Source organism: Epinephelus lanceolatus, chromosome 20, assembly GCF_041903045.1.
Source record: "Epinephelus lanceolatus isolate andai-2023 chromosome 20, ASM4190304v1, whole genome shotgun sequence".
Lineage (NCBI taxonomy): Eukaryota > Metazoa > Chordata > Actinopteri > Perciformes > Serranidae > Epinephelus > Epinephelus lanceolatus.
In genome coordinates, this window is record NC_135753.1 from 23746487 (window position 1) to 24034844 (window position 288358).

Genomic DNA, 288358 nt, shown 5'->3' on the forward strand with positions numbered 1-288358 from the left:
ATATTATTTGACTTTTTTTGCTAAGGCCTTGAAGAACTTTCCCCCTGCCCCTTTAACCACACTATTTGGAGTGGTTGAACCACGTAGAGTGAAGGACAGGTATGAGGCTCAGGTCATCTCTCCTTCCAGGCTGCTAGCTTGCTTCAATCTTGGAAACCTGAGAAGCTTCCAACATCTTAATGTGGCTGAAGGAATTAGGTCATGTTTTACATTTAGAGGACTCTTTAAGAAAATCTGGCAACCGGTCATTAGTTTGATTGAAGAATTACAGTGAATGGGTGATGATTTACCGCGGTAATTTTACCATGGAGTCACATGTCAATACCCTGTAACTTGAGAGATAACTTGTGTGTTATCTCTTTTTTCCCCTTTCTGTCTTAACACCAATGCTCCATTTTGTTTTGTTTTTTCTTTTGCTGCTGGATTCCTCATTCACCTCTTTTATTGCCATACTGTGTGAGTGTTTATCTATGAATGAACCATGAGAATGAGTTGAGCATTGCAGGGGTGAATTTTGTGTGAGAATTCGCCTTTGTTTTCTATGAACACTAAGGAGCTGATATCATCTTTTACACATTTATTCAACACTTTTTTTTGCATAGGCATTTTGGTGATATTAGGGCAGTTGTGGTCTTGAAGTAAAGTCCTCTTTACCTGAGACCAGGACAAGACCTAGTAAAAGTGCGGTCGATTCCGAGACGCGATTGAGACCTTTAGAAAGTGGTCTGGAGACAAATCTTGAGGCCAAGACCGATAGAGCAGTGGTGCCAAACTGGTGGGTCGCAGGTCCATTCTGAATGGACTGCAAGCAACTTGCTAACGAATCAGCTTGCTAACGAATCAGCTCTGTAAAAAACACACTTTATTTCTAAGATTGGTGAGTGACTAGTGAACAGTTACTTAACAGAGACAGCAAACTAGCTTGAGACAACACCAAACTCAAGTATGACGCTGAATATATTAAATTGTGTGGACCTTGAACTAATGACTAAGGACAAATCTGGACCCCGTGGCTGGACTAGTTGGGAACCACAGAGTATTAAAACAATGCCCTCTGCTGCGGCTTAGCAAGAAGACACTGCCGAGGAAACTTGATGAGAACAAAGAGGGAATTTTGTACTAAGTACTTAGAACCACGTATAATTCAAAATAATACTCACAGGGTTATTTTGATGTGCATTTTAAGAGGGCATTACTTGTGATTTTAGTCATGCAGTTCTGTTTACTCATCACGAGGATGGGCTGGGCCTTCTCGGATTGAGAAAATGGTTATATAATGCCTTCTGTGGCTCTGGGGAAACTTTCCAAATTTTGAGAAAACCACCCTGACAATGTCATCGAGCTTGCCCCCATTTCAGGCTCAAGACTTAAAATAGAAATAAAGCAGAAACCTTCATCTAATCTGCAAAAAATAGAAGTAGTATACCCAAAAAAGTAAGTAAACATCAACAGGCACAAATCATTAGTAATGACTGTCTGTTACTGGGGTGAAATTAAGTTAATTATCTCTATGTTGGAACCAGAGTGTGGCTAATGCTGTTATTGTGCTGTATAGTGCAGGGACTTTAAAGCAAGAAAACAACACTTGCAGAATTATGAACAACAGTTTAATACAGAACACGGATTTCCCGCCAATTCAAAACACAAAAGTCAATTCCCCTCAACTCAACAAGCTACTAAGTGGAGAGATCTGATATGTCGACCACCGTGGGAATGAGCATGAAGTTAACAAACAGGACGTACATTACAGTGGGAACCTGTAACACTATGGTTCAGGAAGTCGATCATCATCATCACGCTGCTGCTGCTATGTTAGGGATGTCATCATAGTTCAAAGCTACATTTGGATTTGCACCGTGCAGCTTCACTGTCGCATCCTTCAGATTTTAAAACCACAGTTGAGATTCTTTTAAGGCATCAGTGACCGATGCTCCACGATTTGTCATCACAATACGAAGGATTATCAGTAAAACACGTGACATTTTTTAAAGTCCGATTCTCCGAGAAGATCCCCTTTTATACACCGTCCCCAAAGGCCCTAAATACATTTATACATTTTGTGTTTTTCTTGCTCACATTTTTCTTTGAATGTTCAGAAACTGTACACAGATTATAGATTGCTGCTGAGACAGAAACAGGAGGTGGACCATTTGGGAGCATCTTCTTACAGTGTTATTTCCGGATTATCTAAAATGCTGTGATATAAAAAGCAAAAAGCACAGTAACAACCTTTCCCCAAGCAATACAATACCAGAAAAACAAAAACAAAAATAACACAAGAAGTACACAAAGTCGGCTGACGTCTGCCTGCGGCAGATTAACATGATGATTACAAGGAACAGACGCAGTTGTTATAAAACATTTTTTGGTTAGTCTTCATTTTGCAACATTTATGAGAAAAAAAAATATTAAAAACTGAGATTTTTCGATGACTTTTTAGCCTTCAGCCCAAAATGTTTTGAGCCTGAGCTCGCAGCCCTGTGGGTAGTTTTTCTGGATTGTTATACATTTTTCATCTGATGTACTAAAAGCTCTGATTATCTCATAGCTGAATCTACAATTACACTGAATGTGTTTTCATACATGTTGAGGGACAGAGCAACATTTTTCCTCAGACATCTGACGACTTTTTGTCCAACCACAACTTTTTAAACACAGAAATACCACAATTCATGTTATTACTGCTTTCTCTTACACAGGCGCTGACGTAAAGCAGCGACAGACAGAACCGGCAGCGGAGGTGATCATCAACAGAGAACAATCTCTCGTCTGCTGCCATTAAGCAATCATTTATGTCACCAACTTCTTCCGCTTGTCCTCGCTCACTTCTATTCACAGATGTAATAGGCACTTGAATCGTCTAATGTCTCCGTATAATCACCGTGATATATTAAACATAACCAGTTATGCTAATGAGGTAATTATTTAAGACAATTAGCACATTCATTATCAAATACTTCTCCATCAACACACTTCAAATAACACACGTGCAGTATTAATGAAGCGTCGAGAGTAATAGCAGTTTGCAGAAGTCAGAACACTTAGGATTTATTTAATATCTTTGCAGCAAGGTACACCGAAATCTAATTAGACTGTCTACGCTATGAATTGTCTCTCATGCACTATTAAGTTACTGTGTTCAGAACAATGTCTATAGACACACACAGACGCAGTAATGTCCCACATATTATTCATCACAGCAGCAGGAACTAAAAACTGCTCAGTTCCCCAATCATGCTTGGTCTAGATCTGTGAAAGGAAGTGGCCTCGGACATCCAGCAGGGAAACAACTTCATGAAACACTTGAAAGAATCTGTCTCTCTGCCTATCTGTGTCCCTTTGAACGGAGCCGTCAAGGGTTTTTTATCCCCGTCCTAGCTGGGAGGCAGTTCTGCGGTCCTGACTGAGGCACACAGGCTTGCTGATGTGATCCGTTATTGCCAAACTCATCAGATGACCACTTTTTCTTTCTTTTTTTTTTTTTAAACAATACAAAGTAGAAAAACAACTTGAATCTAAAAACCACCAAACACACACGCATACACACACACACACGCACACACACATCCAAATAAACATCTGCTCTCATGTGATGAGAGTTAGGCTGGCAACGATCACTGAGGTTGAGTATAGGAAGGCAGTGCATGGAAAAGGCAAACTGGCATCAGGGGTTTGATTAGGTGGACCTGTTCTCTGACTGGGACTCACTGTGGCTCACAGGGACGTCTTGCTGACTGACTTGTGTGGGGGGGGAGAGTGTGTAGGGGGGTGGGGCTTCGTTTACGCTAATGTTGTCTCCTCCCTCTGAGATGAGAGGAGCTTGATGGGAGGGGCGTGGAGCGTCGGCCTCATCGCCGTTAGCACACTCGCTGTAGGGAGGCGGCTTCAGATCATCCTCTGAAAGGAGAAGAGAAAACAGGTCAACAAGTCTGTCTGTGGTGTGAAAAATATAAGCATTAGGTCAAATAAGCTTCAGCATTAGGGTTCAACGATTCATCAAAATAAGATTACGAACTAATGCCTGCAATCAATTTTTTACGTGACAATAATTCTAACACGTTTGTACCAGCAGCATCAAAACAACAATCCCAATGTCTGCCTACTGAATGCCAAGTGTGTGCTACACCTCGTGAAAAACGTCTACGTGTGTGTGAAAATGCAGTGCAAGACAAGACTTTTTAGGGACAACAAACATGTGTCAGCATCTCCAAAACCCAGTGATGGTGAGGAAGAACAGCCAAAAACGTTGCTGGTGAAAACTGACCCTGGAACTGTGGAATCCTGAATCCTCCTCGTCGCTCTCATAAGAGAAATAAAATAAATGTTTGCAGCACTTCTTCGGTTTCGAACTTCTTCTAGTCACCAAGTTGTTATCTCAGGGTGCTTTCACACATGCCCTGTTTGGTTCGTTTCAATTGAAATTAAGTTTGTTTCCCCCCTAAGTGCAGCAGTTTGCTTAGGCAGGTGTGAACACAGCAATCACACTAATATGCGCACAAAACAACTGGACTGAGACGTTCTTGAAGAGGTGCATCAAAACGTTGTTTTCTAGTTGGAGCCGCGCCTCGTTTTCAAACTGTATGGTTTGACTAAAATGAACAATGACAGCAATATAGTCCACGATGAGCAGCGCTAAAATCAACCTGCGTAGTTGTCCCTCCATTGTGACATTAGAAAGTGTCACATTTATCTTGCAAGTGTACTCTTCTTCAACGTTTTGTTTACTTCCTGGATTTTTCCCACATGGAAATTCTGACCAATCAAGAGCAGCTTTCTCACGCAAGACATTTGATCTGGTCCGCTTGTAAATGCTGCTGTGAGAACATGAACCAACTCTAGGCAATTATGAAAGTTTCTAACAAAGTTAGTCCCTGATTCGGACCAAAGCAAGACAACTCTAGATCTGAAAGCAGCCTGAGTCTCCTGAGTCTCCTTACTGTGTGTTCTGTGTTTTCTTTGTTTGCTGTTCTCTCATTATAAATTTGCTCCCTTTACACTTGCTCAGTACCACCTTTGCAACTCTGGTATGCTCACCTCTCGTTCACTGTCTCTCAGTCTAACACTTGGTTTTAAAGTTCCACATGTACGTTGGATTGTGAAGATGATGTTGCACCTTTTTTTAAAAATATCTGAGACATGATATCTCAGATGGTTAGAGAGTTATAGTTTGATAAAGACAGACTTGGTAAGGTGTAAAAAGTGCTGCTGTATGGCTAATTATACATTCAAGCATTAACAGTTAAAATATTTATATCGCAGAAAGCCCCCATACACCCTCTGGTATCTAATAGGAAAAAACGATCATATGTGGGGGTGAAAATGAGGTTGCAAGATTGTGTACTGTACTACAATTAGTGCTGAAATGTCCCCACTTCCACCCTCTGTAACCGCATCTCGCTGTCAGACACAAAGAGCACTTCAGATCAAATTAGATGCCATTTGCTAAAGAGGAGACTGAATCCTGATGCAAAGATTCAACAACTGACCTGGCTAGCTTCTGCCATCTTTCATGAACAACACAATGACATGCTGCGGTACATATAACATAAAAACTCATAAACTGCTTCCAAACCACGAGTAGAACATCGAGTACATGAACCTCCCTGAGTGGAAAGAGTCAGACTACAGTTTTTCCCCTAATAGCTTTGCTTCCGCCACAAACAGACAACAGAAATGAGTTAACTCTTGACTTGACTGACACACGAGCAGTGCACATCAAAGCATGTCTGTCTGGTATACAAGGAAACCCTTAAGTGGGTGGTTTCCTTACGATGAAGTTACTGACAAACGGTGTACTTTGTCTATTTAAAGCAAACATAGTGCTCTTTTACACCATTTCTAATGAAGTTATAAACCTGTTGGTGTTGAGGAAGGTGGAGGCAAGTTTTTGTCAAGAGTAGTTCCAACCTGTGCACCACAAGTGCAGGTAACTGGATGAATAAACTGTACTCTGGTCAGTGAATGGGTTTCCTGTTGGATAGGGTGAAGAAGTCGTGGTTTCAGACGGAACTATACGTCTGTGTTATGGGGTTAAATTGTTACTGTACCCACAGTAGCAGCCTGCAGAGGCTCCATTGCGCTGTAGGCTATGACGTAGCTGATGTGCACCTTAGGCTGCTTGTATTTTCTCTTACAAGTCTCTAATGCCAACAGAGAAAGTTCAGAGTGAGAACAACATAAAACGTGTTGAAACTAAAGCCTGTTTTGAATGACACTTGTATTACCCAGGGATGTGATTCAGAAATTACCTCCCCCCTGTGTCTGTGTTTTATGCAGCACATTTGCACAGGATAAGTCTCATTTCACTTGAATTTACTGAGATTATCCCCCAAATATGAATCACAAAACTTTCATTTATAATTGGCACCACAGCCTCCATAATTCTCAAATGGGAAAGAGGAAAAAACGAGGGTGGAGAAAACAACAAAAACCAAAATACAAGATGCTGATTCACACAGGACTAATATCATCACATGACCTCTTTGTTTGGCAGTTTTTTGCAGTGGAATTTTTACTTGACAAACTACAGACACGAAAAATTTGCATAGGATTAAGATCACACATGACCAGGGTCCAAAACTAACACTCACCACTCGCCAATTATGGGTAGATTTTGTCTCTGGCTGGTAAATTTTTAAGACCACTCGCCACTCTGGCGAGTTATTTTTTTACCAGCGAAAAATGCATTTTTTGTTACTGTAGAACGGTGCTGGTATCGGCTGGTTTCCTGGCAGAGTAATGTGTATTTCAGGTAGAGACGATCTTTGGTCACGTAACGCCAGGGCCACACCGCCCGCGGAAGCGCTGTGAATAGCCTCGAAGCGCTGAGAAGTGAAGCCAGTTTCCTTTCAGCACCCATGTTAACCGATTGTGTCATCCACTCCGGCCGTGGAGCTGCCCTGCAGTGATCGTTTCGGCGTCTGGTCTATTTTCTGCGCGAGCCGCGAGCGAATCTGTTAAGCTGGGCAGTTACCCATGATGCAAAAACAGCCCCAAATGTGACGGAGACAACAGCTGGGAGCAGAACCGCTTGTCGACCGGCGTGGAGAAATGCGCGTCTGATGTGAATGGGCTTACGCGAAACGAGCAGAGAAATGTGAAACAAGCCGTTCACATTTCTCTCTTTGTGGCAGGTAACCATCCACAAACCTCACCGCACTTTAGGGACTGTTCTTTACTTATAAAGGGACTGTTCTTTACTTGTATGTTAATCAGTTGGTGCAGTTTCACTTAAGTAAAAAAAAAATGACGGAACAACTTTCACTTGTATTGGAGTAATATTTGACCAAGAGTATCTTTACTTTCACTCAAGTCATGTCATTGAATACTTTGTCCACTACTGGTCAGACATTCATGTTTATATAGGGCAGGCCCTGCTGTTGCAGTCTGGTCGAGCTAAAATGTTATGTCTCAACTGTCCAAAGGGGACTGAAGTCAATGATTCATGTAAAATTCCTTAATGAAAGATTCTTTTTGCACTGTAGTAAGAATACTACAGAATTTATTAACCCAAATATTACACTTAACTGTTGAAACAGTTATTCATATTTTAGCATACATTATTACTAATATTAGTGCACACTATTAAAATATTGATTGAGAATCGCATACAAGACCCAAATGACATGCTAAATAATACTGATAGCAAATTACAACACTTATAAGCAATTTTTATTTGGTTGGCTGGTAAAATATCTGCCTGGCTGGTAAAAAATTTCACTTACCAGCCAGCCTGGCTGGTAAGTGAAAAAGTTAGTTTTGGACCCTGCACATGACCTCCGCAATTATTACAAATCACATGTGCTGCCCAGGTAATTCTAGTCCAGTGCAAGTAAGGCTAAAGGCTCGGTTATCTCTGTCTTTTCAGTGACACACATCTTGCAGAGCCATTTCCACTGCAAACCTCCTTCTCACAGTGACCTTTGTTCTCTATCACAGTAAGTGAAACTATGTAAATACTGCAACCGCAGGGAATATTCAGTAATGAAATGAAGCGGACTTTCCCCCGCTGTCGCTCGTAACACAAAGTGAATGAAACAATGTGACCACAGTTACTGTGGGGAAAGAAAGTTAGACACACATATGATACACTCTTTTAGTGCCGCATTGTGCTATAAAGTGGTGAAATACAATGCTGAGCTATTAATCAAAATCTACTATGACACTGCTGTTAACCCTCTGGAGAGAACTTTACTGGGTGCTGTGAAGGCTGAAACAACTATGAGAAAATAATACGAGCGGTTAGCACCCACAAGCTGCAGCTAACAGGCATAAAGACATAGAAGGGTAAATATTGAATGACTGAGGAAGGAGCAGACGCATCATGTTAAAGCACTGTGTTTAAGAGTGTGCGTGTTACCTCCAGAGACTGCCTCATATGGTGGTGGCATGTCCAAGTGGGAGAAGGATGCAGCTGGTGGCAGGGCTGTGGAGGGCTCTTCTATCGACAGGTCATCCTGAACGCCATACCAACTAGGCCAGACAGACGTTTGCTAAAGAGGGAAGGAAGCACACAGTTAATGAAACATAAACAAAAGCAGAAGCATGTTTAGATTCACCAGTGCTCACAAATCTATTAGCTAAAGCCAACAATGCAAGTGTCAACATGGCTGACACTATTAGAATACTAACAAAGCTGGTTTTACTGTACACATCTCCAGAGAGGACACTGCTGCCAGTTATGATTATCTTGGACTTTCTTGAAACTCTTTGCTTCAGGCCTAGACTGACAAGCAAGTCTATACACACACTTAACAAACAGCAAGACAATGTTCTTAAAGGGGAGTGAATGATACTGTAACTCTGCTGGGCTGCCCGTGTTATATCCCTTCTCTGTGTTTAAATGTGTTTTCTGACACTGGGCTAAGCAGCATGGAACATTTTCAGCCCGAAATCTGATGAACCATGTTAACCCCCCCATAAAGTCATTTACACAAAACCCAGGAGCGAGACGGCCGCCAATGAACCACATAAATAGGCAGTGGTGGTTTACATTACACTAGGCTGCGACCCTCGCTGTGTTAATATCGTTTTTCAAGATATATTTTTTAAATAAAGAAAGACTGAATGATGGTCTTTGTGTTGTCATGATACTGGAATTTCTAACCTTGACACAATACATTAAAACATATCGATATTTGATACCGTATTCAATACCACAGGGAAAAACAAGCATTTAGGGAATAAAATTTACTTTTTTATTGAAAGATAAATACAGCGAGGCTGTAACGTGACAACGACTTCCATTCTTTCCTTGGTTAGTAGCAGAGAAGAGAATAATGAGGGCTGAGGGCGGGATTCAAAATCAAAGCGAAAATCAAAGTTAAAAACTGGAATCAATCGCAGACTGATCCAACCTGTATGAATTTTATCACAACAACTCATAATGTGACTCAGTAGTGTGTATCGCCCCAACAATGTCTGGGCATGCTCCTGATGAGTCAGCAGATGGTGTCCTGGGGGATCTACTCCTAGACCTGGATCAGGGCATCAGTGAGCTCTTGGACAGTTTGTTATGGTACTTGGCAGCGTCAGATGCACCGATACACAATGTCCCATAGGTGCTCAATTGGATTTAGGTCAGGGGAACGATAGGGCCAGTCAATGGCATCAATGCCTTTATCATATAGGAACTGCCTACACACTCTGGCCACATGAGGCTGGGCATTGTCCTGCACTAGGAGGAACCCAGGGCCTACTGCACCAGGAGGAGCCCAGGGCCCACTGCACCAGGAGGAACCCAGGGCCCACTGCACCAGGAGGAACCCAGGACCCACTGCACCAGGAGGAACCCAGGGCCCACTGCACCAGGAGGAACCCTCTGAGGATTTCATCCTGGTACCTAACAGTAGTCAAGGTATGACATGGAGGTCTGTGAGACCCTAAAAGGATATGGCTTCCCAGACCATCACTGAATGCAGCGTAACGTTCCCCACGGCATCTCCAGACTCTTTCACGCCTGTCACTTGTGCTCAGTGTGAACCTGCTCTCATCTGTGAAGAGAACGTGGCGTTAATGGGCAAACCTGCCAATTCTGATGTTCCCTGACGAATGCCGATCGAGCTGCACAGTGCTGGGCTGTGAGCACAGGTCTCACTAGAGGACGTCAGGCCCTCATGCCACCCTGATGGAATCTGTTTCTGACAGTGTGGTCAGAAACATGCACACCAGTAGCCTGCAGGAGGTCATGTGGTAGGGCTCTGGCAGTGCTCCTCCTGTTCTTCCTCACACAGAGGAACAAATACTGGTCCTGCTGCTGGGTTGATGCCCTTCTACAGCCCTGTCCAGCTCTCCTCATGTAACAGCTGGTCTCCTGATATCTCCTCCATGCTTTTTGCAACTGTATGTATTGATGTGCCATCCTGGAGGAGCTGGACTACCTGTGCAACCTGATTGGGCTGCAGGTACCGCCTCATGCTACCAGTAGTGACAAGGACACTAGCAGAACACAAAACTAGAGAAGAATCAGTCAGGAAGGATAAGGAGAGAGCAACTGTCTGTGGACACCACATGTAAAACCATTTCCTTTTTGGGGGTTGTCTTGCTTTTGCCTCTCCATTGCACCTGTTGTCACTTTCATTTGCACCAAAGCAGCTGAAACTGATTCACAATCATTTGTGCTTCGTAAATGGACAGATTGATATCCCTGAAGTGTAACTGACTTCATGTTATACTGTGACAATTAAGTGTTCCCTTAATTTTTTTTTGAGTAGTATACATACAATGTTTGAGCATTATATCACATGTTAGCTATTTCCTGGAAAGAAGCGCTCTGTTTTTCTGACGCCTTTACAGATTGATGTCTTAATTAGTTTAAAACTTCCATCCTGTTGTTGTGGGGGTGATGGAGAGTGATGAGGAACAATGCCGCACAAACACACCAGATAATTACAGCACAAATAACCTATAATAATCACCACTATTTCTGTGGGTCTAAAGAACTGAGCCTGTGCCACATAAGATGAAATCTAATAATCCATAAACAATTCATCTCTTCCATCTCTCTCCAGGGCCTACATGTATCAAAAGTTTCTTCTCATAGCTTTTGCGGGTTCACTTTGTCTTTTCAGGTAGCCGTGAATAAGACTGTCCAAGAGGCTTAGTGAGTGATACTACATCAAGAGTTTTCCCCCCTCACTATGCTTGATTCATTTAAGCCCAGGACTCGAGTCGTCTTGGCGTCTCTCCAGAAAACTTTCAGGGTGCTGGGTTATGGATGACTGTGGGGCCTCCCTGCTGCAGATTCCATTAAAATCTAAACAGGGAACATTATACACCAGAGACGGCAGAAGGAACAAGGGGGAAAGGAAGAAGGGCAGAAGAAAAACAGAATAGGAGAAAATAGAAGAATGCAGGAGGGGATGTAGGAGTAAACTGAGGAGTTGTAGCAGTAGGACAGATCGGGGAATGGAGGAGGCTGAAGAGGAGAAAATAATTGCGAAGAGGAGACAGGAGGGCTACTGTGGTGTTTACCCAACATGTAATTGGCCATGGCATGCACAGTTAAGGCCACACATGTAAATACACCTAGTCTAAAGACATTCAAAATCAATATTTCACAACTACACGTTTCATATGACCACATATTTCTTGTGTTTAGTCAGTAAGGTATGGTCATAATGGTCAAAATGGCGATCTTAAACTGACTGGACTTCCTCTAAGAGTCAAACATTTCACATAGAATACAAGATATTATAACTGGTCTGGGAAAACCCGAGGCCAAAAGTCCTGGTATCTCTCTGTTTCAACTGCAGCATTTATTTATTTGTTTATTTTACAACTGGGGCATTTCCTGTTGCACAAATATTCCAAACAACGCTAAAAATATCACATGTGTGCCTCTTAGATGCAACTACAGCAATGCTAAATATCTCAGAAGCTGGGGCAGTGTCAGGAAATGACTAAATTGACTTCTACGCACACTTCCATTTAAATGAATCATTTCTCCTAAAAATGTGTGGATGGCTTAATCACTCTCACAGTATCTTTTGAGATAACGACCAAGAAGTGGGTGAAGTGGGCGAAAGTTAGATACGTGTTAGAAAAATGTCAGAGAAACCTGTTTTATATGATTCACGGAGCATATTTTGGGACGGTTCTGAATCATGGAGATTGCTTCCAGGTGTTTTAGAGAGGCAGTAAAGCAGGGAAGGCCCAGGGGGGGAAGCACGATCATGATGGCTGTCTAAACCTGTGGCTTAGCCCCACAGAACAGACTCCGCACAAACTGATGTTGAGGAAAGGCATTACTATTCTACACATATCACCGAAAGCATCAACACCAGAGATTTGCTAAATTCAACTAGCACTTCAGGGGAGCAATAAAAGACAAACCTGCACTTTGTAGCCACTTTCAAAATATGTATGAAAAGCATTTGTGTCAGCAAAATGTAAGATGTTGCAAACCAAACAGAAAGGCAGCTATGAAGGTCAGACCAGTGATCAAATGACTCTTGACAGCAGCTCGAACTAACCACATAAATTCATCATAATGTCAAGCAAATTAAACATCAGAGCAGACCGCTATTTTTCTCCTGTGTCTTATGATTCACATGGGGCGAGAGATAGAAACTGTGAGATTACAAGGAAAAAAAGGCACGCAGCCAAAAGAAAATGAGTGACTGACAACTGGATTATTTCAGAGGTAGGGAAATAACAAGACCTTTGAAGAGGCACACACTGCTGTCTGTACGTCACTCGACTTCTGCCTTGCTTTCTGTCTTTACTGATGATATCTGCACGAAAATATCTCACATGCTTGGTGGAAATTCTACAAACTTGTCTTAAAAAAAAAAAGGGCTGCACAGGTCTCACTCATCGTTATCTTCTAACTGAATAACTGTCAAAGCTGTGACCTGCCCTACCAAACCTCAGCTGTCAACAAGGTCAAACAAACTTTAAAAGTGTAGGCATACAGATACATGCAAACCAGGTGTGGTCCTATTAATACACATCCACACACTTGCTCAGAGTGTCAGTGAAAGTGAACTGTAGCCTTTCTTATCATTCTAATCGAAGTGAAAGCGACTGACTGAAAACCACATGTCCTCTCAAGAGAGAGCAAACAACTCCTCTACAAAAATGTAACACAACTGTGACCTTATTTGACTTTCCCTTACTCCAGGCCTGCAAACTCCAATTGGATAAAAAAAGGCGACAGTTCTGAGAATAGGGCTGAACTTCGATTTGTGATGTACCACTTTCAGTGTGTCTGCCCCTGGCCAAAACAAAGCTAAAGCAGTTAAAGGGGAACTCTACAATAAATGGTTTTTTTTCCCACTGTACACATAATAACAGATTGTTGTTGGCATTTAAAGTTAACATGATTCACAACAGATTTTACACTGTAAAAAAACAGCTTCCTCTGCTCGAAATTAGCTTGTAAGGGTCAGCTTGGGTTTAAAAGTTTGGTTCAGCTGAATTCTCAGCACCCCCTCCCTTTAACTGTGACAAAATAGGCAAGACTCCAAGATCTCTTACGTATTTCAAGATATAAAATATATTTTGGACTGATGAACGGTTATGTTAACTGAGATAAACAGCATGACTACATCCTGTATTGTACTGTTACTCCCACACAAAATACAAAACAGGACTATAAATGTGCTTCTTGTGACTATTAAAGCTGCATAAGATTTCAAGTATCTCCAGCAGAGAAACAGAGAGTCTGACAGCAGCTTCTCAAGGCTGGCTATCTCTGAAAAACCACTCTACATTGCTGTCCGTGTGACTAAGTGGTGGTCAGTGTCCCCCTGTCCACTGACCCTCCAAGTCACTCACAACCACACCTCCTGCAGTCAGTGTTTTGCTTTTTAGATATGCTGGGAGAGATGGTTCTCGCAGAATTTGAAGGTGTAACTACCCTTTGAGCCCACATGTGAAGTTACAGCAATTGAAAACACATTTATTGCAAACATAAAGTCAAGCAGGGTCAAGCTTTATGGTGAAACATGCCTGCCCAGGCAGAGCGCAGGCAACTCCCTACCTCTAAGATAAAAGAAATCTCATTCTCCTTCAAAATGGCCAAGTTTGCTGCTATGTTACGAATTCTTTCTGCTCAGTGTACCATACTCAAGTCAGCCAACATTAAGAGACTCTCTTTATCACCAAGCCCCTGTACTCAGCCTCTGCCATGATAAAGACATATCCTGGAGGCGCAAAACCACTTCAGTCGCTGACAGCTAGATTACACGTTTCAAATGTGGGACGTGTTTGTGTGTTTGTGGGGGGCTGCACTTACACTCTGTCTCTCACACATCTGATGGAGGTAGGCCCTTCCTCCAACAATGACTATCTGAGCATTGCGTGGGTTGCTTAAGTATGCTGCCAGTTGCCTCTGTCTTGATCGGTACCAGCACACATAGAAGAATATCTTGATGATGATGAATATGATTACAACTCTGTAAAGAAAAGAGGAGAGGGGTGGGTAGCTTTAGATATCAGCTTTAAACTCCTGTTTTAGCCTAAAAAAGAGTTGTGATTATAAATATATAAGTCATACTCACATGTACCAGTACAGCTCCATTTTCGTGAGATGTCAATTAGTGTGTAGAGGCTCTCATAGCTGGGGAACTTGCTGATCCCTGGCCAAAACCACAACTTGTCCTGAAAACAGTAAACCCTTTTGATTATTTTTATCTTCAAAGAGGCAATATACTTTACCTTTCTTTGTTTAATGAACTGTAGCACAGGTTATAATTAATAATAGCTCACTTTTATGAACCCAGAAGTTCAGAGCATCTCACCGCTCAAGCTAGGTTGACTTCAACGTTAAAGCACTTTCTATAACTTGAAACAGATGGCAACTTTAGCTCGACAGCCCCTCCGTTGACTTAGCTACCCAACTTAGCTAAATGTAAAAACAAAGACAGGATTTTTAACTTACTATATAGCGACAGCTCGGCCTTAGTTAGCTGGAAAGGTGTGTCATTTCCCGTGTCGTTTCGGAGATGTGACGAGCAGAGCTCCAGGAACCAGCTGAGGCTACAGCTAGCTTAGCTTAGCTTAGCGTGTAGCAGGCCACAACAACAACAACAGCCCCTTCACTATTTACCCACGCCGCGGTGAAAACAACTGAAATTTGACCTGCCTCATGGACACAGCTTCTTGGTGTTATATACAAGGTTACTAGCTAGTTACTCGACAGGCTACTCGTTAACTTAACATTGAATAAACAACTAAACTAGTCCTACAGAGTTTGAGCTAGCGTTAACTACATTAGCACGTCCCTGTGCGTTCAATGCTGCCTTTGGTTTAATGGTGGGCGGTGTTCACAGCACTGATGCCTTTAGAGCTTCCCGTAAGCTGCTCCCCCTCGACACCGACGTAATATTTCCAATTAATCGGTTCGTGTTGATGGTGAAGTGTTGTTGTTGCCGTCTTAAAATGTATTTCCCAATTGTTTTGTCACCGTTGTCACCGGAGCTACTTTGTTCTGCCAAAGGATAGCGGAAATGAGAAAGTTCATCTCAGGTAGGTTCACAGTTGTTTAAAAAAATGTATAGCCGCTAGAAGTACCACAAACAGTACATTTATCAAATGATTCAAAATACTTATGACGTGTCAGCAACAGCGTTATCACAAAAAAAGCGATTAAAAAGTGATATTCCTCGGTTATTGCTGTGGTATTTCATAAAAGTCCTTCATAAATCAGGAAATTCCGAGGGTCATTGAAGGCAGCACATGCTTGCATGTCAAAGGAGTAAAAATGAAACCAAATACAGATCATTGTCATAAATGATGTCTTCACACTATATATGTGTATCATCGCGTCAAAAAACACAATAAGAAGTTGAATAATGTCAAGAGTAACCTAATTGTTCATTATTTAAAATCAGATGTTCAATTATTATCGACTTTTCAAGCTCTGAGTACATTAAAAAATGTGTTGAAAAACTATGCAAAATACCAACTCAAACACATAAACAATGTAAATAGATGAGAAATTATGAAATAATCTAAAAGGTCATATCAGGTTGTTGCTATCTCTCCACTCTTTGCCTCCATCTAGTGGCCATTGTCTCATAATGCAATCTAAAAGATAACCAAATACAGAAGTATGCAGTAAACAAAGACTAAAAATAAATATGGAAATTTAAAAGGAAAACAGACCTTTCAAAATACACAGAAAGTGACTGAGTGAGCTTGGCTCTAAGCAGAACAAAAGGACCCTGCAACATTTTCAAGGTCTTTCAAATGACAGACTTTACATAGTAATTTACACAATGACCTAATAAGGGTGAACATTGTGTTAAAATAACACAAAATAGAAATGAAATAAGAAATAAAACAACCGTACTGTATTTTACTGCATGTCTGTTCATGTACAAACATTTTTTATTACAACTTAAGCATCTCTGATTGCAGTTTATTCAAAAATGTAGTCCATCCTGTGGTATTTCATTTAAAAAACGACTTGTAGCACATGTGTATTATTTATAAAACAATAACACATAAGAGTCAATGATTATTTTCTGTGCAAGAACCTGTACTCTGCAAAGCTTTTCACCCGTTGCTCTGTTGTTGCGGCCAAGTTTAAAACAGCCCAAACTGTTGATGTTGAACATAACAGCTTTTTATAGTAAATTAAACTTATATTTACAGTAAATTGGCAGCTATTTGTCCAGTGACACAAACACACGTCTCATTTTCACAATGATTTTCCAGAGAAGATATACTCCTGAGTCATTTCTTATCGGTTATCTTCCACAATGATGGTTCGTCTTGGGTAGGTGTCCATTTCCACAAATATGTAGCGAAACTCATATTTTCCAGTTTCAGGATTCTGTGAAATAACAACAAATTAAATCAGTATCTTAATTTGGTGGATTTCTGTAAAAAATAAAAAAAATAAAAAATAAAAATAACAGTTTAATGATCACCTCTGTACATTTATTTTCTTTCTGCTGTCATGTGAAATTACTAATGCTGGGTTCACACTACATCAACACCACACGACGCAACGTCATATGGTGTCGGCTCGGATCGTGAACGACAAAGAGTGTCGTACGTGATTATCGTTTCATCTTGTGTAGCGTGTCATAGTAGATGACAACCGACACCACGTCTGGGACGCCTCACGACGTCCCGACAGAAGGTCTAGCATGTTTGATTTTCTTTTTGTTGTTCACGACTGCTCCCGTCACAGCCGTCACTTCGACCGATGGGAACACAGAGCGATCTGCTGCTGTGGACAACTGTACGGCAACAGCACCCCAGGGTTTTTGACATTTCCTCTAGGGATGCTACCACACAGCGTACAAAAGGCAAAATGATGGTGTGAAACAGCAGAGGCACTTTAGCAACCTGGTGAGTACTGCCTTTAGCATCAAGCTAGCAAACAATGTTATTTCTTCATAATGGAGACGGACATAAAGTAAGAAAATTAAAAAATAGTGGCTTTTACTACCAGCTTCATTTGAAACAGACTACACTGTAAATGGGTCGTTATTTACAACATTTCAGCTGGCACATGAACAGACACAGTGACTGAAACAATAGTAAAAGTAATAAAAATAGGACAAGAATAACCCGTTGACATCACACATGTCGTGAAAGACAACCAGGGATGATTGGTGTGGACCATCGAGAAGTCTGTCATGTCTGTCAGCCAAGTCATGGCCTGATTTTATGACTCCACTCCACAATCGCCTAATCTGACATAATGACTGTCAGAACAGATAAAAATGTTGTGTAGTGTGAACCAGGCATTAGCCAATTTAAATACTGCCACAGCTAAATATGAATAGTACTGTTTTGGTATGTCACATCACATCCATTTCACAAACTGCATTTTAACAAGGAAAACACCAACCTCTTTTGACTCTGAGTGTACAGTTCCTTTGAGGCCGGGCTCAGAGCCTTCAATGTAAAACTTAAGTCTCATGTGCTTCAGTCCGTCCTTCAGGTACTCCAGATGACTGAGGTGGAAACACACAATCACAGTTAACAGGATAAAAATACTCTAACACCTCATAACGCCATCTATTTAAAACTCTAGACTCTAGACAGAGATGTGCATATTATTCATTACCTCGTGTTCGGATAATCAACAGTTCAATATTCCCACCTGATATGCTGCCTCCTTCCTCGACGGGTAACCTCCCCATAGCACTTGATTGGCTCCCCAAATGCACCAATTACCTACATTTTTAATTAACAAAATGTTTTTTTGATTTACTTTTCAACAGGAGACAACATCAAGCTTTGCACTGAACTCAATGTAGATTAAGTAATATACAATACAATGACTGTCACAATACATTCATACATTCAGTGTAACTCATGTACTGTCAGAGGAGATGTTGCCATGAGGTTATAGGAGGAAAGATACTGTTTGGCCTCATTCTTACCTCTGGGTCTAACTTGACCTTGTTGAAGGCTTTGCCATAGACTTTATTTGGACTCGAGGAAGAAAACAGCTCCTGAAACACCACGTATAACAGCCCACCTGAAACACACACACACAGAACGACACATATTAGTGCCCGTTTCCATTATCTGACTTGAAACAAGAGGATAAATCTGCTTGAAATCTTAAGGTTGTAGTCACCTGTCACTCCAAGCCCGACAAGTATAACTATCAAGTAGGTGAAGTCTCTGCCGGCATCTTTCACTGGAAGATATAGAGGGTGGAAATTATTAGTGTAACCGACAGTGTGGTACTTGATCAGGTAGGATTACCAAACATTTGATGGTTACAGCCTCACAAAAACAGGGATCAGATCAGATAAGATAAGATAATCCTTTATTCGTTTTTTTGTGCACTAATGTCCTAAATAAATTGACACTGTTTGCATTGTCTCAACCTGTGATCCTTTTTGTAGCTAACCAGCCCAGTTGCATTGCTGTGCGGGTATCTCCTCTGCCTTCCTTTCATGGTTGTCCACTGTGCCATTGCACCCAAGATAAACTTTTTGTTGGCCTGGGTAGGCGCAGTTTCACAGCAGCCTTTCGACTTTATAGTGTAGATATTGCACAGTTTAGCATATGCTGATATTGCACCTGAGTGATGATTGTAAGCAGTAAAAACTAAAAGAAATATATAATAAATAGGCAGGCTGAATGGCAGAATTTATATTATTGCATGTATCATGTGTGGATATTTCACAAGTACTTACTTTATTCAGTAAATAAATAAATAAATAAATAAATAAATAGTCCTTTATCTGGCTGTGGAGCCTGATTGCATTGGACTCTGGACACTTGAGATGATGACTTGTCTTGATTCATGTACTATTTATAGACTCAATCATTATAGTAAGTGAGTCTGTCAATGAAACACGTTCTGTCAGTCCATAAAAGCGAGTAATAAAAAACTATCATGCTTCCTCAGTTATGTTATGCACTGTAATGAGAGTACACAGGAGAGGACACGACTCATGTGTATGTCAGTGTTTCTCTTACCTTTCTGTGCAGCTGAAGGCTTTAGGCTCCCACTCTGGTACCTGGACACCGACCTGTCTCTGTCCTCGGGGCTGCTTTGACTTCTGGCCGTAGAGTCCAGAGAAATCCCCCTCAGCCTGTGAGCCTGGATGAAGCAGCTCAGTCCTGGTGTGACACACGAAGGAGCCTCGGCTCTTCTGTGGAAGGTCAGTCTCGACACTGTTGACACTGTCCTCTGTGTGTGGACCAGCACACTGACCTGAGTGAGCTTGCATTGCTGCACACAGTACTGTGTCGCTGTTTGTTTTAGACTCCGGTGCAGAGCTTTCAGTATCTGCGTGTAAGCCATGACTGTGTCCTCTGTCAGTCAGTTAGCTTAAACTCTAGTCACCTGCGCAGTGCTAACGTTAGCCAGCAAGCCGAGTTAGCACGTTCTTTAGCACGCTAACAGCTAGCTACAGCTGTTAAAACTAACATACAGTAACCTACCGCGGGCTGGAATAATATAAAATGACATATACAACTTACAACACTGACTAAACTACTTGGACATACTGTGCTACAGGGGTGGACTGTCTCGAGCCAGTCGTGATTTGTGTATGTATTCCTGAGGCGCATACTTATGTCGTCACACTCCACAGGGTTCATGGGAAAGTGAGTTTTTCTAATAATCCCCTGACAGAAAACGGTTAACACAATAATAGGTAAAAACACACTCATGGTATTATGAATGGGTGTTAGTAACATTAAAATGGCGAAATATATAAAAACTCACATATTTTTTTTACAAACACAATGATATTGTTTCAATTTGAAAACAACACTGACAGAATATCACATTTTAAGCATGTCTCTTTTCACAACCAGTCAGTGGCGCCTGCAAGGGGAAGCCCAAGGGGGCCATGGCCACCAAAAAACAATTACTGGCCCCCTTACCAGCACCCTGTAGTGAAACTGGAGAGTTACATTACTGTCTTCAAAGCCCCAGACACACCAAACCGACTTCAAATTAGCAGCAACGAAAGCTGACTGCTGCATCACCTCATGTCGTCCTGTGTCTTGGCCGAAAAGTTGCACATGAACACACCGCAAAGACTATATGGCCGATGGCCAACTGGCACCTTCTGTGCCTGCGTGGGTGAATTTAACTCTACACCAGCAGACAACAGTAGTCTGTATTTGTCTTTCAAAAAGGAAAACCAGAAGACCATCTCGACGCTAGTTAGCCAGTTAGCATATTAACAACACAATCTGATGTTGAAAGATTAAAGCATATTTATCGTGTACCAGTGAACAATAATACAAACTGTTGGACTAAGAGTCTCATCCTACTCTCCAATGTGCTATGTGTGAGCTCAGTCCTGCGTGGTCTTTAATGAAGCAATAGGAGAAGATATTCGGTCTCAGTTAATGTAGTTTATTAAGCAGTAAAGGAATAAAATTACAGAGCTCTGGGTCTCAACTTCACGTCCCTGACGAACAACAAAGGTGTGTCAGTTCACGAAGTCTGACCTCCTGTCCTTTCCCTGTCCCAGTATATTTGAGCGTAACAGAGTGTCATTGTGCACGCAAGGCATTGTCCTCTTCTCATTGGCAGTTCCACTTCCTCCTTCACCACACCACGCCCCTGCCTCGTGTTAATCTGACTCCTTCCCGCTGGCGGTGGGGGCATGGTTCCTGTTTTGAAAGACAAGAGAACAACACAACTCCTTACACGTGCTGTACCTTACTATCTGTATATCACTTTCTATTCTTTTTACCATATATGAAACTAATTATCTAAGCATTGCGGTATGTGCTCCTCAGACTTCATGTCTCTTCCTCTCCTGTACTTCTCCACTTCTGCAAAGCAAACACATTCAGATCAGCTGAAATCATCTCAGTATTCTCATTGTTCACACATCTAAAACTTATATAGTGAAACACAACTTATAGTAAAACACATAAAATCATTCTATTCCCAACAAAACCAACACGAAATGTTTCTACTAAAGAGCTCAATGGCTAAAGAAAAAAATAATCTCACCTTGTGTAACAAGTTTGTTTTGGTCTCACTCCCTCTTGACTTTAGCTGTTTGTTTACTTGCCTCACTTCCTTTCTCTTCGTGTGCACTGAGCTGAACTGCCAATCAGAGTGATTACATTCACAGACGGACTCCGCTGTTGCCAATTCAACATGCTGAATCGGCCAATAAAAAAAAAAAAAAAAAAAAAAAAAAAAAGATGGGGACTGTCAACGGGCGGCGGTATGGGACACACCACACCGACCAGGGCGACAGATGCTCACTGGCAGCCCAACATTGACTGATGGCCAACCGTTGGCTTGGTGTTAGAACCTTAAGAGTGTGTGGCATGCTCATATTTTAAACTAGGCAAAAAGGTAGTTATATCTTATGAAACTAGACAACCTGTGACATCCATTGGTACCAACCTTGACAGCATAGCTTGTCGGAAAAGGGGCTAAATAATGATCCAAAGTTAGGCGAAATTTAGCAAGGGATAACTGGCATGGCCATTTTCAAAGGGGTCCCTTGAACTCACCTCAATATACCTGAGTGAAAATGGGTTCTATGGGTACCCTGAGTCAATCTTAAACTTGAGAAGGCTTGTTCCCAGTTAATATTTTGTTCCTTAAAATCTATACACTCTTTTAAATTAAAGCCGTAGCCTAAATTTGTCTTATTAAGGAAAAGGACAGCCAGCCTATCTGAAGAACAATGACTTGCCTAACATGCAGACAATGGAAACACATACATTTAAACAGGATTGTTGTGGAACTTAAAATGTTAATTTCACCGGTATTAGTCTAAGCACATCAGCTGGTCGCCACTGCAACCAGCAGAAAAGGAAGTCATGTTCACCCGATGAATGTAAAGCCAATAACCACTGTCATTTTAGCTCTGTCTTTGGTCTCTACCAACTAGCAGTTATATTTATAGCAAATTAAATAGGGAGCCTTGGTGCTAGGGATTCTGGGGAGGTAATATTAAACCCTTTTAGTTATTTGTTTGCTGGCCTATGTGGTTATATTTGCATATGAAGTAGCCTGTACTTAATCAAGTCTACTCTCAGTCTAAAAATACAGGAATCAGCAGATACAATATCCACCTTGTGTTTTTCAATTGTTGATATTGTTTAATATAAATCCTCCCAAGTTGTTAACACCTACAAATTCCCAGAAGAAATTATGAGTACCTCATTAGGATCCACAATGGCCCTGAGTGTAGAACAGAAAATTAGATGTTACTGACAAAATACCTCACAATAAAATCAGTAAACATTAGTTTATTGAAAACATTCTGTCCAGCATTTTCTGTTAATAAATAAATATGCAAACGGGTTAAAAAAAAACACCACAATGCAAAGAAGTTTGACAAAGAGAACGTCAGTAAATAATGTTTGGACATCAGTAAAGGTGGGAGTAAATAAACATTAGTTAATGGGTCAGTAGAATCATGTATATGCACCCATTTATGAAGTTTAGCATCACATTATCTCAAACATTCAGTGCTTCCGTCCTCTCAACAAGGCTTCCTGTTCTCGATTTGATATAAAAACAACCTGATACTCTACTGTAAAGAAATGACATCAAAGTAAGAAATATAATGTGAAATCAGCAGCGGAAATATGCAATTTCATATTTTGATGGTTACATGAAAATGATTTAAAAAACCTGATTCAGTATTTTTTTCTTTTCTCCAAGAACAACTTTACATTAAAGGTACTCTATTTCTCAAAAACCATCGTTTCAGTCCCGTGTCTGAAATTATCAGTGTTCCATGGCTCGTCAATCCCGGCCACGTGAGGAGCACAGGTATAGGGGAAAATGCATCTCTGCGGTCCCAAAGCAAAGAAGAAAAACTTGCGTACACCACAAACCTTTTTTTTTTCTTTAAATTTTTCTCATCACAACACTCTACATTGGTAAAGTTGCTCAGGGCAACAGTTCACTCAAGATGCAAGGGAGAGAAACCTTAGCTCCGAATGCTGTCAAACTTGGCAAGATGCAGAGGATTGATGCATCTGTCTGATGTATCTGCAGAGAAATGAAAACACTATTACTTTAAGTCTCTTCTGGGCCCTACACTTTTCTCATCTGCTGCCTGGGCTGCCTGCGACCGAATTGGTTCAGGCTTACTTAATTACTGAGGTGTCTGCCTCCATCTGTAAACTGGCAGATGAGTTTGTGACTTTGTGTGTGTTTAAGTGTGTATGTTCAAGAGAGAAAGCATAAGGAAGAAAGAGGAAGAGGTGAGTATTTGTGTGAGCTGTTTTGAAATGTCTACAACAGAAGTGTCAGCACAACTGAAAAACAACAGAGAGACAACACACAAACATGAGCGCAGTGTATGTATAGAAAAGAAACATATTTTATTCAGTATGTGCAGAGATATGAGTCTGTGTATGTGTCTGTGGAGGAAAAGGAGATTGGGGCATGATGTAAATAATACATACATGAAAGTGAATACAGAAAATAACATACACATACATGTAGATGGTAAATACCATAAAAAATTGACATATTAAGAAGAAAACACAGCGTAATAAAAAAGACGTCATATGCGAGTAGGGCTGGGCAATATATTGATATAGTGATATGAGACTAGGTATCGTCTTAGATTTTGGTTTTAATATCATGAGTGTCGTCTTTTCTTGGTTTTAAGGGCTGCATCATAGTGAAGTGATGTGATTTCCCTACTACAGTATTCTAGCTGTTTTATTATTTGCCTTTACCCATTTGAAGCTAATTTATACCCCCTTTACGTACGAAAATAGAGATGTTCATTTCAAACATTGTGACCGTCACCGCCCACATACACAGATCAGCCAAAACATTAAAACCACTTTGATTATTTTGTTCCAGTGCATTGCTCTGCTGGGAAACCTTTGGTTCTGGCGTTCGTGTAGATACCACCTGACATGTTCCACCCACTCAAACACCATTGCAGACCAAGTACCCCCCCTCATGGCAATAGTACTCCCCAATGGCAGTGGCCCCCCAGCAGGATAATGTACCATGCCACACTGCAAACCTCGCTCAGGAATGACCCAAGGAATGTGACAAAGACCTCAAAGTGTCAATCTGGCCTCCAAATTCCCCAGATCCTAATCTGAATGAGCATATGTGGCGGTTAACCCACCTCACAACGCACTGCTTCCAGACACCGCAGGACACTCCGAGAGATCCTAAGAGGCCCCACCTTGGATTAGGGGTACATCTGGGGTACCAGCACATCACAAGAATCCCTGAGCAAACTGGGACCTGGGTAATTTAGAAGTCGACACCTTGAGCTTTTTGTCACACTCCACAGGCCATTTCCAAACAGTTTATGCAGTGTGGCATGCTGCTTTTTTCTGCTGGGGGGTTACTGCCATTGGGGAGTACTATTGCCATGAGGGAGGGTACTTGGTCTGCAACAGTGTTTGAGTGGGTGGAACATGTCAGGTGGTATCCACATGATTGCCAGAACCAAAGGTTTCCCAGCAGAAAAATGCATTGGAACAAAATAATTAAAATTATTCACTTCACCTGTCAGTGGTTTTAATGTTTTGGCTGATCGGTGTACTTCCTTTATGTTGGATAGACACATCCAACAGATGGCACTAGAAGGCAGAGTGAAAAGTTTCTGACAACAACAAACACAACAGTGGAGGAGGTCATAATAATGTACCTTTTACGTAGGGCTGACCCAAATTCTTCCAAGCTGCCATGATAATTGACGTCCAAATCAGTTCCAATGCTGTGTTCATTAATTATGCATCAACATTAATTATTATTAGTCACTCTCAGATAAGGATATTTAAACTTAGAGATAGTTTTGTGACTCTGACTCGCTCTCATCTAACATCAGTCACCAGTAGTCCAGCACTAGTTACCGGAGACACTTTGACCACATGTCAGGCTGACAAATACACCAGCAAGTTGTTGAAAAAGTTAAGTGCCTGGAATAGTTTCAAAATTGACGATTGAGATGAACCTCAAAAAGTTGAGTGACATCCTGATTTTGCCAAGTGGTTGTTGTCCTGACAACAACATTTTGAATGATAGCCCTGGGACAACAACTAGCATCCTAATGCTAGAGCGTTACAGCTAGCCGACTAACTCTGGCAGCCAGAAACAAACATCTACGACTCACTGTACCTTTGACAGTTTAAACAAAGAACATATTTTCTTGTAGTGGCCCTTCTAAAATGAACAGGAATGAAAGTTAACATTACTGTATTCTGTTATGATCAAGGAGTTAATACTAAGCAGCTAGCGCCCCAGCTGGTGCTAATGTGAGATTATTTCTATGGTAGCAAAATACTAACAATCTAAAAAGCAAATATATATTTCAATGGCTGTAGTAGCAGACTAGTGTAAACTAAAGTAAATATTTCAGCTATTTTGTATGTATTTTGCAGGGCACTGGCATCAGGACTCTCTTTGATGACATCACAAACGCGAATTGGCTGAGGCAGTTGTTGTCCCAGGGCTATCATACAAACAGGTTGTTCTCAGGACAACAACCACTTGGCAAAATCAGGATGTGCATTATACAAACAGCAACCTTAGGATCTAAAAATGAAGCCAGCACGGATGTGCCAAAAACTGTAGTTCCCTGAATGGCCACTTGAGGCTGGCTCCAGAAGCCAGTCAGTCCCCGTAAACTCCCATGTTAAAAATGCCCAACTTTACAACAGAAATGAACATGTTTATAGCTAATTGTCCCACTCATGACAACTGTACAGGGTTGAATTTTTATACAATTCACCAGTTTACATTTTGTTAAGGCTTAAAGTTACATAAAGTGAGTGACAGTCTCTCTCTGTGAACAGTGTCCTCGGTTTGTCAGTCAGATACACCTGACGCTCCTCCACAGCTCCACCCTCTCGCCCAAATATGTTCACCTCTGGCTCCAAAAACAAAACGATGACATAATGCTGAATTCAAGGCTTCAAAACAATTGGGTGACATCACAGTAGCTACGTTCATTATTTTTATAGTCTATGTTATTACAGCTAATGTTACTGCGACCTGCGTGCTAACAAAGTCGCAAACTGTCAAGTTAATTTTAGTACATTGACTGAAAACTATTGTTTCAAAATGTCTTTGTCTCTCATGAACACCCCCACACCCCTCGAAGCATCAATATTTTTTTTACTGAAGCTTGGTATTTAGGACAGCCCTACTTTTAACGGAGGCCGCGTTGTCGACAGCCGTGGTATGAAACCATTAAAATCATCGCGCCATGTGGACAGAGAATTCTTTCCACGATATTACTGAATCTTTCGGTTTACAATGTCTTCACTGTGTCCTATGCTTGGGTCTTGCTTAAACTAAGCTACACTGCCCCCACGATCTCTGGCAGCACTGCTAAGCTTTGTCCATATCTATAAGTTTTCCGAAAACGAGTATGGACAGAAGGCTCCATCTGTGTCCATTTATGTATCTAAATTTGCAATGAGTCATTAGCCATTATATCCACATTAGCGATGATTCATCAGAAATCCCATTGTGTAAATAGGCTATTGTTAAAAGCATCGATACTCAAAGCTTTTTATATTGATATTGTGATATTTGATTTTCTCCATATCGCCCAGCCCTATGAGAGTCTGTGTGAATTGTTTATGTCATTGTGCTCACAGCTGATCTACTATTCTCGCTCTCCTCATCCTGCAGGTTGTTTTTCTACAAGAGCAGCCTGCCAACAGTGAGTGTTATCAGAATATGAGGCTGATCCGTCCCTTCTGCAGTACGTATGGGGTTAATCTCATCAGGACAAACACAAAAAGTCAATTAACTTGTCTGTCAGATACCTGTGATTATTTGAACCGTCTAGGACTGGTTTTATTGTCCTGCTCGGTGAAACAAATCCCTTTGGTTTGGATCTGGTCTTCCTCTAAAGCAAATCAGCCACAACAAACAAACCAACATCTAAAAATGCATGAGACATGTGTGCTGACAGTCGGAGGACACACTGACAGGACAGAGGAAGTGCTGACCAAAAGGCAATAAAACAAAGAAAAAAAGGTGAAGCTTTATTGTTATTTATTTTACAAAGCATCAGTAAAATCAGCCCTGAAAGATAATTTGAGTAACTGTAAAAACTGTCATCCTTTCAATTTGCCCTGGTATAAAAGTCTGTTTTAATACAAAGACATTAAGCCCCTACAGTAGAAGAGAGTTAGAAGACAAACAGACTTGAAGTAAATATGTTTGCTAAAAAACAAAACAATCGTTGTCGAAAACAAAAGCCTGTCAAAAAGTTAGTCAGCATATTTAAAAGGGAGTTTGTGTTAAAATGAAAATGGTGACATCCATTTGCACAGTTCTCTTCACCTAATGACTCGGCTAAGCAGCAGCATGCAATGCTAATTCTGAAGATGCTTTTTTGCACTACTTTTAATTTCTGATGACTTATGTATTAGTAGATGGGGGCTTTTCATATTTTAATGTTAGTATGTTAATGTTTCGATGGGTACAAAAGAAGCATGCACAAGCCATACCACTCTGCCTCCAATTGTTATCCAAATTAAACTGCTTCTGGTTATTCCAACAATATTCACTTTAGTTAGGTTAGTAATTAATTCCAATTTTCACAAATAAAATAAACCTTTCTAGATTCGACAAACTGCAAGCATCTATAATTTGCTACAAAAAAAATCATATGTATGCGACTCAGTTGAAAAATGCATGCTTAAAAATTAACTTAAAGATGTTCGATCACATTAATTTTGTTATCAGCGAGGAATCTATGACAATGACAGATATGTTTCTGACTAACATCCCAAATTTAAAGTTTAATAATGAATAATCAGTAATCACGATCATTCTACAGGTCCATTTCTTTCCAGCGAGACAAAAAAAAATTCTGGATTGACTACAGTACGTACAGAGCTGACGCTGTTCACAGCGTTGCAGCATTGAGTATGTTTGTCTAGTCCCTTGTGTTCGTCTCTGCACATGAATACATATTCAGTATCCTTTCGTCAAAGTGTCCCTTCATCATCATCATCAGCATCATGCTGGTGTAAATCTCCGCTCCGCTTTGTCATATGTCAGTGACGCCCGTTCGTACTGATCCAGGATTGCACTATTCTCAAGAAGTCTACATGATGGAGACAATGCAACATAATGTAGAACATAAGCAGACACACACACAACAGGACAGCACATTTTTTTTTCACACTAAGAGACAAAACAACGGGTAGCACTTTATGTGACTGCTCCATTATATGCGCGCATAAAGCTGCAAGCGTCTAACGCTGTATCAAATGTAACTTTTTCAATAAAGAAGTTGCTCTCGTCAGTTATTAACATCTCAGATTTATTCATCTAAATTCTCAAAGTGCTTATGGCAACCTCATGGAAGCACAGTCTTGGAGCATACACATGAATTGTTACACACAGGCATAAATACTATGCTTCACATTTAACCAAACACAAAATCAAATACTACAAGTGACGTAAATCATGCAAAACTCCAGAGGAATTCTGTATAAGTGTGTCATCAGTAAAGATTTGTAAATGACAGATATTTGAATGATCTTCATGTGCTTTTTTTAAGTGTGTGCAAAAGAAATCCCACCGATTTAATTTAATGAAAACACATGGGATTGTGTCGGCTTTCAAATTTGTGCTTTTATGTTGATTTGTGTCTTTACATGATTGATCTGCTGTGGGCCTACTGGGAGAAAGAGTGCAGAGGTTAGACATATTACTTGATAACAGCTTCAACTAAAGATGATTGAAAAAGTCCATGCTAATGAATATCCACCGAGTGATACAATATGTCCTCGGGAGGACATACAGTAAACTTGGGCATCACAAACACTTCAAACAAACTCACTAAGAGAGCAAGATGGCTGCAAGCAAGAAAACCATCTTGGTGAAAATGAACAAATAAAAAAACAAAACAAAATATAAACCCGCGCAAAAATCACAGAAAAGAAAAAAAATACATAAAAGTATATACTGACGGGGCAAATGATGACTACACAACAACATATAAAGATTTGGATTGTTGGATAAGGGTGCTTACCTTGAGATTGTCTCTTAGACCCTAGTTGTGTTGTACTCTGATTCATGTTTGCTCAAAGAGCCAATGAGGCAGAACCTGAAATGTCACGGCTCTTTCATTTAATATCAAACTGCTTTTGCATAGAGGTCAGAATGCATAATGTGCTACATAACAGCAATGAAACTTCATTAGTGCGTTGCTAGTCTCTGGGAGCCTCGCATGCAGACTTGTAAAAAATAAACAGTCAAGAAAGAGCACATAGAAAGTGCATGCAGGAACGTAATCTCTCCAAAAAATGTACTCTGATACCTTCACATTGTGTTTTTGTAAACATATACAGTTACTTTTCAAGCAGTCAAGGTGCAAGTACACAGTAAAATACTCTTTTTCTTTTTTAGAAAAATCTTCATGCCAAAATGTTCTATATAGAATATAAGTCATATATTTTTAGTATCACAGTTAGAAATAGAAATGCATATTTTGTAGTAATTTGCATTCATGTCAATGAAGTTAGTCGACTCTATGAGGCACCGGTTCAAGCCCTTGTGTTAACAGTCAAAACTGGACTGATCACAGAATTAATATTGTCTAAAATGAGGTCTGTGTTAGCTTAAAGAGCTCCGATTAACCTTAAAGTACAGTAGAGTTAATAGTTTACGCTATAAATCACCATTTGGGGGTGAACTAGCAGGGGGCGCTTGACATGTTCAAGGATGAGCATGCAAGAGGGGGCAAATTCGTCTACAATAATTTAGCCCTTTGTGAAAATAAGTGATAGAAAGGGGAGAAAGAACAAGGGTCAATGCAAAAAAACGAAGCTTATTATAACCTTAAAAAAAATAATGAGAGGAAGAGGAAGAACAAAGTAAGAGGGAAACAAAAATAAATGTAGGCCTAAGTATCCCACACACATTTCAAACATCCCCATAGTTAACTCTACGGTTGCTGTTCTTTCCTCATCAGAAATCTATGGATACTGACCGCTGTACTGCCTTTTCGTGGCGTGAAAGCCGGTGGCTGGTGGTGGGAACTTCTTCCAGGTCGTCGTCCAGGTCGCATCCATTGTCCGCTGCCTCTTGCGAGTAGCTGTGCTTCATGACCAAGATGCTCCTGCGGTTTCCGGTGGACGGCAACAAGGGCCGCACTGCCATTGGCGGCTGCGGAAGGTCTGTGAGCAGAGCGGCGGCCGCTGTATCTCGGGCGCTCAAGTTCCCGCGGCTTCCTCGTCCGCTGAGCGACAGCTGGGATATGTGGGCGGACCCGGGGTTGGAGGAGGAGCCACAGTGGTGATCGTGGACGCAGCGCGAGGAGGCACGGCGTAGGGCGTGGTAGTTCTCAAAGTCTTCCGCCAGGTCGACTAAGTCTGCTGAGGCCGCCGCGGCTGTGGTGGCACTCCGTAAAGTACACAGCTCGTAGTGAGGCGGCTCAAAGACCTCTTGGAACATGGTGGGGTCAAAGTCCTCACGCCGCAGGATGTACTTTTTACGTGGCTGCTTGATCTGGACGATGACGGAGACGATGAGGAGGATGAGGACGATGCAACAGGTGACACCGATTATGGTCCCGTTTGTGTTGTTCAGGTTGTCCAGGATGTTGGCTTTCCTCTTCTCTGCACAGCAGCGGAGAGACAGCACAACAGAAAGAGAACTTTAATGAGCATACGAACCATTTGTCCCCGCAACACATTCTCACTCCCAGCTCATCAAATACAGATGCTTGATTAGTGGTCCTACACGTCAGACCATGACAGTCTAGGTACCCCTCTAGCATCAGTTTTGGAAGCTCAGGGACAGTTGACGCCCATCACCAGGCCCCCAGCATGTTTGCCAGGCTTTGAAGCCAATTTCTGTCATGGCCAAACCATAGAATTACTCCCTGGAATAACTTCCAGGTCCATCACGTGATGCCATGTGGCCCAAAAAGACATTTTCCCATTGACTTACATTGTGAAAGAGACATCTGTAAATCAGTGGATACATATTACTGAGCGTCACAACTCTGCAAAAAGACTTGTTTCACTATCAGGATTTGATCTGTTCAGTCTGACAACATTTTGAATCTCTAAAAGAGCCACATGATTAAATCATTTGATCCCCATTCAAATTAGCAGAGGGCTAAATTGGAAGTTAGCATCTCAGTTGGCTAAAGTGAGCTGCTTGGCTCATGAAAGTCTTTACCGCACCTGCTCCATGGTCCCTTTGATACGGAAGATCCAGGTAATGTTATACCTGAGAACTTTTTTGGCTTCATGCCACTGAGCAACTCTCATAGGAATGAAGGTGGCACCCCCCCCAAAGCTGTATCCAGTTCTCCTTATATACCCATGCTATGACAAGTATAGTATATTTTCAAAATAAACGTACACGTTCACAGGAAGTTTACAGTTTCCGTTTGTTTCAAAATAAACTTCCAATTTAGGTTAACTTCTTTATAGGCTGACGTCGTTTAAAGAATATATGATTTTAACAAAATCCCTTGGTTAGGTTTAGAAAAAAAGATCATAGTTTGGGTTAACCCTTTGGGGTCAAGGGTACAATTGGCCGTTTTTGACTACTTTTGATTGTACCTTTAAATTTCACATTAAAAACTGTTTACCTGGCTTGCTTGGTGTCATTTTTTTTTAGCACAACCTCACCTGTGTGACTTTACAGTTATGTTTTCATTTTGACATACTGTATTAACACATTGGACCTAAAATCACACAAAAAACACCACCAATAGGAAAGGGGGTGTCGTGTTTTTTTTCTGCTTGCCAGCATATTTGTTAGAATAGCTCATGTTTACCATTTCTTCCTGCACCAAACGTGACGACAATATTCAGGAAAAAGCATGATGTAAATTACTTAAGTCTGGTTTTACTTGGCCTATCAACACAATTTTAAACTGGTATATAGTCTGAAGTTCGCACTTTTGACGCAAGTTGAAACGGAGACTCAGCGAGGCTACACTACAACATCTTAAATCGGTCATGTGATTTGGATGCACTGGCACGTCCGTGGACTCCAGAGGGTTAAGATAAGTAAGTTTGTTACTAACGTATGTTACACAGATATGTTGACTTTTGTTTTCACGCAGGACATGAACAGTGGTCTCCTGGGTCAAAGTCCTTCTTTAAGATGAGTCAGCTTGAAACATTAAAAAGTCAGTCGCAGACAGGGTTTTTTTTTTATCGTGGATTGTATAAAATAAGGGACGTAGCTATCGTGACATCACCCATTGGTTTACGAACTACCCTTTTGTTCGGCATTTTAGCTGTCATCATCTTGGTTTTTTGGAGTCAGGAGTGGCCACGTATGGATGAGAGGTTCTGGCTGTGGAGGAGCGAGGGGTGGGTCTGACTCCTAGATTGTAACAACTCCTGGCAGAAAGCATGTTGCTTAAAGGGATATTGCACCCAAAAATGAAAATTCAGCCATTACCTACTCACCCATATGCCAATGGATGCTCAGGTGAATTTTTAGAGTCCTCACAACACTTCCGGTAATCCAAGGGGAGAGCGGGTAGCAACACAACTCCACTTAATGGAGGCTTACAGCGCCCCAGATTCAGATTTCTGATCAGCTTTTTATGTCGGGGCTTCAGGACACTCGGATCACTACGGTGGAGCAGTATGGAGATATTTTGTGGTTTCAATTATGTGTTTTTGGACGTTTGAATCTGGGGCGCCGTAAGCCTCTATTAGGTGGAGTTGTGTTGCTACCTCCTCTCCCCTGGGATCTGCAAGTGATGTGAGGACTCTAAAACTTCACCTGAGCCTCCCTCGGCATATGGGTGAGTAGATAATGGCTGAATTTTCATTTTTGGGTGCACTATCCCTTTAAAGCAGCCCCACCCTTGACTTTAAGCCTTGATAAAATGTGAACGTTAAAATTAACTAGAGATCAGAACTGTTTTTTGTACCAGACTTTAAACATGTTCATTTCTGCCGTAAAGTCGGGCATTTTAACACAGGGCTCCATGGGGACTGACTGGATCCAGCTTCAAGAAGCAGTTTTTGGCACTTCAGTGTCGGAGGTTGTAACTTGTTTTTACCTGAATTATAAAGCTATTGTTAGCATACTTAGCCCGCTAGCTACAGATATAAAATCTGCCAGTGACAGACAAAATCTACAGTCACCAGAAAAAATAAAAAAAAGTCTTCCAGGGCCCATGATTTAAAAATATTACTGAGAATTTCGAGAGGTTATCTGCCATTATTTTCACTGTCAACTGCATATGCCATGTGAGAGATGGACAGGCAGAGCAACAGTAACTAAGGGTGGTGAGGCTTAGCAAATGGCCATTAAGATTCCCTTAGCAACAGCTCAGAGACGGAGATACCATAGCTCACATGTAAAGAAATCTCTAACAAACAGACCTTATCATGTACAAGACTGAGGCCTTGACTTTCATGAGCTATGAATAAAAAGAACAAAAGATCACACGGTGTCATAGCTATAGTCTATTTATCACGAGCGAAAACAAAGAGACGCACTGACTAACAGTGTGTCGGGAGGCAATGGGTGGGGAGATCTGTGACATTTAAATGCTGGATGAACATGTAGCACAGCACACCGAGTTTCAATGACAGTTAATGGTTACATTCAGAAGTGTAAAGGAGAAAGGAATAAAACTTGACATTTTAACACTAATGAGGACAAATGTGGACACTGCAGCGGCCCTGTGCGTTACTAGAGCGCAGAGAAGGCGGGAAGACAGAGTTAACAGGCTGAGAAACATGGCCTCTTCTTGCTGAGTGCTACACAATTTCAAACTCTGTAGGGTGAAAAGGTATCTTAGTCTGCGTGAGGAATAGGCCGTGCAGGATTTAATTAATTGATGCAATTTGTCATTTGCTCAGCTTAAGAGAGACTTACAGTGCTGTCCATGTAGAATACACAGGCATCTCTGTGTGAAGCTTTTCTATCTTATCTAAATGTAACGTGCGGCTGGAAGTTTCCCGAAGAGAAAGTGTACAGGTGGAGAGAGTTATGTGTGTACAGTATGTGTGTGTATGTTTGAAGGAAAAACAAACTAGAAGACATCTTAACTGCAAGCCAAGCACAACAGCCTAATGAACATCAAAAACACATTGTATTTATTGACGTGGGAGTTTCAGTGCTAGAGGGCTCAGCTCAGGGGAGCTACAGTATAGATCTCATCTTATGTGCTCGGAATACAGTGATGGGCGATGAAAGGTCGAGGAAGAGAAGACTAATTAATTGGCAATATAATGCAGAGAAAAACTGGCTCATCCCCAGAGTCCCCTTCACACATCTCAGCTAATTATTGGAATGGCATCACACACTGTACAGAGACGCCGCAATAAGAAAATCTCAGTTAGAGGTGCAGATAAATTATGGAGCTGCCAGTAGCGAGACACTGGGGATCAATGTATAGATCGAGTGGCTTTAAAATTCAGAGTGCAGTCAGGGATCAAACTACAGAGGAAATGAAGAAATTGATGGAAAACACAGGACCTGGCTTGAGGCATGGAAACAGGGAAAAATAAGGGCACCTTCTAAGAATGAAAACAAGACCTGGACAAAGACCAGGATCAGTTGAGGATGAATTCTGGCCTTTTAAATCTGGTATTCTAAACGTATATCAATATTATATCAATATCGTGACATGAGACTAGATACTGCTTTAGATTATGGATATCCTAATATCATAAGTGTCACCTTTTTCTGGTTTTAAAGGCTGCGTTACAGTAAAGTGATGTAATTTTCTTAACTTACCAGACTGTTCTAGCTGTTCTATTATCTGCCTTTACCTGCTTAGTCATTATATCCACATTATTGATGTTCATTTATTTGAAAAGAATCTCACTGTGTAAATATAATGTGAAATATATAGTCGAACCCTGTCGTAATATCGATATTGAGGTATTTGGGCAAAAAAATATTGTGATGTTTAGATTTTCTCCCTGTATCGCCCAGCCCTAAATACAATATTATTATTAAACTGTAAAAACATATCAACAGGTGGCGCCCACTAGCTTACCTGACGAAGCAGGTGCCCCATGTACAAATGCTGTGCGCTTGCCACAGCGATTGTGGGTTCAGTGCCAACCCTGGGCCCTTTGCTGTATGCAACCCCCCTAAGCCGTAAGCTGTCCTATACACTTACACTTACAAAATGTGTCTTTTTATAAACCTGACATGTTTTCAAGTCACTTGCAGTCCATTCAGAATGGATCCGCGACCCACTTTTGGACCATGACCCACCAGTTAGGAACCACTGTTTCTAATATTCGTGCCCCCTGTTACAGAGGTATTTCACTGCTGGAACGATGGACACAAAGACTTCTGAAATTGGTGCTACATGACCACAGAAAACTGAGAACGTAATGCAAGCTTGTCCGATTTGATACAATAAACAATATGACCGCCGGCTGGTGGCAAACAATCATACATTACCGCAAAACAGGGAGCTAAAATGTTTTTTTAATAACATTTTAGGTTGGAAATCAGCAACGCAGTAACAGAATCTTGGTTCATATTTTATCCAATTCCTGTTCATAAGTTCTCAAATAACATCCAAACAGTGCACTAAAGTTTGTTTCTGAAGACATTTTAGGAGAGAAATAGGCAATACAGTGACAGAATCTTGTTTTTTATATGATCAGCACTGCCTGCCAGTTTGATCGGCGTATGGAGGTGGCTGTCTCCCTCAATCCATTTCTATACTCTGTGTGTCCCTGGTGGCAGGTGTACAAAAATGAAGAAGTACAGTCTGTAGTTTGAGCAACAGCCCCAGAGCCAGCAAAAAATCGACTGGACATGTGAAACTTTGAGCTGGGAGATCTGCGGGCAAGATGGAGGTACAGTGGGTCGTCCACTAATCGGAAGATCAGTGATTGGATCCCCAGCTACTCCAGTCCACATCTTGAAGTATCCTTGAGCAAGATACTGTAGCCCAAATTGCTCCTGATGGCTTTTCCATCGGTGTGTGAGTGTGTGTGTGAATGGTTACTGAGTAGCAGGTGACATCTTGTATGGTAGCCTCGGCCACCAGTGTGTGACTGTGTGAATGTGACATGTAGTGTAAAAGCACTTTGAGTGGTCGGAAGGCTAGAAAGCTCTATACAAGTGCAGTCCATTTACCATTAACACATATTCCCAACATTTATATGGTACAAAGATGGTTGAAAATCAGCAAATTGTCCCTTTAATGCCACGACTACTGGTGTTACAGAGGCAACACTAATAAAACCTCTATTAGCAGACCTTGTAGTGACAGGAAATACTAGAAGTGCCACTGTGCCATATCTATTGCTATCTATTACTACTAATAGCAGTAGCAGCAGTGACAAGTAGTAGGAGTGTATCAGGCTCATAATGAAAGTGCAGTTAAACTCAAACCCACTCTGTTTTCCTGAAACACTCAAACGAAGTCTCTACTAGTGTCACTTAACGTGCTAAAAAGTAACGTCTCACCTTTGCATTGGTTCTCGTCCCAGGGGTAGACACAGTTCTGCATGCCATTACACACCAGCGAGTTGTTTATGCACATGTTACTGTGACAGAAGAAGGCATCTGCATCGCATGGAGCTAGAAAGGGAGAGAGCACATTCATACAGGAGTTATTAAAGTGATCTGTCGCACTGTCTTCACTTCACTAAAGTCCTTATCTCGTGCTTACTCACTTGCAGTCTAATCAGAAACCATAGAAACAGTGAGTTCCCGCTCATTAACAACAGTAAATGTGTAGGACACTTTAGAGGTGCTGCAGCACAAATCAGTATTTGAAGTAGAGCTGAAGAGATGTTCCAGTGCGCCAGATTTTGAGGAAATAAATTTGGATGGGCATTACTCAAATCAGACCTGTCCCCCCCTGCACCCATCTGTTCTTCATGAATTTTCATCCTCATCCTCCTCTTCAAACATTTGCAGAGACAACTTGTGGATATGAATGCATTTCTTGGAATGTGTGCGTGTGGTGTCCAGAAAGATGGCCGTGACATTTTACAATCATCTGCACACATACCAAACCTCAAACAAAACCTTCCTATGTATGCAAGACGTTGTTTATTCCTCCTCCGTGCACAGCCACTGTCAACGCAAATTTAAACCAGGCCATAAATATGAGCATATGATCCATCACGGCACCTGCACCTCCCAGTGCGGCCCAAGACGCAACACTGCCTTCACGCCACAGGAAGAAGAAGAGCCACCCATCAGCAAGACATGATCATAAAGTCGGTGAGATAATGTTACAGGCCCCATTGTATATAAATATGATGACAGAGTGTCGTAATTTAAAGCCAAGGTGCCCTTGCTCTCAACAACCAATCATACTAATGCACAGGACTGCTGATTGGCCAATTCATTGCTTCTCACATTGCAGTTACAATGAGGAGGAGTGCCACGACGAGCTAACCACAGGCTATTAGTTTGTCCTATTTCATCTACAGTGTATAGGGGTAGAGACTTTACTATAGGCTTTATATAGGCTTTATAACAGCATACATCTCTCACTAGTTGTATCATACAAGGCCACTGCAGACAATAGCAACAGTATGGTAGCTTGGAAATAGAGGAATTTTGCATCAGTGTGATGTGATGGCAAAATACACATTTTCCCATCTGGTTAAAGAGTTTCCAGAATTTTATTTGATTGATTGTGTGTTTTACAGTGTATAAAAAGTAAAATAACGTGTGAAATGTAGTGGGGTAGAACTATAAAGTAGCGTAAACTGGAAATACAAAAAGTAAACTAAAGGGATAGTTTGCCCTAAAATCAAAAACACATATTTTCCCTCTTGCCTGTAGAGCCATTTATCAGTGTGTGAGTTGCCAAGTTTTGGAGATATCGGCCGTAGAGATGTCTGCCTTCTCTCAAATATAATTGAAATAGATGGCACTAGGCTTGTGGTGCCATCTATTTTTTTTTTTTTTGCAGTGCCAAAAAATAAAATATAAAAAAACTGAAAAACTACAACAATGTCTCTCTCCAGAAATCATGACCCAGTTACCCAAGATCATCCACAGACCTTGTTGTGAGCTGTTTCATGTAGGAACTATTTTCTTTCTACTGAACTACACCCACTAACTGTATCATTGTGCAGAAGGACGCTTGCATCTAGACAATGACAAGTAGTTTCGCGTGACCAGCCTCCCTTACTTTGGAATGGGAGTCTGGGGACATTCGTCTTTCATTTTGTAATAGAAATGGGCAGGGATATCCAGACCACGTGACGGCGTTGCCATAGGTATGGCACGCTGTAAATCCTTAATTTCTCCAATCTTGTGGACGTTGCATCTCTGCAATATAGCTGAATCAAATGAAATCATATCCATTTTAATCTCTTCTTGCAATGCACTGAACAGCAATTCCGGTGTAGGCAGGTGTAAGGCAAAGCTAATCAGCCGTTGGTCGAGGAAGTACGAAAGTACACGGATTTGGATCCAATCACATCACTGCCACTGGGAGCCAGCGCTAGTTCTATTACAACTTTCCTATGGGAATGTCCACAGATGACGTCGGCGTCTGTGTAAGAGACTAAATGACAAGAGGCTTGATAGAATGAGACGTAAACAGCAACAACTTCAACAACTACTACAGAAACCACCCAGCTCCCAGGCCATCCATCTCCAGGAGCCAACTGCAGCACACCGACTGGATCAGGGCACCATCACACACGAGCAACATTAACACCTGTGAACAAAAGGGCGAGTAAAACATCCGTTTCCAATGGCAATGCAATATCGCATCGCGTGGACTTAAACTTTGTTGAACTCTGACTGAATCAACCAATAACAAATAAGCATGATGACTGATTTTAGATGTGTCTAACCAGCAGATATTGTATGATACTGAAAAAATCATATCATTCTCGTCCCAACTTGTCAAATTCTGACGCTATGTCTGTGGACAGACACGTCAAAATATAGGTACCATCCTGCATCAGTTTTGGACGTTAAGGGACGACGTGTCAATTTATGCTTGTTACATGTTGCACTGCGTCTTTTTAAAATATACTTTAGCTCTCAAATGATATGTACAGTTTTTGCTGATTAAACGCGTACAGTCTTTTGAAAAATAAACTCCGTTTTAGGTGTACTTCTTTTGCGGTTTAGGCAACTGTCTCTCCTCTTGTTTGTTTGCCAGTGTAACATCATTAATAATACGTCTAAGTAAGCAGAGCAGCATCAAAACACAAATGGACACAAAATACTCTCTTAATCTGGGGAAAGTACACTCAGTATATTTTCATGTTTTTATCACAAATATACACGTCAGTATTTGTTATGGATGCTTCACCAGCCGATGTGGATATGACATGTTTCAACTAAGTGACAGCAATGACGTCAATAACAGCGCAGAGAAAAGTCTGAAAGTGTTTTTTCATGTTGCAGATGGGCTTACTGTGTTGTAAGCAGGGAGGAGTGAATGAGTGAATGATTTCAGACACAGCATATGACATCACAAGGTTGAGACTTCCTTCAGGCGGACATCTCTACAGCCAATATCTCCAACACTGCAACTCACACCAAAACAATCTAGGCTAATAAATAGTCCCACAGATAAGAGGAAAAACATGTGTTGATTTTAGGGTTAACTGTCCCTTTAAGCGCAATACTTGAGTAAATGTACCTAGTTACATACCACATTAAAGAATCCCCCATTGCAAGCATCTATTCATATGCACACTTTCCATTATACACATGGTCTTGTGGAAAAGTATGTGAAGGGCGAAAGTATTTTTAGATCTTCTTTAAATTTCTGGACACTCCAAAAGTTACTTATTTGCCACTGATGTGTGAAAATAATGAATGACTCTATTTAGGTGCGCCTTCTTTCTCCCTCCTTCTCTCTGCGCGTCTCTCATTCCCTCTCTTCATCTCTCAGTCTCTCTCCTCTCTCACACAACATTGGCACTGGGTACTAAAGCAGCTTGCCAGTGGTATGGCAGAGCTGGGGACTATTTGACAGCGTTACCACTGTGATGTATGGCTGTTTTCATCCCAAGTGAATAATAACACACCAAATTAGAATGACTTATCTCTATCTCTCTCTGTATCCCGTCCTGTCTGCGCCTTTGCCAGCGTTTCCTGAGTCATATTGGCTCTGTGTGTGTGTTCTGATTCTCCTCTTCCCATTTTCCCCCCTTTCCCTCTTTCTCATCCTTTATCTTTTATACGCTGTATGCCAAAGATGTAACAGGTTCTTTTTATACTAACAACCAGCAGAGGGAGCCCACTCCTTCTGTTTTTTTTGGCTCCTCCACAGGGTGAGACCAGACGATACAAAGAGTGAGATCCACACTAATCTCCTGCGAAATTAATTTGAAGACATTCTGTAATAAAAGTGGCCTTTTGCCCACACAGAAACATCCCCAAGTCACTGCTGGAAGCATAAATTAACTCCTAAATGAGTGGCTGATGAAAATAGTCTGGGTGTCTCTGCAGAGGAGGGCACAGGGTGCGAGGAAGGCTTCTGCAGCAAAGAGCAAGAAGCAACACCTGGTTATCATAAAGTTTTCTAATCAAATAACCATCATAGAGATGTGTTTTGTTTCACAAGTGTGTGGTTAGGCTATGTCTAGGAGATGAGGATGATGTGTCTTCATTTTGTCTCATGTTGTAATGATCTTTTTCCAGCGCTCACACCTGCAACGATATGATCTCTAATCTGGCACATTACTATCTACTATCTACTACTAGTTACTGGTTATGCACTAATCATTTTTGGTTTTAAACTATAATTTCTTCTGACAATACATTTCTATCTTCCTGACAACTTTTTCTGAATTAATTCCCATGAATATGCCTAATAATAAATAATTTGGGAGTCAGTCAGTCATCTCCAGTCTTGCCTGCAGCTAGGTTCCCAACTCATCCAGCCACAGGGTCCAGATTTCTCCTCAGTCATTAGTTCAGGGTCCACATTTTATTTATTCAGTGCCATACTTGTGTTTGGCCATGTTGTCAAGTTAGTTTGCTGGCTCTGTAAGTAGCTGTCTGTTAGTCACTCACTCCACAGCAGGAAACCGCACTTCAAAGTAAAATCTTTGTACCAGAAATTCACTGTACTTAAAAATAAAGTGTGTTTTTTACAGAGTTGACACGTTTGCGAGTCACTTGCGGTCAGTGTTCATTTTGACAGCTATATTAGATTTAGTCTTCAGGGGGATTTATACTTGTGTGATGGTGTGTCTGTGTCACTCTGCAGTTAAACCTCCAAAACACAAATCGGCGACGGGGTTTCTGTGAAGTGCTGTAAAGTTTAGCTGATTCAAAACACACATTAAACACACAAACATGGTCTTAGTAGAGACAATTTCAAACACAAGCACACAAATCAGCTTTACTATAACTCGCAGCATTCACAGACAAACACTTGTCTTTATCTGGACACATTTTCCCCACAAATACAACATGCTAACGCTATTAGCACAAGCCTATGGCATTTTACTTACTAGCCTAGCTAGCGGACTTTTCATATACTTTTCGTAACAACAGCAACATTTAACAAAGGTAAAGTTACAAAATAAGGCTCCATTACAACTCACAACATTCACCAACAAAACAACTGTCTTATACTAAACACGTTTTCCAAACAAATACGTTATTAGCACAAGCCTAAGACATTTTACATTGTATACATTAGCCTAGCAACGAGCAGAGATTTCCTCTGCTCATTTGAAGCCAGGATAAATCACACACAAAATTTAAAATGCTATTTTTGTGGAGGCTTTTTTGTCTTCATAATTCATTGTTTCTTATCTGTGAAATCAAAGTAAATACAAGCTTCGTTTCCACTGACACTGAGCTTACAAAAATAGACAGGAGGTCTGCGTCGCCGCGTCGTGTAGTTACATTACTGGGAAGGTGCACATCAGGCTATGACATAGCTACGGTGTTGATTCAACGCAGAAGTAAAAATTCCACCTTAGTCTTGAGACGAAAATGCTTATTAGTTTTAGTCACATTTTAGTCATTTTTATCCTACATTAGTTTTTGTCTAGTTTTAGTCAACGAAAATTCATGACTTATTGTCACTATGTTTTCTATATGTTTATTAATCTTTAAACTAACCCAGTGAGGCTAATTCACGTGTCAGAAATTAGAATCAAGGTGATAGGTTGTATAAAAACTCCAGTGTGAGTGTTTTTGCTGACTAGCAATACATCCTGGTACAGACTATTGACTGGAGTTTATCAGCCTGTGGCCTATAATTTGAAGATAACTGTAAGCACGGCCGTTCTTGGCTTTCAATGCCCGATAGTCCACCACTAACATTTTCGTCACGTCTCGTCAATGAAAAAGACACACAGATTTCGTCTTAGTTTTTGTTATCAAGTTCTATTTTTAGCTTGTTATCATCTGGTTTACATCACGGAAAAAAGGTTGTTGAGGAAAGATTTTCGTCATAGTTTTTGTCAACGTAATTAACACTGCTTGTGGTCCATTCAGACTGGACCCACGACCCACCAGTTGAGATCCACTGACATAGACAGACTACATTTACCTGGCACTGGCCTCCCTTCACTGGTTACCAGTGAAATACTGTCGAACAGATTTTTAAATTATCTTATTTGTTTTTAAATCAGGGCATCGACTGGCACCACCTCACATCATCAATCTCCTTCATTGCTAGTTTGCTACTTTTCCTCCCCCATTTATTCAGCTCAGTGGCCAGAATCAAATATTGGCATTGTACGTTTCTGCAAACCGTGGATACGTTACATTTGTACGTTTCATATGCATCACATCACCGTTTCTAAAGTGATGTAGTTCTGAATACATGTATATGATCTGACCTTGTCATCTGAATTTCAAGGGGATGGTGGATGGCGTGACATCTGGGCAAAACAGCTGCAGAACACTGTTTGAGACCAACAAACAACAGCACTGATTGTTCTTTATTGAGACATCGTTGTATATCCAACAACAATTCTGCCACCAAAGCCAGGTATCTTTAGCCAAAACACAATCCTTTCCTAACCACAACTAAGTTTTTTTGTGCCCAAACATAACCACAAGTTAACCAGAGCTTTGTTGAAACGCAACGAGACATAAGTTTCATCAAATCCATTTCTTGCAATTGGTTTGATTTATGAGAGCCACCTAATTGCAGAGGTCCCTTAATTATTACTATAACTGTAAAAGTGTTTTATTTTGGTCCCTCTGTTTTTGACCTACTTATTTTCATCTGAATTATTTAACTGTATGTTAGATTTCCTGCTCAGTACTTTGGTCAGCATTTGTAAAATCTAATAAATTGACTTGACTAATACGACTTAATCAAAATCCTAGTAGCCCTCATGAGAAATTTAATATACAGACATTGCAATAGATTATATTGTACGTAGTGGAAGTACACTGGGAAAAAACAGTGGGCTTTGTAAGATGATTAAGTGGATTACATTTACTACTTCTGTTATGTAACTAAATCCCAGTGCATGAAATTTCTCAAAACCCGGGATATTGCACAATCCATCCATCCATCCTTCCTTCCAGTCTTACTGCACGTTGCTGTACACTGCTACAATCTAATAGCCCCACACAACTCTTTTTAATCCCAAAGTAACACAGATAAAAAGCTAGATCTAAGACCTAGCAAAGATCCATATGTTAACAGACAGTAGCATACCGTGTTGTTCTCAAACGCTTTCATGCATTCAGCAAAGAAGCTTTGCAAGAAACGAGAATTGATGTGTGTAGTGAAGCCAGAGCAAATTTCCATCTGCAACCCCAGAGACAGGTATCTGTTGATGAGGCGTAACAATGCTGATAGCCGAGATGTCACATGAGCACATTTATCACCTAAGACATAATTGCTTCTTGGTAAAAGATAGGCTTCACTTTCTTATACCTCACATTGGTAATCTTACACTGTAGTTCTGCAAAGCAGGTGTGTGTGTATATTTGTGTGTGAGCCTGAAAACAGAGCGAGATCAGTGGTATCAGCAGGTGTGAACCCCAGCACAGACGATAAAGGTGGATGTTTGCATTTGGGAACATCGCTCTCCCCATCGGAGCGTCTCGCTGGGAGTCAGCAGCTGTGAGTAGTTCTCTAAAAGCTGCTAGTCCCACTGGGAACCAGCAGCTGTGAACAAACATATAAAGTCTCGGGATCTGCTGTGCCAAGGGAACACTTATTGTTAAACTGCCCTATAAGCTGTAAATCCTGATAGTGCACCTGTAACAGAGTACACACACTGACTCAAAGTAGTTACACACTGCCTTCCTTTCACCTGAGGAGCTGAATTAATTAACTTTTTACTGTATTTCAGTAACACACTGTGCACAAGGTACTTCACCTTACATTGTCCCTGCTGTCAGCTGTGTTTCCCTGCTCTCCATCTTTTACAATGTGTATGTTTATATTCACCGAAACAGCACCAGCCTTCTGTTCATCTCATGCACACACCACTCTCCAGCTGGCCGGTCACCACATTGAAACTTTGCTTTGAACAATATCTGCATTACATACTCTTGGATGATCACAAAACAGTGTCTTTTTCAAGTTTTCCAAATTTGTTCTGGTACAAGTGAACAAAGGGTATCTCCACTTAGACTCCAAATAAATGTCCACTGACAAAGTCCAGTGCTTGGTGTTAAATGGACCTGATAATATGTACTATAAAATTACATAGAAGTTTTTTTGTTTTTTTTTTGGTTACGACAAGAGAAACTTTGATGGAAACATGCAACAAACACTGCCTACTACTCACTACAGACGCCCAAAACTGGTTCATTGAACAGATAATGGTGGCTGTCAGGTATTAAGGTTGATTGAAGTAGAATTTTCCTTTAAAAGTTTAATCCTCATCATCTTGTTCACTTAAAGCTACATTTGGTAACTTTTACAAAAATAAGTGCACTGCGCTCTCTGAGTGCCCTTCTACCTTCTAATGTGATGCCTCTTTAAACATGCACTTCTTTTATATTATGAAATCAACATTTTTTTTTAAATCATAAATACTAGTCCATACTCATTGAGTGCACACTTGCCCACGTACAGTTTCACATGGTGTGTGTTTGGGATACAGGTCATAGGAAATTGCAGATTAAATAGTCAACTGAACCCATTAAGAAGAGCAATGTATTCAGACAGAGTTTTTGTGAATTTGATAGTACGACTGCTTTATTGAAAGTACAGTAGTACCATTGCCAATAGTGGGATAGTTAGTGGGCTGAAACTGTACATTAGTAGTTGAGGTAGCACGCTGAAAGGCAGATAGTTAAAGTGTTTATATGTTGTATTGACTTAAAAGTGGGGCGCACTGGTAGTTCACATGGGAAAGGTGCGGCTAGCCCTTGTTGCAGCAGTGGGGGTTAGGCCTAGATAAGAAATTAGCTCTCTAGTACCCCCATTTTGTTTGATGGGGTCAATAATGAAGGGGTCCCCTCAGATCATGTGTGGTCATATGCCTACAAAGTTGCTACATGGGATGTCTACAAAGGTGAAACCCTTGATATGTTATACACCTTTATGTGATGAGCCACGCCCTCCGCAATATTCATTGCCTTATAGAAGCTCAGTTTTAGTAAGTTTTCCAACTTTTGCCAAGAGGGAACTTTAGATATTGGTCCCTAGATTATGTTCACAGAGCTTCATGCAGATCGGTCAAGTTTCCTAGGAAGAGATCGATTTTAAGTGTCTTTCAAAAAAATCAAAATGGTGGAAAATGTATATAACCGGAAGTTATGAGGCAAATTTGTTCCTCATGAGGAGAGGCATCTCTGTGCAAAGTTTCATGTCTCTACGACATACAGGGCATGAGATATGCCCATTCAAAGTTTGCAATTTCAATCGGTTGCTATAGCGCCCCCCTTTGGCCAATTGATGTAATATTGCTTCATTTGCATCCTCCCATGACCCTCTACCACTGTGCCAAATTTCACATGGATTGACCAAGTCAGTGAGGAGAAAAACGTGGAACAGACACACACACAGACACACACACAGACAGACAGACAGAGTTTTCGTCATAGTAAAATATATGTGTTTCATGCATATAAGTAAAAGAGTGCAAACAATTCAACAGTCAAAGCCATGAATATGAGATTTACGTCATTACATCTTGAACACAGTCTTACTCTGTCATGATGACGATGCATATTGAAATAAGCTGCCTTACTTGACTCTTACTAATGTACTATGGTGTGTTTTGCTTTAAGAAAATAAGTTGCTCTGCACTAGCAGTAAGTTCCGGCAGCAACACTACACTGTATTACTTGTTGTACTGCTTGTGTTTCCCACTTCTCTGGTACACCTGTTCATTCACTGTGTTGATGGAGTTGGTGAAGTGCTGCTGAGCTGTGGTGGATGCTGCTCTAAAAGCTGAGGTCTGGCTGGGGATCGCCTGAGTGACTTAGGCAGAAGCGTTGCCCCGGCAACAGGACATCCTGGCACTGCTTGGTGAAAAGGCCTTACAAAAGGGGACACTGACTTCACAACACAAACAACTCCGCTGTTATTGCTGTCGCCTGTTCTGTGGGAGCTAGTCACTATCTTAGCACCACAGTGAATGCAGACAAACAATGCAGGCATGTCGTGGATATGTAACGGAGGACGGCTGATTGTCCTTCAGGTCTGATGCTTCTTTAAGTGTGTGGGTTACTTTGTGACATTCAATAAATCCATTAACCACGCAGCATGACGGAAAAGTGAATTCAATTTTAAATAAACACTGACTTTTACGCACATGCCTTTATCCATGATACCTTAGTTCTTCTTTTCAATCATAATAATAATAAGCATAATCCCAATATGACACACTGTGGCATTAACAGAGCTATCTGGAAGGAAGCATCTGGCATGGCGTTTGCCTTTGCCATTTTAAAAGTGAAGAGAAAAGCACCAAATTTCAGCAAACTGCAAACAAACTGCACACCAGCCTGGTTCTACAGGGGTACAAAAGCATGCATTGCACCCTCAGTTGAAATTTAAATAATAAATGCCAAGTGCGAGGCTGTAGGTTGGGCGCACAGACCATGTGGGCGTCTCCATGTGAACCTTCTAATTTGGTTCATGTATGTGCAGGAGCACAACACGCAAAAGGCCCAAAGGTGAATATAGATCAGCAGGTGTGGTGATTATCTCTCTCAGTCGGTCACATCACTGGTCTCAGAGCTCTGTAACAGCTGTGCCAATCACAGCTAATTGTGACAACGACAGCTCAGCAGCTGAAAGCTTTACCTCCGGAAATGTCTGGATGGTTCAGAGCGTCACAACATGAACACGCATCAGCACAAATCTGTACCCAAAACCAGATGGAGTTTGATTTTCCACCAGGTAGTTACTATAAAAACCACAGAAATAAAAAAATAAAGATTGATTTAGTGAAATCATTTGTATATTACAGGACCAAAGCTATTTTAGTAATAATAGTAATTAGTTTATGAGTCAGGAGGTCGGCTGTGCCAATTTGGAGGGACCATGTGATTTTTTAAAGGTCTCTGTCATTAGTGATGGAAAATGCATGATAGCATTCCAACAATTGGAGCTTGTTATGTGCTATTACTCCTTTTCATCCCTCCATTTTTCCATTTTACACAAATAACCAGTATAAAAGAGGGTAACCTTCACACAATACCCTAAGTTCATGTGTCATTGTAAAAATTTAGACTTTAATCTATCTACCAGTAGGGTAAATTCTAAATGCCTCTGTAAATGTCTTTACTGATGTCATGTTGATCTGATGCGCCTCTGGATACTTGAATCATAAAGGGCACAACAAGAGCTTTAAAATAATATCTTATATAAATAACAACATTTCTTATCAGAATTAACTTATCTTACCTCGTACATGGTCACATAGTTTAGTAATGTTACACGGCAGTGTTTGCACTGCGATGTGTTTTAAGGATATAGACCCTTTCACTGTTAGTAAAAACTGTTTTTTGGTGGGCGGGGCTTAAATGGAGGCAAAACAGTTCTTCACAGACATTAGCCAGCGCTAGCTAGCAAGTTCTGTTGGCTTGTTTTAGACAATGGAGGAAGATGATGGGAGTGGTGCGTTCGAAAATACTCACTCTGAGTGCACTTTGGCATCATATTGACCAGTTGTAAATTCGTAATGCTGTCGGAATGAACCGTTCAGTTATACAGAGCACAGCAGTCTTGGAGCACAGTAAATGTGTGATTAACTTCACCTTCGTTAATTCATGTAAAAACATAACGTTCCATTTCTTCAACCAACAGGGCTCTCATTTTAATGTAGGGCGTAAGACTGAATTTATGAATGCACCATGTCAGGTCACTCACTATCTGGGAGTGACACCACGAGTGTTACTTGAACAAGTAAACACTGACCAACAGGACCAGACTGGCCGACCTGTACGCTCTCACTCAGTGGATGGATCATTTGACAGGAAGCTTTGTGGTTGATTACTGTGCCAATCTTACACAGGAGGACGACACTTTAACGGTTGTTAATGTAATGTTTCGTTGTTTATCTATCTGTTTTTTCGCTCTCCTTCCATAACGTTACTGTTTGCATATCTGCCGACCGTGTTTTCGGGGTTTTTTTTATAACACTTCCGGTGTTCCGAGGGCAACCCCTGTATTTGACGTCACAACGCTATGAACTGTGGGTAATTTCCTTACTGTAAGTCCGCATCGATGCTGACCTACGGTAAGGGGGCATAAAGGGCTCACTCACTGACTCACTAACTTGAAGATTTGACAATGGGACAGCCCTCACACACTCACGCACTTCACATGAACACGCCTCTAAGTCAGTGAGTCTGTAAGGGATCAGATTGGAATTGGGCCTTAGTTTTTGTTGATGGGCAGTGGTGGCTGGTATGTGATGAAATTTAAGTTTTGAGCCATTATTCCTTCTATTCTGGCTCCCAATAACACAAGACGATATTTTAAGACTCCTATGTAGCCTACAGCCCTGTGGTGGAGAGTCGTGTTTGGCCTCCTGCTAACAAACTGACGTCATTTTGATGTTGACCCTGTATGGTCTCCTTCATACAAAAAGCGGAATATGGAGTTTTAACTGACCAGTCATATGTGTATAGAGGTCTGCGAAATGGCACTGCGCTCAGGTGTGGCATTTCTCAGAGGCTGTGGATTTATGAACATATCAGTCCTGTTGTCTTCAGACACTGCAGGAACTTCATGAACTAAGGGAGCTTTTCATACAGTATGAAGCAGCTGTAGACAACTGATCCTGTAAGAATCACCCACATTCATTTATAGATCAATGCAGATTGATTCACTGACTTCCCCGCTCCTACCACATTAAATATTATTTTCCGTGCCAATTTTGGTTGCAGAGAGTTAATTGAAATAAATTATTTATATTTTATATTCTACACTATTATTCAGCGCTGTTGCCGGCCTACACTAATTTCAGATGCACCCTAAGTCATTTTGTTCTGGAACAGGGCCTGACTGCAAACTCAGTGAATTAATTGAACACTTTTTTTTTTTTGTATTTAAATCATTTTATATTATACAGTTTTTGGGCAGCCCTTTATTGTGTTCATTTTTTTTCTTATCTGGTTTGCTGCAAGACATTCCTCTTCAAGTACCAAGAACGCAGATGCAATATTCAGCTGTGCAGTGTGTGTGTGTGTGTGTGTGTGTGTAGAGGGGGCATTAAAAGGCGCTGAATGACACTGACATACTGTATACTCACAAGCCTTGGACCCTCTTCATTCACCTCACTAGTACAAAGAATGCCCTCTGCAACCCCTGTCAGACTGCAGGCTCCATCAAGCAGGAGCCAGTGAATGAGAAAGAGGAAGACGGTGTGTTTGTGTACTCTGTGTGTGTGTGTGTGTCTGAGTGTGTGCGTGAATATGAATCTCTCCCGGAGAAAGAAAATGGGTAGAACATACTGTTGCTCACCCAGATATTCCTTTGTCTCAGCCTCTCACTCTCTCCATTCTTCTATCTATCCACTGAGAGCAGAATTGGTAGTGCTGCAGCACCGAGCTAAAATCCACCAATACTGTCATATTCACAATAACCCACAGGCAATATTCCATATAATGGAAATCACAGTCCTTGGTTTCCTGCTTGCTGCTGTTTAAATGCTCATAAAACTAAATGGAAACCTCTGACAGCACGTTTTCTATTAACAGCATCCGATATAACTCGCCATAAATGTGGTCACTGTGCCTCCATCTTCCTTTAATGCCTCCCACTAAAGTCCAGGCCTGCTTTATTTTGACATAAGCGTCACTGTCATGGAGTCACAGTCTGATTAATAAAGCTAATCGCTCTCCCTCAGTGGGTTGGTCATGCTGCAGTAAAACCTCTTTATGATGACCGGCACACGTGTGCAAGTGAAGATATCTTACGCTCTTGGTAGGTCGTGAAGAGGATGCGGAAGCGGCTCCTGCGGCTGGCCTCGTCCGCCCACATGCGGATGACGCCCAGCGTGGAAACCAGCATGATGTCGTTGGCCACCGTGGAGCAGAACTTGCTCTTCAGGTCTTCCACCGAACTGAGATGAGACAGGATGAGATAAGATATCCAGAGTTTATTATCAAGTGACATTCGCTGCGAACCTCAGTGTGAATCTCAATCACCCATAATGCACTTTTTTTTAAAGGCCCATTATCACATGATCACAACTTTTTATTCAGCTTATCTTAAGATGACTCATTTTATTTTTTGGGGGGAGCTCATATTTGTCATTAATGATTCAATGATATCCTTATCTCACAATATCAAATACTGTTTTCTTTGATTGTGATTTTAATAACTCATTATCTGGAGATAAAAATAAGTTATGGTTTTGCAAGAGGCCCATTAAATTGTCTTCTGGCTCTCCTACTACAGAAACAGTTTGATACTCTGGAAAATACTTGCTTTCTTGCAGAGAGTTTGATGAAAAGATCAATAGCTTATTCATAACTGTCTGTTCAGTGTGAAGCCACTGCCAGCAGACAGTTGGCTTTGCTTAGCATTTACACCAGCGACAGAAGAACAGTTCTCTCTTTGAAGGTAACTAAATCCACCTCACATCTTTAATAAAGCTCCCTAATTTAACACGTTATAGTTTAATTAATTGCACAAAAACAATAAGTCATGGTTTTACAGGGGGTTGGCCAGGTGCAGCGACTTCCTGGAGGCTCCACTGATTGAGGCAGAGGTAGACAGACTGATTAGAGGTAAGGATAAACACTCCTCTCAGCAGTGTTTTGGTAGTTGGGTGGGCACCAGAGAGCTTTTGTCATTTTGACATGATAAAGATACTGCGTCTTTCTCGGTTCATGTGACGTCGGTTAACTTGCTAATCATCCTCAGAGAGCAGGTAAAGTGTTACGAAATGGGGTCCAGAAAAGTGGGCTTTGCTATGTAGTTATGCTGTTGTGGCCTTATGTAATATTTAAAAATAATAGTAGTAACAGCATTAGTAAAAATACTTAAAGATAAACATAGATTATTTTTCCTCCCCCATTTGTGGCGCCCCCTATGGAGGATGGTGCCCTTAGCATCCGCCTTAACTGCCTATAACACAGGCCAGCACTGGGTACTGACGTTACATGTGTTGGGGCGTAAGCTATACCATCTATGGGTGTACGTTGCATCTGATGTTTATAGATGTTGGGCTGTGATTCCCTGAGCAGAGGAAGAAAAGTTGTCAAATCTTGTCATTTCAGCTAAGTGTGTGAGGAACTTGTTTGATTTGAGACAACACTACCCTGTCAAAATTTGCACACCTCGCAAGTAAGTACATAGTGTACGCAGTGTACTACATGTGAGTGTACTAAGGGATGTAGCTAATTTGAGACACAAGCCCCTTTCACGCTGCCAGATTTTCGGCGAATGTTGGGCCGTTTTGCCGGCAAGCTGTGAGCGTTTAGACACAAAGAGCCGGATTGGCTAATTGATCCGAAGTGCCCAATTTTCCGTTGCGTCGGGGTAGACATATTGGCGGAACCTTTTTGGTTTAAAAAGAACAAGGCGCCCTTCTGTCTGTTGAAGACTTGTGGGAGGAGCTGTTGATGACGCTGCACGTGTGACCCACTGGCGGTGGATAAACAGGAAACAGCTGATAGTAGGAATTAGCGAGCAGCTAGTAGCCAGAGGGAAACGCCTAACCTGCCAGACACTGCAAAGATGAGCAACTGGGGAGACAAGGAATTGCACACCCTCCTTGTCCTCGCCAACGACGAGGCCATTAATCGGCAGATGACGGGGACAGTGAAGGATGAGCCAACTTATGAGCGAATCGCCGAAGGACTGACCAGCTCAGAGTACGTCACTGTTTATGTCACATGCTGAGCTACATGTTTTGTTACTTGCTCACGCCAAACATTGCCCCGAAAAAGGCACATTGTGTTTGTTGCACTCCCCAATTTTGTTTTTATACTGCCAATGCTGAAAAAAGACTGATTGGGCTTTCCTGCAAATTTGCACAATTCCTATTTAAAAAGGGCTACAGCTTGGTGTTTTGTCCTCAGTGTGTTACCCAGTAAGTCATGTGAGGCTAACCTGACATGGACAGAGCAAATGAAGTGTAGCTTTTTGAAGCTTTTAATTCCCTGTCATGAGATAATTAAATATTAAAGCCTACACACACAAAAAAGCACATTTATAAGCTGTCATATCAAGGAGATGATTTAGTCATGATTACAAGCTAAAGAACCACTATGAGGCCACTTTGAGCCTCTGTATAACTGATGAAAATGAGAGGTCAAAATATCCCACCTGCCGCCATCATACACTGCCACAAAGTTGCGCTTGCATTCGTTGGAATTGGCCATCTCATAGTCGAGAAAACGCAGGTAGATCTGTCCAATGCAGGGAGGCAGAGAGGAGGGGGAATACAAAGAGAAAAATCAGACATCAACTGAGGAAATTTAAAGATGTGGACATGACAGAAAGAAAAAGGTGAACAGAAGAGATTTCAGCTCCTTCCTATTATGGCCCGTGCATCTTACTCATTATCCCAGTGCCTGATATAGCAGGTCTGTAATGAAATAAGACTGACAGACTGCAGCTTGTACAAAGTCATTACATTCGCATATCAAATGAGGACTCAGAGACGGACAGAGTCTATTAGCTTTAGACTCATTATCCATATCTGTTAAGATAAAGCATTACACAAAACCTACAACCTTGTTACACTTTAAAGAGACAAGCTTTGAATGCTCAAGAGACAAAACGTCATCCACTTTGAGCTCATTTTACACAAAGACCATTTCTTTGAAATTCACTCTAAACACATAGACTATATAACAAAGACTTTCATACCATGACAGGTATATGGACTATTTTATTACCCTAACAATCTCCTGTTGAATGAAATATCCACCTTGCTATCCACCTTGACTCTTTGCAGCAGCTCTTCTACGTGAGACTAACACTTCCTTACTGCCTCCGCATCATTGTCTGTCACTCATTCATCAGGCTGCGATCGCCCAATCACAGCTATGGTTCCAGTCGGCTGGGCACAGCACTCACCATCATTACGGTTAATGAGTGGACCGCTCCCGAACTGTGACAGGGAAATGTGATGCTTCAAATGCCCAAAGACGAAAGCTGCACATGGAGCAGGATAATGGACCTTGCAATGTCAACTCGGCTTCAACAACACGACGAGTGAAATGGATCGGAGGGGAAAAACAAGCCGACCAATTCCTCTCCGAGATTTCATGTTGTCAATAATCTTCTATCTTATAAAGATTTGTCGTATTCAGCCACTCTGTGGGCTTTGTTGCAAGAATAATGGCAGTTTCTATCTTCAATGCTGTGATACTGGAATGAAACACTGCTTAATGTCACTTCCAGCAGTGTGTACAGTATGTATATGTGCTGCACATGGGGATTTTGTGCCTTTGCTAACACTAATGTGTATGGACATGTATTGATATTAATGTCTTGATCCCTTCAGTAAGGGCTGGAAGATGGACGAGGCTCTGGAGACAATTTTTTAGCAGACGTCAAAGGGGAATGCTGTTGAAGTCGATCCAGCACTGCATGAATTTCCAGCACAGTGCCTTTTAAATGGGATTAAAATGTTGAGATGGTGGACATAAAATTTGGTGGATGAACTCACAGACATAACGACTGAGTCAGTGATCTGAGAGGAGCGTCACTTAACATTGTAGGAAGTACAACTCAATAGCCAGAAAAATGTTGGCACTGTATGCTTTGGCAAACCACACATACATTACATTTGTGTGTTATAATGTAGCGGATACGCTGAAACTATCAAATGATAGATACTGGTTCTGTGTTTGGTTTTGAGGGCACAATTGCCACTGAGAAAGCAGCAATATCTCTTGAAGAAACAAACAGTTTTCATGGTACTAACCCAACAGGAAACATAGCGATGTCTCGGTGAAAAACAGCTGCTTTTTGTTGCACTATCCCTGGTGGGAAAACGGCAACTGGTCACTAAAAAACACCCACATGTGGTGGCTAAATAGCTGCTGGAAAAACAGCAATGACTCGCTAAAACTGTCATTTGTTGGTCTCAAGCAGTAGTTTGCAGCTTAGCAGGCATCATGCCTTTCAAATGTGTGGGTGTCTCGCCTCAGTGTCACACCATTAACTATCCCCTCCACCTTCCAATGACAAAGTCAGCACATATACAACATCACTTTTCTTCCGGAGGCTTGAGGAAGTTACATATAAATGTGTTGCTACTTTTCAGAAATATGAGTGACTTGAAGAAAACTGTCAGCAATCACCTACACTAAGAACAAGTGCAGAACAAAGTGGTTGTTATGGATGGATGATGTTTAAAAATGATTTCATTACGCTATTTTATTAATACTGGTACTTAGGGTGCTTTCACATCTGCCCCGTTTGGTTCGGTTCAATCGAACTCAAGTTCATTTGCCCCCTAAGTGTGATTTGTTTGGGCAGGTGTGAACACAGCAATGGCACTTGGGTGTGCACCAAAACAACCAGACCAGGACCTTCTTGAAGAGGTGGTCTCGGTCTGGTTACAAACGAACTCTGGTGCGGTTTGTTTGTGGTGAGAACGTGTTCCAAACAACTGCAGTCACATGACACATTGTTTGGGTTAAACATGAGCATGTTACAGTCCTGGAGGATTATTAATGTGCACCTCCTCCTGTGCTGCCTTAATATGCACATTCAGCACATCCAATGCATCAAAACATTGTTTTCTAGTTGGAGCCGCGCCTCGTTTTCAAACTGTATGGTTTGACTAAAATGAACAATGACAGCAATATAGTCCACGATGAGCAGCGCTAAAATCAACCTGCATAGTTGTCCCTCCACTGTGACATTAGAAAGTGTCACATTTATCTTGCAAGTGTACTCTTCTTCAACGTTTTGTTTACTTCCTGGATTTTTCCCACATGGAAATTCTGACCAATCAAGAGCAGCTTTCTCACACAAGGCATTTTATCTAGTCTGCTTGTAAATGCTGCCGTGAGAACACAAACCAACTCTAGGTAATTATACAAAGTTGCAACAAAATTAGACCTTGATTTGGATCAAAGCAAGACAACTCTAGGTCTGAAAGCACCCTTAGTTACCTCAGGATGAGACCATTTTTGGTGCCCATGGAGGAAGCTATTATCCATTCAACACAAAATAAATATTGTATTCTCTATCTTTCAGTAACTTTCTGAGCTATAACAAACAAAATATAGATAAAATGGTGGAATGATGGGAGAAGGATCTGCAAACTGTTTATGAAAAGGAAATTTGGGAAGAATGTATCCGAGCCTCCCACTCCATTTTTCTGTTCCCACACAGACAACACCAAACCACCTCAAATTTTAGATAAAATTGACCCCAGCAGGTCTCCTCTTTGTACCAAATGTAAAGTAGTGGATGGAACTTATTTACAATATTTTTGGGACTGTTCTGAAATCGCAAAGAATCTGCAATTAGCAAAGGGGTTGAGAACAATTCTGAAATGTAGTATTTGTAAAGATCCTGGACAATTTTTATTGGTACTTCCGTCCAAAGCAGGAGTTATGAATAACTTGCATGTAAACAATAGTGCATTGGGTACAGAGTGTCCATGTGCATAAGAAGTGTCTTTCTACGGTTAATGTGTGTCTATAGAACTATAAAGGCGTCATTACAACCTCCCTTATTTCATTTTATTAATGGATTTCTCCCTGATTTTATTTTATTGTATTCATCTATTATTTTTTTCTTTCTCTTTCTCTTACAGTTTTACTTACAGTAATATTTACCTATGTATTATCTTACCAAGTGCAGGCCTGTTACAAAAATGCTGAATAAAATGGCTTCATTCCTCATGGCATGATGCCAGAGAAGACTGATTTTAAGTGTTATTGTAAAGGTTATAACCAAGGTTAAGGTTCCAGAGGCCAGTAATGAGAAAATACAAATGATGTTAATTAGGTCACTTGTCCTGGTTGTTCTATCGTCAGCCAGTAGCAGCCAAATTAGACATGAAGTTTTCCACCCACAGCACAAAGAATGCAGTTACTGCAGCAGTCTGTAACCAATAAAAGCTAATTTAATCAGGGGAGACTAATTACAAACACAAAACATTGTCGATCAAGTGTACACTCGACTTTCTGAATGGACTTCATCCGGCGGTAATGGCTGTTTGAAGCGATGAACCCAAGGTTGTTAAAAAGCATAATCCCCCATCTTGACCATCATACAGTAACTAGTTCTGGATGGAGTCATGAGAATACTGCTGCTGATGGTGGGGAAGTTGGTGCCTGGATTTTTGATTGAATCCAGTGATGGATTGCTGTAACACAGCGGTTCTCAAATGATGTGCCGCGGCAAACTGGTGACGTGATGCCGTATATATCTACATATGAAGCGGATCCTCTCCCACGGCCATGTTGTTCTACAGTAGCTCAGAAGGGACAAACCAAACACAAGCTCTAGATAGGGCCGTTCACATTTTCATGTCGACCACAGAAGTTCTCCTACATGCTTGGCACATGGGAGAATTTTCCAACACAATGTCACTCAGACCTCGTCACATACGTTTGGTCATGGACTTTCCATGTCCACATACAACGTCCAAGGTACCCTGGGTGCGTTGCTTGTTGACATTCTGGGACACCATGTCAAGTTCTGCCTGTTACATACATTGTCTTCTTTAAAAATACACTTCTGTTTTCACAGGAAATTTAACGTTTACATACAGTCTCTTTCAAAATAAATGCACTATGTCAGTACAACACTGTGAATTGGAATTTTCTGTGTTTTTTTGGGGGTTTAGGCAACAAAGAAATGTGGTTAGGTTTAGGAAAAAAGAACAGGGTTTGGCGTTAGAATCTTACGGGACGCAAACACTGCTGTCTTGGGTGAAAGTTGATGTTTGCTGGACCCATCTACCAGCCCCACTCAGACTTTCAGCGCCGTAACTTTCGTCCTTGCCCTGCTGTGTTTCCCCCTGACGTCGCCTGGCACTATTCAGCTATAATGGCAACCAGCCATGTATCATGGCGACACTGAAGGACGCCTTTTTTCACTGGCAAGTCACTGCCAAAGCGCCGGATTTCGATGACTTCGGCGTAAGACTGGGCTCAAATTTTCAGTTCTGCAACCTCATCATTGGATGCCACTAAATCCAACACACTGGACCTTTAAATCTGCAGGAATCAATAATCATAGATAGGCCTATAGTTTTTGTTCAGATGTCATTTGTTCAGCATTTTGGTTTGTGACTAAATACAAAAAAGCATAACAAAACACAACCCCAAAAATCTAATGACATTCCCATCAGCCTCAGCTTTACCTGGTGTTCAGAGCTAATTAGCGAAAGTTATCCAGCCAACAAGATAAACCAAGATAGAAAGCATGGTAAATATCATACATGCTTAACATCAGCATATTATCATTGTTATTTTGAGCATCTCACAATATTAACATTAGCATTTAACTCACTGCTGTTTCTTAGAACAGCGTTACAGAGCGGCTGACGTGGCTCTTGACACTTGGTCCTGTTATTATCTGTGACATATTTCAGAGCTGCACTAATGCACCAGCACATTAGGTTACTTGCTACGTGAGGTGAGGCCAAACATGATCTATCTGACTAAACTCAAGGTCTTTTCACAGCTTATAAGAGCTCCACATTAACGTCAGTGAGGAGCTGCAGTTGTTGGCGACTCCTTGTGCAGCTTCACAAGAAGTAATGGGTAATAACTGTTCTCAAAAAAAAAAGATGAGAATAATTAGGACTCTCTTCTTGCTGTATCCCTCACATTACAGCTATGGGTTTCGTCCTTCACGGGTGTATTTTCCGAGATGATTTTAGTAAAATAGGTGCAGTGGTGCAATCGGAGCAGTGTGACAGAGATGATAATCCTTGATGTATAGATGCAAAGTAAATCTAGAATCTAGAGAAACAACACAGCTCACTGAATCTATTTACTTGGCCCTTTATCTAGAAGATAAGCACCACAGATCTGTATCTAAAAATCCCACTACAGTGCTGTTTTCCTGCTGCCAGTGTAAACTGTAAAACCTGAAACACTAGTGCAGGACAGACAGAAATGCAGCTTCTGGACACAGCTCCCGTTTTAAGTGCTGATATAGTTGCAGGCTAAACTTGAAAGAACCAAGAAACAAAAGCATTTTCAATTATTGTTACTTGGCAGAGGGGGGCAAACACAGTGATAAAAGAAAAAAGGCCCTACCTCCATACTGCCACATACACCCTTTTTATGCTGTAAATGATGACAGCCAAATGGTCTTGGATCAGAATGTATGGTTTTTATGACATGAAATGGTGGAAACAGTTCCGCAGACTGCACTCGTTCACATTTCCTTCATGTGCATCCTGCTGAGTTTAAGCGGGGGGAAAATAATAACTGCCATTCTTCATGCCTGTGATATCAGAGCTCAACCTTTGCATTCACTAAAGCGATGTCTGATGGATGCCGGTTTCTAGCTTTGACTGGAAATGCCATCAAGAGGGCATCATTATGTGAGGAAGACATGCACAAAACAAACAGGCTACATAAATAAAAGCTGTTCGTTCTCATTGCCGCACTCTTCTAACTGACCGATGATGAAGAAAAATCAGCCTGCAGATGGCATCACAAAGCCAAATGACGGCAATGGATCAGATAGATACAATCACCAATTTGTAAGGCGAGAGATTGGCTCCAGCAGGAAAATAGGCTGCCTCTTCATTGATTCTGCAGCGCCCAATAATGACGCAGAATCCATCACTGACTGGGGGGAAGAATATGTTCTCACTGTTGCTAAAAGGTGCCTGTAACGGTGTACGTGCTGTTCATTACAGTCAGAATGAATGTCCATACTCTGGCCATTATCTTCATGAAAAGATGCGGGGAGATGTCAGACGGTGCAGGCAGGTGTGGTGGAGAAAAATCCAGACAGTGTAAAACAGACAAGACACAAATGATGTCTGTGGGAAATGCAGTAAGTGTTATGAGTCAAAACGAGGCGAGTGAAAATATTCCTCGACAACTAACAGCTGTCAGCTGAATTCAGACAGATGTCCAAACAGAAACGCCAAGAAGACGAAATGATACTAGAATAACACAATGTTTTGACGAGAGCTGTAATTCAGTTAAAATGTGTATGTAAAGCTTAGATTACAAGCACACCTACTGCATGTTGTTGTTGTTTTTTTTTTTTACCTTACTTTGGATACCAGTAAATGCTATTAATTTGTTTTTGTTTGTTTGTTGCGAAATCCATTTATAGAAAAACATTAAAATGACACGTGTTGGTGTAAAGCAATCACATTATGGCATTAAAACTGGCGCAGTGCTGTCACCTCTGGCAACAATACATGGTCATTATTGCTTACTTGCAGGTACATCTTTCAGCCGGTCTCCCCTTTCCTTACCTTTCACGCCATCCCTCTCTCTGCCATCTGCTATCTCACCCCTAAACTTCCTCACCATACATTTAGATCTTTGATAAAAATGCATTATTAAGTATATCTTTCCCTTATCCCCTCCTTTCCAATTTTTCCTCCTCCTCTGTCCCCCCTCTTCTCCCTTCTCTCTGGAGCGCTCCGGTGCAGTCTAATTAGAGCCTCCGGTATAGGATGTCATTATCTCTCTGCTGTTTCTGGCACACTGGGTACAGTGCAGTACTGTATCAGCATAAGGAAATGAAAGCACGCAGCACATGCACGGTGATGCGGTGGGTGGCATCCTCTGCACCTCCTTAGCTGCAGTAACATGCGAGCATGTGTGTTTGGAAAGACAGGACAGTAAGTTTTATGTGTGATATACACTGCCTGGCCAAAAAAAAAGTCACCACCAAAAAAAAAGGTCATACACTCTAATATTTCGTTGGACCGCCTTTAGCTTTGACTACGGCACGCATTTGCTGTGGCATTGTTTCGATAAGCTTCTGCAATGTCACAAGATTTATTTCCATCCAGTGTTGCATTAATTTTTCACCAAGATCTTGCATTGATGATGGTAGAGTCTGACCGCTGCGCAAAGCCTTCTCCAGCACATCCCAAAGATTCTCAATGGGGTTAAGGTCTGGACTCTGTGGTGGCCAATCCATGTGTGAAAATGATGTCTCATGCTCCCTGAACCAGTCTTTCACAATTTGAGCCCGATGAATCCTGGCATTGTCATCTTGGAATATGCCCGTGCCATCAGGGAAGAAAAAATCCATTGATGGAATAACCTGGTCATTCAGTATATTCAGGTAGTCAGCTGACCTCATTCTTTGAGCACATACTGTTGCTGAACCTAGACCTGACCAACTGCAGCAACCCCAGATCATAACACTGCCCCCACAGGCTTGTACAGTAGGCACTAGGCATGATGGGTGCATCACTTCATCTGCCTCTCTTCTTACCCTGATGCGCCCATCACTCTGGAACAGGGTAAATCTGGACTCATCAGACCACATGACCTTCTTCCATTGCTCCAGAGTCCAATCTTTATGCTCCCTAGCAAATTGAAGCCTTTTTTTCCGGTTAGTGGTTTTCTTAAGGCTACACAGCTGTTCAGTCCCAATCCCTTGAGTTCCCTTCGCATTGTGCGTGTGGAAATGCTCTTACTTTCACTATTAAACATAGCCCTGAGTTCTACTGTTGTTTTTCTTCAATTTGATCTCACCAAACGTTTAAGTGATCGCCGATCACGATCATTGAGGATTTTTTTCCAGCCACATTTCTTCCTCGAAGACGATGGGTCCCCACTATCCTTCCAGTTTTTAATAATGCATTGGACAGTTCTTAACCCAATTTTAGTAGTTTCTGCAATCTCCTTAGATGTTTTCTCTGCTTGATGCATGCCAATGATTTGACCCTTCTCAAACAGACTAACATCTTTTCCACGACCACGGGATGTGTCTTTCGACATGGTTGTTTAGGAAATGAGAAGCAACTCATTGCACCAGTTGGGGTTAAATAACTTGTTGCCAGCTGAAAGATAATCACCCATGCAGTAATTATCCAATAGGAGGCTCGTACCTATTTGCTTAGTTAAATCCAGGTGGCGACTTTTTTTTTGGCCAGGCAGTGTATAACTGAGTGTGAACAGTGGTGGTGGAGGTGGGAGCATCGGGACTGTGTGTGGGGCTGAAGATAGATTTGTGCTAAAAAATTTATTTGCTGCCTTGTCCATCAGTGTCAATGACTGTCAGCTTTTGGCCCATGACTTGCCTTGTGAGACACCACTGCAGGGCGAAATATGACACTGATTCAGACCAAGGAAAATACATCATACTGCCAGGCTCAATCGCTCTGTCGCTCTTTCATGATCATGCCCAGCTTTAGCTTCACACACACACACACACACACATACAGGGGTGCATGCATGCCACACACGCAAAATTGACTTATGGTTCTCTTTTATGCCGTAGCCGCGAGGCTGACTTACGCACTCCACTTAGAGGGACTGAGGAATCAGTGCTGCTTTTTGCATCGACCGTAACATTTAACTGAGGCCAGGGTCCCTCCTAATACCAAAGTTGCATTTATTGTATGGCTCCACATGAGTGCTGATGATGGAGAGAATGTGGATGACGCAGTCTTAGAGTTCTTGTGGCCTTGTGGCTGAAAGTAGCTGAATCCGAAGGACACATCAGAAGAGAATCAAGGGCGTTAGCTGGAAATGTGCGACCCGAAGAATATGTCAGATAAGAGCTAAGCAACTGCCGTGGCCATGAATCACAGTCACGCCAATATTATCAGCGGGGCATATCACAAGTCTGTGTGTGTGTGTGTGTGTGTGTGTGTGTGTGTGTGTGTGTACAGTACAAGAGCCTGCGGCACAGTATGAAGAACCTGCATGAAAAAGTACCATTACCCAAATCATAAGTTTCCATCAGGGGTGGAACAAAGTTTAATAGCTTCCCTAATGTGGACTGTATGACTTTAAAAAGATCTCTCTACGGTGGCCTAGGATAACATCTTGTAACATTAACAAGTGCTGAATTAGTGAAACAAATAGTGACACGGTTGAGCTGACATTGCAGCTGGCTTATCTCACCCCTGGGAGAATGCACACACTCTGAGAACTGAACTCCACTAATAAAATCCTATATACAAAGGCACAGTCCCATTTCATATTCGTACCCCTACCCCTCGTTTTCAAGTGCTACTTTGGCTCTCAGAAAGAGGAGCAAGGGGCAGTCTAGTGGTTGAAATCTTCCCCTATGAAAAGGGGCAACCCTTCAAGACCCTGGCAAATCATCGGTATGCTGGCATTTACGGAAACAGATGCTGCTAGACCTTGCGAATATGCCATCTTCTGCTGTGGTGATTTCTCTTGCGTTGGCTACAGGCAGCCTTTTTGCGGTTGTGAATTGTTCACACCTTAAGTTTCACTCTATCGATGAGTCATACAAGTCTAAAATAAAAAAGGACACTGCTTCATTACCAGGCCACTGATGAGCCCTGTAGACTAACATTAGAAACACGTGCCTCTACCCTGCCCATCTGCATTGATATTAGAGGTGCAATAATGAGTGCAGCAACTTGACTGATAAACTTAAGTTAAATTTGGGGTGTTGTATGTCATAAATGGGGGGCGTGGGGGGTGGGGAGGCGGGTGGGTACAAGATGGAAACATGCCAAAATATGGGAAGGTCATGCACAAATCATCATTAACAATGTAATGTAGGCTAGCTAGCTACTGAGATATCGAAACCATAATACATTGAAACCACATTAAACTAAGATATTATGATGGTAATCACTTTTTAAAAGATTTATTAACCATTGGCATCATGGTGGTGCAGTGGTTAGCATTGTTGCCTCACAGCAAGAGGGTTCCAGGTGCAAACTTGGGGTGGGGGGGCCCCTCTGTGCGGACTTTGCATGTTCTCCCCTTGTCAGCATGGTTTTTCTCCGGGTACTCCAGCTTCCTCCCACAGTCCAAAGACATGCAGGTTAATTGGTGACTCTAAATTGTCCGTAGGTGTAAATGTAAGTGCGAATGGTTGTCTGTCTCTATGTGTCAGCCCTGTGATAGTCTGGTGACCTGTCCAGGGTGTACCCTGCCTCTCGCCCAATTTCACCTTGGATAGGCTCCAGCCTCCCCACGACCCCCAACAGGATAAGTGGTTACGGAAAATGAATGAATGAATGATAACCAAAAAAATACATTTGCTAGGGTCTGTTGTTAACCATGCGGACATCTCGTTGATGCTTTCTCATGACACTTGGTTTGGAGTCTCTGAAAAACCTTTGTTTAAAGAGCCATGTGGCCCTTCACTTGGCCCTACCCCGCTACCATGTCAGTGTTTGTGTTTCTTGAAGACGTTTCACCTCTCATCCAATAAGCTTCTTCAGTTCTAAAGGACTGGTTTGGAGTCGCAGGCTTGAAAGTCTGTGTGGGTGTGAACCCTTACAGATTCGTTGAGGTCACATGGTAGCTCTGAGTTTCAGAGTCGTCAAGGTCACATGTGAGTCGTTGACCCATCCGGCCATCTTGTGTGTCGTTAGGGTTAGATGGGTCCAGGTGAGAATGGGTGCTAAGTTTCCTTGGAAGGGATCCCAAGACTGCATTGTAAGTGGGTGATAAATGGTGTCGTAGGCCACCTCCTCTGTTTAACTATGGTCGTTCCAGTTTGACGTAGATGGCTTTCTTTTACGCCTCTTTCAAACCATCTGTCTTCTCTGGCCAAGATGCGAACACGGCTGTCCTTGAAAGAATGTCCCTTCTCCTTTAGATGTAAATGGACAGCTGAGTCTTTGCCTGATGAGCTGGTTCTCCTGTGCTGTGCCATGCGCAAAAAACAATGCAACAAAACAACCGCTCCCCAAGTGCATGGCACTTCCCAGACGACTTAACACCCATTCTCACCTGGACCCATCTAACCCGAACGACACATATGATGGCCAGGTGGGTCAACAACTCACATGTGACCTCAATGACTCTGAAAGGGGTCACACCCACACAGTGGTAAAAGCCTGCGACCCCAGCCCTGCACCAGTTTTTTAAAACTAAAGAAGCTTCATGGATGAGAGGCGAAATGTCTTCAAGAAATGCGAGCAAGTCCAGTCGCCTACGACATAGCACTTAAGATTACCCCTCTGTCCCAACAAGGATCAACACACCCTACCTCTCGATGTGAACTTGCAAAACGAAGGGATAAAGGATTACTGGTATGGGCAAGGGGTGTATTGGGATTGGACCTAAATCACTGATTCATCTATATTGATTTTATTTCTTGCAATAACCTTTTTTTATGGTTCAAGGAGGTTTTTCTATACATTTTGATATTTTGTGCCGACATATGCTAAAATGTCAGAAAAAAATGTTAAGCACTTTTAAGCCATTATAACATAAATTGCAGATCTATTTTACATCACAATTTATAGTGTAATAAATGTGACCAAACCCTTTAAATCCTCAAAATGCAGGCTTCATAATACCCTCTGTCCTTGACTGAATTGTTCTAACCATAAAAGTCAATGTAAAAATGTGGCTTTATTCCATTAAATCAAACCCTGCAAATTCACCCAGAAGAGGGCCAACACTATTTCAGGAGCAGATTTACTGCAGTCATGGACTAGACTGTGCTTGCGTATATGATCTGACCATATAGACTCACAGGAGAAGTTATAGCGTTTATAAAGTTTGGCCTTTTGCTGCACTGCTGCACTGCCCTCGGGAAAGTTTTAATCCTGTAGCATTAATGCAGCACTGGTACCTCTGGTAGATAAGGAAGCATGTCTAGAGTGTGTTAGTGGATGTTAAAGGTGTGGATGTGTGTGGATGTTTGTCAGTATTTGTCTATGCATGCAGGGTGGCGACTGGCAGAGAAAACAAATAGAGGCTGTAGCAGGCCTCACGGTCAAACTGCATGGCAACACTATTTCATCAGCAGTAACGCTGCCTCCCTCTCTGTCTGTCCGGTCTGCCCTCACTCATCTCCCTCCCTCTTTCTTCTTCCATCCCTCTATTCCTCTTGGCAACAGCTTGCTGATTAAAAAAATGGGCCTGACCCCAAGTAAACCCTTCTGCCTATCTGTCTGACCCTAGCAGAGGAACAAGTCCCCCGCAGCCACGAACACTCACATTGGGATACGGCTGACAGCTGCAGACAAACCCACATGCAATATCAAAGCTTCCTGATGAAACCCCCTGATCTTACTGCGTGTGTGAAGGAACGCTGAATGGAAACAGCAAATTAATAGGAAAATATACTCAATATCTCAACACAGTCTTGAAACTGAAGCTTTAAATTTTGCAAGGAATGAAGACAAACAATCTTCCGGCATCTATTTTTCTTGATTTGCTGTCTGACGTAACTGCGCTCTGCTGTCATCAACCCAGCTGATGGGAACACAGTTTCATTTCCACTTTATTCTGTATGACATTTCAAAATTTGGCAGTAAATCTAATTCACAGTTGGATGGGAGCGTAGCTTAGCGTCACTAACCTTGGAGCGCGGCGGAGCATGGATGTACCATTTACAGTCGACGGCCTCGGCGGCGCCAGCCTTCCCGTCTCTGGTGATCTGATGGGACTCAACGATACCTTCTGGACCAACCATGTCATACTGACAGGCTGAAACACACACATATGCATAAACACACACAAACACACGTATATACAGGCATGCGGTTCAAGCAAACACTTGGACTCACGAATACCAGACAGGTACACAAACATGCATACTTTACATAATGTATATGACTGGAGGAAGCAGAGTATAAATAAGCTTTACTGAGATAAAAAGAGTGGGCATGAAAATAAGTGAGACAAAGACAGAAAGAGATAAAGGAAGAAACAGAGGCAGAAAGATAGAGAGAGGGAGTATACCTACAGGGCAGAGGTGGGGGGACTCCCATGTCTGCAAAGTCCGGATCTGAGGAGAGAGCAGAAGAGGGGTGGAGGCATTCATTTTTAATACATGATTACAAAATCAGGATCTTCACAGAGGCAAAAACAACCAGGTGTAACAATGTACTGAGGAACTTCCTGTAGTGAAAACTACAAATTGCTGCCCTCATTCCTAAATTATTTTGGCACCCTTAGGTGCTTTGCTATTCTCTCTTTTTTGCAGTTGCTTAAAAGAAAAACTGTTGGCATATTGGCTGCTCGCCATGTCATCCTTCAAACCCACAAGAGCAATCTTGTGGTCAAAGGTCATGAGCTCCAGAGTGTGAATTTTTTTTGTTGAAACCTCCAATAATGCATGATCGTTGCACTTTTTTGAACAGTGCCATGCCACTATTTTGATGGCTGATAATTTGAAAGGCCCAATACTTCGAAAAATGTCCCACTGGACCGACACGACATTTGGCCCACAGCACATTATCTCAAAAACAAACATGCACTGCTCAGAAATGATATTTTTCTATGACATTCTCCAAAACTAGAGCACATAGCTAATAATTATGCAGAATGTCATCATTGGACACTCCTACTATGTTGAATGCATGACCCCTCTACTTTGCCTCTGATTGGCTTACCCAGATATTCTTACCCTACCCCTAACCAATCTTACTCCTCATGTCTAAACCTAACCAATCCAATCAACGAAGGCAACAAGTACTAGCCAATCCGAGAGTCTGTTGACATCCTTATGCATAATTATTAGCCGTGTGCTTTGGCCTGGAGAGTAGGGTTTGGTACCGAAGTTGGTACTATTGGGTTAAATCCACCAGTGCCAAATTCTGGTACCTCAGAGCACATCTGGGTGAGAACACTGAGTTAAGCTTAGACGTGGAAGAGCTGCAAAAATGCCCTAAAGCCAGGAAGCCAGTTACGTTTCTCTGAGACTGGCAATGGAGCTCCATGGAGCCGCTGGATTCAACTTTGGACCGGAGACAAAGCACCCTGTAACCGGCCCCCAGAGCTCTGCTGCTCTGTTTACTTTCAAGCAAGCCAAAACTATCGCTGTACCAGCGATCTGCCATGATAGTTTTGATGTCTGGTCAATTCTGTTTTTTATTTTTTACATTATTTTAGTAAAAGCCTAGCATTGCTGCTAGACGGGCAGACACACACGCAGGCAGACTGACAGAGACATAAGGTTAGCTTCATGTGTGATGAGAGAAAGAGCACAGGAGCAGGACTGCTTTACAATCTACTGTGTCACCCCTGCAGATGGTTCAAGAATGAAACTTTTGTTTAATACAGAGAAAGTAAAGTACTGAAAAAAGGTACTGTTGGGTACTGTTACCTAATTACTGGTGCGAAATTCCAGGTACTCAAACCCTTACCCTACCCAGTATCGGTTCAAATGTGAACAGTAACCAAACCCACTGGAGAGTTCCATTGGGCAAATAGACCCTTTGAGCAATGCACATCTGCTTTCCAAACTGTTGGATGAATAGGTTTCTGGCCCAGTGGTACATTTTTCAGACTACTGGGTCTTCGAAATGACCAACTATTGGAACAATGGGCAGTTGGATGTTTGAACACATCTTTGCACTACACATTTCCCGAAATCCTTCTCTTCTCAAAACTCCTATCGATCACCCAAACCATAGCACAGATGTCACATTTTAAAGAATAACCTCAGCACAATGACAATGCTAACACACTGATGTAAAACAGGTATAATGTTTACTGTGTTCGCATGCTGTCAACACAGCTAATTAGCAATATACACAAGATGCAGCTGAGGCTGATGGGAATGTCATTGTATGTGGGCATAAACCAAAGTATTGGACAAGTTCAGATTTTACCCTGATGATGGCACTAAATTAAAAGTCAGGGGATCACCAAAGTTATTAAAAGTGATCATGAGGGAGGCATTGATGTCTGTACCAAATTTATTGGCAATCCCTCTGGTAGTTGTTGAGATATTTCAGTTTGGACTAAAGTAGTGATGCTGCCATGAATGGCTAAAATTTTACCACCATGTGACATGTTGCATGTGTAGTCAATGCATTTAATAAAGTAATTAAACCCTAAATTGAGGAATATACATGCAAACATCCACTCCAGCCACATGTTTGGTCTGTGGAAGTACAGCTCATTCAATAAAAATATATTTTTTTGACAGAAAAACATAAAATGACATCTCTAATTTGCTCTTACGCTAACCGAATGAAGAGAATGACCTCACCACAGTATCCCCACTCAACTGAAATTATGTAAAACACCCTCATTAAAGCTATATTAGTCAAAATCTGGAATCAACCAAATTTACTGGCAATTAAGTCTTTGCAAGCAAATTTAGAGGATCGAGGTCAAACTCTTGTGCATTAGATGTTCTCGTGGGGTTTCATTCAACATGCTAATCACTAGAATATGCAGCTGTATTTTAAAGCAACTGAGTAATTTGGTTTAATTAGGTTTAGTATAATAAGAACTGATACATTTTCTAAGACAAAGTAGCTGTGCAAAGCATTGGTATGTTGTTTACTTGGGGGTACAACAGCCATCTCAAGTAAAGACTTATGACAATAACGTCACTGTCACAACACCAATGACTTACAGTACCAGTAAGTCTCAATAAGAACACACCAGGGATACTATTTTTTGGACTAGCATACTGAATATGAGTAAAACTCCTCTGAGCTCGCCAAATAAGTGTAAGTCTTATCTTTGTTCCCTTTTGCAGTGTCAGAACAAAACAGAACTGAAGCTTAACAGAGATAAATGGAAAAGCAAAAGCATTTGAAATATCTATAAGAAAGGTTTCAGAAATTTTAGCAGACCGTTGGGGACTACGGATCTAATCCTTAGAATATAACAGAAACTTTAACAAAGCAGAGGCCATAGCCTACATTTTGTCAGCTAAATACGATAAGGGAAGTGTCTGGTGAAGTTTTGAAAGTCAGCTTGAACCCCTTTTTTTTCTGTATAATGTTGCATTAAATTACATCAACAGGCCCGGCCTCGCTGAGGTGTGTTACCTTGTCTTGCTAGTGAAACATCACAGTCTTGTCTCTTATCCCCATAGATTCAATATCGCTCCTCAGATGACTTCACACAAGACAGAAATCGACTCCTGAACAATCTCTACTGTTCTTTTCACGTCATCATTTCTGTGTGTGCACTGTGCAGGGACTTTGGTGTGTTTTATTCTCCAAGCTCTGGCACTATTTCAGATATATCACCGTCTAAAGCATAAATGACTTTGAAGTAAAGGTGAATTGTAATTTTACAAAGACAAAAGAATTGATTTTATTGTTATGAGCCTTTGTGTCACTTATTTAAAACTTCTTAATAGATCTGTCTGAGTTCTCAATGTGAACAAAATATGATAAAAGCTATTAAAGAGGACCTACTGTGCTCATTCTCAGATTTATACTTGTATTTAAGGTTTCTACCAGAACATGTTTATAAGTTTATAGTTAAAACTACTTTACTATCCTCGTACTGTCTGTGCTTTAACACCTGTGTTCACCCTCTGTCTGAGACGCTCCCCTTTAGCGGCTGTCTGTTTAGGCCCCCCTCCCGAAAAAGTCCTGTCAGTTCTGACTGGTCCACGTTTCTGGGTCTTCCATATCTCAGAGTCTCTGCACTGCCATTACACTCAAGTAATGACTGTAGCTGAGAATAAAGTGGTTTAGCCAGGGATGACATTAATTTTTAGGCCAACATGGAAGTTAGCATTACTCTGTGTCCTTCAACAAAAAAAAGGATCAGATTATTCCATTGGATTTTGGATTATTGTTGAAAATAAGCTCTGTGCCAAACAAAGGTTTACGATACTTCCACATTTTGTTCAGTAAGATCTTCAAAATTTAACACCACTTTCATGATTACTGAAACCTAAATGCAATCGGAAATTAAAAGCTAATGTTAGGCTATAGACGAACTACTACAGTCGCATGACCTAACGTCACCACCATAACAAGACAGTAGGTATGTTTCCATCCAAAAGTGATTTGAATCATTGGGAAATGTGCATTAAAAGAAATACGAATCCTGTATGTTTCCATTAAATGTATGGACTTTGGTGAAAAGTCCATACAGCGCGAGTTTTCCGCAGAACCGGAAACAAAACAAGTCTTGCATTCTTCTTCTTCTACGTTTTCTGGCGGTTGGCAACCAGCTTGTAAATGCATTACCGCCTTCCCAACCCGGAGTGTGGATATCACCATGGAGAGAGGTATGCTACGACTACGTCAGACTTAATTTGAACAAAACTGTTTCCATCCCCCGTTTTGTGAATCAACATTTTTCCGAATCAACCAAAACCCGGTTAAAGCGAGCGTATTTTAGTTTGTGCAAATCAGGAGATTTTAATTCGAATTCTAGCGTTTCCATCATAATTTTCCAATGCGATATTTCTAGATGCGCATATAAACAGGCTAATGGAAACATGGCTTGTGAAGCCATGTTCGGCGTGGCTCGGCATGATGACGTTCTGTGGCCTCATCTAGCCACCTGCTAGCAAACACCTTTTTAAAGACACATAGAAGCTTCAAAGTTCATGAGTGTGGTATTTACTGACGTACTTTAATGTCGTAGAACAAAACATGGAAGTCTCTCAAGAGTTTAAGTTCCACATACCTTACTTCAGGCATCTAACAAGAAACCAATTCAACAAACCTATTAACTTTGAGACGAGGGAACCACGAGTGCTAAAATGTTAACTCACACCAGATTTGAGGACTGATTACTGTATATTGGCACCTTTTAACATGCACAATCACCATTTAAAGCTTTTAAACACAACCTGATATGTTCCAGCAGAAATATGATCCAGAATCAGGGAGAAAACATCAATAACCAAGATTACATGTTTCCCTGACGTTAGCTGTGGACTTGCAGCTGAGGAATGACAGTAATGGAGAATAGCAGCAGTTTCTACCATGAAAAACTTGCCATTAGGAGCTTCTAAACAAAGCCAAACATGTTCCAGCAGGAATATGACCTGAAATCAGGAGGAAATTAACAACATCAGCAACCGCGTTCACATGTTTCCCTGACGTTAGCATGTAGCCACATGTACGTAAGCTGTGTACTTGCAGCTGGGGAATGACCGTAATGAAGAATAGCAGCACTTTCTCCTGTGAAAAATATCTGTAATAAAAGCGTACAAACATAATCAGACATGTTCCAGCAGGAATATGACCTTAAATCGGGGAGAAATTCACAACATCAGCAAATGAGTTTACATGTTTCCCTGACGTTAGCATGTAGCTACATGTATGTTAGCTGTGTACTTGCAGCTGGGAAGTGACAATAATGGAGAACAGTGGCACTTTCTACTGTGAAAAACTTGCCAATAACAGCTTCTAAACACAGCCAAACATCTTCCAGCAGGAATATGACCTGAAATCCAGGAGAAATTAACAACACTGGCAACCAAGTTTACATGTTGCCCTGACGTTAACATGTAGCTTTATTTGGGCTATGCCTTGTAAGCACTTCCAGTAGTGTGACTGGGTCTGATGACTATATCAAGAAATCTGCCACATTATAATGTAATACTGTAGCCGGAGTAAGAAAAAATGTTAGTGTTCAGAACCATTAGAAACCTGAGAGATTATTAGGGTCTGAGCAGCTAAACTGCCAGGACACTATTGTAATCCTAGGTATTCTTCTTCTTCTTCTTCTTCTTCTCCTTCTTCCAAGGAAATCATACTTCCGATGGGTGAAAACTCACCAAACTTTGCACAAAGGTCCAGTCTCATGCCAGATATCCTCAGCTGTAAACTCAAGCCAACAGTCCTGATGGTGGCGCTACAGCAAGCATCTAAAGTTCAAAACTTTGAAAATTCATAACAAATCAACCATACATGCTACAACTTCACAACTTTCATCAAACTGTAGCCCCAATACTGAAGAAACTTTTGTACATTTGTACAAAATTATGAAGTTCATCACTCTGTTTTTTTCAAAAACTGTAAAACTTCTTAAACATCTCCAATCTCCTCCCACAATTTTTGCTCAATTGACACCAAACTTGCTACAGAGCATCTTCAGACTGTCCTACAAAAACTATGTTTCTCAGATTTTTGATTTATCAAAAACTGAGCCTACAGTGCATCTAAATGTTTGACTGTAAACGGTACTGTAAACATATACATGCAAATTCTTGCTAAATAAATCTTCAGTGTTCATGAAAAAAATGACAAAATTCTCAAGTCATGGTAGATGTGTGGCAAATTTCAGAATTTTATCTCAAAACCTGAATTTTTGACAGCATTTTGAATTTTGCTCTAATGTGAACAATTGGAGTCAATGTAAAAATGGCAATTTTAAACATCAGTTTTTCACTTATGGAGCAAATCAATCATTGTTACAAACAAATTACCAACATCTCCATGCTGTCTAGATGCAATATGTGTATTTTCAGATTTTTGTCTTAAAGCTATAGTGCGTAACTTCTACTGGTCCGTAAATGTCCGTTTCACCCAAGCCACTACTAGAGGAGATGACACAATGCTGATTAAGCCGATTGGCTCCTCTAACATCTCGCGGTATTTTTCAATATATATCATTTTTAGTATGCGTGTAGACCGGCGACATTCCCGCGCTGGCACACAGGAAATGCTTCCTCACAACAAGAAGGGAGGGGGAGGAAGAGCGGAGAGGTAGAGCGCAGGTAGAAAGAGAAAGCAACATGGTGGAGAAGCGGCCAAGACACAGTTCAGAAGTGGATCCTACCACAAAGGCAAGTGTTACTCTGTGTACGGTGTGTGGCGACTGGCGAGTGTTACTCTGTGTACATGGAAGTGCCGCTGGCTTATTAGTTATAATAACGCATTATCCGCTGGGAGGCGACAGAAGTTACGCACTATAGCTTTTTACGCACTATAGCTTTTTACAGTGGTTTCAAATCTGCCTTTCCATGCACGGATGGCTGCTTTCCTACACAACAGTGAATGGCTTACTCAATTTGTGAAGCCACTGTTGAGTTGCTGCTTGCCAATTAGCTCAGAGCGGTAGATGACCGTCTTAGGTTCCAGAGGTGGCTCAGAATTGCCTCAAAATGCCCAGACCCGACCCATCACTGCGTAGCAGCTATAATTCTATGTATATTTACTTCATTATTTGAAACTTTGACCTCTTTAAATCTGACTATCCTTCAATATAATACTACAAGGCGCAAAAAATAAAACTGTATAGGTCCCCTTCAATGTGGTCACAGGATAATTGTCTTCAGACCAATTCCTGAGCTAATATCCCACCATAATGTCACGGCATGTCACCTTGCCGCTGTGCTATGACATAGAGCATTGTCTTTGAAATGAAAGAAACCCCCCTCCTCAACATTCAATACATCCCTGCTGATACCACTTTATTCCAGCCTGGTGACAGAGCAGTTGTGCTTTCAAAGATATGCCGTTAGCTGTGAGCTCTGGGCTGCATTCATTTGAGGACAGAGCCTGCGGAAATAGGAAACACAAAAAAGGCTTCACATTAAATCTGATTGTTCCTTGCCAAATCGAGACATGGCTACCACTGACTGAGCTCAGTGTGGAAAATGAGGTCTGATTGCACAGCGTGAACACCTTGCCTAAATGTCACAGTCTTTTTTTTGTCTGTATGTATGCCCTAATTTTTCTGTCTAGACATGAGTCAGAGCTTCAGTGTGTGTACGCCGGCCATAAGGAGCAAGTCCTGTGTACCTGGCAGTGCTGAGAGATCACCAGATGAAAAATAAAAAAAAAAAATAAAATAAAAAAAAGTCAGTGAAATGGTGGGTGAGGGAGGATGAGCATTCAGCGTGTTTGATGATGACACTTGCTGCATAAAACCTATAATCAAAGGAGAGAGATTCTTGGCCCGATTTCAGCCGTGCTCTAGAGGGGATTCAGAGGAGGTGAAACTCCCCTTATGGTGGAAAGACGGAGAGCCCAATGAATACCTGTGACAAATCTAGCAAGGCTGCAGAAAACCCTCTCTCCTTGGCACTTTCAAACAGGGACAAAGTAAAACATTCATGTGCACACAAAAACAGTCATGAGAGGTGCTTAGAGTCTACTCAAGAGCTTCTCCTGAGGCTTTCACCACAATTCCCTCATGATTAATTGTTGCTTTCAACTAAGGCTCGAATGATAAGATTTATAAAAAGCTGAATGGGGAATACCGTATAATTTAAAAATACACGTGGCTTCTCTGGCCTTGGATAGCTAACTGGTAGTGAACAACTTTTTATTTGTCTCCGGGGAAGGCAATTTTTTGCTTGTACAGTTCAAACATGTTCACCCACGTAGCCACGCTCCATCTGGAGAGGTGGTGAGCTGTGCAGATGAAGTGATTTTGTCTTCTTTCAAGAGCAAAACACAGACATCTACTGTGATTTCTTGTCTATTAGTTCACATAGAAGTGGATCAAAGCTATCCAGCCTCTTCCCTCATTCAGACAAATGAACAGAGAGGATCTTACACACTAATTATAGCTGCTGCGCAGCGATGGGTCGGGTCCGGGCATTTTTAGGCAATTCTGAGCAACAAGCAGAAGAATTGGAAGACATTTAGGAATTTAGCAACACAATCTGCCTTTTGCATCAGCTGAGGCTTGAACTCACAACCTCTGAGACTAAAAATCCATTTCTATCTCACTGAGCTAATTAGTCAGTGACAATTTGTGTGTAGCTTCACAAATTGACTAAACCAGATGTGCAGGTTTAGCAGCTGTCCATGCATGGAAAAGCAGATTTCAAACCACTGTAAAAAAAATTCAGTTATCGAAACAAAAATCTGAAAATACACATATTGCATCTAGACAGCATGGAGATGTTGGTAATTTATTTTAACAATGACTGATTTGCTTCATAACTGAAAAACTGATGTTTAACTAGTTGAGCTATGTGCAAAGTGAGAAGCCTCAGATGGTTTCACACTGAAGTATTGACACTGGATCTTTGTGCAAAGTTTGGTTTATTTTCAAGCATGAGAAGGCAGATTTTCTAGCAGAAAAAAGTGATCAGTCATGCTCAGGCAATTTTAAGCAATAAGCTGGAGCACAAGAAGATGTTTACATTACAATGTGGATTCTGCACCAGTTGAGGCTCGAATCTGCAACCTCTGGAACCTAAGATGTTCATCTACCGCTCTGAGCTAATTGGCAAGCAGCAACTTGTGTAGGAAAGCAGCCATCCATGCATGGAAAGGCAGATTTGAAACCACTGTAAAAAAAATCAGTTATTAGGACAAAAATCTGAAAATACACATATTGCATCTAGACAGCATGGAGATGTTGGTAATTTGTTTGTAACAATGATTGATTTGCTCCATAAGTGAAAAACTGATGTTTAAAATTGCCATTTTTACATTGACTCCAATTGTTCACATTAGAGCAAAATTCAAAATGCTGTCAAAAATTGAGTTTTTGAGATACAATTCTGAAATTTGCCACACATCTACCATGACTCGAGAATTTTGTCATTTTTTCATGAACATTGAAGATTTATTTAGCAAGAATTTGCATGTATATGTTTACAGTACCGTTTACAGTCAAACATTTTGATACACTGTAGGCTCAATTTTTGATAAATCAAAAATCTGAGAAACATAGTTTTTGTAGGACAGTCTGAAGATGCTCTGTAGCAAGTTTGGTGTCAATTGAGCAAAAATTGTGGAAGGAGATAGGTTTAAGAAGTTTTACAGTTTTTGAAAAAAACAGTGATGAACTTCATAATTTTTAATAGGGTTGTACAAATGTGCAAACGTTTCTTCAGTATTGGGGCTACAGTTTGATGAAAGTTGTGAAGTTGTAGCACGTATGGTTGATTTGTTATGAATTTTCAAAGTTTTGAACTTTAGACGCTTGCTGTAGCACCACCATCAGGACTGTTGGCTTGAGTTTACAGCTGAGGATATCTGGCATGAGACTGGACCTTTGTGCAAAGTTTGGTGAGTTTTCACCAATGGGAAGTATGATTTCCTTGGAAGAAGAAAGAAGAAAGAAGAAGAAGAAGAAGAAGAAGAAGAAGAAGAATACCTAGGATTACAATAGTGTCCAGGCAGCTTAGCTGCCCGGACCCTACTAAATATGACTCATGAGTGTAACTGTATGAACACAGACTGTAGATTTGAGTGAGACAGCACATAAGCCACTGTTAGGGCTGCTTATTGATTAATTTTTGGATTATTTTCTCCATTAATGATTAATATTTTGGTCTAGAAATTGTCAAAAAATTGTGAAAAATGCTAAATCACAATTTCTCAAAGCCCAAGTTGGCATATTTAGTTTGATGGCTTTGTCCAACCAACAGTCCAAAACCTTAGAATCTTTAATTTATCACAATAAAACATCAAAAAACAACAAATATTCACATCACTCTATAACCTTAAAAAATGTGACTTTCTAGCTTCAAAAATGACTTGACTTATGATTACATGACTATTGAAAGAGTTGCAAATTAAATTTCTGTTGCCGGACCAATCATTTTAACTGTAAACCTTTTCAAGGAATAGTTTGACATCTTGTGAAATCTAATGTCTTTTCAACTGAGAGTTAAATGAAGAGACTGATTCCACTCTATATACAGCCTATGCTCTTGCCTCATATTTACCATACAGATATTAAAGATGGACAACACATCTTCATTTACTCCCATTGTTAGAAATCAAGGCAAAATATCCTGAATGCAGGCGCTGCCATCTTGGGCTGGTGGCATCATTTGGAGCCAGAGTCTGCACAGTAGTGATCTCCATGGTCAATTACTCCTGTGCAACCAATGACAAGCGGCGTCATTGATCAGGAGCACACCAACTGGCACACACAGCTGTCAATTTTGACATCAGACCCCCTTATTATAGCACCAAATAACTAATTAAAACGAAACTTTTCAGAGAAATGAGCACTTGAACTTACACCAGGGTGATAAGAACTACCTAAAATGACAGAAATCATCTTTGGGGAAAATTTATTTGACGTGTACTTTGATCTTTTAGTTTGGCCTATGTCTCATCTGCTAACATGGAGGGGGCCGGGTTTATGACATGTGCTGCAGCCAGCCACCATGAGGCAATCGAGATGTCATGTTGTCCATAGTCTGTGGGCTAGAGCATGGGGACGATTAGCTTTGCATTAAGAGTGGAAAGGAAGGAAAAGAACTCTGCCAGCAGCTTTAAGCTCATTAACTGAACTGTTGTGTCTTGTTTGTTTAATATGTCTGGCCAATAAACACAGCCAACATTTGTATGTGGAGCCCACGTGGGAAGTAAATAGCCTGAAAAAGGGGCCCTATATGGGACTGTCCATGGGTGGTTTTACCCAAATGGGCCCCAGATAAGATGTCCATTTTGGACCCATACCCACTTTGTACACAGGTAGCCCTTGGGTAAACTTGGGCTTGGGCAAACCCACCCATGGGAGCGATTGGTATAGGGCCAATATTGACCACATGAACGATCCAATATAGGGCCAATTTTTCAGCCCATTTACTACCCACATGGGTCCCACAATCAAATGTTAGTGGGGAAATAGTCCGCCGTAAAACAACTTGTCATTTTATACTTCCTGAACAGATTAAGCAAACAAGATACCATGTGTTATTTTCTGAGCTTTAGAGTTGCTGGTAGATGGTTCTTACCTTTGGGCAGATCCAGGCTACCTGTTTCCAGTCTTTATGCTAAGCTAAGCTAACGGTCGTCTGTCTGTCGCTTCATATTGAAGATACAGATATGAGAATGGTATCAACCATCTCGTCTAACTCCCAGCAAGAAAGGGAACTGTTTTCCTAAACATGTTGAACTATTCCTGTCAGCATGTTAATTCATACCTTATACACAAGTCACCTTCCTATGTCTATCCATGTTGCCCTCCACGGGATGCTTACTGTAGGTGTGTGTAGCGAGCAGGTAGCGGGGCAGGGAAGCAGACAGGAACGCGGGATGAGAAAATCAAAGTGGAAGACAGTTAATGAAACAGTGACCTTCAGGTCATCTCTGCTGGTTGCGCCAGAGATTTATTATTGGGCTTTGGCATCACTTAACCCACCACGATCACAAGGCCAAGTAACCTCCAAGGAATAGATGCGTGATGTACGCAGACACACAGACACACAGACACACACACACACACACACACACACACACACGCACAAACACTGTTGATAAAGGCTTTTCTTAACATGGCAACAAAGGTACCGGTAAGAGGCTGCTGTGCCTATAAATGCCTCTCATGCGACCCTTGACCTTTATAAGACTCCAGCTCCTGAATTTCAATCAGGTGAGTTCCATCCCCTCCGCCATCAATCACCTCCTCTCCTTCGCTGCCGTCCTTGATTAATCGATCCAATCAATTACATTGATTGATAAAATGATTGATGAACTATAAAGTACGTGTGCTCTTTCCACAGCATGTGATTTCACCTTGTTGGTTTATACGCCGGTTGCCTCACCTCAGTCACGCTGTGAAATATTTGATTACAGGGTAAACATGAAACTTCAAAAGCATCTCTGTATGTTGCTATGATGAATAATAAATATCAAGGTAGCACACCGAAGTGAGCACGGAGAGAAATTTCACCAGAGTATGTGCTGACATGAGCTGCCATTGTATTCACACTGCAGCCTCTCTATAGCTGCTCACTCTCTCCACTGCATTGTAGAAGCAGCTTTGCCTGACTGAGCTGAATTCAGAGCACATCCACACACGGCCACACCCTCTCCTCTTTTCATGGAGCTCGACGAAGAGTGTAATCTTCTGGGGCTTACTGTATTTACCCTTTGCAACACTGAAAATGCTCACTTTAAAGCCGCGGGACGCAGACTTTAAGTTGCCCTACAGCGCTGTTCACGCACACACATCGAGCCCCTCAAAGAGCAAAACGCTGTCATCATCCGACAACACAGAACAATGTTCACACCAATGTACAGCAGGTGTACGCCTGCGAATGAAAGCCATAGAGATGCACAGGCAGAGCGGAATTTACAGAAGTTATGTGCAAATGCCTCTGGAAACAAACACCAGCAGCTTGCAAATGCCAGCTTAAATTTGCTCATCACATTGCTCCAAAAACATGTTTATAGTGCTCGCAGTGCGGCGACGGTAATTCAGTTTGGCAGCCAGACACAAAAATAATCATTAGGAATTTGTTCTAGTAAAAAATTCTGAAACAAATGATGAGTAGGCCCTGATTAGCTCTGTTTGGCTGTGTAGTGGGAAATGTCCTTTATTGAGACAGCGCGCACACACACACAGATGAAACAGAGCATTGCAGAACTGTCAGGAGATGTAAATTTCTAGTAACTGTACAGTCCCTGAAGTACTGTATTGCTCTTCATAATACAGGCACAACACTATGTTTTATTAATGAGACACACCACGTCTCATTTGGAACTGAGCATTAGGCTCCGCCACCTCCCTTCAGTATTAGCTGCCGAGCCCAATGTATGTTAAACAGCATATGAATGAGGCTCATGGTTATCAGTGTGTGGCAATATTCCAGGAACCAAAGGACACAAACATGCAGAGCACACACACACAAGCAGCCCACACACAAAAACTCAATTTCCCAGTGGCCTCATTTCCTCTCAGCTGCTCGGCGGTGACATTTAAATAAGCATCTGATTAATAATCTCTGCTAAAGTGGTTGATCAAGCTAATGAATGGCTGCCATTAATCACACCAGGCACAGCTGTGGATGGAGTTGGGGACACAGACAGAGGAAGAGGTAGAGAGATGGGGAAGGAAAAAGGAAGCATACTCCACAGTTTGATTACCTGCAGCCCTTTCAATCACAGCTAAAACACAATTTTGGCAGAGGTGATTGTCTCTTTCATATTTTCACAGCTCCCTGTATCGAGCGCGCGTCTGCGGTTTTCAATCTACCACGTCGAAAAGCTTTTCGATTTCCAAAACAAACATACATGACTATTCAAAAACGTGGCCTGAGCAAACAAAAGGCTGTTGTGAAAAGCTCTTTGCGATCAAACGGCGCTGTAAAGATTAGCTATATAGCTTATACCCACTCGACGGGGCTTTGTTGACCCCGCGGATGACAGCCCAACTACACAGAACTGTAGCTGTGAAACGAGGAGGCCACAGGATCTGTCAAGGACTGATAGGATTCACCACACCCTGGGTGTCATGGCTAGTGAGCTGGGTCCGTGCCCCAAACAGCGATTAGCAGAGATGTGTACCCCCAACGCCACGCCACCAGCAACACCAGCTACACACCAGCGATCCCGCTAAGAGCTGCCTTGAACTAGTCTGCAGAGGAAAACAGAGAAAGAGAAGGAGTGTGTCTCGTGCTTAAAATTGCAATATTTCTGTTGTTTATCCCAGGAAACTTAACTTACATCACCTCACACACACACAGGCAGTAACACAGCCTGCCCTTGACTCGTATTTATCACCATAATACACTGAATGCAAAATACGGTGTGGGACACAGAGCAGGGGGCTTGCAGCTGGAAAATCTCAGTGGAAACAAAGCTGCTGAGTAATTTCAACCTCTATCTCACCCATCAATGGTTCAAGTGCCCTTGAGCAAGGCACTTAACCCCAATACTGTATGTCCCAGTAGAGTTGTTCAGTATCCAGAAATAACAGTTTAAAAAAAAAAAAAAAAAAAAAGGGCTCATCTGTCGGAGCTTGGAGGACGGACTGTCACAGCATTTCAGATAGATTACAAGAACGGTCCGATCTCTGCCCTTGTGTGTGAACTAATGATTCATGTGATACATTATTGATTTCCATAAGGGAAGCAGCTATAGCGCTGATCTTGAAGCAGATAGGTATACAGTGTCTCGCTCAAGGACAACTCAGCCGGGCAAACATGTGACATTCAGGGTCATCTGGTCCATCTCTAACCTCTAAAGCATTGGTTCGCAACCTTTTATAGTTTGATGTACCCCCGTGGCCTTGTTAATAACCCCCTCATCAACACTACATGTATTTATCATGTGAGAGTGGACACAGTAACATCATTTATATATATATATAACTGGACTGTTCACTCATGTTTGCATTTGCACGACCACTCAGAGCAGGCTGTTCTCATGACATATCCCACATAATCATGAGCCATCAATCTGTGCATTAGCTATGTATTTTGGCAGACCGCAATCACGTGGCCAATGTGCTGACGCAACACATTCTCACATCGACCTCGCCACATATTGACGTTTGGTCATGGACTTTCCACGTCCACATACGATGTGAAAGGTACCCTGGGTGCGTTGGTTGTTGACCTTTTGGGACGCCGTGTCAAGTTCTGTCTGTTACAAACATTGTCTTCTTTCAAAGTACGCTTCCGTTTTTTATACAGGAAATTTACCGTTTATATACAGTCTCTTTCAAAATAAACGCACTGCATCAGTAAACGTGACATTTTTTGTTGAGACAGCAAAAGCACGGGGTTAGATTTAGAAAAAAAGAACAGGGTCTGGCTTTGTAATCTTACGGGATGCAAACACCGCTCTCCCAGGTGAAAGTCTTTGTTTGTTGGACCCATCCACCACCTCTCCCGCACCACTTGGAGTTTGCCGTGTTAACTTTTGTTCATGTCCCGCCATGTTTCCCCCTAACGCTGTGGAGCGCCATTAAAATATATGCTGACATTAAAGAACGGCCTTTTTCATCGGTGTCTGATGCCGCAAGTCACTGCTGTAGCACCAGATTTCGACAGCTTTGGATTGAGACCAGGTTGGCTATTGGGAGGAAAGAAGGAAGCAGTCCCAAGTCCAGCTTGGAGGCAGGTTGGGGTGGTCAGTGGGTGTCAAAGCACAGGACTTTCCCCTGGAGGTTGGTGTTTGGAACAATGTAAATTTTGACATAACTTTGAGTTGTTTCATGTTAAGTCAGCACCATTCTTTTCTTTCCCTGAGCCGAACCACAGTAACTTTAACTGCCTAAACCTAACCTCCATAACTTTACGTTGATTACGCAGGTTTACGTTGAGGACGTAACATCGTCCATGGACCGCTAATTTGTAGGGTATCATATGAACTGTTGTATGAGGATGCATCTCTTGGAATGACAGAAGCAAGATATCATTTCTTGAATCTTCTCTTCTTAACTTCTTTACAATTGATCTGTTGCCTTTAGAGTATATACATGAGCGTGAGTGGTCTTGAGAATTGTGGTTAAAGCTTTTTTCATATGTTATAAATCTTGCAGCTGATTGGTTGTTTTACTAACATGCGGTAAGGCCATTAGAAGCAATTCGAGAGGGCAGAAGAATACAGTTTTGTCACAAGTCATCTGTCTCATGTACTTCTTTGTGGCTGTTAGGTCAGTAATATGACAAGATGCTACTTTTAAAAAAGTTACCAACTACAGCTTTAATATTAGATGTAAGAACAGAGTTGTTGCCATATAGAGTTTGGTCCGAAAATACCGACATTCGTCTTGTAACAGCCTAACACAATTTGCGCTCCTTAAGTTAATGAGTGTCGTCTGAATTTCTGACCTGTGAGAATCAAAGTAAAATAGTCTTAACAGATGAATCAGTGTGATCATAATTGTAATGGGCAGGCAAACGTGGGCGATAACACTGGAGTCAATCACGGGTGTTTTTTTCCCTCCTGGTCAGCACTCTCTTTTCTTTCCCCCTCTGTATGTGCGTCAGGTGTTGCTATGGTTACACACGAGCCGGAGACAGAGCTGAAAGGTTTTAGAAACATATCGTCTGTCAAAACAAGTTCTGTTTTTCACAGAAGTTCATGATCTCATAGTAAAAATGTACATTATTTGTTGAACTGTCAGATTATTGAGACATTGGCAAAACTTAGAAAAATGAATCATTTTACACCTCTCAAATAAATGTACTTTGATGTCACTGTCATACAGTATATATTAATACATATGAAATATATGACTGTATAAAAGTGTAGTTCATTAAATATATGCAAAATAAAACTGACATGAAACTGAGGCTACAATTCACACAGGCTCACGAAAACTGGACAATAGAAGATTGGGAAAACGTTGTCTGGTCTGATGAGTCTGGATTTCTGCTGCCACATTCAGATGGTAGGGTCAGAATTTGGTGTAAACAACATGAAAGCATGGATCCATCCTGCCTTGTATCAACGGTTCAGGCTGGTGGTGGTGGTGTAATGGTGTGGGGGATATTTTCTTGGCACACTTTGGGCCCCTTAGTACCAACTGAGCATGGTTTAAACACCACAGCCTACCTGAGTATTGTTGCTGAGCGTGTCCATCCCTTTATGACCACAGTGTACCCATCTTCTGATGGCTACTTCCAGCAGGATAACGCACCATGTCACAAAGCTCAGATCATCTCAAACTGGTTTCTTGAACATGACAATGACTTCACTGTACTCCAATGGCCTCCACAGTCACCAGATCTCAATCCAATAGAGCACCTTTGGGATGTGGTGGAACAGATTCACATCATGGATGTGCAGCCGACAAATCTGCAGCAACTGTGTGATGCTATCATGTCAATATGGACCAAAATCTCTGAGGAATGTTTCCAGCACCTTGTTGAATCTATGACACCAAGAATTAAGGCAGCTCTGAAGGCAAAGGGGTCCAACCTGCTACTAGCAACATGAGTGTACATCCATATGTTGAACTGTTCCAATTTCCACATGGACACGCATGGTATCTCTCTGCATGCACAGACATTACAGATATGACTTTTATACACGCACATATTCTGGTATTAGATTTTTGTAAGGGTACAATATTTTGCTTTTCCATAAATACACTGATGTGGTGCTGTGTCTCTAATTGTGTGTTTTGTTCATTTACTTCCTTAATTAGTTTTGATTTCATTGACTAAAACGCCACTCTTGTTTCCAGACCATTGAACATATTGGTGTTGCAGCAGAAAGCCTCTCATTCGTTAATTAATCTGCTCATTTGTCCATTAATCCATCTCCCTGTCCACACATTTGTCTAGAGTTTGTTCCTGTGACATTTCTGTTTCAGGAATATGGTGCATACTGCAGTTACCGATGCACTCACAGTTTTTATGTCACATCAAATAAAAGTGTCCATCAAGATTTTTGCTTTGCGAGGACAGCAGGGAATTTGGTGGCTGGGATGGAGTTTCACTTCATTTTGCTCCTTTATTCACAGTGATGGATTTGAGAAATCTGTTTATGGCTGTGTGTGTGTGAGAGAGAGCTCTTCCATCTCTTCCACTGGTAAAACTTATAACTGCTCTCCTCCTTCTCTCCTTCTTCCTTCCTCCCAGAATGCCTCTGGGAAACAATGACAATGGCACACAGCAACGCTACTCTAGCACTTTGCAAACAATATACCCCATCATATGTGAATGTGTATGTATGTGTGTGTTTGTGTGGTTGAGCACTGGTATACTGCAGTGGTGTAGTGGTGTCTTGGTAGGTGGGTATGCTGCGGAGCTACTGTTCAGTAGTTTTATTTGTAAAAGTGTATTAATAATACAATCAATCAATATATATAATATGTTGTTGTATTATAGTTATGACTGTAGATGTGCAGGATTAGCTTGGCACTAGTTCTTGTATGGCCCACTATACTATGGGTCGACACTCAAGGGAAGGGACTTGTGTTTCTTAAGTTTATTCAGAAGATAGCGTTTCTTTGCACCCACAGAGGTACAAACGTTGCCTGAAAGGCTAAACTCAAGGGACAAAGGTCATCCATGCTTAGCTTACGAGGAACTCCACTGATTTTACTCATTAAAGTCAAGGGGTCATCTACGGGTTTGAAAAGTGAAGCAAATGTGACAGGGCTTTAAACCTGCATTCTTTTAATTGGCCAGCAGGGGACGACTCCAGTGCTTACAAAAAAGCCCCATTTCCATCAAGCTGTTCTGTTCGGAAGGCTTTTTTTCCCATTTCCACTGTGAAAAGTTGTGGATGGTACCAATGGAACTGTTCTGGTAACGTCCCCATTTTTGGTCCCCCCTCTGTTGGGGTACCTAGCACACAGATCTGGTACTAAAAGGTGGAGCTGTGAACACTGCAGTCTGTTGATTGGTCAATAGAGGACGGTCACTCTGCTCAGAGCTGAGTTGTGGCTGGTTTTGAGGCTCATGTAACCACTGTTCATACTATGGAGAGTTTTTATTAGTAGACTGTAACTGTAAAATAAATAATGTTTTGCTGCCTCTTGCAGCAGCTGGAGTCTGAGAAGAAATAACTTAATTCACTGGGCCGACTGCCGGCAACTTTTAAGGTGGAACGTTAACTTGTAATGTTACTCAAGGCACGAGTTGACTACATGAATCCATCAACACACCTTAAATTTCACTGTGACAACTTTGACCATTACTTTAGTTTTTATATGACATACATGTTTAGTAATGAGTGGATCTTCAAGAGTTTCAAATTATATATTAATTTCGACTGGATTATGGAACTGCATGTATTCTAATCCTCACTTGGGGAAAAAAAATGCGTCATGGAGTGTCATTCCTGTGGGCTCCGGCAACACTAAACCCATGCACTTGCCTTAGAAGGACTAAATTCACAAATCTGCTATTCTAAATATCCCGTGGAGAGACTCTCACCGCAGCCTGTTTTATTTTGTTCAGTAAATATCGGCATGCAACTCTGTTCTGTGGACGATAAACGAAATGTAGACTGATAAAGGAGGGAACACAGTGCGTGCTGGACGGAGCACTGAGTGACAACAACCCTGCCCACATAAAAGAGTACTGTTTGCAGTGGAAACACTAAACAGGCCTAGGGTCTAGGTACCATGTCTGAAGGGTTACTTTTGGTTCCAAAGGTACCAGACCGAAAATGTTTGGTGGAAACGGGGCTAAAGATGTCTGATTGTATAGAAGTCTGTGTAAAAATGACCCTACTTCTCACTTGGTTTATTCCCTCAGTTAACATTATCCTAATGAGTTTACAGTCTCCATTGCTAGTTTCAAGTCTTCTTTAATACACCATGATGTTCACTTTGTTAATTATGTTCCCATTTAAAGTAAAATAGACGATAAAGCAGGGTGTGCTTTAGGGCATGGCTACCTTGTGATTTACAAGTTGCTGCCACTGCAGTGTCCTTGAGTTCTCAATCAGATCCAACTCTCGTTCTTCCACAGCTCCACCCTTTAATCCAAATATGGTCACTTTTCTGACTCCAAAAAAACCCAACAAAAAAACAAGATGGCGACGACTAAAATGCCAAACTTGAGGCTGTTAAACAGTAGTCCACAAACCAATGGGTGATGTCATGGTGGCTACGTCCACTTCTGTCATACAGTCTTTGATCAGTCTGTATTTGAATGTTGAATAAAGCACAAAATCTGATAGATTGCCTCAAGTGATGTCCCTTGAGTCGGCATCAGGTGGGGCTGAAGAACACAAGTTTGATATGTGGGGGTGTGAGTTTGAAATAAGTGTGTTTACAAGACCTCTGTAGCTTGCCTGCTAATCTGTGCTTGAGGTCTGAGGCTAAATTAGCTATACATCCAAATGTCCTACTAAACTGTCAGCAGTCCAGCTGCATTTTGAGTAATGGGGGCTCCAGGTTTTGACGAGGATGAAGAATGTGTAGCAGAAAATTGCTGCATCAGTTTTGATGGTTATTTTTAAACAGTCTATTGTGAGTGCGACAGCACTGTGGGAGGAAAGTGCTAATTCACAGAAATATTGTTTCAATGCTGTAGATTATATGTCTGCATATACACACACTGCTGCACCCCTGGCATACCGTAAAAACAGCTACATCTAATTGCAAACCAATTTGTGTAAATTACTCTGATGCAGATTAGTGCACGTTTTGTTTTGAGTGCTTGTGCGTTCGAATGTGTATCTGTATAAACTCTTGTGTGTGTAGGATGCAACGACGACTCAGACGGGAACCCATTCCTGATGGAACAGTTAGTTGTCCCTAGGCATCACAGGTGTTTCTATCTAAGTGACGCCCCAATGACAGACACATTCCTTCCAGGTTCCATTTGGGCAACCATGCAATAAATCAACACAACACCGCCACTCTGCCACTCATTACTGCATACAGAGCGTCTGAGAGGCAGAGAGAGAGGAAGATACAATGACATAAAGGGACAGAGCGAGGACAGATCTGCTGATCTGCAAACAATGCACCCCCAAGAAAGGTAATTTGAGAGTCTGATTGCTTTCTTGAGATAGTGTTTCATTTCGCTGTCATGGAATTATGAGAGGTAGCAGGCTCCTGTTTCAATTTTCACTGCCGCTCTGCATCTGTTCCAGAGGGCTCTGGGGGGAATCAATGGCTCACAGACTTTTCTATGCCAACAACAGACTACAATTTGACCCAGTGGGGTGATAAACTGCAGCCAAACACACTTTAGCTACTGGCCAATACAAACACAAGTGGTTTTAAGGGAGGGATGCAGAACAAATTGTTTGCCATGTTTGCGCGGTAACAGTTATGGTCATATGGTTTAAGATTGGAAATAATGTGATTTTAAGGTGTTTAATGTCAGCCTTTAAATAGACTGAATGGCTGAGCAGAGCAAAAATAAAGTGTGTGTGAGGAGAAACATTTAAATCTGTGGTCGTGGAGAGCGATGGAGGGACTGACTGAGGCACAGAGAGGGATTATGAGTGAGAGATTAAGGAACAAGGAGAAAGATGCAGATTGAGACTTTGGCCTCAGAGCGCCCCGGTTTCTTTCACTCTCCATCACTAAAGTGACTGACAAATTGTTGAAAAGAACCGTAAAAGGATTTACAGCTGTATTAAGAATATTACACCAGCAGTGCAGCTGTGTAGCACAACAAGAGCTCTACAGGGAACCGGTCATTAGACCAGAGGCTGAGCAAGCTATAAAACCTACAGTTCTGGTAACAATCACAACTGTCAGCTGCGCTGGATACATTTCCAACATTCATGTTCCCTTTGAGAACATAATCCCGACAACACATGGACTACAGCAACTGCTACTTCTAATGTCTGTTTCTGGAAACAAGGCTGGCAGTATGGAGTGCAGTTTACTGCTGAAGTGCACAAGTGGGGCGTTTTAAGAGTGACACATTTCCTTTGAGGGGTAATCTAAGAGATTTTAAACACAGAGCACTTGAGGAAACAGCAGATGTTAACCAAACTGAAACTGACATTCCTGTATATTAAAGAATGAGATAATTTAATTAGTCAGTGGCTTTGCAGAGTGGCTGTTAAATACGCTTTTTTAATTACTGTATTACTGAAAGTATCTTGCACCAGTGGAGAATAAAATAATGAGTGTTCTACAGTAATCAGTGAGACCAGCAGCAGATGATTTAACTTTGATATACATACCAAATCTTTACAGTCAATTTTAACATTTTAAGGGGAAATAAAGTGTTTCAGACTCAGTTCACTAGTCACAGAAAGTTACAGTTGACGTATTATGCTCATTATCAGGATCACACTTATATTTTTGGTTTCTACAAGAACCTGTCTACATGCTTAAATGTTCAAAAAACACTTTATTTTCCACGTACTGTCTGTTCTCAAACACCTGTATTTACCCTCTGTCTGAAACACTTCTTTTTCGCACTTTTCTTTAATCCCTCTGCTAAAAAAAACCCCAGTCTGCTCTGACTGTTCAGCGTTTTTGGGTCTTCTAAATCTCCGTGTCTCTGCACCGTCAATCCAGCAAAGGGATGACTGTAACAGAGTATAGTGGCACTTTCTACTCTAAAAAACCACCAATAAAAGCTTCTAAACCAACATCTTCACAGCCCCATATATTCCAGCAGGAATATGATCAGAAATTGGGGAGAAACTAATAACATCTGCAACCAAGATTACATGCTTCCGTGACACTAGCATGTAGCTACATGTGGCAGTGTATAACGTAAACACTTGCAATAGTGTGCCTGGAGCAGAAGACCATATAAAGAAATCTATGATGAGCTGATGTCAGTTTGTCTGAAGCCTGAGGTTTTTGCTCACAGGGACTACCCTTACATATGTTTACCTGATTGAAACTTTGGCCACGTTTAATATAAACATCCGGCACTCTAACATTATGAATGGAAAAGCATGATAGGTCTCTTTTAATGTCTTCTGTGGGTCTGAAAGGAGCGTAATCACACCTGAGTAAATAACCCTTGTTATGTCACCAGACAGACGTTGATGTTGACCAGGCAGGAAAGGTCTATTAAAAAGATGCTATCAAGTTTCATTATGGGAAGTGTAGGATCCAGTGATTTTGAAGGGTTGCTCACTATCAGGACTAACATACAGTTTACCTCAGCCTCTATTTTGCGTGAGTGCCTCTCACCTTTGCAATGCTAAATAACTAATGTAGTACTCTTTTAAACCTGCAGTTTTTGTCACTTTAGGGCAGCAGAAAGAAACACCACTGATATATTTAAGTCCAGTCTTCACTCTCCTTCAGCTCTATTTTACTCTCCAACAACTCTCTTTGTTGGTGCTAACATTCTGACTTTGTCTCTCTGCTGTATGGTGCTGTGCAGGTAGCATAAAGAATGTTTCTAGAGCTTCTTGCAAAAAAAACAACAACTGTTTGCTGTGACCAGAAATGATGTTATGAGACCAAAACAGTAAATTTGTGGTCCAGAAAGCCAAAACAAGACCTGGAAGAGATTAAAATACTCTGTAGAATTAAAGGGAACTGCAGAATATGTGGGAAACAATAAATAAAAGAAACAATAAATTGTGAAGTCAATTAAGCCTCCACAAAATAGCATCTTTAAATCGTGTGTGTGATTTTTTTGGCTTCTGGCTTTTGGCTTCATATGAGAGAAAAAGTCTGCTAGCTGCTAGGCTAATTTATGCTAGGGTAATGTCACTGGCTTATGCTAATAACATTAACATCTTGTATATGTGGGGAAAGCATGTTTAGGAGCCTATAAGACAATTTTGTCTGTGAACCTTGAAGTTAAAATGTAGCTGAAATTTGTAACGTTACCTTTGTTAAATGTTGCTGCTGTTCCTGGTTTTATATGAGTAGAGGAAAACTCTGCTAGCTGCAAGGCTAATCTATGCAATATAAAACGTCAGAGGCTTATGCTAATAATGTTAGCATGTTGGGGAAAATGTGTCTAAGGCAAGATGATTGTTTTAACCTGCCCAGCAAGCAATAGTAGTGATTTAAACGTATTGGCTATATTTAGCTCCAATTTAGTCTAGCTACATGTAACCCAAATCTAGCCGATTTAATTTTGAAATTAATTAAATGTAATTTTCGCCCTTGCAGATGGTGTGTGGTATGATATTCAATCACGTATGGAGAGTCAACAGTAATTAAAATATGTTTATCTCCATTTTTTGGACATGGTCTCTACATAGCCATGTAATTGATGACGTCTACACTTTGGCTATGGTTAGACATCTACCAAATTTTCACTGACAGCCCAAATTCAGCCGTGATTTAGCCTAGACATCAGGTCTTCATGTAGACGGCTATTAGACATTTTTTAAACCAAAAAATGCTTGCTGGGTATGATGGAGTTGAATGTTGTACTGTTGTTGATTATTGCTGCTATTAAGCCATGTTTTATAGGCTATGTGTTTTAGGTGTGTCTTAGTCAGTTAAACATGACTGCGTTTCACAGAAACTCAACACAGTGGCACAGAAAACCCAACGGCAACTAGTGTTTTGGAGATGTAATTGCAAGGTGGAGGCTGGAGCCTATCCCCGGTGACATTGGGTGAGAGGCGGGGTACACCTGCCCGACAGACAACCATTCACACTCACATTCACACCTACGGACAATTTAGAGTCACCAGTTAACCTGCATGTCTTTGGACTGTGGGAGGAAGCTGGAGTACCAGGAGAAAACCCACGCTGACACGGGGAGGACATGCAGTCCCTGCACGGAGGGGCTTCCCCACCCCGGGTAAGAACCAGGAACCCTCATGCTGTGAGGGGACAATGCGAACCACTGTAGTACCATGCTGCCCTCCAACTGGACCTTATAGTGTATATCACACAACATCAAAAGGGGGCTCGTCGAGGTGTATTGATTGGTTGGAAAACTAGTGTCACCTGAGATCAAGATCAGCTCAAAAGCCCTGCAAGCTATAATGTCAGACCCACCTCTCAATATTGCTTCTTCCCACCTAATTAGATATTAAGCTTCTGCAAGACTTCTGAGGGACTTTTCCCCTCAACAACACCTGTAATGACTCACAGCTAATAAGCACCACACTTTCTTCACACGTGTCAGCAAGCCGCTGCTTTCAGTCATCGCCAAGGAGATGCAGCTTTTCTTAATGCCCCAACACTGGCCTCGCTGACCACAAAAACACTGCAGGTAACCAGGCCCAGCAAGCACGTCATGGGGAAAGATGAGGTGAAGCTGGCCGCTGGACCCTGACGTGCACAAACCCACAAGCTTCGATCTCCTGTCTTCTTTACTTTGACCCCCGTCTGTTGGGATACACCAGGTGTTAAATTGGCTGAATCAGAATGGAAATATTCAGTGTGGTGGGCTACCTGTGTTACGTCTGACTGAGTCTCTCTCCACTGAGCCCAGAGGATAATCCATGCAGGGCTGGTGTCTCTTCAACTAGCATTGGAAACAGCAGCTGTATGGGGACACATAAGGCCATTTTTGACCCTCTTGTTAATTCTTTCCACATTCGACCAGACTGGACGGGATTATTTTCCTCTTTTATGTACAATATTTTTTACATAATCGTAACATAAAAGTAGGTTTGATCAGTTTGAACTGGATTTGTCGGATTCATTTCCTCCCTACAAAATCATAAGCTCATAATAAAAGTAATATACTGTACTCATTGTTCTCTGTGCCATTGTCTTTCTCCTACTCTCTCGCTCTTACCCTCCCCGACTCTCTCTCTCTGCAGTCTATTTCCAAAACACTCTCCCTGCTAAATTTAGCCAACCAATCCTGATTGTGCATTAAGGCCATAACAGGCAGAAAAAATATTTACGCCAGTCAGCAAATTATTCCTGGAGAGACTGCTCGACAGAGTGACTGGCAGCGAACTGCCAAATCTGGCTTCACACCAACCGGAACACTCATTTCATTGGACGTTATTTGGAGAAAAAGAAAATTCACTTTGTGTACATTAAAGATTGTGTCAACTCTCCCAAAATGTCACATTAAGTATGAAATCCCATGAAATTGCCAGGTAAGTAATCACCCAGAGTGGTTAAACATAATGACAGCGAGAACCCAGACTGGGTGCTTTCCTTGCAGTGTAGCATATTTTCAAGCCGTGGCCATTACATCCACATAAGTAAATGCAATCAACAGAGAAGGAGAGGGAGGGAGGGATGCTGGAGGAGAGCAGGGTACTGTAGTCACATACTAATAGAAATTAAATTTCTATCTGCACACTGAAAGCTGCATTTACACTTGCAACCTCAAGTTTTACCGTTCCAAACAACTCCCAGCAGAGCAGACTAGAGGGTAATGGAGGGTGACCGCAGTGTTGGACTTCATTTCGCCAATGATTTGGGAACAATGAAACCTGCCTTAACACTGAAATGAAAATGAAATGGGGGTGGCTTTAGAAATCCACACCCTTAAGTATTTCAATAATTCGAGCCCCTCTATTATTTGTATTTTATACGTTTTAATGGGCAGTACTTGAGAGTTTGACAAAAGAACTGGTCATCAAAGTTTTGTGCAAAAAAATGTTTTATTCCACCTTGCTTATACCCCTCTGTGGGTTCAGAGCAACAGCAAGCACTCAAGCATGCGTTCCCCATATCATAAATTCACTTGAGATAAATACTGCATGTGCTAAATGCCCGCTGACAGCCAATCCACGCAACAGAGAAACTATAAAACGAAGAAGCAACTGCAGAAGTCCCACATTTTACACGCTGTCTTAACTGTTGCTTCAGCCCCATGAGGACCTGAAAATCCTGCAGGTGTTTCTCAAGGAAGAAAAAGCTCAGAGGGAAAATTCCTCTACCGCAGCTGCTACCTTGTGTAAAAAAAAAAAAAAAAAAAAGCTGAGTGAAGCACTTCCCACCTGGACTCACAGCGGAACAGAGCAGGTCAGGATGTTTCAGTATCTGTCAATTTCTCCATCACACTGATCCAGGTCTAAAAGCTAAGGCTTCTGCACTTTAACAGTCACGGCTACTCTGCTTTCATCTTAGACTGCAATCTCACTTATTGATGGCACTCGGAGCCAATAATCAATAATACAGCACTGATATATCAGCACTTCAAAGTCAGTGCATGCACAAATGCACACGTGTATGTACACGTATGTGTCACTGCAATATAAATGGCTGGGGTTTTAAGCAAGGTGTGAATGTGTGTTTAATTCCTTTGTAAGCTATAGAATGCATAATTGTAAATGAATTTTTACCACAAGTTAGAAAGGTAGGTAGCAAATTAAAATTACATTGACACAACTAGCATTCTAGGCATAGCACAGGCATTGGATAATGAACTGGACGACCTTTGTGCCAGCATCACTTTGCTGCAGATATCAGGAGCTGTAACATCCTGATTCCCCAAAACTTGGTTAATTTCTGGAATACTGAACGGCCCTATTCAACTAGCAAAGTAGAGGACTCTGGCAAAAAAGAACAGGAGGAGGTGTGTGCTTTATGGGGACTGGTGTGACAGTGGGAATGTGAGGTGTTGTCCTGTTCCTGCTCGCTCTGTGTCACAAGAGGAATAAACACTCAGGATCAATGCTATGCACTGTTCAGAGGTTGCTGCAGAGTAGTGCTGCCCTTGTTTGGGAAGAGCAACCATGCGACTACAAAATGGTGCTGCCTTTGTTTGGGAAGAGCGACCATGTGGCAACAGAACGGTGCTGCCCTTGTTTGGGAAAAGCGACCATACGGCTACAGAGTGGTGCTGCCCTTGTTTTCAAAGAGCGACCATGTGGCTACAGAGCAGTGCTGCTCATGTTTAGGAAGAGCGACCATGCGACTACAGAGTGCTGCTGTCCTTGTTTGGGAGGAGGGACCATGCAGCTACAGAGTAGTGGGGCTCTTGTTCAGGAAGAGTGACCATGTACTGGCAGAGCTGCACTGCCCACATTTGGAAGGGTCCACCATGCAGCCATCTTGTTGAGGTCAAGATACGTAAATAAAATATGATGCATACCCCCAGTGAAGCACGAGCTGGAGCCAATCAGAGTCTGGAGCATGTTCAGGAACACTGTCGACTTTACCAATGACATCAATGAGTTCACTGAGTCTGTGGTGGATTTAATTTGTAAAACAACAGAAGCAAGTGTACCCAAATCTACTGTTTAGTCATTCCACAATCAAAAACCAACCAGGATCTTATATACACACACACACTGCAGCCAGCCTGGAAACATGGACAATTATAAAGCAGCAGCCTAAAATGTAAGAAGAGGCAAAAAAGGACTAAATTACGATGCACATGTTGTAAGAGCTGATAGATCATATTTCACTGCAGCTGTACCTTATGATTCCAAGTGACAAATAAATGATTGATTACCTTATACCTTTGGGAAAAGTGCCTTTTCGCTTACTTACTTGAGATAGACAAGAAGACTGATACCACTGTCATTTATGTCTGTTAAATATGAAGCTACAGCCAGCAACCCGTTAGCTTAGCATAGCAGAGCGTAGCAAAAAAGGTAGCATGAAAACACAGGGAAACAGCTTGCCTGCTTTTGTCTAAAGGTATCACATCCGCCAAGTAGAACCACCAGAAGTCTCCAAACTTGACTGCTGGCTGTAACGTCATACTCACAGGAAAACGGATAAGTGTGTTTCCCCAAATTTCCCACTGTTCCTTTAAATCGACACTCTTTTGTTATTGCAAGATGTATTTACGGCAACAAAACAAGATGTTAAATCCCTCCACTTTCTCTCACAGACACAAATAGGTGTGGGTTCATAAATATACCTCCACTTACTGCAGTGACACTTGATTAAGTTCTTGTTGGCAAAGCAACAAATATCAGCATGCACACCGAACCACTGATGAACTATCAACTGTAACCAATCCGTACTGCTGTGTCCGTCCCCTGCAGTCTCACCCTCATCATGCTATAAGGGAGAGCTGCTTCAGTGTTACACTATAAATTTCAGCACACTCTCATCCCAGCACATGACTGATCACTGCCTGCACAGACAGATTTCACTGAGGAGGGTGAGAAATGAGGTTGTGATGTTGTTGTGGTCGATCATACTGTGTCCTAGAGATCCTAGATGCAAGTTCATGAAGGACCCTGTGCTTATCTGTATGTGTGGTGTGTGTACGTGTGAAAAGTCTGTGTGCATATATTAGTACCCACGCTGCATGTGTATTTTCAAGATTTCCATGCATAAACCTCCAGATGTTCATTTTGTCATACTGCGTGCTGTTACTGCATTCATACATGCTCCCGTATGGACACATCTTTGATGACAGGCTCATCATTTCAGCCAGAGAAGGCCACTCAAATGTCTTCTAATAAGACTGGACTGCTGCCAGAGTCCGCACTGCAACCACTGGGGGACAACCACATCCAGCTCTGGTCAGTGCTGCCAGTCTGACAATCTGAAAAGCACTCATACAAAGAAATATGAAAGAGTTTCTCCTTTGATTTCTAAAGTAGTTAGCATATTGCTGGTGCTGTGCAGAAAATTCACAGTGGATAATGAGGAGGTACAAGACAGGGGTTGAAAGTCATGTGTCTGGTCAAGGCGTTGAATCAATCTTCTTAACATGCACAGTTGTGTTGCTGACCCTATGGTCTGAACTCTGTGTAGTGGAAGATAAAGAACAAAAGAATAAAACCTTATTGGAATAAGTAAGCGAGTAATAAATTAAACTCAGAGGGCTTGATGCAGAAATAACTACTTCACCACACGCCATGGATTTCTCTGGCTAATACAGTTTGCTTGTGTTACTGTTTGAAGGTAACAATTTTAGCTGTTCTAGAGGTCGGTCAACCACTATGCCCCAAACTGAAAAATTTCAACAGCTCTGCCGGTTTGCCATGAAATTTTGTGTGGATATCTATGGTGCCCAGAGGAAACATCTTAATGACTTTGGTGATCCTCTTACTTTTTCTCAAGTGTCACCATGAGGTTGAGATTTGTGGTTTTGATTGAAATGTCTGAACAACTTTTGGATGGACTGTCTTGAAAGAGCACAGTCATGTTCCCCTTAGGATGAAGTAAAGATAATAATTAAACCAGCAACACTTTAGTCAAAGAAAACTTTATTTTCATTTGCAGTAGGCTATTATATTTGGTGGTATGGCTCTGTTCTGGGGCCTCTCTGCCTTTCCTTAGGCCTACGCAGAAAGTTACCTCCATGTGCCTACGTAGAAAGCCTGAGGCACAGAGAGCAAATGCCCCTGCCCTTCCATGCACTTACATGGAAAGCCTAAGGCAGGGAGGGCAGTAGCAAAGACCCCCCAGGGGAACAGAACAGAGCAGCATCAATGACAAACAGAAACGACATTGATAAGTCAGGCACAGCATGAAAAGGAGGAGATGGGGTGGAGGCAGGTTACAAAGCAGCAAAGCAGAGGAAGCAGCAACAGTAGGCAGGCCAGAGCAGTTTAAACAGGGTACCCTGAATGAGATTTGCCAACTGGTTGCATAGAAAGGAATCATGTGATCTATCAGCTGACTCCCTTCCATCAATCAGCTGCTCCATCAGTTGGTTGGGCTGTTTGAGATCAGCTGATGTAGCTACAGTAGGATGTGAGCTGAGCTTGACATTGTGTCTTGCATGAACTAACTATGTACTCTGGAAATCCAGAGTTCTCGCGAGAGCACAATTTGAATTTGCTCAGCGAGTCACTCTGGCAATCAGTAATGATGCTCATTACCCATGCCCTTGGAGCCGAGCTGCACCAGTCACATCGGTGTATCTGATATAGGCGGGCCAGAGGCGAGCTAAACAGATGACGACAGCGCTGCGACGACGAAGTCCGGAATCAGTCAGTAAACATTGCAAGATGGCTACGGATGAACACCAGTTGTTTGAAACGGCTTTGGCCGCTACAATGAACGAGTTAGACTTGGATTTTTCTCTAAAAGAGGAACAGAAGATGGCACTTCTTTCCTTTGCAAGAAGGACGTTTTTGCTGTTTTGCCAACCGGATACGGCAAGAGTCTAATCTACCAGTTAGCTCCGCTGGTAGTGCTCTGGATACGTCACCCCATGTATTGTTCTGATTGGTAGTAGTGTTATCCAATTGCATGCAGTGATATTTTCAAATGCATGCTTGGTGCCGCCCCACGAGTTGGGCCATTTTCATTACTCATAGCCAGACCCTAAATCTTCCTAGATTTGGGTCTGGATTTCCAGGCTACTAACTATGCTGAATTTTTGAGACACCTGAACTTAACATCTACAATAGTGCCATCTTGTGGTCAAAATATTTATTTCTTTAGTATTTTAATGTTGTACTTGGTTTCTATTTGGCTATATGTGTTATCACATGATCTGTTGGGCAACCACCATTGGTTGTATACATAGAGGTGTGTCTCCTTATCTTGTTCATGTCTGATGAGGGGCTGGTGTCCAAAACGTCACATGTGGTGATACAATTAAAACTTCTAAAAGGAGCAGTTCCTGGTGTGTGGACCTGTTTATGTATTTTGTTTTGTTGCCTAAACCTAACTGAGATAATTTCACAACATTTCACATGTTACATTGTGTTTCAACTGTACATCGCAGAGATGTGCTGAAGGCTACCCTGTGCATCACCATGAGACGCTAAAGGGTGTGAGCCTCAGTTTTGCCATCATACACATTCTATCATCCCAACACGCTCAACTATGGTGAACGTGGTAAACATTAGCATGTTAGCATTTTTTGTGTGAACATGTTAGCATGCCGATATTAGCATTAGCTCAAAGTACTGCAGTAAGCCTTGGAGATGTTACCATGCATGTTACTTAGTCTTGTTTCTACATGGGAAGCAATAAGACACAGTAGAGGACCTGTTGTGAGCATTACCAATGAGGAAACCTGTATAGCTATGTATTCAGGTAAAATAGGATGGTACTGAAAAGAAAATAAACTCCATCAAAAAAGTGGGTGGGTAGTAAATTCAAGTTTCCGTGGGACACCGGTGATAGCATTCGGTGAAAAATCCCCTACATTCTTGACTATGACTTTAGGAAGCATCCAGTCCCACTGTCCCCTTCCGCTGATATCCTTAGTCAATGCAGGGGCAGAACAGTCAGGCTGAATCTATAATCAGTCAGTACCAATGGGCTCAGTGTGAAACTGTCCTTGAGGGCTAATCTATATGTGTCCCCAGTGCTTAGGATGTCCATGAAACATTGAGCCTGGACGCTCAGAGGACTCAAAAGGGAAAGGTCTAATAACTGAATTGTTGCTCTGTCTCTTTTGGACCTTATTCATATCCTGTGTCTCCCCCCCCTCAGTATCCATCTATTTTCAATTCTATTGTAAGCCACTGCACTCAACCCCCCCGGCACCTTGCTGAAATATCCGCTTCTTTTGTGGATAAAAGGAGAGAAACTGTTGCGGTACCTATCGATCGAGTAATCTGTTTGTGTACATATATCAAGATTGCAGATTTTGTTTCCCTATAGCCTTTACCATGACGGCAGATTATAAGAGGTTAGCACATCTGTATAAAACAGATGGTCTCTAGGCTGTTTGTTTTTTCCTCTACACTTTTTTGGATTTCTATTAAACCCCTATCAGCAACAAGCAGCACAAACTACCTATTTATCATCCACACTTTGCAGAAAAGTTTTGGTTGATTTTAATCAGGAAAACAATGAAAAAAAAGCTAATAATCCTTGCCAGATCCTCTCAACTGCCTCTGTGTACTTTTAGTTTTTGATGGCTTTGCCCTCTATCAGCTCCTGCGGTACACTTTTAATATTATCCTGCTACAATATTTTAACAAAGCTCTTCAGGGAGCTCCTCGCGTACTTTGCATCCTAAAAGCTAACTTTATAGTTCACTTGTCAAGGTGATCGTGTTGACAGGGCACCTACTGTTTTTTCCAAATTATGATGAAAAGAGTTGTACAGCTGACCTCTGACAGGAGTTAGACAGTGCAGATTTTTGTATTAAAATCAGGCCTTTTTCTGTTTATGTATAGCTTATATGCATACTGTGTGTGTGTGTGAGGGAGGAAGAAGAGCTGTCAACATGCCACCCTCCCTCCCTCCTGTCCTGTCAAGCTCCCCTGGCTTGTGCTTTCTATCCCATGGTGCAGAACAGAGAGAGGTTAGGAAAGCCTCTCTTCCCCTCCCTCTCCTTCATCTTCCAGCCTTTGCCCATCATTCTTGAGTAAGAAATGTCAAACAGGCCATCAATGAACCACCGTGTGACACACTGTCAACGTTTCCACCCATCAAATCCAGTGTCCGGCACAAGCATTGTGTTGGTGACTGTTTAACATCCTGGAGTCCCTGTGTTAGACACAAACAGTCTCTGGGTCTCTGTGTGTGTGGTCTCTGTGGTCCGCTGTCACTGCGAAGGTCGGGGGTCACTAGCCTTGGACTCATCAGAGTGATGGCAGCCCAGGAACAAAGACACCACACTCAGACCCTGAGGTTTGCATCATTTCGCCGTGTCACACAGATGCCTGGGATCACTTTGTATCAGGGATGTTGTCTTGTTAATAACGTGTCATCTGTGTCAAGAAAACCAACTTAATGAGCAGCAATGTCAGTGTGATGCACGAGGCTGCAATGGCTGTTTCTTTTTTTAAAGTTGAGTCATACACACATTAACACACTCACTCAAACATCAGATGTTTTAGACACTTGGGGCTGTACATACGGTATATATACACACACCAAATACAACTGCAAAAATAAAGTTATTAATCTCTTTGTTTTTAATTTTAGTATTGAAGCTCTGTATTGTGTTTATCTCTGGATAGCTAAACTACACAACACCAGGGTGTTTAGTAGTGGTAGGTATTGTATGTTATTGAAGTATGACTTAACGAACCTATACAACGTTCAGAGTCTGAGTCGGGATTTCCTGCACATGGCTCTCATCTCTTATGACAAAAGCAAACACGGGCAGAATCCAAATGTCCAGACATCACCGACTTTGCGGGCATGTTCCTGGGATTCTGGCAGTGCTTAGGGCTGTCCAAAGCTACAGTTGCTCCAGTCCACAAGAGGCCTACAGCGGACTTTCTGCAGACTTCCAGAGAGTCCGCACGAGGTGCAGACTTCAGCAGATTTAATTAGTCATTACCCAGTCCTTATTTACAACCATCTCTGTATGTGAATGTCTGCAATCTGTGTGTTATACAGAAATGTAATTTGTTCACTCACAACACAACCCTATACATGGGATTTATATCTTGTTATCTGCAGGAACAGATGAGCAGACAGAATATAACAGCAGTTACAGTGATTGTAATCGTTGCTCAAATGTTTCCATGGCAATGAGTAAAACAGTCTAGAGGGCTGTTTATCAGTGGCTTGCAGTCCCTGCCCTCGCAGACTTTACGTGATGACGGTGAACTCGTCACACTACGTACAAATGAAGTCCGCGAGGGCTCAGTCCACAAGTCCAGAGGGTGGACATTTGGATTTAGCCATGGAGGTTGCTTAGCTGAAATGGTGGCAGCTAGCAATGCTAGCCATGCTAATTTTGCTAAAAACTGCAACAGTGCTGACAGAGCTAACAGTGTTAGCTGGGGAAGAACCTGAGTGTGGGCGTTATGCTTCAGCAACAACGCTGTCCTGCCATAATAGGTCAGGACTGTGTTATCAGTGGTAACTGCCATTTGAGCTCAGCACAGAGCGGGGTCTGCCCATTATTCCGACAGCCCATTGGTCCCACATCCCATTGTTCCGACCATATTAAACCCATTGTTCCGAAGTCCCGTTGTTCCGAAATCATCACGATGCCCTGTGGTTAAGGTCTGGTTAGGTTTAGGCACAAAAACCACTTGGTTAGGGTCAGGAAAAGATCATGGTGTGGGTTAAAATGAAAAAGAAAGTGGCAAACACATAAGCTGTGAGCCTGCTTCGCCTCAAACCTTTCCCAGCTGACCCAGAGTCGGTCGCGGCGCACCATCAAGGCAGAAATACGCCCACCGGGAGCCGTTCAGCACCTCGGAAAGCTCCCCACACAACCCCGACCCCAGAGTTAATAACAGGAGGTTATGGTGTTTCATTCTCTCCTCTCTATGACACTTGTATCTCGACCAGTAGCCTACTTTTGTTGCGTTGCTGATCCTCTATGGTACACAAATACAGTAATAATCACATATTGGAACAACGGGACGTCGGACTAACGAGAGGTCGGAGCAATGAGAGGTCGGAACAATGAGAGGTTGGAACAATGCTACGGCAACCACAGAGCAGCAGCGATTAGCTAGCCAGTGAGATAGAAACACAGGGGCTCTCATGCACAAATGTACATGTGTGGCTGGACCGTCTAGCATAATAACACTCTGTATTGTCTTTATCTCTGGATAGATGAATGATGAGATGCTGATCCCTGGCAGTAGACTTGATGGTAGAAAACAAGTGTCGCATACTCTGGCTGCATATGCATTTCATCTTATTTTGATGACGTTTCAGCCTTTTGACCTTCTTCAAGATCTTGTATGATTGTTGATCTGGAAGAAACATCACCAAAATAAAGGAATGCACATGGAACCAGAGTGTATGACACTCGTTTACTACAAAATAGCAGTTTGCCGCTACATTAATGCTCAAAATCTCATATATAGAACCTTAAAAGTTATGTTTACATTTAGTGTTAGCCACCGTAATAAATTATGTGTATCCTTAAGGTCTAACAAGTGTGTCAAATACATTTCTGTCCTCGTAAAACGTTTGCAGATCCGATGTATATAAGTTTAATATTCAAAATTGTTAATTTGATCAGTGAAAATAGCCTGAAATCAACAAGAGGATGTTAGTCCTCCACATGTGTGTCCTCATATGTGTGCACGATACAAACAAAATCTAACCCACTCATGAAAACACTCCTACTGCTTCTAGTGGTCAAAAACTCCACAGGGCACCTTTAATCAAATAATGTCAATTAGCAGAAATCATCTCCTGCAAATGGCTGACTTGCAGCCCATGATAATTAGCTTGTTTGCACTCTATTTGCAATTATGAAACTAAATTAGAGCCTTACTCCACATAGTAAATGTCCTCCTCACTGTGTTCCTCCTGCGGCTTCACAGGCTCTAAATCTGTGTGAGAATATCGTACAGCTCAAATATTTTACATCTTATTGTCTGCAGGGAGAATAGGTTAAATGTCAGTTTCATTTATATAAAAAATAACATTTGCAATGATTGAGGTCTTTCTGATTTTAGTCTACCCCCTGCTTCGATTCAGATGACAATCAATAAAGCTGAATCAAAGCTGGCGAGTAGATTACGTCAACGACAAGGTTTCCAAACGACCTCCAAAAGCACTTAGACTCCTCCACATTGCCTTCGGGTCTGTGTTTCCTCAGCGAGTGTAGACATGGTCTTTATCACATCATGTTTTTCATTGCAAACTACAGTGTAGCGCCATCACCCGCTCCTGTCAAAACCAGATGGCAGCTTAATACTACACTACAACACAATGATGTGCTGAACCTGCGTGTTTTCTGCACAAGGTTTCACAGAGGATAGATATAAGAAACACATAGCGGTGCCTCACGTGCCTTGCGTTTCCTGCTATGGCAAATTATAGATCCAACAGATGTGCATTATTGCTCCACGTGTGTCTCACAGACCAATAAAGTCCACAGAGATGTATAGATATTAGTCTTTCATTTCATAAAATTTTCATCACAGAGTCAGCGTTTGTTTGAGAGAGTTTCATGAGGGTGCGTTTGAAAGCGCTGTTGCGTGGCATTAGTGTGAGCATCTGTGGGTATTTAACAGCATACGGTATGCACACGCTCAGCTGTATAGATAAAGATGGTTAGTTTAGGACATGAATATACTGAGCTATCAGCATGTGTGTGTGTGTGTGTGTGTGTGTGTGTGTGTGAGAGAGAGCATTTAAATGCACCCCTAGCTCCCGCCACCACATCAACAGTAGCTTGAAAGTTTCCCTCTCTGAGCTCTTGCTGAAAACACACAGGAGCACCTTGTGCACATCGCTGGACCTCCACTGGAGAGATCCCGGGGATAACCATTTGAAGTTTAAGAACATTTATAACCTCCTCCACTGAGAGAGACATTTTATCATTACCAACGCAAGATCTGCAAATATCTGGCTTCTGTCAGCGCAGATTCTGATGCGCTTCCTGTGACAGGCTCTCCTCCCTGTGTGTGCTTTACTGCAGGTGTGTGAGGTGAGTGGTAGGGTGTGCAACGTAGCTCAGAAAAGCTACTGTGCAAGTACAACTGAAGTGTTTTCCCTCCTTAGGCTTTCTTGAACGTTTGGCTAACAACATTCATAAATTCAAATTAGGCTTATTTTCCTCTCACTGTCAATAGAAATTCAAATTTCTTACTTTTTGAAGTCATCGGAGCTTGGAGAACGCACACGAGTAAAACTTGCCTTAACAAGTGAATCATTTGTAAAGAGAATTTCATTTTATACTCATCTAAAGAAGAAACTAGCAACAATTTGAGTTTGAAGGAGTTAAAATGTTCTCATTTATAAGCAGTGATGGTGCTTTTTTTCCCAGATAATACTCGCAGCTTTAAGGAAGGATAAGGCCTACTTGGCAGTGGGATTCTCGCCTGCCACCAGCACAATAAGAAGGCAACAGGAAGCTAGCCAAGCACTAGCTCTCAGCACTAGCTGTAGGGGTCTAAGCAGCAGGGAAGCTGTACCGCAACATAGCTTTTGCTACATGTCTGCCAGATTCGAGCATGAATAAATAAACACAGCAAGATCTGTCCAATTTTCCCCTCAGCCCAGAGGCTTTAAACCAGAATACTTCTGACACCTGCTATGATCATTCATTATCCTTTCCTCACATGCATTATTTCACAGGTGCCAAGTTAAAAATAGTTCTATCTGTGACGGGTGCCAACGAATAAGTGAAATAAAGCCCACTTCTGCTTGACACAGTGCATAGTGCCAGATGAGGAGATTACTGCTTGTTAAGCTGTTCTGACTCTGGTTCCCACTACCAAATTACTCAACAGGTCACAGTTCACTTGTTAGAAAACAAGGGAGCCTTCTGGGAACGAGACGAGCGCTGAAAACATCATCTGCTGCTCCATCAATGGTCAAGATTAACAGAGACTTTTTAATAAAGAGTTTCATCCCTGCCGAACGGTTCAGGAGCGACATCATTTTGCTGTGTGTTTGTGGCTTCATTAAAATCTCACTTACGCTGCATTAGGGAGCGTGAATTCTCAAACAACTTTCTGGTGTTAAATGCAATTTTTAAAGAACAGCGTTCCATATTCATTTGAATTCATTACAAAGCTCCATTTCCTCCACTGCTTATTCCTCCAAAAGCAGCCTAATGTAAAAAAAGATGCTGTTTTCACTCCTGCAGCCAAACAGACTCCTTTGCTAGAAACATGTGTGTGTGCTGTCTAAAAAGAAATATACATTTTCCATATATTAGTCATAAATCAGAGGGCTGCTTTAGTTGAGCCAGTGTGATGTCATCCCTACTCATCCAGGTTTGACGCTGGGGCAGTGACATCACGGGCTGCCTTTTCTGTTGTAACTTTACACAGGGGGTTGTGCTTAGATTGAGGAGACAAAACAACACATTGTCACTTCGACCTCGTCACATATCGATGTTTAGTCATGGACTTTTCATGTCCACATACAACTTGCAAGGTCCCTTGGGTGTGTTGGTTGTTGCTGTTCTGGGACACTATGTTAAGTTCTGTCTGTTACATGCATCGTCTTCTTTCAAAATACACTTCTGTTTTCACAGGAAATGTAACGTTTACATACAGTCTCTTTCAAAATAAAAGCAACCCCGCGAATTGACGTTTTTTTTTCCTTCAACAAGAAAATCACGTGGATAGGTTTAGGAAAAAATAACAGGGTTTGGCTTTAGAATCTTACGGGACGTGAGCACCGCTCTCTCAGGTGAGGACCCATCCACCCAGACTTTTGCCACATTCATTTTCATCCTTGTCCCGCCGCGTTTCCCCCTGGTGCCGCCAGGAGCCATTAAGTTAGAACGGCAACCTGACGCGTATCATGCAACCATTAAAGGACACCTTTTTCTGTCGGTTACTTATGCCGCAAATCACTGCCCAAGTGTCGGATTTCGACGACGTCAGGGTGAGACCAGGCTCAACAAAACTACTTGGTTAGATTTAGGAAGATGTCATGGTTGACATTACTCACATGAGTCGACTCACGTGACCAACGACATTAACAATTTAACTGAATATCTTCTATAGTATATTTATAAATTCTACAACTTATATAGAAAAGGCGTATAATTTTGTTTTAGATAGCTACTTACTATTAAAAAAAAAGAACAAGAAAAACATAACACAGATGGGTTTGCCTTTTTGAAGACAAATATAGAAAATGGCACAATTTTTAAATTAACTTAATTCACTTGCAAGGGCCCACTCTCTCCACGGGCCCTTCTACCCCAGGGGCCCCAGTGCAATTGCACTGTCTATATTTATGCCCCTGGACTGACTGATGACTGACGTGGGGCTGCTGTGACTCAAAGGCAGAGAGGGTCATCTACCAATCGAAAGATCAGCAGTTCAATCTCCGGCTCCTCTAGTCTGCATGTCGAAGTATCCTTGAGCAAGATACTAAATCCCAAATTGCTCCCCATGGATGTTCCATCAGTGTGTGAGTGTGTTAAAAACTGAGTAGCAGCTGGCACCTTGTATGGTAGCCTCGGCCACCAGTGTGTGAATGAGTGAATGCTACTCGTAGTGTAAAGAGCGCTTTGAGTGGTGGGATGACTAGAAAGGCACAATATAAGTGTAGGTCCATCCATTACCATTTATGTGACTAACAACTGATGTGACAAAATGACCCAGTGTTGACTTTTAGTTCTACAAGAGATGTGAACACCTGTCTCCTCAACACAATCTCGCTTCCAGTCACTCAAATACCACCGCTTGGTCAGTGGCCCTACACATCAATTTATGATGCTCCAGGTAACACTCAAGCGTCAGTTTTGCATGCTCAGGGGTGGTGTTACATGGATTGTGTCTTTTTTAAATAAACTTTCATTTTCACAGGAAATGTATCGTGTTAAACACTTCATTTGATGCATTCTAGTAAAGTTTTATGCACCAAATTATGGTGGAAATGTCTTTTATGTAAATAGAAACATAAAATTAAGGCCATAGGTGACAATTTAAAACATAAAAACGGGCTATTAAAGAATATCATGCAGTCAGGCTCTCAGACATTCTGTATTGCTTTCAGATATTTTTCTCTCCTGCAGATCAACTTTTCTCATTCAATGTTACCTCTGCAGTCAACATACATTCAGGCATAGTTTACTTGTCCAACCTGCTTTGTGTCTTTTGTTTGGGGAATAACATCTTCAAATATGCATGCAGCACCTATATACATCAATGATTTTTTTTTTTCATTTTAATTGATTCATATACCCCTGGACTTGAATATCTATAGCCTGTGGGTTTTAGCAAGATTTCTGCTCATGTTAAAAACTGTCAGCACATTCAAAACACATCCCACATAACCCTGCAACTCTATACTAATACTTCTGTACTGCTCCATTACCTGACAGAGACATGTTGCAGATTCAGATTTTTTTTTTTTTTTTTCACAAAATGTAAACAGTTAAAATATGTTCACTATTATTTGATAAACTATCCAGCATTATATAAGAACTAAAAGCTTCACCTTGAACAGACTTTAAGTTGATTTAAATACATTGTGCTAATAAAACCTCTCCCAAATGCAGGGCTTTAATTTAGCTGTGCACTATTTATCTTTTTACTTAGGAAAGAAGATTTGACTACTTCTTCTACAGCTGTCAACAGCCTACCAACATTCACAGTTAGAGAATGGGTCAAAACAGAGCAGGACAATTTGCCCCAGGCCCCCAGATCACTAAATTTGTTAATAATAATAAAAGTGCAGGAAAAAGTGTCTGGATGAAAGGAGAGACACAGAGCGATGTGTCCTTGTATTGACAAAGAATCGAAAGTCTGACGGACACTGAGACGAAAAACAAAGCTCTCTGTCGAACTCTAAATAAATCAGTCTAAATATGTCTGCACTGATCGATCAATCAGCTGTGTCATCAGCAATTACGTGGTCCACAATGTAGTTGTGTTTTTTTGGATTTGTTTGTGGGGTTTTTTTTAGGCCTACTTGTTTTGTCGGTTCCTGAAATAGTCTCTCTGGAGACTCTCTGAGGCAAAGTTTAAACGGCTGTGCGCTTGTCTTCATCAGAGGTGGAACTGAAAACTAAATGAAAACACTTCTGAGGTGTTGTACAGCATCGTCCCTTATTAAAAAGCTAAATGCACGGCCCCTTACTGAATCAATATAAGACACAGTTTGTCCTATATTTTCATGCACAGAACTGTTAGAATGATTATGCAAACACATTTGCTCTAATACTGGTAGGGTCAGTTTTGTCCTCCCAAAATATTGGTGGGGACATGTCTCTACCATCCTTACCCTACGCCACTGGTTCTCAAACCATGGTACATGTATCACTGATGATACGTAAGCTTCCTCTGGCAGTATGTCTCAATGCAGCACCCACATTCGAAGTTAGTAAATCAAGGTGGCACGCATTTCTACACACTTAAGAACCACTGCCCTACGCCCTTGGCCTATGTCATTTATGCTGCAGGTCAAAGTGCCCTGCAGCATAAATGACACGCTTGCTAGCTGCTTGCTAGCATGTTTGCGAGTCACGTCAGTGGTTGTGTCGGTACAGCTGGAGATATCACTATCAGCAGCATCTCTTTCCATAGGGCAAAATGATGGACGGTCACGTAACCCTTTGTCGAACTCATCATAAAATGGGCAAGTTATAGAGCGCACTGTCACCAAAACAACCGCCACATCCTGCATTGACGGCGAAGTCCTGGTCAAGGATGCATTAGGACGCATCAGTGTTTACACTACAAAGATATGTGGTCAGATGTGTCACACACCACCTCGGCATGTGGTTTAATTGATTGGATCACTATGTGTCTTGATGGTTGTTCGTACTATCTGATCATCCAGCATGCATGTCAACACCCACCAGGTATAGACAGCACCACAAAGACACAAAGAGGTGCATTGTGCTTTCATATCTGATGTTGAATGCCACTGACCAGGTGGTGTTATTCGACGCCTTGGGAGTGAGACCAGGCTGGGTGAGCACAACAAAAATGTCACAGACACAGCAGTTACACCTCGCTGAAGTGAAAGCTACACCTAAATCTATGGGTGTTTGCCCTAAACAAACACAGATTTACAAGTAAACAATCTTAGTGGGATATCTATCAGGATCACTGAGACATACAATAAATGTGGAGCTGCTAAGTTCAACTTATACCCTATGAGCGGGACAGCAATCCAATCAGACAGTTTATTACAGAGTCAAATTGGGGTTCTGTGCTCGTCTTTCTTTGTCTGATTATCTAGCACTAAGTCTTATAAGTCTAATAGTGAGTTAAACACGTAACTTATTTTCTACCCTTTAATCTGCACACGTTATTTTACAGACACATGAAATATAGAAATGAAATTGCGAGATGATGGTGGTGACCCTGTGTCATCATCGCTTTTTCCTCTTTCCTTCTTCCACCATGGAACATCCCCATGTGTCTCGCTATGACTCATATGAATATGTTGTATTGTAGAATAAGGGTATGAATATTTGTCACAAACGTGAAAGATATTTACAATGTCACACCTCCTTTAGATACTTAATACAGCTAAGTGTTGAGTTAATCAGTCGATGAATTGATGAGATGGTTCTCAATGGGTGTGCCACGGCAATGCCATCCAAGTGTGCCGTGGGATTTTGTGATAACCACACATTATTATTGCAATATTCAACTGGGCCTGGACAAAAAGTTCTGAATGGATTTTTAATTGGCTGTATCAGTATGTTGTGTGTACCCATTTCCTAATAAAGAGGCAAACTCTGGCAACAAAAATGGAATTTAATCGAATTTAATTAAAAAAAAAACTCTATGGGGAACCTATTTGTCACTTTTTGTGCATGGGAATTATAAGTGTGTGACACATCAGAGGCCCTGATTGGCAGCCAGCGTGAGGGATGATAACAGTTAAAAGGAGAAAGCCATGAGTGAGACAATGGATCGCTTTGTTGTATGGCATAAATTACAACAAGGCACCAGCGAAGACATCCTACCACTGTCTGTAGATCGTCTGTAGACAGTATCACGAAAGCTACCCGTCTTATTTCTATTGTCTTATATTGTGATAAGAGTGATAACACACGTAATAGAAGCTGTTGTTATATATAAACAAACGTGCCTTTAGATTTTGGCTCGCCCTTTGGGGAACCACTGGATTAGATGATCACCCGAAAATGAAACAGCAACAATTTTGATTACCAGTTAATCATATAAGTAATTTATGAAGAAAAAACGACAAACATTCAAAGTTCAGATCAGTCCCTCCAGGATCTCATGGCAAAGAAACCTTGAATTTGCGGACAATTTTGTCAAAAATTGCGATAAAAATTGCGGCATTTTTATGTGTTTTTTTGCAGGAAATTGCGGCAAATGAGTAAAATTAAAGCTAATGACAAAAGGAGAAAAAAGTGATTTTTTTTTTTTTAAATTACTACCTCCAAAAAAATAAGTCATGGAATTACTTGCTAAAATAATTATACTGAGTATCACAAAAATAGCTGCAAATGTTTTTTTTTTCTTTTTATAGTTCTCTTCTTTAGTTTTATTTAAAGGGAAATTTCGGTTTATTTCAACCTGTCTCCTATTGTCCTAAATTTGTTTCAAGTGACTAGTGACATAAAAATAATAGTTAGCATGTTAGCCGTTAGCCTAGATACAGCTGGGGCGCATAGTAGCGTCAGACCTGTTAAAACGTAAGTGAACGGGCATACTTCAAGTGCAAAGTTAGTCCACTAAACAAGCTTTTTTTCCACAAAGGCCGCCTCATATCGTTAGGATAAATGTCAGAGAACATATAGAAAACAACATGTAAACATGTTGTCTTACCTTACCGGTGTGGTGGCATGTTTGTTTACCATTTAGCTCTGCTTTCCAAAGCGCAGCCGAAATATATCTTGCGAGTTCTAGATAAAGCCCAGCTGGATACTACTCCAGGTGGAGGTGTCTCGTCCTTGGTCACATCCAGACCTTGAAAATAAGGCTGCAACCGGTCCCATTCCTTGCAACAGAGGCATTCCTCTTCTGTGGGCACTGGGGCACAGCATTCACAGGTACACCACCAATCTCCACGCAGCCTTGCAGCAGCCATTCCTCCTCTCTCGTCCTCTACCTGTTGCGCCTCTCTCTCCCTCCTCCTCCGTTCTTCAATTTCACAAAGCTCTTCGTCAGTGTATTCTGGCTCAAATAAATAAGGGCGGCCATCAAACTCTGCAAAATCAAATTCCTCCTCCACAAAGTCGAAGTCTGGCAAAAAGTCAGCCATTATTCTATAAATCTTTCATTAAAATAAATGAATGAACTTTTCAGGCTACTGTCCGGTTCTGCCTTCCAGCTGTTGCCGCTTGTTCTCGCGAGATTTCAGGCACTGTATGAGATCGCTGATTGTTCTCGCGATATTTCGGCTGCGCTTTGGAAAGCAGAGCTAGATGGTAAACAAACATGGCAGCACACCGGTAAGGTAAGACAACACGTTTACATGTCGTTTTCTATATGTTCTCTGACATTTATCCTAACGATATGAGGCGGTCTTTGTGGAAAAAAGCTTGTTTAGTGGACTAACTTTGCACTTGAAGGGATGACCGTTCACTTACGTTTTAACAGGTCTGACGCTACTATGCGCCCCGGCTGTATCTAGGCTAATGGCTAACATGTTAACTATTATTTTTATGTCACTAGTCACTTGAAACAAATTTAGGACGATAGGAGACAGGTTGAAATAAACCGAAATTTCCCTTTAATTAGTTTCAAAACATGGACTCCAATAAAAATCCTGAGTGAATATTGTAGCTCTTAAACCAGACAATGTGACTGTAAAACAACATGTAAGCTACATCTTCTGTAAACATAACATTTGAATACATTCAACACATATTGTATGCATTTAAACAGTGCAAATTCTTATGTCAATACAGAGCGTTTCTCCATACTGCAATGCCATTAGCGCATTTGATGACGCATTTGATGACGCGTTTGATGGCGTTTCAAATGATGTCGCATGCGCGTCGACTTCCGGGTGGCGGGAAAATGCAGAAAAACGCGGAAAAATTGCAGGACTTTTGAAAAATTGCAAGCCCCTGCAAATATCGCGGACTTTCGTTGAATTTGCGTTAATTATTGCAAACGCAAGGTCGCGATTTTCTGGAGGGACTGACAGATGTCTCAAAGTGGAGATTTGCTGCTGTTTTTCTGATTATATAATGTAAACTGAAATCTTTTGAGGTATGTTATTGGGACATAACGAGGAACTGAAGGTGTCTCTTTGGAATGTAGAGAATTTTGCAGGTTTTCAACATTTCCTGTCACTTTATAGCAATTAATGGCTTCATTTAAAAAGTAATCAACAGTTTAATCAATGATGAAAATAATCGTGAGTTGCATCCGTAGTTTTGGCAATAATCATCCCAAACAGTTGTGATTTGTAGCGCATTATTTCTCCAAGTGCTCTAAACTATAATGAAGTTTGGCAATGAAGCGTTAAAAAGGAAGACAAACAGTGCAGCAGCTCTGTAAATCATCCAGTATGACACAGGTAGTATCCACAGAGGGTGAGCTGTAAGTCAGTGAGACGCCCAGCATGGTGCTAAGAGACGGGGGCAGGGTACAACCTGTCCGCTGCAAAATGGCAGGAATAACAGGCTGACACACAAAGACTGACACGGGCAAGAAAAATTGGTCCTGGCTGTCGAGAAAGTGAGACAAGGAGAGAGACAGAGTCACGGAGGGGGTTTTTGGAGTAGAAAGAGAATAAGGAAACAGCAGATGGTGGAGAAATGGCAGGGGCTGGAGAGAAGCGGGAAAGTGAAAGAATACATGCTATTAAATAGTATCGAGGAATGGGAAGAGCAAGTGATGGGGAGCGGGCAAAACAGAGGCTGACAGAGGCAGAGAGAGATTGGAAGAAAGACAAATGTAAAAGACTGCAAGCTGTCTGAATTCAAGCAAGAGAGGCAGGTGATTAGTAGTGATGTGATGACTCGAGGTGAGTGCGAGCATGTGTGTGTGTGTGTGTGTGTGTGTGTGTGTGTGTGCATGTGGCTGCTGATGAAGGATAGCTATCTAGCAAGAGGAGAGGAAGAGAAGAGGGAGGGAGAGGAAGGCCACCAGCCAAGTGGTCTAGTACCATCCTGGGAGAAACAGCATCTGTCTCAGCAAAATAGAGAGCAGCAATCAATAACTATACAGTTAAGGTGTGTGTGCATGTGTATGTGTGTCACTGGTGCATTGGCCTTTGCAGTTTGCTTACACTGCATCTACACTGCTGCATTTCGATAGAAACATATGGTATGTGAATGATATGTAAATGTGTGCATGAGAGTGATTGTCCTCCTGACCGACACTGGAGTTTTTTTTGGCCGATACAGAAATATATACTATGCAGGAACAGTACTGCCAGTGAAAGTAAAAGTCAAAGCTAACCCCAGATTCACTATATTTGCTTTCCCGGGTGCTGTGTCGGTGTATTTTGTAGCTTCTTGAATGCATCCTGCTTAGGGTCTGACACTTGGTTGCTACTGTTTTACTATAAAATCCCAACCTCACCTTCGTGCTGTGCCCAGGAGCGTCCTGAACATAGCAGAAAAACGAGAAGAAAAAAAAAAAATACAGGCAGAGGGCAGAGTCTCTGCAGATAAATACACCGCCACACACCTCTAGTGGGTCATAAGTGATGTTTGAGAGGGATTCCTTTTGTATGAGTCTATATAACATACAACATAACCATATATCGACGAATAGTAGCAATTCGCAACTTCAGAAAATGTCAGCCAAGGGCGTTTACTCTTTATTTATCCATCCATCCATCCATCCATCCATTTTCAACCATTTATCAAGGGGCCAGCAGGCCAAGCAAAGCACCCCAGATGTAGCTCTCCTCAGCAACTCTTTCCAGCTCCTCCTGGGGGACCCCAAGGCGTTCCTAGGCCAGATGAGATATAAAATCCCTCCAGCATGTTCTGGGTCTGCCCCGGGCCTCCTACCAGTGGGACGTGCCCAGAACAGCTCTAATTGGAGGCGCCCAGGAGGCATCCTGATCAGATGCCCAAACCACCTCAACTGACCCCTTTCGACACAAAGGAGCAGCAGAATGTCTGAGCTCCTTACCCTATCTCTAAGGCTGAGTCCAGCCACCCCATGGAGGAAACTCTTTTCGGCCGCTTGTATCTGCGATCTCATTCTTTTGGTCACTACCCAGAGCTCATGACCATAGGTGAGGGTTGGGACGTAGATGGGCCAGTAAATCGAAAGCTTTGTCTTGTGGCCCAGCTCCCTCTTCACCATGACAGACCAGGGCAGCACCCTCATCACTGTAGAAGTAGCACCAAACTACCGATCTATCTCACGCTCCATTCTACTCTCACTCATGAACAAGACCCTGAGATACCTCGCTTGGGGAAGTAATTCTCTCCCAACCCAGAGGGGGCAATCCACCGGTTTCAGAGAACCATGGCCTCAGATTTGGAGGTGCTAACTCTCATTCCGACCGCTTCACACTCGGCTGCAAACTACCCCAGTGCATGCTGGAGGTCATGGTGTGATGAAGCCAACAGAACCACATCATCACCACATTCCATTCTGCAGTTGTCTGCTGGTGGTTTGTTGCTCCAGTTAGAGCCTTATATCCTCAGCAACCAATATTTCTGCACCAAGGAAATATCGCACAAGTTATTGGTCTAGCTACGGGACATTCAGGGTCCCCAACACATGAATCCCACAGATTTTGTTGCTCTCTTTGCTTTTACTTTAACGCCATTAGCAGACTGACATTTCTTGGCTCTTTGGTGAAAAAGCTTGACAATCAGTAGTGAAATGTCATGAAATTTTAACAGGTATTCATGGTGCCCAGAGGATGAATCCTAATGACTTTGGTGATCCTCTGACTTATTATCTAAGGCCAACATCAGGTCAAAGTTTTCACTTTTATCCTGTGAAAATGTTGTGCATACATTCATACTCCAATCAGGATAAATTGTAGCTCTTGATACAGCATCACCATCAGGTCAGAATCTGTCCATGTCCTTTGGTTTACAACCACATAGCTGCATAACTAATGCCATTCCCATCAGCGTCGGCTGTACTCTGTGTTTGAGGCTAAACAGCAAATGTTAGCATGCTACCATGCTAAATCAAGATGGGGAACATGATGAGGAATATATTAGCTAAACATCAATATATTAGCATTGTCACTGTGGGCTTATTAGCATGATGATGTTAGCATTTAGCTTAAATCACCGCTGTGCCTGAGTGCAGCCTCACAGAGCTGTTGCTTCCTGTTGTGCACACAGGTTAAATTAACTGTAATTCCTTTTTCATGATGAAGCATCATTGCCATGCCTATTCTTTGACATTGATTTGTAAGCACGTTTAGGAAATCCTTTTTAATGATTAGGACATGTTACATTGCTTCACGTCAACACTGTGCAGTTTCCTGCTCCACTCTGCTACAAACCGATGGTCAATACGATCCCTTTATCTCATCTGTAACTTCTCCTCTCACAATATTACAGCCATAAATACACCCGAGAAGAGGGGCTGTAATCTCACAGCACAGCAGCATAATACCAAAATCCATTTCTATGTGGTGCGCGGTCCTAACTAGAAAGCTCCATTTAAGAGTGGCAACATATGGCTGAAGGTGATATGTAACCACGCAATTCAAAGGGAAGCATGATCAGCTTTATGCAAATATCTGTTTCTGTGACCACTGGAGAATGTAAAGTGCAATTCACATAATGGAGTTTCATCCCTGACATGAAATTACTATACAGAGCATCAATTCAGTTTTTATTATGAGGAATATACTTTGATTTATAACTGCCAGGATAGTATGCAAACATCACTGTATATCCAAATGGACACGGTATCACACGCGCAACACACAGATTTATGATGGATTAAAGTGTGTCCACAGCTATCAAAAAGATGAGTATATATACTGTATATGCACTGCATTTACTTCTGTATGTAACCTTTGAAGTCTAATAAAAAATGGGGAGAAACACTCTGATCTCCCAGAGAGAATAACCCTGTTGGTCAGATTCACTGCAATCAAAAGGACCGTCTGTTTCTCAATGCGTGTCAGGGGGAATTAAGACCCCTGAATGAGAAATCAAATCACACAGCATTTCCTTTCATCTTCTCTTGAATCGATAGCATGTCATAAAGTATATTGGAGCGGACCTTGCAGCATTCTGGCATAATTTACCGATGAGGACGACTGCTTCTTCATTCTTTCGCTCAGTTTCAAACAGAAAGGAGCTTCTTGCGACACCGTCGAGCTAACTCCCTCCGAAATTTCAGGTTTTATCACAGTCACACTGACACGCTGGGATTAGACCATCAGAGTATTTGTCCTTACAATGCAAACATTTCCGTCGTCCAATTTAGTCAATTTAGACCTTCCCCTGCCCGGGTGTTTGATGGATGTCCAGAGTAGTTGGCAGCGGAGTGGAGACTAGGCTTTGATGTTCAGGCCCAGACTGTTAGAGTATTCAGGTTGACTTTGATAAACCCCATTAGAGTGACGCTATCTCTCCCTCTCACTCCTGCTCCCTTCTCTCGCACACACTTACAAGCTATGAGCCTCAGAGGAATGGGTGTGAGGGCAAAATACAAGGTTGCTCCAGCACTGCATAAAACCTGTTTAAGTGAGTGAAGACGTGGATGGCGGAGAAGATAAATAACCGGCATCTGCTTACAGAAAGGAAAGGCAAATTGATTGAGATGACTCTGAATGAGTGAAAAAAAAATCAGATAGTGGCACAGGGCGGTGTTAGAGAAGATTTACATACGCAATTTTAGGCTTTAGTCACCATAAAGATTGAGAGATGTGTATCTGCGCGTCACCAGAGACAGCTGGTTCTTTGAATCTGCCGGCAGAGCTGCAGCGGGTGAACGCGGGCTTGATCATAAAAGAATGAATGATTCGTCAAGAAGTCTCGCGGAGGTCGGTACTCTACATGCACAGCAACGCGACGCCCCATTCACCGCTCGCCACTATCTAAATTGAAAAGAGTATTTATACCAACTTAGGGATCAGAAGTTAATGGAAGCAGTCATGCATCAATTGAGTTACATAAAAATGTCCGTTGGAAAAGGGTGAGATAACTACATCCTTTTAAAAGATTTTTAATTTTCTCAAATTGGCTTTTTGTGTCTGATAGAGGGAGTGTGTGAGTGCATGTGTGTGTGTGTGTGTGTGTGTGTGTGTGTGTGTGTGTGTGTGGGTGTGTGGGTGGGTAGGGGTTGTAGGCACATTACTGTGAGAGTTTTAATCAGACATCAGAAGGGGTATTAACAGGGAAATGTGCTAAAAGAGTAGGATCAAATAAAGATCTCACTCCAATGTAATGAAACGCTGCTCTTTGGTGAGCTGGCTAATCATGTCGGCCGAGCTGCAGCACAGATTGCTCAAAGCAGAAAAAAAAAAATGGGTGCAGTGACAAGAGGTGGGAAAGTGATTAAGATGGATGCGCTGTCCCTCCGTTATGAAACATGTAATGAAACCTTTGGCACAAAGGACAGACTCGTTGGTGGACATGCCCTGCCCTCATGTAAAGTCTTTTGTCACTTCATATCTAATGCCTCTTTTATAATCCCATCTGTTAGTTTATGGGCGGGAAATACTATAATTTCTGTTGCTTCACACATCTGAACCGCAGGCAAGCTGTTGCCTCTAGCTGATGAAATCCCTCTCACATTTAATGAAATGAAAAACCCCAATCCCAATCAGGACTGTACCGAGAACACCCAAAAGAGATTGTGAGACGTGTTGACAAAACACAAGCTGTGCCAAAAAATTAACACGTTTACTGATTAAGAACCCAAAACAAAACAATGTAGATTAGCACAGTTAAGAAGCAGAGGTGTGCTTCTTAACTTTTGCTTGAGAGCCATTATTGCTGTAGATCCTACCATCATATCACTGCAACTGTCAGTGGTGTCCTTAAATGCACTTTTGATAGGATTTAGGGGGGTATACTTGTAAGTATGTTTTATTTAGTGTATAATCATCTGAAAAAAAAACATGTTTTCGTCACCTCAGAATGGGCTGTTGATATCTACACTGGGAGTCTTAAGCACAGATACAGTAAGACCAAATATTTGCGACAAGATAAAAACATTTTAGAACGTTGCAGAGAAAAGTTGCAGCGGTGTGAACTGGCCATCTGAGCTCGACTCAAGCTGGCTGATGATGTCACCTGCAACTCAGCTGGTGAAATCACCAGCAGCTGGTTTTAGAAGATAAAGCTTGTCACCTGTTTCTACAGCAAATCAGCTTGTAGTGAAGTCCGCTTGTCAAGTCAAAGTGACCGCAGACAGTGTGTTTGCTTGCTGTGGCAGGTGCTCCGCCCCCACTGAGCCCTCTGTTTCCACCCTCATGGTGTGCCAGTGTTGGATGGTGGGTCACTGCTGCTGCTCACTGTATGTGCTTATGCCACCTCATATTTACCTTATTCCTATTTTAAGAAGCTACAAATTATATTCAGCCACAAAATAAGCCTGAAAGCTGGAAATCAGAATAGAAGTACAGAGAGTTGTTGCATAGAGATGATACACCATCTCATCTAGTTGCATTGGTGTGAACCAGCAGGTTTGTAGAACACTGCAGAACGTAGCATTGCAAGTAGTTGCCTGTTTCAACTCGTTTTGTCACCAATCTTTGGTCTGACCTGGGCTTTAGAGCCATTTCTAGCAAGTCGTAGTTTCCTATTATATTCACCCATTTAATGTGCCGCCTGACCCGGCATCTTGGGAACCTTTAATTAAAGACAGGTGTGCTGAAGTGTGTGGAGTGTGGAAGATGCCATGGGCTTACAGTCTTTAACAGCTGTGTATCTGGTTAATCTTAGATTTATTGTTTGATGAAATCATTTAATACCCCACTGATTTGAACTTTGTCTGTGTAAAGGATTCTTCATTTGTTTCCATTTCAACGCAGCAGTCAAGACAACCAATTTATAGCATCATCCTGCAACTTACCATTCATCCTGCAAATCAATCAACTCTTAACCCAACCTAAGCACCCAGGATCAGCAAACAGTGAGTACAATTAAACCAAAGACAGCCAGTTGATCATAACTGCCGTTATGGCGTCTGTGGGCAGCTATTTTTTTTTCCAACTTATTTTGGAAAATGCAAGAAGACTGTGTCCTCGTCTACAGTCCTTTTTTTTAGGTGACATTAAGTACATAACTAATGATGTTTTGTGAGGAAACAAGTTTTGCTATGATGGTTGTTTCTTAAGGTAGTTTATTCTTGGGCTCCTCGGTGATCTCAGTGGGTACATGTAGTTCTTTTCTCAAATATAAAGGTGGGATGAGGATTAAAGACAAAATCAAGGGGGTTGCAGTGAAGAAGACGAGGAGAAAGCACATCTGAAGTAAAGACGATAGCCATTTTCGTAACAGTTTTTATACCAGTTCTTTCCTTGTGCAGGGTTTTAATTGAAAAGACTGATCCTCTCATGCTGCTGCTGTGCTCACAGGCCTTCTCAGCTGGCGTATTGTCTGATGGGGTTAATATTCTGTTTACTAATTAGGCGGGCACTCCATTTGCTGTTTGCCACTGATGGGGAAGTGATGAAATAATATTGCTGTGGCACATTGTGATGGACGTAATATTAAATACAGTAATAATAAAGCACCTAAGGAAACTGCCCTGGCTGCTGGAGAGGGCATCAATGTTTGTGGATTTAACCTTCAAATAAAGCTTTACGAGGGGCACATGGAAGGCACAGTTCCTGGCAGCAGCTCTCAGCCTTGGCTGCACATTACAGCAAACACAACTCATTGTGATCACATGTTGGGAAGCCAGTGAGGGACTGTGTACTTGGCACTGCACTAGCGATTCCTCTTGGTTAGTTGAGGTGCCTCCTTGTATGAGAGGGTGGTTGGTGTCAACTTTCTACACACGGCCTCAAACACTAGAGGCAAGACAGGCTGTCAGTCATTGTGAATGGAGCCTCGAAATAATATCTCAAAAGCGTGGGAGTGACAACCGATCATGCATGTTTTCTTGGGGAACAGAAGCACAGCTGTTTTTTTTACTCCAACTCAACTCTGTAAAAGAACTTTAAACAGTGGTTTCACAATTCAACATGATAAACTGAGCTACAACTCCTCATCCAGGAAATTTACTATTTCACTGTGTGCAGCAGCAACAGGAGGAAACTGTCCAATCAGAGCCAACTACAACTTACACGCCTGCAAGCCTCAGGCTCATGAGAGGCCATTTTCATTCTTAACAGGAAAACAATAAATGCTTTGCAACCCAGCACCAAAATGCCAGATTTTTTTTTAAATCACCTTCGTGTCAGCCGAAAACCACACATGTTTGACAAGTAGCGTGTCAAGAGATCCACTGCTAGAAGCTAAAACCTCACTCCAGAGCTAGTGCCACCAGCAAATGAATATTTAAGCCACACCAAAGCCCTCCTCTCCACACACTCAATTTAAGCATTTTCACTGAGCTCTTTCTAGCACAATCTAAGTTTCCACAAAGCCTCGCCTCTTCAGAGGCAGAGCACGATAAAATCAATGACTCAGACTTCCCTCCTGATCAGTCAATCTCTCCTATGAACTACAAACACACAATGAGGGGTTTTTTAGGGGGATTTAAAGCTAATCCCACCACCATCTCCTACCCCCCACTTTTCTTTATTTCTCTGTCTGATATATGACCCTTGGATTCTGTTTCAGGCCTTACCTTCTTTGTGCTGTGGGAGAATAAATGCTGTGCCGGTGGAGATTTGTCCACGGATGTGTGATTACACACACAATAAAATATGCTCAGTGTGTCGGTGGAATGGCCTTTTGCATGTGGTTTTAAATGGAATTAATAAAACAGCATTTTATTCAGTGTCAAAGCCCGCAGTTGAGCATGTCAGGGGTCTTTGAAATGGTAAGTGAAGTTCTTTTGCACACAGACAAATTATTTCTCTGTGGCATGAATCACCAGCACACTCAGCACACATATTTTCACCTCCTATAACAAAGAGACAGAGCCGGAGAGGGAGTGTGAAATATCAACTGTATCAGAAGGTGAAGTTGGCAGACTTTTGAGATACTAAGAAATAAAGTGTTGCCCAGAGGGCGACAAAATTCTCAGCCGAGCCCCACGATTCAACCTAATCTTTTCTAATTTAAGAAAAAGAAAATTATGTCCTTGTGGCACACGGCTATCTGGGGAGGGGATGGTGATTTCAATCTCACTTGAATTCTACATCTTGCCAGAAGAGCCCCAAAAGGATTATGCCTGAATATTTAAGATTGCTGTACATGGCGAGGTTGGTTATGAATAAGTATCTGAAGGGAAACGGACATTATTTTCTGTACCTCACAAACATGCCCGTTTTTAACAGCCAGCATACAAACCAAAACACAACGTCAAGTCAACAAACAAACTGGAGTACAGAATGAAAAGGATTTTTTGATCTGAGGGCTCAGATGTAGCCGCTCAGCGGAGGTCCAGTGTGTACATCTGTGTTTGTATGCGGGGATTAGGGGTAGCATACAGATGTGAGTAGTTTCCCGCAGCTAGAATTCAGCTCGACTTGGATGAGATATGTCCTCTCTGCACATGAGGACGCAGCAATAAGAGCGGCCTTGACTCCATACGTGTGCACAGTGAGCATGTGCCAAAAAATGTCTTCTTTCATGAGTGAACTGTTACTCTTGTGTAAACAGACAGACTCACCATGGGTGATCATTGCAGGATGTATAATCTGCAGACTTTCCAGAACATAAATTCAATGCTGTCAGCAAAGAATACATCTGCCCTGTGCAATATTACAATCTTATAAAAGTTGCCTTACTGTAAACCTGACTATTCGGCATCATAACTGAATAAAAAATTATATAAATGTGCTGAATGGATGAATAATCTATATTTTTGACACAACAAAACAATTTGATCCCCCTGCAGCAGATGAGATATTTCATTATACAGAATGAATAAAACAATCACAGCGCATGCATGAAAGATAAAGTCAGCATGTCTCGACTTCAATCCTGGAGATATAAAACAACCGTCACAGCAAAACGGTTATCTAGTAATGCGTTTTTCATGCACGGCAATCTCAACATACAGAGAGCAAACTGTTAGGGCAATAAGCTGTTTCAAGACTGTTTATGAGGGAGTGCAGAAATCACTATGCGTCTGTGTATCACGAAGAGTCGTTTGTATGCATGTTAGGCACAGAGGCTTATTAGTGGCCACAAGGTAAAAGCCAATTGGCATCCTTTTATAGACGGTGGCGAGAAAAGCCAGTGTCAGCTCAATGAATATTCAGATAGAAGCTGAGCCTTGAGGGGACATGGAGCAGACCCAATCTTTTATCTGTCTTCCTCGCAGCCTGGTCGTAACCTATTCACAGCAATCCAAATCTTTCCCTGTATCGCTGGATTCTTCTTTCCTTTCTTCCCTCTTTGTCCCTTTGCCTCGCTCCTATGTGCAGCACATGCAGCAGTGTACGGCGTTCCTTTCGTTCTTTCTCCACCAGCTTCCTCTAGCTGTACATTTTCCAGTGTAGGGGAATAATGAGAGCCAGCAGTGGTGGGTGGCCATGTGCGTCGCATTGTATAGGAGTGCTGTGATTAATCGAGCTTGCCAAATGGAAAATGAAATGCCAGCAAGGCCATGCTGTTCAGCAGGCTGTTAGTGTTTGTTTGAGAGGGAAGAGAGAGATGAACACACATGATCGACTTCTTGACTTTTCCAGGTCCTTGCTCTCGGCAATCTGCCAGTAAGGCTTCGGACGCCCAATGGAAGACGATGGTCTTAATTGACTTGCTGGACACTGGTGTACAGTCAGTGGTCTGAGGAGGAAATAAAACTGTTCTCTTGCACCCTCCTGCACCTCAATAATCACAGATGGATGAGCAGTTTCAGCTTCTGACAAGGATGGAAGACGAAATGTGCGAGAAAGGCTGATGAAAACCAACACCTCGCTAAGAACGTGTTTACATTTGTGACGCTGCCGTCCTGACAGTTCTTTCAGCTTTCCCGACTGCGCCAAGTTAACGCTTGACACTTTCAGCAAAGTGAACTAAAAACAACTGCATAGAACATCGCCCAATCTGTTTCACACCCTCAGGAAACCAAATGTCATGCGCACCTTTAGGACGACAAACAGTGAACATTCAAATTTAACCTGGTCTTTCCTGTAGGAGCCGTTTAGCAGCCCATAAGCTCACATAATGGATCCCTTGGGTGCAATAGCAATCCTTCACACAGATGGGGGGAAACAGGGGGAGGAGGCAGGTGAACCGAGCAGGTCTTTCTGTGGCAAATTTAGCCTTGCCCTGCCTCGAAATTCTGCCATTATGGTTATGAATGAGCAGGCATCACTTCATCAACCTCTCCATATCCAGCGCAGATACACACCGATACAGACTCTCCTGTTCTGCTTTGTATAAAAATTTTATTCCATTATTATTGCATTGGAATATTTCTTCCTTGGCTGAACCCAGGGAACCCTAGCATAAATAAAACATGATGGACTGAGAGAAGTCGGAGAATTACAGTCAGTTTGTAAACCATAAACCACTTGTCATGGCTTTTCTATAAGCCTATCAAACGGTAATGATATGCATTAACCCTTCAACAGAGTCCCAACAGTATATGACCCAAGCTGCTCTTTAATTTCATGAACTGTGTACCATCAACTCATTTTGTCATCTCCTATAAGGGAGCATATATGTTGTTGTGGGCGTCCCCTTGAATCTACAGCTGTTTTATCATTCTGAATCGTTGTGAGGATTACTCAAATTCCACATCTCATAATCCCATCACGTTGACATCATTCTCCCAGTGGCAAAACAAAAGCTTGCCATTACCTATTAGATTACCCTGATGCCAAATGTGATTTAGGTCCCCCCAGAATCAGACATTTGCTCTTAGATGATAAGCTGGGAATGCAGCGTCCAATCCGCTGCCAAAAGGGATGTCAGAAAACGGGGGAGCAATGTGTCGATAATGGAAAGAGACCATTCGTCATTCATCTTCCTTTTGAACCACTTATTAGGCTTTTTTTCTTCCCCCTGTATGTTAATACAGGAACTCCCCAAGGAAGCATCCCACCGGTGAGAGGATGAAAACAAACTTGTCAAGCATGGAAAGCAATCTGCTCGGCAGCGTCCTTCGAAAATCAGAGGTACAAATCAGGAGCGATGAGCAAACACAACTCATTCACCTTCCAAAAATGCACAGACCTTTTCAATCAGCTCGTGAGACAATAATTCTCCAAGACGTTTTCAATGGGTTGAGGCCTTAATGTGTGCGGAGATAAAACACACAGCTCAATCTCATTGCTGCCTAATACACCATAATGGAGAGAGTCAGGCTCGCAGCATGACAGCCACGGTGATAGGCTAATGAAACAAAGAGCCCTAGGCGAGCTGTTATGCCTACAGAGCACGGGAGTGGGTGGGGAAACACGTTTACAACAACCCAGCTAATTTCCAATGCAGTTCAGAGAGCTAAAGCCATATGCATTATGTGTACGGTGTAGCAAACACTGTGTGAATACACAATAGGTCACTCTATTGTGGATGTAGCACTGGAAGGACACAGGGTTTGAATAGGAAGGCAGCCATGACTCTGTTACTCATCGGAGAGATGTATAGTGTAGACAAACACACACAAAATGTTCTAGCGTACTGTACACATGGGTATTGATGCATACGGTGTGTGTATACAGTACACACACAATCTCTTTACTCCAATCCCCAAACCAGGCCACAGATAAACCCCCACACCCAGCATGGTTTACATTACTGCAGTCTTCCAGCTACAACAGAGCGGTGCCCTGACCCCCGCAGCATCTGTAGCTGAACAGCAGGCCTGGCTAACAAACTGCCACAGAGGATGGAAGCAGGAGGCGGGCTGAGCTGCTGATTGATCTGCAGGGTAATTGGCTAGGAGCAGCTGAAACAGCCGAAGGACGTAAATATCAGCCATCCTGCTGGATAGTGAGTTAGGTTCCACGGGGCGATAATCTTTGACTGGTTGTCCCCGGAGTGAGGGCTCGTTGTCTGATAAGATGGTGAACATTTTGTGCTGGGACTTCTCTGCCGTGCAGGAGGGAGCGAGGTGTGATGTCAGAGGAGGGACAGGAGAGGAGTTCGGTGGGGTGAAAAGAGAGTAAAGGTGTACACACAACAGAAAGTGTCACAGCGAAAATCATCCATGGTTCAACCCAGGTTCACTATAAAGTCGTCGAATACCGGCGCTTGGTCAGTGACTTCCAGCATCAGACACCAACAAAAAAGCCATCCTTTCATGTCTGCATGATACAGTGGGTCGCCATTGTTATTTAATGGCACCTGGCGGCATCAGAAGGGGACACGACTGGACAACAATGTAAGTTTAGAGGACGGAAGTCCGAGTTTGTGGTAGATGGGACCAACAGCCACCAAATTTCGGGAGGCTGTTCACTTCCTGTAAGACTGTAAAGCCAAACCCTGTTCTTTTTTCCGAAACCCAACCACGTGTGTGTGTGTTGGCTCAACGTAACCATGTGTGTTTGTTGTTGAAGGAAAAAAAACATCAGTTTGCCGTGTTGTACCGACGTAGTGCTTTTATTTTGAAGGAGACTGTATGCAAACTATACATTTCCTGTAGAAACTCTAGGTCTTTTTGAAAACAGATGATGCATATAACAAGCTGAAGTTGACACACCATCCCAGAACATCAACAACCGATGTACCCAGGGTAACCTACACGTGGAAGGTCGATGACCAAATGTCAACATGTGACAAGGTTGGAGTGAGAATGTGTTGCATCATTTTAGAAATTTGGTGAGTTTTCAGGACCAGCTGATAAACCACTGTAGCCGGCTAGTAAATTGCTAACATGCTAGCCAGCTGTAAACAAGCTAGTCCTAGTCAGACACAACGTCTCTCCAAGCTAGCTAGCTTGTTAAACTTTTATGTCAGTCGTCACAAATTTTCAGTTAGCAAGCTAGTTTGCTCGGTCGCTAAATAAATTCAAAAGATGTAGCTCATCTGTATCATTGACTCTACGGCCCCTCAGATGTAGAGACTGCATTTCGGCCAACACGTTCCAGCGCTTTTGCTCTCCACATGGACTGTTTAACTGCAGAAAAACAAAGCCCGCTCAAACAGGAAGAAACCAGCACCCTCCTAAAACCAAAAACCTTTATTGTTGCCCACAGATTCTGCATACATATATCATACAGATATCTGTTTATAGAGATGAGAAAGTTTGTAGAAAGGACCACATTTAAGGTCATTACTGTATCTAGGGCTACCCCCTAATAGTTGACCAAATGTTAGTCGACCAGAAAGGTCATTAGTCAGCAAGATTTCATTGGTCGCTTAGTTGCAAACAACACTATGTGAATCTATATTAGGAGCTGCACCTTGTCAAAATAAATCAAAACCTATATGACTGGGACATGTGAGACTTTAATTTGAAAGAACAGACACAGAAAGCGGCAGACAGGAGTCATGTTACAAACCAATCACAGTCGACAGATATTTTTCCCTTCTTCTGGAAATATTCAGTCTGATAAATACAGAAAAGTTGGTCATGTTAGTGCAGGGCTACCCAGAGCTGTACATCTGTCCCACGGATGATAGGCCTACACACTTATAAACAGCTCCTGGAAGAAGATCAGCTCTGCACTCAGGATTTCAGGTAAATAGGCTATACGATGCTTGTTAAGGTTGCTTAGCAACCTCAGACGCAACCTGCAGCAGCGCTCTTGAAAGCATGTCGGGCAGGAAATCCAAAGTGTGGGATCATTTTGAGAAGGTGAAGGACGAACCCAAGGTGATACGTAAACTCATCTTCATTGGTCGACTACAAACATGACGTATCATCTGAAACATGGAAGTAGCTACACGCCCATTAGCCCACAGCGTCATTAACAGGCGGCTCGCTCAGTGTGTGACGTGCACTTGTAGATAAAATATAGGCCTATATTAATGAAGGGTCATTAGTACGCTTTTGTATTTCTCTGTGATGTAGCACAGTGTTAACAATGTTACTGATACTATTCTTTCTCACACCTTCAACTCAAACCATTGTGTTGCCCCACCCAAATATATCATTATAAATTTAGATTAATATCATAAACATGTGGGTGGCTAGTCGACTAATGACCCTAAATGACGACTACTGGTCGACTAGGAAAATTCTGAGTCAGGGGCAGCCCTAATTGAGTTAAAAGTGGGCACAGCTGAATAGGCATGGGAATGGTCTATGCACATACATCTATGGTAGGTACGGTTTGTGAAAAGCTGAAATGGGAAGTTGGTCTGTAAGCTGTGACAGATCTTCATAACAGAACATATTTAACTACATTATTATAGCAGATAGAGATGATGGGCAAACCAATAAAAAATACAATCAACGTTGTAATGAACTGTAATTATCCTTTAAAGTGGACACTGGAGGTTGCATGGCTGCATGTCCTGTAGCACGACAGAAAGCCTATAAAACGTGTATGCCAAGGTGAGTGAATGGGACATCTCGCTTCACACAGACCTGGTGCATAACACATAAAGAGCATGAGCCTGGCATGTCAGGGAGAGAGGCAAGGAGAGAAGAAAAGAGTCAGTGTTAGCTGAAGAGAGGAGAGACAGAGGGATGAGTGAGGAGCACGAGGATGAGACCGCCCTCTTCCACAGCTGCGAGAGGTGTGCCTGCAATGCTAACTCGCTCCATCCATCTCGTTTTACTAAAAACGGAGGCAGTGTCGAGGGAAGGGTGCCTTCAGCTGAGCTCAAACGTTGCAACTGTCATTCTTCCTCACCCACATGTGAGCACAGGAGGTTCTTTTGGAAATGAGATTGATGTGAGCAGCCAGGGCTCAGAAACACAAAGCCAGATGAGGGGCTCCACGGGAAAACCAAGAGAGCCTGCTCTCCAAACACAGGTCTGTTTCCTTGTCGAGATCACTATCAGCTTTTTTCTTAAATTGCATTACACGAGGAGCATACCTACGCTGTGAGTAATGTACACCTACACATTTTCCCAGTAGGGAAACGACAGACCCATAACAATCAGAGAAACAGTAGGTAGCAGTGAACAATCAGGAGGGAAACTCACTGAGAATGTGACTTGCACTGTAGGGAGCACTGACGACAATAAGCATTAGAGCAAAACATTGGGACGGTTTTTATTTGGGGCTCTATTTTTTTTTGGTTTTGTGATTCATAGAGGAGTGACTATATGCAAGCAGCTCATTCAGGCAAACACGCTCTTCACCGAGATCTCGGGAGAACAGCAGAAAATGCACCACAGGAGATTTCTTTCTCATGAATTACATCTACCTATCCTCTGTGCTGCTCTCTGAATCTGAATCCTTACCGGCGTCAGGCCATGGAAAATGAAATTTTACTCCCAGTGCCTTAGGTGCTATGGCAGTGTGGGACAAAGCTTTGACAGTGTCTTTATTGGATTTAGTTCGAGAAGTATCACAATAGAAAAAGCCAGAGCACAAATCATAGGAGAGATAGTAGTGCAGAGGTGGAGCGGGGGGTGACGATGGCTTCTGAGGCTCCACCCGGCATTCAATTTTCACTCTTATAATTATATACCGTGTTTCCCCGTTTTATCAAATACAGGCTGAGTCTTTATGTATGGCCGGGGGCGCAGTCGCCACAAATAAAGTCCCAAAATGCAGGTCAGGGTAAAAAACAAGGATGGATAAACTCCAGGTGTCTGCTAATTAAGAATTATGCACATTTCCATCACTTTAATTTAATAAAGTCAACAACATATTCATTCACCTTGTTGTTCTGGATTACTCATCTGAAGTTTTATCGTCCTATTTTAGTCACTCCTCCAACCAGTTTTACTTCATGTTTAACGGTTAATGTTCTTTCTTAAACAGAAAACTGGAGTGTGGTTAAGTCATACATAACTTCAATATATAACCATAGCAACGAGATTGCAGCTACAGTAGTTTGGAAAACTGCAATATGGAACTTAATTTGATTTGTTTGCTGTTTACCAGAGCACAAATGAGAAAACAATTAGCACAACACAGCGACTATGCTGCAGCTTTCGGTTGCATAGTCACGAGGCGCCAACTGGCTGCTGCTGCGTCAGGGAGCCGCTTAGCCGCACGACGGCCACAGCCCATCGAAGCAAAGAAAATACTTGTTGTGTAAAGTTCAAGATCAAGATCAAGAATAACTTTATTGTCGCACAGAGTGGGAAATTTGTCTTGGGTCCTACACCCATACTGCAGCCACAGAAATACAACATACAACATAGTAAGTAGACAAATCAACATTTTACCCAACGTAGTAATAAGAAACACAAAAAGATAAATAAATAAATAAATAAATAACATAATATGCTAAAAACACCTCTATAAAAATGCAAATCGTCATAATCTGATGCCAGATCTGGCTTTATTTGCCATTATTTAAAAGCTTTATAGACAGAGGTATGAAGGAATTTTCTCTGCAACAAGGCGCTCTAAATCTCCTACCAGAGGGCAGCAGCTTGTACTCTGTATGCAGAACATGAGGAGTTATTCATGATCTTATTGTCTTGACTTAGAGTCGCCTGTCCAAACATAGACCGCATGGAAATGTGCTCTTTGACACCTATTAATTTTCACAAAGTGTGGATCAATCGGAACAGTTACGGGACGTTTTGGAGGTGCTCGTGGACAGTGGAGACTTTCAATACCTGCCTTATTGAGCTGAAAAGTGAAGCTGATGTGGAAGTGCCAAAAACTGCAGTTCTTCGAATGGCTGCTTGAGCCTGGCTCCAAAAGTAAGTCAATCCCCATGGGCCCTCATGTTGCAATGCCCGACTGTACAGCAGAAATGAACATGTTTACAGCCTGGTACAAAAAAAAAAAAAAAAAAAAACAGCTTTGGCCTCTTCAGCTAATTTCCCTTTCATGTCACCTGCTTAGGGGGTGAACTTCCATATCACTCTCCATTTCTATGTTATTAAGGCTCAAAGTTACACATAATAAAGAGTCTGGCTGCTTTGAGTCACAAGTGGATGCTATCCACTGACAGTCACTACCACAGCAACAACACTGGTTAGTTAACGTCACCATGGTGTAATCCCAGATTCATTTTTTATCAGTTTAGGCATACCTGTAACTGTTGCTACTTCAGTGTGTTTTCAGTTCATTGAAGTTATTTGTAACATTTTGGTTGCCTAAAAAGGTCTGATCAAGTTACCAGCTAGCATCAGGGTTCACTCAACCCTCTCCAACCACTTCTGGCTCCAAAAATCCAAGATGACAATGGCCAAAATGCCAAACAGGACTCCACAAACCAATGGGTGATGTCACAATGACTAAGTGTATACTTTTATACAGTCTATGGTATCTGCTTGACTTCTTCTGTTGCTCATTTACCCGAATCTTGACTGTTCAGAAAATATCTTCAAAATCAAAGCCCCAGATCTTAATTCCATGATCTCATTGGCTAATTTAACCTTGTGGTCTATAATTTGGCCTACTTACCTAAAGCCACTTCAGTTTCATCATGTTAAATTGGAGAGTATGTTCAGTTCTGTCTTAAAACACAGTAAATGATAACCATCATAAATTACAATCCACGTCCTGCCAATCTGGTGAATGTCAGTATTTTTGGAAACTTCACTCTGTGAGTTCAGTGGATGCAACTGAACAAAAAAAAGACACTCAAACCTTCAAATGTCGCTTGTTGCCACCGGCAAATGACTTTGGAGGCAGATGTGAAGCTGAGGTCCGCTGAACTTTCTTTCCAGTCCCAGCCGCGGCGCTGCCAAAGTCAGTTCCGTCCAAGAGCAAAGAGTCGATCTCTACGGTTCAATTTTCAATTTTCCAGTTTAAGCCCATCTAGGTTCAATCTCATGGCCCTGCCTCCTTTATGATAGGCCCATATATCCTATTCCAGCGATAATCTTAAATGCCGTTTGACTCATTTTATTCCAAAATGATTCCAGTTAGAGCTTGGTTGGAGCGATAAGGTGCTTAGATCAATCAGTGTCATCCTGATATTAGATACATTAGTCATGGCCTGAATTCTTAATGGCAGAAAACATAGAGTAGCAGGGCAACTAAAGGTGACATATGGCATAACATATGAGGATGAAAGGCATGCTGACCAGCTGCCAGTTGACTGAAACAGACACTTTTTGTCCACTATAGTAAATATGAGTTTGGCACAAATTAGCGTAGCGTTCACATTTACATCACAAATGTTTGAGTAGCCTAATGATCCAAGCAACTTTAACAAGCATTTTCCATAGTCCTCGCCTGACAAACACTAATATGATAACAAAAAACATTATTAAAATACACTTCATATACTCAAAACTGCACAAATCCAATTTAGAATTTAATTTTTCTCAAAGCAACACAGGAAAGTCTTCATATTTCATCTCGAAATGTATTCCCACACCCACAGCAGCAGAAAACCTAATGGGCCACATGAGTACGCTGTATAGATATTCTTTACACATCCCCCAATATTTATGATAAAGAAACAGTAAATCACCAGTCCTTGGGTCAAGGAAATGCACAAATACTCCTTGAAGCAGCTTCCACAGAGCAGCATCTGTCTCAGCACCAGGTCTTGGCTCTGCACACAGCCCGTGATCAGAGAGCAGGGAGCAAGAGGGGGAGAACTTGCAGCTTTTATTTGCTCTGGCTTTGGCTTAAGGTGCTGAAACACCACTTAATCTACCAGTCCACGGGGCTCTAAGGTCACAGCGCCCTAGGACGACCTGAAAAGCAGAATGATGCTCAAATCCCCCAACAGCCTAGCACACACACACAGAAATATACACACCATGCTTCCTCTACTCAGTAATTTTCCCTGCTGCACATGCTGTATTCAACTATTCCACCTGCAATTTTATATCATGTGTGAATTATAGGTCTCTCTGTCACAATGTAACACCTTGGCTTTGCTGCTGACCCCTGACAATGGTGGGAATTTACAGGAGGTAACTTGATAGGTGCTGTGAACAATAAGAAACTGCTCCGGATCTAATGACTGACAGCTGGATTTGACTCATTATACTTTGGTTCTTTTTTGTATCACCGCATGACATTCGCACGTACACAGCGGCATTATATCAAGCTTTCACTCTGAAGTGGCCACTATTTCAAAACTAAATTATGTGTTCCACCATAAATATATATGAATGAATGAAACAATGAAAATCAAAATCATTCCAGGATTTATTGAGCAAATTTGAACACGGCCATGGCCAGAGGCTTCCAGCCCTTTTCCTACACCAATCCTCTCGTGGATGGTGTAGGAATAAATGGATACTCTCTCCCTGGCTTCCCCCACTTAATTGATTGAACTGCCTTTTATATTTGGACTTGATTGTGGAGTAATGGTACATGGTACACTACTACGTTACACTACGCTCTGCATGATGCCTCAAAGTGGATAATATGTTAAGGTTAAGTGTACTGTATCTTGGCATTTTTGAGAGTATCACTAACATCTGGTGCACACTAGAGGATGTAAACTGATTTCAAAAACGTGGGACACCACAGACATGACGACAGAATTCACTGATTTTTAATATTTAAATTCTAAGTATCTACACATCAGACTATTCAGTCATGATGCAGGACCACATAGCTGGCGTTTATAACAAAAAAATTCAGAGTAGTGATTCCAGCAGCTTGAGATCTCACAGAAACTCGCGTGATCAAAGTGACTTCAGAAAACACAAATGGAGGTGGTCTGTTTCTGTCAGCCCGTTGCACTTGTGTGAGCTATGTTTTGCACTGGAAGACAAAAACAAGAAAAAAGAAATTTGTGTATGAAACAAGCACTCTTATTTTGCCATGATTCCACAATCGTATCCTCCTTTTCTACTGTCCACACGGCGCGAGAGACAAAAGTCCTATTCATGTTGTTGGCAGCCATGTTTCTGTTCTACACTGGTATGCAACATCTGGTCGGTGAAGCTTCCCAGTCAGCTCATTCTCATTGGCTAATGCAGTTTTCTGCTAAATATTCCATTAATGTTTCCTTCGCATTACAAGATGTCATAAATAAAACATTAAAAAATTCTATTTACAATTGGATTTGAAACTGGAGAGACTTCAATCCAGTTGGTAACATTACAATTACGTCCATAAACCCAGCACACTACAGGATGATTTGGGCATTCATTTTTTGCCAGTTAGCTTAGCACCGCTACAGACCACCACGCCTGGAGGAGTGCAGACAGCAGCTCCAGAGACGGACCCCCATTCATCCAGCCAGATCCAGCCAGTGAAAACCCCAGCTCTGAGGGACTTAATAGCTCAGTCTTCCTGCTGGACCAGCAAACTTTCTGTTGCTGCTGTGACACAGGTAAAACCTGGGGCTGCCACTGGCCACCAGCATACTGTGAAAACAGTCACTGGGGTTTGTGCTGGCTACTCGCTTTCTTCCTGGTGAACAGCCTGTTCTCACTCCCAAGACATCAAAATACGCAACTTGGGCAGTGCACCCTTTGGTGTCTATACTGTATGAGATGCACCAGGCTTGCAACAAACTTGCAGGAGGGGAGGTGATTAAGTCCAAAAAGCCCAGGACTTTGACCCAGGACACCAGAGTATGCCTCCTGTGTGAAACTAAAAATCAACATTGAATTATTTTGTCCCATCAGCTGTTAATCATGTGATTCAACTCAAGTGTCTGGTGTCTTTTTCTTTCCCTAACCACGTAGTTTTGTCGGCTAAACTTAACCGCCGACCCCTTCCTAGTTGCGTGAGTCAACTCACATGATGTAAAACTGATCCCTCCTGTGTCAAGATACAAAAAAAGTATTTTGAGTAGAGACAAGATTACATTGCAGTGAAGCAGCCCACAGCGGCGTGGAGTGAGGCAGAGGGTACGCGAATATGTTTTTCGTAGGCGGAATCCGGGAATCCCTGCTGGCTAGCGCTTCATCGCAGGGAAGGAGGAGGAAGAATAACCATTTTGTAATGTATAATTATTATTAAACTAACGTTAGTCAAACGAATTTCTCTGATTCGCGTGTGTGTGTTATTCATTATGTTGACAAATTTATGATGTTTAGTCTTGGAGCTGCTATATAAATAATTTCTACATAATTAAATTAGAGTAATGCAAGTAATTATTCAATATATAAATAATTTCTACATAATGGAATTATAGTAATGGCGTAATTAAGAAGAACGATGAACTATTTACAATGTAGGGCTATTAACACAGCCTAATGATCAAACAAAAGATCAAACAAATGAATCAACATTTCTCTTTTATAGAAATATCCATGATTACAAAGGCAAACGAATCAACATTTCTAATCTAGCTTCACAATTTCGTTACAGCTGTTTGGTGCGTGAAGGCAAAGTTGACATACATTTTCATTTCTAAGTAACAGCAGCAGACTGGCTGTAGAGAAGATATGAATGAAGGCATGATGACGTAGCTCTGGCTGGGGTGCGAGTTTGACTGACAGGCTGCCTGTCCAATCCTAGCACTTGAGGGCGGGACTTTTGCGAATTTTTCCCAGATTCCGCCTACGAAAAGCATATTTGCGGAGGGTACGTGTGGTGGCTAGCTAGCTAATTCTTGTCTTATTTGTGGTCTGATAAACAGAAAGAGGAAACGACAGTGCGGTAAGTGAATGTGGTGCACACTGCTCCACAATAAAATAAAAAAGAAATCAGTGTACTGGGAAACACTGGGTTACTATATGAAGCACATGCAGATGCCTGTGCTTATCTGGTGGGAGGGTGCATTTTTCAATTCTGCAATTTTTTCCCCCTGCCTTTTCAGTAAACTACCGACCCCATTTAATTTTGACCCTAATGTCAAGATGTGGGCTTGCTGAGTCAGTCCTGTTCTGATCCCAATGTGTACATTTACACCTACATTAATATGCATTTTTTCTTATCTTGTTCAAATATTCAGATACAAATTGTATGCTAATGCAAGGTGTCAATGGGGTATGTTTTGTTGAATCTGTACAAAAACTACTTGTCCTTCAGAGACAATTGAAACATGAAAGTTAAACTCTGTGTGAAAGTGTAAAACAGAGAAAACATGTTCATTAGCTTTAGAGATGCTAGTAGGCAGATTTGGTTACCATTTGATAGAGCCAGGTTTGCCTTCGATATGCTGTGTTACGCTAACTGCCTGCTGACTTTATATTTACCGTTCAGACGTGAAGTGGTATCGATCTTCTCATCTAACTCCCAGCTAAAAAGTAAATAAGAATAAATAAACCTAATTTCTGAACTGTTCTCTAAGGAGTACACTAGTGTGAGTACCAAGACTGCATCACTATAATGAGCTGCTTGAGCTGTAACTATGATTCATCGGGGAGCTGGGGTGTTTGGTGGGCAGAGGTATTTCCTCACTGCAGTGTGCGCTCATTCACTGAGGTAACTAAAGTGAGTCACACATGCAGCTTGCCAGATGGACTCCATGGCCTGGTAATCTTTCATGTACTGATACTTAAACAGGTGCTACACAGTCGTCGTTGGAAGTGTGTCTTTGTGGCTGAGTTACATCAATAGGAGATACAGTAGTTGTGTGTATGATTATCAAATATATATTACGAAGGCTTCAAACCCCTGAAGACACAAGCTACAATGTAGTTTGCAGAGGTAAAAAAAAGACTGCAGTGAAGGTTCTGTGACGCAAGTAAAGACCAATCATGAGGCATCTGGGTGTAATTTGTTTGACAAATAAATTGCGCATCACATCACTGAGACAGCTGAAATCATTTAGTGACTGTTCCGAGTGAATCTCTGGTGTCTGTTACCCTGGCATCTCTTGCTTCCTCTGATGCCACACACAAAGTGAATACACAGTATCTGCAGACTTCAAGTGCCTCACCGAAGTACTTCAACATTTAATATGACTCTGGATATTGTGAGACTCCAGTCGCTGCTTTCTTCATCCACTAGCTGCTGTACTAAACCGCATTAGTCACCAGGTGCACGAGCCTCCGAGAGGACACCGGCAGAATGTGAAGGAGAGGCATGAGAGTTTTTATCTCTGCGCTCCGAAAATGACTAAGGAAAGAGAGGAGCTGATTCATGTCACCTTTGTTGCGTCTGTTTTTTCCTCTCCCATTCATCAGAGGAGGGCTGTGTGAATTAGCATGGTTAGAAGAGCAGCTGCAGATGTGAGCCACTATTCACATTGCCAGATTTCAGAGAATCAAGTCGAGTGAATTCGGGACTTTTATCTTCTTTAATTATGTAAATCATATGCCACAGATATTTCCTATCAAGTCGAGAGGCAGGGCTTTTTTCTTTCCTCTCAGCAAATTTTCAATGAGACTCCCAAGAGAAGCAGGCAGAGGAAACAATACTTCAACTGCACATTACAGAAAATGGGGTCTGGGCTCTTTATCTCTGACTATCAAGGGCTGGTGATAACAAATTATCCTTTCTGTGTATCTTTTGAAGTATTTTTTGTAGCGATGTTTCTTGCATTAAAATATTGTACTTGAATGTTTTATTGGCATCCTTTAGGGAAGACAGTTTTGCATGCTATCTCTCACTACATCAGAAAACCCAGACTAGCATGTTAGATGTCAACATAAAAATACAGTTATATTGAACGCTCATGGTAATTTAACAAGTAGGTCAACATTTTGGAAAATGTGCTTTCTTGGTAAATGTAAGATAAAAATACTGATTTGCACAGCGACGCTACACCACTTGCCACTAGTTAGCTTAGCAAGATAGCACACGCACACACTACTATGGGCTACACTACGCACATTCCAAGCTAACGTCAATACAGCTGGTAAAGTTTCTGTCTGGTAAGCAGATTTTGTTACCACCTGTTACCTGACAAAGTTCGGCTAGCTCCAGTTTCCACCTGTTCTCAGTCTTTGTGCTAAGCTAAGCTAACTAGCTGCTGTCAGTAGCTTCAGACATGAGAGTTAAGGTGCTTTCACACCTGCCCTGTTTGGTTCGGTTCAATCAAACTCAAGTTTGTTTGCCCCCTAAGTGCAGTTCGTTTGGGCAGGTGTGAACACAGCAATCACACTCAGGTGCGCATCAAAACAACCAGACTGAGACCTTCTTGAAGAGGTGGTCTCGGTCTGGTTACAAACGAACTCTGGTGTGGTTCATTTGAGGTGAGAACGTGTTCCGACCTGGATCTGAACCAACTGCAGTCACATGACACATTGTTTGGGTTAAACATGAGCATGTTACAGTCCTGGAGGATTATTAATGTGCGCCTCCTCCTGTACTGCCTTAATATGCACATTCAGCACATCAAATGCATCAAAACATTGTTTTCTAGTTGGAGCTGCGCCTCGTTTTCAAACTGTATGGTTTGACTAAAATGAACAATGACAGCAATATAGTCCACGATGAGCAGCGCTAAAATCAACCTGCGTAGTTGTGCCTCCATTGTGACATTAGAAAGTGTCACATTTATCTTGCAAGTGTACTCTTCTTCAACGTTTTGTTTACTTCCTGGATTTTTCCCACATGGAAATTCTGACCAAAAAAGAGCAACTTCCTCGTGCAAGGCATTTGATCTGGTCCTCTTGTAAATGCTGCCGTGAGAACACGAACCACTTCTAGGCAATTATGCAGCTTTGGAACAAAATTAGTCCCTGATTTGGACCAAAGCAAGACAACTCTAGGTCTGAAAGCATCCTTAATCATCAAAACAGATCTTTCTTTGTCCCTTTAACATGAGCTAAAACGCCATCGATCCAATGACATTATTGTCTGGTAAATGCTCAGCTACTCAGCTAGCCTAGTAACATGTACCGCATGCAGTATATTTCTAAATGGTACATCCTAATCGAAGTTGATAGAGCTGATGTGTGTAACAGCTACAGGATAAGAGATTGGTGCCTCAGCAGACAGCAGTCTCTATAACACAGGACATATCCCTGCCTGACACTCTCTCGAAATTCGTGTCGATTCATGTTTTACTTTTCTTTCGTCCCCCCTCTAACTCCTTTCTGAATTGCATGAAAAATATTGTATCTGACAGTGTAACACTCTGAAGCTGCTACGCTGAATACACTGCTGCAGCAGTTTTACCTTAAGTGTAGTTTTACATAAGCAATTTAACTTCTACTTGCAGATGTCAGAGAGGTAGCAGCATTTCTGCCAAACAATCCATGGTACGAAGTCCTTCACTTGATTCCTCAGTAGATTTTACTCCTATTGACTGCACCTCTTCACTGTAATTTCCACTGAAGGGCTTCGCCGTCCTGATTTCTTGATAACAACGCACAAACAAAGCCTTTGGAGATACATCTGTGGTCCCTCTTCACCTCGATAGCTTTCCTTTCAATAGCCTGTAGCTAGTAGCATGTTATTCGGATGAAAGGTCGATGTACTGCATAAGTGTTCATCATATAAACAATGACACACTCAAACCTCCAATGGTAAAATGCCCCTGAAGGTGCAGTGGATGTGGAGACAAATTGGCATACCGCTCGTGCTTCCTGGCGCTGTGCCTTTCAAGGCTCAAACGCACTAAAAAAGTTGACAGTGTTATTAAACCCAGTCAAGTGTAGGTGAAGGAATATTAAATCGTGGTTATGCCCTGATTCCTTGTCATCAATCCTCACGCTGCCTCAGTAATGGGATCTCAACCAAAGATGAGGCAAATTAAGAAAGCCAAGGTTTTACACACAACCGTAATTGCCACGATTGTGTTCGACAATACCGATTAGTTTGCTACGCTCTCTCGGCTTCTCCAAGCCCTGTAAGCTGAGGAGTGGTGCTGCTGAGCTGAATTAAAATCTGACACTGCTCCACCTCGCTCCAGATATAGAGAGAGAAGAAATAACAGCCGAGCCTAGTCACAAGAGTGTCCCAGCCAATGACAGTATATTGCCAATGGAAATACTGAGTGTGTGCAGACAGACAATCAATAAAAACTGCAAGAGGCTCCCACAAGGGCGAGTTCCCTGGATGATGTTTGTTATTCATTTGGAGCCTTGCTGTTAGAGCTATAAAGCATGGGAGTGCTCACAAAGAAAGAAGTGAACTGACAAGAGCAGTAAGGCAAAACAACCACTAAAAAAACTGTACCTGCAGTGAAGTTGTAACTTGCTGAAAATCCCACTCCTTCCAGTTCGCCGTCTGTAACAAATTTTATCCACAGATATCGGCCACTACTCCTGATATCCGGCGGGCTTTGCTGACCGCAGTACCGTCCGAGTATTGGGGAGAAGCCAAAGGGTCCATCCCGGACCTCGATGTTGTCAAATTTACATTCCCAAGAGGACTCGATTGAATAATTCTCCTCAAAGTGTAGATCAATACACTGCCTCGGGGGTGCTGGAAGACACAATGGAAATAATTACCACCTAGCACACAGCAGGGAGTGAAATATTAGTCATGCTTTCATTGATGAACATTCAACCTGTTTCATTATCAGCACGCCCACACGCTCAATACCTCCAATCCTGGCTGTGAGTCAATTCATCTCTAAAACACCAGAGCAGTGATAGATATTAGCCTCTGCGCTCACTTTGGTTATTTTATTAACCCGATTATCTGCGCTGATCAATCAAATACCACCTCCTAATGTGAAAAATACCAGCCTGTCTAATGAAACCACACATCTCATCACTCTGAGAAGATACTATGATCCCCCCCCTGAGGAAAGCCCAGGGATGCTTTAGAGAACAAATAGCTGAATCATGTGGCTTTTTAAAAAACAGAATATTCACCTTCAAGGATGTAAACACACTCTGTGTTTGGGGGGTATTTGTTTGGGTAATTGGGAGAAGTGAAGAGACCTCCTTCTGGTTCTTTCACCCACGTTCCACATTGACCTGCAGGCTTCACTCCAGAGTTGTTCTTCACTGGAAACACACACACACGGCAAAGAGAGAAGAGAAAAAAGTGTGAGATTAAAGCTTTGAAGGGAGGATATTTAGGGAGTGAAGACGTGCGGCTGTGGTGATGGAGATTACCTGCTGTATCCTTCCTTGTTGCCCCAGACAACCCAAGTATGAGAAGACTTGCAACAACTGTGAGAAGAGAAAGACAAATACATTTTGGATTGAACACTGTGATGTGCACATATTGTTTATTTTCTCTTAGTCCCTCTGTTTTGTATACAGCTTGATTTCAGCTGAGGGAGGGTTGAGTCAGCAAGGAACACATTTCAGGTTTTGGATTTCATGTCCTATACATCAGCAGTATGCTAATGCTAAACCTGAGCCTGACTCAACCAGACTGTAACCTTAAAGACAACAGCACACAATACCTAAAACAATCAGAACAACATGCAAGTCTTGGTATATTATCAATTATGACGATTTTATATTTTGTTAGTAAATTAAAGGAAGCCTTTCTAATAATAGCTCTGACTATAACCTCTACAGGCCTGTACTTTTACTATGGGCAGCCACTTAATCTGAATGACTCCTATTTTAACTCTTAATCAGCCATAAGCCTTCACCAAACTCCTTATAAATATCAGGGTATGTCAAAATAACTAAAAATTGTCCATAAAACTACTAAAAATATTACTGAAAATGACTCAAAAATGATCAAAGTAACTGAGGATATTACTAAAAATGACAAAATAATTACTCAAATTATAACAAAAAAACTACAAATGACCACAAAATGGTTTAAAAAATAAATAAATATCAAATAAACAGAATTTGATTTCAGAAAAATAAAAAATAAAAATAAAAAATACTACAAATTACCCCAAAAATGATCAAAGTAACTTAAAAAATACTAAAAAAAATACAAATGTCCAAAAGGTAATTCAAATAATTAAAATAAATGACAACAAATACAGAGAAAAGATTACAAATGATAAAAAACACTAAAAATGACTACAAATGACCAAGATAACTAAAAAAGACAAAAGAAAAATACAGATCGAATCTGCTCAATTTAAAAAAAAAAAAAAAAAAAAAAAAAAAAAAAACAACCTACAAATGACCAAAAATAGTTGTAAAAAAATAACCAAAAAATACTACAAATGACCCAGAAAATAATCAAAGTAACTTTAAAAAATAACAAAAATGTACTAGAAAATTACAACAAAACACAAAATAATTAGTCATTACAAAGACAGAAAAAAATGAATTAAAATAACCAAAAAAGACTATGAATGATCCAAAAAATATTCCAAGTAACTTAAAAAAAAGACCAAAATTATTAAAAAAAAAGACTACAGATGATAAAATTATCATAAAGTCACAACAAATGACCAACAAATGACTAAAAATAACAAAAAATGAGAAAAACATAGCTTAAAATGACTGTGAATGACCAAAAAGTGATTAAAATAATTAAAATAACTGACAACAAATACAGAAAAAACATTACAAATGATAAAAAAAATAACTAAAAATTACAGTAAAATGAGTGCAAATGATGACAATAATTAAAAACTAATAAAAGTAATTATGAGTCACTACCAAAACATCTGCATCATGACTTGTCACTAATCATATTTCTTAAAATGATCAAAATAAAAATGTATTTATAAAAAACCTGCAAGAAGTTGCAGTGTGACCTTCAACAGTGAGTTTACAGGTTGTAAGATGCGGTATGTCAGTATCACCTCCTCATATTTGTTTTTTCACCACTCTGCTCCTATTCACACTTTAATCTGTTGCTCTGATATTTAGCGTCTTTAAACGCCGATTAAAGGATTACTATACTTCTCTTTGGTGAGGGTGCCAGCGAGCAATAAGAGCTTTGAGCAAGTGTGCTTCAGCTGCTGAACACGGGTGTCTTACCGTGATGGAAGCTGTGCCCATGTACCATGTCTGTTCCTTTCACAAACGGCTTCAGACTCAACTAATTCCATTTAGATTTAGGAATACTTGGAGAGGAAAAAAAGATTGAGACGAGAGTTTCTGGAAATTCACACCAGGAAACCGCTCATACCGGCGATACAACAACAACAACAACAACAACAAGGCAAAAAGCAAATTTACTCCTCAGTATCACTGGGAAAGCAAAAATCCTTGCAGATGAACTAATCACCAGTTTCATATAAAACCAAAAACAGTTCTAAACACTCGCCCGATTTCCATCCAAGCGTTTCTAATACCCTTTGGTGCTTTTGATGCACTGAAAGGATTAATAGTCCCGTCATCAGCCCTTCTCTAATCGCTCCACCTTTGCAATCTTCTTTGGGAAAATATCATGGACAGCCTTGTTTTGTCCTCTTTGGTCCCTTTATCAGGAGAGGGGATCCTTCAGGAGCAAGGAAAACCACGCAACACTCATCTCTGCAGCGTTTGCTCCACTCTTTTTGCGGTGCGTAAAATCCCCTGGAAAACACCGGGTGGCCAAATAAAACGCGCAGTTAAGTGGCTTTTCGTTTGGGAGTCATTTGTCGCCTCTGCCCCAAAAGCTGAGAGTGTTGTTCTGAGAGCATCCCATCCCCGTGTTGGCTTCTATCAAGTGGAGAGTCCCCGCAGCCAGCAGGAGTTAATGTATGATCTCCCTCCTCCTTCCTTCCGCTCGGTCCACACTACAGCCGTCCAATGCGCCACAATCCTGAAGCACGCATTGAAAACTTCTCCAGGACACGACTTCATCCGCGCACACACACATACACAAACACAAACACAGAAGGAGTAGAGCAAGAAGCGCTTGTTACGTGTGTGTGAATGAGTGTGTGCTGGAACAATAAGCACGCGCCGCAGAATTCATTCCAGCTCGCGGAGATCTGCCGCGCAATGGAGAAATGGAGAGGTAAGCAGAAACAGGCAATGAGATATGAAATGAAATGGAATAGACAAGCGCAAACGCGTACATGTGAGAGTTCTGATCAAACATGGATAAAGCTGCAGGATGAAACAGACTGCAGGAACACAGCACTGTTATGTTTGATAAACAACAGGCATCAAAGCACGTCTTTCATCCTGCTTTAGCTCATCTACAGTCACCACTTTAAACTCCTGCTCTTGACATCATCATAATGTCTTTGCTGTGTTTGGGATGGGCAATACAGTAAAAAGTGCCAGACACTTAAAGGTGGATGATCTTGAGATTAACACTGTCTCCACTGGCATTTTTTTCTGTTATTTGTCTGTTTTATTCCTCAGAAATGTGACAAAGAGCCATTACTTCCCGAGGTGTGGGTGCCAGGATGTATGTATGGTGTAGCCACTCTCACACCTGATGACAAAGCTGATCAGAGGGAGCCCAGGGACAAGTCAGGGGCTCAGACTCCCAAAATAGTCTTGGCACCAAGCAGACAATATCCATCTTCAGATACTCCTGCTGCAGAGGCAATCTTGGACTCAGTCCCCCTTCTGCGTGTATGTTAATGCTACTGGTTAGCATCCGCTGGACAATTCGGATCAGCTCGAAATATACTGTTAATGACTTAATGAACCCCCTACCTCCCTTCCCAATCCTCGTTTTGCTCATGACAGACTGGAGCACAATTCTCTCTTCCTCTGTGTGTTTTCTTTAAACCCTCTTGAGATGTCTCAGATAAAGACGTGCTATCGTCTCCAACGTCCTCCTCTTAATTGCATCCTGTCCCAGAGATTGGCCTGTTACTCACTGCTCTCAAAGTGTTTTTACAGCAGGTAATGCAGACACTGCAGGAGCCACGCTGACTTTGAGAATACGTGTGGGAGTGGGGAAATCTCAGAACTCTTTTCAACTAATAGGCTCCCGCTAATCTGTTATACAGAGTGATTTAATGGACTTGGGATTTAGACCCCCCCTCCCCGTCCAACACAAGAACTGAAGCTTAGCCAGTGGACTTTCTCGCTACTGTACAATCGACTCCCATGAAGACTGAGGCCCAAATTTCACGAACCAGCATGGCTGAAAAGAACTTAAAATGTCAATTTCTCTGCAAAGCCTATTATAGATCATATAGTCCGAGGGGACGTCAATGATATCTGCGCCAAAATACAATGCAGTGCCCAGAGGTTTTTATTGATTAACAGTGGTGCTGTGGTGTCGGACAACTTTATAAGCACAACGCCACACGTTTCTGACGGGTAAACTCCAAGATAAAGCAGCACAGCTATATGGGAATTATTCAAATGAGGCTTATCTGGCCCACTGTATGCAACAGTAGCCCCAACAGCAGCCTCTAGTCGAGCTCTCCGGCATGTATAAACCGTCTGTTTGACTGAACAGCACCGAGGCGGCGGGAGCATCTCGGGGAAATAATTCATTCAACAGCACCCTCAAAGTCTGCCATTTTTAATTAAGGAAGTCTATCATTTAGCCGGAGATAACTATTGTGCTGTGTCGGCCTAACCTAAATTTGTAATTGTAATCAGTTTGGGGAAATGGGGCATCCAAGCCTGGAACCATACGTTTCACATACAGCACACACACACACACACACACACACACAGGTAAACGCAGCAGTATGCTACACTTCTTCTGTCCAATTTAATTACCCCAGGCTTGTTTCCCCGAACATCAAGGCTCTCAAGCTTCACTTAAAACATGCAAATAACAGTCACAACCAGTATATTATCCTGCAGCATATATAAAACAGCAACTAATTCGTGATTGCATCCTGTTCATTTGGCTCAGACCTGATGAACAAATTGGGCATTCACCTTCTACTTTGTGTCACTCTAATGACACTGCCAGCACTGCTTCTTTTGTCAGTCCAACAGGGGACAGCGCTAAGGCGGATAAACACTTAGGCTAATGCCTCCAGCCCGGTGGGACTCAAATTAACCTTATTAGTGATGCATTGAGCAGTTTGTTGGCCCAAAAAAACACACAATTTATTTGTCATTCAAGGCGCCTTGTAGTTCATTAAGCAGGACCCAGTTACAAGAAAGGTTCGCTCCGACCACGGGCGAATTTTGAGCTGCTCTTTATGCTACATTAGCTGTCTGGGTCTCTGGTGATAGACTGCCTTTATCCCGGCCCTGCACCTGGAGCCAGCGGGAAAATAATTCCATCAGATGATAGCCCATAAACTACCTGTGGCTTCGTTTTTGTTGAGGTGCCTTTGTTAGTTTGCAATGCAGCATGCCACTATAAGCCCTGTGCTCTCTCACTATATCATCTTATACTGTGCAACATGACACAAACTGTATTTGACACAGAAACTTATTAGAATATAAAATTATAATGTATAATGCAAGCTGTGCAACTACATGTAGAATAAAAATCATGATATAGTGGATTTTAGACATTATAGTTCTGTACTGTCCACACCCCTCTGTTGGGGTACCTAGCACACAGCTGTGGTACTAAAAGGTGGAGCTGTGAACACTGCAGTTTGTTGATTGATAGCGGACGGTCACTCTACGCTGGTTTTGAGGCTCATGTAACCACTCATACTGTAGAGAGTTTTATATATATTAGTAAGCTAGTACTCTTAAATGTGGGCGGGGTGTATTTCCTCATCACCAGTGACACAGATGGAAGTCTGCACCTCGATTATCGTCCACAGAACAGAGTTGAACACCAACATTTTCAGAACAAAATCAAACAGGCTGCAGTGAGAGTCTCTCTCCATGGGATATTTTAAAATAGTGGGTTTGTGCATTTAGTCCTTCTCAGGCAAGCTCAGCGGTTTAATGTTGCTGGAACCCACAGGAACGATGGTCCACAGCGCTTTTTTTTTTTCTCAAAGTGAGGATTAGAATATATGCAGTTCACATAACCCAGTCTAAATTAATACATATAAACGCTTGTAGATCCACTCATTACTAATAGTGCATGTCATATAAAGACTAAAGTAATGGTCAAAGTTGTCATATGGAATATTTAAGGTGTGATGATTGATTCATGTCTTCATTTCATGCATTGAGTAACATTACAAGTTAACGTTCCACCTTAAAAGTCGCTGGCAGTTGGCCCAGTGAATTAAGTTAAGGCAGCAAAACATGCTTTGATTTTATAGTTAGAGTCTACTAATAAAACTCTCCACAGTATGAACAGTGGTTACATGAGCCTCAAAACCAGCCACAACTCAGCTCTGAGCAGAGTGACCGTCCTCTGTTGACCAATCAACAGACTGCAGTGTTCACAGCTCCACCTTTTAGTACCAGATCTGAGGGAGGAACAAAAATGGGGACGGTACAGAACGGTTCATTTGGTACCATGCACAACTTTTCACAGTGGAAATGGAAAAAAAGCCTACCGAACTGTACTGTGCCGTACTGCTTGGTGGAAATGCGGCTTAAGCAGACCTAGGGTCTAGGTACCATGTCTGAAGGGTTACTTTTGGTTCCAAAGGTACCATACCCAAAGTGTTTGGTGGAAACGGGGCTGAAGTGGCATCTAGTGGTGAGGCTGCAGATTGCAACCAACTGAAGTTTCTCCCATGTGCCAAGCGTATAGAAGAACTACGGAGGCCGATGCAAAAATTTAAAAATGCAAATGGCTTTCTCTCGAGCCAGTGTTTGATTTGTCCATTCTGGGCTACTGTCGAAACAACATGGTGGACTCTGTGGAAGAGGGTCTGCTTCATATATGTAGATATAAACATCAACATCTCATTCTAAGGTAACAAAAACACAATGATTCTTAGTTTCAGGTACAGCATGTTTGTTTACTGCGGTAGGTGCTCCATCCCTGCCGAGCCCTCTATTTCCATCTTCACGGTGTGCCAGAGGCAGACGGTGACTACTTGGCACTGATTACTTATATTATTGTGGTGTATTTATGATGAATACAGTTCATCTGATGCTCAATTTGTTTCTGTTTTTCACCGTTTCATCACTACTCCAAATGCAACTATAGCCAGTAGCTCACTATGTTCATGTTTTCAGTACAGAGAAGTACAGAGAGTTGTTGCATAGAGATGATACACCATCTCATCTACTTGCATTGGTGTGAACCGGCAGGTGTTTAGAATGTTGTAGAACGAATCTTTGGTCTGAACTGGGCTTAAATAGTCAGAAAATAGAGAAAAATGCCCATCAAAATTTCCCAAAGTCCAAGTATATGTTATCGAAACGCTTGCTTTGTCTGGTCAACAATAGAAAACCTAAATATATTCACATGAAGCTCAGCGTAAGTTCAATCAGGAAGACTTTCTTTGTGCTCATCCATTCACAATTATCTCCCTCCCACTTCCACTGCTTCCTCTAATCAGCTGACTATGGGTGTTCACGCCTCGAGTTATCCAATCAAACTTCGTCACGATCTCTATCAGCCAATCAAAATGCTCTGCTCGCTCCTCTGTTGCTGTCAGCTGTATTTTAGGCAGAACTGTCGCACCCTCCTCCACCTCGTTCACCTCCAGCCATCGTATTCAGAGTCCAGGACGAGCTCAACAAAGGCTCATTCCTCTATTCATCCAGATCATCAGCACCTCTCCATCTTCTCATCTCATCTTCACCTCCTCTACCACCAGCGTCTAGACCCCGGGGGGGTTCCCTATTCAACTATGGATTCATGACCTTCCTTAATTCATACCATCTCTACGGGGTCTAACCGCCAAAGACCTTTCACATTTTTCATTCTTATGTGCACGTTAATAAATGTTCTTTTACTATAAAAACGAGTCTCTCCTGATTGAACGTACTATCATACAGGGCTCAAAAAACACTTGTAGTGAGTCATACATGATAATTGAGAGAGATTACTTGTACTTGTATGAGTCTATACTTTTTTTTTTTTTTTTTTTTTGAGTAAAATCCTTTATAGAGCACCTTCCATGTTACAGTATAAAGAGGCTGTAATTACAGTGACTGTAACCCTGTGATGGAGGGTCAGGAGATTTAAGTAGTTGCTGCTTTATGTCCCTCTTCCTCTTCATTGACTTCACTGTTTGCTGAAAACACTTTATGTATATTGTCGAACATCCTGAAGGTCAGCTGTGCTTTGTTACCTGTGCCCACTATCATATTTACAGATGGTGGAAACACAAGCTCCATGACCTTTGGGTGAAGAATTTAAAATGCAAGGCCACAACAGAAAACACTCTCCAAGTTATGTCATCAGAAGCATCGCTGTCAACGGAATTCTTAAGGCACGGATTTCCGATGTTTGAAAATCTTTGTGAATGAACACACAAGTCTGATCAAAACACCTGTGACATCTGTGAGCTGACTAAAATCACATTTTGCAAGATAAACTCCAAATGTTTGATTCCAGCATACTTTCTTTTGAGGAATTCAAAGTGCTCGATGCTAATTTCACTTTGAACTGCTCCACATTCATCTCTCTCATGTCTCCTCAACGCTGCAACTCATCTGTCAATCACTGTGGCTTTATCCATCCAGCAATTAATCTCAGCCCAAGAGGGGCAGCTGCACTGTCTATGAACCTAAACGTCTGCTGAATTGCTACGCCTGGTCTGCAGATTTCTGCTCTAGTTACAGTATGGAGAACAGTTATACGAGAGGGCACATTTTTAGCACTTTCAGCAGATCTTTTGTCCTTGTGTTTCCTCCGCATGTCTTCCACTCCGCCCTCCTGTCCATATGATGGGGCATGAAGGAAACAGTGAGTTGCTGCTTCACAGGTGTCCTGGTTTTTGGGCTAACAAACACACTGCAATCTGTTCCGTGCATGAAGCCCCAAGTCCCTGGGTTAAACTGACTGTGAAATTCGTCATTTGACTTCATTAGCCACTTGGTAGGGGAGTGGTGGGGTTGCCACGGACACTGTGGAGTGACACTCTGTGGGCCATAACACCCCTGATGGGGGAGTTAGAGTCACCAATGTCATACCAACACAAAAACACAGATTTTGTTTCTGGATTGAGGTTGAGTGAGTGAAGCCAGAATCACAGCCGACACTGATTCAGCCCTCTGTTTATTTACAACATCCAATAAACCATGGTTCAGATCAAGTGCATTTCAGCACAGCAGAGTGTTTTGCATGGACTGAATTTAATTGGCATTTATTAGAAAAGTCATCGCAACATTAGCAACTACAAGTTGACACAGCAAGGGCACACTGAATCTCAAAATGGTGTGCACTGTTTTGCTACGGTTTCCAGGCTGGGTGGCTCTAATAACACCAATACTTCACATTTAAACAGTATGGGGTGTTAAACTGTAGTTAAAGTGTAAGGAATGGATTAACTTTGTTCATCTGCTGTTACATAAGCTGCAAATATTAGCACACACAGCTGACCAGCTTACTACCCACACTAACTTATGTTATTTCCAAACACAAATGGCATGTCTTTAGCTAACTACAGTTGGTGGAGTTACAACTTACGCCAGAATAATAGCAGCTTGGGCTGGAACGTTCTGCTTGTGTGATCAAAGATGCAACTACATCAGAGTTCAGAGCAACTGTGATTGTAAATTATCCAAATGTTAAGTAGTCGATGTGTTAAATTTGCAGTTGTAATGTGTTTGTTGCCTTTATTTTGTTATTTCTGGTGAACCAGGAGGTGCTTTTATTTTGGAGAGACTGTAGACACAGAGGCTGCAGGCGGACACTGACTAAAGAGAAACAGTGCAGTAACGCTAGTAAGACAGTAATAAACACAGAAAATAAATAAGTAATAAGGACGAACGGGGAGAGTTTAATAGAGTTTAGTGCCAGTGGAGAGGGCAACAAGGTAATATCTGCATTTCTTTGTGTCTAATTGTCTAATAAATTTGAGTTTTTGGTATAATTGTTAACTTCATGAGCTAAGTTTAATGCATTGTTTGTCTTCTGTTTTACTTAATTCCTGTTCAGCTCTTATGTTGGTTGATGGAGTTAATTGAGAACAGAATAAACTGTATTATTTCAACTGGGACGCTACAGTGATGCTCACTCCAGCTGCTGCTCAGCTGATTCACCTTAGTTTCCTTTAGTTTACTCTTGTTTCATACTTAATACATAATGTGCACACACTTAGTTAACTTCTGTACAGTCACCCTTTAGTTTGTCTTTAGATAAGTTTGTATGTTGTTCCAGTTTCTATTTCTGTGAGTTACCAGTATTGAAGGTGTCACTGCTGGTTGCTGCTGCTTGAGGGATATCTTGGGAAGCCGTAGGAAAAGATGGCTGCCTAAAGCAGAGCTCTTACAGTAAATACAGGAAGTGGCAAATCAGAATGTACCAACTGCCCACCACATCATAGGGGGATGGGGATTAGCAGTTTAGAGATATTTTTTAATTTCTTGATAGACTCATTGTGCTTTAAAAAAAAAACAAAAACAAAAAAAAACATAGTTTAGGTAGTGGTGCTAGTTTATGTGAAGCTTGAGTTCAGCTGAGCTTCGTTGACCTCTTTTATTGGCCCTTTGTTACATATTCTGTAAATTGATTGTTTCACTTTGGGTTAAATAAAACTCTCTTTATTAGAAATCCACCTGTGACTCCTCACAGCTGCCAGCTGAGCTCAGTCCCTCGCAGTAACAATATCAGCGCTGTCATGTTCTTTATTTGGTTTGACGTTTACACTCCAGCGACTCCAGACAAACTTGTACAGATAGTGGGGAGGACACGATGTCCGTGATTTCCAAAAACAATTTGAAATGTGGACTCGTTGGACTTATTGATCCCCGAGGGGAAATCATTTATGTTACATGTTATATGTTATTTATGTTAGTCCATCTCAGATGAGCTCAGGCTCAGAGAAGTTGTTGATATATGGCTTTCACTTTGCCTGATAGAGTCTTAACCTGCATTTGTAGGGCAGTGACGAACTGTGTTTACTGTCAGTGGTTTTTCAAAGTGTTCCTGACCCCATGTAGTAATTACCTTTATACAATAAAGTCATGGTTGTATGGAGTGGTGTCTGAAGGGTCGAGGGTCATGGCAATTCATTGTTGGTTCTCAGCCTTGCCCCTGACGTGCAGAGATGTCTGTGGATTCTCTGAATCTTTTGATGATGTAATGGATTGTAGAAGGTGAAATCCTTACGTTCCTTGCAACTGTGTGATAGGAAATGTTGATCTTGAACTGTCTGACAGTTTTTTTACAAAGTGACCGTCCTTGCTTGTGAATGACTGAGCCTTTTGAAGATGCCTCTTTCAAATCCAGTAATGATACTTTTATCTGTTACCATATCACCACCAGATTTTTATTTGTTTGACCTGAGACCTGTTAGCTTTAGCCACAAGCAGCCATACTTGGACCAGCTGTGGCTCAGAGGTAAACACATTCTCATTCCGACCTTGACACATATTGACATTTGGTCATGGACTTTCCACGTCCAGATACGATGTGAAAGGTACCCTGGGTGCGTTGGTTGTTGACGTTCTGGGACGCCGTGTCAAGTTCTTCCTGTTACATGCGTTGTTTTCTTTCAAAATACACTTCTGTTTTCACAGAAAATTTAACGTTTACATACAGTCTCTTTCAAAATAAAAGCAGTATGTCAGTACAACAATGCAAATTGATGTTTTTTTCCTTCAACAACAAACACACATGGTTGGGTTCAGGCAAAAAAAGAACAGGTTTGGCTTTAGAATCTTACGGGACGCAAACACTGCTCTCTCTGGTGAAAATCGGTGTTTGTTGGACCCATCCACCATCCCTCCCGCACGCCCCAGTTGGACTTTCGCTGCCTTTACTTTCATCTTTGTCCTTGCCATGTTTCCCCCGATGCCGTTGGGCACCATTAAACAATAACAGCCATGTATCATGCCGAGATTAAAGGACAACTTTTTCGTTGGTTTCTGACGCCGCAAGTCACTGCTCAAGCACCGGATTTCGACGGCTTTGGAGTGAGACCGGGCTCCAGAGGATTGAACCACCATTATTCCAATTGGTGGATGTCCAACCAATTGGAATAATGGCAGTTTGATCCCCGGGTCCTCCAGTCCACAAGTACCCTTGGGCAAGATACTGAACCTCAAATTGCTCCCGATAGCTGCTCCACTGGTATGTGGAAGCGTGTGAATGGTTACTGAGTAGCAGGTGGCACCTTGTATGGTAGCCTTGGCCACCAGTGTGGGTGAATGTGTGTGAGCTCAGTAGTGTTAGAGTGCCTCAAGTTGTCCAAAGACTAGAAAGGTGCTATACAAGTGCAGTCCATTTACAGTATTTTATCATTAGATCATTTTAGCTGGTGACATAGTTTGTGAAGTTTCAGCTTTAACCTTGGCTTATGATATGCCAGAGATATTAGTCATTTCAGCTGACAAAATCCACTGTTATTGGCTAGAATTAAGTCTTTTTGGTAACTTCTGTGTGAAATAAAACCTCCTCTTTTTTTCAACTCATGTAAAATTTTGGGTGGTAAATTTTCCAACTTTATGTTGAGGTCACTCTGTTAATAAAAATGACAGATGTGTTGTTGTTTTTTAAATTCACACTCCCTCCCTCCTCTCTGTGGAAGTGTAAAAATGTTATTTGTCCTGTGTTCAAGGAGCCCCGCTGCCCACTGGCATGAAGAGAGATCGTTTCTGCTGAAATGCCAGGTGGGCTCTGTGTAGTGGTGAGAGATGACCTTTTATATTGGCCTCAGTGTTTGAAGACACAGCCCGGCTGCTGAGATCCTCTCACCCTTAAACATCCCCGCTCCATTTTCACATTGTCGTCAGGTACCTCAGTGTTTGTAGCCTACATGGTACATTTCATTCAGTTGCACTGGAGTCAAAGATGTTGCTCTTTAAAATGTCACAGTGAGGAGTACATTCACTTTGAGGGAGTAAATCAGGATTATAAAGGATTTATTGGTCATGAAGACCGAAAGTCAGTGGGATTCATTTCTCTCAGCACTATAACATACAAACTACATTCTGCAATATTTCAGTTACGTAACATAACTTGACTTCCAACAAGAGCTTTCTCATCTTCCTTACAGGCACAGCTGGAGTGGAAGCTGTGTGATGTGAAAGAGCCGAACCTACTCATTGATATGTGAAGTCAAGTCAGTGGTGCGTGACCAATTCAGTTTTCTGGGGCACAGGGCAGCAGTTAACGTCTGTAATGGAAGAAATGATTTTGTCTAAGTGAAAGAGGAAAGTTTTATACAAACTTTGAAGTTGAATCGCACAAGTTTGATTTTGTAGTGAAGAATATCTGAGGCAGATGGCGCTGAGTTAAAGAGCCATTTAGCTATCATTGTTGCAGATAGTATGTTAATCTGTTGTGTTACCTGCGTTTATAAAAGCTGCTTTCTTTTAAAAGTGTCCAACACTGATAGAAAGGCAATTTCTCAGCTTGCGTCCTGAAGTGTTCATGCATTATGAATCATAACAAACACATCTGGGGCACAAGAATGAGAAGAATCTAAAATCTGCAGTCAGTTTCTTTGACAGTCTTGTTGATGTCTTTTACTGTAATTTGTCATTAAATAATGTATTCAACTCCCTGTTGTCATACACCAACCTTGTCTCCTGAAAATGTCTTCATACACGGATATGCTTTGCCAAATTCATTTTGAGAGTTGCCAAATTCATTTTGAGAGTTGCATGACACTCAAAGAATCATTTCCATTAAACATAATGGAAATGATTCTTTGAGTGAAAGAAGTACAGCAAACTAAACACACCTCACTTAAAGCGACAGTTTTAGTATGAGTTGCCAAGTGTTGGAGATATCAGCCGTAGAGATGTCTGCTGTCTCTCAAATATAATGGAACTAGATGGCACTCGGCTTGTGGTGCTCAAAGTGCCAAAAAATACATTTGAAAAACTCTACAGTGATGTCTCTCCCCAGGAATCATGACCCAATTACCCTACATAATCCACAGACCTTGTTGTGAGGGGTATCACACTGGAACTATTTTCTCTCTACAAAAAGAACAACCACAAACTGTTTCATTGCGCAGAAGGAAACGTGTATCTACTGCTAGCTCACCTAGCACCACTGACCTAGCTAACATTAGCTCAGCCGAGGAGGACGCCATTAATGTTTACGAAGTAGAAGAAGATATAGGGTGTTTCTCAACGAATTTCAAGGATGCTACGTCATTGAACCCCACTGAAGGACTATTCCAATGTCAAGGATCCTTCTGAATTTCACCAAGGACTGAGTCCTTCTTTCAGAGAAATTCCAAGGATGCATGTGTGGATCCTCAGTGAGTATCAAATCCCCACAATGCTTTGCACACCACTTGCTTGAACCACAGTGCCACAGTGAAGACTTTAGAATATTGTCTAGGTCGAAGCATCACATTTGTTTTGAGGTTAACATATTTCAGAAGATTACACAGCAGTATCATGTACAGGCAGCGGGTCAGCTGTTTCAGAGCAGCGCAGCTCATCAGATCCGCTGTTCATATTACTGTAGCAGACGGTGTGGTGATACACACATAAAATATACAACACTTTGGTGAATACGCTTTTTGTCTGGAGCCTCCCGTCTACAATGAGCTTGAGACATGCCCTCGTTGAGGACTTGGCTCAGATTAATCTGATCCTGTTCGATTCGACCTTGGGAACCACTTGCGACCACATGCCTTTGCTGACGTCGACCCCAGCAGGATTCAAATCCTGGACCTTCCGCATAGAAGACGAGTGCTCTAACCACTACACTATATATATATACTGTAAACGATCACTTAGAACTTTTTTCAGCTGTTGTCTTTACTTCATTACTCCACTTACTCTTACGTATGATCCAGAAGTATATTCTTCCTAAAAGTCATGTGACTCTAGAATACTGATACATTTCTTTAAATTGTACAACATCAGAAAGTACCAAAATGATCACATTACCCTGAAACCCTCAGTCTGCTGAGGGTCAGTGATGTAAACCTGGGGACACTCGTTAGCCTGTTCCAATGTGTGTTCACCGAATATGAGGAAGGACTCTTGCCTTGCCTCTGTAGGATCCTTCATTGGAAGGACTTATCCTACCCATACTTTATTAATTCTTTATTTATTTCGGGACTGTGCTAAAAAATTCGGGACTGTCCCGAAATCCAAGCAGTTGTCCTGAATCCTGAATCCTGCCCTGATTGTCCCGAAAATTACACTAGAGCAGAGTCTGGAGTAGTTATTGCCCAATAAAACATTAAAAACTGATCATGGTGGTTGAGTTGTCATGCAGCTCCCACCAGCTGCACATTGGCTGCAACAGTTCCTACATGAATTATGGGTGTTGTAGTTTGAAGAAGAAAAGACAGCGCAAATTGCAGCCGCAAGGACAGGGAAAGCGCAGGCAGCCACGAGATACAGCAGTAACGAATGTACCAGGTGTCTTTTATTTTGTTAGCTTTTAGGACAAGTGCACTTACATTGATCACTTCCATGAAATAAAACGAGAAATTGGAAAAGAAGAAAATAATTTAGAAAACTGTTAAAACAAAATTAGAGAACTGGTCACAGATGTATTGTTTCTGTGTGTTTTTACATCTATTGTTGCGTTAATCTGCAGCTATGCTTTTAATGAAGCTGACATGTCATGACAGTCAAGAACCCCCCTGGTGGTCGAGACTGAAGGTTGCAGCACTCTTTATTGGGACTAATCTCAAAAACAATAGAATGTAATGGCTAGGTGCTGCATCTGTGTTCATGTGTGTTATTGTTGAAAACAATAATTATGACTTTATAAAACCACTTTTTGCAATATATATCAATCTTTTGATCATCTGCCACAATAATGTAATGAATTTAAATGAAAATACCTCAGGTCGGGGCGTCGGTGGCTTAGTGGTAGAGCAGGTGCTCCATGTACAAGGCTGTTGCCGCAGCGGCCCTGGTTCGAGTCCAGCCTGTGGCCTTTTGCTGCATGTCATCCCCCCTCTCTCTCTCCCCCTTTCACACTTAACTGTCCTGTCCATTAAAGGCAAAAAAATGCCCCCAAAAATATCTTTAAAAAAAAAAAGAAAATACCTCAGGTTGAGGGCTTTTCTCTGCAATTTTGAGATGAGATTAAAAAAGAGATTAATTAGATCAATTAATTACAGATCATAATTAATTAATCTCTCCATTTTTTTAATCTCTTGACAGCACTAGAGATGGGATTTGGAGGATGTTATGTTGTCAGACTATTGAATGTGTGGTGGTAAAGATAAACTTTAAAGGATTGTCCTAAAAAACATGTACAGACTCATACAAAAGGAATACCTCTCAATCATCACTTATGACCCACTAGAAGTGTGCGGTGTATTTTTCTGCAGAGACTCTGCCCTCTACTTGTGTTTGTTTCATTCTCTTCTTATTTTCTGTGTTCAGGACATTATAAGACTTTATAAAATGGTCACAATCAGGTGCAAGATGGTAAGCAGCAAGCATGCAAGAGACACAGCACTGAAAAAATGCACATATAACGAGGCAAAATGTCAAACAAGTGAATCTAGGGTTGGCTTTGACTTTCACTTTTGGTGCTAAGTGTGTTTACAAACAGTATTCGACAATCCTGCATCTATTTCTATGAGTATGCTGTTAAACTGCAATGAAACGGTGTCCATAGAGGTTGCTGCTGGCAACAAAATGTCTGAAATAAATTAAAAAATAAATGGATAAAAAATTAGGTTATTAGGTCATTATTAATTTAGTATCATATTCACATAATTTTGAGGAGACACGGTTGCACAAACAGCTGCTACCCTGGATGCCTACACCTTCACCTTGGCTGGTAGCATCTGATGTAATTATAGTAAATACATACTATAAATAGTTGACACTAAATGTTTCTGATGAGCTGAACACTGGATCTGTGTCAATGCATTCATTTCTAACTAAAAAAAAGGACATGGTAGCATATGGATTCATGAGTGAATCATAGGTTTGCCCAAATGTTGCAATATGGCAGCTGAATAATTCATCTGCGAGGCGGCTCTTGCCATATTGCCCTAGTCTCATACCATGTTACACTTCATGAAATTGAAGAAGAATTATTTTCCTGTGATCCCTCATCTCATCTGAGTTTTTGCATTTCATGTTCTGCGGCAAATCGTTGTTTTTTTTTTTTCATGAGTAATAGCTGTGATTATCTTTTTATAAAAAAAGATTCTTCCCACGAGACCAAATGGACGATATAACGTCATAATGGGTGAGGGCAAATTGTTTTTAATGTCTTGTTCAAGGTCTCTTCTCTAATGCAGGGGCTTACCTCTGTAACATATGAAGAACATTATAATAAGAGAAGAGTGGATGCTGTCATTAATTATGATAAGTAAGAAAGCTTCAGATTGACTCTGTGTGTACTGGTCACCATTTTAGCCTGATGGATTTTTTTGCATCATAAAAATGTAGTGTAAAATATATAAATGTTATATTCTTGGTGTAGAGGTTTATAGCACCTTCTGGTTAACAGAGTTCCACAACAGTGTAGCAGGACATTATCTGTATAATTTGCATGTACGAGGTTCTTTGTCAACTTTATTGCATTCTTGCCATTAGGCCTGCCGGTGTTATCTCATCGCTGCAGCTCCGACACAAACGCTGGAGCACCAGGCAGCAGAAGAGAGGAGAGAAGATAGTGTAGAGGAGGAGGAAAATAAAGGAGAGGATGTGGGGGAAGGGTGGAGAGCAGAGGAGAGAAGAGGAGAGGAAAGGGAAGGAGAAGAGAGAGATGATTAATGACGACTGTAGAGAAGATGGCCAAGGTGGTTAGTGAAATTAACAGAGGCTTAGCCAGCAGCAGACCACAGGGAGTAGAAGGCGCTTCGCACACGCATAGATCCAACTTATGTGTGTGTGTGCAGTGAGATGCAAATGTAAAATACATATGCAGTTTACAATGATAACAATGTCAGATTTACCACTAGAGGTTTGAAATAATCTTTGAAACAAGGGGTCCTTGATTTCAGACAGAGGTAGACGGAAGCAGGATTCTCAATACTAGAAAGCGACTGTCAATTATGACTGAAATGACAACAGGCAGCTATTTTATTATAGACCCTTTTACTGGTGGTAAACAGTATGACATTTTTGGGTGGGCAGGGATTAGCTGGAGGCCTAACAGTTCTCCACAGACCTTAGCCAGCGCTAGCTAGTGAGTTCTGTGCTTGTTTTAGACAATGGAGGAAGATGATGCGAGTAGTGTGTTCAGAAATACTCATTCTGAGTGCTGGAGTGCACTCTGACACAAATTGGACTGTCTGTAAACTCGTAACGCTGTCTGAATGTACCGTTTCAGACCATGGCTAATTTCACTGAGGAGCGTCAGACTGAATTTACGAACAGGTCACTCACTCTCAGGGACCGTGAGTGTATAATAAGTAAACACTGACCAAGGGGACCAGACTTGCCGACCTGTACACTCTTGTGGCTGATGACTTTGCCAATATTACAAGGGATGAGGACACTTGATCAGTTTCCTCCAGTTTGTTTTGCTATCGACGTTAGCTAATGCGCTAAATGGTTAGCGTCACAGACGCCAATATTTCTCTTGATACCTCCCCAATTTCTGATGAGGTGGACATGATAACCCTTAACACATATAACGTTATTCATCCCTACAACAGGAAACACTTTTTCCCTAACCTGATATGAAGTGTGCGCTGCACATTTTTGATGATCGCCTCCGTCCAGTCCTTTCGTCGTATCACATTTAACCATAGTCTTTGTTTTTGTTGACGGGCAGTGGTGGCTGGTGTGTGATAAAATTTAAGTTTTGAGCCACGACTCCTTCTATTCTGGCTCCCAATAACACAACAAGACGACATTTTAAGACTCCTGTGTAGCCTACAGCCCTGTGGTGGAGAGTCATGTTTTGCCTCCAGCTAACAAACTGACGTCATTGTGAAGTTGGCCCTAAAAGGATCTAAGGAGCTAACTACCTAATTATCGTTAGCTCCATGAGTTTATTGAAAACTCTGTGTTGGGTTGACTTGTTTTGAAACAAGAACAAAATGGCCTCCTATATGCTGAAAGAGTGAAGCTAAAGCACAAGGCAAAGAATTGGCATCTTCACCAGATGATAAAGCTGATGACTAAAAGAGCAGCACTGGTTTTGTCCTGGCGGGTAGAGCCAGTTATCCCAGGAACACACTTCATTTTTCACCTCACGCCTGTAGGTTCCTGAAGACGTCTCAGTACCGTTAGCTAGCTGACTTATGGAGTCAAAGCATGAGTGAGGATAAGCTCATCAACAAAGTCCAAAAACAACCTGTGATACATGACTGCAAACTAGAAATTATAAAAGATAAGGACAAGGGAGGCAAGGCATGGTTTGAAACTTTCACCCGCCTACATATAAATAGCGACCTTTTCCCAAAATACTGCTGGTTCTGTGAGGTTGGCATTTCAAATCTGATGCATCGTTGGAGCATTAAGTGACAAGCTTCAATGAGGCACTTCAATTATCATTTTCACAGCATTTACCCTTTTGAGAAGGAACATTGGAATTGGGCCAGAAGTTGCATTAGTCACAACTCAGGAAATACAGGATTGTTTTTTTTTATTTACTGCCATTTTGAAGCCTGGAGTTTGGCATTTTGGTCGTTGCCATCTTGGTTTTTTGGAGGCAGAAGTGACCATATTTGTGCGTAAGGGTGGCTCTAACTCATAGATTGTCATGACGCTTTGCAGACAGTCTGTCACTCAAAGTGGCCCCGCCCTTAAACATGTGTAACTAGATTGAAATTTGAAAGTATTTTATCTAAACCTAAGTGTTTGTGTCTTGTAGTTTATTGAAACTTAAGTGTTGATACTTGTCTACTTGTCACTTTAATAGGTAGCAATTTTTGACACCACAGCAGCTAACTGAGAGGAGGTACGCATGATTTTTTCTGGTCTTAGTAACGGTATACAATTGCAGCAAGTGTGTCATTCCAGTATAACCTTGGTAAATGCACTTTTGCAGGTTTTATAGTAGACACGTGTTTCCTAGTGCAGCTGTGTTTTCTGTGTGTTAATCTGCTGTGGAGGAGACTGCATGTTACAGAGCTCTTCTGTTTTTTATTATCGACTTGTACAGAAATACAACCACAATACAGAGACCATTAAAAGAGCAACCAGTAGCTGTTTGTAATCTGGGTCCTTCCTTCAATTAGCACAGCCACAGAACACAACACAGATCACAGAGAAGTTAACGGGTGTGCATCCAGCCAGCTATGAGACTGCCAAAGGACAGGTGCACTTGTTACACGTACTTAATTTTAAGGCTTAAAAAAATGTAAACAGGTGAGTTATAAAAAATTCACCCCATGTACAGTTGTCATGACAGCGGCAATTAGCTATAAAGACCAAAACAATGTTTTGTACCAGACTGTAAAAATGTTTTTTCTGCTATTATGTTGGGTATTTTAACATGAGAGTCTATGTGGATTACCTTCTGGAGCCAGCCTCAAGTGGCCATTAGAGGAACTGCAGCTTTTGATGCCTCTGCATTGTCTTCATTTTTCAGCCCCAGAGGTTGCCGCTTGATGCCGACACTAGGTCAGTGGCCCTTGGCATCTAAAACCGACTTGAAGAAGTCAGGGGCGTAAATATAGGCAGTGTAGGCAGTGCAGCTGTACTGTGGCCTGTGGGTTGGAGGGACCCGACTGCCACCTGGAAATACGCCCTTGTTTCAAAGATAAACTCGCATTAAATAAGAAATACATGTCCTCAAACAGGCAAGCCTCCATCATGGTTTTCTGTTTTTGTCAAGTTGTATCAATCTATAACAAAACTATATACTTATACGAGATAAACTATAAAAAAGTCATGTCCACATTGTCAGCCGAAACCATTTTCCTCAATAAAATGAAGCTTTGATTTACTTTTATTTCACAGATTAGAAATAATAAATTGTGAAGACAATAAAGTGTGTGTCTTGTGTGTGATTTATCCTTCGGGGATTTATATTTCGGGATTTATCCTGGCTTCATATGAGTAGAGGAAAAGTCTGCTAGCCACTAGGCTAAAATATACATTATAAAATGCTATAGGCTTGTGCTAATAAACCCTTCAAAGAAACCCAGATGCCAACTAGTGTTTTGGAGGTGTAACTACAGAGTGACACAGACACACTACCGCACATGTATAAATGCTCACAGCGATGTAGACTGTGGCGTAGGCTCTGCATAGAGCTGACACACAAGTATAAGCCCCATAGGTGCAAAATTTCTCAAGACTGGCGAGCTGAGCACACCTGAAAGTGGATATAACAGGAAAGCGGCAGTAAGATACACAATTGTTAAAATATATATACACCTAAAACTCTGTGTGTGTGTGTGTGTGTGTGTGTGTGTGTGTGCTTAATAACTAGTAATTGGGGCGCACTAGGGCACGTCATAATGGAAAGCACCAGTGTTCATCGTAACTACCTTCTATCACTGGATGAAGCACCCTTTAGTGTCCATATGAGACGCACCAGGAAATGTCATTATTAGAGGCTTCGAGCAGCTGATATCATATAAAGAGCAAGAAAGTCCACAAAGGGTTATGAGGGAGGGGTGCTGGATGGGTCAAACAAACACAGGACTTTCACTCAGCAGACCACCGTTCGTGTCCCAGGTGAAAACAACAGTTATTATTTTAGCAATGTAAGGTAGTGCGTCACGATACGTTAGTAACAAACATACTTATTTTGACCCTGAAAAATGTAGTTAGCTGATACTGTGGTGCTTAATTTTGGAAGCAATGCTACATTAGTGTTACTACTGCAGATTGCAGCTGACAATAGAGCAGACAAACACTGTTCAGTCTGTTCTTTACACTTCAGTTTCTGTATTTTCTTCTATTATGGAGAGGCTAAAAGACAAGGTACTACCATAAACCTAAATCTTTTTTTTTTTTTTTCATGTGAATAGTTTAATGAGCCTAATGTACAAACTGCCATTACCTCTGCAAGGTGTCATCAGAGCAAAGCTTCAGATCAATTGAAATCAACAAATTGAAAAAGACAAAGAATCAATGGGGACAGAAATCCCTTTTAGCCGCCCTCTAGAAAATCAATGATTTTAATTGTACTGCCAGACACATAATTCTGCTGTTTTAATCAATCTTTTCAGCATTCAACGAGAGCTCATCATGAAAGCAGCCGAGCCCCCTCAGACTGGAGGGGGGATAGTGCTGTGTCAGTAACAGATAAGATTTTTGCTCGCTAATAGAAGACATTAATTGCTCGGAGGTTACTCTGATGTTAGTACAAAACGTTTATGTTGTAAAACCCACACATCAGACAACTAATGAATATATGGGCAGTCAAGTGGAAAACATTTGTAATTATGTTTTTAATATAAGAAGGAAATCCTATTATCTTCTCTGTAAACAGCAGCACAACCATCTGATGAACTAGCAATAAATGCTTATAAAAAGTACATTTTTATTTAGATTTTAATGGATGAAAAGTGACTTTAAACAAATCCCATCATCACTGATTATCAATAAGTTCCCCTGGTTTGTTTTGTCTAAGTAGAATTCATTAACCCAATGCCCCAGTACTGCAAGTAAAAGTAAATTTCACACTCATGAGAGCAATTCAGTGTAATGCATTTACCATTCCAGTTTGATTTAAGAGTTGGCCCTAAATTAATGTAAAAGGTTATTTGTTAATTGCTTATTTGGGCTGACTGTTGCTGTTTCTCTGTCCTTCATATTGACAGCTCAGAGCCCAGGAGACAGCAGCAGCGGCCCTGGTGGTCCCCCTGCGCTGCCTGCCTGTAATGAATTGGTGTCACTTAAGACTGAATGTTTCCAGTAGTTGAATGCTGATAGATAGGTCAGGCCACAGGCCGGCGCAGACCGTTGGGGACTCTGTGTGATTATTTGGAGGCATGCAGTTTCTAATTAAATGTTTAGGCATAGACAAACAACCTGTTTACTGTTTAATTCATTGCATTCAGTGGTGCGGGGCGGGCAACAAGCACATAACACTGTCAGCTGCCACTCTTGGCCTGAGCTGTTCACACTCAGTGACTCCAGCTTTGGCAGCAGGTACACCAGGACACAATAGGACATGTGGAAGTACACACACAGTCACACACACACACACAAACACACACACACACACACACACACACACACACGGACAGGAATGCTCACACAATATCCAGCCATGACCTTACTGAATACTGTGATTATTGTGGCCCAGTTGAGAATGATTTTAGCTTTTTTGAAAATTTGTTATAGGTTTTGCAAGCTTTTTTTTTTTTGGTTGTTTTGCCATCACAAAAATTAAGCAAGGTTTAAAATGTGAGGTCCAAAGAGTCAGATAATCACAATATGCTGTTAATACCAAAAGTAAAAATAAAGGTTTTCGTGCAGAATGATCAACTTAATCTCCAGAATCAAATGCTGACATTGTACATATCTGCAAACCATGGCTATGTCACATTTGTATATTTCATTTACAGCAGATATATTTAAACTTTAAATTTCAATTTAAAATTTTAGGATGTGACAACACTGGTTAAAGTTTGGTCTGATTTAGGCACATAAACCTTTTGGCTAAGGTTAGGAAAAGATCATGTTTTAGCTTAAAATACCCACTTTTTCCACAACAAACATGACTAGAAAATATCCATAACTAATACCCAATTTTACTGTTACAACTTTCCAGAATGAGGCTGTTAAATAACAAAATTTTTAAATTGTTGGTTTGGTTTAGAAATCCCTTTCAGTCCAAGGCTGTGTTTACTGGGGGATCAGTTGCAAATACCATACCAAGTGTGCAATTTTCTGTTATTATTGTGGGTCTAATAACTGTTTGTCGAGTTATTCTAAGACACTGGAAGACAACAAAGGCACCAGAAGTGGGAGAATGGGTCATAGACCACGGAACCGGGGGGGGGGGGCCAGGGGGACCATGGCCCGGGTAACTTTTGTACTCTGACATAGAGGGCTGCATTGGGATTGGGTCCCGCCGGGTCCAGCGGGTCCTCCATTAAACAGTAGAAGAAGAAGAAAAAGAAGAAGAAGAAGATGTAGCCTAGCCACAGGATGTCAACACAGGAACTTGGTGCACATGCATGAGCGTTTCCACTCCATATTTATTCATAAATGGACGAATATGCCCTGAACCAGCTTTCATACCAATTTGCTGCTTGCTCCACCTGTCTGTCTGTCTGTCTGTCTGTCTGTCTGTCATGAAACAAACACGAAAAAGACGTGCAGTTTATTGTGTTTCACCGGCGACGAGCTGTCATTACGCGCGACTATTACGCACATCTGCGCGCTCTTTACTCACTGTGTGAACCTATGTTGCATAATAAAGATTTGCCCCCTCGTAATGTTTAACCGCCCCCTCAGTAACTTCATCCTGGCGCCGGGCTTGCCTTAACCTCAATCACTGCGTGATTATATAAAGGTAGAAAAATAAATAAATACAGAGGAGGAGAATAGAATATGAAACAGCCTTTATTTCATTAAAAACTAAATGAAAACAACAAAATAGGAACGCTATTCCTGACCAGTGCGTCAAAAGACATGCAGACCAGGGAAAGGAAACAAACAACCCCATGAATCTCTTTATTAATAGCCTATAAAATGTTTTCTCCTGCGGGACGGGAGAAGACACAAAATCAATGCATCTCTATTATTGTGCAGGCTTAAATTCTCAGAGTTTTGCGGGAGCGGGCGGGAGTGTAGCACACACGTTGTGGTTGCGGGTGGTAATGGTCAGAAATTAAGCGTTCTGGTTACTATTTAGTAACTGCACAGCTGCGCTTGTTTTGTTGTTGGGTGTGTGTGTGTGTGCGGCTCAGCACATCAGTCTGATATGAGTGCTGACCTGTGATGATAATAAATATGATGTTGATTTAGATTCAAGGCAACAAGATGAGTTTTAGTTGTGGACTGGATGTACTTTGTTGTTTGCTATAGTTTCATCTGTGCGTTTATATGTAAATAGGCTTGGCCTGTTGTGTGTGAATGTTAGAGTGGGATCAGAGGGGTTAATCTGAGCAAGCATGTGTTCGTGTTCATGCGTGTACTGTAGATGTGACTGTGTGGCGTCGGAATAAAAAAAGTGCTCCGCAACGTTATTTAATACATCAGTAATATTGTCTGTTTCAATGCATATGCCCCCCACCTCCTCCACGTGACTTCAAATTATGGCCCCCCCTTGTTCAGATGCGTTCTGCGGTCCATGGAATGGGTTAATAATCATAACGTAACAGATCACAATCCGACAACAACACAGCTGTGCTCCATAGACTCTAATGCAGTCGTTTCAGATATTCTTCATTTTCAGGCTGGTTTTATGGATTTGGAGCTAAATGTTGTTACCGGAGGCATAGTCTCGCCACCAGACAATCAGAGATCTCCGCCTTCTCATAGTCTGGGGACACTCCTTTCTAAAGTGTGTTTAACACACTGGAGAAAACGGCCGGCAACAAAGCAACGCCTCTTGCATTTTTTAAAAGGACACACCCTCCCGGAAATGTGTGCTCCCCCTTTTCTCGTCCGCAAGGAAACAAACACACAGAGAGCTTGAAAATGGATGCCGAGAGATTTAACTCCGTTTTATCAAACGTGTGCTCAGTCCACTAGATTGTGGAAATGAAGGACTGACAGTGACTTTGTTTAAAACTTTTAACGCAGTCGGACTATGTTTACGATTACAAGAGTTCAGCGAGCCACCGAAGGACCGCCCTGCGGATTTACTATTGGTTCTGCAACGTAGGGAGTTTTTTTAAACTCTGAAATTGTATCCGCCCATCTAAACACAAAATCAGGGAGAAAGACATCAGTCTTTAGTTAAGCAAAGCATCTAAAGACTGACTTGTGAGTCTACCGGGGGCACGTCGTATATTAATGATACTCGTTACCTGGTGAGGTTGGAAAAAGACATAAGTTTCTTCCCTGTTCCAAAACCAAAATCAAACCCTGAAAAGTGTAGGGTTATCTAGCTAGCTACTGAAGATATAGCCTACTGAATGGATACACATGCTGCTTTTGCTTTTTAATGATTATAACAGTGAAACAAAGACCGACCCTGCTGTACAGGAACCAGTGAAGGGAAGCAGGGAAACTTTGCTGATATTCAACCAGCTGCGTGTCATCGCAGTGTGCACAGATGAACGTTAACTTTCCCTGGAGATCCCTGCCCGTCCAGCGGTGGAGGTCCGGGCACTGGCAGCAGCACTGAGGGGAATCTAAACAACGTTCATCTGCACACACTGTGATGCCACACAGCTGGTTCAGTATCAGCTAGGTTTCCCTTTATATTCATTGTCTTGTGTGGTGATCAGCAGTGATGTGGTGGTTCACTTTTACACTGTGATCTGTAGCCTATAGTTGGGCTTTAGCTTCTAACTATCTTTGTCTTTTTAACCTGTTGTTGCTGCTGAGTCAGTTTGACATCCTGGATATATCCTTCAAACACAATTTTTTTATTTGTTTAGGTCACAGTTGATTTAATTTAACTTGTGCTTATAGTAGTGGTTCTAATTTGGGTAATTTAAGGCAGAAATCGAAGACAATGGGTAGATTTTTTTTAACAATTTGACATTACAAACTCCTTGCAAATAATGCACACATTCTAAGAACTGGAGATGGCATGGTAACAGATTTCTGGACGTGCCGTAATGTGGCTCCTAAAAAGAGAGAACAGACACTTTTTGAGCACTTTTTATATTAGAGTAGATTGGATTACTTTAAAAGCACGGTGCACTCGAGTCTTGAGAGAGATTCCTGATATTTTTACCTCCCACATGTCAGACCGTCTCTCTCCACATGCAGGTTAAACTACCGACCAAAGGAGACCAGACCTTATTTAGCTACAGAAGGAGCCTGAGTCCATTTCCGGCTTGAATATGTTTATTCACTTCTGGAGACTCTTTGACTGTAATCAGCTTGCATAAATCTCTTTGATGATAGCCACTAGAACATCTGCTGGAGCAATAAAAAAAAAATCCAGGGAGGCAATAAAATGTCTGGCTGAACATATGCTAATGGAAATGTGAGTTGTTCTGAAAAGTTTGTCCCAAAGTAATTGCCACAGTGTGACTATGTTATTTATCGCCGCAAAGCTGATGCTGTTATTCCTGTTTTTGCGGTGTGATGATCACCCCAAAGCGTGATGAGGTTACCTAGTTGAGGTTGTTTCAGAGCGCTGAGCCAGCTTTGTCCTTCACCAAGTCTTTTTCTCTCTTTGTGTCTTTTGCTCTCCGCCAGTACCTCCCGTTCCTTTCACTACAAACACACAGGCACAGGTACACACACACACACGTTACTGTGCACTGCATGACTGATGACTGCACGCTCTTTACCTTTACCTGCAAAATCAGGGTTGAAAGGCACAACGATTCATCAGAGGTGTGTTGGGGGGGGGGGTTAGATTGTGTGTATCTCAGTGTTGGGCAAGTTACTTGGAAGATAATAATCAACGGATAATTACATGTTACTCAACATTAACCTTACTTTTGTACTGAAACACAGCTCCATCAAAGGCATCATATATTTTGAATTTAACACGTATGAATAGAAAACAAGACAAACAAGCTAACCCTCAAACTATCAAAGCATGACTGTGATTAGCTGTAATGTAACTACTCCATTTTAAATTGTTACCTCATACGTCTTATTCAGAGTGCCAGCCCAGGTCTGTTTTGGGCATATCCATATTTTATCCAGTCAGGACAGCAAAGAAACCACAGGAAATGTGTTTTTTTTTTGGCAACTGGATCCAAACTACATTTGGAGGTTGGTTTGAATTGCAACTGACCCCTCGCTAAGCCCCACCCCTTTATGATGGTCCCGCAAGCTGTTGGAGTAAGCATGGTGTCCACATTGTGACTAACTGAATTCCCTGAAGAAATATTAGCATATTTTTTTGTAAAAATGAAACAGTGATTCCAGAGAGAAGCGGACAGAGGGGTCTACAGTCTGTGTTTGAAGGATATATCCAGGATGTCAAACTGACTCAGCAGCAACAACAGGTTAAAAAGACAAAGATAGTTAGAAGCTAAAGCCCAACTATAGGCTACAGATCACAGTGTAAAAGTGAACCACCACATCACTGCTGATCGACACACAAGACAATGAATATAAAGGGAAACTTTGCTGATACTGAACCAGCTGTGTGGCATCACAGTGTGTGCAGATGAACAGTATTTGGCTTCCCCTTTGTGCCTACGCCAGAGCTGGGACCTCCACCGCCAGACCTCCGCCGCTGGACGGGCAGGGATCTCCAGGGGAAGTCAAACAATGTTAATCTGCACACACTGTGATGACACACAGCTGGTTGAATATCAGCACAGTTTCCCTGCTTCCCTTCACTGGTTCCTGTACAGCAGGGTCGGTCTTTGTTTCACTGTTATAACCATTAAAAAGCAAAAGCAGCATGTGTATACATTCAGTGGGCTATATCTTCAGTAGCTAGCTAGCTAACCCTACACTTTTCAGGGTTTGATTTTGGTTTTGGAACAGGGAAGAAACGTATATCTTTTTCCAACCTCTCCAGGTAACGAGTATCATTAATACACGACGTGCCCCAGGCACAACATTTAGCTCCAAATCCACAAAACCAGCCTGACAATAAAGGAAATCTGAAACGACTGCATTAGAGTCAATGGAGCACAGCTGCGTTGTTGTCGGACCCTGGTCTGAGCTGACTCTATGCTATGTTATGATTGGCTAGTCTGCGTCTGGGGGCGGGACTCAGCGAAGGCTCAATTCCACTCAGATTTCTACAGATGCATCTCAGTCTGGACGCTCTGGCCACTTAAATTTCAAAGAATCTTTTGCATCACTGCAACACAATACACAATGACAATGTCAAATCTAATGTGATGGAAGTGCTGGGCAGAATCCATGCTACTACTTGTTCTGCAAGTTCTGCAATATTGCTCAACAGCGCGATTGTTTGGAGGGAAACATTTTGGCCCTCCATTTCTCATGCTTCCTGGTTGTAAAGCAGCATCATCAGCATAGCTACATACTCACAGACTCGTATGTCAATACCACAGCAAGCGATGCACACAAGTTAGTGATGTCTGGACACACAAATCCAGTCTGACTATCTCCGAATAACAGTGTGAACAGTCTGTCTTAAGATCTGTCTAAGTCTAAATGTAACCTTAAGCCTGGGTCACAACACCTACTTCTACCTGTGTGAGATGGCTACCTCACTGAACTGCTGTGGCGTGCAAGGGTGTGGTGTCCACACAGAGCTTTGTGTGGTCCACATAAGCAGTAAAGGGCTTTTAAATTGAAATAGAAACAGGAAGGGTTGAGTTAAAAATTATATATTTTTTCATGTGTGTTAACTGTCCTGCAGATAGAAACATTGAAACTGCAGCTAAAGGTGTAATGTCGCCGGTATGATGTCAATATGACTCTCAAAAGATCATCTTCATGGTCTATTTTTACTGGAAATCACACACATAAAAAGGCGAGACTCTGAATCTCTAGATGAGCCACAGTCATGCCGCACCTGAGCCACGCTGCTCAGCCCGGCTGTGTGGCTGCCCAAACCTGTTAACAGGCACACTGAAATAAAAGCAAAAGGTTACACAATCAAAGGCGTAGGTCCTGTTTTCTCCTTTAGGAGGACACATATGAAACCAGGGGTTTAGGGTCCTCCATCACGAAATTCTGAGTGCCAGACACTTAATTTCCTGCATCCTGGTACATTTTTATGCATCAAATTTGCTTTTTATGCATCAATTTATGCCAGAAATGTTTGATATATGTCTGATACTTTAATGGGAGGGGGGACAAATTCACACATCTATATTTGCAATCCACATGTGCTGCTCATGCCAGCGGTGATGCTTTGATAAAATGATAAGTAAGAGGCATTTCTTTGCATTTCTTTTTCTGTCTTTTCACTTTGTTGAACAAAGTAAACCTCATGTCATTACAGTTTAATTTAGGCCAACTAGGACAAGTTAAGTCAAATATTATGACACCGTCTGAGCTAAGGGTCTCTGAAATGTCTCCCTGTCTGCCTCACTGCGTCCTCACAAAACAGCAATTAAAGCAACATCATGTTCTCGGCCAACCTCATGAGAAGAACCACGGGGGGTGTTCACATTCAGAGCATATCGCTTTGTTATGAATATGACTTTGCCAATTGGGTCAGTGCTGGAGACTGTGCAAACAACTGCGCAACTCAGTCTGGGAGCTTTACTCGTGTCTAATTAAGTCCAAACTGTTTGGAAGTCACATTTCTACATGTACCAGAGTTAAGGCGGTGTTGCGTCTGCTGTTACAACATGAGGCAGATGGGCTCTGCTGTGATTGAAAGAGAGCTGGAGTAAAACTGAAAAAAAAGATAGATTTGTTATTTTTGGAGAAGGCTGAGAGGGTATGCATTTAGATCGGTTTTACAACTGAGGAAGCTGTTCCCAAATCATCCACTCCCTCTTGTCATGTGTCAGGCCGAGTTAATTGTGTGAGAGCGGTGTGGATGGGTGTCTGTGACTGAATAATTGATCTATTTTGTGGGTGTGAAAACCACCCGCTGAGTGGGGCGAAGATACAGCTTCAAAAAGGCATACACAATGCTGTAATCTCCCCCTGTGTGAGGCACGGTGCGGCACGGAGCTGTGGAATTTCTGCCGTATAGCAGCAGAAGCCCTGCTGAGGGCTGAGGAACAATTTGGATGCCTTGCTTTCAATTTCAGCCTGAACACTCTAAAGGGAATTGCCAGTGCATCTTTGTACAAGACCCCTAAAAAAATGTATAAATAACTTCCTCTGTCCTTAACTAATCCAGCACAATTCATGGAAATGCAAACGCGGCATGTAAATATGTCTCTGTGAATTCTTAATTCGCTTTGTATTTCACAAACACAATGCAATCACCTCCCGCGACACGGGGGCAGCCTCTGAATGTGCAGTCTTTCCTTTTTTTTTTTTTTTTTTTTTTTGCTGAAATGTATTTTCTAAATTTCAGCTGGGCGTTCATCAAAGAGTGTCGCTGCAGTGTTGTGTCAGTGTGCCCTGGCTCCAAACAGGATATTTTGCTTCCATGTGTTTAATGTCTCCGCCACAGCAAGCTCCCACAGTGCCTTTGGAGAGTGCTAGAGAGAGAGAGTGTGTTTATTTCTGTGTGAGACAGCCACAGAAACAAAAATACTGAGGGGGTGTGTGGCTTTTGTGCTTGTGTGTGAATGAAAATGTGTCGGAGAGAGAGAGAGAGAGAGAGAGAGACAGGGGCAGATAAATAATTGTGTGTGTGTGTGTGTGTGTGTGTGCAGAGAGTGTGTGGTGCGCATGTGGCAGTGTTTTCCTGTAGGGCTGCAGACAGCGGTGTAATAGATGGTTGATTAGGGAGGCAGGAGGGGAGACTTCAGATTACTCACTGACACTCGGTGACAGTGTGCTAGGCAGCCTCCCAGATCCACGTCCTGGTGCCAGCTTTGGAGGAGTAACAGAATGAGAACCTCATGTACCGAAAACCAAAATTACCCATTTGATCTGCCAATTGACACCACAATTTTCTCTGGGCATGTTCATCTTTTTTGTATTTCGGTAATTTTAGCTCATTGAGCCGTAAATCTGCCCTATCTGCACGGATCTCGCTCCTGTTGTGCTAACATCTCCACAGGTGCACACAAACCTGACTGTTTATGCCATTAAATGCTTATTTTTCGCATTCTTGTTTATGGGCTGCGGTTATATTTTATCTGTTACGGCACATGTGCTGCGCCAACCTACGCAACCACCATTTCAATTTTCCACAAAAGTGCTGATGTGCTCGAGGGGATTGATTCAAAGTTATCCAGCCTGGGTGTTGTGTGCTTTAGTGACTTGTGTGTGTGTGTGCATGCATGCATATTTGAGCCCATTCCTCTGCATGCCAGTCTCAAGGCCACATCATTAGAGTAAGAGGGCTGTAATTAGTGAGTCCATGCATATTAAACAGCACCCCGCATCTCCAGACCCGGCAGCCTTGAAAAACAGTGCTCTGCTGTCACTTGCAGTCAATAAGCCACTGTTAATGTCCAGAAGGTTGCACATATCACCCACAGAGCAGTGGGGGTGATTAGCTACCAAAAGCAGTAGTCTGGGATTCTTCTTTCAGCCCTTCACCTTTTTTATCGCTCCATCTGATTATGCTGCGGTGAGATTAAGAGGGAAAAGAACAAAGGGGAAGAAAGTGCTCTGATGGAGGGTTTGTGTGAATGAAAGCGGAGATACGACAGCTCAAACAGCGATCAGAAGGTGCTGTCAGTGTGTCAAGTTATGACAGAGGTGCGTCCATTTGTGCTGTGTTTGTCTGTCTCCGGCTGCACAAAACAGAACAAAGAGGAAATAAAGAGGCTCTGGTTTTGACTTGATGCGCATCAAACAACAAGGTGACACACCAGCGTCCATTTAACGGTGCTTGTTTATAGGAGACAACAGCTAAAAAAAAAAAACCGCCTGTGCTCTATAGTTAAAGCCACACGGGAGACAAATTAATGCTGAAATTGAGCGGTTGAATGCGTGCTCTTTCAGACACTCGTGTTCGAGTGTCCCCATCCACATTTCCGTCCTGTAGCTATTTATTGCCTCCACAGACCTTCGTGTTGAGCGAAACAGCCACACAATCAAACTCAAATTATTGGGGCCAAAGGATCTGGAGCTGGGGCCACTTGTCATTTACAAGCACGTTGGCACATATAACATGTGCATGCACGCACATACTAACCACTTGAGGCTTATTTTAAATGTAGAAATTGACACGTACACACCAGCGAGCAGTGGCAATCAACACAGCAGCTATATCGCCGTAGGACTTCACAGCATTCATTTCTTTTGCAGTGGCATCTCTCTGTGAGAGCAAGGTCTTACCGTTTCCACTACAGTTATGCTTCATTGTCCCTGCAGCATGTGTACTGCACAAGTAATCATTTCTATAACAGATATAGGGGGGAATAGCTATAAAGAGGTTTTCACAGATGTCACATTTGCAGTTATATCCACTGTGACAGAAAAATGATTTGTGTTTCATGTCAATGACTGTTATACTGACTCATCTACACCATCACACAAGCACATAAATACATACAATAAGAAAGCATTATGTAATTCTACTGACATTTGGCTACAGAGCAGCTCTATTTAAATGAAAAGAGCTATTAAATACCAATAATCCTCTTCACTATGTCCGTGTTAGCTTATTGCATATTGTCCTCTAGGTTTTACCACCAGCGTGAATGCAAAGACATTTCAGCAGCAAATGAGTGCACCAGAAATGATCAGCAGACATTCACCTCATAGCAGTAAGATAACATTGACTAAAATGAAATGATTAATATTCACTGTAATGTGCTGCTGCAGCCCGACTTGTCAGCATGTTAGTTTTCAAACTGTACTGAATGGAAACCAGTGGCTGACTGGAGCAGGAAATGCACATCAAACGTGTGTTGGTGATATAAAGAAGAAGTGATTTATTAAATAAAACATGTAAACTGAGGCCTGTACTATGAAGCAGGATTTGGAGTTAGTGAGGTAACTTCAAGGTTAACTCTGGGTTTTCAGTACCACGAAGCTGTTTCTCTTTTTACCAGGATAAATCACCGTGGTCAACAGCTCGACCTCTGACCAGTCAGATCACTGAAGAAAAAAGTACCTGTGGACAAAAGTCCGGAGTCTCAGGTAAAAAAGAGGAGCCGAATAGTAGAATCATTTCATTGTTCCAGGGATCTATTTCCACTGGTTTTAAAACAGAGCCTCTAACAAACGGAGAGATTGTTTACAACACTTAACACATGACTTTAGCAGGATTTGAACTTGCGCAAAGTTTATTTTAATCCACAGTGATGGTGTTGCTATTTTACACTCTGACCCCATCACTGTAGCTCAAAATAACATACTAGGAAAAAATAAAATAAAATGACTCGGAAAAAAAAATCCACACACTGTTAAATGGCTCCTGTTATTAAAAATGCAACATTTTGGTCAGATGGACTGCATCAGTCATTAACTGGGCTACTTTTCCACTCTTTAATTTGGTAGCAGAAACAGTCTGGCAACACTTTATGTGATGTATTTTCATCATCATCTGACTAAACAGCAAAAAATACTTGATACTAATGTCCTACGCCTCCTTCATATGACCTTGCTCGTGGCTGGATAGGAAGACCCAGAGTTGACTGAACTAGTTTTGTAGTACCGGTTATCCAGACGGACAATGTTAGGGTTAGTCAAACCAGATAATGAAAAGATACCCTGGGTAAATTGAAATGGCTTCATAATACAGGCCTCTGGTTATGTAGGCAAAGTTATCTTTAGTAGACGATTGCATCATTAAGAAAGAACGATTCCTCCCTGTGACCAAAATTAATACGGAGAAAATGTGCACAATAATAATCTGCATAAAGGGCATTATGTGTGTTTTTTATGGGTGTACAGTATGTGTGTGCTGAACAAGCTGCTTTGGTTTCTATTTAACTTCTGAAAAAACGCACTGGTCCAACTATTGCTGAGGTACTCAATCACACCAAGTTACCACCAAAGTTACATTTACATTTAATTTTGTTTCTAATATTACTTAAAAAAAACTATGTACACATTTGATCTAATATATAATTTGTTTGAACTAAGTTAAAATTGACCCATGTTGCCAAATGCTAACCTACTGTGTGGAATTGATATGATTCTGTTCACCACACTAAGTGACAAGATAACGTTATTTTAAGGCAGTGGTATTTTATAAAATCAGCCTTACAGCTTTATCTTAAGCCATGATTTTAACACTAGAACCAAAAATGCTCACATCACTTCAGTTTGGTCTTATTGTTTTCTGATCACTGCCCACTAGTTTTCTCAATTTGCATCAGGAAAGACAATCAAGCTCAGCTTCAGTTCAATCAGGAAGACTCTTTGTGCTCATCCATTCACAGTTCTCTCCCTCCAACTCCCACTGCTTCCTCTAATCAGCCGACTATGGGTGTTCACTCTTCTAGTCATCCGATCAAACTTCCCCACGATCTCTATCAGCCAATCAGGAGAGCTAAACACCCAGTTCCTTTTCCTAGCCCAGTGTGGCTACACATTTAGACAAATAAACACCTGTCACAATTTGAATGTATCTACATAAGGGTGACATGACACTGTCATAACTATGACATGACACGGTCATGAACCTGTCATGAACATTATGTACATGTCATAAACGTTTATGACTGCTGTCTTTAAGTGTCATTGGGTTTTTGTAATGACAAGTTGACATTGTTTGGGTTGTCTTGATTATGACAACTTGATATTAATTAAAGTGACATTACCAGAAGTTGTCTTTGTCATGACAAGTTGACATTAAATTTGTTTGGGATGTCCTTATTATGACAACTTGGCATTAACCAGGATGACATTACCAGAAGATGTCTTTGTCATAACAACTTGACATTAACAAGAAATGCACCTCTTTTTGTGTTTATGACAAGTTGACATAATGATTGATACAAAGACATATTCTAGTAATGTCATCCTGGTTAATGTCAACTTGTCATGACAAAGACATCTTCTGATAATGTCATCCTGGTTAATGTCAACTTGTCATAACAAAGGCAACTTCTGGTAATGTCACTTTGATTAATGTCAAGTTGTCATAATCAAGACAACCCAAACAATGTCAACTTGTCATTACAAAAACTGAATGACACTTAATGACAGCAGTCATAAACGTTTATGACATGTCATAGTAATGACAGTGTCATGTCACCCTTATGTAGATACCTTCAAGTAAAGTGTTACCCATAAGAATATGTAATTCCAAGCCTCATTTGAACAACAGTTTTGTGTAAAAGGAATGGAAGGCCTGTCCCAAATATAGGCCTGTTGATTTAAGTGATTTGAGCAATTAATAGCCCGGGCTATTAATTGAAGTTTTACAGTAGAATATTTCAGTTTCCCCGTGCTCAAATGGTAGCTAGAATTCTGAATAAAAAAATATCCTAAAATGATGTGATAGTTTGTGTTAGATTAGGCTGTTTTTTTAGAATAAGCCATCTGGACTGGCAGCCCTGGACAAATGACACACATGGCGCGGCCCCATTCGTAACCAGGTTACAAACACAAACACCCCTGTGCAGTGGAGATTTGAAGGTCTGAAGGTCTGAAGTCATTATGACAGCTGACTCATAGCTGATGTTAGAGCTGCCTGCTAAACACAAGACATAAATGTCGCTGTGGCTAAAAGTATATATTTGAGGTTACATCTCTGTCTCCTTGCTGTCATCCCCTTTTCAGCTATTTTTTCCACGGTGCATCAACACACACACACACACACACACACACACACACTGCAAGGGTCAGCAGTGAGGCTGAATCAGAGTGCAGATGTGAAGCTTTTCTTGGTGAGTCACCATTTTACCTTGAAGTAAGAACTCATTACAAAACAAACTCTCCAGAGAATATCAAGCCGCAAACAACGGGAGGGAAAACAAATAATGTGGAAGCACTGTAATTTAATATCTAATGAGAAATCAATAGGATGAATGGGTTTTGCAGGAACGCAGGAGATGGATGATGCTGATAATTAATAAAGAAACTCAATCCACTCCTCTATAATATTACATCACATTATAATAATAGCGTTTATCAACTCAATCAATCATATAACCACCAACCTTGTTGAAACTACCACTGAACTGGAGACAGCAGAGCAGTGACAACAGGCCATAATGGGCTGGACACACAATACATTCCTCAGTGAGGGTTAAGATGAATGGGTTTTTCCATTAATACCTACAGTGTTGTTGTAGTTGGAAATGATGAATAGCTGTATGTATCTTTATGCTGTTCATTCAGATGTTCCTGTAATTGGCCAACTAATAGAACTCATCATTCAACACACCAACAGCACCTAGCTATGCTCTCTCGACCACACTTTAAACTTTACAAACCCCCCTTACTTGCCCACTAATCCTGTGCCCTGAGGCACATGTGTTGTTTTTGGGTTGCTGAGAATAATGTAAGCGAGGAAGCGTAAAGTAATGGTGAGTGTTGTCCATTATTGCACCATCAAAAAATTACCCCCAGAATCAAGAAGCAAATAAGTATGTTTTGTTAAATGAATTGTCAGCTGTGAATGTAATTTGTAAGCCTGTAATGAGCTTGTTGTTGATATTGTTCACACTCAGACGGTTTCTAATTAAATGTGGCTTCACAGAAAATACAACAGCCATGAAATTGCCATACATGTTTTTGCAATCTCCTGAAAATGTCTCTCGAGTTTATCGGGTTAAACTTAGTGTGAAAGTAAAAGCAGTGTGTCTGCAATTAACTTTTTTGGGTGACCTGCAAGAGCTGATGTGTAATATATGCCTGCGACTAGACGGTACAGAGCCCACAGATGCACACATGGAAATGTGAAAAAGCTGAATAAAATGGAAGGAAAAATGGCACTATGGGGCATTTTAGTGTCTTTCAGCTCATCGTTTTAGTTTTGCAGACCTCAATTTGATTGTTTTGCTTCACTTTCATCATCTTAGTGTTTTTTCAGCCATAGCGGGCTATGTTTTTGGGAAGATGCTTTATACACTACCTGCTCAGCAACAAACAGATGAAATTAACGCCTAGCTTGTGAACATAGCTGAGCATTTAGGAGCCAAAGAGCCCAATATTTCCCTGAGGAGTTGGTGGAGACCAAAACAGAGCTAAAAGGAGAATGACTTTTGGACTTACATTCATCAGGGAGACAAAAATATGAATCCAAGTGAATGCGAATGTTGCACCACAACGCAATTGCTAGATAAAATGTTGGCATTTTATGTTACTGCAAACCATGGATACATTACAATTATACATTTTTATGTTGCGGATACATTGAAATTTTGTTACTTTACGTTTCAACAACACTGTGTATAACGTGGTTAGGTTTAGGTACAAAAAACACTTCATTATAGTTAGGAAAATTTCCTATTTTGACTTAAAATAACCACTTATGGTGGCACTATCTTGGTTGGAAATGCAACAATGTCTCAGTAAAAAACAACCACATTTACTGGCATTATCTCAAGTGAAAGACGGCGACAGGTTGCAGAAAAACAACCCACATTTATTGGGTAAAAAGCAGCTGCAAAAAAGCAGTGGATCGCAAAACAACCCCCAAGTTTAGTGGCTAAAAAAGCCGGTGGAGACACGGCGATGACTGGCTAGAAAACAACTGGTTTTGTTGTTTGTAGGTCTTGAACAAGGCAGCACAGTGGTGCAATGGTTAGCATTGTCGCCTCACAGCAAGGGGTGTCTTCTGTGAAGGTGGCATGTTCTCCCTGCATCAGCATGGGTTTTCTCTGGGTACTCCAGCTGTGTGTGAATGGTTGTCTGTCTCTATGTGTCAGCCCTGTGATAGTCTGGAGACCTGTCCAGGGTGTACTCTGCCTCTCTCCCAATGTCAGTTGGGATAGGCTCCAGCCCCCTGCAACCCCCAAAGCCTGATTTATGGTCCTGCGTTAAATCAACGACGTCGCTACGTCCTAGGGTACATGGCTACGCAGAAGGCTCGCCGTCGCCCCCGGCGTAGCCTGACATGCACTTCCCCAAAAATGTAACTGTAACGAGGTGACGCAGACCCAGCGCAGACCGAGAGGGCTGTGATTGGTTTGCTTGGTAGCAACGCATTTCTGGTTCCGTATTTCCAGATTGCGCCATCCCCGCTATCTTTAAACATCTTCTGTTGCGATGTAGATGTTGCAGTATTAAGGCCCATTTATGCTCAACGTTCAATACGGATACGGATATGGACGGAGTCGTCTGTCCGTGCTCTGCGTTCATTTCTCTGTGACCGGAAAAGCCGGAAGCTAAACAAAGAATCAACTAGAGACGATGATAACCATTCAGGAAAGGAACGCAGCCTCCTACCGCTCTGGCGGTGAATTGCACCGCGACGAAATGGAGTGACGGAGAAGTTCAAAGGGTTCACGACGGCGTCATGGCAACGACGTAGGTACGTCGTAGGTACGCCGCAGGACCATAAATCAGGCTTAACAGTATAAGTGGTTATGGAAAATGAATGAATGAATGAATGGTCTTGTATAGTGGTCTGCGGAAGTCTTAAGCTTGGCAGTTGTCTTGCCTAGGTGACACGCCATCCACCATCCCCTTCACCTCCTGATGACAAAGTCAGCTCATATGCTACATCACTTTAGAAACGTTAATATGAAATGTAGTAAAGTAAAGTATCCACAATGCCAGTATTCATTATATCAACTCATAAGCTATCTGATATGCCAGTGTAGTGTTAGTGTTCTTTCACTGTGCCCCCAATGGCCAAAAAAATCCGTTTTGCTGTTTTAAAGGAAACTCACCTGCAGCCTCACTGCCCCCAGCAATGGATAGGGCCAAGTGAGTGATGGTAGGAGTGGCGAACGTGACCTCCTAGTCCGTCCTTTCCCATCCCCTGTGATAAAGAGTTGCAGAATCCCTCTTGGTCTGACCCTCACGATTCTGTATCTGTGTCCCAAGGGGGCCGGTCTTTGCTTTGTTGCAACTCACAGTCAAGCATGAGCTGCAACAGACACATACAACAAGGTCTGACAAGGTCAGGCAGAAGTAGGCTGAACTGAAGCTGTATCTGTCCCCAGCGTGCACTGACCCCAACTTTCTTCTTCAATTCACCTTTATTTTTCAGTCTTTATTAAAACCCATCTCACACTGTCGCCCTGGTCTGAGTCGATACAGGTGATGGGGGCTGTAAGTGCTGAGAGTGATTTGGTTCACAATACCTGGCGAAGAATCACAAAAGAGAGGTTCAATTGATTAGTCTTGCAAGTTGTAAAATAAATTACTTTTGATAAGAGAGGTTGTGCTTTAGAGATTCAAATGAGATATAGAAAAATGTTCACTTTTAAACTGGACACTCGACAGGGGATGAAAGTGGAGCGTTTTCATGTGAGGTCTTACCCCAGAGTGTCATATTTGCTGCATATATATATAGTCTCTACGGAGGATGCAAACCCAAATATCACAGACATTTGGAGAAGCCAAGCTAGTTTGCTTGATCCCACTTAATTGTGCAGCATAAATTATGCATTGGGAACAACGCTCCATGGTGGGTTACAACGGGTGACAATTGTCCTTCGGAGACAGCGTTAATAATACAAGACATCATATATTGCCCACAGTGGGAGTAATAAATAGGTCAACTCCAACAGCGAGAAACACGCTGTCATGTGCACTTATACATAAATCATTAAAGATGATATTTGCAGGCCGCGGCATTGGTGTCCTGACAATGCCTTGTTTGGTGCTGGACATTTGTTCCCCGCCGCAATTCTGCTATTTCGGGATGAAGGACCACATTTAACACTCGACCTCGTTGTGAACCCAGCGAGATGACAAAACAGGCTGCCTCGCTCCCTTTTGGTTTTGGGCTTCGCTCTTATTTATGGGTCTAATTGCTTGCTCCTCTTCCTCACTGGGAGATGAAATGTTTGAACTTCTTGGCCGTAGCACTGATGTTGTGCTGGCGAGCTCCGTTCAGCTGGAAAAGGGCAGAAGTAAAGAAAGAAAGAAGAAAGGAGCAGTAACTTGTGACATAATCATTACCCCGGGGCTTGTCTTTCACAGCAGGCTCACTTCTGAATCGCAGACTCAGCTATCTGCGGATGCTCTCTATTAAACGTTATCAGGCCCATGAACAAATGATCACAAATCAAATGGGCGATGAAAGACATCTGAGTGGCAGGGTTTGGCAGTTAACTGAGATAGCTTCTTAAATAATTAATCTCTAATTGAAAAAGGTGAATGAAATTGCAATAACCATCCCTTGTGTATCATTTATTAGTCATAAGTATGTAATAAAAGAATGAATAGCAGAGTAAAATCAAGTAAGACAGAATCAATCGGCAGAGCTTTAATCATAGCACTCGTTCTTAGTCTTCAGATTTTAAGTCTCATTTCTGTAACAGCTGCATGTATCTTTGATATGATTTACAAAGACTCACTCTGCAGCATAATTCTAGTCATGGATCAGGCACTAAGGGCTCTAGTTTCGCAGACCGGGTGCGGCAGAGGCACAGCACACCTGTGCTTCGCCAACTGGGTGTGGCCAGGCGGATTTTGTAAGTTTGGCACACTGTGCGCCTGGCGCAGCTACTCCTCTTTCCCACCTCCGTCCCTCCTACCGACGCAAGTCGGAAAGAGGGAAGAGAGAAGGCGTGGAGTGGGTTTTACACACATCACACCAATCAAATGAGCCCCCCTCCTCACCCTTAAATGCGCCGCGCGAAGGCGTAATGAGAGTTTACTCAATTCGCCATGGCGGAAGAGAGCAGCAGTGTCGGACAGCCAAACTCCTCCCAGAAGGAAACTGATGTTTTGGTCCGGGAGGTCCAAGCTCGCAGTGTCCGAATATACGGAACTGCGAGCAGACCTCCACGGGCTGATGATGCAAAGGTAGCCTGGGAGGAGGTCACCACAATTGTAAATCAATGTTGCGTTTCTCTCGTGCGCGCGCACTCTCTCTTTCTCTCTCGCAGTCTCACTCTGTTTCTTTTCTTTTGACTTTTCTAAGATGACAGATGCTGAATATATACTCCCTATCTGATGCTGTGGCTGTTTGTAGTTGGCTGAGAGGGATGTGAACTCATTAATTTGCAGCTGTTTTTAATCAAATCAGGTTGGGTTTCCATTACGCGTGCCAAACGTGCCAAACGTGCCAAACGGTGCCAATCCCCTTTGATCTGACATCAGATGTGACGAGACTGTCGGTATAGAGATACATTTATGTGCTGATTGCAGATAGTTGCATTGAATAGTGTTTTTGTGGGTATTTATTGCATTGTTAATGTGCCTGACATTCTGGAAACCTGCCTGTGAGGTTTTGGTGACGTGTGCGCACTGTCCGCCGGTCAGCCAAACTTCGGCTTACACCGGCTGCACTCCGCCTGCGCTGACAGTAGACCTGGTTTCAGCTGGCGAGCTTTTAGCGCACCTTCGGCGAAGCCTTTTGGCACAAAACTGTCACTGCACCAAGCTGGATCTGTCGACACCTCCCACTGCTGCGCCGCCACACCCATCTCAGCACACCTCGGTCTGCCAAACTACCAAACTGAGTGCGCCTCGGGTTGCGCTGCTCGAAACTAGCTCTGCGGGGGTATCTAAATGACAAAATAGGTTGTTTGACAGCTCTGACTGCTCAAAACCCAACCCACATGAGCATTTTATGTCTACTTGGGAAGTTGTGTGTTCTGGACAAGTTATGTCCATGAGTTTGACTGATTAGCCAATCCCCAGCGCTGAAAGTAGTTTTGCCGCTGTTAAAGGGGAAGTTCCGTTTTTTACAACCTGGACCTTATTTCTGGCATTAAATACGGTTGTTTACTCACCCAGATAAGTTTGGTGTCATTTGGAGTACTTCAGAAGATATTTAGATCTGCAAGAGCCGTGTACATCCATATAGTGGGAATGATCGGGGCACCGACAGTGAGGCTCTAAAAGTCGTTCATTTCACCAATATGTCTTTATGAATCGCTAGAGTTGCTTGTCATCATCATCCGGGTCATTTATACTGACCTGCTAACCTCTGACCTGGATGATGTCATCCAGGTGCACCACGCCCACCCGCAGCACGGCTCTGTTTACAGCTGGAATTTGCTACTGTTAGTTTTTTGAAACATGGCTGAATATTTGTCAGATTTTGAGGTTGTGGATGATGACTTTGAATATGATGGACGTCCTTACCGTTTTGAGCCAGAGTATACGGATGAGGAGCTCTTTGAAAGGAGGATGCGGAGGCAGAGAGAGGAACAGCTGGCCAGAGAACAACAAACCGCTGCACATCCGAGAATAGATGCTAACTGGTGGTGTTCTTATGGACAATGTTCCACTATGCCAACAGAGAAGGAATGCCTTTGGTGCTCCAAGTGGGATTTGAGGCCAGGAGATACACGTCTGGATGTCTCCAGAAATTACTGTCTCACAACTACAGAGGATTTCACTTCTATGATCAACCGGGCTGTTTTTTTCGTGTCCCGAAAGTAAACTGGAAGACCCAGCCAAAGCCTGCAGGACCGAATGGGCAACTTTCGATTGAGTAAGTAGCCTACACACATGCATAAATTGTTTATTTTCCTTGAATTTGTTTGCTTGATAAGTAAATAACTATGAGAATTTACATTTCTTTAGTTTCTTCTCATCGCTTGTGTAGAACGGCCCGCACACTACACAAAAAGCAGAGGCACTTCTTATGCAAAACATGAATTTATTATTACATAGTGCTCAGTGGCAAAAAGTGAGAAACAGAAAGGTGAACGTTTCGGTGGTCAGAGGTCAGTAGGTCAGTATAAATGACCCGGATGATGATGACAAGCAACTCTAGCGATTCATAAAAACATACTGGTGAAATGAACGAGTTTCGCGGCAGATAATGTGTTATTTAGAGTCTCACTGTCGGTGCCCCGATCATTCCCACTATATGGATGTACGTGACTCTCGCAGATCTAAATATCTTCCGAAGGACTCCAAATGACACCAAACTTATCTGGGTGAGTAAACAACTGTATTTGATGCCAGAAATAAGGTCCAGGTTGTAAAAAACGGAACTTCCCCTTTAAACACAGTTCCCTAAGACTTCAGCTCATGACGAATTTGCTCTGTTTTTGGATTCTTCGTTCATTGTGGAGGCATGCAAGAAAAACAAAGTTTTCTTAACAAATTCAACATAAAAATGAATGAATAATTGATATACAAGTGATCATTTAGTGGCTGACGTATTCCTTTAATAAAACCTGCTGTTGATAGAAGATGTGTCACAAACCATGACCTCTGGCATCAAAGTCAACTGCAGCCTTCATGTTAATACAGCAACAGCAACTCGGGTGCTTATTCAGACATGGAACCAACATGTAAAATTACTGCCACCTAATTTCCATAAAGAGGAGCACATAAAAGGCTCTGCACTGTAGGTAAAATTAAGAGTTGAAGAAGTGATGAGTCTTTTTAATGCACACAGTGTAATAAAACACTGTGCAGCCAGTTAATCTTCATTCATTCCAATAAAACTCCTAATGCTGCTGAAAACACTCCAGGACATTTCTTATTTATTCCATAAAGGGAACTTTGAACAAGCATCTGCCGGTTGTGTTTTGCATTGTTGAATCACAATAAAAGACAATATCAGGCTCCAAAAAAACTATTTCACAAATCCATTACTAAATTGTGAAATGTATTCAGTACAGACAGACAGAATAATGCATAACTAATTGACTGATTAATTAATGAATGTTTTGCAAATTTTGTTTATTAACTGCTTTATTGATTGCACCATGTAAATAGGCACTTAATCACATTGTAAATTGTTTTTTATATACCTATTAATCTGTTGTAATTAACCACTGAGCAAGTAATTAATAATGTGACTGGCACACTCTGCTCTGCGAGCCAGATAAAGGCAATGATCTGCAGATGTACAACGGCAACTGAATGCAAGAAAAGAGCAAAAGCTCCCAACACTCTCAAGGATATGGAGATGAGGACTGACTGACAGGCTCGTCTCAGACTGGCAATCAGCGTCTCTATAATCTTAACACAATGCAGACAGTTTTTTCAAGGCCCAACAGAAGTTGCTCTCCACCGTTTCCCTCCTCCCGCTGCAAGGCAAAACCCGCAATGTAACATTTGAATGGCTGGGATGGTTGTTGGTTGATGGCTGTGCTCAGTGTCGGAACAAGCCAGAGAGAAGGGAGGATTCCTTTTGACCTTTTCCATCTCAACAACTGCATCTTTGACATACAAGCCATTTCTGGTGCATTAGTGTCAGTGGCACCATCTGCAACTGGAGAGTGTCGCTCCCACAGTGTTCACCCTCTGACCCTCACAACCCTGCAGAGCAAGGAGCTAAGTGTTGTGCTCTTTGTTACGCACACACTTTGAGCTTTGGGTTTTAGTTTTAAAAGGCAAATGTTGTAGAAAGTTAGAATTTGAAAACTGTTGACACTGGATACACCAAAGGTTGAGTGAGGCTGCACTTGAGCTAAGTACATCAGCATGCTAATATGCTCACAATGACAATGCTAAAATGCTAACGTGCTAATGCTAATGGCGTGTTCCATTTGCACTGGGAAGTTGAAATTTCCAAGTTCCCAGACTCCCAAGAGTCGGATTTCCAAATTGGAAAGTTGGACAAACCTCACCAACCCTGAAGTCAAAATCCAACATGGCTGCTGCACAGATCAACAGTAGTGAAAGCTGTAGTAATATATTGTTTAATAGTACTTCTGTCTTTTTTGTGTCTCTTTAAAAAAAGTCGTACACACAGTACTGTCCAACTTCTGCTTATAGATATTGTCACGATCCCTTGGCCTGTTTATTTATTCTGTGTTGTGTTTCTTTAATTGCAGCAGGTAGGCCACCTGGTGGGTGGAGTGATTGACCCTGTTGGGAGCACCTGGGCCTGGTGCTCTCAGGATATACCCTGTCACTCTGGCTGAGACACACTCACTTTCCTCAATGCATTGTTAGTTCCTTTCACTATTCCAACACCCCACACTACACGCCTTCACCACTGATACTACTGATTAACATATCTCATCGTTACCGTAGCTTGCTTTTGGGTTTCCTGGGATTGCGTCTCCCTCTTTTTCGTCATGGCTTTAGAGCCTGGTTGTGACAACATGTTGCTACTATGTTTGTATGCACAAAATATGTGTTGTAATGTGTTGTTATCAACTGGTATTGGTAACAATGGCTAACCCGGCTAGAACCCATATTGCTAACAACGTCTTGGTTTTCCAACTTATTGCACTGGAACCAGGTGAACTCATGTAATAACGTTCCCAGCACCGACTTCCAACATCAGTAGGTGTTACCAGGTTCATTATCTTAGTTTTGCATGTTAGTATGCTAATTACAACACAAAATATGTGTTGTAATGTGTTGTTATCAACTGGTATTGGTAACAATGGCTAACCCGGCTAGAACCCATATTGCTAACAACGTCTTGGTTTTCCAACTTATTGCACTAGAACCAGGTGAACTCATGTAATAACATTCCCAGCACCGACTTCCAACATCAGTAGGTGTTACCAGGTTCATTATCTTAGTTTTGCATGTTAGTATGCTAATTAAATTAAATTAAATGAATGCTAAGTGCAATTTAGCAAACACAAAACACAATAAACACATTGGTTTTGCACGCATTACAATTTCGACCTCATAATGACATTAAATACAAAGTCAGGGGGTCTCTGAGGTAAACAGAATTTATCCTCTGGGAACCATGAATGTTTGGGAACTGCCCATTGGTTCGACAGCCCATTGGTTCGACATCCCATTGTTCCGACCATATTAAACTCATTGTTCCGAAGTCCGTTCCGAAATCATCATGATGCCCTGTGGTTAAGGTCTGGTTAGGTTTAGGCACAAAAACCACTTGGTTAGGGTCAGGAAAAGATCATGGTGTGGGTTAAAATAAAAAAGAAAGTGACAAACACATAAGCTGTAAGCCTGCTCCGCCTCAAGCCGGTCGCAGCGCACCATACGCCCGCCGCGAGCCGTTCAACACCGCGGACAGTCGGTCTAATGGGATGTCGAACCAATGGGCTGTCGAACCAATGACATGGACCCGAATGTTTGCAAAACACACCATGCTAATCCATAAAATAGCTGTTGAGATATGGACCCACCATTGGCTAGACTGGTTAGGTTTAGGCATGAGGAATGAGATTAGATAGGGTTAGTGTAAGAATGTCAGGGTAAGTCATCAGAGGCAGAGTAGGTCTTGCCTTCGCCATCCTAGGAAAAAAAAACTTGTGGCCGGCACACAGCAGCACTCGGCAGGGCTGACTATGGATCAGAGAAGAGGAAACTGAGCTCCAGTAAGTAACTACTTACTTAAGTAACGACATCCGATCACTTTTCAGTGCACCAATACGCCAAGTAAGTAGAGAGACCCTGTAATATGAAAGGCAATTTCATAAAATCTCTAAAAAAGTCCTGGAGTGCTTATAGAAATGTTTCATAATGAGCAGTTTTTGTGGCGCATTGTCCTGCTGGGGTGCCACTGCTACTGGGAAGAGCACGTCAAGTAGCATCCACACGAATGTCAGAGTCCAAGGTTTCCCAATAGAACACTGCACTGTGACAAGATGATCAGTGTTGTTCACTTCACCTGTCAGTGGTTTTAATGTTTTGGCTGAACGGTGTATATCTAGAATTATCTTATATCAAGTTTCTTGTCTCGTAATATGATGTGAGGAAACAAAGATTACTGCATTGATTATGTGTAAGCAGTACAGAATACACATCAGCAACACCATGCTTATCACAAACTCACTCAGCTGATGGTCTGATTTTTTTGTCCTTTAAATAGTGGCCCATATTTTAAGGCAAACTCTTTCATGTTTATCAAAGTACATCAGTATTTGTATTAGAAAGATTGTCTTGTAATCCACATATTCACACATCAATGAAAGAGGAACAATCCTGGAATTATCTACTTAAAGGTCTTTGCATAGGCCTACCTAAGGCAGGGCTTATGTGGTTCGATGAAATCAGAAATGTGCCTAAGGTAGCACTTTGCAGTGATTAACAGAGTGCGGCCACTGATCCCAACATTGAAACATCAGCTGGTTTTTCTATCGTCGCTTCTTACACCAGAAACATAAGCTTGATATTACTGCAAGCTGTTGACACAACCTTCAGATACTGAGATTATATGGGTTTATTAGATCTGTTTAAGATCTGAACAGTCGTGTGAGTCTCCTACAGTAGCTGCCTCATACTTGCTTCTGCTGTTGCTACCTTATATCCCCTTACAACTACTGAGATAACAAACTGAATATACTGTATATCCTGCTGTACATCTGAGAATAGCTGCCATATGCCTCCTCTGAAGACAAAAGTGACAAAAAATACCCAGATTTCAAATTAAAAGAGTGATTTTCTGGTGTAATACAGGAAAATCCACTTCTATCCCCCCTCTTATCCCCCTGTTGAGGGAGGAAAGCCTGCTGCAAATGAAAGAATCTTCTCTTGAAACCAGGCATCGAGCCAAGCACAATGTCTGTTGGCACGGCCCCTAAGGATTCTAGCTATTTATTTTTCTTCTTTTTATGTTTGGCACACAGGAGACAAAGAAAGGATTCATTCAAGACCGGCAAAGGAGGTCGACTTTTCAAACGTGGCAATTAACCTGCGGCAAAAGATTTCTGGTGCAGATTTTGGATTTGTCAAAAAAAAAAAGAAAGAAAAAAAAGAGAGAGAAGCTAAACTCCTTAGCTGCTGCTCGGTTCGCTTTGACGGAGAGAGGAAGAAAAAAAAGCAGAGAGCCTAATTATAGAGCAGATGCAAATTGCTTTAACAACACAGAGGACTTAAATGAAGTTAAACAACACATTAGTACAAGAGGGAAAGTTTTGCAGAGTAGTAACAGTAAATCAAACGGGGAGCAATTCATTTGAGCTGCGTAAAAGATATTTCAAGTGCAGCGCTGAGGTCACGGAGCTCTGTCACGACATACTTTAGCAATCACTTGATTACCATATTGCCGCCAGCAAAGCATCTTAACACAAAACTATTGCTGCTAACATATTAGAAAACAGTACAATTCCGGCATGTGCTCACCTGCTGTGTACTGTGAGATTGTGTAAATTGCAATCTGGCAAGATGTTTAATTTAAAACAACCTTAGGCGCAAATTCACGCTTCCCTTTCCTCTGCTTCTTTGGTGCATTAGCTGTGACTGCTTAGCTAATTTATTGTATGACAACAAGCCCAGCTACTGTAATAAACAACCAGTGTGTACACTGGAAGTGAAAAGTAAATTAAGAACGCCTTTACCTGCCCTGATTAACGATGTTGTTACTGTCTGAGCATCCAGCATCTGGTGCCGCCTGCTCTCACACGTCGCGCCCCCGTGGGAGTCAGAACCCAGGGCGCGAGACTGGCGACGACAGGTCAGAGGGCATATGTACATAGCAGGGCGTCACGCTTGGTGAGGCTCCCTATTTCCCATTCAACAACGCTGTCATTAACCTTCAGTCACGGCTATCTGATGGTAAAGCCCACTGGAGCAGCAACTCATTTGCTTAATAACAACCCTATCTGAGAGTGAGGGATGGAAATAGGAAGTCAATCAGCAAAGAACAGAGAGAGCCAGCGTATTCTTGCCTCATTAACACACACGGATGGTGTGTGTAGAGCGAGGCTGGCGGCACCTGCTCATTTATCGCAATGGATACATGAGTAATACAGTTTGTGTTTGAAACGGCTCTGAATGTGACTGAAAAATGCCAAAACTTTAAGACTTTAACTTCTGTAGCGCCAGAAGGCGAAGGCGCTTCAAACAATTTCATTCCCTTTTATATTATTATTTGATGCCAAGTTCAAGAGTTGGACTACCACCTCACTAATAAGCCAGATTTGTGAGTAGCGCGCTGTCTGGCTGCAGCAGAAAGCATATAGCCGAGGTTTATCACAGACAGACGCAGACATTAGTCATCGGTCCAATCTGCCTCTGATGCCTGATGAATTGGCAGGCCACAGTGGAGATGGCAAGGCAGGCAGCCACAGTACAGCAATTATCAATCACACACGCTGCTGGGCCGCGCTCATATTTCATGCCGCCATTGTCAAACGGGATGGATGTCACGCAGGTGGATTGATATGCAGTAAGACCACGCGCTTATTGTCTTATTCATCTTCGAAAAGTAAATCTGTGTGGTTGCTATCTTTGCATTTCAAAGACCCCTCGTGTGAAACATTGACAATGATCCATTAAGTATGACAGCATCAGTTATATTGACCACTTCTCACCAAACAATTTATCAGCCAGTCACTATACTAGACCCACACTTAAAAGTCTCCCCAAGGCACTTTATCTGACTCCAGAGAGGTACTCAATGTCACTTCTCTTCTTGGACCGACTGTTCAGGCTGACAGTCGGTAGATAACTGTATTATAATACTCTAAAAGCAAGAAGGGGGAATGTGTTGGAGTAAATTGCCACCCTCAGATAGTGTAATTTCAATTATAAGAGTTACATTTGGGTTTTCTATGAGAAGTTAATGGTGTCTGTGAATCTATTTGTTCATTAAACATACATAATGAAGCCGGAATGAGCAATCAGAGGCGGCACGGCAAATGGCTCAAAGTATAACTGACATCAAACAAGAGAGACAGAAAGAGAGCGTTCACTGGAGTGGGAGAGGACGTTAATTACATTTGATAGAGAGAGATGGCACCGGAAGAACAATTTGAAGTATATTATGAACCTATAAATGGTTTTGACAACATGTTTGAGAGTCTTTATAGAGCCACAGCAGCTTTAACAGCCCCTTCCACATAGTGCTTACACTACGGATATCTCCTCCCGTCCTTACACGACATTGAACGCACTAAATATAGACAGTGTGAGCAACCTGATTATTGCGGGAGAGCGTAAGAAAACTTCGTTGATTGATGTGGGCATCTGGAAAGGTGTCAGAAGTCCTCATAAAAAAAGTAATAGGATGGCTGTGAACTGGGAATAACTGACAAATAGTCCTTATCATTTTTCTGCTACCTTCTCCTTGTTGCACTGGCCTGGGAATAAAAAAAAAAGGTTATACAAAAAAAACTGTACACAGGCTGAAATAAATGAATCTGCTTTGAGGTTTACTGGAGACAGACCCACTGTACGCAGGCAGGAAATGGCAACACAATAATTCAGGATTGCTATTTAATGATAATAATCAGCATTATTCAGTTATACTACAGAATACATTCAGACACACTTCAGGGGGATTAACTGAACCGAAGATTATTCAGCAGCGCAGAAACTCGATGCATACACATTTAAAACAAAGGACGTATTTGCATGAGTTATTGTATTTTTCAGGCTACATTAGAAGCTTATCCGAAACTCAAAGTTGTGAATTTGCCCTGACCTCACAGAAATATCCAGCTCTTCATCTCTTCCCTGCAGTTTCCTTACAGTACATTAATTACCTTTTGTTCCTCATGCCAAAGGGCGATTACGAACATTATGGCTCCCTTTCATTCTGTCAACTGCAGTAATATGCAGAACAATTACTTGGTGATTTTTGTTCCATCCTGATTTGATGTGCTTGAGTTAAAATGGTGCTGATATGATAGATGTGAGGATCAAACACTGTGCAGGACAGAGGGCCCGCAGTGTCGTCACATGTGTTAAATTCTTATGACCTTTTTAATAATTAGCAGAATTAATGTATTATACAAAACTGGAGAAGATTTCAATGGATTATGGGCATTTAATATTTCTCAGCCATGCAGGGGAAACCTTCAACATTTTTGTCTTCACTTTAATATTTCAATATCTCATTTGAGCCACTGCCTGAGCCGGATCATGCCTTACACTCCCGGTGACATTTCAGATCTGCTCCATTCACAATGGGATGAAAGAGCCAGTGCTCCACTGGTTACAGCATCAAAGAGAAAGAGCCAACCTGATAAAGACTACAGGTGGAGTACTGGTTTCATGATATTGAATGAATCCTCAAGAGCAGAAACTTCTTGTGACATCAAAACCCAGTTTTGACACTATTTGGGTCGGTGTTTTTCTGCAATAGCCGTTTGATTTTATTATTTATTTGTTGGTAGTGGTGGAGTCCGCCATTCTCATGCTAGATTCAGACTGCCTTTCTAAACAGGAGGGACTCACATGGGAAAAAAATGTATACGTGTAATCAATCAGCAACTTCCGAGGTTGAAAGATGAAGCCAATGCGGTCAAAAACTGCAGTTTATCGAATGGCCACTTGAGGCTGTGTTCAAAATAAAGTCAATCCCCATAGACCCCTGTGTTAAAATGGCCAACTTTACATATGTAATAAACATGTTAACAGCCTGGTACAACAAATGATTTTGATCTTACCCCTCTACATTTTATCAATGCCCATACATATATTTAAGGGTGTGCCACTTGGTTGACAGGCTGTCTGTAAGTAGTCGCTACAGTCTATGAGTCAGATCCTCCCCTTTCACCTCCACAGTTCCACCCTCTCGTCCAAGTGGGGTCACTTCTGGCTCCAAAACCCCCCCAAGATGGCGACAGCCAAAATGCTGAGGCCTCAAAATGAGAGTCCACAAACCGATGGGTGATGTCACAATAGCTATGTCGGCCATTATAATTCTATCTCATCAATACCAGCTTCAAGAAGCGAAACACTGGTGGCTTTTATTGTGGAGCAGCCACAGTGATTGTTCATCACTGATGTGCCCAAAAAACAAGACATGATGATGATTTAAAATAACTTGGAAAACAATGAATGAAACAGCAGTTCTTCCTAAACTATCACTTTATTTGCAGGAGATGACTCGTCTTCTGGTGATGCTGGGTGAGTCTTACTTAAGCTGGATTTATACTTCTGCGTCAAATCGATGCCGTACCTATGAGGTAGGCTCTGTGTCGATGTAGAGCCTCCCCAGAAATGTAACTACACGTCAGGCCGTGGCAGACCTCCTGTCTATTTCTGTAAGCTGAAACCATTTCCCTCAGTGGAAACGAAGCTTTTATTTACTTTAATTTCACAGATGAGAAACAATAAATTATGAAGACAATAAAGCCTCCACAAAAGTAGCATTTTAAGTCTTGTGTGTGATTTATCCTGGCTTCATATGAACAGAGGAAATCTCTGCTCGTCGCTAAACTAATTTACACGATGTAAAATCCCATAGGCTTGTGCTAATAACGTTAGTATGTTATATTTGGAAAAGGTGTTTAGTATAAGACAGTTGTTTTGTCGGTGAACCTTGTGAGTTGTAATGGAACCGAATTTTGTACCATTACCTTTGTTAAATGTTGCTGTTGTCCCTGGCTTCATATGAGTAGAGAGAAGTTTGCTAGCTGCTAAGCTAATTTATACAATGTAAAACGCCATAGGCTTGTGCTAATAACGTTAGCATGTTGTATTTGTGAGGAAAATGTGTCCAGATAAAGACAAGTGTTTGTCTGTGAATGCTGCGAGTTATAGTGAAGCTGATTTGTGTACTTGTGTTTGAAACTGTCTCTATTAAGCCATGTTTAATGTGTGTTTAATGTGTGTTTTGGGCGTGTTTTGAATCAACTAAACTAAACTAAACCCCATCGCCGACTAGTGTTTTGGAGGTGTAAGTGCAGAGTAACGCAGACACACCACCACACAAGTATAGATGCTCATAACAGCGTAGGCCACATGCGTAGGCTACAGCGTAGAGTCTGCATTGCACTGACGCACAAGTATAAATCCTGCTTTAAAGGTGAAAGCAGTTAAATCTGGCTCTTGAAAGGGAGACTACAAAAACTCAACAGTGTCTGCTCCATGACCTCCTTCTTAAAAAATAAATCCTGTAAGATTTGTAGCAATGAAATATGCCACACTAGGGATGAAACTTGCAGTGTGTGTGTGTAAGAATTAAGTAGGCTATATAGAGGGCTACAGTGTCTGACTCAAGTGACTGTGGTAAACAGTGTCTGACCTGTGGTTGAACCAGAAATTGGCACACTGCTTGCTGACAAAAAAAAAAAAAAAAAAACACGATTATGTTAAGGAAACATTGTTATACACTCTATCCCAAGACAGAATAACAGTGTCACATACTGTTTGTGTTTACCTAAGACATTTCTTTTGATACCGCAAGCAAGTCTACTTCAAAGTTAATTTTGTGTTGCGGTGGTGTGACCCCAGCCCCTGAGAATTCCTTGTCGGCGCCCCGTAAACGCACCTGCAGAAATGAGGTAAATACGTAAACACAATATAAATGTGTTTGAGAGAAAACATCTAGTGAGTCAAGACCTTTAGCCCTGCAAAATATGTGTAAACAGATGGAAAACTTTTATATTCTAGCATGGAGACAATCACATTTGGTCTAGTTTTTAAGATAACCTTGGCGGTATTGTTGCCGTACCACAGATTAGGTCGTTTTTGTTTCCCTCCCATACTTCCCCTCTTCATTTTCCTCATTTGCCTCAACGCTAACACAATTTGGAATGGCACTGGACCATCTTCCACATTAGGGTTAAATCATCCATTTGATTGCAATTGACATAATTGGAAATGATTCTAATAATGTCTTTCCAAAATAGCAATTAAGAGCAGTGAAGCCATAGGCAACCAGAGAAGACCAAGCTGAGAACGGAGGCAGAGAGGAAATGATGGGAAGAAGAAGGCGAGAAAAAGAAAAGAGGAAGCTTTTTATGGGGCAGCCAAGCAGCAATTGCTCTGCACAGTTGAGCAGTGGAGATAAGCCACAAAGCAGATGCCTGCATATCAAGTGCTTGCCTTAGTTGCCACATTTCCAATAGCTGACTCACAGCTCTGATTCGCCGGAGGACAGGGGCGTATGTTTTTGAATGTACTGTATTTTCTCTCCCTACGCGTGTGTGTGGCTGTCGGTGTGTAGGTTTGCGGGATTAGGAAGTGTTCAAGACAAAGGGAAATGTCTTTGAGAGGGTCATGGTCTGGTTATTACCTTTGCTCAGCCTCTGCGACAAGAACAGAGCAGGAGGCATCGATCATGTGAGGCTTCGTGACCGCAGGAGCTATTGGAGATGCTCGAGGAGACAGATCAGTGATCCACCGCTAACTTAAATGAGCTGATTGTAAACTGAAATATAGTGGCTCCTTGTGCTGACATCTGTGATGATGCTGGCGTTACCAAGGTCAAACAGATAGAACGACAGAGATACTGTATGTATGACGTTTCCTACAGAGCACACATGAACTCTACATGTAGTAAATCTCTGCATGGATCTGCAAATGAAAATGTGATTCACATTTGCAGATGTGTCAGTGCAACTCCGTCAGATCAAATAATTTTTCAGTGTGTTTTCCATCCTTGGGCGCGCAGACAGTTCTGCACTATCATTCTCAATAATGGTTTTTGTTTTTCTGTCTGCAGCATTGATGCTTCCAATCATGTTTTCATCCTTGTTCAATTTCGACTGTTGTCAACAAGTCCTGGCGAGGCTCTGACACTTCTCTTTAAAATGCAATCTGTAGCTACTTCTCACAGAGGACATGCACTGGAGGAAATTAAGAACACGAGCAGTTCTCCTGTGCTATGCAAATTTTCTTTTATGCATTTGTCTCTTGGAAATAAGAGCTAAAACTCCTAATTTTTCATGCATTACACAAAGTAATTACCAAAAACATGCCTTGCACACCTCAGCGTAAATGAAGAAACAGACATAAAGTGCATGTGTGTGAATATACAAAAAGGTGAAGTGACTGCACAGAGATAAAGCAGAGACATGTAATTATTCTCAAGATATTTATGGTTCCCTCAGTGTCTACGCCTTGACGAAATATAGAGAACATGAACTGATGATTGTCTAAACTGCTCATAACCGCGCTGGGCGAATATGCTAATTACAGAGTGTGTCAGAGGGTCTGCGAGACTTAAAGAAATGAAGAAGAGACGGAGGGCTGAAGCTGTAGCTTTAATAAGCAAACATCAGGGCACCGCGGCCAATTAACAGGCACTCTGCAGTGGAAAATGCCAGAGTACATGAGATCGCAGATTAGCATGAGAAAACAGCATTATTACTGAGTGGGGCCTGCGAGAGCTGAACAGAGTGTCAGTGATTTTTCTGTTGCTGATTAGGCAAACGTAAACACCAAGATGAATGTTGTGTGAAAACTGGTTATTGATTTTGCCCATCCACAGACACACTCTCAGAGGGACTATTGAACCACTTCTAGGCATCGGAGATGCAGAAGGATTTGTCTTTAAAGGTCAATGAAGATGATGCATGCTTGGAGGAGTCTACATTTAGACATTTAGAAGAGTTTCACCAAACTTTTGTAGGATTTGGGAGGAAGTTAAGGTGTTATGGAGACATAATTAGACATGAAGCGGATGGAAATGGCTACCACATATTATTGAGTCTTCCTATTCTTCCCAATTGCATATAAAAGACGAAAAATGTTTGGTTATACAGACACATGGTTGAATTCTGGTTTTAATACATTAAATATTGTATGTAAAACATTAGAAAGCACATATGTACTTTTAGTCGCTTGCAACTTTAACCTTTAAGTATGATTTCTTTCATAAATATTATAAATTAAATATATCGACTTTTAGATTATATATTACACAACTCATCCTCTATAAGCCCGTATGGAAATTAAAATTACTCGAGCTAGTGACACTTTAACATCCCCTGTTTAGCACTGATAAGCACGTATGAACATTAAATAAATTGTATAGCAGATATAAGGACAAACTGGGCAGATAAACACATAATGATTAACTATATCATATCACAGTTGTAGTTATATGAGGTATACATTCATAAATTTTATATTATTTATTGATGATGTATTTATCTATTTATAAATACACAGGGGCCATACACATGCTGGATTTTTTGCTACCTAAAATTCATTGTTTTCAATGTAGACAGAGCAATGCTGTTGCGGCGCTCACGCATTCCCAAGCGCACCCTGAGATTGACATGTGATGAGAAGTAACCAATCAAATCTGACAGATATCTTTCCCTTCTTCCATAAATGTATGTCCGTGGTAAATATGGAAAAGAAGTTGAGGATTTTTTTGCAGGGCTGCCAGAGCTTTACATCTGTTCTTATAAACAGCACCTGGAAGAAGATCAGCTCTGCACTCAGGATTTCAGGTAAAAAGGCTATGATATGGTGCTTGTTATGGTTGCTTAGCAACCTCAGACGCAACCTGCCGCCACACTTTTGAAAGCTGGCACAAAAAAGGCACAACAGTAATGGCCAGTGCCTGACCTTGCATTTTCCAGGCAGTTAAAGACACAGCATGTGTACGGCCCCTTGGGCTTAATCTTCAGTCACCGTAACAAACTCCATCTGCTGATGAAGGCCATGAGGTGCAGCTGAAAGCTTTGTAAGGATTCTAGTAAATGGACATTGAGTTAAGATTTTTTTTCACATTTGTGTTTTCAAGATCACAAATGAACCTTTAAACTTCTTTTATTTGTATAAACACATCCATAAAGAGTTTTACGCTCGTCTGTGGATGACTTGTTCACCTATGTTTTCACTGTGTCAGCAATCATTTATAAACTGTTACTGCAGCAGTTATAGTTATAACTAAATACAAGTAAAAATGAACCTTTGGGCCCCGACTTACTCAAATTGCCTGTGTCTCAGCCAAAAAGTTGCACTGGAACACACCACAAAGAGCCGACGGTCAACTAGCATGTATGCTCTACACTCTAACTCTCCATACCAGCAGGTGGCAGTAGTCTGTATTGGCCATTTAAAAAAGGAAACTGGCAGACCCACAGGATGGATTCAAGATGCTAGTAAGCCACTTAGAACATTAGAATCACAATCCAGTGTTCAAAGAACAAAGAGTAATTACCATCAGCCGGCGAACAATAATGCAAACAATTACAAAGTGTGTATGCGAAAGAGCTCAATGGCTAAAGAAATAATCTTTCATTATATAATAAGTTTGTTTCAATCTCACGCTCTCCTCCCTTTCTCTGTTCGTGCACTGAGCTGAACTGCCAGTGAGTTATTTTATGCACTGAGGGGCTCTGCTGGCTCCTCTGCCAATTCAACATGCTGACTTGGCCAAAAAACTGGCGACAAGGGTTGCCCACTGCCAATGGTGCGGGACATACTGCAAAAACTAGGGTGACAGACACTCACAGACGGTCCGACATTGACCGATGGCCAACCGCTGGCTTGATGCATCAGGGCCCTTAGATGCCTTATCCACAAGTCTACATTTACTGGGACTCTAACTCTGGTTCAGAGGGGATACACGTCAGGGCTGAGACTTATGGAGAGGTCACATTAAGGGAAGATCCAGCTCCAGAGGAGAGATGGTCCGTCTCCTGAATAATGCATGTTGTTGCCTGTCCATGGTGCTGTACACGCCGTTTGCCTAATAAAGACTGACCTTTCACCAAATAGGTGTGGCAGTTAAGTAGGTGATTACACTACAGATCTGACCATAACTAAACAAATGCCAGGTGTAATCACTGAGTGTGCACCTCACTGCCTCTGGTTTTGGATGTTGCTGTCAATCAACCATCGCTTTCCATCACTGATGGTGTTTGAGAAGCTGGGAAATATTCTATTGATCTCTTGATTCCAATTGTTGATGCAAGGTACCCTAAAGAGCAAGGTGGTTTTGATCGACCCTTAGAGTAGTTCTGATACAGGTAAAAGTAAAGTGATATTTATCTTCTAAAGAGAAGCTCTTTACCTTAACCTTACTGCACACATTTACTGGGTGGGGGTTCTTGTATACCAGTGGTTCCCAACTGGTGCAGCCACAGGTCCAGATTTCTCCTTCATCTTCAGCTCAAGGTCCACACAGTTTAACACATTTAGTGTCACACTTGTGTTTGGCCATGTCTCAAGCTAGTTTGCTGTCTCTGTCAAGTAGTTGTCCGTTAGTCGCTCACTCTACAGCAGGAAACAGCACTTCATAATAAAAAACCTGTGCTGAAATTTCACTGTACTTCAAAATAAAGTGTGTTTTTTACAAACTTGGCACGTTGGAGAGTCTCTTGAGGTCCATTCAAAATGGACCTCTGACCTACTTTTGGACCACAACCCACCAGTTGGGAACCATTGTTGTATAGGACATTATAATAGGTCTACAATGCTGACTTAAAAGGTAAGTTTTATATTTTGAGAAATACACCTATGCCTTTTCTTGTTGAGAATTACATGTCTAAAGACGGAATCACAATGTTTGTCTACAATAACTTCCCGGCAGAAAACCCCTGTATCACGTACATACAATTTGACGGCGAGGAGCAAACAGGGGTGAGGAACAGCTCAGATATCAGAAGAAGAGTCATGTTGTGTTCAGGGGTGCTGATGGGAACAATAAAAAGTTGAGAAAGGTTCAGGTTTTTCTAATCTACCTGTTGGGCCGGGGACTAAAGTAAACAACAGCTTTCAGTTGGTCTGATCAGCAGTGAGGTGTCAGGTGCAACCGAGTCGCCAGATTAAATGGTGGCATTTTACATTTCTGCAAACGTACGTTATTGTGCAGATATGTGAAACTTTGCATTTCAACAATGCTGTTGTTAATGTCTTGATGTGTGGTCTTGTTTAGGCACAAAAACGTCTTGGTTAGGTTTAGGAAAAAATAATGCCCACACAATTGCTGCTGGCAATGCCGCAATGTGTCGCTACAAAACACCCCGGTTTGGTTTTACAATAGCCGCTGGAAATGCCATGAAACGCCTCTGGAAAGGCAGTGAGGTGTTGCTAAAGAGAGAATCGACAGCCCTGCCGCAGCTTTCCAACATATAGATATTAAGTATTCTGCACCAATCAGGGATTAGTTAGGGATGAAACACCATGGAAGCACGCAAGACTCGGTTGTCAAATACTCAGCTGTCTTCTAGAGTCAATTAGTTCACCACATTACAATATTGTTCAACTCTTTTTTTCAAAGATATTTTTGGGAGGCTTTTTGCGGTTAATTGACAGCACAGTTTCTGCATGAAAGGGGGAGCAATGACATAGAGCAAAGGGCCGAGGGTTGGAATGAAGCCTCCCGCTGTTGCAGCAAGGACACAGCCCTTGTGCATGTGGCGCCCGCTCTTCCAGGGGAGCTGGTGGGCGCCCCAAGATTGTTCAACTCTGTTGCTGTGATTTGGCGTGAGATTTGTCTTGGTGTCATGAAAGAATGAGACAGAGCCTTAAAGCATGAGACTCATGACAGACACACGAGACTTGGCAATCCTTTTACACTTTGGTTTTTGCATGGATTAAACTAATGAGCCACAGCTTGCTAATTAGTGAGCTTTAAAGGTGCTGGTAGGAAGCTTTTTGTTATCTGTGAACTGAGCCAAGCCAGCTGTTTACCACTGTTCCTAGTCTTTATGCTAAGCTAAAGCCTAGTTCACATTACACGATTTTCATGTCGCAGAGGATCTTGAGAGCCACCTTGGGTCGGGGGTGAGTCGGCAGATAGTCTGCCAAGACGAGTCCTCATGTGTGAACAAGAGAAGTGTGACACGACTGACAAAGAGCATCAGCCAATGAGGGGCGGGATACGTCCCACGTCAGCATGCAGGAGGACGGAAGAAATATGAGGAGGACAAGCTGCAGGGTTGCCAGGTCTGCTTATTAGCCGCAACTTTGGGCTTGTTTTTTTGTAAAGTCACTTACAAATATTGGTAGTCTTGTTGCGTTTTTTTGTGCTTGTTTCTAAAGTGGAGCTGCTTATTTGGGCTTGCTCTCTAAACGTCGCCTTTCTCTATATATATTTGTCGCTTCTTATAGCCATGGTTGCTTGTTTCTCTTCCAAGATCAGGCAACACTGACAAGCTGGCAAGCAACAACAACAATGGCGACGTCCACAGGATCACGAGGAGCACGTAGTTTTGGACCCAGGCCCTGGAGGCAGATCTGATTCAACACTGGAAAGAATATCCGTGCCTTTACGGTGTGTCGCCTCCAAGTTTGGTGACGACACCGCATTATCTGGGGCTCTGTCGGCAAGGGCTTGGTGGAGAAATCCTGTGGTGTGCGCACACAGGTTGTAACGCAGTTGGCGAGACTCCCGCTGACAGAAACACATGTCAAAAGATTCGCCGTGACGCAAAATCAGGGTGAAAATCGTGTAATGTGAACTAGGCTTAAGCTAACTGGCTGCTAGCTGTAGCTTCAGATTTACTGTACAGACATGTTGTATCAATCTTTAATAAAGTACTTGCTGAGTGTAACAGTGAGTCTTTTATAACGGCAAATCATATACAAATCTATTATTATTACTGAAATGTTCCAACTGAAATGCAGAAATGTGATTTTGGCCTTGGGGCAAATAAACATCTGTTATGTTTAAAAGGCACATGCTAACGTAAAGAGGCTCATCTTTCCTACGGCCTGTGTCCTTTTCTAATCGAATGCCGAATAATCAAGTTTAAGATATATGGCGCAGCTCACAGCGTACGTCACTTTGACGTTATCTCTCACTTTTGATTTATTTGCACATCCACAAGCAGACAATTTGTAAACAAGTGAAGGCTGCATGGCTTTAGCCTTTTGATCTGACACATCATTAGATGCATGACTTTAGGAGGAATTTGTACACAGCAGCCAGGTTACGGACAGATTAATATACGATAACATCACAGGGTGGAGTCCTCGTCCATAGAGAAGAAAATAACAAAAGACGACACACTGCTAAAACAGCTATGTACCAGATATTGTCTATAGCAGTGAATAGAAGAGCTGCAGCTGGTGTTTTGCAGTCTGAGCAGATTTCACTGATCTTTAAGGGAGAGGATTAAGCAAAAACCCCCGAAACTGTTTACATTCAAGGTTCAAGTTCAGTTTTTATCACTTGTGTGGAAATTCAGTTTGCATAAAGTCAGAGAGCGTGGCGTCGCACACACACATAAAACGCACACCACCGGCAAAAAGAAGCATAAATATGGTGTTTTATTACTCAGCATGACATGAAGAGTGAAACATCTTTATTTCCTCGCAGTAAATCAGATCCACTTCACAATGAACAATGTCAGCAGAAATCAATTTTATGGTCGCAGCCTTATCTCCATTTGTTTAATCCAGTTATGATTAGTGGCACGAAGCATTTAGTCGTACTAATTGTAAAGATTTTTACTGCGACTGTAGTTTTGAGAGCATATAGAGAAGTGTGCCATGCGTTCATTTCCTATTTTAAGCATACATATTTCATATCATCGCCCTTGCCAAAATCACATCAGGGTATTTACGTGCACACAGGCTTGTTATCTTTCCATTGGACAAGTTTATTTGGCGAGGAAGGGGACTTGGTATGCTAATGAGCTGCAACAGCAGAAATTAATTTGTATGTTGCTCCCGACCAGTTTGAGATGATTAATAATCAGATTAATGGCCGACACAATAATGAAGTGGAGCTACATCCAGAATTCAGTAAGAAGCAGGAATGCAAACCTGCCTGTCTGGGCTGTAACGTTAAAGTGTAAATAAAAAATGGACCCATGGTTGAAAATCTGGAACAGCAGTGCCCAGATATTATCTCAACAGTAAATACCACTCTTTTCCCTTTTCATCTCTCCGTTGATTACCACAAAAACAATTGAAATCCTTTCAAATGATGTATTACTGTGTTTTAGTCTAAAATTACACGCCACATCAAAGGTGTGATGCTGTGCTGTTTGATTCGGGAACATTTTGTGGCTTTTACTCAGACTGTGTGAGTGACAGCGGCGGGGAATCAGAGAGGATTAACTCAGTCTTTAATGTTTCCACCCTGCATGCAAAACAGTTGAGCTTGTCAGTTAAGATTGCATCCGCAAAATGCTACAAGGGAGGTCATGAGAGGGAGATGAGTGGATTTTAAGCACAGGGAAGGATGCATGTGAAGCCTCTTTACATGCATTGTGATGATAATGTGGCAAATATTACATGCGGATAAAAATGTTAATGCCGGAAGTAGCATTAGGTTAAACGCTGTATCCTATAATATAGTATTCTTAATTAGAAAAAAACCCTCCTGTCGTATGTGGTGCAGTGATACAAATTGCAATTTAATACAAGATAAAGCCCTGACAGATTTAAGCAAAAGACAGACCAAATTTATTCAGTCTTTGTTTCAGTGAGGGCTGAATAAAACCTGTTTAGATGATAAAAACAGAGGAGAAGCCAGAAAATAAAGCGAGGAATCGTCGGTGACTCATCACAAATGTTTAGTCACTAACAAATAAATTCTGATATAAAATAAAGATGAAGCATCTGAACAAATGTTGAACTCCCATTAAAGTGTGCATTCATTATTTGTAGCACAGACGCATCTCCACAGCTGGAGATTCAGCACTACTGAAGCAAGAACAGGATCAGCTTTTCACTGCTGCTTAGCCTATTTTCATATGAGTGAAAGGGTTCAATGTGAATACATTTATTTTTGGCATGTTATATTACAGTTTGGCAACACTTTCAATAAGAGTGGGAAAAAAACATGCTTGTTTGATGTGTACGCACGCCTAATGATTCAGTGATGGGATTGTATCTTAGGTTCCTGTTCAAGAAAAGTCACTATGAGTTCTCCTTTACATGATTATTAAAACCCTTAATGGATTAATGATTAATTAATGTACTGTAACTCAGTTAATTAATGCTTTCATTTATATGCCACCAAAATAGGACATTTCATACAAAAGCATTTCTTCAGCAAGTAAAGCACATAACCCATGAGAAAAGGTGATCTCATATGTGAATTAAAGGGTTACTTCGCCAATTTTCAACCTTCTTTGTATCATAAAAGTGTGGGTAGTAGGGCATTAACAGAAAAGTCGATTTGTCGACGTGTCGACATCAGTGGCACAAGTCGACACCCCCCGGGAGGAGTCGACAAGTCATGTATTTTTTCACTCTCTCTCTCTCTCTGTGTGCTTGTGTACGGAAGGCAATCGCTGCCTCTGATTGGCTTATGCTGATACATTATCCTTGACTTAACCAATAGTCATAGTCACTTCATAAAAAGGGTGGTAACGTTACTTGGTGTGTAGAGGGGAAATTAACACAAGACCACAACAAGACAAGAGACATGGCTGCAGAGAACGTAGAAGGTGATACGCCTGAGAAAACGCCTGAAGGCCCGAACATACTCAGGTGGAACGTACACAGAACGGACTCCGCGGAGGTCAGCACGGACTCAAAGCGGATGTCCACAAGCCCTGTGCGTGCAAAGCTCAGATTTTACGACCGCGCGGACTCCGCTCCACACACCAGTGACTGCTCGGCATGTATTTTTCACATCGCGGGGATTTTTCACGGACATTTTTACAGGAAACTACAACGCGGAAGTGCGCTCGACTATATAAGCCCGAATGACTGCGGACATTCCTCGCGGAGTCCGCTCCGCTAATAGTACGCCCGAGTATGTTCGGGCCTTGAGAGTGACAGACACACATCACATATGTGGAGATACTTCACTTTCCTCCGCTGTGTCAATGTGACGACATCATCAAATGACTTGTCGACTCGACTTAGACTTTATTGACAGACCTGAAAAAAATCAAAGTCATTAATGCCCTAGTGGGTAGTATGTATATGTATAAATCAACTATGATAAACTTCCCTCCACTGGATGACATTTTCACCTGCTCAAGGACTGCTGCTGGAATTACAGATTGTACTTCCGTATTTTAGCGTGCTTGCGGACACAAAGAGGGTGGAAGCAAATCAAAAGAGAGAAACTCAGACAACACTTAGATAAAACTATGAAACTAGGTGATCAAATATAAACCAAGCTTATGTTGCTGCATTGCCTATTTTTCACCAAAAATGCTCCCAGAAGCATATTTTAGTGCACTGTTTGGCTGTAATGCGAGGATTTGGGAACAGGAAGTGGGCATCAAACTGTTTCCTGTATTGCAAAAATAAACAGACGCTAAAAATAACGAGATCAAACGGTAAAACTAAGCAGCGCTGATAAAATATGACCCAAGAGTCTGTCACTGCGTTGCCCATTTCTCACCTCAAATGTTTTCAGAGATATATTTTAGTTTACTATTTAATAATAACAACACATTTCATTTATAGAGTGCTTTTCATGGTACTCAAAGACATTTTACATTAGTTAAAAATGGTCATAAAATAGACTACAATAAAATACACACATCAGTCACACATTCAAAAATGAGTTTTGATGAGTGATTTGAATCAGGAGAAGTCGGGGCAGTTTCGAATGCGTTTGGGGAGAGAGTACCAGAGGGAGGGGCAGCTACGGAGAAGGCTCTGCCGCCCCAGGTTCGATGCTTGGTCCTGAGTGGTGAGTCAGGAGGTTGGCATCAATCAGGTGTGTGGCAGTGGAGCAGGTCACTGGGATAGAAGGGGGCCTGGTTATGGAGAGCTTTGTAAGTGAGGAGGACTTTGAATTGGATGCCTTGTTGGACAGGGAGCCAGTGGAGGTTCTGAAGGACAGGGGTGATGAGATGGCGGGATCAGGAATGGGTGAGCAGACGAGCAGCACAGTTCTGGATGTACTGGAGTTTATTTAGGACGTTGGATGGTGTACCATAAAGAATGCCGAGAGTTTCAAGAGCAGAAGGGGAGAGCAGTGGGCGGAGATGAGCTTTGTTTTTAGGTGGAAGACAGCAGTACTGGTGATTCGATTGACATGTTTTTCATCGGAGAGGTTGTTGTTGAAAATAACTGTAATTCAAGATTGTTTGTTACCGCTGCCAGTCGCGATATTGTTTCCTGTGTCAAAACAGCCAAGTGCACATTATGTCACCCACCAGTGAGAGCGTTTATTGGTCCGGTGTGGTGCAGTGCATTCTAGTAGTTGCAGATCTTCTATTTCTTGAACAAAAGTGATTAGCCCTTTCCCTGTTTTCTCTGATCATGCAGCACCAATTTCAAATGTATTTGCGTCTTACTACTGCATTGACAGCCCAGTCAATACTTTTCAATGATACAATAACGATGAACACTTATTTATTCAGTCACTCATGGGTAGACCCTTGATGTGGCCCTTGGTCATATAACCTGCTGGAGGGTTCTGGTATCAGGTCACCAGTCTGTTCTATGCACTTGCTTCTATTAAGAACTAAAAATATAATAATACATTACATACAATAAACATTTTACCTCTTAGGGAGTAAATATGAAATAAACAAAGACTGCCCGGCAAACATAAATGTTTACATCTGACTAAAAGTTTGATATAAATGGCTTCATATCTTGTATGTAACTGGATTCCAGATAAATTGATGGTATACAAATTAATCCATAAAGTAATTTCAAATGGCCTATTCAGTTTGACTCCCGTCCATCTAGCCACACACATCCATTATTTACATAGACTTTTATTCACTGTAAATGTGTTATGCTGAATATTTACTTGTTTTTATGTTATAATTATCTAATTAATTACTTTTTTATGTTACTTTATTCCTTATTTTGTTGACTTTTTTAATCTGCTGTTATTTTCTGTCTTTGCGTGTACTGTATGTTGACCTTGAGTGTCTTGAAATGAACATTATCATTAAAAATGATAATAAATGCATTATCATTATTATTAGTCACAGTGACTTGAGCATTTTTTTTAGTTGTGAGCTACAATAATTCATAATTAATCTGACATTAAGCCTTTCATTAAACCATAATGAGTCATACATTACATATCTATAATTCTTTATGGAGCCTACAGTATGATAAAGTATGACCTGGCCATAACACTGTGGATCATCCACAGTGTTATGGGCATAAGTGCTCCCTTTATTTCTGAACTATCACCTTCACAACAGCAGTTCATAGAAGCAGCATTCATAGAGGTCATGTTATTGCATTACAACTCTTCATATTTTCTAGCAATTTCTGTGTCTTTGGGAAAGCTGCTTGTCTACATCAAAATCAAATTAAAGTGTGATAAACAGAGGATAAGAATATCAAATAAATCTTATTATGAATTCTATCTTATCAAGCATCAAGTGTTTTTGCTACTATACTATGCACACAGGCTGTAATGAATTCAAACAGAAAAACATTATCTAAGATTTGCAGTGCACCACTTCTTTCTACTTGCTTATCAGTGTTACAAGGCATGTGACCTGCACACTCTGCATTAACCATGTCATGCCAGCAAGGTAACATTATTAAATAATCAGACGATCGATATCAATCAGACTTTATCGTTGCCGAACCAGCAGAGGAGAATGGACAGGGGGTTATCGTCACTTTCTTTTTCCAAGAAGAAAAATCATCTAATCCTGTTTATGCTTCAAACAGTTCAATTTCACTGTCAGCCATCTGGAATTCAAAGACAGCCCCGGAGGTGCCGGGAAAATGTTTAGGCCTGCAGTGGGGCAGCCATACAGCTTGCCCAAGCGTTAAAGATAATCAGGCAGTCGAGCGGCAGCACACCTCTTTTGATACAAATAAACTTGGGCGGTTTCATGCGGCCAAAGCCAATTGTATGTTCAGCACAGTTTGGTGTCAGGACTTTGCTCAACATGCGGCGCATTGAACTTCTGTGAAATGTAAAGTCTCTCCTCCTCTGTCTGTGCCGTTTGAATATCTCAACTGTCTCGCACGTCTGCAGACTGCATCCTCCCGAGGAAGCTGACAGATTCAGACACTGTAGTGATTTGCTGACAGTAATTCTCACACTTTTACCAACCTGCTGCTGTCAGTGAGGTGTTGGCAAAACACTGAATTTTTTTATTGTCTCCCGAAAACAAAACAGATAGCAGAGTGAGAAGACATGCTGTCACACTGTGTGTTCACTTTACATACTCACAGCGATGCTGCAGCATATGCTCATGGAGACTGTGTATTACTGTCGTCAAGTTTAATCTGCTCAACTGACTCATATTTTAATCCGTGTGGAAATAAAAGTGGTATGTGTCACTTGTTGGTGCCACTTGGCAGCCACTTGGTTACTGTAAGTTGTCGGAGTGTTTTGCTTGATTGAATAACATCCTTTAAGTATTTAATTGACTATTATTTTCCATCAACACTTAAAAGCCTGTTCCAAAATTAGTGCTGTACAGACTGTTGGTTTTTCACATTTACTGAAGAGCTGGAGAAGTGGGATTTGGTTAGATTGTTTAATTTAGCAAAATGTCATATTTGAGGGAATTACAACCAAAGTATGAAGCAGTATTTGAAGTGATTCAGAAAAGCCTGGCATTTAATCAAACTGTAAGATGTTTGATCCCGGCTCTGTGCGTAGTATGTGCTCAGATGAGTTACTCATCCCTTCAGACTGCAGTTCTGGATGTCCTTCTTCTTCTTAAAGGAACACACAAACCAAACACTGGCTCTAAACAGGGTCATTTGCTTTTCGTGTTTTCATGCTGGCCACCGTAATTAGAAGCCTATCTGCAACAAACAGCGTCGGAAAAAAACACTAATTTGTAATGTAAAACTGTTTGATTCAGTGTTTTACCAGTTAAAATCACAGGGTCCGTTTGTTTCGGAGGAAGAGACCTCTGGAGATAGAAACCGGTCTCACTTCGGAGTCGTCAAAATACAGCGCTTGGTCAATCAGAAACTGACGAAAAAAGCTGTCCTTTCACATCAGCATGATATATGGACGGTCGCCATAATAGTTACTACTTTGTTGAGTTGCCTCTTAGCAAAATACTTTGAGTAATTTAAGTTGGGCTTTAACTGTGAAAGGTAAAAATACGAAAAAAGTAAAGCGGTAAAGCAGGAATTATACTTGTGTGTCGGCTCTATGCAGGACCTACACTGTAGCCTACACACGTGGCCTACGCCGTTCTGAGCATTTATGTGCGGTGGTGTGTCTGTGTCACTCTGCAGTGACACCTCCAAAACACTAGTTGGCAGCAGGGTTTCTGTGAAGTGCTGTAAAGTTTAGTTGATTCAAAACACACATTAAACACACATTAAACATGGCTTAATAGAGACAATTTTAAACACAAGTACGCAAATCAGCTTCACTATAACTCACAGCATTCACAGACAAACACTTGTCTTTATCTGGACACATTTTCCCCACAAATACATTATGCTAACGTTATTAGCACAAGCCTATGGCATTTTACATTGTATAAATTAGCCTAGCAGCTACTGGACTTTTCCTCTACTCATATGAAGCCAGGGACAACAGCAACATTAAACAAAGATAATGTTACAAAATTCAGCTCCATTACAACTCACAAGGTTCACCGACAAAACAACTGTCTTATACTAAACACCTTTTCTAAACAATTATAACATGCTATTATGCTACTAGCACAAGCCTCTGCCATTTTACATTGTATAAATGAGGCTTTACTGTCTTCATAATTTATTGTTTCTTATCTGTGAAATTTAAGTTTTGTTTCCACTGAGGGAAATGGTTTCAGCTTACAAAAATAGCCAGGACGTCTGCGTTGCTGCAAATGTGAAAAAATAATAGTGTTCCCGTCTTGAGTCACGCTGGTTTACAGCACAGACCCTCTGTGTTCACATGACTTGATTCCAGCTCTTGGTTGTACTTTACTACGACCCAAGTTAACACTAATGTTAGCGTTAGCTGCCCTCCCCTGTTAGTTAGCGCAGCTGTGAACAGCTGCTAAGGGCAAATATTGGCAAATTGTTAAATACTCCAAAAACCTCCAGCTACTGTATTTGCATGAGTAACACAAGGCAAAAAAATCCTCACATTTGGTGAGAACACACCTTCAGAGAATAGAAACAAAAGGCCTATGTGGTTGTATGGAGAAACTGTTGAAAAATATTGATTACAGCTGCTTTCTATCACCACAAATCAACTACCTACAGTGAAAAGAAACTTAGGCTGGTTCACTGCTCACTGTTCATAGCAGACCTTTAGTTCTCTGTTGCCTGAGGATTACACAAATAGTAGATAAACAAAGAAAGAATATCCAGTAAATGAGATTGTGTTCTTACTTCGGTAGCTTGGTAAATAAAGCCAAAATAATTTTGCTGTCTCCTGTTCCCTGTTGGGGTTTAATGGAATTGTAATAATGCGAATACTTTAGTGCCTTTTATTTACCCATGGAGGAGAATTTTCATCCTCCAGGGAGATTAAGGACAAGTTCAACCATAGGACAGGCTCCCTAAGGCTGGGGGGGACACTTCAGGAGCTGAAGGATGCTCACACACTGCCAAAAAGCAGTCGCTGGGAAACTTCATCTTTAACATAATGTACAAGATGTCAAAAATGATATTTAGTGCTAGAGTATCACTCTTTGTGTGGCAGAAATGATTCTGCTTTCTTCATGTTGGTTGGAATGACTCAGACATATACTTTAATAGATAGATTTTTTCGTTTTCATATTATTGAAACATTATTTTTACTCAGTCTTTCCTTCTGAATTTTGGTGGAAGCCAATATGAAACTTCCACATATTTCCTCTGAGAGATTTTCATCTGAAATACATGCAGTTAAAGTAGTATTTCACCTTTACTTGAGGCTGTTTTCGTTTGCCTTTGTGCCATTTTCCATTGTCTCCGCCAGAATTAGAGGTATTATGACATCCATTCATCGTTACAGGCAAAACAAATGCACTTGACTGCTGTTCTTTATGAAGGTTAAAGCTCTTTATCATATGATCCTGCTCTGCAGGCCCCCACAAGATGGAAGGAGAGTAATAGCCTCCCCTTCAGCACAGCTCACTCATAATACTCCCCAAACAGGGAAAAAAATAGACTTACACTAAGTCTTATTAATAATTTAACTTTTGGACAAAGCTGAGGCACAATACGTTCCACATTTCAAAGTGAAACATTTTATGGATACAATTAACAGGTTAAAATAGTGTACCTTTGTAGTAGCAGCAGATAACACACAGAGACTTTGTAAGGTGTCATGTAAAATGACAAAGTGTGCTTTTGCAATATCAGAGGCTGTTTGTCAAGTCGGTGTCATCATTTACCTTGTTCTTTTACTGAGAGCTGAGAAGCTGACGGAACAGAACAAATGATAAAGCATCAAAGGGGAAAGTGGGATGCCAAGAGTATGATTTAAGCCCAAAATACATTGTCTAAACAAGGTCTCGTTTTTACGAGCTGCACTTTTTGCTATAAATGAAATACACTGTAAAACTGCAGAGGTCAACTTTCTGTATTTAAGATATGGCCAGCAACAAATATGGCAAATATGGCAGTAATATGACTCTTGTGTTAATTCCCTGAAGGCTTGCCAACACTAAAAGATTTTTTCAGATCTTAACAGACGCTGGAAATACAAGAGACCCCACACATAATAATATGTAATGAAAAATGCATCAGTTTTTCCTATGGTGTGTGGAGACCAACAATTTGACCAAAATAGCACACCATAAACTAGCAGACTGCATCCACAAACAACCAGAGTCTCAACTCTCAAGCTCAGGGAATCTCGCAAATCTCTCAAAGTCAAACATAACTCTGGAGTAACAAATATGGCAGACGACAGGCAGGAAGAACTTGCTGTTAGTTTTTGCATTACTTTTCACAGAAAATTAACAAAGACGAAAAATAAATATGGAGAAAATCAGGGAGAGGGCATAAACATTGACTGAACATGTACAGCGCCAGCTATACTCATCAATCTCAACTTACCTCACACCACAAAAAAACTGGGCAGATAATCTTCAGATCTGTCAAAAAATTGATGATCAGTCAAGACCACTTTAGTCTCAGAAAACTTTAGTATTATATTTGGCTGTATGGCTTGGTTTTGGGGGTTCTCTGCCTTTCTCAGGGCTACGCTGAAAGCCTAAGGCAGAGAGAGCACACCTCTTTGCCGTTCCACGCGCATACGTGGAAAGCCTATGGTGAAGAGAGCACACCTCTCTGCCCTTCCACGCGCAAACATGGGAAGCCTTAAGGCAGAGAGAGCATACCTCTCCACCCTTCCACGGGCAAATGAGGAAAGGCTGAGGCAGAAAGAGCAAACCTCCCTGCCCTTCCATGTGCCTACATGGAAGCCTAAGGCAGGGAGAGCAGCAGCAAAGACTCCCCTGCAGACAGAATACAGCCAGCTTGAATGACAAACAGAAATGACATTTATAAGTCAGCAAAACATGAAAAGGAGCAGCTGGGGTGGAGGCAGATTGCAAAGCGACTTGCAGAGGAGGCAGCAGCAGTAGGCAAGGCAGAGCAGTTTAAATAGGGCGTCCTGAATGAGATTTGCCTGTTGGTTGCATATAAAGCAATCATGTGATCTATCAGCTGACTCCCTTCCATCAATCAGCTGCTCCGTCAGTTGATTGGGATGTTTGAGATCAGCTGATGTAGCTGGGATGTGAGCTGAGCTTGACATCGTGTCCTGCATGAATTAATGCTATGCTCAGGTTTTGCTGACGATTGTTGGGAGGGGGCATTGGGCTAAAAAATCAACTTGATTTTCCTGTAGTGTGTACCCAGCTTAAGATCTCCTGAGCTTTATAATTTAGAGACAAATAGGTTGGAAAGTTGCCTGTTTAGTTGTTCTGTTGTATTTCACAGCATGAACTCTGCAGGTCTTTTATTTTGCGATAATCTCTGCTTGACGTTGTGCCATCAATTTCGCTAAGCAGCTGTTATGTTTCTCATGTTTCAGCCACCTGTGCACAATACTGTGGGCTGTTGCACAGTTGGGATGTGATTCATTTTTCTGGGAGTTGGAGCTTTCCATTTGTTCTCATCAACAATGCAGCCATCACATGCATCCTTAGTTGGCACTCTCAGTTCTCAATATCATCTAACACCTGGCTTTTGCACTGAGAAACCACCCCACTGCAATTCAATTGTTCAGCTATCTCACCTCAGCTGTCACCATTTTCCTGTGCCAGCATCAAATTTGTGTAACCACATGTATTAAAAGATTTCTAACATTTCTGTCGTGGTTAGAAAGTGCAGTTTAATACCACAGCAAATACTCTTTAAGCAGCTACAATGTCAGACATACAACAGAGGAGAAACTGGTGTATCTGTTTACAGAACAGACAAACTCAAATTGTTTTTAAAAAAAGAAGACAGTCATTAATTGCAATCACAATCTGATTTCATGCTGCACACAGTGCAAGTCATTTTCCACAGAGCAGCAGGGCACTATAAAGTTGGTTACCTTGCTTATGTGCTCGTGGAGTGCGGCCTGTCGCCTGAAACTATTCATCTGGCAGCTCACTGTGGCTGCTAGCTTCTTATCCCATGACTCCCTGCAGTGTTTACTGAAAATGATCTGTTAAAAAAATGCAGAAAATGACAATTACATTGAATTTTCTTTAACTGGTCACATTAAAAGAGTGATCACTTTTTAAATGTTTGGTCAGCATTAGTAGTTAAATAGCAGCAGCTATTAGGAAAGTGAACAGTGAGGCTGTTATCAATTAGATAAAATTACAAACAGCAAAACTGGATTACATATACACACAATTTCCTGTGAATCACGTGGACATGTGCAATGTGCGACTCCGCCACTAAAAATGATAGCAGCTACACTCAATGGCCACTTTATTAGGTACACCTTGCTAGTACCAGGTTGGACCCCTTTTGCCTTCAGAACTGCCTTAATTAAATTAAATTAAATTCTTGGTGTCATAGATTCAACAAGGTGCTGGAAACATTCCTCAGAGATTTTGGTCCATATTGACATGATGACATCACACAGTTGCTGCAGATTTGTCAGCTGCACATCCATGATGTGAATCTCCCGTTCCACCACATCCCAAAGGTGCTCTATTGGATTGAGATCTGGTGACTGTGGAGGCCATTGGAGTACAGTGAACTCATTGTCATGTTCAAGAAACCAGTTTGAGATGATCTGAGCTTTGTGACATGGTGCGTTATCCTGCTGGAAGTAGCCATCGGAAGATGGGTACACTGTGGTCATAAAGGGATGGACACTGTCAGCAACAATACTCAGGTAGGCTGTGGTGTTTAAACCATGCTCAGTTGGTACTAAGGGGCCCAAAGTGTGCCAAGAAAATATCCCCCACACCATTACACCACCACCACCAGCCTGAATCGTTGATACAAGGCAGGATGGATCCATGCACCAAATTCTGACCCTACCATCTGAATGTGGCAGCAGAAATCCAGACTCATCAGACCAGGCACCGTTTTTCCAATCTTCTATTGTCCAGTTTTGGTGAGCCTGTGTGAACTGTAGCCTCAGTTTCCTGTTGTCAGCTGACAGGAGTGGCACCTGGTGTGGTCTTCTGCTGCTGTAGCCCATCTGCTTCAAGGTTGGACGTGTTGTTGGTTCAGAGATGGTCTTCTGCAGACCTTGGTTGTAACCAGTGGTTATTTGAGTTACTGTTGCCTTTCTATCATCTTGAACCAGTCTGGCCATTCTCGTCTGACCTCTGGCATCAACAAGGCATTTTCACCCAGATAACTGCAGCTCTCTGGATATTGTCTCTTTTTGGGACCATCCTCTGTAAACCCTAGAGATGGTTGTGTGTGAAAATCCCAGTAGATCAGCAGTTTCTGAAATACTCAGACCAGCCCGTCTGGCACCAACAACCATGGCACGTTCAAAGTCATTAAATCACCTTTCTTCCCCATTCTGATGCTCAGTTTGAACTTCAGCAGGTTGTCTTGACCATGTCAAGTTGCTGCCACTTGGCTGATTAGCTATTGGCGTTAATGACCAGTTGAGCAGGTGTACCTAACAAAGTAGCCTGTGAGTGTATATAGAGAGATAATTACTGAACGCAAATGCATTCTATGGCTACTGCTAAAAAACAAAGGAGTCCATAAATGGAATCAAATCAGAGTTTGATTCATGAAATAAAAATGATACTACTTCATAAAAAAACAAAAAAGTTGGGATAAAGCAGATATTATCTCATAATGAAATAAAATATTGTAAAACAACCCTAACCCAAAAAGCTTTGGGACCAACATACTGTATAGTCTCTGAGACACATGTTGTATTCTCTCTCTCACTGTGTTTCTGTGTTACCCTCTGTCTTTGTAATCCCCAAACTCCTCCCCTGCGTGTTTCAGGTTTTTGCGGTCCAAGGTCGGTGAATTACACCAAGCCTGTCAGCTTCCTAAATTCCAATTATGGTTTCAACCTCTGCTCTAAGCGTGTTGTGAGGAGTCCTTGACAGGCCCAACACAATCAGCCCCACAGTCATTATCGTATATCAAACACATTGCAGCATTAGTGACAGTGTCAGTGCTCGAGGTGAAACCTTCACTTTATGAATGGCGGCCCTGACAAGTGTCACATTATTGTGGATACAAATTTGGTCATATCTACCAAATGAATAGGGTTCCGCAAATGAGTTGTAATAGAATAATGGGACGGCAATATAAAAAACATAACCATGTTATGTTTTATTAAAATTAAATTTTGCGTGCAAATGATGCACACGACATAAATGAATGATCCAATTTCACAGCAATGTGTGCACCAAAAAACACTGCTCTGAATGCCTTCAGTTATCACCGGGCTGTGGCATCTTCATTTTATATTGTTGTTAGTAGCCTGTCAGGTTGTAAGGGCGGCCTTCACATGCTCTGAATAGACGTTTTCCTTCTTATTTGCTTCTGTCCTCCATGTCTCTATCCATAAAAGCAAAGCTCAGCTTGTCTGATGTGTAATTTTAGTGTAAACTTGTGTTTTTACTGGTGAGCTGATACTGTTACCTGTCAGGCTTTTCAGCCCAGTGTTTTAAACGGTTGTGACATACAGACCTTGAATAGCCGTGCAAGTGAATATATGTCTAAATGACATACTTTCAGCAAGGTTAAGTGCATAGAGGATGCAGTACAGCATGCAATGAGTGGTTTGGATGCCAAGAGCCTCTGGTAGTGTGTGCAATCAGAGAACCTGGCTTAACAGGGACAGAGCCCTTAGTTTAACGCCTTTAATGCTTAATCTGGGACATAAGCAGTGCAGGTCCTTATATAAGGCTTCTGATTACACCTGAACATACAAGGCTTTGAAGGTATATTATGCAGGACCTCTTGAAAACCAATGTATCAATGTATAGACTCATAGAAAAGTAACCCCTCAATCATCACTCAAGACCCACTAGAAGTGTGTGTAGTGTATTCTTTCTGCAGAAATTCTGCCAGTATTTTCTGTGTCCAGGACATCCTTGGTCACAGCTTGCGAGTGAGGTCAGGACTTTATAAAAATGTAGCGACCAGGTGCCTCACCGCAAGCAGCAAGCATCCAAGAGGAAGCTACAAAACTCACAGACACAGAGCAAAACAAAGAAAATACAGCGAAAGAGAGTGACTCTAGGGTTGGCTTGACGATAGTTCCTGTATACCTTTAAATTAGAGTGAGAAGGAAAGTGAAACATCCTGTAATATCATTCATCTTTTTGGAAAAGATGGTAATATAATCTTGTAACTCATAGGTCATTAACATTGGTCATACTTTACGCACCTTCTGACAATATTAAAGCTCATAAAGTGTTGATGGATGGTGCATGGTAATAGGTGAGAAAATAAACTCTGTGCACTGGGGTTTTTTTATGACCCAATCCACCTGTATCACCATTAATATGCATCAGTTTTGCTGTCTGTTGATGCTGAGCTAATAAAAAAAATATTAAGTTGTGACTTTCCTGAGTGGGAATACCTTTGTAGCTGCTGATGGATTTGTGGATATTTTTCAAATTTGTTGCTCCAATTTTTTGTCACCCTGATGCATTGCGCCCTGATACTGTATACCTCACTTTCTCAAGGACAGAACAGGTCTGTGTGTGTAAACTTGGTAAATGTAAGTCACTCACACAAAGACACAAGCACACCCTGACACAGAACACATGCTGTACACACACTCATGTTACCTGTACAGATCATATTTTTGTCCTTGTGCGTGTTTCTTTTTGACAAGATTGGAATGAAGCTGCTTACACTATTAAAGCTATTTCTTCTTCTCGGTATGACTTTAAAGCGACGCATATGAATACACGGAATTTAAGTGAATACATGAGAAACTACAGTAGAATAAAAGAGTCAAAATTTAAGCCTTTGCACTAAGTCTGTTTATTTTTTTCAAAACTGTCACATTTAAAAATAAATATGATCTCAGGTTGTGTCAATCATGTTCGCACACTGACTGTGAAGCTTTCATCCAACATTAAAGTGCAAGTTGTTTTGATTTTCAGCATTTTTTTTTTGGCATCTTTCAAACCTAGAGAGAGTTGTTAGGTTAAGAAGCACTGAAACAAATGTGGCACAACCTGCAGGACACATACATCCTCAACAAGAGAGAGGAACAGGTCACACAGTATCATTTCATAACCCAGATAGCCGACTTTGAACAGGTCAGATGTAGTAATATTCAGGTGGATGATGATAATAGGGAGGAGGAGGAGGAGGAGGAGGAGGATGTAATAGATGATGAGGATCACACATAGACAAAGAGGGAGAGAGTTAAAGTGTAGAGACAGAGACGGAGGACAGCTCAGCCCCTTCAGGTAGCCATGGTGCCAAATTCAAGATGCAGGCAGGGAGTGGCAACAGCCAGGGTGGAGAGAAGGGAGCAGATGTGTTTTTAACGAGGGTCCCCCCTCTGTTGGGGTACCTAGCACACAGACCTGGTACTAAAAGGTTGAGCTGTGAACACTGCAGTCTGCTGATTGGTCAGTAGAGGACGGTCACTCTGCTCAGGGCTGAGTTGTGGCTGGTTTTGAGGCTCATGTAACCACTGTTCATACAAGATTTACACACATTAGTAAACTGTAACTATAAAATAAAATTATGTTTTGCTGCCTCTCACCACAGCTGTGGTCCACTTTTAAGGTGGAACGTTGTAATGTTACTCAACGCATAGGGTGACGACGTGAAACATCAGCACACCTTAAAATTCAATATGACAACTTTGACCATTCCATTAGGTTGTATAGTCTCTCTTGGGTGACGGAGACTTTTAGTAATGAGTGGATTTTCAATCGTTTAAAAATATATTAATTTCAACCATTTTTTGTGAAGTGCATATATTCTAATCCTCACTTAGAGCAACCTGCAGCCTGTTTTATTTTGTTCTGAAAATGTTGGCATGCAGCCTCGTTCTGTGGATCATCGAGGTATGGACTTAACTCTGTGTCACTAGGTGCGTTTCAATTACAGTTTTGCGCAAAATAAATGCGATATTTCGACCATTTCGATAAAGTACAATTGCAGCTTGCAGGTGTTTCCATTGAAAGGTGTTTGACATCTAAGGCGTAATTCTCGTAAAGCTCCGTCTCGTGGGATTGCGTAATTCCCGTAAAAAAAAATGGATGTCCAGAGTCTACTCCTTAAACTTATTGATGTTGGCAATGTGGTTTTGGTTGTATCTACTGCTGTTGCCGTGACGGCGGTTTCCTCTGTCCACACGTACCGTGTCATTTTGTTCTGGTTAAATGGCAGCTGCCGTAAATGGAAAAGAACCCGTCCAGTGACGTAGTGGGGTCACTTGACGTGTTAATGTGCTACAAGTGTTTCCATTACACTTTTGTGACATACATCTGTATCGACACGTCTGAAAAACCACCTCATGAGAGCGTAAAAACTTTTTAGCGATATTTGAGAGGTTTTGCGGAATTCAGGTGTTTCCATTACCTGTTTTCTATTGCGCTATTTAGGATTTGCGCATTTCTAGGGATAAGGGAAACGCACCTACTGGTGAAGAGCCAGGAAGTACAGTGAGTGCTGGACCGAGCAGTGAGTAACAACAATCCTGCCCATATTTAGAGTACTGTTTGTGGTGAAAACGCTAAACTGACCAAGGGTCTAGGTACCATGTCTGAAGGGTATCAAAGGTACGAAACCTACGGACTTGGTGTACAGAGGCCTTTACATGCTGAACACTATATTCACTTTGTCACGAGTTATCTTCATAGAGCATATCATTTTGGCTGCATCTCCAGTACAGTACCCTTAGAACCCCTACGTAACCCGCATGGACATGTACATAAACCCTTGATCTGTTTTACTTTCCACTGCAGACAGTACTTCTAAATGTCACATGTTCACAGAGGAACGTCTGCACCTCGTTGATCATTCACAGAATGGGATTGCGCAAACATTTTCGGAACAAAAAAGAACAGGCTAGAGTGTTTAGAGGTTTGTGCGTTGAGTCCTTGTAGAGCAAAAGTGTCAATTCTCTTGACCAATCAACGGACTGCAGTGTTTGTGGCTCCACCTTTTAGCATCGCATCTGTGTGCTAGGTAACGAAAAAACGGGATGGAATGGAGTTGCTCTCTTGGTACCATCCACAACTTTTGACAATGGAAACATAAAAAAAAACCAAAAAACCTTGTAATGTATAGCAAACTGAGCCAAACTGACCTGAACCAGACTGCCTGAAAGAAGCAAGGCATATGTCGAGTGTCTGAACCCTACGAGGCATATTGTAGGCATTTTCACACACAGGACATGAACCTACCTATAGGCACAGACACATTTTGTACACACTCTCTAGAGGTCATGCTTTGCTCCTGGATTTACTTCAGTTTAGAGTCAACAGCGTGAAAAATTAAAGAACCATCAGGTGTGTTTGGTTTGTTGCTGAGTCTGGTGTGCTCCTGAGAAAATCACACAGCAGTTTTTGCCAACTGGGCCTCAGGACAGATGATTTAGTAGACTCTCCGCTCTCAGTCATTATCTCCAATACCAAATCTCATAAAAAAGGCTGTTGGTGTCACGGAGGGATACACCCTCACGCTCGTCTCCAGGGCTTCATAAAAAACTGCAAACACTCCCAGTCTTACACTTCCAATAACCGTATGAGGCACAACAAGTCCTCAGGGTAACAGGTTGCACGAGTACAAATGTGTGTGTGATTTGTAGAGTGTTGAGCATGTTGTTAAGTGTTTACAAAATCTTACACAAGCTTGCCGGACAGGTATGTATACTGTGATTATCCGAGGCTTTGGGAAGTGCCCTCGGCAGTGACGGTCCTCCATTGATTTCTGTAATCACTTTGAGGTAATTATGCAGGAATACGCTGAATGAGCTCCTCGGGGGACAACGCAGAATGCTTTCTGTAGTGCGACTGTGTGATCGCAGCTCCCCAGTGACACCCGCCATGCTCTGCAGCAACCCTCTGCCACAGAAAAGCTCCGACTCGACACATTAAATATGGGCATTGAGGGATGGATCTTAATGCAACAGAGCAGCATCAAATACAGAGGGGCCTGCATACATTACTGCACGCTTTAAAGTTTACTTTGTGCTTGTCTCACTAACCCTCTTCTTTTAAGTCAGGGGAACAACTTCAATACAGATAGTACAGTCTCAGCCTGGGGTTTGGGGGGGTGCTGTCAGGCTCCAATTACATTGACAAGTTTTATTTTAATGATCCCCGAATGCAGAAATTAAATAAGGAGGGAAAGCAGCGTGCAAAGTGTTGTCAAGCTTTGGTGGAGGAGGTGAAGCTCATGAATACATTTGGCATCCATCTAGGAACGGAACAATAATGCAACAAGCCAATTTATATAAGCTGATTCACTATATTGTAAAAGATTAACGCTCGCTAAACCTCCTCAAAGCAGCAATTGTCCAATCATAGCTTAGCAACCCAGCTAGGTAAGGCACACCTGTCAAACTTTAGATGCTGAGGCAGTGTGTATGGGGCTGTAATGATAAAAACACTTTCCATTTAATGAATCTGGATGGGTTTGTTTTGCCTCTTGCAAAAACACAAGAGCAAAAGTGTAAAGAATGGATTAAGCAGTGCATCTATCTGTTCTAACGTCGGCTGCAAACATCAGTAAGTTCGACTAACTTACTACAGAGTTAACCGAGTGCCACTTCCAAGACCTAAGAGTGTGTCATGTTATGGGATTCGTTAAAAAAGCCCAGTCCATGACTAAGGGCCTATGTCCACGTAGTGTTTCTTTGGCAGAGAAGCAGTGGAGCTCCCAGCATCTTTTTGATGACGCTATGTTAACAGAGGATTGATTACATAGCTTGTACAAGATGTCACCACATCGGTACAGTGATAAAAACACAACACTCACCAGCAACCCACAAAGAAGCTTTTCTGTCTGTGTTATGATAGATTTTGTCCGACATATTATACAGCTTGGATAGACACCGCCAGAAGAATCTTCTCTTACGATTTCTTGGTTATAAGGGTGACAAGACCACCCTATATGATTTGTGAAAAAGAGAAAGAGAAAAAGTGTGACAGTGATGACACCAGTGCTTTTTGGAGTAGTTGAAAAAACTGCCTTTGAAAAATAAGCCATCTACCTCAAACTCCAAGGAGGTGGCCTATGACACCACTTATCACCCACTTACAATGCAGTCTTGGCATTACTTCCCAGACAGCTTAACAGCCATTCACACCTGGACCCATCTAACCCTAACACACAAGATGGCCGGGTGGGTCAGCGACTCACGTGTGACCTTAAAGGCCCTGACACACCAAGCCGATGGTCGGCCGTCGACCAAAGTCCGGCCGTCTGTGAGCGCCTGTCGGCCTAGTTTTTGCAGTGTGTCCCGCACCGTCGGCACTTTGGCGGCTTTTCGGCCGATTGAGCATGTTGAATCGGCGGTGGAGCTTGTCGGTGAGAGAGATCACTCTGATTGGCTGTTCAGGTTTTATTTCCTCGCCCCTGTAGCGAGTGAATCTGCCTGTAGTGAAACCAGGGCTAACAGGTGCTCCCTCCTCAGGCTCTACTTCACTCAGCTGCCAGACAGATCAGCTGCTTCCTCCCACTTTAACCTCAATAACAAACCTGGGCTAGCGGAGCGTTAGCCGCAGCATGACAGGAGGAGGTTAAAGTGGGATGAAGCAGCAGGTTTGTCGGGCGGCTGCATGAAGTGGAGCCTGAGGAGGAAACACCGGGCCGTCTGGATGTAATAGTCCATGGAGGGGGCTGCGGTGCTCAGCTGCACAGACAGGAAACCCCTCGGCTGACGGGACTCCGCTACTTTGTTTATCTCATGCATTCCTCGGACTTCCGGTTTCCCTTTTTGCGTCATTTCCTCTCACGCAGGAGCAGAACGTATGTGCTACTTGGCCGTCAGATGTAGTCCGTGTAGTGTGTTCAAATGCAACTGACACAGGGCGACGTGAGGCGACATAGACGACGCAACAGTTGGCTTTTGTCGCCGCACCTTAACAACTCTGAAACTCAGAGCTCACATGTGACCTCGACGACTCTGTAAGGGTTCAAACCTACACGGAGTATAGAACCTATGACTCCGCACCAGTCAGTTATAAAGGAAGAAGCCTCTTGGATGAGAGGTGAAACATCTTCAAGAAACACAAGCAAGTCCAGTTGCCTGAAAACTCAGCTTCAGATGTTTTTACTTTGTAAAGGCTGACAAATGCACATGATGGCTACATGCATTATATTTGGCTGAGGCAGCAAAAAGTCCTCACCAGCTGATGATGATCCATGTAGAAGAAATTAAAATATAACAAATAAAGAAACAGCATTGAAAGATAAAGATAGGACATCATAAAATATATGGCAATGAATGGCTGCAGGGCGTAGCGGATGATAATTTAAATCACAGAGGAGCATGAACATGATATTGAGTAATAGTCATAATAATAATGCAAATAGTAATCACGATATAATAATAATGGATGTGTGCTGACAGGGCTTGACAGAGCATCTCAAGCGTATGTGACAAACGGTTTCCGCTCAGTAAGCAGAGGCGATTTTTGAGATGAGGGCTGAGGCTGTTCCCCTCAAGCTGTCACAGGAAGCTGGCTGCATCAGTTCCACTGACACATCTGAAATTGGCTTTGGTCTACCTGTGTGTATACACCAGGATCCACATCGACCTTTTGCTGCACTGATCAGCCAGAAGAAAGGGCAAAGTAGTAAAGGACAGACAGGGAAATGAGTTGTAGTGGGAAAACAACAGGCTTTGTCACGGTGGTTGTCTATAAAGAACTCTTAGTCATATGTCATGTTAATAAAGTGCGGCATTAAAGTCAAAAATAAGATGAACAGAAGGAGTTATAATCCACAGGAAACCTATTTTAATAGCTGCTTTGTTTCATTCTGTGAGGTCCAAATGGAAATGCATACAACCTTTATATAAACTTATAATCTCCTGTCCGTATCTTTCATGTGCTTTCAGAAGAAACCCCATGGAACTCATTTGCATAGGCTGTGAGGGTTTTCTTTGAATATCTTAGTCATACTTAAGCTCCCTCTGTTTATCATGGTCCAAACACTTTCTTTCCCTTCTGTTCAAAACACTTAGATTGAAGATTTCTACACCTACACTGCTCAAAATTCCAAGGACAAAGCACACAAGTTAAATTTCAAACAATAAATCAGATGCCATGATTTAGCGCATGCATGAAGTCCTCCTCGACAGGGCTTACTGTACGTGTTTGCACTTCTTAAATCAAAAGGCTTTCTAGCAGCTAATGTGATTTTCCGTGCATTTGTGTGTTGGCTGTAGCTCTTACGTGACTCTCTCAGATAGGGGAATCATTCTAAGTTCCCGAGGGTGTTTTTGGACGACTGTTGTTTTTAAGAGGCTCTAAATAACATAAAGCCCCCAGAGCTGGGCTTATGCCATGCCTGCCTATGTACTGATATTGTAAGTGATGCAATCCTGGACTTGCCACTCAAAACTATGGTGATGTTACACTATATCTGCTCATGAAAGTTTAATCTGTAAACTGCTTTTAGGCATGTTTGGTGTTGTGTTATGCATACGTCTACTGCAAGTCTACAGTGTGCATATTGCAAAAAACCTTTGGGAAAAAACTGACAAGGTGTCTCTGATGCAGATTTTCCATCTGGAGGGAGGCGATAGCCTCAACCCGGTGTGTTTGGAGAAGGACCTTTCAATGTTTCAAACATTTTGCTGAGCTTGAGTGAACAGAATATCCTCAGGGACTCATTCACATCATTGATTTAAGGATCTGGGACTAATCAGATGTGATTATTACAGGTTTTGGATTGTGTTCATGAGTATTTTGTTTTATTTACATGCTGATAAGGAGGACTACCAGTTCATCAGCTGTACAGCTACACTGCATTCAGATGCTTTTTTGTGAGGAAACAGGCAACAAACGATAAACAAATATTATCTGTTAAGCAAGCCTGCAGTTTAGCAGGTTAAAAAAACATCTGTGCCTTGGTGGATGTTTGCACAAGACAACAAGTGCACTCTAGTTCCCGAATTTCATTACATTGGCCCAAAAGCTCAATAAATGCTGACAACATACTGGTTAGGATGATTTAATTATTTCAGTATTGGATTTTTCTCAATTTAGAATTCACTGTACACCAAATGCAACAAATTTAACTGTGCATCCAGAACACATCCTTGAAACTGTCGTTTTGTATCAGTACAGGGCACTGAATATATGGAAGAAATGACTCCCTGAAGAAGAGCTTTGTTTAAACAGACTTGTTAAAGACAAAAAAGACTGGAAAAACTACAGAAGTTCACTCAGAAGAGTGCAGATCTCCACAAGGCAGTCGCACTCCGGCTGCTACACAGCCGCCCAAGTGGATCATGGCCACTAAACTCTTGTAATTTCAGCAGACGCACCACAGCATGTTTCAGAAGCATCCTTGAAGCTTATCACAATTAGCGCTTTGTCTATTTCTGATGGAGCTGCAGTGCATTTCTAGGAGCAGATTGAGTTGTCCTGCTAACAGAGATTGTATGTGAAATATAGATATAATATAATCATGAGGATGAATGTATTCTAAAAAACTGAAACAGCCACAAATTCTTGATCCATGTCATTCATAACTGGACTTTAACAGTATTAACTTAACTGTAGGCAACGGCACAACAAAGTAGGAAATAACAAAAAATAAACATGATTAAAACAGACAGAAAAAGAAACCATATACCTCCATAGCCTGCTTACTTACGTGTGGTAGAAGCACAAAATCATCAAAACCTGCAAGTCTAAAAAAACGGGCAGGCAAAACACTCCACTTCTGAGACACCCTTGGTTTGGTGTGACACTGTGCGGAGGATGAAACAAAACCAGGTCGCAGCCAAGGGAACTGGACCATTGCCCTGCTACACCCGATGGAATTGTCCCTCCTGCATCAGTTGCAGTCAAAATGGTGGTCGAAATAATCAAAGTGGAGATTTACCGATCTCCTTTCATGCCTAACTTCAGTGGATCGTAAAATACCAGGTATAGAATTTATCTGCAGATGTTCTGGTTCTATGGACGTCAGTATTTGAGTCACGACGAAGGCTAAAATGTGGCCTGTAACAGACTGGGTAAGGCTTGTTGTCTTTAGCTGAGTAGATTTCCGAAAAACGTACAACCCCTACTGGCCGGTCAAGAAGAGTGAGGAGTCAGCAGTCAATGACGGTGTCAATAAAACAGGTTTTTCGACAGCTGTGAATCCCTACTAGAGAGGTCCTTGAGCATACAGCCATAAATGTGCACACAAAATATTAGGCTGATTGGTCCAGTAGTTTGTGGTTTGTGGACACACAGATACACACACAACCAAATGCATGATCCCGCAGGCTTACGCCAGGCAGAAATAAACATCATTCAGTATTTAAGTCAAACCTGACAAGCGTATTTCACGTGAGAGATAAAGCTACACAACACATTGCTACACAGCGAGAGAACATAGGCCAAGGCAAACTGATGGCAGGACACAGACAAATTTCAAGATGAATATAGTTCACATCAGCAGAAACTTAAGACCGAGGAACCTTGAAAGAGATACAGCGTGTGCACTGCCGAAATGGCACAGGTCACACAAGGTACCCTGCGGTGCTGCTGGAACAACTGAAATGGACTTGGGGCACCCGCAGAAAGAAATGCACTGCTGGCAAAAGATTGTGACGTTGATGAATGTTGTCCTCCGAGTGTTAGGTAATATTCTCTGATGAGATGCAGCGTGTGCTCCGGCCCACAAGGTTGTGAGTACAGCACAAAAGTGATGACGTGAGGGTGTTGGAGCCAGTACAGTGAGGGCCACAGGAGCAGTGTGGAGGAGTCACGAGAGCAGTGATAGAAACAATTTAAGCCATCGCACCTGGACATGTGGCATAAAATACAGTCAACTATAGTGTTTTGTTTGGTTTTCCTTGGGTAGATCGATTCTGGGTGTTTGTCCTCCAATAAGCTTCACGCTCCACTCATTTGAACATGCTTTTAATTGAGTAAACAAACCTAGAGCACATACAGTGTGCAGTACAGTACAGTACACTGATGCTGACGGTATCCGACTATAGACTTGGACAAGAAACGATAAGATAAGCTCCTTATACTCTGCTGCATAGCTCCCCAATGAATTCCTGCAGCAGTGTTGCTGTCTTAATTAATTCCTTGTTCTGCCTTCTTGGAGTTTGTGCAAGCAAATTCTGACAAATCCATTGTGTAAGGTGTTATGGACTGATTAAAACAACCAGTGACAATATATTAACCAGTGTTATTCCACAAATCTGCATTTTGACACACGCAATGCCTGACAACAGCCTGACTCATTACTTGATGCCTGCCACATAAAAACAGAAAGGAACATTTGGCAGATGCCGAAATGAAAACACGTTAAGATGAGATTTATTTTCAAATAACAACAAAATCTGAGCAGAATCACTGAGACTCATTATTGTCTTGCTCTGGCCTAAAGTTGCCTGGCAAAGCAAAGCAATTTTGCCAAAGACAGGACTGCTGTTTGAGCGTTTGTCTCAAGCGCTGGTTCAATATCAGGTTGGTTTTATTGAGCGTGACCAGCAAATCACTTAAAACAGGCTTTGAGGGAAAACAACAAAAAACGATTATCAAGCAAACTTTCACAGACCTACAAAAATGGATTGTCTGCATATCTGCCAACGGAGTAAGGTTGTGACCTGTACAATCCACAGAAATTACTTTAATAACTATAAGTTCTTGGATTAAGGTGGATGATTTTTTTTTTTACTCAAAAAAAAAAAAAAAATACACAGTGGATACACTATTAAAAAAAGCACAAGACCTGATGTTACTAGAAAGCCCTCTTGCCATAGAAAAGAGTGAAGGAGTCAAGAGGCGCTTCAGTGCCTTCTTGTGGCCGCTCTCCATCTCTTCTTTCTCCAGGGCTCCTGCTCACCAGTGTATCACTTTCAGTACATAGCCAAAAGACACTGAGTATAAAAGACCTTGAGAAATACTTTGTAAAATACTGTTAGGTTGGTTTCTCTGTAATACCCATGATTTATCCTGTGATAAAGAGATAAAGCATCTTAGTGTGATGCAAAGTCTCCACACAGCTTCATGAGCTATAGGGGATGTTTTAAGAAAACATGAAAAATGATCCCAAACGTTTCCAGCAATCACTATTAAGCTGCATTTCCTCTGTGTCATATTTTCTCCTTACAATTGCTTTCACGTGAGCACAAGGGAAAATTACCTCTCTGGTTTCGACAAGGAAAGACCATTTATCTTACTAATACCAGGGGTGAGTGATCATGAAGTGTGGAGACTCCAGCGGAAAAGTTGGGACCTAATAGTATCAATCATCATCATGCCTGCAAATGGAGATCTCTCATCGCACACCGCACATAGTAAGAGAGACAAACTAAAAGCTTTCAGTGCGACTGCTACTAACTGCACTCATTAGTCAGATGTGTTGGTCATTATTTAACACAGCACCTCGGGGGTTGTTGCTGCAGAAAAATAACATTCATCAATCCCGTGCGGATGTGACACATTCCATCACGGAGTGGGTGAGTGTGTAAAGGAATTGCATTTGATTAAGTTGACAGCTTAACGAAGCGAGGTGCACCATACTTGACCTCTAACACTCATGCCACTTTGGTGGAGTCTGTTTTAGGACTGATTTAATGTGGTCAACATGTCAAATACTAACTACACACTGTAATACTGCTGACTTTGCTTCCTCACTCACTGGTTTGATCCTTCTTTCACATAAATCTACAGTCATGCTAGCTGCTCTGTGAGGCGGCACTAAGGCACAGTGGTGCTTTGAGCTAAACGCTAATGTCAGCATGCTAACATGCTCACAATGACAATGCTGACATGGTAAGGTTACTAATCAATGATGCTCTATACCAAAAGTTGATGCATCACAAGCTGCACCAATGGTGTGAAATGGTACTCCTAAGTGGGCCTGGTTGTCCCCCTATCTCCCCCACCTCATTTTGAAGCGTTGTGATAGTCGCGTGGATGGATGAAAGCAGATTCAATTCAGCAGAAAATCAGGTATAGTACAAATTTAATGTTTGCTCCTGATTTTGTCTCTTGCTTTTATCTGGTAGCTTACTATCTAATATCAACAGAGTATAAGATCTTGGGCTCAGTTGACCAATAGTCGTCATTTAGGGCCATTAGTTGACTAGTCACCTGCATGTTTCTGATACTAAATTAATTATCAAATGATATATTCTGGGTGGGGCAACACAATGGTTTGAGTTGAAGGTGTGAGAAAGAATAGTATCAGTAACATTGTTAACACTGTGCTACATTACAGAGAAATACAAAACCGTACTAATGAACCTTCATTAATATAGGCCTATATTTTATCTACAAGTGCACGTCACACACTGAGCGAGCCGCCTGTTAATGACGCTGTGGGCTAATGGGCATGTAGCTACTTCCATGTTTCAGATGATACGTCATGTTTGTAGTCGACCAATGAAGATGAGTTTACATATCACCTTGGGTTCGTCCTTCACCTTCTCAAAATGATCCCACACTTTGGATTTCCTGCCCGACATGTTATTAACTAGCCTGTGGAAGAACCGCAGGTACCAGCTCTGGAAATTAACCTGACTCCTGTCTGACTGCTGAGCGTGGACACTTCCTGTGTCTGTTCTTTCAAATTAAAATTCACACATGGTCCAGTCATATAGGTTTTGATTTATTCGTGAACAAAGTTAATTTTCATTTATTCAACTGAAAAATGCCATAGTGCCAGAATGTTTGGAAGATATGTGGCTTGTAAAAAAATGGTCTAGTGTCTACTTCAGTGACTATGGGACAAAAGAATTCTCTAATAATCTGTGTTCAGGTAAACTTCTCCAATTGGAATGAACAGACTCAAGACCACCACTAGTCTCCTGACACAGATACAGGAAATTACTGTGCGCCGTCACACTTCTAAATCACCTCCGGTATAATGCTGTCCATGTTCAACATCTTGGTTTAGCATATTAGCACAAAACACAAAGTACAGCTGAAGCCGATGTAAATTTTAGTCTAAAACCAAAGCTTTGGACAAATTAAAAAAACTGTCCTGAAGATGACATCAGATGAAAAATTAAAGGTTCAGTTTTTACAGTGTATTCCAAGGGGTGACTCCTCTGCGAACTATGAATGTTTGTGCGACATTTTGCACCAATCCAACCAATAACTAGCCTGGTAAGACCATCCTGATGGCATGAACTCAACTTTCTGTTTTGCTCTCTGTATCCGTCTGGACTCAGTGCTGCCCCAAACAACCGTAATGTTGATGACCTGACATGACTTCAGCCAGATGACCTGACATAAACTCTTATAGTGGAGATGACCTAACGTGACTTAAGCCAGATGGCCTGACATGACGCTGACCAAATTTAGGTAAGTGAAAAATTTAGGTAACTGAAGTCTCGTTTATGCTACAAGATAATTGGTGTTATCGGCAGAGAGGACCCTGGACACAGCATCCAGTTTGCTGCGTCTCTTCACTCATTGGCCCTGATTGGATTTTGATTTCTGGAAAGTGTTTGGGGTGGTACCGAGTCCAGCCTGATACAGACAGCAAAACAAGATGTTGAGCTTGCGTAATCAGGATCATCTTACCAGACCTAACCATGGACCATGACCACAGACATGCGAATTCAAGCTCTGGGTACCATGGACACCAACAAATTTCAGAGAAATCCATCTAGTAGTTGAGATACTTCACTAAAAGCCAAAACCGTTAAACTCATAGTAGCATCAGAGGACCAAAGTCAGGGGGCTTTATCCTCTGAGGACCTCGAATGTCTAACATGAACACGAACATTGCATGACAATTCCTCCCATTGTTGTTGGGATATTTCAGTCTTGATCAAAGGTGGAGGGCCATCTGACTGACAGGCCAACATTGCCGTCTCACCAGCACGGCTATAGACCAACTGAGCATCTTTATCGTCAACTGGTGAGCACAATGTACAACACTGTAACATTGTGCTTTTTTTGGTAAGAGAACAGCAGATGTGCTTCACATTTCCACCTCCAAAAGGTCAGCGTTCTTGAGCAACAGCCAATGGCCAGCGAGGTCAGAAATACTCAGTCAAGGGTCATTGCCATAATAACAAGAGGGGGATCTCATCAATTTAATATGCTTCATAAAGCTGCATCCTGGCAGCAACATAAAACACAAGGACAGATGCAGAGAGAATCAGTAAAAGAAAAGTACCCCGAGCAAATCAACAAAACTGTAGTGCCATGAGAGACAATGGAAAGTTCATACTGTACATAGAAGCGTGGGTACAGTAGTTTAACTGAATTAAAATGTTATGACTCAGCGACATTCAGATGAGTTGGCAGGTTTCCGAGGAAAGGCCCAAGTATCAGTGTGGCAGACTGCCCACATATCCGTCTTAATTTGCTTTTGCGACAGGTGCAAGTATGTGGAAATGTTATTCCAGCCACAGTGACTGCCATCATCTTTAATAGGTGTCACACACAGGTGGCCCCACAACAGAGATGTGATTAAAAGGCAATCATACCCTAACAGAAAGCTGCCGCTGTTGAATGTGCATGTAATAGTAAAAGTAGTGGCGGCAACTGTGCTCTCCCAATGGGTAAATCTGGGCTGTGGCAGACTTACGACAGACATACAATGTGTGTATGTTAACATGTATGTTTTAATGTGGTTTTCCAATGTGACATTTGAATGCCTGTCAGCCACACAGATCTTCAGCAGTGACCTTCAATGACCCCAAACAGCCTCTCTTTAATTTTTCCCTGAAGTCAGAGCTGTAAGTTGGCAATGAAGACTTCAATGTGGCACTTCACAGCACTGAGTCAGACACAAACAATGACTGATGGTGCTGTGGGAATCTCCCAGTGTCAAAAGCCTAAACAACACATGACTATGACATCGATATAACTAACCAGTGGGTTTTCAATAATTCATAGCCTTGTAAAGAGAGTTTACAGAGGAAATAAACAATGCCTGGTTTGGTGGTACTGACCCGAAAATATCACTGGCACTTCAGATACATGCATAGATGAAGCACCACAACAATATATCTGCCGTCAAAACACACAACTGCAGGTGTTTGTACTCATGAAAACATCAGTGTGCCAGTTCGCACATAATGAGGAAGGCTTTCTTTGTGTGTCTCACAATCCTGCCTGTGTTTATCTCCCTCCTCGGTTTGATCTCTCTCTATCTCTCTCCGACTATCCCTCTTAATAGTGCTTAATCATGGTTCAGATCAATAGTGTTAGCCTCAGGGATGGACCTTTGCACTAAAACCAATTGTTCAAGGAATTCTGTACAAGCAGAGCCCCGGCTGTTTTCTGTGAAGCCTGCCTGATTTTTGCATCCAACAAAATATGCTAGATCTGACAGTGTCTTTGGTTGGAAAGAAAATGTGTAAATTCGACAGGAAGGCAATCCAGGCACTCCAGGAAAATATAGAAAAACGAGAAAGGAAGTATTACAAAGGTATTGTTGTAGTGGGTAAATCAATAAAAGAGCCAACATGTTTCGACCACTGCACCTCTTCGTCAGGGCTTTAACAACACAGGTATGGCCACACCTATATAGTGGCAGGAACCAATCAGAGGTCATTACATGACCCATCTAAGGGCATGGCAGGTGAAACAAAGAGACAATAATGAAAAATAACAAACTAATAAAATACAGTGTGACATGAAATAAGATACCCAGGAAAAATGAATTTAAATATATACACACCTATCTAAACCCAGAGGTTAAGAAAGACAAACTACACAAAAATGCATTGTTTGCTTAGTGTCATGGATAAATAATGTTTACTAGGGCTACACAATACACAAAAAATAAAATTATGATGCAATTATTTTGACAGATATTGCGATATGAGTCGGAATTTTAGTGGGAATGGTCATTTCTGCATTTCATTTTAACTGAAAAACAAAAATAAAAAATCATGATGAGGTTATTTTTACTGAACAAGCACGTTCCCTTACATCTGGAATATAATCTGTAGACTGGGACATCTCTGTCACACCACAACACTTAATTTATAATGATGTGCTGTGACATATTTTACCTTTATCAAAAAATTGCAGCTCCTCCGATTTGGATATTGCACTTGGCCATGTTGAAATTTTGATAATATTTCAATTAATTTTGCAGCCCTTATGTTAACAATAAGAGCAAGCTTGCTAGTACTAGTACTACTTGAAGAACATATACAATGTTCGACTTTTTTTTTTATAAACTCTTTATCTGTCCAAATTATAGTCTTTTACAATAGTCGGGCTACTTCTCATAGAAACAACAACAAAAAAAAAAGGTATCAATCTTTACAATAGGTACTGTATGCTCATCCCACCCCACCATCCCAACATCTCAAGTAACAAAAGCAAGCAAAACAAACAAACAAATAATAATAAAATAGATATGACAGTACTATAAATAATCATATATGCAGACATTCTTACATACATACATAGGATTACTGCAATAAATAATAAAGAGGAGTAAAGTAAATGAAATAACTAAAAATTTAAAAATATAAATAAAATAGTTTGACTTTTGAGGAAAAAATTAACATTTTTGGCAAGTTTTTTTTTTTAATTTATTACTGTTTTACGAACTACTGACACCTCTGTGTAAACATATTTATCACTTCTCATTATGTATATAAATGTGCTACATTCCTTTTTCTGTTTATTTGTAAAACTGTCAACACAAATTTATGTTACTTTTCGTATGTTTTATTATGTTAACAGTTTAGCCCTATATTTTAAGTTGCACTTTTCTAAGTCCTAGATGCATTTACTTGTGTAAATCTCTTTTTTATGGTTTTTAATGAGCACTGTTGGAGGGTGCCTGAGGCCTAAGATTTTATTACAAGAACAAAGAACTTGAACTTGAGATAAGAAGGTCGATACCATTCTCGACCATAGGAGTGGTACCAAGCTTCTCATCAAGCTCTCAGCAAGAAAGGAAAAAAGCATTAACTACCAAAATACTGAACATGTCCTTTCAAATTTGTCCCAGAAAAATAGACCTTGGTGCTTAGATAACCAGGCAACCCTTTCTGAACCCGCATTCAGCTGCAGCAGGATCAGAGAGCAGTTTGGACTGTACCTGCCTACCAAACATCTGCTCTGAGACCAGACAGCCACAGGATGTTACTGTGAGGGTAATACAAACTAGTGATCCGTGTGAAATTGTGGAAAGTGCTTCTACAGTATAGCACATAATGTGCTGACTCATGCCACCCCTCTCATTCTCTGACACACACGCTGAGTAACTTATGTGAGGAAGTGAGGGAGAAATAGTGGCAAGTAATTTATTTTATGACACAAAGATTGTTCACCATCCAGTTATCCAAAATGAAAGATAATGTGAAGAAAAGTAAAGGACATAGAGGCCCGTGGGAGCAGACATTGTTCCAGACTGAATGCCAGGGACTGTAATCCAACACTTTTAAAATAAATGTACTGTAAGTGGTGATGTGCCAAATTATATATTATTAATACTGCAGTATGGTACATTACCAGTAGAACGTACTAAAGGTAAATTAAAGGGACAGTTCACCATAAAATCAAAAATACATATTTTTTATAATACCTGTAGTGCTGTTTATCAGTCTAGATTGTTTTGATTTGAGTCGTCGAGTGCTGGAGATATCAACCGTAGAGATGTCTGCCTTCTCTCAAATATAATGGAACTAGATGGCACTCAGCTCATCATATCACTGTGCAGAACAAAGCATGAATCTCTTGCTAGCTCACCTAGCACAGCTGAGCTAGCTAACATTACAGCTCAGCCAAGATGGACGCCATTAATGTTTACATCCTGTGCTGTCACAAGCACAAGCCTCTCATGTATGGGTCGATGCACGCTTCCTCCTGCGCAGTGATACGGTCAGTGGGTGTAGTTCGATAGACAGACTATCTTGAGTAACCACGTCAAGATTTCTGGAAAGAGACATTGCTGTTGAGTTTTTCAAATGTACATTTTTGGCAAACAACGACAAATTACCGAGTGCTCACAGGTGAGAGGTAGTGGACTCCAGATGAGTGCCAGGTGCTCTCGAAGTTGAAAATAGTCAATTATAGAAAAACAAAAAAGCACAAAGCTTGCTTCAGGCACACCGACAGAGCCAAGGATATTATAAAATGCCTTTATTAATTAGGGCATGTCAATATAAAATAACTACGAAACGCCGACCGGTTTCGACCACACAGGGTCTTCGTCAGGGCGTCTCTTTCACGCCCTGATTAATAAAGGCATTTTATAATAACCTTGGCTCTGTCGGTGTGCCTGAAGCAAGCTTTGTGCTTTTTTGTTTTTCTACATTTTTGGCATTTTGAGTACCTCAAAGCGCCAAAAATACATTTGAAAAACCCAAAAGCAATGTCTCTTCAATCCACTTCAATCCACAGACCTTGTTGTGAGCAGTTTAATGTAGGAACTATTTTCTTGCTACCGAACTACACCCATATCACCGCACAGAATAAAGCATGCTAGCTCACCTAGCACCACTGAGCTAGCAAACGAGGACGGCATTAATGTTTCCATCTCTCACTGTCACAAGCATGAGCCTCTTGTCCATGAGTAGATGCACGCTTCCTCCTGTGCAGCGATACAGTTGGTTGGTGTAGTTTGGTAGCAAGAAAATAGTTCCTACATGAAACTGCTCACAGCAAAGTCTGTGGATTATCTTGAGTAATCTCGGGTCATGATTTTCTCTGGATTAAAAAAAAAGAAGCAATGTCTTTTCAATCCACTTCAATCCACAGACCTTGTTGTGGGCGATTTCGTGTAGGAACTATTTTCTTTGTATCGAACTACATCCGTTTCACTGCACAGAATAAAGCGTGCATCTACTGCTAGCTCACCTAGCACCACAGAGGTAGCAAACCTTACAGCTCAGTCAAGGAGGACGCCATTAATTTTTACATCTCTCACTGTCACAAGCACGAGCCTCTCGTCCATGAGTAGATGCACACTTCCTTCTGCGCAGAAATACGGTTGGCCGGTGTAGTTTGGTAGCAAGAAAATAGTTCCTACATGAAACAGCTCACAACAAGGTCTGTGGATTATCTTGGATAACCGGGTCATGATTTCTGGACAGAGACATTGCTGTTGAGTTTTTCAAATGTATTTTTGGCACTTTGAGCACCACAAGCCGAGTGCCATCTAGTTCCATTATACTGTAGAGAAGGCAGACATCTCTACGGTCGATATCTCCAACACTCTGCAACTCAAACCAAAACAATCTGATAAGCAGCACTACAGGTAAGAGGAAAAGTATGTATATTTTATCTGGGGTGAACTATCCCTCTAAGGCACTTATAATCCAGGACTGCCCTTCCGCAGTGGTTTACTATTATTTATAATATTACTGGATCTGTATTATTGATGCATTACCACGTTAGCAGCTGGTCAAGGTGAAGCTACTTCATGCATTATTGGGTAGTTTCACCTATAACTGTCAGATAAATATGGTGAAGTGAAATTTACAATATTTTCCTCTGAAATAGCAGGAAAGTAGAAAGTGACCTTAGTTAATTAGATAACACCTCCACTAGAAGGAGAACTGCAGGTGATCATTACTCTTCTGCTATATATCACTGCAGACTGAGGCAACACTGGACCGTGCAGCAGGAATGGCACCCCAGTCATATTGCTCATTGAGCTCTCAGAGCCACAGGACGAGCTGCAGCTTTGATATAAATGGATTTCTCCACGCCCGTCTGGCCGTGATGCACCATTTAAAGGGGAGAATAAACCGGGGATCTTCCTGGGCATCATGAGCCTATTATAATGCTGTCACCCCTCGAAGCTTTCCCCAATATCCAGTTCCACTTTCCTACCGGGATCAAAAGAGTGGAGGAAGTAAAGAAGGCGAATAAAAGGGAGAAAGGTTACTGCTGGTCAATGGTGCTGTAACGGGGTTCACTCCCAGCAATGTAAGTGCCTCACCATCTGTTATTTTGTGGCATCCACAAAACACATTTTCTGAGATTATGCAGTTTTGATTGTGTTTCTTTTGGCATAGGTGTTTCGGGCTGTTGTGGGTGATGTTTTTCAGATAATTACAAGCGTAATTAACTTCTCTGGCCTACAGTGCTCACCCAAAATGTGGGATGATAGGGGTGAGGCGTTGCACTCACTGTGATTGTCTCCCAGTCTTTTGGGAAACACAAATTGAGCTCTAATATATTTTAAATCAGTTAAGAAAGTAATTGTGGATTTTGACGTGTGCATGCAAACACACACACAATCAAGCACCCCTCGTAGTGAATTTCATTAGTTGACTGTTTTCCTCCAATAAGTGGGCTAAATACGGACTGTGTCATTGGCTTCCGTGGCTGAATAGTTTGCGGACCCAGCTGGTCACTCACGAGGGAGAGAATTAAAGGCTAAAAATGGAAGCAATTTTCTTCCAAGATTAGCCTGTGAGGAAACTAAGAAAGATGAGTTTAATGAAGCTTTATATCACTAAATTTACCCATTCAGTGGTTTGGCAGTGGATTCCTTCCAAATCGTTATTTGCTGTTAAAGTCTTTTAAGTTTTGATTAACATACGGGCCTGCAATTACTTTACACAAGAGCAGGAAACGAAAGAGGGAAAGCAACATGAGGAAGAGAAAGAGAGTGTGACACATTTCTTGCACAGTGCAGAAATAATCCACAGAGAAGACATTGGTATTGTGGTATTAATAAAAACACTGCTAATCATTTATGTGTATGTTTCTCTATGATTATTCTCAGGCTGCTGAAAGGATGGAGAAAATGTAAACCACTGCTGTTTATGGACTCTCCCATTGTTTACTAAAGAGAGCCATCTACTGGAGAACTACCTATATTAAACTATATTCAAATCAATGTATGTTTGCATTGATTTTTGCATTTCTAATTATAATTCCTTATAGAAAAATAACTGTAGGATCACTGACTTAATTCTCTCTGCAACAGCAGAGACAGAATATACAGTGCTTTCAGTCAAGGCTTCATGGTCCTTGCCCCCCAAATCCATAGTCTTTGTTTAGCCATTACTCACACTCAAACGTTTGGATAAGTGGCTTTATGTTCCTGCGAGTCCATTAACTGGCCCACAATACCCTTGGCTCCTGGTTTTTCTAATAAAATGAAGAATGAAGGATTGGCAGTTTGCAATAGCAGAAGTGACAGCAAACAGTAGTGTGAAGGTCACTTTGATGGAAATGTGTTGTAACACACTTGTAACCTGAAAGTCATACATGGTGCACATCATTCTGTTCTGGTAATGGCCAATTTCATGTAATTTGTCAGTGCTTTCAGGGTCCAAGACGACAATCCCATGTACTGCTATATGACTTTCATCCATGTTGCCATAACAGCCATTTGGCTATTAAACAGCCTTGACACAGACGGAGCTGGAGAGCATACGGCCTGTTAAATGTTACAAACATGACAACACATGGAGTCCTTATGATTCAGGCAGTGTCTCTCCCACCGTCACAGTTTTTGTCTCAATTCAATTGTGAAGCTACAAAAACAATTCATCACATATATACTGTTGCCCCTCTTTTTCCCTCTGGCTCATTTCCCCAAACTATTTTGGATCTAGTGCCAATGCAGTTGGTGATGTGTTTGGAAAAATAAGCATCTTTTCAAGGTGATGATGACCCTCACAGAGAAAAAGGAAGGGAAGCCTCTGAAATCCTATTACCCAGAGATATTTTATTGCCATCAGCAGTGCTGGCCCATCGGCAGCACACAGCAACTGTTTCCAACAATTGCTCCCACACTAATTCTATCGCTGTTGCCAGACTTGCCCAGGGTGTGGACATTAAACTCAATTTTCATCTTAAAGTGATTGCATCACAGCTGACAATGCAATTGAGGTAATGTGGGCGTTCAGGTAGAAATGCCACGATAAGAGGAAACAAAATTTGCATGAATCACACAAAAGAAGCAAAACTTTCATTCCATTTATACATGTAAGGCATGTCCTCATTTTGTGACTATCTAAAAAATTAGAATACGTAGGAGTTAAAAGTTTTAATTTAAGGATTAAAAATCTTGAGGACACACTGGTCTTGGCAAAGGCAGATCTATCCAGAGAGAGGAAGGGAAGGAAATGATACCAAATACATGAATAATGAATAATGAATAAATCAGTATTGGATACTTTAAGTTAAAAGGGATCTGCTCAGTGATGAAAGCAGCTATGAGGGAGGATGACAAAGATACTACAGAGTCTCCTCAAGGTGTTGTATTTTCCTCCAACATGCTCACAATGTTTCTATATACAAAGAGACTCAATGTAAAGGGGCAATTAGATGATGTGATCCTTGAATATCCTCTTAGAGTTTGTGTAAAAATAATTTCTGAGTCACTAATTGTCATAGTGGTGTGGTGTACTACAGTATAAGACTGGGTGAAAAGGCCGCAATGACTCAGATCACCTCTGAGGTTTCTGTTAAAATATAGAGTAGAGAATGGATCACATATTCAATGTGAATGCTACGAGGGGTAAAGAGGGTCTACTCATCATCGTGATAAAGATCCACATCTGCAGGAGTATGTTTCTGACAAAATCCAACAGAGTAGGTGTCTGTTTTGAATGTGCTACAGTAACTACTATTCAGAGTTGTGTTCACAATACCTTGAAAAACATTGATATCTGATCCCATTATTAATACCACCAGGAAAACTGACAATAAGGGCATGCAAATTATTTTTTTTAAGATAAATATAACATGATGATAGGGAAAACCCACATCTGGTTATTTGCGCTAGCTTGACTTGTGGGTAGAAACAATGGCGGAGTCAAGACGTAGTCAGGCATGTAGCGTTCCTTATCGCTCAAATTCAAATAAGAAACAGCCGTATTTGTCATTGTCATCATTCATTGTGGGAATATGATGGTGTTAAGTATAGCAGGAGAACACATTTGTAAATTGGAACTACAAATTGCCGGTAAATAAAACTTCAAAAAGCGGAATTATTTCAGAAATCCATTTAAAAATGTATTTGTTTATTCAGCATTTAAAGACAATATAATGAAAAAGTATTGTTAATGGTGCAAATATGTTTTTTTAACTGTGACATTTTCGGCAGATACAAAAAAAAAAAAAAATCACTGAATAAATTGCTATTTAAAAGTATTAATTAAGTTTAAACCTATTATTTAACAATAAAAGCTTCAAATAATCCGAATGGCACACTCTTTTGTCCTTAAAAACAAGGTGCTGTGATATTATATAGTATCAGTGTCTCATACAGATATAATATGGTTTAACTGAAATGTTTAAAAGCAAAATCATAGCGTCCAACTTAAATAATTAAAAACTCAGAGTGTGTCCCAGAAATACTGTGGGTTCAGTAATCTCGACCGAAATGCTTGTTGACTTTGCCGACAGTCAAACACACGACTAAACTGATGAGGACACACTGCTTCTGTTCCTTCAACCAAACGAGTTTCATCTTAACCTGACCGTCTGAGTCCTGATAGTGGATCAGGAAGTGCTCACCATCATAGTCATAGGAGACAGGTCTCTCCTCTGGCTCCATGGAAACAGGAGAGCCGACACACCAGAAGGGTTTCTTGAATTCGTCCAGCAGAGTGAGGCTCATGATGCAGCAGTTCTGGTAAAGAGTAGAGACATAAACAAATGTCAAGACCTGGAAGTATGGATACTTCTGGAAAAAGTCAGAACTGTCCAAATTCATGAGAAAAGGAGAGATAACAACTGTATTCTCCTTCGCCCTGAGAAAAGAGGGAGACATTCTAAAATTAACTTCTTCACAGATCTGTGAACATTCACAATGAAACATGTCCCTGTTTTTCTGCACTTTTTACCACTTGTCCACAACCTACTTAAGATGTTACGGCCATGCTTTTTTTTGCTCTTACAAAACACAGTGAGTGTGTGAGTAGCCAGCAGCACACGTTGTACCTCCACTGCGCCCTGCAGGGCCTCACACCTCCAGGAAAGCTTGATGTTGCCAGACAAAGGTGTGTGCTGGGACAGGCTTGTCCCGCTAATGGCCGTCAGCTGGATTAGGCCGTCATGGATCTGAGCTGGTCAGAGACAACAACACACGACAAGTACGTCTTCACACTAGAGTTAGATTACTTGATTAGTTAAGGCTAAAATCATGAAAATAAAGCATTTAGTCATTTTAAAAACATGGTAATTAGGACTGCAACTAATGATCATCTGTCATTTATTTTTCTTGATTAATGGATTAGTTGTTTGGTCTATAAAATGTCAGAAAATGGTAAAGAAAATGTCAATCAGTGTTTCCCTAAGCCCAAGATGACATCCTCACTCAAGGATATTCTGTTTACTGTCATACAGAAGTTAAAAGAATCAAAAAAATTTGAACTTTTGTCTCTAAAAAAATTGCTCAAACCAACAAATCAATTGTCAAATTAGTTTGGATTAATTAAATAGTTGACAACTAATCAATTAATAGTTGCAGATTTAATGCTTATCACATAAGATGATTGAAAACATTATAATGTTACTTGGATTTCAATCTACAAGCTATATAATTATCTTTGAATGCAAGCAATTTCTGAGTGAATATGGCTAGTAAAGTGTTTTTACAATTATTGTTCATACAATATTTGCAAAAATGCAGGTAAACTCTTGAGACTGTGCTAAAAAGCTAGTGTGCAATAAAAAATATCTAAAATATCTAAAATCTAAAATATGTGATATAAAATACTGTGTGTATTAGTCTTGTGTGTATGACCTGCTGTGCAGTTTGTGTATTTGTATGTAGAAATGTAAAACATGACATTTGGACTTTTTTAACCTTTTGCATTTATAATTCATTATTATCTGCTGCAATATTCTGTGCAATTATTCAACTGTGCAATATGTTTCACCTCTTGAATGTGTATATTCATTCAACATATGCATGTAACTGTACATATTTATTATGTTTACTCTAATTCTATTGTTTTATTCTACTGATGTATATATTGTAGTTAAATTTTCATTTACAGCCTCAGCACAGTGGCAATTTTTATTTTATTCTAATTTCTTATATCTTAAGTACTAGTGTTAAACATAATGCACAATTATTTTTATTTTAATGCACATTTAATTTCTATTTCATTTTATCTTATTGCATTATATTTACATTGGTTCATTTCATAATCTTATACTTCTTCTAATTCTCTATTCTTTACATCTGAGCAACTGTGATGAATCATACCTTCCCTCAGGGATAAATAAAGTATTTCTGATTGTGAAAACGTACATATTTCACAGTTGTAAGGAAAACTAAAAATATGCAGTATGAGAAAAAAGACTAAGCAAATTAATTCTTGACACTTTACATTTTAAGGTTAACGCTCATGTGAATCACACCTCCTCCAATCAAAAAGACTGGAGTTTTTAAAATGACCTCTGCAGTACAGCAGGCTGTGTGACTTTGTGAAAATGACTATAAATAAATTACTTCTCCGGCAGAAGAGCTGGGAGAAGCTTCCGGACATGATCTCGCATACGGCGTCGTGGAGGACGATGTGTAGCTGGTAACCATGGAGACCGTATTCTGGGTCTATGTCATCAAGAGGGGGTTTATCCATTGGCTCCACATAGGGGCTGGAGGAGGAAACAAGAAAATAAAAAAGGTAAATGAAACTAAGGCTGCGCTGAGAGAGGAGAGCATTGAGAGAAAGGAATTTCATTAAGAAGGCATTTTGGGGGTTTATTAATTTGTGGACTGTAATCATGGTGTGCTGAAAACAATGTGTTCTCACAAGAAACCAGGAGAGGGGGCTGTCTACACACTCTGCTGAAGTCCGAGGCTCACAAAAGGTGGAGCAGACTCAACGGTGCTGTGTAGGCCTGCTCTCCTCTCAGATGATGAGTGAAGCACCTCCAAGACTATACAGCAACTCCAATACTAAATAACTTTTTTTATTTTCCAGATGCATGGAAAGTAAAATGTGTACACACAACATTCGTGGCTCATGACCCCATAAAATAACTTGTGACCCCTCTTCTCAGGATTTGAGAGGCCTACGGAGTGACAATATTCAGTGATTTACAAGAAGGAAAATTAGAAAAAGTACAGACTGTTTTGTTAAATATTTGACTGTGTTAACCCTTCATTTTTGTCCGAGGCCCTTTGAATGTTCCTAAACCCTGTATTAGCAACCACTGATCTAGCCCAGGCTTTACATAATTGTGATCGAATCATTTTAATTCAAACTCAACACTACAGAAGAAAATTTAATTACACTCTCTCTGTTTTAAGCTCTGCTAATGAGTGAATTCAATTACCTGCAGTTAACACCTGCACTGTGTCCTCATGGCAATGGATAAAAAACCCGTATCTGGTCCTGACACATGACAAGGAGAACATTTTATACACAAAAATGTGGTGCAGTCACATCACCCTCTGTGCTGGTGATATACAGGTGCCAGTGATGCTGCTGACGCTTCAAATCTCACCTTGCTGCGCATCATAGATGGGTCACATCAGGGGCATCAAATGAACTGCATCGACCGAATCTGAGCCCTAACCATCTGATGGTGATACACTGCACGCCACGTAAGCATGTGAATAAAAAGGTGCCTGTTCAAGTGCAGCCTACCTAACAGAAGACCCCTGGGTGCTTCTTTCCAGCAGCTTGTGGAAGTGGAGGGTGAGCATGACAAAGGCAACAGAGCACTGGTCCTGCAAAGAGAGCAATCACTTTAAATGCTTGAAAATTCTCGTCTTTTATTTTTCAGCTATTAAAGCTAATAATAAGCTAAAAATGGCCGCCTGTTAAGTAATTACCTTCCACACACCGATAATTATGCCAGGCTGCAGCAGCTTCAATTCAACCACTCGGTCCTGGCCAATGACCTGCGCACTTTCAGTTAGAGCCCGCATGTCTAACGTCGACATGAGGGACCTCCAGCCAGGGCTGACAGAGCAAGCAAAGAAAATAACAGGCTTCAGTGAGAGAAAAGAGGAAACAGAGACATAAGGAAAGAGCGGAGATGGATGCCGGCTGTCTCACTTCTTCAAACCGGGGCAGTCGAGGTCTATCCTCCTGACGCCGTGGAGTTGAAGGGTGGAAATCTGCTGGTAGCTGGGCAAGCAGCCTCCTCCGCTCCAGCACACAGTCACAGAAGTCTCGCAGAAGTGGGACCAGCTCGGCTCGAATGTGACCTCACGGCCTGACTTATCGGAGACCGTTAGCTCCCAGGTGACGTGCAAGTTCCTAGAATAAGAGGCAGAATTATAGCACGAAAGACATGACAGATATTTGGCGATAAAAGCCTGTACATTTGTTTGTGTGCAGTGTGGTGGCGGGAAGCTGAAATTAAGAGGCTTCCTACTTTATAAACAGGGAGATAAGTCACTTAGTATTCCCTGATAGCTATATGAAGACAGAAATCAACCTTCAAACATTTATTTTAAGTCAACATGACGCAAATAATTGGGCAGTGTCGACTCATGCTCTTTAAATCAGCCCAACTATGAGTTTAATGGCTGTAACGTTTCTTTTGACAGCAGTAGGGAGTAGTATGACTCCAGTTAAGCTGCTCTTGCTAATGAAATGATATGCAACGAGTGAAATGAAACCGCAGCTGTTGTGATAAATCTCTTGATCCAATTCTGTCTAAACTGTGATTCAGTGCTGCCCCTACTGTGATGCAGCCGGTGTCTCGCTGAGGCACCATCCAATATCAATTAAGTGGAGAAACAAAGCTAAAAACTGGAGCAGCCCAGGAGGCCCCAGATGACCCAGGGGATTTCGCTCTGCATTGTCTGTGTGTGTGATGTCTTGTGAAATGATTATTACCAAGGTAAATCGCATGCTCCTCAGAGTCTCTAACAGACAAACCCCCCACAGGGAATTGTCTGAGCTGGTGGGAGGCGGGAGGAAGGGGGAAGGTGTGTGTGCATGAGTGTGTGGGTGTGGGTATGTTGTGGAAGAGGAGTTGGGGGGCTAAGTAATTTATTTCAACAATTCAGGCAGCCTTTGCGAGGAACACAATTATTTCTACTTCCCCTCTGTACCACAGCGACTGCCACAGAACTCAAAATTGAGTGCTGCACAGCCTCTAATCAGAGGTTATAAAAACACAGCAGAAACCGCGGTGGAGGCGATGAGGGAGCTTTCCCCTGCGTGCTGGCATCCCCCTGAGCAGACATCTCGCTCAGACAGAGACCTCCTTTCTCACCTTTAATAAGAAAGTGTCATTAAGTGCGATATGAAAAACAAACCACGCTTTGTTTTTGATAGCCGGCGGCTTGAACTGTCCTCTAGTCTCTACCCTTGAACTTTCTTGACAGCGACTCAGGTGGATCTCTAAAGTTTTAGTGTTTGCTAACCACAAACAGGGCAGGGGTTCCCATGATACCTCACAGAGCTGCTTCCCATTGTTAAAACAGCTAGACATACCAAACAGATGGCAGATTAAGGCGTGGTATACAAACTGATATACAAAATGATAAACACACCTCCTTTTGGTTGAAATAAAGTAAAGCAGCAAACTGTAAAATATAAAACTAATTGACATAAGGATTACCAGAGAAATAATGAGACCTTTTTTTCTCACCTGAGGGATTCAAATGTTTGAAAAAAAAACAAAAAAAAACACGGTAAGCACTACTTACAAACAACACTTGCCGGGCTACTCAAGTGTATGCAGAATGAAATCAAGTGTCCGGTACATTAAACAAATCATACACCTCAGGTACTTCATCTAAGTGCCTTTCAAGAGCAGTTTCTGCCTCTCTCTGTCTCTTACCTGAGGACCCGCTCTGTTTGGCCGGGCAGCCCAGTGTGACGGCTGATGAGTCCAAGATGTCTTTTCCACTCGTCCATGTCACATGCGGCTACAGTCTTGAAGTGCAGCCACTTCCAGTAGCCTGCAGCCCGATCCTGCACCTCCACTGTGGCCATCTTCAGCAGCAGCTCGTCCGTGCACTTCGATTTCCGCTTTCTGCGCTTGCCGAACTCTGCCATGTGTATCTTCTTCCACAGAGCACTGCATGGATGGTACAGAGAGGTGAGAGGTTGCTGTGAGTAATAATAAAATGATTAAATGGTGTCAAATATGTCTGATGTGCTAATTTGTGACAGGTCTTTCATTCTAAGACAACGGAAAATGCAACTGATTTGTCCTTGAATGTACCCTCCTTATTCCTCGCCCCCATTATACCTTGCGTGAATTATGAGAGTAACTTCCGGCGTTGAACCGAAATCGGCGATGTCTAGTGGTAACAGTTTGTTTACAGTACTCTATTCTTCTTTTCAAGAGCAGCTGGGAAATAAAACGTGGAACACACTACCTGTTATAGCTCAAACAGGATTATGTGATCATACCTCTGCCACCTCTGACAGCCATCTCAAAGCACTGTTAGCACGCTAGTAATTTAACTTTAACATGTCCTGAGCTAGCTTAAGGTAAACATCTGCTCCTTCTAAAGATGATTTTGATTTCTGATGACTTATTAAGACATACTAACACATTCGGCAAACATTTAATATAATTCAGTATTAACTGTAGCTCCATGTTAAGTGAACAAATGTGATGTTTCCCAGCTAGTCCTCCGCTCGTCTACGTTAACAATGCAGTTTACACGTTTTTTTAACTTCTGATTTATTAAAAACTGTTCTGAGTAAAACATGAAGCTGAATTTAGCAGCAAACAGGTAAAAGAAACAACTTTTATCATTCATTTTTTATATGATATAAAGGAAGTACGGTAAATCAGTAACACATTCTCAGCCCTAATGTCAGACGGGGAAAGACACGGATATCATGTAGTGACGATGAGTGACGGACGCGTCAGTCTAGGTGTCATTCTCCTCTGCAAAGTCTGATTTAATACTTTTTCGCTATGTCTTGTGAAAGTCTTGTGGTTTTACTTCTCATATCAGTGGTACCTTTGGCAACAGGAACAATCCCTTTTTGTTGTGGTTACATGTTCAACACACAGTTGCTTAAGACAAAGATTTAGTTTAGACTGGTTGTTAGTCGTTACAGACGCGGACAGTGCAACAGGTACTAAAGCTCCACAAAGACATTTCAACATTAGTTAAATCTTTGCTAAAAAATAAATCAGTATTTGCTAAACTGATGGCAAATTACTTTCCAAAAAAATCAGCATTAGCCGTTAGCCACCAAGAGTAGCCACTGGGACTAACCACAGACAGTCTATGGGACTAACTAGCTTACTGCTACTTCCACTATCTCACTGGAAGTTACGCCTATAATCGTTTCTACAGTAGTGCCCTCAGGAATAAGGTGGATATGTTCTGATAAAGCTTACCAGTCTTTAGGTTTCATGGAAGCTTCTATGTGACTTTATATGTTTTACGAGCCATAAACGCAGATATTCTTAGAAAAAGCAGCAGTTTTCTTACAGTCAGTTTGCTTTTTATCACTAGTTTCAGTTTGCTTTACACTGTTTTCCATCATAGTGAATTATAGTGTTTTCTGCAGGCTGCACAAATTACAACCTGTCAGGACGTTTGAACGTTCGTCTCTGTTGTTAAGAATCATTACTCATGACAGTTTACGATAACCACTAGTTTTGATACTGCCTGATATGTAGGAGCAAAAAGTACAACATTGTGGAGTGAAGCAACACAGCAATCAGTGTTACTAATACCTAATCACACTCTTCCTTATGGGATGTCGTGTCCAGTTTTCCGAATTTAAGTGGACATGAAAACAGCCTCCCAAAAACAAGTCTCTGTACAGTTTATATTATATATATAGATTCTAGTTTCTATATTATTTTCTAACAAGTCAGTTCATGTTGGACGCCTTTAAGTGAGCCATCTGTGGTGAAGGACAATAAGGTTGCCAGACTGCTTGTCGACAAAAGAGCTGTCACGTTGCAAAAAACACTCCATCTAACCCAGTCACTGCTGTTGAAACTGAATCCAAAACTATCCATTAAAAGAAGTGAACTCATCTGGCGATGCCGAGAGTATTTTTTAAGGCTGAACTGAACAGTTTGTATCTTCGATGCATCATTCATAACGTTGACATTTGAATTCTAAATCAACATTTGAATGCTGCACAGCTGCACAGTTGCAGAAAAAAAGATTAAGCTTCACTATTATTACTGGTATTATGCTATTAGTAGAATTAGATTCCAGTGGTGGCTGCGTAGGATTGTTTTGAGACTTCTGAGCGCTGTAAAGTCCAAAAGTAGAAAAATAATTGAAAAAAGATTGATGTAATCCTTCCCAGAATTCACAGCATGCTTTTATCTAATTAAATATTCTGCTTCAATCCATTTTTTGTTGATGTTTCACCTTTCAAAAACAGTTTCAAAATAGTTTGCTCTCCAACTGGCTGCACACACAGCGGGGCATGGACCTGTATTAAAAGGGTGGTCTAACAACAATCTAACAGCACCATAAATTACATTTATTCATTAAAGGAAGCTGATTTATACAAAGAAAAGACTTATTCATTTAATCTGCTGAATCACTTTATTGAAATTGAGCATTCTGTTTGAGGATTTTTTTTATTTTTTAGGGTGGTAACGTCATAAAATATGACAACAGACCATTAAAACCTTCATTTTAAAACATCAAAAGCTTTAAATGTCAAAAAAGGACATTTGGTATTATTTTTCCAACTTATTTTCAGTAAAGTAGACTGTTTTCAATAATTTTCAAAAGAAATTTGTGTCTTTCTCTTGAGATAAATAAGAATAGTGGAGGCCTAAAACTAAAATTAAAATAAATGAAACTTGTTTTCACAAATACTTGAAACATTTGGATCTTTACTGAAGACAGGATGAATAAGTGTTACTCCACCAGAGCTGAAATGATTAGCTGAGGAAAATAAAATCAACAATTCTGAGAACCAATTAATCACTCAAGTCGTGATTTAAACAAAAATGCAAAAATATTCACTGCTTTCAGCTTCTAAAATATGAATATTTTGAGGTTTGGTTTGTTGGTCACCTTGAAGTCTGGGAAACTATAATAAGCAGTTTTTACTATTTTAGATGAAACAATTAATTGAGAAAATAATTGGCAAAATAATTCAGTTCAATAAAGCCCAATATCACAGATTACAATTTGCTTCAGAGGGCTTTACAGCATACGACATCCATCTGTCCTTGGACCCTCACAGCAAAATAATCTATGGTAATTTTTTTTTTTTTTACAGCACCAGAAGATTTTTTTATTTGACTCAAGTAAATAAGACATAATAACTTGACAAGAAAGAGATTTTTCTGCAGTGAAGTGTAGATAAATCCCCTGACTTGTAAGCTCTCTTTACCTACTTTTGGGTTGGATCCCTGAAACACTCATGTATTTAACGTACTGCCCGTGCTGCATTAACAAGACCTGGCTGATACTTACTGATCATTGGCGAGCTGATAGAAGAGCTTATTGACGTGGCTGACGGTATGAAGAGCGGAGGCATCAAGGTATGACAGAATCTTAATCAGGATGTGAGATGGCAGTCTACGGGAAAAAAGGTAATTAGACATCACTACAAGGAAGCGACACCAGTGTTTCCATGCCACCTGTTGTTCAGCACACAGTTCTTTAGAGGCACTGGTGCATGAGACAAATGTGCTCTCGACAGGCTTCTTGGCAATCCAACCACACACTTCTGGCAACAAAATAAAATGACCTGCGCTGGTGTTCTCATTAAGTAGATTTGGTATTAAAAAACAACAACATTCAAATACACTTAGACCACAAAACAGCAGAAGAAGGTGTTACATCCTGAAAGACACACAGTTGTTCTGACACATTTGCTCAGATAGTGTGAAGCAGACCCATTCTCAACTCTTAAGTGAAGTATTTAGATACACACAAAAAAAGCTGAAAAAAGTTGTGAAAAGATGCTGTCCATATCTGTCATGGAGATATATCGATCCAGTTTGCCCGGTTGCACCCGTTCTGCTTAAAGATGCCGATTCCATTCAATTTAATCTCTTGATTAAGGAATATATTGGTGTTCATATCACCTGCCTGCTCAATCACTGACAGTCCACTGCATATCAAACACAAACCACATGAAACAACTTCAGAAACCAGACACAACATGAATAAAACATATTTAGCCTGTATTCAAGCTTTAAAATTCAAATCACTCAATTAGTTAACCTCTCATTGGCATTTGGAGCTGTCAGCATATACAGAGATACTGGTCTGAGTCTGTTTTATTTCTAAAAGTTTGAAAAGGGGAAAGGATGAATGGTAGAGTTGATGACATCCAACACAAATCATAAGTTATAGTATGTCCACAATACTGCCGAAAAATGTCACATAAAAGTCGACATTTTGTCTTCTTAAAAGTCTAGGATTAAGAGGAATATATGAAAATAAGAATTGTTGTGTTTTTGTTACCTTAAAATGACCCGTTTATATCGGCACAAGGAGCACGTCCTTGTCTGCAAAGTTTGCCATGTTTCTACAGTAGCCCAGAATGGACAAACCAAACACTGGCTCTCAGGGATGCACAATATTGGATTTTTTGCTGATATGCTGATATGTAACAACTCATTTGACTGGTGACTGATACTAATTGCAATATATCCACTTTTGTCCCTGCCTAATGTTACTGATCATCAGGTCTCTTATGTAGTGGAATTAACATCACATCATGCATGCATACTCTTATCGTGATGGCCCAACATTAGACAGAGACATGAAATACAATACTTTTCGATTTAATGTATTACTCATTCATTATGCCAAATAAGAAAAAGCGTTTTGGCAGCTTCTGATATTCTGATACTGATGACATACTGATATTATCAACACGTTGCCGATCACGATATTTCATTTTAATGCAATATCGACTTATATGTGCCAATATTATCATGCAACCCTACTAGCTTCAGATAGATATTCATGTTTCTGCATCAGCCACTGCAGTTGGCAGCCCCTTCGCGATAAGAAGTGTCTGAAAAACACTTTTTTTTTTAAATGTAAAACTGCTTTATTCTGTGTTTTTCCCGGTTTAAATCACCAGGTCCATTTGTGTTGGAGAGGAAGAGACCTCTGCTGATAATTCTGCTCCCGCTATAAACCTCCTGAACAATAAAACTATAGTCAGTATCTAACCAGGAGAAGTTTCAACTGGTTGTAATCCACACTGTTATAGGCCACTAGATCCCCCCCAAACCTTACACAGTGGGCTTTTAAACCAGTGCCTACTGAGTCCAAAATTCCCACTGAGGCCACCTATGATTTAAAAAAATTTTAAGGACAGATAATTGCTTGAAAAGATTTTATTTCTATACTATCCATAGGCTTATATCCACATCACTCATGCTGAATAGGCTAGCTGTGAAACGAATGGCTGATTAATCAATTAGGGGATGAACAGGGAAAGAAATCTGTAAAATTGTTTTATATTTTATTCACAGTTTACCTCAATTATGAGTCAAAAATACGAAATATTGTCTGGTTTTATCTTCTCACACATGAGGATTTGCTTTTTGTTATGTAACAGCAAACTGAATATCTCTTGGTTTTAGAGTGCTGGTCGGACAAAATAAGCAATCTGAACACTTCACTTTGGGCTTAGGGAAACTGGGACAAGCAAAATTCACTTTTTCTTTACTGAAAAAAAAAAACAAATTCATTGTTACTTACATCCCTAATCTAAACTACATATTTACGATAACGTGTCAAGCATTTTTAGGGTGGTTTAGTCAGGTGTATGCATTGCTTTAGGTATAATGTTCCAGCAAACTGTGAGCAATTTTTAAAAAGGGATTGGGTAATGTGAGCATAATGAGGTCTTGAGACACAGTTTCTAAAAGAAAAAAATAAATTTAAAAAGTGCTTTGTGTGCATGGTAAAACAATAACCCTGCTAAATATGAATATTTATCTGCTTTAACAGCATTACACCCTTGTTTTGCAGTTCACACATAAGCCTCAGTGGTGCTGAGGCAAACAGTTGTATGCTGACTGGTGTTTCATTGCTGTATTTACTGCCTCCATTCAATGGGGAGAGAATCAGATTGCTTAATATGAACACGTGAGGTGTCTTCCACCTGTATTGATTTCTGCTGTGCTTTTATTGTGTTTTGCCGCAAACAAACACGGTCTATAAATCCTTTTACTTACAGGGCCAATAAAGCCTTGACTCGCCACAGTGTGTGAACACTGGCTGTCTGAGGTGTTGATGTCACGCAGGTGGAAATATGAGCATGTTCTGATGGATTACCTTCCCACAAAGTTCAGAGATGATTCGTCAGCTCTTTTGGTCGTCCTCACTGCCCGTACTCTGGAGGAGACTGCTTTTTGTGCCGACATTTGTTTCACTGGTCTTGACCCCTCTGAGTCAGACACAAGGTAATTTATGTTTGAAGGGACGTTGAAGCCGTGTAACGTTTAGTTTGCGTACAGGCTGCGGAGTAAAACAAAGAAATACACTTCCGTTACTACGTAAACTCCGTAACTTAGCTTTAAAAAATAGCGCGTCTCCCTTTTTGTCACCACTTCGTGTAAAAGAAAAACTGTGTTTCTAAACTGTCCGCGTTCGGTTCTGTCACCATGGTAACGTCCGGTCAACTTCCTTCCACGTGCAGAAATAAATCTTCCGGTGGGAAGTGGCGACATTACCCTTCAAAATAAAAGCAGGTAAACTTTTTATTTCAATCATAGACTGTAAATTCTGTAATATTTTAAAGTACACATTTTTTCTTTGATTAAATTAAAAATAATCTGTTTGATTGTGGTTTAATAACTCGGTTCAGTTTCTGTAGTGTTGCTGTGGTTTTAAAGGTGTTGAATAAAATAAGGGACTAAAAAGAGGCAGATTTAAAACAAATTGTTTAAAACAATAGCAGAAGATATGTTAAATTTCAGTTTCTAGTATGTGTCAACCTCTTTAAGCAGTGGATCCTACATTTCCCATAGTGCAACCTGATGTGCCCATAATAAGACAGTCCCTGCCTTGGTGGAAAAAAATCCCTTATAACTTTTTACCCCAGTTTTTATTGCAAACTTCCTATTTTAAATTTGCAGAATCTATTTTTTGTGTAATTTAGGCGAAGATGACAATGAGGTTCACTTCCTGTTTTACTGTCCTGTACATGAAGACATAAGGAATGTACTTCTCAGTAAGATGACTTTTATCTATGTTGATTTCTTTTGGTTGGATGATCATGAAAAATGTGAGTTTTGTTGTAGAAAGGGAACTTTTTTGTGGCTGAATATCTTCTCCAGGCCTGGGATAGAAGGCAGAGTATTCTGTTTCTGGACTGAGGAGTTAAATGACATGCGCTTTAGATTGTTACTGCAACGTCATTGCAATGGTGTCTTGTAAACCCACGAGAGTTGGGCACAGTGTTCGTGACAAATAAAAATCAATCAATCATGTAGACTCAGAGCCTACGCTGACATAACTCATATGGCATAGGCCGAATCAAGGTTATTTTCTCAGACTTGACAAACTCTTCCAGAGCCCCAGAAGACATTATGCAAGCGTTTTAATAGGCGGAGTATTAAAGGAATACTTAACTCACAAACTAATCATTTGCATATCAATTACTCACTCTGTATTACATTGAATTCATGAAGGAAACTTTGTTTTTAATCGCATGGCTCCACAGCAGTGGTGTAGTGAAGGGTATACGTACACAGGTATATGGGGTAGACTCATCTCCTTTTTTGACCATTTGCAGTAAACCCACCTATCAGCCACTGAGCCATTGGAGTATATAGGAGAGTACACCAACTTCCTCCTCAGTAACCCACCCATCTACATAGTAGTACACCCACCTCATAAATCTACCACTGCTCCATGGTGAGTGAAGAATCCAAAAATTGAGAAAATTCTTGATGATTCATCGGGGTCATAGTCTTAAAAACAGCAGAACTATATCATAACATCTGTTTACAACCTATCACTCAACTCCTGCAGTATAATCCAAGTCTTGTTTAACCATGTCTTATGCTCAGTACTTCCTAAACACATTAGCAAAACCTTACTCCATGAAACACTTGCATAAGAGTAGCGCATCTGGCAAGCACATGCGCTTTAACTCTCACTGAGTTCCCCAGGCTACTACTTGCCTGTGTCTGAGACTCCTTCTGCAGAAGTGAGTTAAATACTAAGGTTTAAGGAATAACGCATGTATTTGGGACGTTCCGAGCATACAACTGAATAAATGAAACTTGGGTTCTACTGCACAAGTTGTGTAAGACTTGGTAAACAGATGTTTTGATATAGTTGTTAAATACAGCCCCCTTTTACTGCAGTTTATCAAAAACTTTCATAATTTTTTGGATTCTTCGTTCACCATGGAGGCATGCAAGAAAAAACAGGTTTTCTTCACAAATTCAACACGACACAGAGCGAGTTATTAATACAGGCTACAAATGATCCTTTTGGAAACTCATTTTGGGCGCTTGTATCCACAATCTCATTCTTTCGGTCACTACCCACACCTCATGACCATAGGTGAGGGCTGGGACATAGATGGACCAGTAAACTGAAAGCTTCGCCTTCAAAATAGGGTAGAGGAGATAGGGTAAGGAGCCCGGACATACGGAGGGAGCTCAGAGTAGAGCCGCTGCTCCTTCGCGTGAAAAGGGGTCAGCTGAGGTGGTTCGGGCATCTGATCAGGATGCCTCCTGGACGCCTCCTGCTGGAGGTGTTTCAGGCACATCCCACTGGTAGGAGGCCCCAGGGCAGACCCAGAACACGCTGGAGGGATTACACATCTCATCTCGCCTGGGAACACCTTGGGGTCCCCCAGGAGGAGCTGGAAAGAGTTGCTGGGGAGAAGGACGTCTGGGGTGCTTTGCTTGGCCTGCTGCCCCCATGACCTGGCCCCAGATAAGTGGATGAAAATAGATGGATGAATGGATGCTCATTTTGTGGGTGAAGTATGCCTTTAACAAAACGCATTAATGGGGAGTCCAGGTTACATTAACTGAGCAGATACTTAGGTGCATATAAAGGTGAAACCACACATGCATGCAACACAGTACATGATGTAACCTCCTGTGAATTAATATAATTATACACAAACAGTGGTGGACGAATAATTCAGATTATTAACTTAAATATAAGTCGTAAAACTTCAATGTAGAAATACTCCATTATAGTCCTGCATTCAAACTTCAGGACCCTTGATTTAGACAATCCAACTTCTTGTTGTGGTAAAGCATCTCTTAATTTTACATAACGACAGTATATGCTTAAATGTACTTGGTTACTTTCCAACATCAATGTAGGCTACATGTGCTCACACACACACGCACAAACACAATCAGATACACTTCATTACCTGCTGCATATGTCTCTGTAAGCTTTGCGTCATGTGTGCCAGAGTACACACAGAGACAGAGTGCATATAGAGACACATACAGTCTGTTCATCTCTTTTATCTACAGGCTGTTATAGTTGTTTCGTCATGAATTCAGCCCCATACACATTACACCTGCTGCATTTCTTTTTTTTGTGTACCAGCATTTACTTATATTTTTTCCTATTAAATAAACAAATATAGTATACATATAGTAGTTTTTGGCAGCTTAGAGTAGTGAGTGCCAAATGTTTAAAGATATTGTAGATGCCAGCTGTACGATACATTCTGAGAAATAAAGATGTAAAAATATTAACAATAAAATGATTCAGTAATTGTCATCATTGTCCTGTTGCCACACAACACAACAAAAGCCAGCCAAGTGAGCCCCATATAAGGTGTCCATTTTGGGCCCATCACAGTTGCTACCTAGGTAGTGGAGCCCACTTGGGTAAACCCATCCACGTAGGCACTTGGGTTAATGTGGAACCCATGGACAATACCATATAGGGCCCATTTTTCAGCCCATTTTGTACCCACATAAAAATGTTGGCTGGGATATGTAACGAGAGGGTTTCCAAAATGGTCACTAATCAAGATACCTTTCATTCTTTTTAACTTAGATAAGAACAAAACTTCAGTTTCCCATGCGACTGGTGTACATTGTTAAGATTTGTAGATACATATAGATACACACACATTGCATTTACCTTATCAGATTGCCTGTCGAATTAACCATAATCACAATGTACCTTTATTCAAGTCTTACTCCTTATATTCAATGGTTTACCTTAAAGCAACCTTCTTTCATCCCCTGAAGAAAACTATTCTGGTCTCTATAATTTCATCACATACACACACACTCATACACAAAAGTAAAACCAGTTACTGTAAGCTTGAGCATGCACAGTACCGCCTGCTGTAACCTTTCTCTGGGTTAGTAATATAACTCCTCGTCAGGGTGTTAGCCCAGCACTAGCAGGGGAGTAACAGGCAAGATTGATGTTATTTGTCTCCTCACACATGCTTAGATAGAGGTCACATCTTACTGATGTAAGACAAGACAGACATAACCAAATTCACTCAGCGGTTTCTTCCAGGGCTGCGGCGTGTGTGTGAGAGAGAGAAAGCTCTCATATGAACTCGTTTGAGAGTCTGACCTCATTTCAGATATGAAGATACAGATTCATTTCAGGCTGCACACAAACAGATGGACAGGCAGGCAGATGGACGGACAGATATCGGCTATAAAGTGGGTATTTGAAACTCTGTGAAGCATATGATGGTGTGGGCACGCACGGAGGGCCTCCTCTTATTTTTAGGATGTTTTATGCATCGTATTTGTGACAGAATTATACGATAAACTGTGATAGGTGTGCAGACTCTGTTGTAACAGGACTCCTGCATTAACCAAAAAAAACGTAAAGTCATGAAAGGAATCATGCTGATATAAATATTTGTGTGCTTTGTACAGAGAAACGAACCAGACTGAAGTCCTTTTCTTTGCAAAAACAGATGGCTCGCGTTAAGACCCATCACATAATCGACCTCCCCGTTCCTGGAAGCCAGTAGGCTCTGCTAGCTGTCAGGGAAAATAACCATAACACTGTTGTCAGTCTAGCCGATCAGCTTGCCTGATGGAAGTGAAGTCCCTTTTAGGGCAACGGCAGCCCCTGGTACGGCAACGCCATGTAGGCCACATCCCTTCCCCTTGCATGTCCCCCCATACTTGACATTTGATGTTTTCTGTAGCTATGTGTCCTTCTGAAGGCCTGGGGTCAGTTGTAGCTCTTGGATACCTGATGTCACTCTTCCGCATGGTTTGTCAGTCAGCTCTGACAGTGCAATGTTTGTCAAATGGGGCTGAGAAAGGGGGGAAGGGTCGCCATGATTAAGTCTCAAATAATGTCCTCTCTGTGCACTGCGAGTCGCAGATCATTATACGAGGACAAAGCATTTATGGAAGCCTCATTCTGTGTTTGTGTTACAGCTTTTAGTGCTTATTCATAATGACGTTTACCTTTAAGTAAAAGATTTAGTTTCGTCCTCTCTGCCTGTCCATTTGCTTGCATGCATTCAAAATTCAGCTTCCAGTTTAGATGAATTATGAGGGAAATTCAGACGTTTCCTCCCATTATTTACTTAAGCCGATGAAGCTGAAGACAGGCCGTACAGTGCCTCCTCTCGCAGATGTGAATGCCATGCATAATGTAGTCGGTTAGCATATCTTTAGGTCGGAAGATGACAGCTCATTAAAGGTCTAACGTGAGGGTTCACCACTCATGAAGCCCACTCTCTGACTCTTGAGAGGTGAGGAGCACTGATAGGGACCTTCTACATGGTTTTTCAAAGGATGATGACATGTCAGGGATTGAAAAGAAAGGCCAAGGGGTGGCACAGAGAGGGGCGCAGGACATTCTCTGTGAAGTGGGCATTTTCTGAAGTGTCATCTGCTTTCAACTTGATCCTTGGGTGTTTGTTAAATGTGAGTTTCGTGTAAAATTATTTGCTGATGTCACAACACACCAAGCAGTAAAACATGCAAGGTGGATATCACATGAGATTGTTTTTTTAATCACCTCTAAGCTTTGATTTTTCCTCCGAACCAGATGCAGCACATTCTGCAAAAGTCAAATCCGCCACTGGATGGCGCACAAGTATCTTTATTGGAGTCATAAAAACGCTTGTTTAAGTCTCAAATTAGTAACATGTACATGCATGCTGAATGTACCATACAACAGCAAGGTTATCCGCTGCAACCCCCTTCATTTCGGATTAATCAGGGAGTGACATGAGAAACCCACAGCATATAAATGACAGACATTGAGAGCAAGTGATCTCTGCTGTCCCGGGGGGCCCCTGAGCTCACAACATCGAACTGATTAATATGTAAACAAAGCCATTAGTCCACGCATGTGCTCTTAATTGCGGGATACTTCTGAAGAGTCTTCTTGCAGTGGCTACACACAAAGAATGGGCGTGAGTTGTCCCTCGAAAGGGAGCCCAGAGACTCTTGCTTTTTTAGCACCAGCGATCTGAGCGCTCAGTTCACAGTCTGCGAGAGACAGAGAGCATACCAGCGGGATGGATTGCACAGGTAGGTCGTGATTTACCTCTTTTCTAAACAGAAACGGCTGCAAAGTGTTTGTTTCGCCATAATTTCCAATTAGAATGAGGAGAACATTTAACTGTAACACGATTTTCATTGGACACGTTAATTTGTTACCAAGTGCTGTGGCGCACAGTTATAGGAAACAACCCGCAGTAGCACGACTAGTTGTTTTGATCAATAAGGGAGGGGTAGAAAATGTTTACTAATATCAACAAAGCGATTTTTACATTTTGGTATTTACTGCTAGCTACTGCCTTTCATTTTACGCACGATAGCCATTTTACGCACACATGATATGCTCAAGTTTAATGGCTAAACTCTATAATTTTCTCCCTGCTGCTGTCTGATGTGAACATTCTCATTTTGTCTCTTAAATCATCAGGATTTACAACAACAGTTGTCTGAATACTCTCCCAAAATCAACTAAGACGCACAGGAGGGAGGGGAGTCACAGCCGGAGAGAGTCTGAGTGCGTCTGTGTGTCAGAGGGTGTTTGAGAGAGTGAGGGAGCTTCACAGATAGAGGAAGAGAGAGAGGGGAAGAGAAGGGAGTAAGTCTGGACCAGGTGATCGAGTACTAACAAACCTCCAAGGGGCTGCCGGGTTGTATCAGTGTGCACGGGATCAGCGATCCGACCATGGTGCCCGCGCGCTGCCCGGGACCCTGTGCCATGCTGGCACTGGTCCTCCTCTTGGGATGCGGCGTGGCTTTCTGCCTCGGCCAGAACGACACGGAGCCCATCGTGCTCGAAGGGAAGTGTCTTGTGGTGTGCGACTCGAACCCTTCTTCTGATGGAGCGGTCACCTCCTCGCTTGGCATTTCAGTCCGCTCCGCTGGGGCAAAGGTGGCTTTTTCCGCCGTGCGTGGAACCAACCACGAGCCGTCAGAGATGAGCAACACGTCTATGACCATCTACTTTGACCAGGTCAGATATCCACTGATTTTTCGCACTAACACAGCACAGTGAAGTCCAATATTAATCAGATATGGGCCAGAGTCTCAGCTCCATTACCATTTTCTCTCCCTTTTCTCCCTACACCATACATACCATGAAATTGCCGTGGGCGAGCAGAACTTGTTTAAGGTTATGTTTCATCGATTTCCTATCACTGCTCACGCTATGTGTGATCTGAGCCCTGAGTATCTCTAACCTAAACATCATGATGCTGTTTTGCTTTGACAGGGGCTCATTTAATGCTGTGCGTAATTGGCGTGATTTAGAGCTGCGCTGCCAAAACGAATAACCATCCACGCAGGGTCACATATGCGTCTTAGGCCTCGGCCGAATTGACATGTGCATTGTGCTGCTTTTGCTCGGATGTTCCAGTAAGTTGTCACGGCTGAGGTCTTTGGACAGCGGCCTGTTATACGCATCAAATTGGGAAGCATCCCAAACTGCGACTGAAGTGCAGCCTTACAACATTTGGCATAGCAGAGCCAGAGTATGACTGATACGCCTCTCTGTAGTCACTGTGCGTGACAGAGACAAACAATACATTACTACAAAACCAGCTGTTGTGTTAAGTGAAGCATACAGATGTGAGAGGGAGAAATAAATAAAGCGCTGTCTCATTTTGCGTCCCTCTTGGTCACAGGTTTTAGTGAACATCGGCAACCATTTCGATCTCAAAGCAAGTGTTTTCCAGGCTCCAAGGAGGGGGATATATAGTTTCAGCTTTCACGTGGTGAAGGTCTACAACAGACAAACCATACAGGTGAGCACTTATGAAACACTTGGTCTGCGTTCAGCATTTAATAGATGCCATTTCAGTGCACACACACAGAGAGAGGTGAGACTAAACACGAGACTAAACTCTCTCCTCTCCTGCAGGTGAACCTGATGCAGAATGATTATCCCGTTATATCAGCATTCGCCGGTGACCAGGACGTAACGAGAGAGGCGGCCAGCAACGGAGTACTGCTGATGGTTGAACGGGAGGACCGCGTCTATCTGAAGCTGGAACGGGGCACCTTAATGGGCGGATGGAAATACTCCACCTTCTCAGGCTTTCTAGTCTTTCCTCTATAATCTAATCTGCGATGATCCACGTCGCACGGGACTCTGCTTAGGTTGAGGAAAACAAAAAAGAAAACACAAAAAAAACATGCCATTTATTTTCAACTTAAATAACTGTCAGCCAAGGAAGCCGACGAATATCTGTATACCTACACTCGTCCACTATCTAGTCAAATATGAACGTTTCCTTGGAGTTTCATATATTCAAAAACCATCAGTCAACTTTTACGCAATCTGGATGATTCAAGTTATTGATCGGCCCAGTGGCGCGTGCTTGTCGGGAATGTGGATTTTTTTCTTGCTTGGAAAACAAAACTTTGCCAACAGACAAACGGGTGTATGGGCAAAAAAATGGACAAGGCAGAAGACGATGAAGTGGAAGAACTGACGTCCTGGACAGGCCGAGTGTGTTATGCTCTATTTTATGTTTGTATAGCCTTAAAGAATATATGGTTTCCGTCCAAGTGAAGTATATGGAATTATGGACAACCTGAGAAGAAGTGCTTTCACGCCCAAGGCATTTTTTTTGCACGAATGGAAGTTTTTACTTTATGTTTTGTGTTGTCAATGGTGTTGCGTTTGGATGCTGAACATATTGAAAATAAGCCAAATGTAGGCCGCCGACGAGTTTATTAAAAAGAGAAAAAAAGGCGACATATTTCAGCCACCGGAGACGACTTAGAGCCCTTTTATTAAAGAATAACTATATAATTTATAAAGTACATATTCACATTATTGTGTGTTCTACATTTCGGAATCTGCGTAGCTTTGACTGATTTAATGTTCAGTGACGTTGCTCACCAAATGTACATTGTGGAAATAATAGAAGAATCCCTATATGTCCCGCTTAATAAAAGATATTGTATTGTATAGGCTAAGCGCATTTATCACTTTTTATTCACACGACTTTGCATTTAAAGGGATCAAAATGATGGTTTGTTTATTAGAAGTGACAGTTTTGTACAGTAACTTGCAGCAAACCAAAGGCCTCAGGAGGAAACAGTGTGTGACCAGCTCGCTTTAGCCGCTGTCCGAGGTGCTGGAATTTACTCTTGGCACTCCTCATCCAAAAAAAAAATCTCGCAGCTGCACTTGTTACACGTTAAGAAATAAATCCAGCGACTTATTTTTCACAATATAGCTGCACTTTTTTTTTTTTTTTTTTACAGAATAACATTGCTGGAACGGAAATACAGAGCATCAGGTTCCAGCACGGTGCGCCGGTGCGCCTTTACGCAGCGCACCATGGATAGAAACAGCCAGGCGCGTCCTCCTATGGAGCATAAACCAACCCCGATTTACACAAACATACGTCCTGATGGAGAATCATATATGCTCGAGTGTGCTATGATAAAAGAAGGCAAAACATTCTCTATACTGTGGTTTAACACGCGCAAAGAGTCCCCGCTCTCTGGTGTAAGTTTGTTTTTTATCACATAATTGGTTGCCAGTATGAAAATCAACGTTTTGGGATAATTCCGCCCACACACACACCACCCTCACCTTCCATCCTCATCTCTCCCTCCCCCCCCCCCCCTCTCTCTCTCACACACACACTCAGTCACACACACACCCCCACCCCTTCCCTAAACTAAATTCAAGGCCATCTCTGAATCTGAATCAAAGCAAAAGAACTAACTTGTGCCAGAATCTTTTAATGAATGATTTTTTTTCCCAACTACTATCTTAAAATCAGAAGATGCAGCACACAGTTGAAGAGAAACTCAGCTGCCCTATTTTTTAAATATTTTAACACAGTTTACAGGGCTTAAAATTATATTAAATCACCATTCTGTGGGACCCTTGCTGGATTTATGATGCACGGTGATGAGGTGAATCCAGGTGAACGCCTTTATCCTGTACTGATTTCCCTTGTTAAATTGGTGCCAGGCGCAGATGAGTTTGGGCTAACTGAGGTATAGGCACGGCTGCAGCTCAATATCAGACACAGGTCCCTGCTGTTTTGTACAATTATGGCAGTTGCTGTTAAGTTGTCTTTAATTTCGCAGGTCAACAGAGCTGATCTCTCTGATGTGAGGCTGTGGGGTCAAAGGGCAAACTGTGTTGCTTCAGCTAAGCTTGAAGAATACATATAACTGACTTCTTTTAGCGCTGTAGAGGCGAGCACTGTTGTGTTATGAACTTTGCTGTGTTGACACCTTTAAACTTCCTGTACTGAAGATGGTGTGTAAATGAGCGTGCTGAAACAGGTACATCTGGAGGAGGAGATTTAGAAAGGAACAACTAAAGCAGAGTCGTTGGTGAATACAAAACTTCTTAATTACTCTGCGTGAAAACAAAAGAGGACACACTGCAGAAAATGTGAAGATTGGTTTGAAAACAATGCACTGCTTTTCTCAACCGAGCTTAAAATGGTTGAAGAATTTAGGTTCGTACAGCTTTATAAAACCTTTTACCTATTTTCTAATCGACAAGATTCTCGAGTGACTAAACCCTCTGATTGGTTGAACACCAGGAAATCCAAACAGAGAGTCAGTCTGTGGAGGAAAATGTCCGTTTAAAGCAAAGCCAGCATGACATTGGCAGAAAGAAAACACTTAGTTTATGAGTAATGGAGAAAATCCGCCAGAAAGAGTTAAGAGCCTTATTGCAACACTTTATGATAATCCTTAGCTTGTTGAAACACATTCAACTGTCGTACTGTGTCAAACACAAACATAAGAAAACATAGAAGTGATTGTTTGTTGGTGTGGGTTAAAGAATGAAATCCAGCAGCTGCTGGGCTGGGAAAACATTTGCATTTATAATTGATGATATCATACATGTGAGCATCTGGAAACTCGAGCTTGCTTGCTTCCTCTTCGTGGCTATTTGCTTCTTTCTTTTTCCTTTTTTTTTAATATAAATACCGTCTTCATGTGTGTAACCGAACACAACAGCTGAGAACAAAGAGAAAGACCTGCTGATAGCCTGCTGATGCCAGCAATAGGACTGCACAAAGCAGCTGAAACTGCCAGCAAATCGGAGTGATTTGGAGAGCGTGTGGAATTGGCCTATAAAGTGCTAATTGTGCCCATACTGGAATAAAAAGTCTGTTTCCAAATGATGCCCTTAGATAATTAAGATAGCCGTCAAACACGCAGAGGAGGAGGAATGGGAAACACTTTGGGTTATTGCATCAAATAAGTCTGACTTGTAAAGCGTATAACTTCTATAGATGGGATTATTAAAGAGCAAAGTGAGAGATATATCTTGAGAGTAAGACTTTTCTGCACGCTGATGGGCACTTTTTGTCCAAAATGTTGTTTAAAATATCCCATAATGCTCCAGTTTGCTCAGCCTAACTGCTATTTTCTGTGTTTAGCTGTAAGTACAGTCATCCATGTTTTCAGGGGTATAAACCTACAATTAAAGCACCCCAAAGTACAATCAGTCTTCAAAAAGGGGGGCCATTTTTTATGGAGGCACAGATGGCATTTTACTGCGCTTTGTAGGCCACACGCAGATAATCACAAAACTTGCAGACGCCATTAAAAAAGCCCTGAACTCACACGGCCTTTTTTTTTCTTGCTTTTTAGAGCCTTATTTGTTCCTCCCTCGTCCCTTTAAAGATTTTGTCCTTGTGATACATGTCCTTTGAGGATTGGCCCTTTAATTTGTATGACTCCAGGACTTGGCACACACAGTAAAGATCATAGGCTGGCTGCAGTGAAGGCCCCTCACAGCGGTGCTCCATGCATTGGAACCTAAATTATGTAATAGACTCATCAGACGGATGTCATCTTTGGTTCCAGACGCTCATGGAGAATGTCAGTTATTCATTAATGAGGTTGTTTCAGTGTGTAAACACCCACGCCGGCTCAAATACGTTTACACTTATAACTATTACGTACACTCACGCACGCATGCACATCACAGCGTAATCCTGGCTCATTCAGCCTTGAACAAAGTGGCTCATATTTGGAGACATCTAAACATATCTTCAATCAGCTGCAGAGAGAGGAAGAAAAAACAAACATTAAAAACCATTTTAGCAATAAGAATTTGTTGCTGGTGTTGATTTGAAAGCTGTCCTCTGAAGATCAAGACAGCTTTGACATTCATTTCTGCTCCTCTTGTGGTCTCTAAACATTTAATTACATTGCCTTTGCGTATCTTCAGTGGCTGATTTGTTCGGTTTTAACGAGGGTGATAGCTGGCAGGTAGAGTGTCATCTTTGCTTTTTCTTTCCTGTTTTTTAACACATTAAGAAAAATGAAATTATAATTTGTGCAAACAAGATAACTGCCACCCTCCTCTTCCTCCACACATCACTAATTTATTTATTAGAAGGAAATGACAAAGAGCTTAGTTTCAGCATCATTAAAACTTTTGCTTTTTTAAAGTGTATGCGTCATCTTGTGGCACAAACCAGTGTGTGTGTGTGTGTGTGGGAAAAGATTTGCGCTCTTCATCCACCCTGGTGTCATAACCCACTTTGTTAACTTAGCTTCACACCGATGCTCATTCTTCCTCACGTCATGAATGTTAGACAATCTCAGATTCAGCGCTAAATATTTCTAAAACAAGAGACACAACCACTGACTCTAATTAGATATTTTTCAACATATAAATTGGCACCTTCACCTTGAAACATCTCCTCGCTTGTTTGAAGAGTTCAGTCGTCACAGACTGAAGTAACAGCACACACACTGAGGATAAACTTGACCTCCACTATAGGCATTTCTTCTCTGTAGCAGTGAGAAGCTGTCTTCTTCAGACTCAACATTTACTTCTCCATCCAGAGACCCGAGGTCAAGAAAACATGTTGATACTGCCGGCACACTGCGAGACCTTTAAGAAATAGTTTCCTGCTCCGTCTTGAAACCCAACATGGAGTTTAAGAGCAGGGGAGTTGAGCAATTCTTTTTTTTTTCCGCTGTACTCACTTCCTCTCTGAGCAGAGCAACAATTATTAAGTCATTATCTCAAACTGCATTTCACTGGCTGGTCAGTTCAGCTAATGACACAAAGTTTGGTGCCATATTTGCTTCCTGGATTTCTATACCTCTTTCTTCTTTTCAGTAAGTGGACGTGCATTGTGTCTTTCTCAGGACACACACTGCCAAAGGAGAGAGACCCTAACAAGATTTTCAACCTTTCCTTTTGATTGCAGATGAGCTAAATACATTTTGTATGCATGAGGGGGAAAAAATCCTCAGAAAAGGTGTCTTTTGCCATAGACTCATTTTCTCCCAGTCCTTGTCCCTGTTATGTCTGAAATTGCCTTAAGTGTGATTGTGTGTGTGAATAAGCCTTTCACAGCATTATTTTTATTCAAGCTGTTCCCAGGCAAACCTACAGGCAGTTCCTTTTGGGTCTGAAATGACGCTTAGGGGCCCGCTCAATCTAATATCTAATGTGGCTCCGAGTTCAAAGGAAATGCATACTGAATGTCAGGATTTATCGCCACTTTTAATGGCCCAGACCTCTTTATATCATCTTTAAAACCTTTTTCCATAGGCCTGCTTCCAAACGAGTCCTGCTAATTTCACGGGCCGTGGTAATGGTGGCATTTTGTCGGCAAAGCATGGAGACATAACCCTGCGCGAGGCATAAAACCACCTGTGCCCTCTTCAACCGGGCTGTAAGACTTAAGCACTTCTGCACAGAGGGATATTTTTATTCTTAATTATAAGGCTATATCAGGTCGTATATCCTTCCAGTCTAATTCCACCTCAGACTTTGGTGTTACAGTGGAGGTAGTGCAGTGACCTAGCTAATTTGCACTTGAATAGAAAGACACTGATGCAAACGGAGAATACACTGAGAGGATAACATGTGGCAGTGGCTTGTTAATAATGCATTTGTTTGCCAAACAAATAAATAGACGCATAACACAGACAAACATCAGTCACAGAACCGCCTCTGTGAGCAGACCCATCCCTGAAGAAAAGGGGGGAGAGAGGAGAAAGACAGAGAAAGTCTGTTTATTCCTTCTGCCACAGCCTGCAATATCCATACTGCTGAAACACGCAATTCCCCGAGGAAAATACAACCTCGTCCAAGCCCCCCCCTCCCCCCCCGCCACACACAGACAGTAAGCAACTGCGGAGCCAGGCAACCCAGGCTCATATGAACAACTCCTTGATGTGATGGTTCCAATACATCATCTGTCTCCACATTAGATTCAGGCACAGCAAGCCTGAGAGAAAGCATCCCGGGCCCAGCATCTATAACCAGTTTAACTACATTCATTAGAATGGGAAAAACTGTGCCTCAGCACAACTAGCTGGAGAAGATGACAAAACACACACTGTGAGTTGTTGATCCTTTGGATTGTGGACACACACGGGGAGCTACACACACTTGTGTGGCATGTGCAAAGTGACAAACATGCACATTCACCACCGCAGCAGCAGCAGGAGCAGCAGGAGCAGCAATACGACTATTTTTACAGGTGTAGGTGTGGATTCTGGGTATGGTAATTTTATAGATCATTTGGAAGGGATATAACACTGGGTTTAATAAGGTTACATTTCTTGCCACAGTAACTGGAAATAGACTATCACCCACCACAGCCAAGGAACTGGTGTATGTTTCATTGCTAATGGAAACCTGTACATAACTCAATATTTAAGGTATTTCATCCAGAAGTTGTTTTCTGAGCAGATGGGACCATAGAGACCACAAATCAGGTGTCACATGTAAGTTTTGTTTTTTTCATCTCATGCATGGCTCCGTCTAAAGATAGTACGAAGTGTTTGTTGCTTTAAAGGTGCAATAAAACCAGAAGAAGACATCATATCAAATATTCACATATAATCTCAAGTGATTCCTGTCACCCTACAAATGTTAATGGAATTGAATCTAAGACTATCCTGTAGATTATTGCATTCACACGGCTCTGTGACGGCATGTGAAGTACCCACAACTACATGAAGTACATTACTCTGCACTGTTGTACACTGACAGAGATGTGGGCTGTTTACTTATAACTGTATTGCTTTATGGATTTATCAGACAGGTACCAGCTCGCCAGATTCCATGATATGACCAGTACAAAAGTCATCCCTTTCAGTCGAACGCAGGGTGCAGTGATAATGAGCATCTAGAGAATTAGCTACAAGTACAAACAGCATAATGACAATATTGATTAGATTTCTTTGGCTGTTTTTTCATGTTTGATGTCACAAACATGAGACTAAGTTGAACTGAGAAGTTTTCACAACACAGTTTTGATGAAAATGGCATAACTGTATGCAAATGTATGGCACAGGAGGCGTTCATCATGAGCTAAATTTAGGTCGGCCTATCAATCTGTCAAAAACAGCTTCCTCACCGTAAAGTGAGTGAGTCTCAGTACAGGATGTTTTCAGTATAGCAAATATAGGTGCAACATTTACCTGTTAGTGTCGAATACAATTTGATTTAAAGGAAAAATACCTGCAATTATTTTGCATACCAGGAGTCTGGTTTATAAAATGTACGTACAGAAAAAAGACAAAAATGCGCCAAAATTTTTGGACAATTTCTACAATCAGGCTTCCACCTCACCATCTGCGTCGCCAATATCCCGTCTCCAAAATGTTCGTAAGCATGCGTCAAAGTTTCTTCCATCAAGTCTGCTTTTACGGGATCACAACTTTTGCGTGGGAAATGGCGTACACCACTTTCCAGTGTTGCCAGATCTCGTGAGACAAATAAGCAACCAGGCCTGTGAAAACAAGCCCAAAACAAGCGACTTTTTCTACAGAGCTCCCCTAGGTTCCGGTGAGAGAAAATTAAATAAACTGTGTGCACGGTTTTACAATCCGTGGGGACGGATTTTAAACTGTGGGTACAGATTGTCAATTTACATCCATGTGGACAGTGGACAGTAAACTGTGCGCAGTTTTGCAAAACTGTACCCACGGTACATAGTTTATTTATTTCCCCCCCACCCCCCCTACAAGAAGGAGTAGTCCGTCCTTTTAACATTATTTAACATTAGAAAACAGATGGGATATCAAATATAGACTCATGTACCAAGTACATTATATACACAGTAAACCTCTGATAATTAAAATTTGCACACACAAATAAATATCATCCTGAATTCACAAATTCTTTATTTATTATTGCTTTTTATGCACTCATCTAACTTTTTTCTTTTAGTTACAGGACTGACGTTTTCCTAACCAGAAACAAAACATATTGCCCTGCTCTACCTCTGATTGGCTAGTACTCGTTGCCATCAGGGTCAGAGCCAATTAGAAGCAGGATGCGGGTGGGAAAAAACTCTGCTGTCTTCTGTGTGTTTGGGGAAAGGGGAGGGACAGAGGGAACAGGCAAGACAAGCTATCCTACGTTTAAATAACATATGAAAAATATCTGCTTGACAACTTATTATGGAGCTAGGAACAAGCCCAAATAAGCAACTACACTTTAGAGACAAGCCCAAAAAAAAACGCGACCCGCGACTACCAATATTTGTAAATGACTTCACAGAAAAACATGCCCAAAGTCGCTTATAATAAGCGGACTTGGCAACACTGCCACTTTCAAGCCTGGTTTTGTGCGTACGCAATGTTTATCAATGAGACCCCAGACATTTAAAGTTTGCCCAATGTAAACGTAAACCTTAAGCTGCATCCCAAATCCACACACACTAATCCTATTAAGTACGCACTACATGCTTATCGTCACAGTGTAGTCTTTTAGCAGTTAGCTTACAAATTTATCAACTTTTTATACCAACAGAAAATGATGCAATATGTGTGACCAATGTCATATAATCATGTGTGAACATATGACATAGATTGTCAGTGTGTTACCACCAATTCAACTTAGAACAGATCAATAAAAATATTGTCTCCTAAGATTTAATTCTTACGTCTTTAGTACTATTCGGACGGGATTAGTTTTACATAGGGATGTGGACTAATGTCAGTTTACCACAGGATGTCTGTAATATAAATGTCCGATTTGTGCGGGACAAGAAATCTCCGTAATTCTACTAGAGGTGGGAGTGGTAACTCAGTTTGTGCCCTGGCATCACCTCCCTGTCGCCATGTGCGTGCTACGTTGCTTTCTGTGTGTTACGATTATATGAAATATTGCCCATGATCAGGATTGTGTATACACAATGATAAGCAATATACGATACAATGCGATATGATACGATACGATACAATACGATACAATATACTTTATTGTCCCACTAAGGGAAATTTGTCTTGGACTCAGCAACTGCGCCATAAATGCCTTGACAGCCACAATGACAACAAACAATACAACAACAGCCACACCAGCCCATCAACAATATGGATTTATATTAGGCCTACCTAACACAACCAGAAGTCTCGTGGCTCTGAAAAGTGCTTTCTTCTCAACCTTTTTGATTGGTCTCCCACGTAGGTCTATGCGATCATTAGAAGAATGTCCACTATCAGAAAACTAGTTCAGACAGGACTAAAATCCCTGGTAATAATTTACCCCATGTCTCCACATCAAACTAATCCCATCTGAATAGGGCTTTTGTTTTCCAAAATATTTTTGAAGCTGCTTCATTCATTGTCACTTCACTTCTTCCAGCTATAAGGAGGTCTTCAATTTCCTCTGTGAACTGCATTGTTGGACAAAAATTTGCACTGTCTTGAGAGGAGTTTGGTGCCCAAAATGTCACTTAGTGGTTATCATGGAAGCATTATCTAGTGTGCGAACTCTTGTTTTCCTTCTTTCATGTCTTTCTGTGCAGCACCTATTTATTGTCTGATGTACGTAATTTTCCAAACTTAACTTTTACGGTGGTGCAGTGGTTAGCATTGTCGCCTCAAGTGTTCCTGAGGTGAGTGTTCCTAGTTCAAACCCAGGGTGGGGGAGCCCTTCTGTGCGGAGTTTGCATGTTTGCATGTCAGCGTGGGTTTTCTCCAGGTACTCCAGCTTCCTCCCACAGTCCAAAGACATGCAGGTTAATTGGTGACTCTAAATTGTCCGTAGGTGTGAATGTGAGTATGAACAGTTGTCTGTCTCTATGTGTCAGCCCTGTAATAGTCTGGTGACCTGTCCAGGGTGTACCCCGCCTCTCACCCAATGACAGCTGGGATAAGCTCCAGGCCCCCAGGACCCCTAACAGGATATGTAGTTACAGAAATGAATGAATAAATACACTTTAATTAACCCTGCTTAGAATTAGTATTGATTTGGGGCACATTTGTATTGAGTGATGCTAGTTTGTACACGTTTTTAATAAGTCTGTTACCATAAGCTGATATTTACTGACGGATATGTTGAGCTAAATTAAGCGAGACCAACAGAGACATGGAAGTTTTTCAAGGGGGGCTTTAGTTATGAAACATCTTGACTAACCAGCTGCCATGATACTGGAAGTCAGCTAACCTACTGGAGCATAAAATGTAGAACATGGTGTTGTTATCCTCTTTATTTCAGGGCCATCGTGAGATTAAATACAGCTGCAGCTGCTGCTACATCACCTCGTGGTTAATATCTCTGTCCTGTATGCATTTTGGATTCACCGTGACACATATGGTCCCTTTCCCACACTCATTATACGATGACGTCAAAATTATTTGAAACAAAAGGTGAAAATTCTAGACGGGCTTTGGATTGATTTATCAAAATTCAGATATTTGTTAAAAACTGTCTTCATTATTGTATTTATGGTGATAAGGAAGCAGCTTAATTTTATTCCTTCCCATTAGCAAATTATGATTTTCGACAATAACCCAATTGCTGCATAACTGATGACAAATTAGAGAACACTTTAGGAAGGAAGCCGAAATTAAGCTTTGCATTCTCATCACCAGAGACAGCAACAGCCTCAAACCAATCTGTAGCACAGATATGTAAGCCCAGGTACATATTTTGGGGAGGACGCAGGGGACATGTCTGCCTCAATATTTAGAGCCTGAGCTTTTTTCACCCCCAATAAAAACATGGAAGTATCAACATGAAAGAGGACTTTTATTTTAAGATTAAAGACCATAAATTGATGCAGAAAAGAGGTACAAATTGATGCGTACAAATTCACTAGAATGCAGGAAATTAAGTGTTGACGCTCAAAATTTCTTGGCAGAGGACCCATTTCATATGTGCTCCACCCCCCTATGCTGGAACAAGACCTTCACCCTTATATAGAGGGTAAAACGCTCTACAGTTAAAGGTTCCTATGAGGAAAGATGCCAGTTGATAGGTGTAGATTGTCCAGTTAGTTCAGCACCGGTGACAAGACAAAGTTTGAACACTGTTATGGCGACAAAGGCGAGCAGGCTGCACCACCTTGCAGAATTATTGTTCAGCAGCTAACAAGATAGTCAGCTACAGCAATGAATTACAGGTGCTGCTCAAAGTCCTTCCACAAGCTCGCACCCTCTCTCATCATTCACTGTCACATACCTGCACTGAATCTATACTGTGACCAGGAGCGGTGCTGAAACAAGAAGCATGTTAGCATGTGGACAACCTCAGGCATCATTATTTCTCTCCGTAATAAGCTGTTGTCCTAGACTCCTGCATGATGCTGCCTTTTAATAATGATACACATACTGCCTCTACCTGCTCCTGGAGAACTGTTTTTGGACACATTGACAGTCACGCCTACTTGGTGGTATTTTAGACAATAAGACGAGTTACAAAACATGAGGGATTTTCTACAGAACTTTACAGATGTGGCAACTGAACCTAAAAAATTGATCGTATCCTGGAACTTATTAAAATACACAAGTGCTTTTGTCATGTAGAGACCCATTTATTGGTAGATTTTAGGTCCTGACACATTGATCCGGCTTCACAGTACAGTGCACTATACTCAGAGGTATTGTAAGAGACAGGAGAAATAGGGAGGATTTAAGGAGCCCCTGTATTTCTCAATAAAATGTTTTATAGGGAAAATATACATTTCAAGGTGGCAAGTGTCATATCTTTTCATGGGACTTGGAATTCATGTCATTATTCTTTGCCTATACGTTTTAAGAATTCCAATATTGACAAATTGCATGTTGCTGCAGGTCAGATCAATGTCTCCACGGGAAGGGAAATAAAAGCCTGAGCATGTCAAGCTCATCTTATCATAAACATATGGGTGGAGAGGCTTGGTGGAGGGATTGAATTGAGCTCCGTGTTCATCTGAGTTTCTCCACAGCCTCAGGCATCACGGGGGACCTGGAGGAATGCTACAGGCATGTTTAAGGGCAAAAAAAAGGGGAGAGAAGTATTTCAATGGGCTGGAGAGTTGAGGTCGGTCTGCGATAAGTCCACCAGAGTGAGAATGGAAATTCATCTCACTGTCAATAATCACCTTCATTTTCCCCCACCTGACATGGGAAGCTAAAGGAAGGAATATAAAGGCAAAGGAAGGTCATTTTTTGCAGTAGCTCTGAGAGCTCAACGCACTGCAGCTAAAGAATACACATGCAAATAGACTAAACACAGGGAAATGAAGAAAACATCTTCACCACTGCACATATGCAGCATAATGAAACGTGCTGTAAATACAGAAGTGCACTGCTAATGCAGACAATACAGCCAAATAAAGGAACATGCAACCAAATACAGAAATGCTACCTCTTCTCAGTGTTGGAACCAATCTGCTACCGGTCTGACGAAGATAAGCCTTAGGGGGCTACGACCAATATTTTTGAAGATCTGCTGTAGCAAGTGGATATCTGGGCCAGGACTTCGTCCTCCGTGTGCTGGTCATTTCGGCTAATCTCTTCAAACAGACATATACAACATGTGGATAATTCAAAAGAAGCTGATTCAAAGGAACATTTTCAGACAATAGCTGGTGGGTTCAGAGACAGTATTTCAGCCGATGCCTTCCACCTCTTCACATGGACTATTTATCTGCTGCTTACATGTTATAGGTCAGCTCTACTCTGACTACAAACAAACAGAACCCAGGACACTTCCAATACCAAAATCTTGAAGCTACCAGCAGTGGGTTAGCTTACGACAGGGATACTCGACTTGCTTTGCCTGGGGGCCACTTTTGCAAAAGGACAGGAGGCCAGGGGCCAGCCACAACACCCCTGAACAGATCAGGTGTACTAGGGTGACCATATTTTGATTTCCAAAAAAGAGGACACTCGGCCGGGCCACGAGATAGCCTACTTAAATGATACTCGCAGTTTACTCAAAGATGCCTTATAATTATAATATATTTAAAGTTTATATGTATGGATAGAAGATTCAGTTATATTACAAAATAATATCTCTCAAAGACAGAAATTCAGATAGGCCCCAATAGGGGACACATACACACACTAGAGTGTGGCGATCCGATCCCGACGGGTCCTGACGGGTTGGGCCGGGTTTGGTCAAAAATCTATAAATTGTATTCGCGCTCGGGTCGGATTCGGTCAGCTATCAGTGAAAATGTAGTGTAAAAATAAATAAAATCCTATTGTCTGTCCTGTTTATTGCTTGGGGACTGTTATTTACGTGACAACACCTGAACATAACACACACAGACACACACTGGCTGTTTGTTTCTACCTCTCCCCTCGCTGGAAGTCTCGGACCTCCAGCCGCCCGCCTCCGCCTTGATTAAACGCTGAAAATAAAATAAAAGAGGGAGACAGGTTTTTCCTATTTTATCTTATTTTGTTTTATTTCTCCCTCTCCCCTCGCTGGAAGCGTCGGACATCCTGCCTCCCGCTCCCATCTCAAACGGAGGTCTCCCTCTCCGCTGAGCACGCCCGGCCTGTTAAATAGCCTGTAACCGTAACAACTGTGTGACACAAACTCAGTGCTTTAGTCATTAAATAATGTCGGGCTTGGTTCGGGTTCGGACAGAAATATGCGGCCACACACACACACACACACACACGGAAAACCGGACATTATCATCAATTTATATAAAACCCCCGGACGCCCCGGACGGGACGTGAAAAGTGGACATGTCCGGGCAAAAGAGGACGTTTGGTCAGTCTAGGTGTACGCAGGGGCGTTTCTAGAATCTGAGGACATTCAAGGGTTAACCAGTGCCTCTGTCCAACCCATGCCTCTGCATCAGGCAACTCAGTTTACCTGTTCTTGATGACACACAGCCAATATACACACCCTAGCCTCAAAGACACTCGTTGCCAGATTGTTCTCCATGTCTCCTGTCTGCTCCAACATAGTACCGTTGCCTGTTATTAAAGTGAACAGAGCGTGTGCTTGGGCAAACATCACCGCCCACTCACCTGCTTCCTGGCACAATTCTGGCAGCCTGTCGAACCAGGCATGTTTTGGCATTTAATGTCATTACCAACTGCTCCTGGTTTCCTGTGTGCTGCATCTGGGTGCCAGCCCAACCTCTTACAATAACACAAACTAACTAAGAGATCGAGGCAATGGTGGACCAACAGCTCACATGTGCATCGAGGTAAAATTACCATCCTTGTTAATGAAATTTGAGGCTTTAACAAGAGCATAAATAGGGAACTGAAAACGTAAACGGCCTCCCTGTCGAAAAAGGCTGTCTGATGGAAAGATTAAGGGAGGAAAATACTCCCAATACTGTGCACACAGGTGGGTAAAATATGTTTTGTTTCTACCCCTGTCCAGCACAGTACATTGCAAAGCTCTTGCCTCAAACTCTGCCTGCCTTTCCAAACTGTGGGTGTGCTGACTGCCATCTACTGTATGTTAAACACTGAGTATGAATAAGTGTCCTAAACAACCCCACCTCAAAAAATCTGACCTATCCCTTTAGCTTAGCAAAACTCACCAACCAGCACTTCTTAATTTTACTAAATAACACATTACATCTTCTTTATTTAGTCCATACGAAGGGTAAACACAATAATTTGCCATTTTAGAGGCAGTCATGTGACTATTTCTTGACTGGGGGCTGTTGCCAGGCAACCAGCAGAGATTCCATGAAGTTTATATAGGCCTAGACTGAATCGTAATGTTTGTTACTTTCAGGTAGAAAACTCCCACATCACACCCATAAAATGAAACTGCACTGAGCAAACGCTGCCTCAGTTGTTAACTGTTTAGCTGCCCACAAAAATGGCCACTTGAAAAAAATCAATATTAGTTTAAGTGGATGCTCTACTTAAAACATTTTTACTGCTTTTCCTTGCCATCAGCCCTTTCTCACGGGGAACTAAAACAAAAACCACTTGGTTAGAGTTAGGGAAAGATCATGGTGTGGGTTAAAATGAAAAAGAAAGTGGCAAACATATAAGCCGTGAGCCTGCTCCACCTCAAGCCTTTCCCAGCTGACCCAGAGCCGGTCGCGGCGCACCATACGCCCGCCGTGAGCCATTCAGCACCGCAGACAGTTGGACTAATAGGATGTCGAACCAATGGGCTGTCGGACCAATGACATGGACCCGAATAACTATGTATTAACCCATTTTGGGAAAAAGTTGTGGATCACACTAGGAAGTGGCTGGGTATGATGATACCTAAATCACCAATGTTATGCCTTATGAGGAACCAAACAGAAACACTGAATGCATCAAAATATGACCTTGTTGTGATGAATGGAGGGGTCGTCACAGCTGCTCGAGTGATCCTCAAGTTCTGGAAGAGTACATCACCTCCAGATTTTCAAAAGCAGAAGGAATTTTAGTGAGAAACTGTGTCATACGAACACGTAAGCTAGGGTCCGCAATGAAGTTGAAAGCTTTAAGAGGTCATGAGCAGGCTTTGTTGTTTGTAATATGTCTGTTAAAGTGTAACAATGTGGTGTGTAGTTGTACCTCTGCGGTGCTAAATTACTATTATGAGTATAAGTATGTGTCGCTACCAGGTGCCAGAACTGTCGGTTTGTTCAGATTTGACTGAATTGATAAATAAAAAAACTTGAATGATAATAAAATAATATATGTATTGCTGCAGCCCCTGTCCATATCAGTACATAGCTTAGCTTACATGTTGGTAGATTTGGTGTATCAAAGACACAAGTGAAGCAACGCAGGAAATAAAATAAGCACAGCAGAAATGTAAGACAGGTTGGACCATTGTGTTAAACTGTATATCTTTAAATGTTCCAGTTATGGTTGAAAATGACAACAGAAGTCAACAAAATTGCCGATTTCACATATCTCCACGACTGGAATAAATTGCCAGTTGTCTAGCTGTAAGTGACTGATACATAGTGTTGTATGTAGAAGTGTATATTTGAGCTTTAGACATACTGGATGGTGATTTTTTTTTAATCTTTTCAACAGAGCCAGGATAAAGTCAGGACACAGAGTGAGAGTGGAACTGATCTTCTCATCTAACTCCCTTGGCAACAGTGAATAAGCTCATTTCCCATTATGTCTAACTATTCCTTAAATACATGAACGTACAGGGTTTAAACCTGAGTGGTGGCTTTCTGTACAGACTATGCATGTTCTCAATGTGTTCACTTAGCCCGAGCACTTCTTTTCTTAATGCAACCAATTAAAACATAATTTTTTGTTGTTAAACACAATTATCCCACATCTAAAGCATCCTTCCCTTGGCCTGCGAATGAGCTGGTGTGTTTTTTCTGTGTGCTCTATGGCTGACAAAAAGAGCCTCTTGTTGGAGGCTCGAGCGTGCGTTGGCTCAGGTAACATGTTTAAAGGATGCGTTAGAGCCAATCCACTTTGGGGAGAACCTTGTGCGGGATCAATGCTAGCATGCTGATGAGCTTTGCTCAGGTGTTGCCAGAGGCACCATGATAATGGCCAGAGCATGCAGAATTATTCCAGGAGCACTGATGGCTCAAGAGGAGGAGGAATTAATGAAATACAAACCATATCACACACGCTCACACAGTACAAAGGTTCACCGTTGGTAACATGGTGACATCATACTCAAAGGTGAGAGGTCAGAGCCGCTCTCTCTTTCCAGGAAATTAAAGGCAGCCATCACAGCTGACCCTGAGACTGCAACCCCAGAGAGCTGAATCCTCCACACAAAGCCCAAACACAAAGATGCTCCCTACAAAGTGTACAATTCCATGCTGAATTTCACCATTTTGAATACTTTAATATTCAGTATATTGAATAAAAACTTAATTCAGAATTATTTAAAGCCATTTAGAATTACATGACAGCACAGTGCTTAGGAGAACCATTTTGTTCTGATGCTAGTGTCTGGTTTGTGTTGAGATTTGCCCAATCAGAGTCCCTCCCCATCCACTCTGCCCCAGTTCTCGAACAGTCCCCATCTGGTTTGACAATCTGTTTTGATGGAAATCAGTTGTTTTTTTCTCCTCTCTCATCTCCACTCTCTGCTCTTGCGGTTTTTACTTGAAGCTTCCCTGCGATCATGGCTCAGATGCTTCAGACGAAACTTGGGCATGATCACAGCCTCTCCTGCGTTGCCACCAGTGCCTCACAGCGCTCGCCTACCCGGGGGGAATAAGGCCTTGTACAACGGGATCTCTTAGATTTCACCTAAAATAGGACTCAGAGAATATTGGGATGGAAATGTAAGTGTTGGGTCTCCGTGCCACTGTAAAAAGAGGCTTTTTCACCATCTGTTAATCTTTAAAATCTGGATTTCTTTTTTTTCACAAGCTGTTTCATCTCATTCATCTTACAAGACCATTAGTCGGGCTAATGGTCTTGTAGATCTTTATAGGAGCTGGATGATGTGTGGTTTTATTTCCTTTTATCTATTTTTTCTCTGAGATACAGATGGACTTCATTGTTCTGTTGAACAGTTAAGTGATTGACAAGTTGGCTCCTGAGAAAGAGGGACAATTTAAACCTCCCGTATTTGATGAACTGAGCCATGAGTTAGAAACACAGGATGAAAGTGCTAATGCTAAAAAAATACTAAATGTTAACAAATACTCATTGAACAGACCAATCCTGTTATAACTCTATCTGGATTTAGCTCTACATGAAGTGCATTAACGTATGTTTTCTAACCTTATATGCTGTCGGTGTTACATTTCAGCTGGCAGGAAAGTTTTATCGTCGCTGCATACCTTTGGATGTCAGTGTTGAAAGAGTAAACACAGTTAAGAGAGTCAGCAAGAAAACAAGAGAGGGGAGTCGACTCCCCCTCATCGCCCCTCCCTCGTGTATCTCTATGGAATAACTGTGACTACCATCACAAACTCTGTCTCTGTCAACAACTGCCAATGCATCTTCAGACGGTAAATCGTGATCAACGTGGAGAGACTCTACCCAGGCAGAGAGGCGAGGAAGCAGAAGAAACAGCGGCTTTTTTTTTTTTTTTTTTTTTTCGCAGAGGCATTGTGAATATTCTTTTGTGTCCTGCCTTCCTACTCCTGCCTTTTATATTGCAAAGTTTTGGAGTGTTTTTAAATGCAAAGGTGGTGTTCTTTTTCTACTCCCCAAGTGCATTCCCATCCCAAAACACTTTCTGTATGTGTGTCTCCCCCTCCCCCCCGTCTCTCTTTCTCCTCTTTCACCCTACACTTCTTGATTTTCCATCTCCCACAGGTTCACCAGATGATACCACTGCTTCAACGTTCTTTTCTTCCCTCCCTCCCTTCTCTGCACATATAATTTCTTAGCTTCTGACTTTACTTCAAAGAGGTTTTAAGGCAAGTGGTTCTACCTTTCCTGTCTTTCATCTGAATGTGCATGAGGAGGATACAGCCAGCTGCTCAGACTGAGCTTCTGTGCACTGAAACAGCAAAAAAAAGCCTAGCAATCTACAGCTGTCGAAACCCACGGATATACAGGACATATGCACGTGGATGCAAAGACAATCAAAAAGCTCTCCAGTAGCATATTTTTGGCATTCTTCGCAACCGCTTTTATCCATCTAAAGAAAAGGGAAGCCACCTTCCCTTTTGTTACATCTAGCCTCCTTTAAGCCTCGTGTGCTCAGGAACAGAGGGATGAGGGGTGATAACACGCCACACGTGAACCTTAAAACACGTCCTACATCAAAAGATCCGCCTGTTCTCCACTGAACCCCTTAGATTCTTAGAACACAGTAAAACTGTTCAGTTAGCGGTGGGCAGGAAGAAATGAAAAGAGCGCTTGATCCATGTTCGGCAGTGTGGGCTGTATTTAATCCTTACCACAGACTATACAAAAATCCTGTTATATTCACATATTCTTCAAAATAGCAGGATTTTTTTTTTTTTTTTTTTTTTTTTTTTAAGGGTGGTGCTACAACCTGTCCCACCCCCTTTCTTCTACGCTCTGCTTCTCCTCCAGGGGCTGTCCCAGGTGTTCCTGTATTTTTGTGATTTAATAATTCTGTAAAAAAAAAAAAAGTGCAGGGGAAGAAAGGGAGTCCTTGTGGCCACTCCCTGCACCCTCAGGCTGCTCCTCTTTTATCGCGGATTGTACTTCCTTTGCTCCACAATGTGTGTGATGCTATTCTTTACTTCTCTGCTGTATGGGCTGTTTCTGTTCAAACTAACAACAGGCCCCTTGTGAATCAAATCAGGAGATTATAAGAACATTCAAACAGACCAAATTGGCTTCCAGGAGAGCTTAAATCAATCTAAACTTGAAATTACAGGGAAAGAAGCCCTCTGGATATTTGGGGAAAGGAGGAAGATGTAGACAGGAAGGGAGGTGGTGGTGGGAGTGGTGGTGGGGGTGGGGGTCGGGGTGGGGGTGTGTGAGTAAACCAAGGCTGTTTTGGGTAATACGAGCGTGAAATGCCACAGCATCAATTACTGAGTGATTGAGGGCAATTCAACTGTGTGTGCTGCCATTCAGCAGGAGAGAGGAGGATATAATGGATAAACAGTGATTATGCCAAGTCCAGATTGAGAATGTTCATATTTACAGTGTGACACTGGGACAACAACAGCTGTATTACTGCCTGTTATTTATGCAATATGTATTTCATTGCAGCATGTCTCCAATTACCTAATTCTTATAAGGAGCACAATACAGGGAATCCTGGCTGCTGAAGCTAATAGACTGTGGGCTTTTTCCAGACCAATAGCAGGAAAAATGAATGCTTTAAACCACAGATATGTTACATTTGTAGGTTTATTTTTTTCAATTTTACACTGTGGTTAATGTGTGGTTAGGTATTGGCATAAAAACTACTTGTTTAATGTCAGGAAAACATCATGTTTTGGCCAGAAATAATGTGTGTGGTTGCCACAAACACAGCTGAGAAAATATGAGCTTTTGTTGCTACAAACATGACTGGAAATGTCCCGAACTCTAGTTCAAAAACATCTGCTTTTTTCACTGCAAACACAGCTGGAAATGTCCCAATGGTCGTCCAAAGAAAATACCCATTTTTGTCGCTACCAACGCAGCAAGAAATATCCTGAACTCTAGTTAAAAAATAGCCGCTTTTGGTACGACAAACACATGTATTTTCAGTTTTATGTTGGGACAACACTGCAGATAATGTGTGGCTCAGTTTCGGCATAAAAACTACTACTTTAGATGTCCACAAACACAGCTGAAAAATACCCGCTTTTGTCGCTGCAAACACAGCTGGAAATGTACTGAACTCTCATTAAAAAAATACCCTCTTTTGTCGCCAGAAACATGGCTGGAAATGTCTTGAACCCTTGTTATAAAATACCAGCGTTGTCACTACAAACATGTCTGGAAATGTCTTGAACCCTTGTTATAAAATACCAGCATTGTCACTACAAACATGTCTGGAAATGTCCCAAATTCCTGTTAAAAAATAGTCTCGCTCACTAGACCTTTCTCAAGAAAAGAAAGGTCTGGCTGGGCCGACTCTCACTTTAAGATTGGAGAAAAAAACGCCCCGGCTGCTTGTACTTCTTTCAACCAATCACAATCGTTCTGGGCGGTGCCACAGCAACGGTGCGCTTGCAAAAATATTGCCAGGGGGAAACAGGTTTTGGTGTAACACGCCCACAAAAATATCGCCTACAGGACACGAACCATGGCAGAAAAATGGCTACATCCCCGCAAGATCAAACACAGCAAAAGTTAGTAAAGGACATGTTGAAAATGGTTGAAAACTGCTACACAACCGGAGGTGGTAGGGCGGGACTTCAGCGGGTGTCTCGTTCCGCCCAGTGAGAGGCTGATCTATGCAACGAACTTCCGCCCACTCAGACTAGTTAAAAAATGACATGCTTTTGTTGCTACAAACATGGCTGGAAATGTCCTGAATTCTTGTTGAAAAAATACCAGCCGTTGTTGCTACAAACACAGCTGGAATTGTCCTGAACTTTCATTAAAATTACATGCTTTTGTCGCTATAAACATGGCTGGAAATGTCCCAAACTCTCGCCAAAAATACCCACTTTTGTCACTACAAACATGCCTGGAAATGGTACAAACTCTGATTAAAAAATGCCTGCTTTTGTCGCTACAAACACAGCTAGAAATGTTTCAAACTCTTGTTAAAAAATAGTGCTTTTTGTAACTACAAACACAACTGGAAATGCCCCAGTTTCCTGTTAAAAATACACTTTTGTCACCAGAAACATGGCTGGAAATGCCCCAAAACCTAATTCAAACATGCCTGATTTTATTACTACAAACACAGCTAGAAATGTCCCAAACTCTTGTTAAAAAATAGCCCTTTTTGTAACTACAAACACAACTGGAAATGTCCCAATCTCCTGTTTAAAATACACACTTTTGTCACTAGAAACATGGCTGGAAATGCCCCAAAGCCTCATTTAAACATGCCTGCTTTTGTTGTTACAAACACAGCTAGAAATGTACCAAACTCTTGTTAAGAAATAGCCACTTTTGTAACTACAAACATAAATGGAAATGTCCCACTACACACTTTCGTCGCTTCAAACATGGCTGGAAAGTTTACAAACTAGTTAAAAAATACCTGCTTTTGTCATGACAAACATGGCTGGAAATATTCCGAATTCCTGTTAAAAATTGCATGCTTTTGTCGCTACAAACACAAAGCATAAAATGCCTTGAACTCTTGTTAAAAAAATCCCCACTTTTATTGGTTTTGAACAGCGGTGTGCTGCTGTTTGATGCTTGGCAATTCTCTCATCTAGGTGTCACACCATGCATCATGCCCTCCTCCTCTTTAGGGGAAACTCAGCTCATATACACGTCGTTTTATAAATTTTCATATGATACATATGAAACATACACATGTAGTGTATTTGTGGTTTGCAGAAATGAACAACCAACATTTTATTCCAGCAACCCGGCTGCTTTTTTGGAAGCAATGTTTGTTGTATTCTGTGCAATTTAATGAGTAAGATGTTGACTTATTTTCTCTGAATGGCAAACTAATTGACCCGTGTGCCACATTGCTGCAGCAAGCCATGGTTTAATACCAGATCTGTCATCGAAATAATGCTTTAAATCTGCCACATTTCTGCTTGAAATTCTGAAAAGGGACAGCTTTCATCTGGCAGGAGCCAAACCTGCACCATCCCACCTCTGTCTCCCTCTGTTTCTGTCTTTGTCTCTCTCTCGCTGTCTAACCCACCACCCCCTGCTTAGTTAAGCTTGCTAAGTGATAGGCCATGGCATGGGCTTCTTCGTTCAAAAGACAGGCACATCATTAGGGAGCTGAAGAGTGCAGTTCCTGCCCCCAGGGGAGGGTTGACAGTCCGTCACCGCCCTGGGGCTTACCTTACTTTGGACTATGGAAATCAAAGATGGTGCTGTGAAATTTGAATAGAATAGGATGAAATACTCATAGCTTTCTTCTTTGTCCAGTGTTAATTCTGCTGTTGGAGGAGAGGTAAAAAAGCTCACACCATTTTGAAGCGATGATGATTAATCACCGAGGGAAGGCCAGGCCACTTCACAGTCAAAGTGTGTTTTTGAGGTTGGACAGTGTAAATAAAGTGAAATTTGAGTAACTGAGGAAATGGTGCCACAGTTGGCCAAATACAGCATCAGAGATGTAAACATATTGATGATTCACAAGACCTGAAACAAATACCTTTATATTCTATTTGTCACAGCGGAAGACTTCTTTGTAAAGGAACAACTATTTTGATTTTGTCTTCTGAGGATTGCCTCATGTGAGCACGGTTCAGTATCTTTCAGCATCTCTGTGGTAACCTTGTTATGTCACTGCCATAGTTTTGCTCATGCGTCTGCAAGGTACAGGACTGATCTGCCGCTATTCATGGCAAACAAAGACTTTCATTTTGACTGAACTGCAGCACCAGAGAGAGCGCAACTTTGGATCACATGCTTTCAATCACTTTGCTATTGTATGGCTCCCCTCACTCCAATTACTCAAAGCACTTACTAGAGACGCTCACACTCACACTCACACAAATATGTGGGACATGAGAATGTAGCTTTACGTATTGGTAACACTCTGCAATACAGGTAAACAAATTCCTGAGCTGTTAGCAAATAATACAACATATGGGTGTTAACATCAGCGTAAATATGATGTGATCAATCTTAATTTCTGCAGTCTCTGGTTTGAATCATTGATAAACTAACGGTGCTTTTACAATCAGAACCCAAGCTAGATGTCAGACTGATAAGAAGACAGACAGACAACATACCCAACATACACAGCTTGGATGCAGCTCAGATGATGTAGCTTGTATCCGTGGAGCCTTCCTGCCCCTCCAGCTGATCAATCAGAAATGACACTATCTCCAGAGGGTTGGACTCATCCTTCCTTCCTTAGAATGTAGTCTAGATTATGATGTTATAACATATTTCACATCCTAACATTATGAACTGTACAGTATGAAATGTGTATTGTTATAACAAGAACTGTTTCTTTTCATAATATTAAGTTTGTATGTTGTAAAATATCTCTTTATAATGTTATACATAATGACGTTTTAATGTGATACCGATCAGTTTTTCTTTTTCTGGCTTCTGTAATGTGCTATTCAACACAAATTACACATGTTATCTCCCATCAAAATTCCCCTTTAATAAACTACATTGTTGGGCAATGCAATTGCTGCCTGGATTACGTTCAAAGACAACGTTTCTTTTAGGTAATGAAACGCTACATTCATGTACCATGTAGACATCGGGAGGAGGTAGTTGGAGAATGTCATGCGTTCAAAGGGCAAGACTTTCACACTAGAACTTTGCAACCACACTCCTATCTCAGGCAAAATAAGCTATTTCGTTAAGGTTAGGCAAAGATAGTGATTTTGTTGACAATTTAATAAAAAATGTAATAGAGTACTGCAAGAAATGAGTCCTTAAACCCGGAAATGATTTAGCATTTTAGCTCCCGGCTCCTTCGAAGTAAAAAAAAAATCTTAAATCAGTTTTTGGTTAGTTGTCCGAATTAGGTCTGTGGTTAACAAGCTAAAGTGACTTTCATGTTTTGTTCTACAACATAAAATACATCAACCCACGTGAATTTCGAAGCTTTTATGTGTCTTTGAAAAGAAGATTGCTATCAAGTGGCTAAATGTCACTACAGAACGCCATCATGGGGAAGTTAAGTCATGTGACCATGTAGCTCATTTATAGCCTAATGTTAGCCTTTTTTTAAACTTTTGAAATAGTGGACATTTTGTTGATAACTTATTGTGGAAAAAGTATTAAATGTTTAAGTCAAGTGAGGGTCCAAGGACAGAGGGATGTCATACGTTGTAAAGCCCTTTGAGGCACATTGTGATTTGTGATATTGGGTTTTATAAATAAAATGAAATTGGATACAACAGTAAATGTATGAATGTGTGATTTATTCATGATCATGGTTTGGTCTTTTGGAGGCCTCAGAGTCCTTCACTGTCTGTACGCAGGAATGTGAAGAGGCTGCAGGGTGTCTGAAGGCTACCATGCTGTAAGATGAGGAACTTAGATGTTCAGATTCCAGTGTCAAACACATCTGTATGATATGTGAAATACACGATACAAGGCTGAATCGTAATTCTGCTCCTTTAAGTATTTGGTGTGGCTGTGTCCATGCATACATGTTGTACCAAGATCTTTTCTTTTTTTCTTTCTAGATGTTATTTTTGAGTTTTTAACACTGTAACAATACACTAACACGGGCATAAAAAGGACCAAAAAAAAAAGAAAAAAGAAACGGACGACAACAAAAAATAAATTATTAAAATAAATGAATAATAATAAAAATAGTAGTAATAATAATGATGGTAAGAACTTGTAAGATAAATGACTTACTGCCAGCTAGAGGAGAAACGGTCTAATCATACGCCAGTTCATACTGTGTCCACAGGAAGGTTGAGGCAGAGACATAGCATCCATGGGGTAAAGACCCTGGGTGGTCAGGGAGGGACCAACGGAGATGTAGTGTCCTGGCAGATCGAAGCACAGTACAAGGATGTCCAATGTGGTTAGTCAGCTTGACTCATCATTCATTGATGTGTTCAATAAAAGGTCTCCAGATTTTAGAAAACTTGATGAGGGAGTTAGAGTGTATCAAATTTCTTCAAGATGTAGAGAAGAAACCATGTCATTCAGCCAAGATGTAAAACAAGGAAGGGAGGCAGATTTCCATTCTCGCAAAATAACCCTTTTTGCTGTGACTATACCAAACATAAGAGCTTGCTGTAATGCAGGGGGAAGAGTCAAAGAGTAATCAGATCAGCCCAGTATCACTGCGAGAGAACCCAACTGTTTGCTATATATGATGCTATACAATTGAAAAATGTCCGCCCAGAAATTCCTGTGTTTGGGGCAAGACCAGAAAAGGTGGCCTAAGGTCCAAACACCTGATACCAAGATATCTTCTGACATTAGATTGTGTTGTATTTAACATATTCAAGTAAGATCAACTGAGGCTCATCGAGTTTATCTTACTAATCATCAAAACAAAGATTGACCAAGAGTACAAGTTTTCTACATCATCACTGAAACACATTGTCAGTGATCACTTGCTGATACGTTCAGCATCAACATTTATGCGACTAGCCAGATACATATTAATTTCCCTAAACATATATTTGCTGTTTCAAACTGGTTGAATGTAAACGCAACCAGCTACTGTTTATTGAACTCAGTTGCTTATGTAGTCAGAAGGCTGGAGGATGCTTTTGTCTACTGAATTAATCCCACTAACATATGCTGTTGTTGTCAAAAACTATTGAAAACAAATCAGTGACCAAACTGTTGTTCTGAGTGATATGTTCCTTTATTACAATGAGCGCAGGCTATGTAGTTTATCTCAAGCCAGCCCCACATACACCACCTTAATGATGAAAACACTCAGTGGTGAACCAAACAGTGTATGTTGAAGAAAGACTCTATGACTCGGGGTCGATTCATAGCCTTTGCGGATATTTTTTTGAAGACACATCATACAACTTCAAATACCGCAACAATGAGACAGCCCCATAGAGCAGTTAACCGAATATTCTTCTACTCCTCCTCAGATAAACTTCATACATAACTTTCCGTGTGTGTGTGTGTATGTGTGTGGGAGTGATTTCCTGCCATTTCCCGGAACTTGTGCTTAATTCATCTTAATACTTGCCGTTTTACCACAACTTGTTCCTGCCAACGACATCTGTTACCCATCACAATGTTTCACCATCACAATGTTTGCCAGGTCACTCTGCTCTTAGACTTCTCCCCAGAGTGAGACCACTCAGGGTTACTCAATTTTAGTAAACATGTTTTGCTTCTAACTTGACCTTAGGGTCAAATATTTCTAAGCCATTTCGCCACCACATGTACTGTTGCATTTGTATGTTCACCCATGCTGATTATTGTACATAGAGTTGTACCGATACCGATACCAGTATTGGAAATGCCTCCGATACTACCTAAAATGCGGTATTGGGTATCAGCAAGTACAGCCTATGACCAATCCGATACCACGTAATGCCTCACGTCATTACGCATACGCACGCTACAGGCAAACGAAACGGAAATGGAGAGGAGTTTAAAAAGCATTCTACTGTAGCCTTTAAAATGTCTTTTTTACCAAATTGTGTGGCTGCACTTTAACCTGCGTCTTGATCTGTGTCAACACTGGATAATAATAATAATAATAAAAAAAAAAAGTTTGATGGCATTCATTCTACTATTATGTATTTATTTCTTAATATTGTACATAGAGTTTTAGGAGTTGAGACATACAACAATTCATATCCCATCCATTTTTATTTTACGCGCTGGTATCGGATCAGTACTCGGTATCGGCAGATACCTAAGGTTCAGGGATCCACAGATTTGCATCTTCGGGAACAAATGAGGTTCAGTGCCACAAACAGGCTGAGGAAACTGGAATGTATTGAACGACGGACTAATCAGGTAATGTTTGTTTTTGTCTTTCAATTAACTTTAACACAAAGAAAAATGCTGCAGTTTTAGCAGCAAACAAGACATTTAGTGACCCCTTATAACATTATTTGATAGGGCTAAATTGCTACATGACATGACTATAACACCCCCTTTATACATGCACACATGGCAAGGGCGTTTACTACAGGGTAAAGGTAATTTAGCTGAATATCTATGCTCATATTTTATCATTAGCGAGCACATTACTAGTCCAACAGAAGGTCAATCACCTTTGAATCCCTTTCCTCTGTGCGAACCAATATTCACCCTCATTTCTGAGTAACTGCTGAGTTCTGCATCCCCGCTGCTGCTCTGCTGCCTGCTTTCACAAATGTAACTAATTCCAGAGCATTACATGACCCGAGGCACACTGCCAAACTAAAATGCATATTGCCGCATTAAATGGTTAAAAACCTTGATGAGAGTGTTTGAAATTATCAACTACATAAACCTAAATTACAGCTATTCAGGTGCTGCTTTTTAATTATTCATTAATTAGCAATTAGTCCTGATTTGTTCCTTGCATCAGGAATTTGTGCACCCATGGATTCTTGTTCAAAATATCAAATTATGCACTCTATATGAACTCATGGGCATATCAACACATTAATGTAGACATATAAACAATCCACAGGAGCCCACAAACACATGCACACATAGTAATTTAACAAGGTGTGCAACGGTATGCAGACAGCAGGCATATGGGTATGAAGCTGCACCACTGTTGCTTGATTTAAAACATTATTCAGTGGAGTGGTGGGGATTAAAGGACCCCCCACAGTGCGATCCATTTTGGCTCCTGAACAGAAATGTGCTATCTGGGTGGTGCTCTTCCTGCCTTTACACACGGGAGTCTTTGTCAATGCTAATTGGCCAACCTACGGACTAGCGAAGTGGAACACAGCTTCCCGAACACATCACGCCTTGTTTGTTATTGAGTGAATCCAAATGGTACTATGCCTGTGGCACTGTGGAAGCGGCCAGCAGCCCCAGGATCTGATAGGGGAGTTTAACCTGTAATTTTGTACCTACATGCGGCACACTGATCGGGGGGGAGAAGTCGTCACTTCACTGATTGCAGGTTGTAAAGAGAGAGCAAGCTCCAACCAGCTCATCCTGTCCCGCACTAATAGCAGAATATCAATGCCCTGACACTCAATTCATCTCAATTTATTGTATGTTGTTTCCATGGTGAGCCTATTAGCACATTAGCTGCATGCTCATTCTAACTGCCACAAACCACAGTGAGAAATAGATTCCTCTCAACTCTTGTGTGGTACCCAGTGTAACTGTCGGAAGCTGCTCGTTGGTGGTAAGATAGCAAATGCCTCCATTTAATGTGCAGTGATTCTTTCTGTGGCATTTTGCCTCCTCCTGTTGTCTCGCCTCTCTTATTAACATGCACTTAAATTCCCTTTGTTCTCTCAAGTGCTCATTAAAGAATTCAGTGCCTTCTGATGTCTATAGTTTTACATAATTAGAACCCAAGAGGGTTCCACATGTGCACTAAAGTTCTCCATTTGTTTTACTCTGCATTAGAGGAGCAATTTGTTTAATTTCTCTGGAGTTTAACCTTGCTGACTGTGATGGAAAAGCACCTGCAAATCTCGCATTCAGTCAGATCACTGGTGAGAAAACGTTGCTTGGGAGGGTTGTCTTCCTTAGTGTAGTGTCTGTGGGTTATTATATATCCACGGCAGATGTATACACTATAATTTAAAACATGAAACTGCCAACTCACTGTCCTAAAAGCATTAAAGAATATGTTACCGTAATATGTTACTGTTATCTACAGTGTGTGATGTGGTGAAAATACAGGGCTCCCACACATTTTCATGGGTAAACTTTCCACATTTACCGTGGCTTTTCAAGGACCTATAATAAAGATTTTTTTTTCTTGCCCTACTTGCCCAGCATTTTTCAAACATATCAGATTCAACCTGCATTCACACATAATTTCGGCTAGCTGGCATACACAAAGGAAGAGACAAACCCGGGAAGAACATGACGAAATGTACGTGATGGTCAACAAAACCTCACAAATATTAAAGCTATGTTAAGATGACAGCTACAGAGCATTAATTTGGTGTGATGTTATATTGTGTTATATATGTTTATGTGGAAGGTTATCCATGGGAAATTACTGTAACAACTGAAAACAAAACAAAATTCAATGATTTTTCCAAAACTTTTAATGATTTTGACTGATTCCATGACCCTGGGAACCCTAATACATTTAATCATGTTTATTGTGCTTTCATCATTTTGCGTCTGTTTTGGTGGGGAAAAAACAATGTTGTTAAAATTAACTACTTCAGTACACAAAATAAGTTATCACCTGAAAACCTTGTAGCTCCAAAACAATAAAAGAATAGGCTGACAGTTTGGTAAATATGCATATTTGCCAGCTTAACCGCAGTTAGATGAGAAGACCACTCATGTCTGTTTGATAAATATGAAGCGACTGCCAGCAGCTGCTTAGCTTAGCTTAGCTTAGCTTAGCTTAGCTTAGCATGAAAACTGGAGACATGGGGAAGCAGTTAGCCTGGTTTAAGGCAGGTTTCTTCCTCCTGTCTTATCTATAAACTCACTAGTTACTGAATCATCTATCAAAGGGCTGACACCAAGAGTGGCATTTCACATCTTATATATCACTCCACCAAACTCAAATCATAACTCGCATTACTGCAAACAGGAAAAGAATCCAGGCACTCCAAACAAAAATGAGAATGAGGAAGGAAAGATTAGATTAAAAAGCCTTTAATATAATGGCCAACTCATTAAAAAGCCAACATGTTTCGACCACTGTTGGTCTTCATCAGGGCTGGAGAAACAGATGCACCAAGGTGTGGTTTCATCTATATAGCAGCAGCAGCCAATAAGAAACTGTCACATGACACAGTTAATGACATGACAGGTGAAGCCAATGAACCATGATAATAAATCACAGAGAATGAGAAAACAAGAAAAACACACAAAACATAACCAAAAGAAACATCAATCAAACTTAATAAAATACCCATGAACCAGTATTCAACATATGTGCAAGATATGATAAACATATTAAACATAACAGAAACATTAAAGGAAACATGTAAGGTCTATATCTTCATTAAGACCAGGATATTTTAATGCATCCAACTGATGAATCCAAAAAGCTTCCCTTTGGTTAAGTCTCTGTATTCTGTCACCACCCCTAACCATAGGTTTAATGTGCTCAATGCCCTCAATGCGCAGTAAGGAGTCATTGGCATTGTGATATTCACTGAAATGCCTGGCGATGGGGTAGTCATGATTTTTAATTCTAATAGCATATTTATGCTCAGCTAGACGATCTCTCAGGCGTCTTTTGGTGCGGCTTATGTAGAAAAAACCTTCCTCACATGGACAGGACA

At 41.5% G+C, this 288358-nt stretch overlaps 5 protein-coding genes and 1 long non-coding RNA gene across 10 annotated transcripts; 2 read left to right on the plus strand and 4 right to left on the minus strand.

Moving 5' to 3' along the window:
• Positions 1-1593: 1593 nt before the first annotated feature.
• LOC144458984 (uncharacterized) lies at positions 1594-15257 on the minus strand. The gene is made up of 5 exons (XM_078163012.1): positions 14885-15257; positions 14505-14604; positions 14240-14399; positions 8360-8492; positions 1594-3897 (listed from the first exon to the last, which is right to left on the minus strand). Exons 2-5 carry the CDS (start codon positions 14522-14524, stop codon positions 3677-3679), a joined length of 534 nt encoding a protein of 177 aa, XP_078019138.1. The 5' UTR covers positions 14525-14604; positions 14885-15257; the 3' UTR covers positions 1594-3676.
• A 92-nt stretch (positions 15258-15349) lies between these two features.
• Positions 15350-30490, plus strand: LOC144458985 (uncharacterized). The gene is made up of 3 exons (XR_013488304.1): positions 15350-15471; positions 27047-27119; positions 30351-30490. It is a non-coding gene; the product is annotated as an uncharacterized LOC144458985 (long non-coding RNA).
• Positions 16300-20002, minus strand: timm21 (translocase of inner mitochondrial membrane 21). Its single transcript, XM_033638932.2, has 6 exons — positions 19405-20002; positions 18551-18613; positions 18351-18448; positions 18068-18141; positions 17813-17918; positions 16300-16783 (listed from the first exon to the last, which is right to left on the minus strand). Exons 1-6 carry the CDS (start codon positions 19730-19732, stop codon positions 16691-16693), a joined length of 762 nt encoding a protein of 253 aa, XP_033494823.2. The 5' UTR covers positions 19733-20002; the 3' UTR covers positions 16300-16690.
• Positions 20785-142473, minus strand: neto1l (neuropilin (NRP) and tolloid (TLL)-like 1, like). Of its 5 annotated transcripts, none has more exons than XM_033639094.2 (12): positions 141316-142473; positions 139522-139578; positions 139276-139410; positions 138632-138880; positions 66513-66554; positions 66126-66253; positions 53007-53089; positions 50648-50793; positions 36809-36922; positions 30369-30996; positions 29409-29483; positions 20785-23419 (listed from the first exon to the last, which is right to left on the minus strand). In XM_033639094.2, exons 1-11 carry the CDS (start codon positions 141341-141343, stop codon positions 29423-29425), a joined length of 1671 nt encoding a protein of 556 aa, XP_033494985.2. In that variant the 5' UTR covers positions 141344-142473; the 3' UTR covers positions 20785-23419; positions 29409-29422. The 5 variants fall into 5 exon arrangements, with proteins under 5 accessions (XP_033494985.2, XP_033494986.2, XP_033494982.2 ...); XM_033639093.2 differs by lacking the exon at positions 20785-23419 and adding an exon at positions 28367-28475; XM_033639095.2 differs by lacking the exon at positions 29409-29483.
• A 95292-nt stretch (positions 142474-237765) lies between these two features.
• Positions 237766-249961, minus strand: fbxo15 (F-box protein 15). The gene is made up of 9 exons (XM_033639377.2): positions 249700-249961; positions 246868-246972; positions 243279-243518; positions 241538-241741; positions 241312-241441; positions 241124-241206; positions 239980-240125; positions 238461-238585; positions 237766-238149 (listed from the first exon to the last, which is right to left on the minus strand). The coding sequence occupies exons 1-9, from the start codon at positions 249786-249788 to the stop codon at positions 237883-237885; spliced, it is 1389 nt and encodes a 462-aa protein (XP_033495268.1). The 5' UTR covers positions 249789-249961; the 3' UTR covers positions 237766-237882.
• Positions 249962-255714: 5753 nt separating this feature from the next.
• cbln2b (cerebellin 2b precursor) lies at positions 255715-258789 on the plus strand. Its single transcript, XM_033638410.2, has 4 exons — positions 255715-255887; positions 256285-256827; positions 257498-257617; positions 257734-258789. The coding sequence occupies exons 2-4, from the start codon at positions 256540-256542 to the stop codon at positions 257929-257931; spliced, it is 606 nt and encodes a 201-aa protein (XP_033494301.1). The 5' UTR covers positions 255715-255887; positions 256285-256539; the 3' UTR covers positions 257932-258789.
• The last annotated feature ends 29569 nt before the right edge of the window (positions 258790-288358 follow it).

Bases quoted from the DNA above. Each gene is read 5' to 3' on its own strand.
- timm21 (XM_033638932.2), bottom strand. From the start codon at position 19,732: ATGGCTTACACGCAGATACTGAAAGCTCTGCACCGGAGTCTAAAACAA. The intron at 18,614-19,404 runs GTAAGAGAAACA...TATATCTTCCAG, and splicing joins GCCTTCAGCTGCACAGAAAG to TGAAAGATGCCGGCAGAGAC. The intron at 17,919-18,067 runs GTGGGAATATTG...TTTCCACCTCAG, and splicing joins GGAAGGAGGCAGCATATCAG to TCATCTGGAGTACCTGAAGG.
- LOC144458984 (XM_078163012.1), bottom strand. From the start codon at position 14,524: ATGGAGCTGTACTGGTACAT. The intron at 8,493-14,239 runs GTAAGTGCAGCC...TTCCCTCTTTAG, and splicing joins AGATGTGTGAGAGACAGAGT to CAAACGTCTGTCTGGCCTAG. The intron at 3,898-8,359 runs GTAACACGCACA...TTCTCCTTTCAG, and splicing joins ATATGAGGCAGTCTCTGGAG to AGGATGATCTGAAGCCGCCT.
- neto1l (XM_033639091.2), bottom strand. From the start codon at position 141,343: ATGGTACATGGGCACAGCTTCCATCACG. The intron at 139,579-141,315 runs GTAAGACACCCG...CTCTTCTCACAG, and splicing joins TGGGCACAGCTTCCATCACG to TTGTTGCAAGTCTTCTCATA. The intron at 50,794-53,006 runs GTGGGATATTTT...GTCTCATCTCAG, and splicing joins GCAGTGTATGATGGCGGCAG to TTCGGTGGAAGACCTGAAGA.
- cbln2b (XM_033638410.2), top strand. From the start codon at position 256,540: ATGGTGCCCGCGCGCTGCCCGGGACCCTGTGCCATGCTGGCACTGGTC. The intron at 256,828-257,497 runs GTCAGATATCCA...TCTTGGTCACAG, and splicing joins TGACCATCTACTTTGACCAG to GTTTTAGTGAACATCGGCAA. The intron at 257,618-257,733 runs GTGAGCACTTAT...CCTCTCCTGCAG, and splicing joins ACAACAGACAAACCATACAG to GTGAACCTGATGCAGAATGA.
- fbxo15 (XM_033639377.2), bottom strand. From the start codon at position 249,788: ATGTCGGCACAAAAAGCAGTCTCCTCCAGAGTACGGGCAGTGAGGACG. The intron at 246,973-249,699 runs GTAATCCATCAG...TTTTTCCCGTAG, and splicing joins TCTCTGAACTTTGTGGGAAG to ACTGCCATCTCACATCCTGA. The intron at 243,519-246,867 runs GTAAGTATCAGC...CCATCCATGCAG, and splicing joins TATCAGCTCGCCAATGATCA to TGCTCTGTGGAAGAAGATAC.